This window comes from Saccopteryx leptura, chromosome 6 (genome assembly GCF_036850995.1).
Source record: "Saccopteryx leptura isolate mSacLep1 chromosome 6, mSacLep1_pri_phased_curated, whole genome shotgun sequence".
NCBI classification, from domain to species: Eukaryota; Metazoa; Chordata; class Mammalia; order Chiroptera; family Emballonuridae; genus Saccopteryx; species Saccopteryx leptura.
Window position 1 is genome coordinate 170282873 of NC_089508.1, and position 288358 is coordinate 170571230.

Here is a 288358-nt window from a genome sequence, read left to right on the forward strand (position 1 = left end):
CCCTGATCCTGGGCGGGCTTAGTGGCTTCCTTACCCAGCAGAATGTGACAGAAGGAAGTTCTGGGACTTCCAACGCTAGATCCTACGTCTTGCTCTGTCGCTTCCTCCCGCTCCCGAGTGCTTCCTACCGAACCCCACGCGCTTAGCCGCGAGCAACCCAAACCAGATGGAGCGGCCACCTGCAGGCATTCCATCACAGCTCTCCCTGAGCCCCCGGGAGGGCTTCCAGCCCGACTTTGCCAACAATGTAACATCCATTTCAGCCCGAAGTTAGCTACAGTATCAGCGGACATCTGACCGCAAATGCGTGAGACCTCAGCCTGAAGCTTCCCCGCTGAGCCTAGCCAACCCACAGAAGCACCACGGAATTGTAACAAATTATGTTAAGCCACTAACATTTGCAACGGTTTGTTATGTAGGGACCACAGTGATGCCCGTTTTTGCCTCACAAACCTGAGGCTTACAGGTGAAGTGCTTGTCTGCAGCCTCTTCCAGCAAAGTGAGGGACTCACCCTTAACCCCACCCCTCTTTCTGGCCCTAAATCGCTGTCTACGCAATACACGTTGTCAATCAAAACAGCTGTCAAGGTGATAGTCTATATCTCCGGCGTCGGACCCGAAGCGCTTCGGGCGCGGCACCAGTGTCACGTGAAAAGAATGTCCTCCACCCACCGCCACGGCCCTCCCCCCGTTTCCTTCGCCGCCACTCTTAACATGGCTGCGGCGCGTGGACGCGTGTGCCCCACACCCAACATGGACACGCGGGGCGGGCAGCCCCGATGACAACACTCCGGAAGTGCCCGAGCGGTGGAAGCGGAAACGGAAGCGCTGCGGCGGTGGGGGCCGCGGGAAGCGTCGGCCGCGGTGCTGCCTCCCTCCCTCCCACCCGCAGTAACAGACGGAGGGCCGGCGGAGGTGAGGCGGCGGCCGCGCAGCTGGGGGCGCGCGCGGCGGGGGCGGCGGCCGGAGGGGCGCCCGGGCCCCGGCCGCCGGGCTGTCGGTCTCGGGCCCCTGCTGGGCCTGTGGCTCCCGGGACAGCGGGGCTGGGGTTGGTGGTTCTCGGCCCTCTAGGCCCTGGTCGCGGCGGTGCCTCCTTGTCCGAACCTGGTCCGAGAGGCCGGCGTGCGGACACGCTGTCGATCTCGATGTTCCTGAACAAAATGTTGGGGGCGGATGTTGGCCTGGACACCTGGGGGGACCTCGTCGCCCCCCGGCGTCGCGACTCCCACGATGTGGATGTGAAGCCACTGGGAGAAGGCCCGTCGGCTGCGCTCGGAGGGGATGTCGCCGAGCAGGACCCAGAGAACCCGTCCTGGAGGGGAGGCCCCCACCCCGGCGCCCTGGGTTCCAGGGCCAGGGCCCGTATCTGTAAAGTGAATGTGTAAGGTGCTCCTGCTGCCCCTCTTAGCTCAGGAAATCCGATTCTCACCTCCCTTCCAGAGAGTCTTTCCTGGGAGACAGACCCGGAAAGCATGTCTCTCCTGCCTCCTGCAGAGCCGGGGGTCACCGAGGAGGGGTGTCCACCCGTGTTTCTTTGCAGACACCAAGCTGGCCAAGGGCAGCTGGGCACTAGGCAGGGTCCTGTGCTTCCTGCGCAGTGGGCCTCTGCCCTGGAGACTGTGCATAAACCAGCACCCGCAGTAGAAAACACACCCACGTGAAGAACAGGAGACCTTGTTTTTTGTGTGTGTTTCAAGTGCCTTAAAACTTGCTCTTAACTTGCTGCTTTACTTTGGGCAAATCCCTTCCTCTCTCTGGACTTGAGATTTCTCATCTGGCTAAGGAAGGTGTTGGATTAGGTCACTGGTTCTTAATCCACTTTCCGGTCCTCCCATCACAACTGAAGAATGAAATAATGGGTCTCCAAGGCCATGATTTTCTGGGGAAGGGGAAAGGTGGGGTTAGGAGGGTACATAGGTAGTCGTCCAGATCTGTGCTGGTAATGTTTAACCTTCATTTTTGTCAATTACTGGTTTAAGTGATTCCTAAGGCTCTTTCCCTCACTTTAAAATTTGCAGTGCTGTGATTCTTATGTCCTTTTTAGGTGAAGAATAATAGACGTGTGTGTGTGTGTGTGTGTGTGTGTGTGTGTGTGTGTGTGTGTGTGTTGAAATGACTGTGTCTGAAGGTACACACTTTACCTTTAGCAAAAAAAAAAAAGTCTTAAGGCATAGAATAGGAAAAAAAGGAAAACAACATTTCATAAGGTAAAGAGATACCGTGAAATGAAATTGAACTTGAACTCACTTCATTTAGCGTTGGTATTTTTTGACTATGACTTAGGACAACACAGCTTAGGTTCCTTATCTGGAAAACGAAGGGTTGGACTGGATGATTCTTGATCCTTTCTGCCCTATAATTCTGGTACTTGTGCTTAGTTTTTTTTTAATCTAACTAGCTTGGTGGATGTGGGGTGGCATTTCCTTAGCAAAGAGGCTGTCCTACGTAGGAGACATTGCAAATCTTTGATGTGATAAACAGGGCCAAATTAAGTGACATGCAAAATTATTTTGATATGAGTAAGATGAAACCCATAGAATCTAAATAAAGGCCTTAGAGACCTGAAAGCAGGGAAGTCCTTGACTGGATAGGATGATGACAACACTGGGACGTTTTAAATGGGAGATGGTATTTTTGATCAGGGTAATGAAAAGTCATTTAAGTTATAACAGTTGACATGACTGAGTTATAAGAAACTGGTGGTAAAATCTCTCACTGAGACTGAGCTTCATGGGGAGAAAGACCACCTAGCACTTAATAGGCGTGAAATAAATCATTGAGGGGATAGGTAACTTAAATGATGAGAGGATGGATACATAGTATAAGTCAAGAAAAGGAGTTTCTCCAGAGACTTCTTAATTAGATACATATGAGAAATTGATACAGAGTTGTGAACGTTTGTATAAGAAGAGGTCCCTAAGTTTTCTGGTTAGTAAGGTGTTTATCTCTGCTCTGTAAAGTGTAATTAGAAACAAACACATATCCTGGAGAGTCTGGTGTCATCTGAGGAAGGGAGTAAGTATATAGAGAATAATTTAGGGATGAAGGAAGATGTTAACAAGATGGATCAGGTAGAGGAAGATTTTTAGTTGTTACATTTAGAGCATAAAGGAGTGAATTTATGTAGGTCTTTTAAAAGTATCAGCAATTGTGAGAATTGTGAACAATGTTAAAACTAACTTGATCATGGAAATAGAGGATTAAAAGGAAAAGAACTTGATTTTATAAGCAAGAAAGTGTTGGTACTTCCCTACAAGAAGTGGAGATAGGCTTGAGAGCTAAGGATGAAAAGATTGGGCTAACTGTGGGAGCAACCAGAAGGAACTGAATTGCTAGAGGATAGTATAGTTTTGTTTGGGATAGGAGGAGCTTTGAACTGGCAGTTAAAAAGAACAACATTAAAAATTAGAAGAAATTATGTGTGGAAAGACCCTAGTTTAAATAATCACAAATAACACAGGCTTACTATTTAAAAGTACTTGGGCCTCCAGGACAAAAATGATGCTTCCTGTGGCTAAGGTCTCTAAACACACAGTGATAGAATGGCTGTCGGATACCCAGGGCTGTTGCAGGTACTGTGTGGGAGCCTAAATTAAATGGACCATAAACCCTAATGTGCGAAGGAAGGTGCAGTCAGCAGCTGTTCTATCAGAGCATCCAGAAGCCCTTCTCCAAGCACTAGTGCATATCTCTAGAATGCAGGGAGTCAACCGAGATGCAGAGGACTGACTTGATAGGGTGTGTAGTGTAGGTTGGGGATTCTGAGTCCCAGCCTGAGCTCGGACACTTAATGTATTTAATGTATGCCATTGGGCAAGTGACTTATCCTCCCTGGTACCATTTGTCTATCTGAAAATTTAGTCTTGGATAGCGACCCCTGGATGAGCTTCGATGTGTCTGTGTAGCCCCTGGAAATTGTATGGATGTAGTTCAGCATATGTGAGTCTGGGTATGTTTTGTTTTTCTCTTGGGAAGGAGATGGCAGCTTTCATCATAGTCTCAGATGGTCTGTGGCCCAGAAAAAGTTAAGAACTGCAACTAAGTAGTCTCCGAAGGCCCCTTCAATTTTTATTTATTTATTTTTTATTTATTCATTTTTAGAGAGGAGAGGGAGAGACAGAGAGAGAGAGAGAGAGAGGAGAGATAGGGAGAGAGAAGGGGGGGGAGGAGCTGGAAGCATCAACTCCCATATGTGCCTTGACCAGGCAAGCCCAGGGTTTCGAACCAGCAACCTCAGGATTTCCAGGTCGACGCTTTATTCACTGCGCCACCACAGGTCAGGCCCCTTCAATTTTTAAAATTGTGGGATTCGTATAATTCTGTCAGAATGACATTTCTTTGAGGTTTAGAGTCTAAGCCTCAAGAACTTGCTAACCCTAGAAATAATACCTAGCGCTGTAAACCATAGTCCTCGCATATTTATACTCAGCTGTTAGCTATCCTCATCTCTCCCTCACCCTCTCTGACTCTTCTGCAGGCTAACTCCAATGCACCATCCTATCTGCTGTTGATAAGCTGGAATTCCTCTCCTTTCCTCTTTCCCTTTTAACCTACTGCTGCTTTGAGCCTTTCATACTTGGTTGAGTTTCTGAAATAGCAAATGGTGATATTTTGGAGATAAAGGCAGGAAGAAACAAAGACATAGAAGTCTTAGTCACGGCACTTTTCTATTTTTACTTGTTTTTTTTTTTTTTTCTGAAGTTGGAAACAGGGAGGTAGTCAGACAGACTCCCGCATGTGCCTGACCGGGATCCACCTGGCACGCCCCCCAGAGGCGATGCTCTGCCCATCTGGGGCATTGCTCTGTTGCGACCAGGGCCATTCTAGTGCCTGAGGCAGAGGCCATAGAGCCATCCTCAGCGCCTGGGCCATCTTTGCTCCAATGGAGCCTGGGCTGCAGGAGGGGAAGAGAGAGAGACAGAGAGGAAGGAGAGGGGGAGGGGTGGAGAAGCCAATAGGTGCTTCTCCTGTGTGCCCTGGTCGGGAATCGAACCCGGGACTCCTGCACGCCAGGCCGACGCTCTACCACTGAGCCAACCAGCCAGGGCCTTATTTTTACTTGCTTTTATCACTTATCCCACTGAAACAAAAGCAGTTAAGAGAGCGTGTGCATGTGCAAGAGAGACACCATTATTACTTGGGACTTTGTGTGTCTTGCATGGTGTTTTCTTCTCATACAGGGTTTCCAGGCCTCTATTAGTGCCCCTGGGATGAAATGCTTAGCATGACCTAGCTGGTGTTTCACATAAATGAAGATGAAGCCAACCTGAGTTGAAACAATTTTGGTGTCCTTTGTAGAGTTTAAGTGGTGGCAAAGGAAGATACATTAGTTTTGAATGAGGAAGCTTTTTATCTTTTGAACAATCCAGGGGTGCCTCCTTGGCCTGGAGAGAACTGATGGATTTCCCCTGTCTATAGGTCCTCACCTGTTAAGCCTCACGATATAGGATAAAGTTGTTATCTTTTACCCCTGTGTTCATCTCCGTGTGTTCCTTCCCCACCAAAGACTTAGAGTAAGGGGGGTGGTCATTACCTACTGCCAAGTGGGAAGCTTACATGACCCAAGTCTGCATTTCTACCTACATGACCAAGTTTTCAATTATAGACATGACAAGGGAAACATACATACAGTTCTGCCTAAAATTTTGTTAGTCCTGCTGATTTAGGCCATTTAATAGTGTTAATGCATACTGTAGGTGAAGCAGACTTTTGTGGGCTTCCTGGACACCTAATGTCTATATATGTTGTATAATGTCATATCTGTGAGTAAATATTTCTCTGAGTTCCAAACAAGTGAACTTTTATAAACTCAATGACATTTAAGGTGCAGCCCATTTGGTTTAAAAATTGAAATGTAGGTTACTAAACTGACTCACAGAACCACAGCATTGCAAAATAAAAAGGCACAATAAAAGGTGGAATCATAGATGAGGGTGTAAATTACTCAGTGGGTTGGATTTGGTGAAGAAAGAGAAAGGAGAAGGGCTAAGAAAGATTTTTACTTAAAGGATGTCAAGAAAATGGTATCTCTACGGTTAGAGTTGTGCAGATTCTTAAACGTGGAATGTGTTAAAATATGATGGCTGGAGAATTCTCCCTAGTTGGACTGCCCTGTACTAGCTATTAGTCTTGTTGAGTTGTGTTGCGGGGTAGCTGTTTTGATGTGCCCTTATTGAAATAACATCTGATTGCATTTTTGCCAGGGTTATAGGCTTGTTGCTGAGATCATTGAGTGCTGTGGTAGCAAATAGGAACATGAGATGGTACTTAGCAGCCTTGGAGCTCCTGGTTGCATGGAAAGACTGATGGATAGTCTCACATCAGATGTCTGAGAGTTTATTATGAGCAAGGCCTTGTTATCACCTAGAGACAGGAGGTTGAGTTTCTTTTCCTTTTCCCAGCAGAGATATGGAATCAAATACACAGGCTGCTGTAGTAAAAGCTCCCAGGGAGCTCAAAAGAGGGACGTGAGGTGAGTGGAAGTTTTCACAGAGGATGTAACATATAAACTAGATATGAAAGGCAGATTTTTTTAAAAAACCAAAGAGGTGGTTTTCTAGGCAGTAATGAAGATGACGATGATGATGATGAAGATGTTGAAGGGAAGGGAAAAACATTCTACTTACAGTCAGTAGCTTATTAGGGACGAGAGGTCCGTGTTGGGGGAACCGAGGTTGTATTTGGCTGGAGAGGGTGTCCTAAAGAACAAGTGGTAGGATAGAAAGATGAGATTGGAGAGGCTTGAGACCAGATTGATTTTGTCCTAGAACCTAGGGCAGGCTGATTTTGGTTGTTGTTTTTTTGGTCATTGTTTTTTAAGAAGCACACGTGACCCATCTAAAGTTTTCAAACAGTGGAGAAGAATATAAAAACTAGAAGTCCCTGTCCTACTTTCCTAAACCTCTGTTTTAACTCCCCAGAGGTAACCACTGTTAATATTTTACCATGGAACCTTCTAAAATGTCCCATGCAAACTCAAACATACTTGTCCTTTTTCTTGTATGCAAATTCAACATCTTTCTCTTTCCACTTAGTATGCACTCAGAGGAATGTTTTGAAAAGATCCGTCTGGCTTCAGTGTGGAGTATGGTATGGTAAACCTTTACTCAGCACATGACGTGTTTTAAGCCTACTGTGTGGCAGGCTTTGTTTTAGGCCCTGGTGGTACAGTGGTGGTCGTCATTTAGGAAGCCATTGCAACAGCCCAGGTGAGGGCTGATAGAGGCCTGGAAACCAGTGGGATTAGATGCAAAAGCAATATTGTGGTAAGACTGATGAGACTAGCCAGTCAAGTGACTGTGGGAAGTGAGACATCTTATATTACATATGAAGAAATTGATGCTCCATATGAAGAATTGAGTGAGTTAGCTAGGAAGCAACAGTACAAATGAGAAGAATCTGGGGCTCCTGGTTCCTTGGACTTTTGCTCATTCTAAATAATTCAGTTTTATATTCTCTACTGCTCTTCAGAAAGTGATAGTCGGCGCCTTTCGTGTAATAATTTTTTAATGAATTTGAATGTGGTCTATACTATTGTGATTATCTTTGTCTGTATTTTGAAATAAATGTTGTTTTACCTGGGTTTTATAGGGATAGTGTCTGCATCTGGTTTGCTGCTTTAGTCTACTCTGTTCTCTGCTTGCTTTCAGGTCCTTTGAACTCAAGTAACCGAGAGGGGAGATTTGCTCTTTGATACTGGAGATACTGCAGCTATGGGTCCACGAAAGAAAAATGTTAAAACGTGTCTCATGGATAATGAGATCCCCGAGGAAACAGTATCAGATGAGACAAAGGACTACATGAATCAACTTTCCCATGAAGTGCTTTGCCATATCTTTAGGTAAGGTTATTTCTTCTGTCACAGAAAGTTCTGGTGGACAGCCACGCTTTAGACTGTTAACATGCCAGGTTTCCTGGAATTCTTATTGACTGAGAGCTGTTGACTTCATTATTACAGTATGTGTGTGCAGAGGGCCATGTTTCTGACTGTTTTGACTACAACCCACAGTGAGAAACTATTTTTGCTCATTGTGCAGATATATGTAAGTGATTAAAACAAGTCCTGTGATATACTACCCATCATTACCATATGCTGTATACATATGAAAGTTGTTTTGTAATAAACTTTTTTCAAAATCTTATTTTAAGTTTTATTTTTATCCAAACTGCATTATAACAATGGCTAAAGACCCCCCCACCCCCCAAGAAAAACTCACAACAACAACAAAAAACATGTCTTTCTAGTTTCTCCTGCTCTCTTCTTCAGTCATCAGCCGTTCAGTAAACAAACCCTGATATACTTTGTCTCTGGAGCTGGAGACCTGAGTTTGCATCCTGAGCCTCTCATTTACTAGCTGTGGACCAATAATAGATATAACGATGTTATAATAAGGATGCACCGAGCTGATGCTTTTGAAGCACTTCATACATTCAGGGCCTAAATGCTGGGTATGTGTTTCCGGTTTGATTGTGTTCTGCTTTTCTTCATATCGTGGCATGCACGGCCTTCACAGTTAGCATTTTAGTCAGTGCATTCTGTTTTGTGCCACGATGGTTACCTTGTCCCTCGTGTCTGACATCTGGATAGTTTTTGGCTCTTCTCTTAGACAATAACAATTAAATTATCTAAACTTCTGCTTTTCAATTATTTTAGATTAATTACTAGGGGAAGTTTTCATATGAAGTTCTAAGAAGTGTTTTGAATAATTAACAATTATTAAAGTTTTTAAAAAGTAGCCAAGTTACTTTAGGAAACCATGGATATTTTATTTTTCTTTTCTAATTTAATATATATTTGTCTTCTTCAGTGTTTTATTCTGTGACACAATGTAGTTTTTATTAGGAATAAGAGGCCTATTAAAATAACAGATTTTTCTTTAACATAACAAAATGATACTAAAGTTTATTTTACAGAAAGAAAAAGTCTGCCTAAACAGCCAGAATTTTTTGAAAAAAGGGTCTAACCTTACCAGATATTTAAATATATTCTAAAATAATAAAGATTTTACAGTGAAGATATACAGACAGTTGGGTAAAACAAACTCCATATGGAGACTCCATATGTAGATTCAAATATATGTGGGGAACTAGTTTTTGGTAAACTTGGTTTTCACATCAATGAGGAAAAGCAATTTGCACTGTTGAGCAATATGTCACAACCTGAAAACCATCTGGAGAAAGTAAAAAAGCGTGTTCTTATCTGACAACTAAATTCTAAATGCATCAATGAATTAAGCAATAAGGCTATTAAAATTCTAGAAGAAATCATAGGTAAAGAAGTTTCCAGGCATGTGTCTTAGAGGTTTGTTGAATGATGGGAAGACATACTCTGAACAAATTGGACCATATTTTAAATTGAGAGTAGATCAAATAACATTCTGCAGTTCAAACAGAATATTTAGATGGGAGAGTTGGAGTCAAGCAGAAGGATGTTACTCTGCTTCTAATGCAAAAAACATGCAGCAAATTAGCAGAATGTAGAGAACTGTGAACTAAGCCGAATACTTGAATTGGGTATGAGCTGTTTATTCTAAAAATTGGTTTCTTTTTAGATCTTCTAAAGTTTTTATCTGAGGACCCATGTTTTAGTTTTTTGTTTTTGGAAACTGTGTAGCATGTTTTCATGAAACAAGAATAACTGGCTTCTAAAGAAACTTAATCTTTCCTGTGCCTGCCATGTTAAACACATCTTTTCTAAAATATATTTGATCTGCCTTTTGAACTCCAGCCCATTGACTATGTATCTGTGAAGAAACAATAACATTTCTTTTTCTGAGGGCAAATGTGATGAAATAAGATAAACTTCATGTGATTACTGATCCATCTGTATTTAAAGGGAGTATAATACTAACTCAGGCAAATAATTTGGATAACAGTGATTTGGGGAGAAATGTTTTAGTGGGAAAACTTGATTTAGAAAACAAACTCAATATTGTGCATTGTTTATAAAATACATGCTTGTAAAGTTTCTGAAAATTATCCTATTTACATCTAATTTTTAGAGACTATAAATTAAGTTAGCAGTAATACTTTTTGGTAGAGAAGTTGATTTATTTAATTCTCTTAAATAGTTTTAAAGGGGAAGGGAGAAGAGCCAGGGATAGAAAAAAAATTGAGTGAAGAAATATTCAGCAGACGTACTTGGATGTTTCTTTTAGAATTAGCTTAAATTTTAGGAATTGGTCTCAGACCCAACTGTGTTGATATCTCTGCTCTTCCTTCCTCTTACCTAGCTGTTACCTTTTTGTAGGTGAACTTTTCTGAGCCAGTTCCACCACTTGCAAAATGGGATGATTATAGCACCTTCTTTATCAGTGAGGCTTCTAGCAGGAAACAAGATACGCTTAGCTGGAATTTGAAGATAATTTAATGAAGGGACTATTTAGAGAGGTGTGGGTAGGGCTAAAGGAGTCAATGAGGGATGTTGAAGAAGTCAACTAGGGGACTAGCAACAGCAGAAAGCTTTTGCCTGGGTCTGGCATTGGTCAAAGTCAGCTGATAGGCAGAGTGGCAGGAGAAGCAGCACAGCAGAGAGGGAAGAGAGAGTGGGCGAGGGCGGTGTGGCAAACATTGAATAAACCTACCTTGTAATGTTATGAAACAATGACTTCCGTCTGTGACATGGCACCAGCTCAATAAAGGGTAGCTTTTATGTTTTAAAAATTAATCAAGGTGTGCATGGAGGAGTGTTAAGGAAGAGAAAGAGAGAATGAGATTTTCTGACCTTTGAAAATATTTATTGGTATTACTGGAAATGGGACAAAAATAGAGGTTAATTAAAAAGTTTCAGGAAGGAAAAAATAACAGGGAAAAGAGGAAATTGCAGTTCAGATGAAATGTTCTCACTTAATGCTTATGCAGTACTTTTATCAGAGTGTGTGATCTGAAAGGTAAAAGATCTGGAGAAAAAATTATGTACTATAAACTTAGGATACATATTTGCTGATGAAGAAAATAGTAGTATTTCTGAGGGTATTGAGGGAGCAGAGAGGAGTTTTTTTAGCCACTGCAGATAATGGATTCTATGTAAAAGCTATGATATAATATATTGATCATGTTCAGACTGATCAGTAAGTACTCTGATCTTCCTCACATTCCCTTATCATCTTGCCTGGAAATGCAGAGATTTTGTGTTTTGGGGTTTTTTTGTTGTTGTTGTTGTTTTTAGATTCTATTCTTAAATTTTTTAAAGAAAAAAGGCAGGTTCTATCAAATGCCCTGTGGAGGAAGCTCAATACTTTTTTGGATACTTGAGTATTTGCTGACTTACGTGATTTTAGTAAAAAGCCATACACACACACACACACACACACACACACACACACACACACATATATTAATCTTAAAACCCTGTGAACATTCCTAAGGTCTTATTTCATTTGAGGGTTGGAGAATAGAAGAAGGAAAAAATAGCCCATCAGGGAGGGGAAGTTCTTACCCACTTGATAAATATGAGTTTCTTTCTCTCACAAAGGTACCTCCCTCTGCAGGATATCATGTGCATGGAATGTCTTTCCCGGAAGCTAAAGGAAGCAGTCACCCTGTATCTGAGAGTTGTGAGGGTTGTGGATCTCTGTGCAGGGCGGTGGTGGGAATACATGCCGAGTGGTAAGTGTTACCCTGTGAGGTTCGTTTTCTATTGGAAACTAACAGTGTTTCCATCAGAGGTTACTTGTGGTCAAATGTTACTTGTTGTCATCAAATGTTACTTGTTGTCTTAGGAGGCAGGGTTTTATCTAAATTATTTAAGTTGCTTAGTTTGATAAAATATACTTTGCTTGCTGCTTTGCTGCTTTAGTGGTTGGGTGTTTTCATTTCCTATTCCCTTTAGGAACTATATCAGCCTGTTCCTCAAATATGTGATTAGAGAATACTTTTTGAGCCTTTTGTTAGCTAAATATATATCTATCACATTAGACAAAGTGTCCTTTGTTTTACGATGCAGATTTTCATAGTTTTCCTGTACCCCTTAATGGCACCCTCTGATTAAACAGATATTTACCAATTTTTGTAAAGCTGCTCTAGTAGGCCACAGAAATGCTCTTCTGGAACTTTAATTTCTCAAACACTTTTATAAAACCTAGACTAGGTCTTGGATATTTTCAAATAAGGCATTGGCCTTGCACATAGAGAACTTAGAGTTAGTAGCCTAACCACCACAAATGGACCTCAGATAGAGAGACCATGAGAAGAGAAAGTTGTTGACTTTATTTAAGCAAGACATACTTGAAACAGAAGAATTAAAATCAAAGGCCAATCAGGCTGTTGTTCAGTTAACACAGATCCATTCATTAATGCCCTTTGGGTACTGTGTTTAGCAATTTTAAATATCTTTTTTTAAACTACCTTTCATCAACCATATCCAGATCCTGATATTTTGAAAATATGAAAAGGCTGGGTATGGGGGAGCCTTCATGGATGTGAAGGGTCTGGGGATAATTGTCTTGTTTTGTCTGTGAAGCAGGACAGATACCTCTGGTACACTGGAATATTGTATAGCGTGGGGCACTATTTTTTCAGGAGGATCATCAGTTAACTGGTAACTCTTATCAGTTGGCCAGAGTAAGTTAATAATATGTACCTTTTTGTGAAGCAAAGACCTGAGGCTAGAACTTAGCTTGGTAGAAGGCAAACCACAGTTGTCTTTAAATACTTGAAAGAAACTATCCTAAGGGAAAAGGATTCTTCTCGTTCTGGAGAGTAACATTTATAGCAGGAAAGAATAAAATGGCAGTGTGAAATGCCTGTCATTCCTTATATTAGATTTGCTTTAGTGGAGATCGGGCCTGCAGGAATTATGGAGTTGGGATCAATGCACTATATGAAAAAGAATACAGTAGCGCTCCCACTCGATACTGTTTTAGAAGAATTTGTATGCACATTGCTGACTTCTGAAATAAAAAGACTCAAAGCAAACAGTCTCTAGCCTAGAATAGCATCTCACTAACTGCTTACTAATGCCGTTCTGGCTTATTCTCAGGAGTTTAAACCTGGATTCTCTATATAATAATGCTAACTAAGGTTTTTATGTGATACATTATGGTTTACATATGTGATCGCTTTGGATCTTCACACCATCTCTGTAAAAATGGTGAAGCTTTACTCACATTTTAATTGAGACAATGTGTAATGTCCAATGAAAGAGAATGGATGTTGGCAATGGTCAGATTTAGTTTTGAATTCGGGCTCTGCCACTTGATAGCTTTTGACCTCAAGCTCATTTTTTTACATTTCTAAATGAGGTAATAACCTTTTCATTGGGTTGTGAGAATAAATGAGAAAATACATAAAATGGCTTACACATTGAATGTCCAGTCAGTAAAGGTTACTGTACAGAATAATAATATGAACTATTATAAATAGAGAAATCAAGTTATTTCTAAGGTCCCTTTGGTTTTATGATTTCAAAGTTAACATATCATCTAGACTAGTTCATCTAGACAAACAAAAACTTTTGAAAACTTCAGTATATAAGACTTAGTGATTTGGGGCTTCATTTTTATTCTTGAGAGTTAATATTTTTATTTGTCATTAGTAAGCAGACAGTGGCTTTCTGACAACTTACATTAAAAACAAAAGTCCCAGATAAGAAAGAATGATCTGTATTGGACTTGTCTCCCTACTTACCTCACCAACACTTCTGCCGTGGAGGTTACCTGCCTCCCTCTGTTCTCATCTGGTTGCTTCCCATGGTGGAGCACAGCTGGCCTCACAGATAATTAAGCCTCTGCCAGCTCAGCATCGGCACAGTCTGGGTCACTTCTGTTCTCTTTGCTAACTTGCATCTGCCTTTTTCAAAAGAATGAATTGTCTGTAACAGTGATTTTCAACTGATGTGCTGCAAGAATTTTTAAAACATACAATACCTAATGATTTAGTCAGGGTTACTGATCTCTTTTCCCATAGATTGTCAAATAAAGAAACGACTTCAGCCAACACAACAATAGCCATCTGGTGTGAATGCCCTGTCTTGAACCATATAACTATAGGTCACATAACAGAGTTGTATCTTATTGTTTACATTGCATAGTAAGGTTGCATCTGATTGGTTAATTCTTGGTACCAGAAATCCTAATATACAAGCATAGGCACCTCATTTTTTAAAAGTCACTGGAGCAAAAAGCATAGGTGATTACTATTATTATTATTTTTTAAATCAGTCAAAATTATACTTATTTCTTTTGTCAGATTAGCAAAAAATATATCTTTTGGTGTGCTGCTGAATTTTAGTACTTAGTTTATGTGTGCCATGAGGAAAAGGTTGAAAGTCTCTGCTGCAAAATGTCTAGAGAGTGCTAAACACAGGACAGAGTAATTATTAGGAAATGGTTAGACGGAGAGAAGCTAGGTTGGGATGGGATTTAAGTTAGAACTGAGTTTTCTGAAGATGAGGGTCGTATCTTACTCATATTTTTTGTTGCGTGCATGCTCTGCAAAGCCCTTGAGAGTTAACAGACCAGGGAGTATTTGGGGGGAGGAGGAGAGTGCCTCATAAATGTTGACAGACAGAAAAATGAACTTGGCTCTAAATATCTCTGAACTTCTCAGGCTTCACAGATTCCAGTTTTCTGACATTATTGAAGAAGATGCCAGATGTCGAGCAGCTATATGGCCTTCACCCTAGATACCTCGAGAGGCGAAGGGTACGGGGCCATGAAGCTTTTAGCATTCCAGGTGTTCTGGAAGCTTTGCAGGCATGCCCAAATTTAGTGGTGAGTGCATCACGTTTAACATTTAACATCAGCTAACAAATGAAATAAATCAAAAGAATATATGTTCACTCACGTGCAAATTTCATCCATAGCAAAGTTTTTAAGTTCCATTGCATGTTTACCAACTTAAGATACAGAAACAGAAGCTTTGGGTGCTAAATGGAAAGCCTGTCTTATGCTTGCTTTGGCATTATTTTCTAGGGTGTGGAGACTTCTCATTTGGAATTGGTAGAATCCATTTGGACATATATGCCCCATGTTCATATTTTGGGCAAATTTCGGAATCGTAATGGAGCATTTCCAATTCCTCCTGAAAATAAACTGAAAATTCCTATAGGAGCAAAAATCCAAACTTTACATTTAGTTGGTGAGTACATATTTCTTGTATAAAAATTCCCATGAAAGAGCCCGGGATGGCGAATGAGAAAAATACTGCTTTACAACCAATCTATTCCCTTTCTGAAGACAGTCTGAGTAATTTTGAAAGTTGTTGGGGTTTTTTGTTTGTTCAATGAGCCGGAATCCTGCCTTTGTTTTCTATCAGCCCCTTTTGGTCCTGGCTCTCCCCTCAAGAGCAGAGGCCTCCAGTATAACTCTCATGATGGTCAAGATGTCCTCTGCTTGTACTATCCCACATGGTACCCCCTGTGGCTACTGAAACAGGAACTGAGTGTTTTATTTCATGTTAATTTATCAAGTAGCCCCATGTAGCTGGTGGCTACTTTATGATACAGCTCAGCTCTAGAGTATTGCAGAATTAATTTTTTAAAAATAAAAACTTTTATATAATAAAATTTCTTATTATACTCTTAGTTTACTTATATCTTCCCCAAGGAGAAAGTTCCCCTTTGCTCAACGCAGAGTCAGTGGAAAACTGCCTCTTCTCTGTTTCCCTGAGAAACGGGGAAGAGCTGGTCTCCAGAGTCACCTCATTTGCAGTGGTCATGGTGTGCATTCTCTGTCTAAATGTTCTCTGATATTATATCCTAATAATTTCAGTCTACGGAAGTGATTAGGGCGGATATTTTCACAAATTTAATTTGTTCTCTTCGGCTTAGATTGCTGAAAGGAATTTGAGTTAACTCTGGTTAATATAGTTTGACATTTAATATTCATTTATTAAATGTTTCACTTAAAATATACATATTGAGGATCTGCTATGTCCCACGCATATGTCCAGTTCCTGAACTGGAAATTTCTGAAACGGGGTCAGGTGCTGAGGGAGAGCAGCAGGGGTGATTAGGAGTAGGTCTTGAAGAAGACTTATAATGTGTGCAGTTTGGAAGAAGAGCAAAGCTCTCCAGCCACCCTTCACTTACAAGACCAAGGGGTAGTTGGATCTCTAGCTTGAAATTGGGTATTTAGCTTGGAGTGGGGAACACACAGTGCAACATACAGATGTAGAATTGTGCACTGAAGTCTGTATAACTTTATTAACCAGTGTCACCAATAAAGTCAATGAAAATTTTTAAAAAAGAAATTGGGTTTTTAGGTACTATTGTAATATCTGAAGTTATCATGTAAGCTCTGTACTCTTTAAGTCAGACACCGTATTTTTATACCTTCCTATTTCCCAGGATTCCTGGCATAGTTCATGGTAAAAATAAGCACTTGCTAATTTCTTTTTTGAAATGCATTACTTCTTCTGATTAATTCAATAGTTTAACACTGATGTTGATTCAAATGTGGGTAGAAAATTAATGAACATGCTGGGGAAGAAAGGTAACTGTGTCCTTTGTTTATAGAATGGATTTGGGACAAAATGTGGATTGGACATATGCTATAACTGTCTCATCAGGCTCAGTCTCACCCTTGCTACCTTGGGTTTCCTAATTAGAGCTACCATCATCATGGTAGATGCTAAACGTATCTTTGTGAATTCTGCATCTTGAGTCTCAGTCTGTACCATGTAATAGAATTTAGCTTTCTGTACAATTTAGCTTTTAAAGAACCAGTCATTCAAGTACTGTACTCCAGGATTGCTTTCTGCAGTTGCTGTTGCTAGCTGGCTTCTATTGCCTCAAGTTTAAAAGTTGCACAAAACTGATTTTGCCAGCTTCTGCTTATGAAATGCCATCACCATAGATCTTGGATTTCTTACAGAGACTTGTGTCAATTTATCGGTTTTCTTCTGGCCTATGGTGTTAGTTAGACTCCTGGGCAAGTTCGCTGGGATGCTTCTTTCCATTTAGAATTTACAAGTTACCTGTCTTCTTTCTTCCATATTTCCTGACTTCCTCCCATCTCAGATCCCCTTCCCTTTCTTCCAGACAGAGAGTCCTCTGTGGGTATGATTTCTAGCATTTAGCCACTCATGGTTCAGAAAGGTAAAATACCTTTGTCCATTTGAAATATTAAAATAAGTGACTGACAGGTTTCTCAGTTTCTCAGCGTCGTGCTGACTGGCTCCTCCCGCACAGTTACAAGGCCCAGAGATTCATACATTTGCAGAAAGAGCTTTAATCTCTGCCTCTGGATATCATCCAGGAACTGTGAGGTTTAAAGGCAGCTAACCTGCCTTTGTGCTGACAAATTTAGTTTTCCCACTGGCAGGATCATGGGCATTGGTAGTCAAATAATAATTTTGTGTATTATTTCTATATCTTAAGTTTGCTTTCAGTTGCCTGTTTTCATTTTTTACCCAGTAGGCAGATGTATGGAAGGGTTGTAGAGTTATGAGAAAGACTTGTAAAGGGTAGAAATACATTTAAAGTTCTATCTTTCTGTGTGCTTTTTCTAAAAAAATACAACAAAGTACTAGTTTATGCTTTGTTTGAATTGTTCTTTACAAGACTGTTCAAAGTAAGCCAAACTTGATAGACTTTAATAGGGTAATTTGTTCTGATGAAAATATCCATCAGGGATAGTTACATTGTCAACTTGGAAAATAGACTCTTGAACTTATACACAGAATACAGAGTCCCTTGGTGATTTTCTTGTTTGTTCTTTTTTTGTATATATGTTTTAGGGGTGAATGTTCCTGAAATTCCTTGTATCCCAATGCTGAGGCACCTTTATATGAAGTGGGTAAGACTCACCAAACCACAGCCGTTCAAAGACTTTCTTTGCATCAGCTTACGAACTTTCGTCATGAGGAACTGTGCAGGTAATAGGACATAGTGATGGTGGAGTTACACAGACGTCCTTCTAAAAATAACCTACAGCAAACTCCATAACTACATTTGTAAATGAAATTATATTTTGTAACTTATTCATCTTGTGAAGATAAATACTTTTTGTTTTAAAGGCAGTAGATACATGACTTGTCTGACTTTGAGCAAAAAAAAAAAAAAAAATATATATATATATATATATATATATATGGCATCACTATGTCTTTGCATATTTCTTTTTTTTTTTAATATTTTATTTTATTGGTTTTTACAGGGGTAGGGAGAAGTATCAACTCATAGTTGCTTCACTTTAGCTGTTATTTGCTTGCTTGTTGCTTCTCATATGTGCCTGGACCAGGCAAGCCTGGGTTTTTGAACCGGCGACCTCAGTGTTCCAGGTCGACGCTCTATTCACAGCGCCACCAGGGCAGGCTCCCTGCATATTTCTTATAGACACTTTGGCACTTTTACTTTTTCTAGGATTGTTTTAATAGATTTCTGTGTGCTTGCTTGTCTCTAGTCTCTTAATCATTCTGCACGTAAGTAGTTGTCTGCTCTAATTTACTTTAAAGCATAAGACACTGTTTTGCTGATATTGCTTTTCTGTTCAGAAACCTTCAGTGTCTTTTTCCAGAGAGTATCAAGTGTGAACGGTTCGACTTTAAAGTTCATAATAACCTTGTTTCCTTGATATCCTTGTTTCCGACTCCTTTCATAGAGACACCGTCCTTTATAGTCAGGTCTGCCTGTGCACCGTCTACAGCCAAACCAGCTTCCCCCTTGTGCTGTATGTCTGTGTCCTCGTCCTGAGTTACCTGCTTCCCACTTCCCTTCCTCTTCTCTTTCTTTTTCATTTTTTATATAATATAGAGGATCTTATTTTTGTACTTGATATCTTCCACCTTTTTATGTTTTTATAATTTTTCATGTTAGTTTTCTCTCCATGTCAGTTGCAAGCTCTTTGATAAGACCCTGTCTTCTGTGTTCTTCCATAACACTTAATGCAGTGCTCATTACATAGAGAGATGTTGAAGTGATTGAGCTATCCACTTGAGTGAGGGATCAGATTTCAACTTGGTTTTTCTCCCCTTAGTGATTTTGAGCTCAAAACTATTAAGACATCAGGGAATTTATACTAAATACTAATTATCTCTCCAATGTTACTGGTAAACCCTCATGCTAAATAAGTATATGATTAATAGGATAATGCTTTCATTCTAATAAATATATATTGCAGAGAGCCTACTACTTGGCTATCGCTTTCCAGCATAGAATTTATAAATTATTTCAGTTGATGATTTGAAAATTTATTTTTCAGGCAGCTTATATCATTTTATTAAATTTTGTTTTTCTTTTTCCAGGTCCCACAAACTCCTTGAAATATGTCCCTTTAGTAACAGGCCTGGCCTCTGCCCGAAACTTAGAGCATTTAGAAATGGTTCGAGTTCCTTTCCTGGGAGGTCTTATCCAGCATGTAGTTGAAGACAGTTGGAGATCAGGTATTTGTTTTTCTTTAGTTACTAAATATTTTAAAAATCATTACAGTTTTATTTATTTCTCTTTTGAGTCTTTTCAAATGAAATTGCTTGTTAGTACTGGTACTTTCTGTCTGGTGTAGTTCATGGAGAATAGGTAACCACGAGCTCAAGCTAGTATTCATTTCTGTTTTATGCAGTGTTAAACCTTCTTAACAGAAACAGTGATAAAGCATGTTTTCTGGCTTGTTAATACTTATTACTTAGTGAATAATACATTTGTGATATTTGGAATGTTTCTGAGAAATGTTAACAGGGATGTCTAATACCCTTTGGTTTGACAAGATATTTTTGACATGGATACTTTAGGCCTACAAAGAACTCAGTTATTAACATATACATATAACATTTAATACTTTATAGTATGTACAATATTTTCATGTTTATTACTTGGGTATAGATCCACTCATTATATGATGGCTTTTAAAAGTAAAAAAAATTTATTCTCTAGGTCCCTTAATTATATTTCAATATGGTATTTAATAGAATACATCCCTGTTAATCATCTCATTGAAACAAAAATACTAAGAAATTTAGCTAAAGAGAGAATTAATAGTTGAGAACTAAAAATCTAATCTTGGATATTCAAAGTATAAATGGAAGTCATCAAGAACTATTGATAATAAATAGACATTGTCATTAACAGTAAAATGATAATAGTACTTTAAACCCAACAGAAGGACATCCATATGTTCACCAGGAGAGTGTTCATAAACACCCCAGAATAGAAACAACCCAAATGCCTATTAGCAAATGCACAGAAAATTATAATGTAACATGCTCATGCAATGGAATACCGCCCAACAGTGACAGTGAAAAAACCATAGCTGTAGGCAACAGTGTGGATGAAGCTCACAAAGTGTTTAGTGAAGGAAGCCAGACACAAAAGTGTACACACTGTGGGATCTTAATTCATAAAAGTTCAGAACAGACCAGTCTTCTGTGGAATTCATTGAGCTATCTATGTCAATAATTTGTATACTTCTTTTGCTCTATACTTACAGGTTCAAAAACATGAGCCAAAATGAGTTGAAGTTAAAGTAGTGCTGATCTTACTCCTTATAAATCTATTGGAGGTTCAGACTGGCCAGAAAATGTCAGGATTCCTTGTTTACAATCCCCTCATGAGCTTCTGGCTTTCTGAAAATTCTTACTTAAAAATCTAAATAATTTACTCTGATTTTCTGATGCTATCAGAATGTATATTCAGAACGATGGTATTTGTTTTCGTCGTAGGAGATGACTGGTAGTCATAATTCATCTTGAGGTTTTAATTTGAACGGAAAAACAAACGCAGATTTGCTTTTAAAAGACATCTTAAGTGTGACTAAATACTTTAATAAAAGTGCTGTGATCAAATGAAATATCTTTTGTTTCTTTTCTTCCTCAACTAGGTGGTTTTAGAAATTTGCACACCATTGTTTTGGGGGCTTGCAAAAATGCTCTTGAAGTCGACCTCGGTTACCTCATCATCACTGCTGCGCGTAGGTGTGTTTCCTCTTCACCTGTGTCTTCTGTCTTAGAATTATATGTTTGTTCCTGTTTTACATAAATTTGGGGGAATATATATGTGCAAAGTTTGATCATGTCTTGTTTAGATTTAAAATACATAGTTTAAATAGCAGAGGGTTATTGCTTAGTGGTAGTCTTATATTATAACTGGTGACACATTATGAGACCCAGCCAGCTCGGAAAGGTGTGGTCTCAGAGAAAAGTTGTCATCTGTCTGCAAGTGCCTGAGAGCCCAACAGAAGTCAGTGTTGAAACTCTGCTGTCTGCGGCCCTCAGGAAGCATTGTCTCAACTTGGACAATTTTCTGAATTGGTTTAGTTAGTTGGAGATACTACTTACAGTTGAGAAATCAGTGTTTAAAATCAGCTTTCTTGGGTTCCTCATCTTGTAACACCTTTATATTTTTAACACATTTTCTTATTACTTTAGGTCACATTTACTATTTCATTTGTTATCAAAGAGTCTATGTCTACATTAACTTGAATATTTTAATTAAATTGAATTAACCATCTTTTCAATATATTCAACAACCAAAGTCTTTTCTCATCAGTAGAATATTAAGAAGATAGATAAAACCAAATTGTTTCTAAGTTAAAGCAGTGATAAATCTTCTTAATATAAGAAATAAACTGTTAAGTTTAAGTTTATTGTTACCTACTGTGGACCTGTACTCTTTATTAAAATGGGACTTAACATTAGCTTAGAAGGTTTTAGAAAAATACCAGCACCAGATTCTTACATTGAGTTAATCAGGTTTCAGAAAACACTGGAAAGGATATAAGATTCTTACTGTGTAATTCACTGTTATTTAATAGAACTTCAGTGTACCACCTAAGATGTGCCTACGCTTTGCAAAAGGCCCCTTTAAAGGAACTGTCTGACATTTTTTAATGGAGGGGTGAAGGTTGTTTGCATTTAATGCTTCAGTAAGAGAAACTTCTTTCAGATAAGGATCTGAAGAAACCTTTGATTCTGGTTTCTTTCAGTTTACTGTGATATGTGTCTCTTCATTCCTAGGTTACATGAAGTTCGGATCCAGCCTTCCCTAACCAAAGACGGAGTCTTTTCTGCCCTAAAGATGGCAGAGCTGGAGTTCCCCCAGTTTGAAACCCTCCATCTGGGATATGTAGATGAGTTTTTGCTGCAGAGTAAGACTTATCCCATTTTTTATTCCCCAGAATTTCTGTAGGGAACTTAGACCTGACAAACTGGAAATCTGAATTGGGATATTCCATGTTTCCCTGAATATAATACAACTTAAAATCTTAGGTATTCTTACTTCCTGAAAAAGAAATTTTTAATGTAAACTTGAAGTGTCAGTTATTATTTTTTTTAATTCCTCTGATTTTAGCATATTATAGTTAATATAGTGATTATCAGTATACCCAAAAAATAACCCTTATCTACATTTGATATTGTCTCCGCTCTGCTGCCCAAGTTTCTTTCCCATTCTGCTTCATTTTTTTCACAGAATGTCATCCTTGGTTCCATTTGTTGAATTTGATCTGCCACACTTGTTGAAGCTTTTGATGGTCCTCTCAGATGAGGGCCCATTCCCTGCCCATGCTCTTCATTTCCATAATAAGCCCGCTGGGGCCTCTGGATTTCCCAGATAGTGTGAGCACATGATGGTCAGTATTCATTTCATGATCATTGCTGTTGGAAGGCTGTTCACGGCATTTTCTGGAATGTGTTTACAATGGGGAACTCATCATTTGGGATTGAATGCATGTCAGTTCATTATTCAAACTTTTTTCCCACATGATCTGAGTCATACACACAAGAACACCAGAATGTTTTTATTTTTGCAAGGATTAGTTTCTTCCCCATGTAACTTGCAACAAGTCTTTCTTGGCCCTGGCTGAGTGGATCAGTAGATAGAGCATAGTCCCGGCACATCGAGGTCACAGGTTTGATCCCTGATGAGGGCACATACGAGAAGCAGTCATTGAGTACACAACTAAATGGAACAACTAAGAGGAACAGTGAGTTGATGCTTCTCTCCTTTTCCCCCTCCTCTCATTCTCGGTCTTTGTCCCTCCCTTGTTCTCCTTCCCTCGTTCTCCCTCCCTCGCTCTCTCCCCCTCTCCCTCTCTTGTTCTCTCTCCCTCCCTCCCTTGCTCTGCCTGCCTCCCTCTTCCTCCCTCCCTCTCTCACTCCCTCTCAAATCAATGGAAAATTTATTAAAAAATAGTCTTTCTTCCACTGTCACTGTCATTCCAGGAGGTATTGGGGGGGGGGGTATCTAATTTGTGTTGTAGAAGACCATAGAAGGCTTAATTCCTCTGCTCAGGACAGTCCAGGTCAAGCAGCCCGACTGCTGTCCTTTTTCATTTCTAATATATGTCATAGTAATAGTTTTATTTTTTTTTACTTTTTTTTGTTGCAGTTCTCATTAGTACAGGTGAAGGATTAAAAAAATCAGCCAATGTAGCATAGGAATCACATTGAATCTATATCGTTTTGTACAAGATCAGCTCTTCACCAATAGCCTTAATGCTAAACTAGTACAGTAGTTTCATTTAAAGTCTGTGTACAGTAAGTACTTCTCTAACGTCCTTGATAGGTTCTTGGGACTATTGCAAAACAATGTTTGTATAATGAAACCAATTTTGTCATAGGCTGGTTAATACAAACGAGTGAAATTCCTACAGCAGCTCATCAACATTGCAGTGAAAGATGTTCTGGGACCTGCTGCATTTGCTATCAAGCTTTCCTGGTTTTGAATGAGTTTGCTAACATTCTCTTGTCTTTCTATAAGATGCATGAATTTACTTAAAATCATTAGCTTGGTAGTTGGTGTTCTTTCTTTAATACATTTTTTTGTTCTTCTCAAAACTTGACAAACTGTGTGTTTTTAAGATGAGCACGTAATTTAGGCCCAAGGAGAGTTTGAGGGTTATCTCTAAAACTAGATATTCCTACTTTATTTCTTTCCCCTCCCCACGCATTTTCAAAGTAAAACACTTTACCCTTGACTGCTATTATCTTACACTTTTCAAAATAACTTGTTCCGCATTATCTTTCATATTTGATGGTCTCTTAGCGTTGACCTTGTTACAAGCTGTTTTCTGCTGCAGTTCCTCTATTCCCATCATCTGAGTTCCCCCCTCTCCCTCTCTAGGGCTCTTGATGTGAGAACAAGCCCCAGGCGCCTCCAACAGGATCTCTAGGGAGGAACAGCAGGTTCTTTGTCACTCTTTTACTGAATCTCGTCCTTCTTAATAATTCTGATTTTGAAGCCTCTCTCCAGGGGCTGAGGGGCCCCTGGAAGACTTGAGTCACTTTGTTGCAAAGGGTCTGGCAAAGTATAGATGGAAACGTCACCTCTGTCCCTTATACACTTATGGTAGAAGTGATGGTGCCAGATGGGGGAAATGGGCATGCTGGAAAGCAGGGCCGTGTGCTGGGAATATAGGAAAAGTGACCCAAGGATGACTGCTTAGAGAGGGTTCTTTGTTTACTTAGGTGTATGATCTTGGAGCTTCATGTGAGGGTGAAGGGGAAGCGGCACTCATTCAAGACTAGAAGCCGCACGGAGTAGTCGTTAATGCTGACGCTCCGGAAAGAGGTGGACACGTGGGCTCAGAGTCCTCCCTTATTAATCATGGGACCCTGGGCAAGTTAGTTCTTCATTCTGTTTTCTCACTTGTTAAATGGTTTTATCTTTATTTCCCGAATGAGAAAACATGGACTTTTATTATTATTGTCTCTAACATTTTGAAAGCATTCGGTAATGGTAGCTTTTAGCAGATCTATGGGCTGGATTAGAAAAGAAACAAAGATGAGTCCTCGCTGATGTCCTCAGGGCTTTGGGGGAGTGTGGCAGTTGGGAGATCCCAAGATTAGGGACAGTGTAAGTCTCAAAGCAATGAACATGGGACAGGATTTCTCCTTGAGGCTGCAGCCTTCATGCAGACACAAGGGACAGGGTCAGTTCAAGGTTTACCCGATCATGGGGAAAGACAAATTTCTAGTCGAAATGGCTGGAGGACAGCTTTTTATCAAGAGGCTAAAAAAATTGCTCAGCTAAATGGTAAAGGATAGGTTAAGGTGAAATTTGCAGATAAAATGCCAGTAAATATCCCAAAAAGGGACTCTAGGAGGAGACAGTGAACTATGTGGAAAGTGAAATTAAAGAGTTTGGAAGTAGGTTGGTTGTTTAAAACATCGTCTGATACGAAGGTATAAACTGCTGTAATGTGCAGGGCATCTTCCCAGAGCAGCTGTGTTACTTTGTGCTTTGTGTCACTTGGTTACAAGGACCATGAGAGGTACTGTTTGAATTCCTATATCCTTAGCCCCGTGCTGGCCATGGAAAATGTACATGTGAACTAGATACAGTTCCTTTTTCCTCACATTGTTCATAGTCAAGTGGACCATCCCCGGCAGTAAAGGGCAGAGAGATGGGAGAAACGATGGTAGGGGACCAGGCGTGAGGCATCATTTCCAATGGCATAAACTACAGTGAAGGGACACACCCTCCTGGTCTGTGATAGGACAGTAGCCACTAAAGCCCAGTGGCAGAGAGTGGGTGTGTTTGAGTTAGAAGTCCATTTTCTGGGGATAGATATAGATGTACTAACTGATACCATGGGCTCTAAAAATGAATCTGAATTCCCCAAGCTTACGGTTCTCTACACGTGGCCACCCAACTCCACAAACAATCCTTACACTGTGAAAGAGTTACATTTTAAGGTATTTTTTAAAGATAAAACTAAAACTTTACCATAAGCATGAACTAATACAATATATCCCTCAGTTTTGTTTTAAGAATTTTTGCTTTCTTTTTGCCTTTTCCAAACAATTGGAAGTAATGTTTTCCTATACCTGTGCCTTAACTTTTAAAATAAATCCTTACTTTGCCAAATAAATGCTACTGTTCATAAAATACACCTACCCAGAAATTGTACGCGAACCTGAGTCTGATGACAGACAGACGACACAGAACGATCATGGAGAATGAGCACACTGGATGTTAAGATACAGAATTGTCAATGTTCTCTGACACTTAACCTTTTTTTAAAAAGGAAAAATCTATTTCTCTTTCTAGGCAGAATGGCTAATGCAGATCTGGTGAAGTATGGTTTGGCTGATGTGGTAGAAAACCCTGGTATTATCACCGATATAGGGATGAAGGCCGTCAATGAAGTCTTTTCCTGTATCAAATATCTGGCAATTTACAACTGCCCCCATCTACATAATCCATACAACTGGGTCTCAGGTACTGGAGGCTTAAATATGGCTCTCTCCTATGTCAAAATAATATGTGTCTTTGTTTTCTGTTTGTGCTATGATGGCATCATCCTAATGTAAGATGTAGATATTTTATATGGATCTTTCAAACAAGTTCTGGGAACCTTTGATAACCAAGTAGGAAGTATATTCAGTGCCTCTGAACTCCTGACATTTTCTGCCTAGCAATTTGTGCTGTCCAGGGTATGGATTCGGTGCCCTGATCTTTATATGCACTGCTTTGGGCCAGGCACACATACAGTGAAGGTTATTGTTGCTTGGGATACTAGAGGGGTTACTCTGAGTTACCTTCTAATGATATGTTATCTGGAAGGACAAGTGAGTGTGTGTGCGCGCACACATATATACATACATACTATACATATATATGCATTTACATATACACATATATGCACATACACACTCACTTTGTCCTTTCAGATATATATACAAACTTATAATATATATATAAACTTTATTGTGTGTGTGTGTAAACTTTAATTAGGTGACGTATTAAACACTTAACTTGTAGTGACATTTTTTATCACCTTAAAATTCTGTGCAATTTTAGATCTCCCCTTCCCAGTGACTTTTGCACTTGGTATTTTTATTCTAAGAGAGTATTACTATTTGATTCTTTAAAGATCCTACTTAAACATCTAACTTCACAAACCTTTAAATAAATTGAGAGGTAGTGAATTTTCACTGCGCCATCCTCTGTCTGGGCCACGCCCCTCACTGACAGTGCAGAGAGCCTGCTCTGCCGTCCAGGGCAGTGCTGGGGACCGTGCAGCTCCCCGCAGAGCCTGCCTCCAGGCCTGTGGTCCCTGCGGCCTCTGCTGAGATCAGCCACTCATTAGAATGACCATGTCTTACCTGCCAGAAGTGACACTGATCCCTGGCCCACCTGCACCAAAAAGTTACTGGAAAATACAAACTTTAGGTTGTAACAGGCATAGATCACTTAAAAAAAAATAACATGTATTGGGTTTTTGATTTGTTTGTTTTCTTAAATACAGAAGAATATAAAGAAGAAAACAAAAAAATGGCCTATAATCCCATCACTCAGAACTCCTGTTAACACTTAAAAACTAAAAGTAATACATGCACTTGATAAACAATATCAAACAGTACAGAAAGGTACAAAATGAAAAGTCTCCTCTTCTCAAAGGTAACCACCATCAACGGTTTCTTGCCTATTCTGGACAGATTATTTTGTGCATATTACAGCCTGTATGTAGCATTTTAAATGATTTCTGTATATAAAAGTGTCCTGCGATGTAAACACTGTCCTGGAACTTGTCTTTTATGCTGAGAGTATTTGGTGAGCTCTCCATACTGCGAGCATATTCAGTTCTCCTTCCTTCTTTGAATAGCTGCTCAATATTCTATTAAATGAGAGTACCATTATTTCTTTAACTAGGGTCCTGCTGGTGAGTAGGCGTATAGGTTGTTGACTGGATCACATTTAAATCAAGGCTGGCTTGGTTACCAGTCAGTGATTCCCACGCTGTCTAGTTATCAGACTAAAATTAGGTAATGATCTTCAAAGTTTATAGTCACTGAGTTTTAGAGGTCAGGAAATACAAGAAAAATTAAAGACACAGGATTTGAAAATCTTTGTGACCTATAACAATATTCATCAGCAATGGGAGAAAGTGTTGCTTAAATTCTCTGGCCATTTCACCCACAGACCATTCAAGATGGACTCGATTGGTTGACATCAACTTAGTGAGGTGCCATGCTCTGAAGCTGGACTCCTTCGGCCAGTTTATCGAATTGTTGCCCAGCCTGGAGTTTATTTCACTGGACCAGATGTTTCGTGAACCACCCAAAGTAAATAATATTTGAGAGAGGTTTTGTTTATTTATTTTGTTACTCAAGGAAATAAACAAAACAAGTGATTTCTTTCTTTCTACTATTATACCTTTACAGTGTTATAATTGAACTTTGTACTGCCAGCCTCAGTGGCGGCAAAGCTATAATAATGCGTGGCCTCTTTTTCCTGTAAATGAGTATTAAGGGGTCTATAAAGAAGGGAAAGACAAAGTAAGTGGAGAAACTGTCTCCTTCTGTAAACTGACAGGAATGTAGGAGCGAAGGTGAAAATTTGAGCTAAGACAAATTATTGCTTGGACTAAGTAGTTGGAAGAATCAGCCTCAAACCAGGGGGGGGAAAAATATATATATATACACACACACACACACACACACACACACACACACACACACGGGATTAGGAATTTGGAAATGTTTTACTTTGCTGCTCTCTTTTTTATTTAGTTGTATATCCTGGAAAATTTGAGATTGCCTAGTTGAACAAAATGTTATTTTAAAACTGTTTAACAAATAAAATTAATATTCTCACCATAATAAAAACTTAATGCTTCAACTAATTACGTTCTGTCTTGTTAGTTCTCAATGGCTGCATTCCCATGGTTGAAGCAGTGAAATATGGTGGGAAAGGCTCAGGAGTTGAGGTCAGAACACTGGGTTTCGAGTCCCAGCTGTACCACTTACTGGTCACGTGCTGTTGGGCAGCGCTCTTCCCATTGTGCATCTCATCTGTAAATCAAGTATAATGACAATTTCTCTGCTTGAAGTGTTGTGAGCCTTAAATAAAGTCCAGTATGCACCTATAAAATAATTTTACAAATAAAATGCTACATCAATATTCTTCTGTAGAGATGAAATGAAGTGCTATGAGCATGTGGCTTTGTCTTGCCTTAGGGCTGTGCTCGAGTTGGTCTGAGTGCAGGCACAGGAATCGGGGTGTCCTCAGCCCTTGTCAGCAATCAGAACTCCAACAACGACAATGATAACAATGCCCAGAATAATGCCAACATCCACGACAACAATCACCATCACCCTGATGACTCGGATGAGGAGAACGACTTCCGGCAAGATCTACAACCAGGAGAGCAGCAGTTTGCAGCCGACGGTAACCCAGATCTTTTGTGAGCTCCAGACAGAAATGATTTTTACTTTGGATCATACTTCTCTGACTCTGTTCTGTCCTCCATCCTGCATTTCATTTAGTCACTTTACTCATTGGGGTCCAAGTCGACAAGGTAAATGAAAGGGTGAATGAAATCTGCTTGTTTCAAAGTTGTCCGTGTAGCCTGACCCGGCGGTGGTGCAATGGATAGAGCATCGGACTGGGACATGGAGGACCCAGGTTCAAAAACCCGAGGTCTCTGGCTTGAGCACAGGCTCATCTGGTTTGAGCAAGAGGTCACTCGGTCTGCTGTAGCCTCCCCCCACCCCCCCAAGAAAGTAATCAATGAACAACTAAGGTGCCGCAACAAAGAATTGATGCTTCTCATCTCCCTGTCTGTCCCTCTCTGTCCCTCTCTCTGTCACACTCTCTGTTTCTGTCACAAACAAAACAACACAGCAACAAAGTTGTCCATGTAGCCTGACCAGGCAGTGGCGCAGTGGATAGAGTGTCAGACTGGGATGCGGAGGACCCAGGTTCAAGACCCCAAGGTCGCCAGCATGAGCGCGGACTCATCTGGTTTGAACAAAGCTCACCAGCTTGGACCCAAGGTCGCTGGATCAAGGAAGGGGTTACTCTGTCTGTTGAAGGCCCATGGTCAAGGCACATATGAGAAAGCAATCAATGAACAACTAAGATGTCGCAGCGAAAAACTGATGATTGATGCTTCTCATCTCTCTCCGTTCCTGTCTGTCTGTCTCTATCTATCCCTCTGACTCTCTCTCTCTGTAAAAAAAAAAAAAAAAGGTTGTTCAGGTTGTTCATGTAATGCCTCTTGTCCACAGAACCTATAAGGGTGCTTACCAAGTGGGAAGGATTCCTAGATGCCGTGGGACTTAGAGTACAATGAGCCTGAGAGGCCTGGCTTTATTGAGATTTTACTTGTAGGATTTGGGCAAAAGAGCATCTCTTAATATCTCCCTGACCAATGGATAGGAGCAGTGAGCTAGAATGTGGGAATCCATTTTTGGATGTCCCCAGAGCTGAAAAAAGGAATAGCAGTGATGTGGTAGACATTGTATTGGGCATCTTTCACATAGCTTTCATCGTTATCTTCACATCCATCCAGCAGATCAGCCATACCTGAATTAGTAAAGACTGATTGGGTTCTGCTTATGTAATTATCTAGTTTTTTAAATACTGACTGAACACCTGCTTTATGCCAACTCATGTGTTATTGGGCTTCATCTGCCCCTGTGTTGAAGAATGAGGAAAGAGTGAAATTATTTCTTTACCAAATTATCCACTTCCCAGTTGACTCTTAAGAACTAGAGAAAGAACCTTTTCTAGCCATCTATCTGTTGCCCCTGCACCCATTCTTCTGGGCACAGTAATGACTGAGAAACAGCGAGCCCTGAGGGTAGGGGCTGCTTTTATAATGGAAGTAGACTGTGTAGAGCGAGATTTCCTTTAGGGTCGCTCTTGAATGTGCAGATTCTTGTCTGGGAATCATCTGTAGGCATTATCTTCACTTCCTCACCTCACACCTTCTCTGCAGAACTCTCCATTTTGGTTCTTGAAAGTCAACAGTGACTCTTACAAAAGCCAGTGGTCACTTCTCCACTTTCATCTATTTGACATCTTAGCAGCACCTCTCATTGTTGCTCACTTCTGCCTTCCTGAGATGCTTTCTTTGGACATCTCTGAAACCGTTTTCCTGCTTTTCCTCATTGACATGCCTGCTCAGTTTCCTTTGCTTACACCACTTCCTCTCTTCCACATTTCTTCCTGGTCTCACTAACTGTTTTTGCTACATGAGCTCATTCAGCTTCATGGCTTCTATACCAAGTATATGCTAAGGAATCCTAAACCTTTGCCAGCCTTGATCTTCCTACTTTTGAAATATTGTAGTTATATCTAACTTTATACTTTTTATTTCCACATGAGTACTCTTAGGCATTTCAAACATATTCCCTGGCACTCTTCCCACTCCCCACCCCCCAAAAAAGTGCAGACCAAGAAAGCGCTAGGGGTTAAGGAGGCAGAGTGAGGTCAGGGCAGGTGTTATCTCCTTTGCATGTTGTCCCTGAGTGCCATCATACTGGTCACTGGTACCCTGTTTTCTGGACTTGAGAGAATGCGGACCATTCATGAACAGCAGCTGCAGTGCAATCCTGTGAACTGCCCAATCCTGTGAACTCAGTGTGTTGGAGTTCAAGTTCTGGATAGATTATAGACTCCACTGGAAAGGGACAGTTACTTTGCTGTAGGCTTCTCAGTACTTAATGGAGAATGCCTTCCATTGTGAAATCACTTATCAGTGCAGCAGGGACCAAAACACATGCGAGAACACTGCTTGGAATTCAAATCTAACTCGGAAACTTCAGCTTTTAGTTGAGGAGAGCCTTGCTCACAAACCAAATACTCAAGGTACAATATTGTCAAATATGAGATCTTCAGATGCTGTGAAAGGCTGAGAGGCAAAGTGATGAGCAACATAAATGCCAAGATTGAAGAATTAAATGGCTAGCAAGAGGAAGTCTAGCAATACCAAAGATGGTGGCAGTGTTTGTAGACAAATGAAGATTGTATCAAACATAGGTTCCGTGGGTCTCTCCAAGTTGAAAGGGTTTTCATTTGTGTTAATATTCCATCCATACCACATTGATTCTTTTTTTTTTTTTGTATTTTTCTGAAGCTGGAAACGGGGAGAGACAGTCAGACAGACTCCCGCATGTGCCCGACTGGGATCCACCCGGCACGCCCACCAGGGGGCAACGCTCTGCCCACCAGGGGGCGATGCTCTGCCCTTCAGGGGCATCGCTCTGTCGCGACCAGAGCCACTCCAGCGCCTGGGGCAGAGGCCAAGAAGCCATCCCCAGCGCTCGGGCCATCTTTGCTCCAATGGAGCCTCGCTGCGGGAGGGGAAGACAGAGACAGAGAGGAAGGAGAGGGGGAGGGGTGGAGAAGCAGATGGGCGCTTCTCCTGTGTGCCCTGGCCGGGAATCGAACCCGGGACTTCTACACGCCAGGCCGATGCTCTACCACTGAGCCAACCGGCCAGGGCCCACATTGATTCTTTTAAATAAGAAGTAAGGAGTAAGGAGCAGGAGAAAGGCTGTGTGACTTGGTCAAAACCACACGTGGAAAGAATTCACGTAAAAGAATGAAACAAAACCAAATAAGAAAAGTTGTACAAGGATTCAGAATAAAAGGCATCAGTGGGGATTAGTGTTAGTTGACATGACTAACATTGATGCTTCCACTCTAGGTGCAAACAGTATTTTTAAAATTAGATTAAAATTTGCATTGACACATTGACTTTTCTTAATGTAGAGTTATAAAACTTTCCACATGTGGGCCTCTATAAAACTTTTGGACCAACCCCAGAATGAAGCAGAGCCACCCAGTCAATTACCCTGTCGCATGTGACTTTAGTTCAGGGGTCTCAAACTCGCGGCCTGCGAGACGCATGCGGCCCACGGAACAATTTTGTGCGGCCCGCAGACTAATCCACGAAGTTCAAAATATAAATATAAATATTATATTTATATTCAAATATAAATATTTGAATATAATATTATATTCAAATATAAATATCCACGAAGTTCAAAATATAAATATAAATATTATATTTATGTTCAAATATAAATATTTGAATATAATATTCAAATATAAATATTTTGAACTTCGTGGATTAGTCTGCGGGCCGCACAAAATTGTTCGGCGGGCCGCGAGTTTGAGACCCCTGCTCTAGTTGCACGAACTTGGCTTGTCTCCTTAAGGAGAGTCTTCAGGAACAGGTCCTTTTCTCTTTTGGGAGTTTTTTCCATTTCACTCAAATGGTTGGGCAGTTGATTTCTCAGCAGTAGTTTTTGAGCAGCCCTGGGCATTGAGGATACAGTGGCAAACATGGACCCCTGCTGCCCTCCGGGTTGTGGCCGAGCCCTACATGTGCAGGGTAGTACTGGTATTACCCTGACTTACCAGATCCCACAGGCTCAGGTAGTAAGGAGTAGTGGCTTGAGTGCCTTGGCTATTGACTTGTGAAATTTGGGTTTAATCTTATAAAAAGTTATTGTCAGAAATTATTTTTTTTAGGGTCCTTTTGAGAAAGTGACCATTTTATCTTAAGACTAGTAAACAGATAAAAGCTTTAGTACTTAAAACTGATTGACAATTACCAGTCTGAAATTGTTCACTGTGCTTATCCTCTGGATAAATATAAATAAAATTACACATTTCTGTTTATTGATAGGCACTAATAATCATAGTGAAGACTCTGATGCAAATAAAACATTTGAGTAATATTAAAATGTTACAAATGTACTTAGTGTATTCCTTAATAATCCATGCCACTCGTTAGCGAAATGTGACACCATGGCCTCTAGAGAGTAGGAAAGGAAACACAATTTGAGTTTGCCTGTCCAGCACACTAATTGCTTATAAGTTGATCCTAGATCTTGCAGTAGGTGGCTTTTACCACCTTATAGCAAACGGTTTTGAGGGTGACAGACGTTGCCTCCTACAGCCATCCCTGGAAACATCTTCAGGGGTGAACATGGGATTTTCTCTCAGCTGCACCTTTGTCCCTGCTGTTGTCCTACAGCGATGACTTTCCCCACCAAGTGATCCTTTCCCATCTGGGGTCCCTCTGCTACAGAAGAATCGGATGCTGCTTGTCACTGTTGATTCACTGAAGTGCAGTTCTATGCTGTTGGTCCAGAGGGGACCGACTGGTTACGAGGCTGTTCATTTCTCAGGGGTGCCCCAGTTTGGGTGGCTGTTGTGGTTTTTTCAGACCTCACCTGGTTTGACTTTGACTTGATTTTTGTTTAAGCATTGAATGAGATGGAAGACATGGGGCAAGAAGATGGAGAGGTGGTAGCCGAGAGTGGACAGGAGCCCCCTGCTCACAGTCAGGCAGTCATTCCTGTGGAGGTTGACGAGGAACAAGCAGGTAATTATGTCACTTCCCACCTTCGTGGTTCTGGCTAATGAAACACTGAGAATGGTTCATTTTTTTTTTCCTTTTTGCTTTATGGCTAATGATATGTTAGATATTATTTATTATTGAGGGCTATATTATATTGATGTTCTCTTTGCTGTGTGTGTGTATATCTTAGTAAATTTTGTGGGTGTTTTTATTTTTTGTAACTGACAATAGCTCTTTATTGGCATATGCTTGTGTGTGTATGTATGTAGAAAAAGTGTTAAAATTGTTGATGGGAAAATTAATGACCTGATTGAATATTTTGCTTGTCATCTCCCTTCCTTTTGGTGGCGAGGGAGAGCAGTGGAGAGGTTGACCTGGTTTAATGAATGGACCAAGGTCTAATCTTTTGCAATTGGGTGACTTAGGGTGGGCTATATAATCTGAGACCCTTAAAGATTACCTAATACAGCCCTTCATTTTAAAGGTAGGGAATCAACATTCTTTCAAAAGTGTGAATTTTTTTCAGTACCATTCAGCCAGTGATCAAGGGGCAGAATTGAGATTAGAACTCAGGTTATCTCATTCCTGGGCTATTGGAAGTTTACCTTGTCTTTGAGTGTAAAATATCTTTACCCTGTTTTAAGGGTCTTACAGATGCAGTCACTTATTCAACAAATATTGAGTTCCTACTCTTTGTGAGGCATTGTACAATATAATAGGAAAAGGATAGACCAGCTTCCTGAAGCTTATATTTTACTGATGGAGGGAGTATCAGTCACTCTCCAGAGAGAATTGGCTCAGACAAGCTAAAGGTTTACCATCTGTACTGCCAAACAGATAAAACATTTTTTGACTTCAGTGTAAATACTCGGATAACCAAACTAGCAGGCTTGTAAACCTTTCAGGACCGTATCTGCTACATCCAACAAGATAGACCCACACTCGGTGAGAGAGTGCAGAGTCCTCACCAGTCCCGTGGGGGCTGAGGTTCATCGTCCTTTTCTTGGTTTTCTTTTGTATCTTTGCAAAATTGGAAAATAGCCTGTTGTTGGAAGGATTATCATGACTATTATTTTGATATTACTATTACTTATGTGACTTTTTCAAATAGTGAAGGTCCTGAAGGGGGGTGCCATGTCATCTATTTTAATCTGCCTTTAAAAAGGTATAGTGTTGTTGGCATGTTAATCATACTTAAAGTTTGTATAGTACTTTAAACTGCTTTCACAGTATCTTATCCATGTGTCTTTTCATTAAAATGAGTGGTAAGGGAGGGAACATGGAGGCAAAGCAGCTCTGTGGGCCCAGATTCATGAAAACAGTACTTTGAGTCAGAGCCTTTCTTGTGCAAAAAGTAACTGTTTGGCCTGTGCTTTTTGTTTTAGGACCCAGTGGTCTTCAGCGTGTTGTAAAACCAACTCCAATTACTGTCCATGATTCAGAGAGTGATGATGAGGAAGACAGTCTGGAACTCCAAGAAGTCTGGATCCCTAAGAACAGTGCTCGCCGTTACTCTGAGCGCAAAGAGAAAACTGCAGAGTCAGCGCAGTCCAGGGACTTGTCAGGTGAGAGGTGCTTCAGACTCTGACCTGTTCGTGGAGTCATGAGAACTGTCACATGTGGCCTTTATATATCAGGTGTCCCCTGCCACAGCTTGTGATGCAGCTAATATCTCCCTAAGAAATGTGATAGGGGCAGGAAAGGCAGCAGCCCCGGAGTGGGGGACTTGGGTGGGGCCATTGAGGGCAGATGTAGCACAACTAGGATTCATGGACCCGGGGCTCAGGGAGGAAGAGACGCAAGGCTTGGGACTCCTACGTGGAGGGTCAGGGATCGGGGGTTAGCGAGAGGGATTAGACACTGAGCCACCAGAGCGATGAAAACACAGATGTCCCCAGCTTATAGTCTTCCCAGTGGGGCTTGGTGAGTGTTGGTGGCTAGTTTGGAGCTTGAGGGAGCCCTAAAGTACGTTCTTATAACCCTGCCTCTCTTTGAATCTGCTCAACCTTCTGCCATTTGCCTCACCCCAAAACTAGAATGCTCTTAATTTTTAGGGTAATACTTCTTCCCTGTCTTCCCTTCCCTTTCCTTCTGTTTCTCAGAACCATATGCTTACCACTTTCAGCAAAGGATGAGGTTTTTAAAAATTCACTCGTTTTCCCTTGGGTACCCTACTTCTTAATGTTTCAATGTTTAGTACACATTTAACACCGAACCTGAAAAAATATATACACTCCTGTTTATGGACAGCTCAGTTCTTTAGACTTGGAAAATTTACTAACCATTGACTGATCACTTGAGTCTTATTTTATTCCTTTGAAGAAATTCAGGTATCTTTACACTATGGTGGAAGGGAGCTCTACTGGGAACTGAAAAGTAGCCGCTATAGTAATATGACCAGCTAGTTAACCTTGCTTCCTGGAAAGTTCAGTTTCTGAATTTATAAACTAGATCTTCTGTCAACCTAACAAAATCTGATTTAAGTGTTCCTTTACATATTCATTGAGCCTTACCGTGCCCCAGGGACTGAGTTAGAGGCCTTGAGGGGTCCAGAGACAAGTAAGCCACCATCTCTCTGGGGAACGCTGGTCTGGTTGAAGTGTCAGATCCAAAACACATATCATGCTGTTGCAGGAAACATCCTACAGTGGTTTGGGGCGGGGGGTGCAGGAGAGAGTGAACCAGGGTCCGAGGGGTGAAGAATGGGGGAGAACGAGGCCCCGAGGTAGGGAGGCAGGGGTGTATTCGGAGGGAAGTTTGGGCTGGGGTATAGAGTGTGCAGCGGGGAGGAGTGGATGTGAGTGTGGAATACGCTCTTCCAGGGGAGCCCAGAAGGCTGGGCCGAGGAGGATAAACCAGGGAAGCACCAGGGAGCCACAGAGGACTTTGAGCAGCCAAGTGATGTGGTCCCCATTATACTTTATGAAGAAAATTAGTGTACATTGTCTCCTGTTCCAGATGTACTCTTACCTTTTGTCCAGAATTTGTACTGAAATCTTTTCTTTTCCTCGGGCCATTCTTCTTTTTCTATAAGCAGTAAGTGGAAAAGGCAAGACTCCACTTCGAAAGAGGTACAACTCCCATCAGATGGGCCAGTCGAAGCAGTTTCCCCTCGAGGAAAGCAGCTGTGAGAAGGGCTGTCAGGTCACCAGTGAGCAGATCAAAGCCGATATGAAAGCAGCTAGGGATATTCCCGAAAAGAGAAAAAACAAGGATGCTAACCCCAGCCGCGGCAGCACCACAGCCAGCACAGCGGGGAACTCCGGCTCGCTCGGCGCTGCTCCTCAAAGCCCTGACTGTGTGAGGATGGTGAGCGGAGGCGGCGCTTCCGAGCCTAGCCCTGCAGAAGCGGATGTGTCCAGGCAGTGTGTCTGCTCCCCCACGGGGTCAGAGGACTCTGCGGCCATGGAGGAGGGAGACGCAGAGAGCTCTGTCTGCCCCAGATGCCGCTGCCACAGGCCCCAGGAACCCCAAAGGAGAACTAGCAGGTGTTCTGATGAGGAACGTCCTTCGACCAGCCGAGCCTGTGTTGTGAATGGCCCGGATGGTACGAGACCCGCCTTTTCCTTTAGGACTCTGCCACAAGGGGGGTCCTCAGGCCCAGCTCATGATGAGAGGACTAATGGGAGTTGCTCTGGGGCTGCAGGTGAGGACAGGAGGGGGAGCTCCCAGCCTGAGAGCTGTGACGTGCAGTCTCATGAAGACTACCCTCGGAGGCCCCTAACGCGGGCCAGGAGCAGACTGTCCCATGTACCGCTGGTATCTGAGTCAGGTATGACAATGCGGCCAGGACTAGCGCCCGCAGCTTAGGTCATTCCTCAGGGCTTCCTGCAGAAAGCCAGAATTCTGTGTTGGCCTTCTGTGATCCTACAGATTTTGAGCTAATTTTCAGCAGTGATGGGGTGAAGGGGGGTATGTGTGAAAAACTTGTTAAACATCCAACCCAGAACAACTCAGTTAAGTTTCTAAGAAAAATATTGCTGTATCTGTGGCCCCTAACTACAACACTGATTGTGATGTGTAAGTCCCAGTAGATAGACTGCTCCCATCCCACGCTTAGTGGGGGCCTTACTCTGGGTGAAAATTTGAACCTTAGCTAGAGGGTGAGACCCTGAAGTTGTGGGGGCTGGGGTGTACCCCTGTATCTGCCTTTCTGTATCTGCCTTTCTGAAGTCGAGTGTTTCTAGTGAGGTTTGCAGGTAAGTAAGAAGTTCAACTGAGAATTATTTTGATGAAGGTATACAAAACATATAAATATATATATATGTGTGTGTGTGTGTATGTAAATTCATTAGTAATAGTTATAATGTGTACACCAAGGCATTAGGTTGGTGAGGGTGAGCACATTTCTTAATCATAATCCTCTGTGTATAAATCTGTTTTTATTTTTAAGTCCTCTCCTCTGCCTTTATTAAGTCATGTCTACCTATCAATGAAGAATAATTTATTTTTATTTTATTCAAGTCTCCCTCAATATCAAAATCTTAAAATCACCCCAGAACAGAGTCAACACATTTTTTATATACTAAGTAGAGCTGATTGCATCATAGTGGAGTTAAACTAACAAAAATAAGCTTTAGAAGATAAATATGAGAACTTAATTATATGGTGATCGTCATAGTAGCATAAACATATCACATATATGAGTTTTATTTGAAGATTTTATGTTTTGCAAAAAGGTGTGCTATATAATGACAATACATTTTTCCAGCTTGAATTTTAAATGGTCTATGATATTTCTATACATACAGAATTTGCAATTTTAACTATTTTGAAGGGTATAGTTTATTGACATTAAGTACATTCACATTGTGCCACCATCGCCACTGTTCATCTGAACCTTTTCATCTTCCCAAACTGAACTCTGTGCCCATTAAACTTGCCACAATGACACCTTTTGTGGCAGGACTTTTCATAGTTGTAAAGTTGTATGTGTGTGTTTACCTTTATGGATTTTTCTTCATTTTTATGCTGTGGAAGGCATTCCTTACACCTGTTCACATCTTTATACTCTTTTATTTGTTCATTTTATTTTATTTTGTGGGAACTAGCTTGATTTTTTATTCCGAATTATTACCAAATTGTGTCAATACTATTTATTGACATCTACTGTCTTGTCATTGCTTTGAAATGCTCTGTTATCATGTACCTTCGATACACTCCAGTGTGTCTGTGGGCATTCGGTTCTGTTCCAGGCTCTGTCCTCTTTCATTATTCTGTGTCAAAATTTCCTTCACTGGTCATATATTGATATTTATCACTTACTTTTATAGTTGTAGTTTATAATCATTTTGTTAAGCTCTAAAAGCAAAGCAAATCTTGGTTTTTGTTTGGAATTCTGTTACATTGGTTGAAAAGATTATTGTCATTTTTGCAGCACGGAGTCTTCCTATTTAGAGATGATTCTGTCTCCTATTTTCTTTTGTCTCTTGGTAAAGTTATATACTTGTTACTTTTGGGGTTTTGTTTTGTTTTGTTTTTGTTTTTAACATAGATCCTTTATATTAGCCATAGTGGGCTTTGCCTTATGTTCTGCTACCCCTTTTACCATTTCCTTCTGTTTTGTTTCATGACTAGAAGTTTTTCTTAGATTAGATAATTCTCTAGAATTAAAAAGAATAGATTTTATTTATAAAGTGATTTTTACTCTTTAGGTAAATTATATCTGTTGTGGGGTTTTTTTTCAATTTGAGAGTACTTCGAATGTATATAGCTAATGTGTATATAGTAGGTAAATTATTTTCTAATATTTTAAAAACAATACAAGTATCCTTTCATTTACTTTCAACAACTTTTCTGAACAATGTCAAAGTGCTGATTTTAATATTATCCAGATCTCTTTTGGAAAGAACAAGTTATTTATATGGCTTTCATCTTTGTTATTTTTCTTTTTTTTAAATTTTTTATTTATTTATTCATTTTAGAGAGATGGCAGGAGAGAGAGAGAGAGAAGGGGGAGGAGCAGGACCATCAACCCCCATATATGCCTTGACCGGGCAAGCCCAGGGTTTCGAACCCGCAACCTCAGCATTCCAGGTTAACGCTTTATCCAATGCACCACCACAGGCCAGGCTATTTTTCTTTTTTTTTACTGTATTTTTTATTTAATTAGGAGAGGAGGCAGAGGCAGACAGCTGCATGTGCCCCCAGCTAGATCCACCCGGCAAGCCTCTAGGGGGCGATGCTCTGCCCCTCTGGTTGCTGTGTTATAACCGGAGCCATTTTTTAGAGTTTAAGGCAGAGGCCATGGAGCCATCCTCAGTGCCCAGGGCCAACTCACTCCAATTGAGTCATGGCTGCAGGAGGGAAAGAGAAGAGAGAGAGAGAAACAAGAGGTGGAGGAGTAGAGGAGCAGATGGGTACTTCTCCTGTCTGCCCTGACCAGGAATTGAACCCGGTACATCCATATACCACGCCGACGCTCTACCACTGAGCCAACTGGCCAGGGCCATATTTGTTATTTTTAATCTAGCACATGTTTGATACCTATTGGCCATCCTGCTTTAAAAATTTTAAGGTGGAAAATCACTAATAAACAAACCTGATTGAGTGTTAAGGATATTTTTAAATTACTTTAAAGAAAACATTTGAGTTTTTTATTTAGTTTTCAATTTATGGCCTTATGTAGTGTTAAAACCATGTTAAAAGCTAATATTGTTATTTATCTTATGAATTCCTATTTGGGGAATAAATGCCTGTAAGATCCTCATTGTGTAATACTTTATAAAATAAATATCCCAAAAATAACTAATTGGATTGTCAAAGAATAACATTTAGGATTAATATGGTGTGGTGCTCATAAACACTGACCTCTTTCCCTGACACCTGAGCCTGGATTGGTCTGCTTTTCTGTGTTTCTCTATCATCTTCTGCACTAACGTTAACTGCGCTGTGTTGTAATGTCATGTTTTACTGTCTGTGTTTCCAATAGACTGAGCTCCGTGAGGGCAGGGACAATGTCTGCTTGTTCACCATTGTATGCCCAGCTTCTAGCATAATGTCTTACATGATATGGGGCTCAGTGAATAACTGTGAACTTAGTAAATGGTAGGAACCATCACATGAGGTATGTTGATGTCAGTGGTTGTGTGAAGTCACTAATACTTGTCCCTGTACAAGATTAATTTTCCCAAAGCAAAGAGAGAGGCATAAAAAATAAATAACAGGGTCAACTTTGTTAATACTATTTATTGACATTCATTCTTGTGTCATTGTTTTTGAAATGCTCTTTCATCTCTGGGCGTTGGGTTCTGTGCCAGTGGTCTGTCCTCTTACATTGGGAAGCCTTTGTTTTTCAAGGTCACCATATTAAGTGCAATTAGTTTTACAGCTTTTCTTAGAAAACGTAAATGCCAATTTGGGCACTCAGAAGAGTAGGAAATTTAACTTTGAACCTCATATTCTGATGAATTTAAGGGGAAAGGAGAGAACAGTTCAGGAAGGTGAGAGTTTGAAAATTGGGTTGTAAAAAGAGAATGCTAATAGAATATTCTTATTTGAACCATCACAGAAGAATGTACACAGACCTGCTTTTGTATGTTCACATTCATTTTTGTGGTACGGGGACAGGGAGCCAGGACCTGTTACTGGTTGTAGAACAGGAGTCAGGAACCTATGGCTCGCGAGCCAGATGTGGCTCTTTTGATGGCTGCATCTGGCTTGCAGACAAATCTTTAATAAAAAAAATAATAACGTTAAAAATATAAAACATTCTCATGTATTACAAGCCATTCATTTCCTACCGCTCATGTTCATGGTTGTGGGTGGCTGGAGCCAATCACAGCTGTCCTCCGGGACAACACCAAATTTTTATTGGATAATGGGTAAAGTACATGGGTCGTTGTATGGCTCTCACGGAATTACATTTTAAAATATGTGGCATTCATGGCTCTCTCAGCCAAAAAGTTTCCCGACCCCTGTTGTAGAAAGTGTGACTTTTGTCTGTTACACGAAATACGCAGCCTGCAGAAGAAACCTTGTCAATGAAGATAATTAGCTTGTACACAAAGTTCCTGCCAGAATGCTGTGGAAGGCGGCCTTCACTGGGCCGCCTAGATCAGTTGGTTTTATGTTTTCCCAGAATTCCAGGGTTTTGCTTGGGTTTAGGGTCATTGTAGGAAGTTTGAGGGCTGCTTGGGTTCCTTTTAAGGCTTCAGCCAATGTAGCTGCTTTCTGTTGTTTGCCACAGTAAGATTTCAGATGGTGGAGGAAAGGTTCTGGTATGTAAAAAAACAAAAAAAACACTTGGAGTAACTCTCTAGAGTTCCCATCTGACCCCAAGCCTTTGGGGACTGGCAGTCTGTGCACCTTGTCTCCCTGTCTTCCTGAGCAGTTTTCCTGTGTGAAGGTGGAGTGCTGTGTGGACACCCACATGGTGGGACTCCGTTCAGGAAGCTCAGCCTTACTTCCTGCACTTTCTGCTCTGCTGTGGATCGACTATCAGAAATGAGGACTGACTGTTAGTGTCTTGTCTGAGAATACATCTGTGCTTGTGTTTTAGAGATGAATTTAGAACTTGCATTTAATACCACGTTTGCTTTAATAACTAAACGATAATGTTATAGGACCATACTAGCAGATAAACCAGGTTCTCGCTAAGTAGGGTTTGGCAGATAAAAGACTACAGGTTTTCTGGCATAGTGACTGGCACCAGATTGCCTGGGTTCCACCAGTTAACACCTTCACGAGCCTCCCATGTCTCGTTTTTCCTAATTTGTGAAATAAGAAGAATAATAAATCTATCTAGAAGGGCTGTTACAAGGATTATATCACTTGAGTACAAGTGAAACCCTTAGAAAAGTGTCTGACACACAGTAAGCGCTCAGTAAACATTTGCTGTTATTGTTACTCCACTTACGTGCCCGTGATGGGTGCATTCATTCAGTGAATGCCAATTGCCAGTAACTGAGTAAATGTTCATTTCAGCTCATTGCCAGCAGCTGAAATTGATACAAAAATAGATATGACAGTGTTGTTGCCTTTGAGGAGGTTTTAGTTTAAATGGAGAAATAGAAGAAATACACAGGGAATCAGGAGACCCTATATATGTTTGTGAGTCCAGGTGATTTTTTAAGAGCAGGTGGCATTTGAGATGCTTTTTTCGGGGAGGGTAGTATCTCCAGGAGTGCCCAGGAAAGTTGTTCTGGGCAAAAGGAACTAGAGAGATTAACGGCGGAGGCATTGGGAGATGTCTCGGGCACAGTATGGAATGAAACTGAACAGGTAGGGCTAAAGCACAGCTCCAAAGGTAGCATTGAAATGCACTGATGAAGCAGCAGTCAAGAATTTGAAGTTGTTTAGCAGGAACTGGGTGAGTTTCATCCAGTTCAGATGGGCCAAGTGACTAGAAATGGGATTGTCACCTAGATCGTTGGAATGGCCCAGGGATGAGGAGAGAGTAGAGGAGAGAGTAGAGTTTTGGAACTGTCAGTTGGAAATAGCGAGCGGTCTGCCTGTATTCCATTGGGGACCAAGTCGCAAATTTGAGAGTTGCCTCAGGGGGAGTTATACACACGCAATTGAATGTGCTCTCAAAGGAAAGAAAGCAAGGTTAAAATGTGCATGTTCCTCTTGCTTTTTCTAGAGGTTGCCAAAACAAAGCCACGTCACGCTGTGAAGCGGAAGCGGACAGCAGATAAATCCACCAGTACCAGCGACCCTGTGATTGAGGACGACCACGTGCAGGTGAAGGAAAAGCCCCCACTTACCTCTCAGTCCAGCCGCGGTCCTGAGTAATGTAACGGGACTAAGGTTTCCATCTTTATATACGCGCTTTGCTCTAGACAGAAGGAACTGCTAACAACGGCTTCTTACTTGTGCCAGTGAAGACATTGTTTTTCCAGAGAAAGGACAGAAAGAGACAGCTAACTTTGAAATTGTTCTCCTCACAGGTCCTTGTGTTAAAGTCCAAAAATCTGGTTGGCGTCACTATGACCAACTGTGGAATCACAGATCTGGTGCTAAAAGACTGTCCCAAGATGATGTTCATCCATGGTATGTATTTAGGCCCATGTCATACAAGAGAAGCATGAGCAAGCCTAAGGAAATAAGACTTAATAAATACTACATGACTTTGTTATCTTTTCTAAGGAATCGTGTTGGGTTATTTCTAATTCTGTTCTTCTGTAGTTCTCAAATAATTACTCAGTAGTATTTGTGAGAGGCCGTGTGCAGAGACTTGCTTGGTTCATCTTTTAAAATAGCCTCTCCTTCAGTTTCTTCTAAATGGCAAATGGTACCTCCTCTGATTGAGTAGAACAACAACATGGATGAGCTTTGGGGACAGTGGAGCTCAACTTGAATCCTGTCTCTGCTGTTTGCTGACTGTGTGATGTTGGACATGTTTTCTGTGTAAATGTGCTGGTGGGGATTGGTGACTGGGCCTTTAGTGCTTAACTGTCCTGGGTTTGGTTGACATGATTCATTGTAACCTCAGATCATGGCATGTTGTCATAGTCCAAGCCCTGCTGTTCTTTTTAGTTCGATTTATCCCTCATCACCAATCCCATCAGCATCTGCCACCTACACTTGTGTATGTAATATGTGTCCTTCCAGCCCGTCTCTCCTGTATTTACTTATATACATGTGTCTCTCTGAGCAGACAGCAGGCTATTATTTCATGTGACCTTTTAAAATGTTAGGTACTAGTATGTCCTGTACATCAGTGGTCCCCAACCTTTTTTCGGCCAGGGACCGGTTTAATGTCAGAAAATATTTTCACAGACCGGCCTTTAGGGTGGGACGGATAAATGTATCATGTGACCGAGACAAGCGTCAAGAGTGAGTCTTAGATGGATGTAACAGAGGGAATCTGGTCATTTTAAAAAATAAAACGTTGTTCAGACTTAAATATAAATAAAACGGAAATAATATAAGTTATTTATTATTTCTCTGCGGACCGGTACCAAATGGCCCACGGACCACTACCGGTCCGTGGCCTGGGAATTGGGGACCACTGCTGTACATGACCTATTTATTTTTTCACTTCACTCAAAATTACATATTTGGTACCTATCTAGGTAAAATTATGAAGATCTACCTCGTATCTTGCCTTGGACAGTTATATATTCTCTGTGTGCCTGAGGAACTCAATTGTTAATTCTGATTATTTTAAATTTAAATAGCTACAGGTGGCTAGTGGCTACCACATTAGACTGTCCAGCTTTAGACCAATGTATATAAAAATTGCTGGGTCTTTGAAGGTTCTGCTTTTATACCTATGATAGGAATTAAAATGAACTCTGTTCATTTCCTGTAGGTGAATATAAGATAGTATATATGAACTAATCCAGGTTTATTTGACCATTAGCCATAAAGCTGTAGAATTTAATAGTAACCATCATTCATTGTCTTCAGTAAGTATTTCCTGAACAGTCCCTATGTTTAGACAGGTCATGCTGTGGGACTCAGAGTTCTTGCCAGGAGAACCGTAGACAGGACAGGTCCCCTCACTTCCCCTCACACATGGGAGCCCTTCTTTTGAACAGCACAAAATCACATTTTCAAATTATTTTGATAACCGTCAGTTGTACTTTATGACAGTATATGACCTTTGTTAAAGATGTTTATTACATCTGCAGTATTTTATACTAAAGAAGTTGGGTCAGTCTTTCAAAGATGGTTCTAAACAGGCTGTACATTGCTATGTTACTTTACATGATTTACTTGTAGAGTTTACCATTGTTTTCATTTTGCAGCTACCAGGTGCAGGGTCCTGAAACATTTAAAAGTAGAAAATGCACCAATTGTAAACCGATTTGACTATGCCCAGTGCAAGAAGCTGAACATGGACCAGGTGCTGGACCAGATACTGCGTATGCCTCCCGAGAGAAACCGCATCATATACCTGCGCCCCATGCAGCAGGTATGGGCTCCACCCCTTCTGACAACACAGGTGTTACAGCGACATTTTTCAACCTTGGGGGCTTGGCGTGTCTTCATTTGTCAGGCCACAGTGATGATTCTGCAAAGTTCTTCTAACCAACTGAGGTGACTGGGCCAGTCTTCATTCATGCTTCTCTGCTAGATTTCTGGGGTTGTTTAGCAAGTTCTGTGTAAGGGCAGTTGTTACTCAAATTTTCGTGCTTATTACAAGTTGCCTGTGGCTAAGAGCCCTGACTGGTTTCAGATTGCCTGATCCAATTTCTGGTTCATTGACCTGTAGCTAATTATTTAACATTTGTCTTGGTTTCTTCATCTGTAGAATCAGAAGAATAAAAACCTAGTTAATGTGATGGTTAAATTCATATGTGTGGAGTGCCAAGCAGTTGCTGTCGTGTAGTAAGCCATCATGATAGCTGCTATTCATATTATCATTTTCATTATTTGAAGAGTGAAGATTTTTACTGTACATATGAAATTATGGATGTTAGCTGAACCTTTTGTGGTAATCATTTCTCAATAAACATAGACCAACTCAACATGCTGGCTGCCTGCAACTTACACATTAATGTCTGTTAGTCATTTCTAGTATAACAACAAACAAAAATAACAATGAACAACATATCCCAGACGCTGTGCTTGATGCCTAAAAAAGTAAAGGAAGTATCGAACAGTCCTTGCAGTTAGGGTTTGAGCCTGCCTCCAAAAGAGGCATTTGAACAAATTGTTGAGTGTTGAGAATGTGCTGGGGCTGAAAAACGCACAGTACATCATCCTCCCCTCAAGCCGGGTGTTTCCAAGAAGAAGGGGACGTGAACGCCACTAGGGTGGCGGAGTGGGGTGTCCTAAGTGGAGACGAGGATGAAGGTATTCCTAGCGGAGAGTCATGTGAACAGCGGCTTGGGGGGGGGGGGGCAGGGAGCTGGGCTACTGGGCTACCTGCTGCACATTGACAGTCCTCTACAGTCTGAGCTCACACCTGTGAGAGACCTGCTCAGGAGGGGCTTCCTGGGGCCACTTCCCTGATTTTGGATTCTCTGTTTAATGGGTATTTACATAACAGTGAAATGGAAATCGCTGAGCTTGCCAGACAAGAATCTGCTAAGCCTCACTCCCAGCATGGCAGGCTGTGTTCAGGGCTGGATGTGACATTTGACCTTCAAATCAGCCAGAGATGTTAAAACATTGGTCCCCAGGAAGGATTGTCCAAGCTCCAGGAGATAATGTCTAAGGTATTTTGATCCTTGGTCCAAATCTCTCCTGTCTTCTGTAGGTGGACACCCTAACGTTGGAGCAGAAGCTGTTCAGCGGCCCCTACCCCTATCACATCTGCATTATCCACGAGTTCAGTAACCCTCCCAACGTCCGGAACAAGGTGCGCATCCGCAGCTGGATGGACACCATAGCGAACATCAACCAGTGAGTAGCCAGTGGCCCTGGGGGCCTCTCAGTCCCGTCCTGTCGCCAGGGCTCACAGAAACAGAGCCTAGTTATTCTCTTTGAAATGACCGCACCTGGGCTTTCTGGGCGCTGAAACATTTGAAATATAACATGGGAGAAGCCGAAGGAACGAGGACTTAAAACTAAGAAGCGTACATGCCTATTTGTAGCTCTTTACTTTCAAATGTAAAGAAAATTTCCAAGAACAGACTGAACATGTACATTTGACTTCATCTCTTTAGCCTTTGGGCATGGAAGGAGATAAATTAAAAATCTTAAAACTAATGTTTTGCATCATTAGAAAATTGGACTTTTTAGGCATTTGTTATAATAAACATTATGTTAAGCATGTTATAGACACGAGATATTTGAGCGAACGGCTTCTTTCTCTACCTGATGGGATTAGGAAGTAGGGAAGAAAGTCATTTTGACCTGACGGTGTGTGTTCTCTAGGTTGAGTGGCCTCCTCACGTTGGGTATGTCATGTGTGAGGGGAAGTGCCCCTTAGGATGCAGGTCTGGCTCGGTTGTGGCAGTTCTGTCTACCCCACACTTTGCCGTCGTTTCCAGTTTTGTAATTATGGATTTTTCTTGTGGCCTCCAGAGAGCTCATTAAGTATGAATTCTTCCCGGAAGCCTCACGAACTGAAGATGACTTAAAGAAGTACCCCAAGTACCCCTGGGGCAGAGATATCTACACTTTAGAAGGTGAGTGTTTGCCCCCGGTGGGAAAGCCGAGGAGCCCTTAACTAATGAGAGGGAGAGACGCGTCTTAGGGAAGACGGGACCGGGAGCTACGCCCAGTTCATCGGAGTAGAGTGCGTGGGAGGTAGGCGCCGCTCCCGCGCGTCTTGGCCATCCCTCAGTGCTCGGAAGCAGTGTAGAAACACAGAGTGAAAGGAAACTGGGAGAGTTGAGGGCACCTGTCTCAACCTATATAGAGAGAGATAAGAAAAACACTAGGTTGATGCAAGCAAAGGGTGACCAAGGCCCTGACTGGGTGCTGGAGTTGATATCTCCTGGTCCAGGCTCTCGGCCAGAGGGCGGCAGCCCATCTCACATTCTGCTGGTGGCGTCCGCGGGTCTGGCCCTGCCATGTCCTCGCCAGCAGCACTGTTCCCTGTCTCCTTCCAGGTGTCGTGGATGGCGCCCCGTATTCCATGATTTCCGACTTCCCTTGGTTGAGGTCTCTGCGGGCAGCTGAACCCAACAGCTTCGCCAGATATGACTTCGAAGATGATGAAGAAAGTAATTATGACCTGACTTGCTTGGTGGCCCCTAGTTCGAGTGCATCTATTGTGTTAGATGCACATTCTGTCCTGTTTGAGAGTTTGGAGCAATGAATTTTTTAAATCACTTCCCACAGAACGTCTTCCATAAATGTTTATATTTGCTTTTTGTTATTGTTTGGTTCTCCCCCAATGAAAAATACCTCTGCATTTGCACAGTAGGTGATCAGTTGACTTACCAGGATCTCTGGAGGTTGGTGGGAAGGACTCCTTCAGACAGATTTTCCTACCTAGATTTTTTTGTTATTACATGTTTATACTTTTGCTAGTCCTTATTGTCTGTCAATGATACTGTTTCAGATTCATCCCAGTTACACTGTTCCTTTGCTACTTATGAAAGCATGCAGGAACTTACAGTCTGGATGTAGATACTTGGGGAGAAAGTTGGAGGAAATTTTGAATGTCGTTCTTCAAGGTGTTAGCTCACTTGAATATCTACTTGAAGGATGTTTTCAAAACATACGGAATGAGTAAATGGGTTTTCTAAGCTACTTGTACGTCCACGACTTAGTCTCTGTGGTGCACATCCACTTCGGGCCTTTCACCACGTATGTCCTGCGTATCAAACATGCTGTGTAACCAGACTCGGGACCCGTTCCCTGAGCCTTGCGCGTGTCAGTGGCATTCCATGCATTCCATGACCGTACATAGGCCTATCTCAGGGACCAGCTTAATTGAGTGACTTTCTCAGCGAGTCTGATAATCACGCGTGTTTTTCTTCTTCTGATTTCCAAGGCACCATCTATGCTCCTCGTAGGAAAGGGCAGCTGTCTGCAGACATCTGTATGGAGACAATAGGAGAAGAAATTTCAGAGATGCGTCAGATGAAGAAGGGTGTGTTTCAACGAGTAGTGGCGATTTTTATCCACTACTGTGATGTCAACGGAGAGCCGGTTGAAGATGACTACATTTGACTGGTCCCTCCTACTTCCAGCTGTGCTGGCAGGAAGCCACTGGGGCCGTCCAGCTGCTGAGAGAGCTCACCAGGCTGCGGGGGTCGCCCCAGCTCAGCGTTAGATACAGGAAATGTGTGAGGAACGCTGAAGTTCTATACAAAGATTTGTATATAAAGGAACTATACAAAGACACTTCCTAAGTACCAACTTTATATCATATGTTTATACAATTTAATTTAAAAATTCATTTTAAAATGAAGGCAGATCATTGGAAAGAGTTCATTTTTCCTGAGTTAGTTCATGAAGTGTCACTTTCTGGCTGAGCCCCATTTACTATATTCGTAATAATCACTGTCATCCCCGTAAACCTGTGCCTTTTTCTTCTCGAGCGGAGCAGTTTGAGTAAATCTGTTGGAGAGTCTTTGTGTCTTGTGTGCTTTTTTTGTTACTATTAAAACACAAAACTGGACGTTATAGCCAGAGGTGGTTATATGTTTCCGTACAAAATTGTGTTTCTTTTTTCTCTTGGTATAGTTCCATATTTCTTAAAATCAAATAAAAGACATGAGTTAAAAACAACAACAATCAAAAAAATAAATAAATAAAACAAACCTGAGCTTTGAAGGAGAAATAGAAAAGTTTCCAAAGCATTTCTAGCTATTTATTTCCACATTCAATTGTGTATATGCTTTATCTTGAATATAAAAATAAAAGTTTATTAAAAAGTTTTTCTTGCCTTGGACCTGAATCGCTCTTGTCGAAGAAGAGTAGCAAACAGTGCACAGGAAAGGGACGTGTGAAGCTGTGTCTACGTAACATTCCAGTGAATTCACTGCCAATTTTTCCTGAGTTCCACGGCTGCAGGATCCCCAACTCCCAGACTCTCCACGACAGAACAGAACTTCCAGGGACATCTGTCATCAGGAGATGGCTCTCAGACACTACCCTGACATGGCAGAAATCTTTGTTGTTTCAGAGTGTTGAGTCAAAAGCAAAACAACAAAAGAACCCTTTGCAGCACCACCTGCTCATAGGGGATGGGTTTGCCACTCGCTACTGAGGGACCTCAGCAAACTGCTTAAACTGGAGGTCTGGGGAAAATCTTAAAAACTCTTCAAATACAGTCACGTGCTGCATAACGACATTTCGGTCAACAGTGAACCACATACACAATGGTGGTCCCAGTTAAGCTACAACATTCCTGTCTCCTAGTGATGTCATGCCATCTGGTAAAATCTTAACCATACATCTTGGTGTCATGTAAGCTCTCAAGGGGTTTTCTTTCCTGTTTTGTCAGGCAGGTATGACATCCCTGACAGAGAGGCGTCCGTCTCCGAGATGGTCGAAGGCTGCCTGCCACGGGACCAGCTGAGGAGCCGGGCCACATGCCCCCGCTGAAGCCCCCTTGCTTCAGAGCTCTTGGTTGACTTTGGTAACTGACTATTTGGGCCACTTGTGTTTCCTCTTCCTATGCTTTATATTCCTGCTTTTATGGTTTAAATTCACCAATAAAGAATGAGCCCTTGACACCCTGGGCTCCCTCCCTCATCCCCAATTAAAGCAGAACTCTAGGCCAGAGCTCTTCCTCTCTGCCCTCTCAACTTGCTGTGTGGCCCCAGGGATCCTGTGTGACCTTCAGGTTGACCTGACGGTTATTGCCAAGGCCATCTTGCAATAAGAGGAACCCCAAGGGCCAGCCCAGCCACAACACTGGTTACTGACAGGCTGAAACTGGCACAGAACAACGTGTTTGTGGTGATGCCATGTGAACAAACCTACAGTAGTAGCTAAACCACCTGGGTTAAGTCTAATGTTCCCACGATGACAATTCCCTAAGGGCTCATTTGTGGTGGCGCATGACCGGAATCTGTAATTATGGTCCTTATGAGCTATAAGGGCCTGAGAGCTTATCTAGTCCAACCCCCTCATTTGTAGGAGATTAAAGCCCAGAGGGAACTGATTAAGGCCAGGTAGGACGAGAATCCCAGCACTGATCCCCGAGGCTGCTGCTATCTCATTAACGTCAGTAGAAATGCAAGGGTGCCAGCAAGTTTTCCTAACACTGAAATAGTGTGAATGATAGTCGGTGTCTTTCTGCAAAGTTTCTCTTTTCTGAGGCTTTTAAAATTCTTCCTGTTACATTAGGAAGGATGTTAGTTAGCTACTGCATTCTGCCATCTCTTTATTACCTTGATTTTAACTCAGCTAACTTTCCTTTTAACTAAACAAATGTGAGCCATTCTCCAGGTTAGAACTATGATCAGTAAAAGATAGAAAAAATATAGAACATTCTAGATATTTTAAAATAATATAACCCCCAACCCTCAGTTTAAGATTCAAACCAAAACTCATTTTTCACTGTAAATGTAACCAAACAATCTCACGCAGTGATTTGCAGTCTTGTTTATCTCATGGCACACATAAACTACTAAAAGTCTGCGGCACACCAAAAATTCTACGTTTTGCTGATCTGACCAAAAAAAAAAAAATAGGTATGATTTTGATTCATTCACACCAGACATCTATTACTGTGTTGGTTGTTGTCATTTTTTTTTAAATTTAAAAATCTAAGGAAAAAGAGGTCAGTACCCCTGACTAAATAGTCTGGAATTGCATGTTTTAAAATTTGGGGAGCACCTCCATGTGCTTTTGGTTGAAAATTGCTGACCTAACCTATGCTTAGATGAGCCACTCGAGGTCGCTACTTCCTAATTTGTTGATCCATCCACCGGCTCAATGCACTGTCAGAACAAACACAGCAGGGGGTGATGAAATCATTCTACAGCCTCCCAGGCTGGACCAACTGAAAACCAATTTGGAAGGTGGTACCTGCAACAGAAGGCATTTAGTAAATGTCTATGGCTGGATAGTGATTGCCCTACAGCAGGGGTCAGCACACTTCTGTACAGAGACAGATAGTAAATACTTTCAGCTCAGCTGTGACAAGAACTCAACTCTGCGGCTGTGGTGTGAAAGCAACCATAGACGATCTATTAACAAATGACCATGGTTGTGTTACAGCAAAACTTTATTTATGGACACAAATTTGAACTGCACATAATTTTCACATGTCACAAAATACCTTTTGATTTGCTTCCAACTGCTTAAAAAAGTAAAAACCATTTACAGACTGGAAGATTTGCTTACACCACAGAGAACTGAGTTGCTCTATTCATCCATTCAATGACGTGGAGCTGGCACATTTTTCAAAGGCCTTAAGGAATGTTTCATGGATGGACTCGTGAATTAATGTCAGTGTTAGAGAGAGAACCAGGTTTCTCACGTAGTGCAGCCGGGCGCGTGAGTCCTAATAATCTCTCTTAATAAGAGTTGATACCACAGTTCTTCCAGGGACTTTGTATCTGGACTCAAAAAGCCTGGATTTGGATTCTGACCCCCCTCAAATGACTGCTGGGTGACCTGGAGATGGTCACAAGCCTGACTCTAGAGTCTCAGGTTCTTCATCTGTAAAGTTGTAACACCGGATGACATGCCCACTGCACAGGGCAACTATGAAGGTCCAACAAGAGCCGTCAGGACGCTGGCAAGTGTGAAGCGGAGGTAGTATTGCTCCCACTGAAACCCCCTTTATTCGGAAAGGATCTCTATTTTTCTAATCATTTCATAACCTACAGTTCCATTACTCATATAGCCAGGATAGAGGAAGCAGTGAGAACTGGGGAGACCATGAGATGGAGGAAATAATGATACTATGTATGAAAGCCTTTACTGCTTTCTATACATTCTCACAGGAACACTTCAAAATATGTTGGGTCCTGTGTCCCCTGCTTCACTGTCGGGAAAATGAGGGTTGAGCAGGTTAAAAATCTTGCTCAAAAACACAAACCTAGGAAGTCATGGAAGCAGGGAGCCAGCAGGCTGACTCCAAAGCCCGCCCAACTTGAGCAACGTGTCTCAGTCCCTAAGGGAGGGCTGCGGCCGCACGGGGGCATGGAAGGACCGCCTTCCCACAGGGCGTCTGCCACGTCAGAGATGCTGCAGCCGCTTCCACGTGAAACCTTGCGGGCTGTCACGTGGTCAGCAGAGTCCCGAGTAAAGGCGGCTGCTGATCTTCTGACGCCTCCAACGCCCGGCTCAGAAATGGCATGCAGCTAGAGCATAAAAGACCATACTGCTGATTATATATAGAGAGCATCTATCGTCTGAAACGCACACAAGGCAACTACAGCGAAGAAAGGAGAACTGCCTGCTGATGCGGACTGATGCTGGAGGCGCCCTGTTGAGAAGGGCAACTTGCAGATTATTACATTCAGCCACATCTTACTGCTACGGAAGAACGAAACAAAACCGTACATTTTTCCACGTACATTTACATGGGTGTAAACACACGGAACACATTCTTGAATGCTGTAAGCCAGGCAATACAAGCAATTACTTCTTGGAGTGGGGTTGGGTGTTAGTCAAAGGGGCGTCTGCTGTATCTACAGTATTAGAACTTTTTATCACGAGACTGGGTTGCAGAAATACACTATTTATATAACCCATCATTTATATGCCCCCCCCCTATAGAGAATCTGTATATTTAGAAATCAAATAAATTTAAAGTAGGGGAGTAAGAAAATAGTTAGAATGGAGTGACCTGAAATGTTACAGTCTTGACATCTGTCCCTTAAACGTTCTGTGTCCTTGGGCCAATCACCTCTGCTGACAAAGTCTGTTTCCTTGTCTATAAAATGAAGTCAGTAACCACCTTCCTCCCAGCCGAGCAGCTGTGAGAGAGCACAGAGGTACCACTGGGGTCCTGCAGTAGTGAACTAATGGGATCAGTATGAACACATCCACCACGTGTGCACATTCCAGCTAAACACGTGGGATGTCGTCGTGCCTCCCGTGGGGATCGGCAGCCCCAGTGACGGTCTGGAATACACCAGGCTCATGCTCTCCCTTGGTCTGTCTGATTCTCGGGGTTCGGTGCTGGGTATTCAGTGACTTCAGGCCCCTGAATACCAAAAAGGCTGCGAAAGATCAGTGCGAGGGCCCTTTCCTCCTGGTCAATCATCAACCTGTATCCCTCCATTGTTCAAAGAGGAAATGAGGCTCAGAGCGCAAAAGGGTGCAGAAGAAAGGAACAGAGCCAGTGAGAGGCTGAGTTTCCCACCCGGATGAGCAGGTTCCCCAGCTGCTCTCCGGGTCCCAGGCTGAAGCGGGAGATGCTTAGGCAACGACGGGAGATGAGGGAGGCCGCCATGTGGCTCATTCGCTGCGCTCTTCCAGCATTGGGTCCAACGTGTGAATGGGGAATAAATTAATCCCGACAACGCACAGTGTGGCACACGATTCGGGCTGGGGGCTCGAGTGTCAGGCTGCCTGCATTTGCGTTCAAATCCACACTTCTCATCTGTTTCCTTGGGCCGCAGAGATGTGTCAGCTGAGGTTTGCTGGTGGTTGGGTAAAGCAGGGGAGACTTGGGTACTTATCTCGCAAGGATTTGACGGGGATTAAATGAGCTGATCCATGGGAAGCACTTACCACAGTGCCTAGAGAAAGGAGCTCATTCAATGTTAGCTTTACTTCTTACTGCTACATTGTTATTATTGTTAACTAAAATATACTCTTGGGGAGCAGGGAGAGAAAGGAAAAGGAGAAACATAATCTAAATCAAATGGAACAGTAGTTAAAAATATACATCCAGCTTCCCTTCTCTCTCTTGTTTCCAAAAGTGTGGAGTGCAGCTTGCAATCAAATCACGTTAACTCATCATGTTTGAAAGTTCATCTCTGGTAAGTTCTCTTCCAACCCTTCCTGGCTTTAAAGAGCCCTTTGACAGAGGTGGGGAGGCCCCGACAATTCTCCAACACTCACTCGTTGGGCAACTCGAAAGCCCAGGGTGAGCTCTGAGCATTGGCCTCTCCTTAAAGGGGACCTTGTTTTGTTCTTGTCTGTGTGGCTGCTTCCTATTTAGGGTGAGCAATAGTGATTTTCTATTTTAGGCACCGCTATAATGTTTCTTCCTAAAATAAATGCACGGAAGTGAAAACTTGAATTGACTTCGATAAGAATATTATGTGAATACCAGTATCGGCTGGACACATTTGGTAAAAATCCTCACGCTGGCCCTTGGGTGACACACTTTGGAATGAATGTTCCCAATGATCCTACCAGCTCAAGCATTCTCCCCATTCTGTAGACGAGACAGTGAAGCAAGAGCCCCAGTGATACAAAGTCCCAAACTCAGGCCTCTAGATCCAGTCTGACTTGTTTATATTCAAACCAAATATTCAGCCTCAGTTTTTGAGACTGGATGGAAGACAGACTTCAAGTTAGGGCTACAAGAAGCCGATGCATTAGCCTTTTATTCCCCTAGGTCAGCTGTTATGGGAAGAACTCTGACCAGAGCAAAGCACAGTGACAGGGAAAGAGAAAAGCCACGCTGACCTCTTAGGAAGGAGAGCTACAACACCAAAGGGAACAGCAGGTCGGTAGAAAGCACAGCACCGGAAGACGCCAGGGCTGTTCTGAAAATGATAATGAAGGTAATTTAGTTATAGCCTCTCCCGGTCCCTCCCTGAGCCCCCTCCCTCACCCATCCCTATATCCCTATTCCCCCGCCCCCACCCCCACCCCCCAGCTGGACCCGTTTTCTCAGGAAAAAGCAAGTTGGCAGCTTGAAGAGGATATGTTGGTGAGAGGAGGTGAAATCTCAGAAAGAATGGGTTTTTCTACAAACACAAACTTGGGTGTCAGTTGCAGAAGTTGGTTTTCATCTCTTTTGCTGTCCAGCTGTTAATCGTGAGCTGGATGTGCGCTGGGCTTCTCCCCGGACAGCCCTGCAGGCCGCAGAGTCGTGCTGAGGAGCAGCGCAGGCGAACACCCTCTATCCCAGGCCGTCCGGTCGCAACCTCCCTCACCCGGTGATCGTCGCGGCCACTGTGCCTCTCCTCCCTGGGAGCATCGCTTCTTGACACTGTGGGCTTCCTGGGAAATGGTGGCCTTCTCAGAGAAGAGGGTAAGATACAGGCCTCCTCCTTCTGCCTTCCACGCACACGCATGCTACTTGGATCCCCAGAAGCCAGAGACGGAAGAGTTGCCAAGCTGGGAGCTGTCTAGACAGAACCAATCTGGTCCTGTCCTGGGAACCACCAATGTGGCCCTTCAGAGCATCACCCACATCGCCCCAGCCCTGGTCCAAAGAGACAGTGAAGTTTGCTTATGAGTCCCTCTCTTCAAAGGAGATCATCCTCTTGACAATGACAAAGGGTCCTATACTGCTGTCCTCTCCCTGGTCCGGGGTGCTTGTGACCTCCATGAACACCAATCATGACTGGCCCATGGAAGCGTGTCCAGAGAGTCCAGAGGCTATGGACCAGTGACTGGTGAGATACCATGTTCCCACCTGTGTTGTAATCGGTGGCTCCCCGTTGCACCCACATTACCCTTTAAGACAGTAAACCTGCCACTGAGAAATAACATTTTACATAAGCAGATGTGCTTGCTAAGCTCCTGGGAAAAGAAGCATTTCATAGGGAAGAAATTCTACTGTATTTATGTGTGTGTGTGTGCACTTATGCATTGAGTAGTAGATCCCATTGACTTTAGGACATTAAACAAGGTTTATCCGTTGCCTTAAAGCATGAAACCTGTTCCTCTGTCTGGGTTCTACCCTAAGAAGTTCTTGATGATTCACGGAGAACAGAAACCACATTCAGACAGCACGTGGAACAAATCCACTCATCTCTGCCTTTCCCATTACAAAATGAAGGAAGGAAAGCCACTGTGAGGAGGTGTATTAATCCTCAGCATGGGGAGGGGCCCATCAGTGGGGTGACCAACCAGCCTAGTTTTCCTGGGACTCATTGGTTTCTCGCAATGTGAGACCCTTGGTGCTAAAACCAGAGGTGTTGGTCACCTGAGTCCTTTGTGGAGCCTGACCATCCTCCTTATCATGACTGGGGACAGAAAGAAGAGAGAGAGGCAATAGGTTCTGCCCGCCTGGATGAAATCGGTGACAGGAAGTGACTGTGGCTTCTGAGATGACTCGGAAAGAAAGCAGGGTCAACAGCCCAAGCCGAAGGAAGGGAAGCTGGTGAGGTCAGAAACTTCTGGCATAGGGTTGCCTTGTGGCGTGTATCCCACATGTACCCCACCACCACCCTACTGAAAGGACTGATTATTGGGGATTTTATCAGCAACCAAAAAAAAAAAAAAGACAACTGAGCCTCAACCCGGCTGCCTGATTCACCCAAGATAAAGTAATCTGGTGGTAACTCTGACATCCGGGAGCATCTCTTCAGGAGCTTGGAGAAGTGGTGATGCTGGTAGAAGATGGAGAAAAATGGTAGCCCCAGGAGCGTCGCAGGCAGGAGGACAATGGCATTTCCTAGAAAGTAAGTTGGTTTGTGGTTCTGTCTCTGCCCAAAGGAACAAACTGCCCATTCAGAGACCAGACGCTGACTCCGCACAGGGCCCGAGAGCCCCAAACAGCCCGGTGTCTGATGGGAGCGACTCTGTGTGCTCCCCAGATCTGAGCTGTGGGACCATTCTCGGTGGACATTCTCGGTAAAGGGGCAGGTCCTTCCTGCATTGTCATGGAAGGAGAGTGAGTCAGGACTCACTCCAAAGGACCTCACAGCCATTATGCCGATGAAGAAGTGTCACTTTTAAACAGATGCACACATCACACCAGCTGGAAAGATGCCTTTTGGTAACGGATCCGGAACCAAAACTGAAGCAGAGTCTCCAGAGTCCACACACACACACACACACACACACCACACACACACACAGTCACAGACACACACACACACAGTCACAGACACACACACAGTCACAGATACACACATAGACACACACACAGTCACACAAACACACAGTCACACAAACACACACACACAGTCACACAAACACACACACACAGTCACAGATACACACACAGATACACACATAGACACACACACACTACACACACAGTCACACAAACACACACACAGTCACAGATACACACACAGATACACACATAGACACACACACACCACACCCACACCCACACACCACACACACACACAGTCCCACAAACACACACACACAGTCCCACAAACACACACACACACCACACACACAGTCACACACACACACACAGTCACAGATACACACACAGATACACACATAGACACACACACACCACACACACACACACACACCACACACACAGTCACAGACACACACACACACAGTCACAGATACACACATAGACACACACACAGTCACACAAACACACAGTCACACAAACACACACACACAGTCACACAAACACACACACAGTCACAGATACACACACACACAGATACACACATAGACACACACACACAGACACATACACGCAAAATGGCAAGAAAAATGTTCATGCCTATAAACCAAAATACAGCGATGCTTCTCTTGTCAGGACTTTGGTGCTTCTGGATGGATCTTTTAGCATCAATATTAACCTAATTTTGTTAAATGAGCCTTGATGAATTCATCTACCAAAGCATGTCCAGAAGCAGATGGCCAGAATGGTGAGAAGAGTGGAGCTGTTTAGGAAGAAGAATGAAAAGAGTGGGCATGTGGCAGATCAGTGTCATGTAATATCTACAGGTTCTGAAGAGGAAGGGGTGGCCACCCACACGGTCCCACTGGAGCAGTGACAGATTTGTGTGAAAACAAGAGAAAGAACTTCCTTTAGTTAGAGCTTCCCCACAACTGAAGGAACTGCGTGAGAAGGAAGCGAGCTCCTGTCCCTGGGGGTGTGCAAGCGCAGATGACCCACTCCCAGGGATACTGGGGAGGATGCTACTCCTGCGTTGGGTGGGAGGCTGGATCCGACGATGCTTGAAGTTCCTCTTCAACTCTGTGATCCTCCATGCTCTGGCCTCGGGTCCTGTCCAACGCTGTCCTCCACGTACCTTCCCTGGGTCCTCGGCCCCATGGCCTCGGGCCTCACTGATGGTGATGAGGGTGCCAGGTGTCCTGTTCATGCAGACATGAATGGAAATGAATGGCTAAGTGTGAGCCATGACCTCAATCAGAAGCATGATTCCAGGGATTCTGGGTCATTGTGAATGGGGAGTTTCTCCAGCTCCTGGTGATGTCCACTGTGCAAGACTGTGTACCTAAGGAGGAAGGAGAGAAAGCATGAGACCCCCGCAGGCATCTTTCACATGCCTGGAGAGAGCTGTCCTACCAGCCCTGACTTCCACTCTACTGCACGTTTCCTAGAGTATGGGATGCGGTGGAGCTGTGTGTGTGTGGGGAGGGGGGGGTACATCATCAAAGCCAAGTCCAAAGACATGCATCCAAAGTGCTCGTTTCAAAGGTGAGGAACTAAAGGCCTGGGGAAATCACAGGCCCAGGGTTACTCAGACAGTGAGTGGCAGAGCTGACACCAGAACCCAGATTTCTTCCCTCCATGCAGAGCCTGGGGCTCCTGCATGACTCACCACGGTGCACCCTACATGCCGCTTCACACCGCTACCAGGGATGGCTTTGGATCTAGCGACATCAAAGTGCTGACAGATCACTAAACCACTCCGAGCCTGAAAGATAATGTAACTGTATTTGTTCCTTTGATTCCCTTCAGTGACATTTGGAACGGTAAATCCATTAGACAAATCAAACAGCGAGTTGACTCAAGCATCATGGTGAAATTGACTACTTGACAAGTGTTTATTATTTTCCTGCAGTATCACACAGTTGCACTCAATATGTTAATTGCATTTAAATCAATCACAATTTCAAGCAGGTCTTGTCATCAATAACCCAGATTCCAGCATCTGGCAGTCACCATTATGAAAAATTTCTAGAGAATTTAGGAACCCATCACCAGTCACTTCCCTGAGGCCAATGTCAAATCCATTCAGTAGAAAACAAATAAACACACTCCAGTTAGTTATCTGGCATTAGATGTTGACAACCAACTGAATGGTTTGTCATAAATTACATTACTGTTCTACTTTGAATTATCATATTTAATTGCTGACTTGCATTGATTGGCTGGTATGTAGCAGGGACTGTACTAAGCCCTCTACATGCATTGCCTTATTTAATCTCTCAACAGCCCTTTGAGATATTATTATGTTCATGTTTGAGTTAAGTGAAATGACACATGGCTTCAGTGAATACAGACGGGTGATACGTGATGATCCAGCCAATCAAACCAAGCCTATCTGATGCCAACACCCATGTGCTTACCTGGTTCTCACATAGCCCATGGGCCAGGTGTAAATTTAGAATAGTGAGTCTCAACAGCAGCACTGAGTAGGTTCCTGGTTGTCAGGGAGGGGCGGAGCTTTTGCCATCTAGTCGGAGAGACCAGGGATGCTGCTAACATGGTTGGGTACACGGCATAGTCTCCCTCGGCAAAGAAGTATCTGGCCCAAAATGTCAATAGTGCCAAGACTGGGAAACGTTGATCTAGAGTGAGTTCCCAAACCAGGCTCTACCACTTACCAGCTCTGAGATTTTTAGCAAGTTTTTCAATTTCCCTAGACCTCACTTTCCTCCCCTGTCCCTGAGGCTGGTGATGCCTACCTCCTAATACTGGTGTCCGGATTAAATAATGCAATGTATGGAAATGCTAGCCCAACGGCTGGCACAGAGAAGAATCTCGCTATATTGAAACTAAAACGATTCTATTTATTTCTTTCCTTCAATATCCCATTTAGTGAGTATATAGTAATGATAATGATGATGATATATGTACAGTGATTTATTGTGTTTTTTTTAAAAGGTTTTATTTATTCATTTTAGAGAGGGGGGAGGGGGAGGAGCAGGAAGCATCAACTCCCATATGTGCCTTGACTGGGCAAGCCCAGGGTTTCGAACCGGCAACTTCAGCATTCCAGGTCGCCGCTTTATCCACTGCACCACCACAGGTCAGGCTGATTTATTGTTTTAAAATATCTTTCTCCTTTAGTTCCTTGATAGGTAAAACCTAGAACTCAAGATATAAAAGATGACCCAGATATTGTCTTTCTCCTTGATCAAAGTCCCAAGCCATTATTTAGCAAGCACGCATACTAAAGCAGAACTAATTAATTTTTCCAGACATGACTCCTTCAAAAGTAGCTCTGCAGGCCAGGCAAGGCAGGCAGTAAAGCCAATGATAGGGAAGAGCAAGTGAGGCTCGGAGCGGTTGAGTGAGTATTTGAGCATCATGCTAAGTGAACAGCACAGCCTGGCCAGGGTCACAGGCAGACTCCTGCTCATTGCTCTTGCCTCTAAATGGCATTGTCAATGATCTAAATGCAAGTCTTCAAATAAGGGCTTAGAACCCAACATCCCATGTGAGGGAGCTGCACTCCAGTATCTGAGGCACAGGAATGTCTCTGAAGTGGATGCTCGTGTGGGAGAAACTTTGATGATAACAATGAGAAATCAGATATAGCTCAATTCATGGAGAATGAGAGTGTGTGCTGGCACCCATATTAGTAATTACATCTATGATTTCATTTATGTCATTCATTCTTCACAACCCTAAGTGGTAGCTACTATACTTAGATCTACTGTACAGATGAGAAAACTGAGGCTCAGAGAAGTTAAGCAATTTATGTAAGGTCACAGTTTCCAGGATGCTCATACTCAATCTTGAAACACACTCCTGAACCTGGCCAATAGGTCACCTCCACTGGCAATCAATGGCACTTTTTTCTTCATCGCATTCACATAAAGAGAGTCTCCCAGTTAGGGAACCAAACTGATATTTCTGACCATGTAAGAAGATGTATGCCGTGGGATGCAGGCATGTTTTTTTTACAGTTGCTTTTCATGCATGTCTCATAAGAGTCTTTGCTCTTGTGCTCACGAGTGAGTTGTTCAGGAGTAACTGGAAAAAACAAGTGGGACTGGAGTGGATATTCCAAGTGGAGGTTCCCTTTATCCAGCGTGCTGTTGACAGGCAGCAGGTCTCGTTAGGGACGGCGTGAGCAGACAAACGTGTTTGCTACTTACAACTTCTGAGTGGGTCCTGTCACCGTGGTCTGGTGAGTGACACACACAGATTGGAGGTAGAAGTCTGAGATCTCCTTGGTAGGACACAGGTGGAAGGCAGTGTGTCTCAGAGTCTGGCCAGTGGAGGTATTCCCTGGTTTGGGGTATCCCCAAGTCTTCATGAGATATATGTTTTTAATTTGGTCTTTTCACTTCGATAGTAAATAAATAATTTGAGCAGCTGGAATGGCCACCTTAGAAATTCACATTGCCTTGTGAGTCCAGGTCACATGTGCATTCAGGTCTCCCCTGATGTTGCAGTGACAGTGCACAACTGCCAGCATTTCTCTGCCTGGGGTGCATGCGCCCTAAGCAGGCTACGGGCATGGTCATGGGGATCTACACATCCCCAATTTGAGCAACACTGGGGAAGAGGACGCACATGTTAGCGCAGGCAAACAGTAAAGCTTTCCAGTGCTGACTCTATCTACCCTTTACTAGCTGTGTGATCTCATCAAGTAGATTAACTCCAGGGACCTCACAGCTTTGTTGTGATGATAAAAATCACATCTTCTAAGGAACTTAGCAAAAGGCTGGATACATGGTGAGTGTAGGGAATCATCACTGTGGATGAAACCAAGATTCAGAACGTGCAACTTTCCCAGGGTCAAAGTAGTTACGTATGGAATGGGTAAGAATACAGGCTCTCGAGGCAGAATGTCTGGGTGGGAATCCTGGCTCGGGCACTGACTAGCTTTGGGATTATTCCCAATGTTCTAGGTTGTTGTGGGCATTCCATGTGATCATGCCTATAAAATGCTTATTAGAATAATGCCAACTAATGACTCCATCAATGTCAATTAATACTGTTACTACTTAATGACCGAGGTAAGACTCGGACCCAGTACTTCATTGCCAATTGACCAAATGTTCAATAGCAATTGATCACAGGGCTGAAAGAAACCTTCAAGATGACTTTACAGATAAAGAACTAGCTCCCCAAAGAGGCTGCCATCTCTTCAGAGAGGCAAAGTGTGCCGGCTCTGTTTGGTGCAGGGTCCCCCTTGCAGGCCCGCCGCTGCCCTGGCGGAGAGCAGACCCTGGAGGCGCGTGGTCCCTGGACAGTGTCAGGGCCAGATGCAAACTCTCTGCCGTTTCCCAAGCAACAGCCAGGCAGGAGGCAGCTCCCTTCCAACTGGGTTGCTTCCCCCCTTCGCATTAATTTACTCAAACATGATGGGAGCTACATTAGGTTTGGTAATTACCTGAGTCTACAATTCATTCACTGAGCAATTAGCATCGCGCTTAGAGCTGTCTGCATGCAGTAATTAGAGGCATCATAATACCCCCTCTGCCTGCCCAGCCTGGCATTATAAGGAAATGGTTAGACTTTATTTCATACCACACCCCCATGTCAGTGCTCACACAAGGGCCCTTGCAAGATGTTTTAATTATTAAAATATAAAACACGGGTGTTTTAAGAGATTCAACCCGAAGACAGAATTTCACGAAAGCTGGAGCCCCATCACCGGGAAACGAGGATCTCACACCGGGTATTTTCTGGAGGTTCAGGGAGGAATGAGACTTTCAAATGCTAGGCTTTTACTCATTCAGCCACTTATTGATTTAAAGCCATATTTTGAGTACCTACCACAGTCCAGGCACTGTGCCATGCCCTGGAGATACCAGGATAGTTAGAAAAATGTATGCCATCCCTGTCCTCGGGGACCTCGCAGTGTAGTGCAGGAGACCCACAGTTAGACACAGAAAGCACAGCCAGGAGAGGTATTAGGAAGGAGAGGTGTTCGATGACGTTATGAGAGCTTGTCACAGGGGGCGGACGGGGACATGGTTAGTGTGTCAGGGTTCCGTGACCTCCAGGGCACTGGCAGCGTGGCGTGGGCTAGGCGAGGCACAGAGACAGGGGAGACCACCAAGTGGATGCTTTGTTTGAGGAACGGCCAGTGCAACAAGAATGTATACCACGTGGTGGGATCCTCATGATGAAATGAGTGTCCTTATAAGAAGAGAGACCAGAGGGTCTGCATCCTCCCCACACCCACCCAGTGAAAAGGCGTCTATCTGAAAGAGAGGAAGAACATTCTCACCAGAAACTGAATATGCTAGCACCTTGACCTTGGACTTCCCAGCCTCTAAAACTGAGAAATAAATGTCTGTTGTTTCAGCTCCCCAGTCTATGGTATTTTGTTATAAAGCCCAAGCCAACTGATACATAAAGTCTCAAGGAGTCAAAGGAAGGGCGAGTGTGAAGGGACAAGATACGCAGTTTAGATTGTGATGTTAGGACTTTTCTGCCCTTAGCTATTAATTTAGAAAAACCTGAGTCATCAAGAGAAAATGAACAAACAGAGGGGCAGGTGTGTGTCTGTTTTCTGTGAATCATTCACTAGCAACACTTCATTTATTCAAAGGTCAGGCGCCCAGTGAACTTAGACTATCCAGAAAGCTGTGCTGAGATGTTTGTTTGTTTTCTCTTTTGAAAGGTCTCTGAATCTGAGCAGTTGTCACAACAGTGTGGACTTTTCTGGTTGCCTTCCTCAGTTTTTTTGCTTTGAATGTTTAAACTTGGTTTACACACAGCACTAAAAAGCGTGGTTCTTCCATATGCAGCAGAGTGGGAACGGGAAACTACACAACCCAAGTAGCAAACGGAGGGATAATGGGTAAAAATGACAGAGAAAGAGAGTCAATCAAGATCAATACAGCAAAACCAATGAGGGGCCATTGAGAGCAGGGAAAGTATTTCAAACTTTGCTCAAGGGCATTACTATTGTGTAGGATAACTAATAGGAATTCAAAATAATAACTTTGAACCAAGTTACTTAAAATCAGACTTGATACTGGGGTGGTAGGGACAAATCAAGTCTGTTGTTCAGTGAATAGCATCAGACAACTGCTAGTCCTCCAGCTTTGATCAAGGTCCCATGGTCAGGTAACATTGTAGCGTTAGAGGAAGCTGTGTAGATGGTATTATGAACACCCTGTACTGCTTTGTACTATTGTTCTCCAGATATAAATATGCTTCAAAATAAAAGGTTTTTTGCCTGACCAGGTAGTGGCGCAGTGGATGGAGCATCGGACTGGGATGTGGAGGACCCAGGTTCGAGTCCCCGAGGTTGCCAGCTTGAGCACAGGCTCATCTGGTTTGAGCAAAGCTCACCAGCTTGAGCACAAGGTCGCTGGCTCAAGCAACAGATCACTCCGTCGGCTGTAGCCTCACTGGTCAAGGCACATATGAGAAAGCAATCAATGAACAATTAAGGAGCCACAACAAAGAATTGATATTTCTCATCTCTCTCTCTTCCTGTCTGTCTGTCCATACTGTCTTTCTCTCTGACTCTGTCTCTGTCACACACACACACAAAAGGTTTTTAAAAAAATGTTTAAAACTTAAAAATAAAAAGGCAGAGATTTAATCACAATCCTTTGTTTGAAAAAGATGAAGCAATTCACCACCGATGAGCTACGGGGGGAATCAGGGTCTGAGCACCACGCTTACATCGGCTGAATTCACCACCATCAGGTGGTCCTCCCCCAGAGGATTCGGGCTGTGCTCCAAGAACAGGGCGGAAGCCCAATACAAAGTTGGAAGATTAAGGGATATAAAGTAAAACAAATCTCCCAAAGCATCTGAATCTTTGGCCTTCAGATCAAGAGCAAGCGATGTCCAGAAGGACCCGCCCGGGCTTGCCGGGTCTCTCAACAACTGTGATGCTTCCACATGATGCGAAGAGCCCGCTGGGTTCAGCCTGGTCCAGTGAGGACAGAAGAATGCACAGAATCCAAGGACGTTGTAGGGAGAAGTGAGTGGACAGACACAGACAGACTTACAACACAGACGGTGACAGACTTACAGGGCATGTGCAGAGTTAGACAGGAACTGGTCTATTGCAGAAGAGCAGGAGGAAGCTGGAGACAGAGGAGCAGCCACTTTTAGTTGAAACAGAAAACAGCCACAGACGAACGAGAGCCAAACAGAAGCAGAGGCGGGAGAAAAAAAAGGAAGAAAATGCAGAGGTTAGTGGACAGGCGATCTCAGCCCAAACGAGCATTCCTGTAGCCACCAAGTGCCTTTAGGGGACCGGAGGGCGGGGCACCTAATTATTGTACCACATGGTTATGCCACATTAGGGATCTAAAAAGCCCTCGTATTGCCAGCATCTCCTGTGAACCTCACAACAGCCTGGGAAGTTCACAGTGCATGTCACTACCTTAACTTACCAAGAAAAGAAACAGGCACAGGGAGGAAAGTTACCCGTCCAGGGGCAGCCAGCCAGTTAGCAGCGAAGGCGGAACGTGAGCCAAGTGTTACTTTTCATGGTGCCGTGGCTGAGGTATGCACAGAAAGCCACCTATGTTCCTCCCCACCGCCAGCCAGGCCCCATCCTGCGTTCCTTACATAAATTATCCCTCATAATATTCCCATCTGTAATAAACCCATATCCAATGCTCCATGTAATATTTATGTCAACCTTTTTAGGTTGGTACTGGTAGACCCCCATTTTCTGAGAAGGGATCTGAAGCTTAAATGCAATGTGACCAAGAAAATCTTAATAAGAAAAAAAGCCGTCACTTGATCCAAGGCCGCCTGACTCAGGGCACACACCTTGATGGCCATCATGATCCTCAGAGCCTCGCTTCTAAAAACTGGGCTTCTTGTGACTTCAACCCCCAGTCAGATTTGGAGCCAGGCAAGTAATAGGCTGTTTTCTTCTTGAACTCTGGGTCCCATTCCAAGAAGGAACAACCATCCATGGCTCCCTCAAGTTTCCCAGGGATCCCCCAGATTCCTGTATTAGGAAACCCCGTCCAAATACCCCTGTCACACCTTCAGGGCTCTGGGTTCTAAAATGCTCTCCGAACTCGCCCCTTCTCCCCTCATCAGAACAGCAAGAGGCCAGGCAGAAAGTCGGGACACTGGAAATAGGATTTTTTTTTTTTCAGAGACAGAGTCAGAGAGAGGGATAGATAGGGACAGACAGACAGGAACGGAGAGAGATGAGAAGCATCAATCATCAGTTTTTCATTACAACACCTTAGTTGTTCATTGATTGCTTTCTCATATGTGCCTTGACCGCGGGCCTTCAGCAGACCGAGTAACTCCTTGCTCAAGCCAGCAACCTTGGGTCCAAGCTGGTGAGCTTTGCTCAAACCAGATGAGCCTGTGCTCAAGCTGGCGACCTTGGGGTCTCGAACCTGGGTCCTCCACATCCCAGTCCGACCTCTATCCACTGCGCCACCGCCTGGTCAGGCTGGAAATAGGATTTTTAAGGGCAATTCGATTACATCAATTCACTGGAACATTAGAAAGCATGGGTCATATCCTATTCAGTCCTCTTTTCCATAATATGTCCATGTTGAAGGACTTTGAAGTGGAACTGGGCGAACACGGCCACTTCCTCCACACAGCCACCTCTGACCATCTCAGTGTGACACTCCCATTCCCTCTTTTGTACAAACAGAGCACTTTCTGCTTCTATAATTTGTCTGACAATATAAGCAGCCTGTGACAGCCCTTGATGTAGCTTATTAAAGGCAACCTGTGCATGTATTTAAATAGCATGTTTCCAGATAAATTACAAGCCTCTTGGGGGTGGAAATCATGACTTATTCATCTAGCCCAGTTAAGTATTTTACTGACCATATGGTGGGCAAGAGTCAGATGTCCGGACTTCTAACCACAGCTTCATTACTTGGTGGCCCTGCCACCTGGGACCTCTCAATGCCCCACTTTCTTCATCTATTACTGGAAATAACAACAGCAGCTCCCTGAGCAAGTGAGGGCGAGCGTTAACTGAAGCAAGACGTTCTCACCATGTGTCTGTCATGTCTGGCATGTGCTCATTAAATGTAAGCTAGCACAACTCTGTAGGTTCATTACGTGATTAAATGGTGATTCGGACCCCCAACTCTTTCTACCTTTAACTGGTTCGTTTTCATCCCTGACATGCCCTGGGGCCCTCCATAACAAAGCTAACTAAGCATTCCCCTTAGAACACAATGTGCATTCAGTGAAAATCTCCAATTCCAGTAATTCCTATGCTGGCATGAAAACTTAAGAATAAAACTCAGAATCTGTCAGTGGGCTATGAATAAGCGGTTAAAGATTGGATATCTGGGGACTTGTTGGCACGGTGTGCTTTCCTGGAAATCAGAGCATCGGGACCCAGCCCTCCAGGCTGGGTTTCAGGGCAGGAGCGGAGACCACACCTCTGCCCTGGGTCTTCCACAGGCTCCGTGGGTTCAGGTGTTCACATGGGATCACCCGTGGCTGGGATCACAAAGGAGATAACACAATTGTAAACTATTATATATATTATATACATAATAACTAATCCTTGATACACACACACACACACACACACACACACACACACACACACACACAGGCACACATATGTTGTTTTATTAGGGCTTAATAAATACTTAATTAAAAATTTTAACTACTCTTGCATATTCATTCATGTATTTCCTTTTAAACACAAGTAATAACATTGTTTTTCTTGAATATACCCTTAAGGAGCCTAATGAAAGAACTTTGGAGAATACAACATGTACGTATGTTATAGACATGTCTGAAAGTAGTGAGCAAATTCTGGCAGAAAACAAACAAAATGTTTCTTGTGAAAATTGCAGAAGAAGAAAGAATTCTTACAAATGTTTTTTTTTTTTTTTTTTTTTTTGCACTGTACTGCACTTAAAAAATAGGAGATGTGATTAATGGGACACATTGAAGTAATGTTAAGATGAAATTTTAAATGTTAATATAAAACAAAACTAGATTTAAAAAAATTTTTTAATTTGTATTTAAAGACCTTTTCAACAGTCCCCTGTCCATGTCAAGTTTGTTGAATTAACAGTGTGGTGTTCCTGGAACATCTGGCTGCTTGCGTTTCCACGGACTGCAGTGAGCACGTAAAACCACACCCAGCAGAAGCCATGTTCTTATAGACATTGTTCCTTAGGTTTGTACTGTAGACCATAACCTTACAGAACCCACTGAAATGATTTTATTTTTATTCACCCCAAACCCGTGAGGTTGGCAGTGGGTAAGTCCGAATGGAAAAGGAGCCACATGTCCTCTTCTCCTGACCAGACAACGGAGGCTTCTACTAATCACACTAGAACATGCTAACGGGGCAGTTTTGCCTTTCTGAAGCCCAAACAGGTTTGGTCCCGGCGAGGCCGTGGCCTGGCAGCGTGGCACAGAGCTGGGGTAGGTTGCAGACCCAGGAAGCTGCACAATGAGGCCGCCTTGGCTATTGTTTGCAAGGTGATGTGACCGGCCAGGGACTGGCTGGAGGTTCACTAACTGCCTGGCAGCAGGTGTTAGGAAAACTCAAAGGCAAGAAGACAAAGCTTGGTGGAAGACAGAGGGAGGAAGCCAGGCAGAGAGCTTGGATCTTAGGATAAAGGCTCAGAGAGCTTCAAACACCTGTATATCTCCCGCAGCCTGCCTTGACATTCAAAGGGCCTGGCTTTTCTGATAAGTTCCACCTTCGTAACTCTTGGAAGACGTCTGCTACTTTAAAGGATCTGGTCCACAAATATTGAGTTAACACCATAGAATCATTTGCCAGAAGAGAAGACTTCATCTGACCCAACACAGAGACCCACAGGGATGTCTTTCCTGGGTGGGGAGGTCACATGGTTCTCTTCCTCGGACTAAGAGATCTGTGTGTCCAGGACAACAGCTGGGGAACAAGGTGCAGAGTTGATTCTAAGTAAAAGCTTACTGCCACAATCAAATGCTGACCATTAGCTAGAAAAATCCCTATCTGCAAAGTGCCCTCCTGTTTACCCTGCCCTGTACATCAGGGGCAATGCTGATGCTTAGTAAGGGTTATTTTCATTACGTTGCAGCAATAATATTGGGAAACACTTTACAAATTTCCCAACAACAGAGTCTGTTTGACTCTACTGCCTTAAAAATAATCAGAGCTAAAGTCAGTTGAAAATGACAGAGTCTCCTTTCATGAGCTATGTTGGTTTTTAGAGAAGAATAGAGATAGAAACATTGATTTGTTATTCCACTTATTCATGCCACCATTGGTTGATTCTCCTATGTGCCCTAACCAGGGATCAAACCCACAACCTCGGCATGTCGAGATGATGATCTAACCAACCAAGTTACCCGGCCAGGGTCTTGTGAGCTAACTTTGAAACACTACCTATTTTTATAACCATCAACTCACTCTAGTGCTGGACGGCTATGATCTCAACAAGTTGTTTTAAACATCACTCTGGGTGTACGTTTTGTTCAAATGTGTTTCTGCCTTTGGCCAAAACCAAATAAAATGCAGTTCGGATTGAACACACCAGCTCAGCTGTCAGAAATGTCCTGGCTCCTCGCCTCCCACGCCCCTACTCCAGGGACCTCCGTTTGTCCCTGTGGCAGACTACGGTCTGGCACATTCTGAAACCCTCTCTGTCCTGGATAGGAGCTGTGAGAAGAGTGCTGGCTGCCGTTGAAAAATTTCACTCTCTACAGCATAAACATGAGGGGCAGCGGGGGGAGCTCGTGCTTGTTTGGTCAGGGCTTTTTCCATTAGGCTTGGTCATCAGCAGTTGGCTGGTTACAAATGCAGTCCTAAAACTGAAGGGCTGGAATCCAATTATCCCAGCTTCCTGTCTGCAGAGCTCTGCCAGGGACGAACACAGTCATGTTTGCCTGCCTCCTCAGGCGCCCAGGACTCAAAGGATGTCATTTGGAGAAAACTAACAAACAACAGGTCTCGGGTGTTTTGATGGACAGGCACCATGGTGTGCAAAGAGGATGCACTGGTGCAGAACACAGAATCCAGCACTTGTCCATAACCTGCCTCTTCCTGGCTTCGTGTCTGTCCCTTCACTTCTCTGAGTTTCAGTTTCTCATTTATTAGAGGGGGATAATAACACCAACGACTGGAGGATGGGAGCGTCTAATGTGATATATGTGAAAGAGGTTTGAAAACTAATGATAGTGATAATAACAAAATTAGCTGATATTTATTGGGTGCCTACCATGGGAAGGGCAACATACTGTATGTTGAATGGACACTATCTCATTTAATGCTCACAAATACCTTTTAAAGAATTGGTAGTCCTGGCTGGGTAGCTCATTTGGTTCAGAACATTGTCCCAACAGGCTAAGGTTGCAGGTTCGATCCCTGGTCAGGGCACATATAAGAATCAATCAATGGATGCATACATCAGTGGAACAATAAATCGATGTGTCTCTCTCTCCCTTCCTTTTGCTCTCTAAAATAAATTTTTTTAAAAAGAATTGGAGATGATGGTAATAATGATATTAATAACAATAGCTAACATTTCTTAAGTGTTTACTATACACCAGCTTCTAACCTCAGCATTTTATACATGGTAACATATGTAATCCTTATATCATGGGCATAAATACTATCAATATTATCATCTATGTGACATACGAGAAAAACTGGATTACAGAAGTTAGGTAATTTGCTCAAGCTCATATGGCTGTTAAGAGGCCACAAGGGTTTAAACACAGGCATTGTGATTCTAGAACAGGAGTCAGCAAATATTTTCTATAGAGGGATAAATGTTTAGGTTTTGAGACTACACATTATCTCTGTTGCATTTCTTTTCCTCCTTCTTCTTCTCCTCCTTCTTCTTTGGTCTGTTTGCTTTCTTGCTGACTTTGAGGTTGTTTTTATACTCCTTTACAAATGTAAAAATCATTCTTAGCTCCAGGGTCACATGGAAAATAGGCCCATGGCTGGACTTGACCCACCGTATGTTGGCAGACCCTGGCTCTAGAAATCATTTCCATTTTTCAAATGAGGAAACAGAAACTCAAGTGCTTAAGTGACTAAAATCAGAATTCCAGTCCAGTTCTGTCTGCTTCCAGAAACTGTCTCAGCCCATACTCTATTGCTGTCATGTGTAATTTTAAAAAGTAAGGTATTATCACTGAGTTAAGGATGCTGGGCTCATCGCAGTCAGTTTCCAAAGAAAACAGACATTTTCCTCTTGAAACAGACTTGGAGACAAAACAGCAGTCTGAGACTGAGCAGATTCAATGCCCTGCACGGTGCCTGGCTCACAGTAGGCATGCCACAAATCTGTATTGAGGGAAATCGTTCTTATTTTCTGACTGAACTTAGTGATTCACCAGGATCTCAGCTATCTGCTCAAACTCTTCTGGACCTTGCATTTGAGTTTATATGTGAAAACAATGACATACTCCTTTGTGAAGCTCATAGGAAACCCGTAACAATTGAGATAATTTCCATAGAGCTATCTGGAAAAAAGAAAGATGTTAGGTGAAGATACACAATCTCTACAATGAATCTCGCTGTTGAGAGAAATGGTATTTGGAGACTGTGGCTATGACTCTGAGATAAACACGTCAACAACCAGATGCAGGACAATAGGGAGGACTCCGTGACATCATCAAGTCAGTATTTGCTATATCCACTCATACAGTCTCAAACTAAGGCAGACATTTTTATTTTTCCTTCAGTTTCCACTTCAGGGAATCAACAAGATTCTTGGAAATTCTGTGCACATATTCAGACCTTCAGGAGAAAGGCCATAGGTTGTGTCAGCTTCTCAATGAGTGTTATTATGTTCTACAATATATACCTTAAATGTTAGAACGACAACAAAATTGTTGCAGTGTGGTTTCGCAATGAGCAAAAGGAAAAGATGAATTTGCTGGAGGGCAGCAATCAGTGTTAGGTTTCCAAGATGCCCTTGTCCTACACTCTCAGGACGCCCACTTAGGATCCCACTGGCACAGGTGTCTGGCTGTGCCTGTTCACCCAGAGATTAGTCACCAGTCCAGGCTGGCTGCAATGACCAGCTCTCAGTAAGCCAGCAGGGGGAAAGCAGCCACAGAAAGAAGCAATAGAGTCTCTTTCATTTTCTCCCCAGCCCCCAGACCAGGCTCAGAGACTGCCTTAACATACCCCGGGGCCATTTTTTCCTTTCGGCATTATCAGCACCTAGCAAAGTGCCTGGCACACAGCTGGTGTTTCATAAAAGTTTGAATAAAGATGAGGATCATGGTGAAATTGATGATGATTAGTCCTTACATTCCTGGGATGGTTAATAAAGCTCTTTCATTCTATTATCTCTTGAGATACTCTACATGAACTCACAGGTCTTTGTCAATTAGAGCAGTGGTCCCCAACCCCCCAGGCTGCGGACCGGTACCGGTCTGTGGGCCATTTGGTACCGGTCCGCAGAGAAAGAATAACTTACATTATTTCTGTTTTATTTATATTTAAGTCTGAATGATGTTTTATTTTTAAAAAATGACCAGATTCCCTCTGTTACATCCGTCTAAGACTCACTCTTGATGCTTATCTCGGTCACGTGATACATTTATCTGTCCCACCCTAAAGGCTGGTCCGTGAAAATATTTTCTGATGTTAAACCGGTCCGTGGCCCAAAAAAGGTTGGGGACCACTGAATTAGAGGACATTTTTCAGTTTGTACTGTTTGTTGTTGGTGGTGATTTTATGCCTAGAGAGCTAGTTGGGATGTTTCTCCTTTATGTGTGGGTCTGAGAGCATTCTTCCTTGGAGATTATGATTGTGACCCCAGGAAATTAGTTCCTGGGTACCTAGACCAGGGTGGTTTAGGTTAGGCTTTATGGACAAGGTTGACTTTAACAGGCAAGTGGTGGCAGAAAAGCTTGGCGGGCTGCAGCAGAGCAGGGAGAAGTCGCATCTGGACACAACAGCTGGAAAATACAGCGGTCTTGGCCCATGGTTACTCATTCTCCTCTGACTTGGGCATTGCATTGTGAGGCTGGACAACATATTGCAGGGCAACTGGGCACCAATTTATGCTTTTGAATAGAAGAGGTGAATAGGGCAAATTTTCAGCATATGGAAAATTTTAGGGGGAGGTGTCACTTTATTGTTTTCTTTCTGTTAGTTGTCATGTGTACACGTACGACTTAAAAGCAGATTAACTTATACAGATGTAGAGAAAAAATGAACTAGAAGATGGTGGTAGTTATGTGGTAGGAGGCGATGAGGAATGAGCTCTAAGTGGTGCCAGGGAACCAGAGAGAAAAAACTGGATACAGGTTATTTCAAAGGAAGAGATCTTGGAGACTACAGGTAAGAGGAACAGAAGGTAAAGAAGTCAGAAATGACTTCCCACCTGGAGGGCTGGACAAACGATAACAGTAGTAATAAGAGTAGTAACACTTTGCATGTGTTGCTCAGACCCATACATTTGAGAATATTGTGTCTTAATTAACCCTATTGGACTTATCACTTTTTGCCTGGCTGGTAGTTTTTGTGACTTTATCTTTTTCTGCCTAAGAATATAGAAGCTATCAAAGGCCAATGAGTATTGATTGATTGCTATATTTATCTTTCCTCTAGTGGCACAAAAACTTTTGCCAAGTAAATAATAAAAATTTGGTATCGGCCCTGGCCGATTGGCTCAGTGGTAGAGCGTCGGCCTGGCGTGCAGAAGTCCCGGGTTCGATTCCCAGCCAGGGCACACAGGAGAAGCCCATCTGCTTCTCCATCCCTCCCCCTCTCCTTCCTCTCTGTCTCTCTCTTCCCCTCCCGCAGCCGAGGCTCCACTGGAGCAAAGATGGCCCAGGCACTGGGGATGGCTCCTCGGCCTCTGCCCCAGGCGCTAGAGTGGCTCTGGTAGCAACAGAGCGACGCCCCGGAGGGGCAGAGCATCGCCCCCTGGTGGGCAGAGCATCGCCCCCTGGTGGGCGTGCCGGGTGGATCCCGGTCGGGCACATGCGGGAGTCTGTCTGACTGTCTCTCCCCGTTTCCGGCTTCAGAAAAATACAGAAAAAAAAAAAAAATTTGGTATCAGTGAGGTAGGTTAGGGTATTTGCTTCATGAGAAAGTTGAGACCCAGAGTGGCTTGCCGAAAGTCACCCAGCCAGGGAGGGCAGCAGCATTCAAGGTGGAATCTGAATTCATGAAGATATATATCCGGTCTACCGGAAAGTTCTGTCCGTTTTTGGAATAAAACAAAATACAAATTTTTCTTACCATCAATAAACTTTATTAAATAATATAATTGCCATTATTATTAATGATTTCTTGCCAGCATGAGGGCAATTTGTATATCCCATTTTTGAAAAATGTTTTATCTTTTGATGCAAAAAATTGAACCAGTGCTTGTTTGATATCTTCTTCATTTTTAAATTTTTTGCCCTTCAAAAAATTTTGTAAGGACAAAAACAAGTGATAGTCGGAGTGTGCTAAGTCCAGGGAATATGGTGGATGCGACAGAATTTTTCAGCCTAGTTCTGCAATTTTTGACGAGTCCCCAAAGCAGCATGTGGCCTGGCATTATCATGATGCAGTATGATGTTCTTCCTATTGAACGTCGCTGACCTCTTTTCTTGGACTGCTGTCTTTAAATTATCCAATTGCTGACAATACTTCTCTGAATTGAGCTCTTCGTTCGGTTTTAAAAGCTCATAATGTATTAGTCCTCAAATGTCCCACCATATACACAACATTCTCTTATTCAGAGTCAAATTTGGTTTAGAGGTGGAAGGGCTAGGTTTTATGGGTTCACAATATGCCCTTTTCCTTATGATGTATTCATAGGTAATATACTTTTCATCCCCAGTTATCATCTGGTTCAAGAAGGGCTCGATTTTGTTCCGAGCAAGCAGAGATGTGCATATAACGACTCGATCATCCAAATTCTTCTGACTTAATTCATGTGGCACTCAATCTTGAATATTTCCACACCAATCCTATCTTCCAAATATGGTCCGAAATGGTTTGCTGAGCTGAATTAAGCCTTTCTGCGATCTCCGATGTTGTCAGAAAAGGATCTTGCTTCAACATGGTCTTAACAACATCGTCATCGATCAAAGATGGTCTCCCAGAACGTGGCTTATCAGAAAGGTCAAAATCACCTGTTTCGAATTTTTTGAACCATCTTCTGCATGTCCTATCAGAAACTGTACCTTCACCAAACACTTTCAATAAATTTCTACATGCTTCTGTAGCATTTCTTCCTTGTTGAAATTCGTAAAAATTACAGTGGCATAAATGAATTTTATCAGTAGCCATGTGTACACTATCGCTTCACACATAAGACTAACGTGAATCAACTTTGTTTTAGTTAATTTGTTACATCAGTATGTATACATTAAGTGATAAAAATAGAGAGGCACACATGCGCCAAATAAACATGTGCTTACATGTCGAAACTTGTTATGATAGAAATGGACAGAACTTTCCAGTAGACCTGATATATGTGTGTGTATGTATATATATATATTAGAAGACATTTTATAACATGTATAAGTGTCCTATTATCCTGGATGGATAGTCATTTAAACTGGCCTGGAGCCTTGGATGAAAGGTCTAATATATATATACATACACACACATATATAGATTTTTTTTTCTTTCCTATCACACAGGCTACTGCAAGTGAAACCATCAACTGCAATAGGAAGGTTTGAATAGCAAATAAATGCCAGGAAATAAGAAAATAAATAGAGTCTGCTCTCCATGGACAGGGCTACTATTAGATGAGGCAGATTTCTGGAATGACTTTGGCCTTTTACTTTCATGAGCTCAGAGTTTCCGGAGGCTCTGCACTGAGAGGAGAGGTGGTAGTAAGGGTGATCCTGATAAGGAGACTCTTTCCTGGTTCTTTCCATTGACGCATTCCCCTTGACCAACTGCCCACTCTCTCCTCTGCCGGGGACAAGAGATCTCACCAGAAATGGTGCCTTCACTCAGCAAGTCAGCGACTTTTCACTTGGAATTATGAAACCCTGGCTTGACCTCCCTTTCACAGAGCCTTAGTAATGGGTGACTCACTGTCCCCTTCATGGCAAGTTCCTGTGGAGTTTGATAAAGAGAGATTGGTATAGGCTTTGGGGAAAAAATATGGGGTGGGTGTGGGCTCTGTTCTGGCCAAGAATTTCATCATTAAGCAGTGGCATATGGGTCCCCATGTGGACCCTGTTGACAAGAAGACCATTTACTAAATGATTATCATGCTAATTCAGAAGTCCAAGATGGAATTAAATGACATAACCCCCTAATGGCATTCAATTCTGAGAAAGTCATGATGGAAATTAATTTATCTGACCTCTATCATTTTTTTTTTTTAAACAAAGATAATGTCTGACCTTTCATCCAAGGCTCCAGGCCAGTTTAAATGACTATCCATCCAGGATAATAGGACACTTATACATGTTATAAAATGTCTTCTAATTTTGGAGGGAATGTCTCTTAAAAATTTGATGGTATTGCTTCCATCTCTTACCTTCGACAGAGGCAGAAAAATCAACTGTGGATTCTATTTTTTTAATTTTTTTTTTATTTTATTTTTTATTTATTTATTTATTTTTTTCATTTTTCTGAAGCTGGAAACAGGGAGAGACAGTCAGACAGACTCCCGCATGCGCCCGACCGGGATCCACCCGGCACGCCCACCATGGGGCGACGCTCTGCCCACCAGGGGGCGATGCTCTACCCATCCTGGGCGTCGCCATGTTGCGACCAGAGCCACTCTAGCGCCTGAGGCAGAGGCCACAGAGCCATCCCCAGTGCCCGGGCCATCTTTGCTCCAATGGAGGCTTGGCTGCGGGAGGGGAAGAGAGAGACAGAGAGGAAGGAGAGGGGGAGGGGTGGAGAAGCAAATGGGCGCTTCTCCTGTGTGCCCTGGCCGGGAATCGAACCCAGGTCCTCTGCACGCTAGGCCGACGCTCTACCGCTGAGCCAACCGGCCAGGGCCAACTGTGGATTCTAAGTAGAGGCAAATATAAGTTTGTATCCCGGCACTGCTCATTATTACCTGTATGACCTTGGATGATCTTGATTCAGAGACTTGGTCTCCTTAAGCCTCATTTTACTTATCTACAAAATAGAGGTTATTATATAAGATAACAATGAAAATAATAATAATAACTTCCAATTAGTGGTATTCCAACTGCTATCATATATACAATTTTATTTAACTTATACAACCTCATCAGTTAGGTAGTGCTAACACTTTTATTTTACTCTCCGAGGCTCAGAGAGCAAACTAACTTGCCCAAGGAACACAGCTAGCAAGTTGGGAAGCTAGAATTCAATCCAGTCAATCCTTTTTTTTTTTTTTGAAGATTATGTGTCATGAGATATGTCAGGTGTCAAGGTAGTTCTGTACTGACATCTCAGGTGCTCAGTAAACTTGTATCCCCTCATCCTTTTAGAAAGGGAAGAGTGACTATTGTTTAGGAAACTCATGGAGAAGATAAGAGACATTTTAAGCATTCTATAACAAGATACCGAATGACAACTGAACTCCATTTCCTGCCTGTGCTCATTATGTCTACCTTCTCTGACTCTGTAACCAAATCCCTTATCATCTCCACCTTCTGTTTTAAATAAGATTAAATTTTTAAAAAATTTATTGATTTTAGAAAGAAAAGAAGAGAGAAAAGGGGGAAGAAAAAGAAAGAGAGAGAAACATTGATTTGTGGTTCCACTTATTTGTACATTCATTGATAGATTTTTGTATGTGCTCTGACTGGGGATCAAACCCACTACCTTGGTGTATCGAGATGATGCTCTAACCAACTGAACTACCCAGCCAGGGCACCATCATCTTCTGAATAGTCTGCCACTTTCCCGTGTAAACAACTGGCGTAGAGACAATCCCTGCCGGCCGCCTTCCCCTCTTCCCACCCCTGGTTCCTCCACACCTTTTCCATATGACTTTCTATGCAGCTTTAACATTTCAAATGTCCTGGACTCCAGAGTGATAACAGTAACAGCTGCACTTCCGTTAGCGTCTACTGTGAGCCAGGGACTGTGTTCCATCGTTTAGCTTTAACCCACTGCAGCCTCACAACCACACTCTGGGAGATGTGCCATTGTCATCCTTGTGCTGAGAAGAAACTGAGGTTCAGCTAGTCAGAATGTGCCCCGGGTCACACACAATCTGTAATTGATGGAGCCTGAACCTAAACCCATGTCTATCTAATGACAAAGCCCAAGCTCCTAACTTCAGAAAACTTCTCAAGTTCAGATGGTAAAACTTAAGCAAGAAATGGGCAGGGACACGCACAGGGTCATATAGCAAGTTATTAAGGATGCTGGGGAAAAGGACACACTTTTTTTGGCATCTACAGCCTCAGCAACTCTCAATGTGTCCCGACCTCACTCTTCATCCATTCTGTGCTCTGTGCTGTCTCAGTAAATGCCATTATTGGTGACATAGTGGTCAATGTTGTCTAGGATTATACAATGTCAAATGACTTGCACAACTTCAGTCTGATTCACCACCACATTCTATAAATATCGCTCTTCAAGCTTAAGTTCTCTTTCAATACACAGACATGAACCAAAAAAGAAAATAAAAGCTTGCCATGCATCAGGAAAGCAGTGGTATTTTAAAATTCGAATTCTTTTGCTCCTGGCAAGAAACAGGATAAACATCTTGATTTTATTCAAAAACGGTCACAGAAAGCTTTTTTTCTTATCGGAAGGATGCAGCCTCTGCGGCGGGGGAAGTATTAGAGCAGCAGTGAGATTTGGAGGCTGAGAGAGCTAAGTGGCACGGCGTCCACAGACGCTATAAACAATGCAAAGCTCCACACTTCCCAAGACGGGAATTCAGCGCATTGATTGGACAGCTCCAGCTCACGAAAACCTGAGTTGGGCATGAGAAAAAACAATGATCAATAAGAATTACTTGTTGTCCTGAAGGAGCCCAACATCTGGCAGGGAAAGCTCAGAGAAGGCAGGATTAATGAACCCATGGACAAGCCTGGAAAAAATGTTATAAGAGAAGGACAAAGAGCTTCGGGTATTGGAACAGGTTGGAAACCCATGCTGTCCTGGAGGCTGGCAAAGACTTCAGGGAGAAGGTAGCATTTGAGATGAACTGTGGAAGGGATGCTGGGAGAGTTAAGTGCAGTGGACAGGAAGCAGGACCGAAAGACTGCAGGTGCAAATGCGAGGAGAAAGAGCATGGAACCCAAAGCCCGTCGTCTGCTCTGCAGGGGTAGAGAGGAATAACTGGAGGCAGAGCTGTGAATAAATAGGAGACTTCGAAAAACTGAGGAGAGCCCAGAATTTGGTAGGCAATGAATAATGTGGGAGGGATTTTGATCAAGAAACGGCATGCTCAGATTGGGTTTTACAGCCTAAAGGCCCAGTCCAGATGAAAGATAGCATCAGTTTCCAAAGGACGCCCTCAGGAAGGATGGAGATAAGGAAATGCAGGCGAGAAATCTGCCGATTGCATAACCAGATTGAATTGCCTCTTCTGTCTGATAAAATGAATAGTTTCAATACCAAACCACTTCCTGGCTGGCCAAGAATCGGTGTTTACTTCTAGTTAGATGCTGTTTGGAATTACTTATTTAAAATCGATGAAGAACTACTGTGTAAATGCATCTTTGTTTAGAAACAGCCAGTGCTCCTAAAAGAAAGAAGAAAGGCAAAGGGGGTAAGGAAGGGCGGGGTGAGCATTCATCTATTTCAAGGACGCTCCTGCTGCCAAAGCTAACGAGCAGCAGGGGAGTCAGTTTCCCTCAGCAAGCGATGGGGAGGGGCGGAAGCCTGGGCTTGGTGGGGTCTGGGTTCCATTTCCAGCTCCAGGTAACCTCTGACCCCTTGGGGAAATCCCAGGTCACTTCTGAGATGTGCCACTCAGTTTCTTCATCCACACAACGGGAAAATGATACTTACCTGTAGGGTTTCATATAAAACGCTTCCCACCGAGCCTGGCACATAAGAAGTAACTAATCAATAGCCTCTAATGCTACTGGATTATCATCAGCTTGACTTACTTCTTTGTTGCCGTCTCCTACCACTTTCCCCATGTTTACCAAGCACCAGCCATGTGTGCCTGCTCATCTCTGCCTTAGGGTCTTGTGTTCACTGGTCCCTTTCAGTGACATCCAAGTCCTTCCATACACACATATCTGACTGCTCCAGCATCCTTGTCCCAGGTCACAGGGCTGACTCCATTCCCTGACTACCCCAGATAATGTACACACTACAGCCCATCTCTGTTTTCACCTTCTTTTTTTTTTATTTTTATTTTATTTTTATTTTTTTGTGTATTTTTCTGAAGCTAGAAATGGGGAGAGACAGTCAGACAGACTCCCGCATGTGCCCGACCGGGATCCACCCAGCACGCCCACCAGGGGCGACGCTCTGCCCACCAGGGGGCGATGCTCTGCCCCTCCGGGGTGTCGCTCTGCCAAGACCAGAGCCACTCTAGCGCCTGGGGCAGAGGCCAAGGAGCCATCCCCAGTGCCCGGGCCATCTTTGTTCCAATGGAGCCTTGGCTGCGGGAGGGGAAGAGAGAGACAGAGAGGAAGGAGGGGGGGTGGAGAAGCAAATGGGCGCTTCTCCTATGTGCCCTGGCCGGGAATCAAACCCAGGTCCCCCGCACGCCAGGCCAATGCTCTACCGCTGAGCCAACCGGCCAGGGCCTGTTTTCACCTTCTTTATAGCACCTGTGAGCATCTAAACCTGTCTCATTCATGTGTATATGTCTACTTGTTTATCTTCTGGTTCCAGATGAGAGAGAGACGAGAGACCTTGTCAGTATTTTTAATTAATTAACCTCTGACACATAGTAGATGTCTGAAAAAAAAAATCTGTAAACATCGAAGTGTTGTTGAGAAAATCAAACTGTGACAAATAAAAACTAGCTAGCACATAGCGAGTACTTAATCAAGGCAAGGTTCTTGTTGTTGGATGGGTTGGGAGAATGGCTGCCCCAAAGTGAAGAAGAACCATTTGGTGAGAAAGCAAGAACAGTGGCCCCAGGCTAGGGTGGCTGAGTGTCCGGGGTCTAGCTCTCTGGCTGGACATAGCAGATGCTTCACAGTGGGGGTTAAGGCTCAAACTGTCACTCTAGCGTGGAAGTTGCAGGAAATCAGACTTTTTTTTTTGTTGGTATGGAAGAAGAGGTTTTATAAATATTAGTGGCCAGTTGTGATCTGAAGACCTTATGAATATTTTAGGAAAACTAAGGAGGAGGGAAACCCAAGCCCCGTCACAGACTTCTAGAGGAGAGTGCCTGGTCCAGCTGCTTGGGATTTTAAGCTGTGAAGAAGGCTCCTTCCAGGAATGAATAATGTGCAGACTGAGCATCCAGATACACCTGTACTCCATTCCTTTCCGGCCCATGTGCAACGGGGTCCCAGGTAAATTTGTGTGTGAAGGGTTCTGATTTGAAACCCTAATTCTTATCCACCCTTTGCATTTTATATGTGAGATGGCAGAAGCCCCAAGGGGTAAGCAGGAGAGCTGGGACAAGTACCCTGCCCCTAACCGCCAATGGGGGTCTTTCCACTGTTCCAGACTCAGAAGTAAAGGGACAGAAATTTCATTGACATAAGCTCTAAGCCTAACGCCCCAGCAGCTCCAGGGCCAGGGAACTAGATTCCAGGCTCCTGGGTATTTCATGACACCAAAAAAGCATTCAGCAGGGAGGCACATACTTAATAACCTCAATCTGAAACCTGTGGCTAGGCAGTTGCCACGCTGCCCTAAGTGGCTCATATGGCATGTGCCCTGACAGTGGCTGGGCTGAATCTTTTATTTTTAATTTTTATTTTTTTGTATTTTTCTGAAGTGAGAAGTGGGGAGGCAGAGAGACAGACTCCCGCATGCGCCTGACCAGGATCCACCTGGCATGCCCACCAGGAGGCGATGCTCTACCCATCTGGGCCATTGTGCTGTTACAATTAAAGCCATTCTAGCACCTGAGATGGAGACCATGGAGCCATCCTCAGTGCCAGGGCCAACTTTGCTCCAATGGAGCCTTGGCTGCGGGAGGGGAAGAGAGAGACAGAAAGAAAGAAGAAGGGGAAGCGGAGAGAAGCAGATGGGCGATTCTCTTGTGTGCCCTGGCCAAGAATTGAACCTGGGACTTCTACACACTGGGCCAATGCTCTACCACTGAGCCAACTGGCCAGGGCCCTCTGCTTCCGAGGGTTGGGCTGGGCCACAGAGGTGCTCCAGAGAACTCAGGCATGGGTATGACTTTGGCATTTTACTGTGGCTTCAAAATTCACTTATTAGTTTTCAGACTGGAGTTTCTCCTTCAATGTAAAACTTGTATCATATAAACATGTACGGAATGCACAAATATAAACATATGTGTACTTTATTAATGTTTATCAATAAATAGAATTTATCAATGAAAAAAAGAAAAAGAAAACAAGTCTAGATAGGCTCCTGTTTTTCCCAGAACACATTCCTGGAAAATTCATCAAAAATTCTATCATCATAAAGACCAGGGTGAAACAAATAAAATAAAATAAAATAAATAAAGTCAAGGGTGCTTCCCATAGAAACAAATGAGACTCAAGGATCCTAGTACCTTCAAAGATTAAGCTTCAAATAAATCATAGATATCACTTACAATTTCATAAAACCAAAAAATACAACCATCATTAAAATCTGTAATTCTTTGAAATTATATAAGAAATTATGTAAGTTCCATGTTCTACATGACGGGCACACACTTATTGTACATGTTAATTACAAGGAGACTCATTTCACTGTGACCTGTACCAGTGACCCCACTTGTGTCTCTACTTTATTAAAAATGTAAACAAAACTAAGGTGCTAGCAAAATAACATTCGACCATAATTAATAATCATTTACACAGACTATCAGATTAGCAAAAATCGCAGAAGTTATCTGGTTCGGTATTTTAGCAGATGCTTTATGTAACATTCTTGTCAGCTGCTTATTTATGGTCTGGCCCATGTTTGAGAGTTTGGGGTTTTTTTTCATAGAATTTATATATATAGATATTAAATTTATAGGATAGGGGTAATTTTGATGACTTTTTTTCTCCAAATAAATGTTTTCATGGAAAAAAAAATTTTTAAAGCATTGAATTTATTTCATGTGACTTGGAAGTTACATAAAGTTCGGCTCATTCTTACCCAAATTTGTCCCGCCTCTCTCCACCCACTCCTTTATTTCGAGAACAGCAAGATCCCCTCGGATGGAGGGTCTGTGATGTACAAGTCTGCGACGTTGTACGGGTTGCACAGCCTAGGGTAACCAAATGAGGAAGGGGCGATTTGGAAGAGTGGAACCCCAGAAGGGTGCTCCTTTGGGTTTGTTTTCCAATGTAGAAAGCTCATTCTTTGAACTGGTTCACGTCTTGGTGAAGAAAGTCTTAGTACTGGAGAGCTCAGGTGCATCCAAAGTAATAGTAAACATACAGAATGGCATTTCATGATTTACAGAATGTTTTCAAGAGTTTATCGCCCCGACAGCTTTGTGACACGGGCTGGAGAGATTCTCTCAGAGCCCAGAGAGGTCCGGCGATTAGTTCAGCATCACACAGTGAGTCAGCCATTGATTCAGTGCACGTGCTCACAGAGGCAGTGGGCCGGTGGGCTGCCGTCAGAGCAGATGGTTTGGGTCTGACTGCCAGGTTCACAGCCTTGGACTGAGAACCTTACTGCTCCCTCCTTTGTATTAGAAAAGGACCATCCTCAAAATGGTCCCAAGTCCCAATCTGGTAGAGGCAGAGGAGAGTGACTTAAAAAAGCAAAGTCAAGATGGAAGGCAGGACCAACTACACTTTCTTCATGTGCGAGGAGAATAGACCCCCAATCAGCTCTGCTCCGTGGACCAGCGAGTCTCTGCCTCACACGGAGCACGTTAGCATGGTGCAGTCTCTCTCAATGACTCAGGAATTCTATGGGGCACTTCTAGGAGGCATTTCCCTTCCCTAAGGCATGACTTTCTCCCCAATCAAATAAGTCTTTAAAGGGCAAAAACAATTTTTTTATTTTTTATTTTTTTGCATTTGGAGGGTTTGGGGGTCATCTCTATTTCTTTATCATAAGGTCTCTTTCCTGTCTGGTTCGATTCCAGAACTAAAGTAAACATCAACAGAAATGGTAGCTGACACCTCTTAAGCAGCGGGAACAAAGTGAGTATGACAAAGTCCTGAGATGCTATCAAATCACAGCCAAGATCAATGTGAAAACCTCCCATGGCTCTGGGACGTGGTGGCGTTTATTTCTTTGTGGCACTCATTCTGGGGCAGCTGGCAAGAGCCATGGACTCAGCTTTAAATGAAAGACATCCAGGTGACAGTGTAGGGCAAAGCTGGCAAGGTCAAGGGTAGACGGCCCAAAGGAGGCGGCTAGTTCCTTTGAAACAGACAAAAGGTAGGCTGGCCATGGCTTTTCGAGGTAGCAGACAGCTGTAGCTGCATCTGTTGTCCTAGAAATGGAGAGGAATCTGAGAGATCCCCTAATCCAAACTTCAACTGACAGATGTAGACAGTGAGGTCCAGGGATAGAAGAGTTGGATCAAGATCTTATAGCCTATTAGGAGCAGAGCCACGGCTGGAATTCGGGTCCTCTGACTTCAAGTCGAGCACTGTTTTCCGCCCTCAGCACTGCGTGGTCCTGCCTCCTCTACAAGGGGCTGCAGTGAGTGACAGGTCTCAGCAGTGTGAGCTCCCTACCGTTCTCTCCTTTGAGAGCCACACGGCCAGAATCCAGGGTTCCAAACTGGTGCCGTGGGCCTGGCCACAGGCTCATGGGAAAGATTCCAAAGTCTTCTAAGAAACACCACGATGCCGCCAGCCCTGCCCAAGGCTCCTTAGGACAAGAGGCTGCTCTAATTCAAGAGCAAGGCGGACATCTCGGACCAGAAAGGGCTGAGGTCACAGCACTGGCGGGGAGCTATTCGTCTTCGGCTTCCCTCCAGGGTTGCTGCGGAGAATGTTTTCCTCAGGTGGATCGTTGTCCCGGTTTCTTCCATAGTGAGTGAATGGAGCGTGTCCCGAAGAGAAGGACTGACACCAGACATAAGGAAGAGCAGGTGAGGTCTGTGACTGACACGGGGGCTGACCAAGAGGACACACGCTCGGGCCCGGACACCAGGAGGAAGGTGAGTGAGCTAGCGTCTGGCACAGAACAGGACAAGATGAGACAGGGAGCAGCCTGAACGTGGCTGTGACGGACATGACAAGCAAGAAAGGTGTGCTTTTGAACATGACTCTGACCAAGACAGGCACAAGGGGTATGTGTTTTGACCATGTCTGTGAGCAGGCAGAACAAAGAAGGCATGTGGCTGAGACACTTGTGGCTGAGATAGGACAGAGTAAGCGATCGTGTTTGGAACATAAGAGAGACCAACCAGGCACAGTAAAGGGACAGACTGGGGACAAAAGACAGTGTGAGGCCAGGGCGAGATGCCAGGGAGAAGGAGTGTTGGGAAGCAAAATACCCCTTCCTGGAGGGGATCTCTGAGGAGAACCCCCAGCGAACAGGGGGGACGTCCTTTCCCCTGACTTCCTCAAACGCCGCCTGCTGGACTCCCGGAGGGAAAGCCAGGTGGTCATGGGGTGCCTGCCCCCACGGACAGACAGACGAATGGATGGAACACTCGAATGAAGAGAAACCAGGTGCAGTCACGCACAAGTAGCAGCTTAGGACCTGGCCCTCTCTCGGAGGGATGGCTGTCTTCCGAGTCACTGCCCCAGAGGACTAAGTGTCACTGGGCTGAACAGCCACCAAAGGAGAAGTTGCTGGGGGGTGGCACTGACTCTCCCATTGGCCACCACACTCCACTGCATCCCTGGAGAGGGGAGAAGACCACAGAACCTCAGAGTTGCAATGGAAGTCACAGAAGATTTCGCCAAAGGGCCTCCCAGAGCAGGAGAGCCCTGTGCCACGCAGACAGGTGGCTGGTGAGCCCCTACTTAAGGCTCCCCAGTGACTGAGCGGGACACATTGTCTTTAAGCAACTTTACTAAAAGAGCTTGTTACTGTTATTAGAAAGAGTTTATTACTGTTCAGCCCAAATCTTCCCAGTGGAACTACTATGCCCTCCAAACCCACTTAAAATTCTTTCCTCTACTAATTATATCCTCCAAATTTTCTCTCTCCGGGCTACTCATTTTTCTAATAATTCATTGTACATTATGGTTTCCAGAATACTCCCCATAATAAGCAGTGTCCTCTGAACACAATACTCATTTTATTATGATCTCTCTTGAAATAGGGTGCCAAGAAAAAGCATACATCTATGCAGTGAACCAGACATATTTATGTCCTTTTCATCACCAGTTGAGTTGACTTCTATGGATATGGTCAACATTGAGTTTATTTCTAATTATGGTAATATGCTATTGGCTTACATTGAGGTTGTCACCAACTTGTATGTTTTTTATTCAAACAGTGGTCAATTTCTGTGGGTTGTTTTTTTTTTAAATCACATCCATGCAGTTTATATTGTTTGAGCCAAAATATAGGGCATGGCATTTGTCTCAGTTCAATTTCATGGTATTGATTTGGTATCCTTTTAGTTCATTAAGATCATTCTAAATCATAACAATTTCAACATTCAAGATGTGATTATCTAGCACTGACTCAAACTAGACTTTGAGGATTTTACAAGCATATCAGAAGGTCAGATACTTACTGCTATGTCAATCTTTCTGTCTAGTGTCACCTGCCTTTTAGGTCAAGATAAAAAATAAAAAGATTGATCAGGACAGGGTTAAAACAGAGAACTGAGGTGCATCACCACAGACTGCATTCACAGCAAACAAGTAACCCTCAACATGCTCGAGAATGGACCCACCCATGGAAGGCTCTATCCAATGCCTTGCTGAAATGTTTCTGCTATGCAGTAAATAAATCTGTCCTAATAGATAGTGAAATTATTTGGCATGATTTAGTTTTAGTGGAACAACACTGCCTCCTGGTCACAAATAATTTCCATTATAACTGTCTCAGATTTTTGGTTAAGTCTATAGTTTCCTGAGTCTAGCTTTAGTATTTCTTTAAGAACTAGGTCAATATTTACTGGCCTCCAGGCTGCCATCATTTCCCCAGTCCTCCAAAGAGCACGAGTCAGGGGTCCTAGCCACCATTCCTTTAAGTCCCTGAGATGTAATACATCTTGGCTCAGAGACAATGAAATGTTGCCCATCAGTCCAGGACAGCCACTTTCTCCCTGTCATCTCTCTTTTCTCCAGTTGGAAGACTGTTCTTATTGCAGCTGAATATGCAAGATTTCTTCCCTAAATAACGAGATCTCACTATTTCTGGGTTTGCTACTTGCTCCAAACACAGCTTTTGGTGCATCCTTGGTTATCCGTTTCCTCTTCCATGTTTCCCACATGCCATTTTCAAGTATACATTCACTAGATAACTCAAGATGCGGCCTCTTGTCTTTACATACTCTCCCCCAATTTCTATCCATCTCATTATTCATTGAACATAGCTATTAAAAGAAAGAAAAAGAATGACTAGAAAGGAAGCAAGGAAGGAATGGTTTCTCATTTCTCATTGACCAAACTCCCTTTGTATAACACTTATTTAATATTATCATTATTATCAACAATTGAACCACCACCCTCTAGGGCAGCACCTGTGATGCATTAATCATGTATTTTATATCTCTTTAATAGACAAGGAAACTGAGTTTCAGAGAGTTTAAATAATTTGCCCAACTTCCCTCAGCCAATAAATGGCAGGCTCAGACCTTACATTTAGGTCTCTGTGCTCCTTATTTGTTTATTTGAGAAAGAAAGAGAGTGAGTAAGGGAGAGAGAGAAAAAGAGGAAGGAAAACAGAAAGAGAGAAACCTTGATTTGTTGCTCTACTTATTTATTCATTTGTTGGTTGATTTGTGTGTGTGTACTGATCGGGGATCAAACCAGCAACCTTGGTGTATAAGGATAGTACTGTAACCAACTGGGCTACCCAACCAGGGCCCAAAGTCTGTGTTCTCAACTGTCCTGATATATCAGGGGTTGGGAAACTTTTTGGCTGAGAGAGCCATAAACGCCACATATTTTAAAATATAATTCCATGAGAGCCATACAATGACCAATGTATGTTATGCATTATCCAATAAAAATTTGGTATTGTCCCGGAGGACAGCTGTGATTGGCTCCAGCTACCTGCAACCATGAACATGAGCGGTAAAAAATGAATGGATTGTAATACATGAGAATGTTTTATATTTTTAACATTATTATTTTTATTAAAGATTTGCGAGCCAGATGTAGCCATTAAAAGAGCCACATCTGGCTCGCGAGTCATAGGTTCCCAACCGCTATGATATATTGTCACTCATCCTCTTGAGAACTAGCACTGCTAAGTCCAGTGGTCAGGTGCTGCTGTCTCTTAACATCGTCTTGTCCCACTAGGATGGGTTGCAGGGCACAAGGAGTACATACAGGGCGCAGCATATTCATCTATTCCACCTACAGCACAATGTGCCGCCCCTTTTATTGAAACACAGTGTGAATAAGACGCTAACACCGGGCTCTCTGGCTAACCCCCTGCCATGCTCACTAAAGGAAAAGTTTTGCCAAGTGGTACATAATGTACCATCACTTTTCTGTGATGAAGAACAAGGGAAGCTAGGTGAAAAGGAAAAGAAAAAAAAAACCCCTGCAAAGGCAGGAGAAAACTAGAGAGGACAGAGTCAGAGAAAAAGGCGGGGTTAATAAACACAACCAAGCATGGGGGGAGAGGACAGAAGACAGGGCTGGAAGAGCCACAAAGTTGGGTGTGTGGAAGGCACCAGAGCTGTTGAGGAGCACGGAGATGTGTTTCCAAAGGGTTACTGGCTGTTTCACGACATCTTGCCGGAGAGTTGAATAAAGACAGACACAGACAACAGTATGGGGATCCCCAGAGGGAAAGGGTGTGGAGGCAGGTCAAAGAGGGTAAAGTGGGAATAAATGGTGACAGAAGGAGACTTGACTGGGGGTGATGAACACACAATACAACATACAGAGGATGTATTATAGAACTGTACACTTGAAACCTATATACTGTAATTAACCATATAACCCTAATGAATTCAATAATATTTTTTAAAGCTTATGCCTGATAAACAAGCAAAAATAAATGTATTGAAGGCTTTTCACTATCTACAAAAAAAGAGAAAGATTAAGATTACTGTGGACTTGTGAATGGATGCCTGGTGTCACTGTGTTTTATTCAGGATGCACTGATAGAGCCCTTGCCCAAGAGAGTAGTCATGGAGAAGGGACAGCAGCCCAGCCTCCCACCCCATGGAGTACTCACAGCCAACTCCCTCTCAAGGCAAATGGGGGCTTGAGAAAAATGACAAGAGTGATCTTGGGCCCGGGCTGGCAGGTGTCATTCTCAGTTTACACTATTGTACTAATCTAATTGTTATCACTTAACAGTTTAATGTCATTGGCCTTTTAGGTCTTCATTCAAGATACAAAATTATGGCCCAATACACTGCACCTCAAGAGGCCTCTCTCCAGTACAGTAGATCGATCACTCTCGATGCATCCAACTTTCACTTCCAACTACAAAGCCAACCTGCTAACTCAGCAAAGGAAGCAGCTGAGTGCGACAATGTACTCGCATTCAACCAGAGGAGAGGGGGGGGGGGGGTTCCAACCTTCCTCCTTGCGTGGCTCTGATGACTTAGGCCCTTTCCTGTGCCTCAGGTTTTCATTTTTTAAATGAGGAGGAGGATTACCTATAAGATCCTTTGCAGCCCTGACATTCTGATTGTGTGAGTAGCAGAGATGGTGGGTGACAGATGTCGACCTTCTGGTTGGGTACCAGCTGTGTGTGGGACTGTTCTCCAAAGCTGTGGGTAATTGCTTCAAATTTGGCTTTTAATATTCTATTGTTAGTATCTGATACTTTATATTCTGTATGGGGGGAAAGAGGTTTCGCTGGAAACACAGGGGGGTGCGATTTTTGGATTTGTATTAAAGAATCCAAAAAACCTCAATTTCTGAATCTGTGAAATTACATTGCAAAACTGTTAAATGTAGGATCAAATAAGGAGGGGCTGAGATGCCATAACTTAAAATGCAGTGAGATCACAGCTGTCTCTCCTCAAACATATGCTTGATCAGAAACATTGGCAGTGTTGCTCAAAACCCCTGATGCAAAAAAACATCATTAAAAAAGAAGCTCCAATTCTTTAACCTAAGCGGTTTCTAAATACAGTGCCTTATTTTAATAGTTGTGTGAAAATTCTCTGTGATTTATGAAGCGTTTGTATATCTTTAATCTTCAACACAAATCTGGAGGAAGGAGGGTACAGAGTATTATTTTGATTTTCGAAGAGGAAGCAGGTCAATGTCAGGGCATGGATTGATTGATGGGTAGTGTTGGATGCAGCGCTGTAAGTCAGGCATTCCGCCTCCCAAACCTGGAACTCTGTCCGTGAGGAAATGGGGAAATCATTTGTGTGATGAGAAGAGTTTTGTGATGAAGTTTCATATTAACAGCTGATGAAATTCACTTATCATTACCTGTGTTCCAGGAGAAGAAGGAGGAAAAAAAGAGGAGGAGGAGGAGGAGGAGGAGGAGGAGGAGGAGGAGGAGGAGGAGGAGGAGGAGGAGGAGGAAGAGTTAGTTGTGGGGAAATAATCAGTAGCTAAGTCATCTTTCACAAAGTGGTCCAGAGACAATGTGTATCAGAAATGGCTGGGGTACCATACCGAATATGGATTCCCAGGATCCACATCAGAGCTCTGATGTGAGAGGGCAGAGGTGACGCAGGGAGAGTAGCAATTTGCATTTGTAGAAGGTGTTCTCTGGTGATTCGTATGCACAGAGGACGATGACATTTCCTGAATATGAGGATATCCGGTTACTGAACTCATCCCTGAGGAACAGCTTTGACCCAGAGATGTAGGTGGCAGTAAAGGGAAAGCACAGGAGAGCGGGAAGGGCCAGAACTAGAAAGTATAAGGCACTGAGCAATGCTCCCCACAGAAGCAGAATGGAAGGCTGAAATGCATGCTAACAGTGTAGGTTAGCAAAGAGGATGATGGGATGTTTATTGGTTCTCATGACATTGATGGAGAAGAAATGAGAAACAGTGATGAATCGTGAATATAAGAAGGCAAAAAAAATGTGTAAAGAGATGCACAAGTAATATATTCAAGTGTTCTTTATGTGATGAAAAAATAGAATGTTTGGGTACAATGAGCCAATAAAAACTAATTGAATTGTCTATAAACAGTGAGCATACATACTAAGTTATCAGGAAGTTACATTACTCAAAAGGCAATGCCTTCGGTATTTTCTTTGTCTTTAGATTCATTACCAACTGGAATAGACTACTGACTCTAGGAGACCCAGGATTTCCCAAACTTGGGATGCGTTCCATATAGGTGATATGCCAACCTGTAGGCATAGAATTAAATAATTTGACTCTCAGTAAGAGAATTCAATATTTCTTTCACTCTTTCTAATAATTTTTTTTTAATTTTTCAATCTTATGATTCTTTTTAAAATTTATTTTTTAGTTAGAGTTGACATATATTAGTTTCAGCTGTAAAACATAATGAGTAGATATTTATATACCTTATCAAGATGATCTTTCTGCTTAAAGTGACTCGGGCTTTAACATGCCTCGCATCCCTAACAAGCAGAGAGCAGGCTTCGGGCTCAGAGACTTGGGTAAGCAATCGGTTCAAGTTAAATTTAAATAATAATTTATACAAGTAACAATTCTTTTTTTGTTTCCATTGCATTTATTTTTATATCATTTCCACATAGTCTTGCATTTAAGATCATGACACAGGACTGCCTTTACAAATATATTTTAGAGTATAAGTGTATTTAAAGACAAATAGTAAAGCAATAATAACATGGGTAGAATGCTGATAAGCTAAAAATTACCGTAGTAGCCAGCAAGTGACAACAGCCCTTATCAGACAGATGAGAAAACTGAATTGCATAATCGGGCAATGAGAAAGCCAAATTGCATATCGGACAATGAGAAAACTGAATTGCAGAGAGCGTAATATCTTGGCAAGGACATAAATGCATCCACTGGGCGGAAGCTCTGGGATCGTAAGCCAGAGCTCTTTCTGCTATTTTGTTACTTGCATAAAGGACCCAAAATAACCGAGTCTGCAGAGTTTAGAATGCCTAACCTTGTGGCCTCAGGACAAAATGTGTTCCCAGGGGCTCTTGAAGTCCATCAGGAGCTTCAGCTATGTCCAGGTCTCAACAAGCTGAAGTGCAGCTCAAACCAGTGGGCGTGGCTTATTCTACTCCCAATGCACTCACTTCCCTAGTGCTCCCTATGCAGGTATAGCGAAGGTCAAACCAATCTCCTTATGAGATTTCTTTTCCCATTGCCTACCACAACTTTTAAATGACAAAAGATTGGAACTTGGAAGAGCTCAGAGTCTTTGGGGGGTCAGGCCGTCTGCTTGCTTTTTTTCTGCTGAACTATTTCATTACGACAGTACCAAAAATATCTAGGAGAAAATGCCTTTAAAGCATGGACCTGTAATAAAAACAGCTGACCTTTACTGAGTGTTTATTATGTGCCAATGACTGTGCTAAATAAGCAAATCATGGCTCATCTTATGCAAATTTCACAGCAATCCTACCCCAGGGGTTTTATTATTTGCAGGCTTTCCTTGAGTGACATGAGGCTTAGTAATGCTCAGGTCCAATGTCTAGGGAGAGGTTGAGCCACAATCTGAGCTAGGCCCTCCAAATCAGAGTCTCACTGCATTTGCATCACTAAATGGGCATCTCCACCCAACAGGCACCTTGGACTCCTAGACTTGGCAGGTGCATAAAAGTCCTTAAGATCCCATAGAATGAGCTGAGCTTCCAAGAGAAGCAGAGGCAGGTGGTAAGAGAGCCCAGAAGAGGAAGAGGCTGTTATTACTCAAAGGCTGAGGGGGCGGGCATCAGAAAACCATACCTCAAGGAATGAGCCAGCTTGTGCCAAGAAGGAGATCCGAGAGAGCATTGGAGGAGCAAAAATAACCATCCTGAGGCAGGAGAACTCAGTCGTTATTTGAGGAAAATGGATCAATCTTGCATGCATACCACTTAGGGAGTTGGATTGGGGGCAAGGAGAAGAAAATGAGCTGGGAACCCAGATCGAGTCAGGCAAAAAGGGCTTTTCTATGCCTTTCACTACCTGCCCGCTGCAAGTCACATTATGTTGCCCAAGGTTATTATATTACAACTCCATTCAGCTAGCATTTACAGTTGAAAATCCCTTGTGCCTCAATGGCTTTTTTATCCTCTTGAATGACACATGTGAAACAGTAGCTTCTCTCTCCATGGTTATAGCTTACAATAGTCCCAAAACAAAATCAGAGATAGAGAAAGAGTTATAATTTGCAATACTGCCAAGGAAAGGTCACCCTGACGTCACCAAATATGGGCTCAGTCTTGAGTATAATCTTGAAGCTCAGTCTTTTGGAAAGCCATGGGCAACTGGACTGAATGCAGGAGTCATCCAGGATGGTCTGATTGTGTGTGTGTGTGTGTGTGTGTGTGTGTGTGTGTGTGTGTGTCTATGAAGGGGGAAATCCAAAAGCAAATTTTGAAGCACCATGAAGAACTGAGATGGTAAAATCTCGACTGTGTGAACTCTTTAATGGCAGGAATCAATAACTTGTATATTTCGGATACTTGCATGTACAGTATCTGATACAACCCTCACAAGAGTCTGATGAGGCAAGAACCATTTTTATGTCCATTTGGCACAGGAAGAACCCGAGGCACTGAGAGGTCAAGTCATTTGCCTGCGATCACACAGCTTCAAAGTGGCAGGACCTGAAGTCAAACTGAGTCCATCAAACACCAAACCCTATGCTTTTAGCTATCACACTGTTCCTCCAGTCCTCTGAGTCCTCCTAGACTGGGATCCTGCCTTCCTATTTTCAGAGCCTGGAGTCCTGGTCCTAACTATCTCCCTATAAAAAATGAAGAACACAAACACCAGATTGAGGGTATGTCTCTTTAATCCCAGCCTAGGATTCCTCCACCCTACAAATCTTTAAACAGTAATCCCACTCATATTAGGTCCTCAAACAACAGAAATTTATCCTGATGAGTAAATATGACAATATTTCCCCTCAGTGGAATCTTAGACATCAAGTCAGCAGCTATAGAGCCTGGGGGTGGAGTTCCACCTTAGATACATCCAAGTTCCCCACCATCCACGGGTTGCCAGAAGTATCATAAAGCAAAACAGAACGGGACTGACTTTGAATAGCATCGCCTCTGACACCTCTCTCCCCACTGCAGTCTTTCCAGGAGGTCTGCTGCTTCAACCAAACAAAAAGCATTTCTGCAGGCTGGAGCAGGTGTTGCTCTCTGTCGTGTTTACCAGCTCTGTGGGAGGACCTTCACGGTTCTGCAACTCACATAGTCACAAAGGGAAGGACTGAGAATGTCTTCAGTCTCCCCGCCCTTCTTCAGCAATGCTGGCCAATGATCAGTCAGTGCTCGCAGTGACTGATGGTCAATCAACTCTTCTATGTGACAGGTGGTCATTTGACTTTCTCCTTCTTTTTTAGGAATTTCCTAGTAAGACAGCTGTGTACTCAAATACGTATTCCGTTGTGACTAAGATGCATAGTCTTAAAAACTTTTATCCTTTGCTCCTACCTCTCTCCCTTGGGACCATGCAAAACAAGTCAGGTCCTCTGTCTCATAACAGCCCTTAAATATATAAAAAAGTGCTTATAATCTGAATCTTCTTGAAGCTCTAAGCTTGGCAACCCCAGTTCTTTACATTGTTCTTCCGACAGCATGAATTCCACAAAGGAAACCATGGTGTTTACCCTCTTCTGGACACACCCTAGTCTGTCGACGCCTCCTGGAAGCAGCAGCTTTCACACTGCTACAGGCCAGGGACCTGCATCAGTCTACTGAGAACGCCACCCTCACTGACACAGAGGTGTGGCTTTCTGGTGGCTCTCTTCATGTGCTTTGGAGGCGATTCCTTCCTGAACAGCTGCTCTGACTAATTTGGGAGGGCTGTGTCCCTGCCAAGTACACGCTGTAAGAGAACAAGCTCATGGAGCCTGCCTTGCAGGAAGGGCTTATCTGCAAGGTTACCACCGCCACACTAACCACAAGAATGAGGGGCCCTTCCTACCAGAAACAACACCAATCACCATCTATAGGGTTTCCCCGCTTTATCTTGTCTTGGGAGTACATGTGGATTAAGAGAGGCCATGTGGTGCCGGGGCTGCACTGAAGCGGGCAGATGAAGCATTATACCTCCTGGCATTGTTGAAAGACCTCTCCTGCTGTCCCCTGGCAGAGGTGAAGGACGTTCTTTGTTGCAAGCCCACACGACTGGTTTAAAACAGGGTTCTCCAACCTCAGCACTATTTTGTGTGTGTGTGTGTGTGGGGGGGGGGGTTGTGCTGGGCATCGTCAGACGTTTAGCAGTGTCCCTGACTTCTGTCACTGAATGCCAGTAGTGCCCACCAGTTGTGACAACCAGAAATGCCTCCAGACATTGCAAAATGTGCCCTGGTAAACAACATGGTCCCCTATCAAAAACATACAGTCAATATTATTGTAATAACTATGTATGGTGTCAGATGGGTAACAGATTTATCACTTCATAAGGTAGAGAAATATCTAAGAACTAGGTTGTACACCTGAAACTAATATAATATTGTATGTTAACTGTTATTGAAAAACAAATTTTCAAAAAGTTTCAAGGCCCTGGCCAGGTAGCTCAGTTGGTTAGAGCATCATCCCTATACATCAAGGTTGTGGGTTTGATCCCAGATCAGGGCACAGAAAAGAATCTATCAATGAATGTATAAATAAGCAGAATAACAAATCAACATCTCTCTCTTTCTCTCTCTCTCTCACTCTCTCTCTCTCTCCTTTTATCTCTCTCTAAAAATCAAGCAGTAAAAAATATTTTAAAAATACTAAGTGATTTTGGAAATAAACCACTTCAAAAGAGAGAGAGAGGGAAAACTAATGGTTTAAACCCACATTCTCCCAGTAGTTTAACACGTAGAGCTAGTCCTAAACTTGAAGCATTTTCTACTTCAACTTCCTCATTTTACTGGCGCAGAGGATGGTGACTACGTGGTGATCAGTAAGAGATGAGAGACAGGCTTCCAGCTGTTTCCACGGCACCAGTGGTTCTCAATCCTGCTGTCCATCAGAGCTCCTAAAATACGTGCAGTTTGGGTCTCCACCCTGCCTAATTAAGATAGAGTCTCTACGAGTAGAGCTCAGGCTCGGGTGTTGCTTAAGACCTCCCAGGTGACTCCAGTGTGCAGCTAAGGTCAAGGGTCAGAGCACCATACCTCACTGTCTCCATTCTGGACCTCAGGAAAACCACCTTGGGCATCTCTGAGTGGAGTGAGGTTTGTGGGCCGCCCGGCAAGGTGCCATGCACAGTCTCTCCCTGCTGTGGGCACCAATCTCAGAGGGCTGCTACACAAAACCTTAGCACCCTAACAACAGGGACACTGGAAGAACCAAAGCGGGGGAAACACGCACAGACTATCCCCAACTTGTGGGACATGACAAGCATGTCTTATGTTGGGTCAAAGCAATGTCTATAAGTAATTTAAAAGCCAGAAGGCATATTCAAAATAACAGTTTGAAGTGCTCAGCACAGAGCATAATGTACTCAGAAAACAAGTCTTGTCTCATGTTGTTTAAACAATTATGTATACATGGTGTAGTTAATTAAATCAAACTTAATTCATTTCTGGCTTTTCATTCCTTGTTTAAGGAGCAGTGAGTAGAACACAGAGATTTCTACTGACTCATTTCTTAAGAAACTCTTATCAGGAAGCTGAGAAGATAACTGGAGAAGGTTGTTTAACCAAGATAAGAATGGTGCTATATATACATTTACAATAACAGCAATTATAGCAGCTTCCATTCATTGAATGCCTTCTGGGTAACAGGAGCCGGGCTCAGCTCTGCACGTAAGTTGTATCATACTTAACTTGAACAAAAGCCCTAAGAGGTAGGTTCTAATGTTACTCCCATTTTACAGATGGGGAAACAGAGACCCAGAGATGTCTGGTCACATGCTAAAGGTTCTATCAATGGTAAATGATAGATCTTATTAGACAGGACAAAACCCTTGGTGTGCCAGACTCCAGCACCTACAGCCATCAGGCTACAAGGGGCAGGATGTCCCTTCGATGACATACCAAAGTTCACCTTCCTCTAAATCAGAGGCAGGGACTTTTTTTTGACAGTATGTCTCAATAGAGGGGATGGTGTTTAGGCCTCAGCACTTTAGCCCAGAAGTGGGCACCCTGGTGGGCAACTTTAAGCACTGATTACCAAACTTCTGCAGGTACATCTGCAAACCTTTTCTAACCCTATTGGTTAATTCCAGGAAGCAACATGAATGAGAAAAGACTCAGTCAGACTCCTTGGTGACTCCTGTTTCTTAGGTCATGACTGCTTTCTTTCTACATCTGTCAGACTCTGGTTAAAATGTAAAACATGCGTTCTCAGGGCTAACTTCTCTAACCCTGTGTTTCGTGAGGTGCATGGAGCTCTCCTGATGATGTTCTTCTCACTGTTATTCCGGTGTGATCTCAACAAGAACAACGTTTTCTGAGAGGCTGTTCCGGCTGGAATTCAGGCAGAATGGGCGACAGGACCAGCTTCATGGTTGTGTGACCAGTGCAATCACACAGGAGCCCAGAGCTTGGTTTACTGCTCTGCTAGTCGCCATCTTGAAATTCTTCATTTTATCTTTATTTGTGAAGTCTGAAGGGACCGTGGAGAATGCATGCGAGCCGAGGTGACCCAGTATGTGCATGTACTGTTGTTCCTTGCCACCCTGTCGCATCTGCAGTGCCCCAGGGGCACAGAATTCTGGTAGACCCACCACGAATAAAGAGTTTAGCAAGACTTAAAACAAATACAAAGTAAACACATTATACCTATGCAAATTTTCCTTCTTTCCATCGGCACTCTGTTGGCAGCTTCTATCGTGTGCTTACCTTGTATTCGCTCTGAGTCTTGCCAAATTCCATAGGTCCACCAGAATTGTGTGCACGTTTCTTAGCGACACATTCATGCTTTAGTAACTGGGAGAGCTGACGGCCCTGAGAGGCCACGTTTCCATTTGAACCAGAACTTGCCCACAGCAGAAAGAAAGCAGTGGTGGCCTAAGAAACGGGAGCCACCCGGGAGCCCTCCCAAGTCTATTCTCATTTGTGTGGCACCCTTGGGTCAACCAAGCACTTAGGCTGAAAATACCAACACAGAAAGAAAGGATAAGCTGGCCAAAGGGTTCCTTTTGCTTTAAGGCCTTCTTTACTCATCTGCAAGCTGAAGAGAGTCAGTTGAATGTGTGTATCAAGAAGCAAAATAAACTGCATTAGTCGTTTGCGCTAGCTGACAAAAATATATATATATATATAAGCATGTCTGAACTACAATATATTATTCATGGAATTTCGGTCATTCCACACACAAGTCTAACGCTCTTATAAGTGCATTTAAAACTGTCATTGCACAATAATAAAGATGAATGATAAATTTTATACTAAGAATTTAAAATTGCATTTTATTTTTCTCCTAGAGCAAAGGTAAATGGCAAATAAATACATCATGACAGGTTGAGAGAGAGACTGCAGATGAAAGAAAAAGGTTTTACATTGTAACACTTTAATGGCAATGTTTTGCCCTGCCCTCTGAACAAATAAGTCTCTGCATTTTCATCTTGCATTGGGCCTGCAGATGATGTCGCCTGCCCTGGGGGAGGTCGGGAGAAATAAGCAAGGGCGTCTCATCTGTCATTGATTCGCCCAGATTAAGTCTGCTCTGGCTCAAAACAATGAGATAAATGTTGAATCCAACTGTAACCTCCAAAGTTCAAGGTAAAGGCCAAACAATGGCTTTTAAATGTCAAACAACTTTCCAACATTAGCCGAATCCTCTCAGGATCCAAAGTAAATCAAACCTAAATTAATTCCTCATCCTTGGGTAACCTTCCAATCCACAGTGCGCAAGCTTTGATTTAAATGGGAAACTCTGGTGTGTGGAGACTAAAAGTTGACAAGTGGTTTCACAGTGAAAAAATGACTATTCCAGTTATGGAATTAACACATATTTTAAAAAGTGGTGAAAAGTTGAGTCTACACCAGGGGTCCCCAGACTTTTTACACAGGGGGCCAGTTCACTGTCCCTCAGACCATTGAAGGGCCACCACATACAATGCTCCTCTCACTGACCACCAATGAAAGAGGTGCCCCTTCCGGTAGTGCAGTGGGGGCCGGATAAATGGCTTCAGGGGGCCGCATGCAGCACGCGGGCCATAGTTTTGGGACACCTGATCTATACCATCCTGGTGAACAATAAGGTCTGGTTAAAAAAATATATCTATTTATTCATTCAACAAACATTTTTTATTGAGCAGTGTGCTCTGCCTGGGGAAACTTTGGGGAATAAAATGTACGTGTTACCAGCCCTCCTTGACAGTCTGACTGGGGACACATGTAATAAATAAGAAAAAATAAATAAATAGAACCATAAATTCTGATCATTGTTATTTATAAAGGAAACAATAGGAGCAATCACCCAAAATAATTTTTTTCTTTCCACTGTTTCTTTGTGGGAACATCATTCTCTTTGCCTGTTTTTTTACTTTCAATTTTTCTCTATCCTCATATTTTCCTTCTCTACTGATTCCATATATAACTCTGAGTATACTAATCTGGTCCATGGAAATGTCAACTTACTTACATAATATATCCACTGAAATCAGTTCATTTATTATTGAGCTTTGGTTGATAAGAGTTAGTAAGCCAGAGGAAAAGCACATATTGCCTTCTTCCAAAAGAAGTCTCAGAAAGCTCTAGAACTGTTTGTCCAGTAGAATTTTTTATGCTGATGGAAATATTCCATACTTGTGCTTTATAATCCAGTTGCCACTTCTATGTGGCTACTGGACATTTGGAATGCAACTCAAAGGTTACCCTGTGGACAGCACAGCTCTAGAGGTTTCCAAGTCAATTGAAAACCTGTTTATCAGGTGGGTAATGAAGGATGGTATAGCCAAGAGCCAAGTTAGACAGACAACAAATTCCTTAGGAAGCGTTTGCAGAAGTTCTCAGCCTTCTCAGAAACAGCGTGAGTGTCCGAGGTTTGAGCAGGGTCTGAACTTGGAGAACCAGGGAAGAGATCTAGGCAGCATAAGAGAAACCTATTCCCAAAGCTAAATATAACCTCTGCTTGTGTTACCTAACTTGTAAAATAGTCTGGTCTTGCACCACAATTATTTCCCCCATGAGGACAGAACTTTGCAAACAGTTAGTAAAGCAATTTCGCATCCATTATCTCAATTGATTTTCACAGTGTGGTAGTGAGATAAGCAGGACAGGGATTATTTACCCAAGAAGCCAAAACTGGAAGCCTTAGTGGATTTCATGCAGAGAAAATCTCAGTTCTAAGGTTACCATCAGCAACCTAGTCCTTACTCTGCCTCGGATCATCTGGGCAAATCTTCATAGGGACAGGTAAACAGAAGAAAAGCTAGGTCAGGGAAGAAGGGACAAAGTCATTCCTCATCCCCTTGTCAAGCCTCACAATGTCCCTAGTACTTTACTAGGCTCTGAGGATACAGCAGTGAACAAGACTGGCAAGATCCTTGGCATTAAACCAACAAAGAGCCCCAGAGTGAAATCAATACGACTTGTTCCTATCACTCGTCATGACTATGAGATCATAGTCTATATGGTCACACTATGCCTTCCAAATGAGGAGAGTCACTTGGCTTGAAGAATAACTGAGCCAAGGCAAGCTTCTAAAAAAATTTTCTCCCACCCTGGCTGTGTAGCTCATTTGGTTAGCAGGCATCCCCAAACTACGGCCCACGGCCGCAAGCAGCCCCCTGAGGCCATTTATCCAGCCCCTGCCACACTTCAGGAAGGGGCACCTCTTTCATTGGTAGTCAGTGAGAGAAGCACTGTATGTGGCGGCCCTCCAATGGTCTGAGGGACAGTGAACTGGCCCCCTGTGTAAAAAAATTGGGGACCCCTGTAGAGTATCATCCTTATACGCCAGAGTTGTGGGTTCAATCCCCAGTCAGGGAACATATAAAACTCAGCCAATGAATGCATAAATAAGTGGAACAACTAATCAATGTTTGTCTCTCTCTCCTTCTCTCTCCCTCTTCCTTTCTTTCCTTAAAAATCAATCAATAAATTAAAAAATAAAAAAAGTTTTCTCCTTTATTTTACTAGGTAACATCAGATAAAATCATTACCCTTTAAGAGAATCTAAAAGAATCTAAGAATTATGTTTCTTAACTCTGAAGCACAATCACTGCTAGCAAAAACCAGACTGTTGCGAATCATGAAAATCTAAAACTGTGGTTCTCAGAGTTTAATATGCATAAGAGTCATCTTGGCAACAATGTCATATACTAACCTGCTGCAATTCAGTGAATGGGAGCCACGATTCTGTTTTTACTAAGATCCTAGGTGATGTTAATGTGAGTGGCCTGTTAACCACACTTGGAAGTAAAAATGATCACGAAAAATAAAAATAAAGTAAAAGGACATGATTACGCTGCCCAGACCTCCAATGACATTGCATGGAGAACAATGGAAGAAACTGGGATACTCAGAGCATAAAAGAAAAGCCTCAAAAGGGAGATATAACTAAAATATACAGAAAGGTCATTTCAATAAAAAAGATGTAGCTTGGTTTTCTCTTGCTGAAGGCAGAACTCGGGCCAGAAAGTAGAAATAGCAATGGAGACTTCAACTCCATATAAGGAAGACTTTTAATCCGTAGAGCTGCCCAACCACTGAGTTGGGCACTTGATCTCATCAAGTAGTAAGTAAGATTCTCTTATAGCAGGAAGAGAAGTAGAGATTGGATGACCAGTATTAACGATGACAAGGAAATGATTGGTTAGGCAGCAATCTGTTCAGCTCCCATTAAACCTACGTACTACTCCAGTGATGTCCACGGGGCTGTGACTGTTTGCTCATGAGTCTCCTTCCCTGGCTGTGAGTTCACTGAGGCACCAACTCTCACTCTACCAGCTCACAGACAGTGCCTGCCACGGTGGATGCTCAGTACACGGTTACTGTGGCTCAAACCTCAGAACCCAATACTCCGAGTCCCAGAATCTGCAAACCTGGACTTCTGATGAGTTTCATGTCATCTTAAAAGACAAGTTGAAATTTTTATCAATCTCACCTGGGTTCACAGTGAGTTCTTAGCTAAAACCCTGCTCCTCTCCTTCAGGAAAGTTTTAAAGTTTCCTTCAATAAAGGTCTGACATTTTTCTTTTACATTTTTAAAGTAACTTTATTGCTTCTGAGGATGGTAGTGTTTTTCCTAATTCCCATTCTAACTGGTTATTTCTTGTACGTATAAGACTAGTGTCTAATATATCTGGAATTCCTTGTGAAATATGTCAGTTTCCACAGTTGACAGGATACTCCTGGTGGATGATCATACCGTTTTTAAATGATGGCAAATTTGCTGCCCCCCACCAATTTTTTCTTTTCCTGTCATTTGGATTTTGCATGTACAATGTTGAGCAGTACCAGTGACATGGCATCCTTGTCTTATTCCTGACTTGACTAGAAAGGCAGCCAGTGCATTCTTATTACATCACTTTCTCCCTTCTCTGCGGTTATGTTGGATGTGAATTTCCTAGCATGGGAAAGTGACTCCTATAAGACTAAGAGAGATATTGATGGAGGAGGAAAACACTCACAGGACCAAGTTAAGGATGTGACAAGGAGAACCTGGCCCCAAACTCACTAAGGATAAGTTCACACACATGATGACCACTCCTAGAATCCACTGTCCATATGCTGGCATTAGGCCTCTTTTTAATATATGTGTGCACAGAAATTAAAACTGCCCTAATTATATGACAATAATTTATGTTTGAAAACTATTTTTAAAAGGTAATGTAACCTATATATCCAGACAAACTATTTCATCAGCCAACCAAATTCACTTCGATTTCATTTGTGGGCTGGATATCCCGAAGAAGAGATGAAGCCAATAGAAACCAACCAATCATAGCCGCATCCATCTCTGTTACTGTGTACATTAGTACAGTCTGGCTTCCCAAAGGCCTCTAAGAATGTCTTGAAAGAGCATATTTTATTTCCTTGGCTACCCATCTGCTTGTTTAATGATAAAATGTTATGGAAGTCCCAGGCCCAGAAGGACAGCACCAAGCTTGGGAGAGTCATCATTCTAATTACCGGGACCAGACTGGCCTATTTTTAATTCAACCTGAAAAAGTGAAATTCCAGTCTCTCAAAAAAAAAAACAAAACACAAACAAACAAAAAAACCCTAAGAGGAAAAGGCCCCACAGTTTCAGAGTGTTGTCATGACCTGGTTCTCCTCAGTGTGATTCCTGGGTTGCAGACTAAGTCTGCCATACTTTTTAGAGTCCCAGGAAAAAAATTTTAAATAGCAGATAATTTTCAATTTTTAGTGTTTTGATCTTTTATTAGCTTGAAGACGATCATAAAGACATTTCATCAGCAAAACGAACTGATCGTTTGATCACGTACTGTGTTGCAGACAGGGGATTCTCGGGTACGTAAGTAGAAAACAGCCGTGGTTTCCACCCTTAAGGAATATTTGCTCTTATAGGAGTTAAATCAGGAATTCTGTCATCTAGAGCAGTACAAATGCCAAGAAAAATGCAGGCTAGGGGTAGGAACAGGACTACAGCTCATTTTACTTTCGATTGTTTAGGTTTTATATTCCTTGGATGCAGCTGTATTTGTTGATGTCTGCTTGTGGGATATTTTTTTTAAATGTAAATTTCTCTTAAGTTGTGTTAATACAACTGACCCAGAGAATGAACTGTATGATTGTTAATGTGGTCATCATCAAGAATTTAAATATCTACTATACATCAGGCAAGAGACCAGGTATATGGTATGTAGCAGTGATTAAAATAGGCAAGAGTCCTATCTTTTTGCAAGTTTGATGTTCTAGCAGATTCAGGTTTCAAAGCAGTCTTCTCTCTGGATTGGCTGCTCCCACTCTTCTAAGATCCTTAACTCCCCAGAAAAGCATCTCAGGCCAAACTCCTGCACTCTCCCTGACCTCATGAAGAAATGCAAGGGCTCAGGTGTGGAGCGAGTATCCCTATCTAAGCTGCTATCTCTGCTTTCCAATCCCACAGCAGATTCCCAGGAGCGGCAGGGGTAAAACAGTACATATCAGTCAGGTCGGGTTCCTCGGCAGCCCTAGAAACCCCTAAACTCTTTCTATGACTGTTTCTATGGGAAAGGCCACCTGGTTCCAAACAACTGGCTTAGCAGACGCACTGCTGAAGCACATTCTGTTTGTAAGCTGTCGACAGCCTGTGCCCAGGCGACTGGCAGCTCATAGCTCCCTGCACCCGCACAGACGTCCTTGTACACGCACTTCGCTTTTCTGTTGGATCTTTTCCGGGACCCTCGCTACGGCATAATTATTAAGAATGTCAGCCTATCAGAGCGTCCTCGGAGGCCCCTCCACCAGCTGGAATCTCAACATGACACCAGGCTGTAGCTACAAGTGTGCCCAGACTGGTGGCAGAAAATTGAATCCAGGCTTCTAAGCAGTCCCCGAGGCATGGTGTTTCTATTGCATAGCAAGCCCTATTTTGTCCTCTGTTCTTCCACTTGCAAATAAAAATGCCCCAATTCTCAGCTGCCAGAACAGCTGAATACTTGTCATCAGCAGAAAAATTAAACGCTTATCTCAGAGAAGGTACTGCTCTTTGGAAATTCCTGTGCGTCTCAAAGCAAAGAAGAAAAATGTCACTGACAGTTCATCTTAGCTACAAGATGAATGTGCTGATCATACGTGGCTTTTCACAGCTGAGAACAACTTTGGGTTGGAGTAGCCAAAACATTCTCAGTGTCTCGAAAGAGGCACCATGACTGATTACTGAACATTCAACTCCAAAGTCACTCTCACCTCCATCAACCTAGGTGACCTTGGGTAAAACACTTGACCTTTCCCTGTGTTCTTTCAGATTCCCATTCTAGACTGTCCTTACCTCCATTTTCTCATTTGTCACATGGCATTATTGTTGCATATTTATCATTCTATTTACTTTCGTTTATCAGGTTATTTTATGGTGATCTTAGGGCATCAGGCAGTATGAGATCACTCCTATTAATATTAATAACATTATCAGTAGTATTATGGGTGTTTACTATGTGTTGGATCCGAACCTGAATGCAATCTCTAATAAGTTATAAGAGCCCCGTGAGATGGATATTATTATTCTTACCATTTTTTCTATAGTTGAGGAAAGTCAAACCAAGAGAGATTATACAAATGGTTAGTCATGGCACCGAGGGTCAAAATAAAGTCTCCATTTCCTTGAAACCCATGCTTTTAACTGCTACCCTAAAATACTACCTGTAAATTATAGTAGATGATATTTACTAAGTGCTTACTAGATGTCAGGCTCTACATACATTAGCTAATTTGATTGTCAAAAAAAATCCTATAATATAAATATAATTATAAGCTCAAGTTTTACAAAATGAAATTAAGGTTCAGAATGGTTAAATGACTTGCCTAAGGTCACAGAGCTATGGAGAATGGATTTGCACATGGGTCAGTCTCCCCTAGAGCTTGAGCCCTTACCCACTATTCTATTCCATGACCAGATGGGAGATTTTCTTTAATCTTTGCAAACACTGCACAAGATTTCAAGAATAACCCCTCTAGAAACAGAAAGCTGGACAGTTACCCAGTTTTCTGGCTCATGCAAATAAACCTAATCTATCAAGCCCATAGAGACTCACCTTAGCACATGTGTGGATCCATTAATGGTCGTGGTTGAACAGGGGACAGTCTGGCCCAGAATGGAAGGTCTTCGGTAGCGCTCATCATCACAGCAGAGGATGATGAGAAAGGCACGTCTGAAAGACTTATTCAAGAAGGCGTAGAGAAATGGGTTCAATCCAGAATTGATATAGCCAAGCCAGAGGAAAGCGGTCCACACCTGCCCAGGGACAGTGTAGTCTATGAATGGATCCACAATATTGGTAACAAAAAATGGGGCCCAGCAGAGGCAGAAGCAACCCATGATGATGCACAAGGTCTTGGCTGCTTTGGTCTCTGTCCTCATGCGATGAGTGCTGTGCTGGTCTGCCGGCTGGGGCCTGCCCTCCGAGGGGGCTCCTGCCCGTTGTAACATCTGGATCTGGTGGGCGTGCTCCTTGGCTGTGACATAGATGCGGTAATAGGCCAGCACCATGAGGAGAAACGGGATGTAGAAGGCCACCACGGAACAGGTGATGGCATAGGGCTTATTGACCATGAAGATACAGTACGTAGAGTTAGAGTTCGGGTGGAACTTCCTCTTTTCTATCTGAGAGGCGGAGGGATAGTGGGAGAGAGAAAGGGAAGGAAAAAGTGAAGAGGAAAAAATAGAAGGGGAATGAGAAAAATTATAAGAAAATAAACAGTAAGAAGAAGAAGAGAAAAGGAGAAGTTAAGGCAGAAAGAAGGAGAGGGGAACAAAGAAAGAAAGAAAAAAGACAACAAAAGAAAAAAGAAAGTTTATCAACAGAGCTTCTTTCCTTCCTCCCTTCCTCCCTCCCTCCCTCCCTCCCTCCCTCCCTCCCTCCCTCCCTCCCTCCCTCCCTCCCTCCTTCTCTCCTTCCCTCCCTCCCTCCCTCCCTCCCTCCCTCCCTCCCTCCCTCTCTTCCTCCCTTTCTTTCTTCTTTCCTTCCTTCCTTCCTTCCTTCCTTCCTTCCTTCCTTCCTTCCTTCCTTCCTTCCTTCCTTCCTTCCTTCCTTCCTTTTTTTATTAGCCTACAGCACCTAGAACCTTGATGGTAGAAAAAGAATATAATCAGACCCCAGAACTCAGAAGGCTTGTATATCCAGAGGGGCTGAGGGCGCCAGTGAAGAATAGAAAATGAAATAGGAATGTACCCAACCAATAGTGGAGTTCTGCCTGTCCGCCCTCCCCTCTCTGCTTGTCCACAATATACCTGCTAGGAAACCTCTTCAAACTGTGACTCATCTTCTTCAAGACTGTTCTGGCTCTTATCATCTCAGCATATCCCAAATAAAACTGAGCATTAGCTTATCAACTTGTATTAAAAAAATCTTTAAAGATTTTGATTGGGGTGAGGATAGAATGATTGAGGAAAACTGACTCTCTCTATAACGTTGTCTTCGCATTCACAAACATGGTAAACTATGCATTTTACCAAAATTTTTAAGAATTTATTTCAGCAATATCTTATATTTTTTTGTGTGTAAATGTCTTGCACGTCTTTTGTTAGGTTTACTCCTGAGTATTTGACTTTTTATTCTATTGTGAATGATACCATATAAAAATTCTTAATCGTAATTGTTGCCAGGATGTAGAATGGAGTGAAAAGTTTTTGTATATTTGCTACGTATTCAGCAACTCTGTTAAATTAGTTACTAATATTTCCATCTCTAGATTCTTTAGAATTTTCTTCATGCACACTCATGAGATCTGTAAATGAATGCAATTTCACTTCTTCCTTCCTCATATTAATAACATTTTTCTTACATTGTTAAACTTGACAAGCCCCCAATATAATTCTGAATAAAAGTGGTAAGAGTGGACACCACTAATATATTCCCAGTTTTAAGAGGGGAGCTGTCACCATTTTCCTATTAATTACAATACCTACAAGTTCTTGTCAACTTGTAGGTATTGTAGGCTTTTCACTTGATGGAGAAAATTCTCTTCTAGTCTTAGTTTGATGAGAACTTTTAAAGTTGTAAATGGATATTAAATTTTGTCAATGTACTTTTGGCAGTAATGAAATGATCAGGTGGATTTTCACATCTTCTTATTTACACCGTGAATTACACTGTTACACTGTCTTGTTCACTTGCATTGGACACTGAGATGCACGGGCTTCCCTCTGAAAGACTGAAAGACTTTTCTCCCAACTATAAATGCTGCTTGCTGACAGCTCTTACTTGTCAGACTTCTCTAGGAGTAGCCACTGGCTGAAGCTGTGTGACAAAAATGACACTTCCCTTCCTGAGGTCAGCCTGCATCCAGTGTGAACAGACACGTGAATGAAGATATGAATAAAAAAATATGTATGATACACACATATGTTATAACTTGTGTAATAAAATATACAAGCAATTTAGTATCTCACCTTACAATATATTATAAGGTTAGAGTATATCTTTCTATGAAATTGACATCTTATCATTATGAAATATCTCACTTTATCTGAAGTAATATTACTTGCCTTAAATTTCTTTTATCACTGATGATAGTATAGCTGTACCAGCTTTCTTTTGGTTGGTGTTTTTCTCTTATATTTTATATACTATTTTATAATATATTTTATATTTAATTTTCTATTATTTTATTTTTAAACTTGTCACCTTATATTTTCTTACAACTAGAATATATTATATATTGATTAGTTGATGAAAATATTGTGACCAGAGACTTGGAGGAATCTAACTCTGTATTTCTTTCTTTTTTTTTTTTTTTTGTATTTTTCTGAAGCTGGAAACGGGGAGAGACAGTCAGACAGACTCCCGTATGCGCTCGACCGGGATCCACCTGGCACGCCCACCAGGGGCGACGCTCTGCCCACCAGGGGGCGATGCTCTGCCCCTCCGGGGCATCGCTCTGCTGCGACCAGAGCCATTCTAGCGCCTGGGGCAGAGGCCAAGGAGCCATCCCCAGCGCCCGAGCCATCTTTGCTCCAATGGAGCCTTGGCTGCGGGAGGGGAAGAGAAAGACAGAGAGGAAGGAGGGGGGGTGGAGAAGCAAATGGGCGCTTCTCCTATGTGCCCTGGCCGGGAATCGAACCCGGGTCCCCCGCACGCCAGGCCGACGCTCTACCGCTGAGCCAACTGGCCAGGGCCTAACTCTGTATTTCTTTTAGAACAAGGGTCGGGAACCTATGGCTCGCGAGCCAGATGTGGCTCTTTTGGTGGCTACACCTGGCTCGCAGACAAATCTTTAATAAAAAAAATAATAACGTTAAAAATATAAAACATTCTCATGTATTACAATCCATTCATTTCCTACCACTCATGATCATAGTTGCGGGTGGCTGGAGCTAATCACAGCTGTCCTCTGGGACAACACCAAATTTTTATTGGATAATGCATAACATACACAGGTTGTTATATGGCTCTCATGGAATTACATTTTAAAATATGTGGCATTCATGGCTCTCTCAACCAAAATGGTTCTCGACCCCTGTTCTAGAAGCAAAGATTTAATATTTGATGATTCAGTGTTTGTGGCAACTTTATAGAACCTAAGAACTGTGAATAATGAGAATCAACTGTATATGTATTATGAACACGTGGGTTCTGCTAGCTTCCTTCTAGGAAGATTCACTGAGCAAATGAATGGAAAGATACAAAATGCAGTCACGTCATGGAGCAAATACTAGGCATGTTGACAGTAAGAAGGTGCTCTATTTCCCAGTTCCACAAAGAATAGAGGGTATGCCTCTCACTCTCATAAATGGACAAAAATTCCCTAGGCTATTTCCCTTAAAAATTCTACATCAGAAGGTAAAAGTGCTGTGTCCTCAATAAAAGTTGTGATGCACAAAAGTTTATTCTTCCGAAGGTTTTCTCCATGAAGGAGTAAGTTTAGCACAAATAGTAAGAGATTCTAAAGGCCAATAAGCTTGGGCTTAGATATAGCCACCACCCCTTCCAACCAATGCGACTTTAGCTAAACACTTCACCTCTCTGATCCTCATTTCCTGAGGACAGTAACAGGATCTACTCCACAGCCTTGTTGGGAGGTCTGAGTAAGGTTCGTAAGAACAGCGATTTAATTAACATGGGGCTCAATACACAGTAAGTGTTCAGCATCTGTTGGCTGTTATTACATTGGTTGTTGGAAACCAAGAGTAATAAAATGGAAAGTTTGAGAGAAGAGGGATAGGATTCAAGAAAATTGCCATATAGTCTCCCTTGTATGGGTCCCCTTTACTTCTCTACTCCTCTGGCCCCAGCATTGCTCTCAGAAGCCCTGGGAACTCTTGTTCTGACATACCACATGCAAATCCTCGCCCAGCCTTGGTTTGGGTTTCCTTTCCTGGACAAAGAACAAGGCAAGATTAGGGGCTAGGAATCAGCTGGAGAGAAGATGGGGCAGCTACTACTCTAACTGGTTCTGTTGGGCCAGAGCTCAGTCTCTATCTCTCCTCTCTGTTCCTCTTCCTACCACAATATGGTTCTGGGGTCATTCTTAAAGTATATATATCCCTGGGAATGAATCCAGACCATACCTTTTAATCACCATTACAAGTTTGGTATTGCAAATATAGTATGTCAGAGCAGGACGACTCTTACAGATCACCTAGACAGGGGTTGGTACATGCCTGACATGTGCCGCCAAGCTATTCTCCTACACCCTGAAGACACTATTTTCCACTGGGGACCAGTGGATCTTCTCATCACAGCCCTGTAGGAAGTGGGTCAATGGGAGGTTGGGCTCAGGGTTCCGCTCTGAACTCCTGGTTCAGGGCTCTCTTCATTCTCCAAAAGCTTCCACTCATATGATGTGTTTTCTGTGTATTACTGAAAGTCTCAAAGACCCTTGGCATGACATAGGAGGAAATAGGACCTCTTGGGGCACTGAGTCTGAATGCTGAACTTTGAACACCTGTTCTAGGCATGTAACTGGACATGCTACTTCACCTTTCTGAGCCTGACTTTTCCCATCTGGATGAGATGAGGAAAGGAGGTTGCCCGTATTACAGGTAAAGTATTTTGCATACTTTCTGGCATACAGTAAGCATTCAAAGATGCTAGCTGCTTTTTGTTGTTGTTCTTCTCATAGCTCAGAGCACTGTCGGAATCTCTCTTAGCATATCCACCTGGCTTGACACTGTTTGTTTATTTAGAATCGCAAGCAAACAAAGTGAATTGGACAGTTAATCAGCGGGGTCTACTCACCAAATCGATTATGCCAATGTTGTTCCAGCCTTGCATTATAGGAAGAAAAGAGATAAACATGGGAATGACCCAGCAGCCTCCCAGCATTAACGCGATGCGCAGAGGGGTCATCTTGTTCCTATAGACCAAAGGCTGACAGCAGATGGCATAATACCTGGAGAGAGAACGGGGGTGGATGCCAAGGGAGAGGAGGAATGAGAGGGAGGAGGAGGGAGGATAATTTATGAGAGAGAACCGGGGAAAAGGAATGGGGAGAAGAAAGGAAATATGAAAAGGAAATATTGGGAAATTTGGGGGGAATAAGAATAAAAAAATAAAGACAGAAAAAAGAGAAAATAATGGGGAGAGAGGAGAGAGTAGGTAGCAGAGGAAGGGAAGGAGGAGGGGAAGAGAAGAGAGAAAAGAGCAGAGGAAAGAAAAAAGCAATTATACAATAAAACGGTACATTGGCCAATGAGTTTCTGCTAATAGAAACTTGAGATCACACCTGAGAATCATTGCCTGGAGTCCACCCATAGTCCTCTTCCTCTCCCAATGCCTGAGAAGCCAGCTGCACAGCTGAGGGCCTGCTTTGTCTCAGGCACAGCTCCAACAGGACTCTCATGCCTGGGCACTGCAGGAGCTTCAGCCCAGCCCTCTGGGCCTCAGTGGCCAGAACCACACTCTTTGATAACAACTTGAGGCAACTAACATTTGGCGCAACATCTGGGCTCTAAGGACTGTATCTCCGATCTGTCCCCATTCTCTTGATCACCTGCCTATACTACAGTGATGCTCTAAGTCAGTGTTTTTTACATTGTGGTCCAGGGATTCCACCCTGTTCCCCTGCATCAGACTCACTTGAGGAAGCCTATTTAAAATGCAGATACCAAGGATCTTTTGAATCAGAGCCTATTGAAGAGGGACTTGGAGTTGGCACTTTGACAAGCGGAAGTCATTACTGCTGTTAGCTGAGTATACCCAGTCCCTCCTTCTGAGCACAGGCACTTCCTAACCGCCTTGTGGTTGAGTAGGGTCAAGAGACTGGTCTGGCCAATGAGACGTGAACAGAACTGACATGTGTTATTTCTGGGTTGGATCATTGCATTGTTTTTCCAAGAATGCAAAATTTCCAATATCTCTTGTTTCATCATTTTCTGCCTACTGATAGAGACCACCTCACCCCCATTTACCAGGGTCTCTACTCCTCCTCTCGGGACTCAGTGTTCATCTCTCTTTGAGTCCATGTTCTGCCTAAAATACCGCCTTTTTTCTTACCTCCAGATAGAGATATGACCTGCCCTACTCAATGACCAAGCCGCTAACCCCCAGACTGCTCCTTGCCTGCCATTCCAGCCTTGGAGCTGGCCACTTCCCCGTGCAGGAAGGTCATGGAATTTGACAACAAACACAATATCATAGTAGGTCTACCAGCAATCTGTCTTTGCAAGAATCTGAAGAATAAGTACAAAAAGGCAGCCTGGAGCTTAAGTCTATTCTTTTTATTTTTTGTATTTTTCTGAAGTGAGAAGTGGGGAGGCTCCCACACGTGCCTGACCAGGATCCACCCTGCATGTTCACTAGGGGGCGATGCTCTGCCCATCTGGGCCATTGCTTCCAACGTGACTGGACCCATTCTAGCGCCTGAGGCAGAGGCCATGGAGCCATCCTCAGCGCCCGGGCCAACTCTGCTCCAATAGAGCCTTGGCTGCGGGAGGGGAAGAGAGAGATAGAGAGAAAGGAGAGGGGAAGGGGTGGAGAAGCAGATGAGCCCTGGCCAGGAATTGAACCTGGGACTTCCACACAGCAGGCCGATGCTCTACCACTGAGCTAACCAGCTAGGGCTAAGTCTATTCTTTAAGATTTGATTTTATTTAATGATGAGCCACCCCCTTTAACTCCTCATTTTATGTAGTTCATTTTGTTCATTTTCCCCCACTTCTTCTTGTCTTAATTCAAAATGGAACTAATATAACAATGGCTGTGTTTTTTAAAAGGTGGTGGTGGGACAATGGAGAGGGTGGAATGAGGCGGGGAGCCCAACGTTAAAGCATGAGAAGTGGGTACCCTGGGATGTGGGGAGTTGTACTTGTCCTTCTAAGGCATCATGGAGCAGCTGGCATACTTCCTATGGCCAGCGAGCAGTGGTGCTCTGACCAGGGACAGAGTGCCAGGAACAACAGACTAAAGAATAAAAGAAGGAATTAGTTAAGAACTCATTTTTTTTTCAACCTATAAAAAATGGCATGGTAGCCAACTCTAAAAATGACTCAGTATGGAAAGAATGATGATTGGCTAGAATTTCTCCATGCTCTTGACTTATTAGAAAGGCAAGTTATAGCAGAGTGGCAAGCTTTTCTGAGTGGTTATACTAATACTCATCAGAACTTTAAGTATTAACATAGAGATGATGAATTAGGTGTGTATGAAAATATAGGTTTTTTTTCCCCCCGCAAAATTTTGCTTCCTACTTCATTTCCTGCTAGAGGAACTAGGTTAGTCCTAGTCCTTTGCTTGTGGTCATTTAGCATCCTTCTTTTTTTTCTGGGTAATAGGATCTCAAATCTTTGGGGGATTGACCTCTCGTCTATTGATGTTGTGGTGCTGAGATGCGAATGATGGGACTCTGACATTTCCAAGCAGGGAACAGCCAATCAGGCAGTCCTTTGGGACTCTGGACATCACGCACAGTGGTGCAAAGATGGGCAAGTCACAGGAGGTCCCCTATCTGCGCAGCAACCTCCTGGCAGTGCTGGGGGCAGCTCCTTTCCTTCGGTCTTCGGGAAACCCTGCTCTTGCCTCTTCTGTTCCTTATTCTGTAGCTCTTCCTTTAATTTAACAAGTGGCCACATAGCTTTCCAATAAATTCCCTTTCTGCTTAAGTTGCTGAATGGGTTGAACTGCATCCTCCTCCTTCAAAAGATATGTTAAAGTCCTAAATCGCAGACCACTGGAATGTGACTTTATGCAGATATAAAATATTCTTATAGCTAATCAAATTAAAATAAAGTTCATTAGAGTGGGCCTTCATCTAAAATGACTGATGTCCTTATAAAAAGGAAAATTCCAACACAGAGACAGATATGCACAGAGAAAAGATGGCTAGGTTAGGACAGAGAATTGGAATGATGTATGTACAGACCAAGGAATACCAAAGATTGTGAACAAACAACCTGAAGCTAGAAAAAGGCAAAAAATAGTACCCGGTTGGTCTTATTGGCTCAAGTTCTGACCAAGGCCTTGGCACCTGTGAGGCAGCTACCCTAACTAAGCTGTTCTGTATCCTTCTAACATCTTTCCTCATAGCTCTCCAGTCTTTGCTTTCTAGCAAAGAATCTAGAAAAATAAACATCCTTTTTGAGGCTGTCTTCAAGAAGCCAAATTAAGTAGATGAAAATAAATTATTACTGAACAAAATGAATAATAACAATTAAGTTCTAGTGCTAACTGACTAACAGAGCATCCTTTAAAATTCTAATTTTTGTCTCCAACTTAAAGACCAGATAGGAATCTGATAAGTTGATTTTTATCTATCATGGTGACTTTTTAATTTCTATATTTGGATTATATTACCTCTGTTAATTACAATTTTTTTTCTTACCATGAACTGCCCCAAAAACATATGCATAACACCATTAGATGTTATACATTAGAAGTAGCTTGTTAAATTTGCAAGTTCTTTGGAGATCAGGTAAAGCACTTTGGCTGAGTTAATAATAAATACTATTTACTTACTTAGCAAGGGCTCTACCTGTACTATCTCATTTAGTTTTCACAACTACTTTTGCAGCAGGAACTATAAATGTACCCATTTTACAGTTGAACAAACAGAAACACAGAAGTGTCAGGATTTGTCCAAGGTTTCACAAGTGGTAAAAACTGGGTCTAGACCAGGCAGCCTAACTCAAGGGCCAGGATGTTAACTTCGTTACTATCACTGTACTTGCTACCTCACCTAAATCCCCAAGGGGTCACTCTATTTCTTTACAAACTACTTTAGGGACAATCAAAACATATAAACACTAAACCTCAGGATCCTGAACTCCCTAGCCCTCTCTATAAGGCAGTGTATCCAAGTCTGCATGAACATACCAGGGACTGGGAATTCACCAAGTTCTACTGCAGTACATTGTAAATTTAATCTATCCTGAAGTTAAGAACGTTTCCTCTGTGACTGACTTCCTGTAACTTCCAGTTTTACCTTCTGGCCCAATTTAAAACTTCTGTCTCTAATTCTTTTTCTGCATAGTGATCTTATAAATACATGAAGAGGACTTTTACATTTTCCTGAAGTCTTACTTTCTGCGGGTAAAAACATTCCCAGTTGTATTCAACCAAGGTTGATTTTGCTTGCCAAAGGATACTGGGCATTTTCGCTTGTCGCAGCTGGGAAGGGGGACGGGGCTGTCATCCAGCAGACGTCAAGGACGCTGCTAAATGTCTTACAGTGCAGATATAGTACTGCCACACCCCCCACACGCAATGAAGAATTATCCGGTCTACAATGTCAGTAGTGCCAAAGTAGAGAAACCCTGGTTTAGAGGAGGTGATTTTCACTGACGGCAGGGGCTCCTGTCTCCTGCAGGTGCTGTGACATGCCATCACCTCTTAAGAGTGGGTGCCACGAGGAGGCAGAATAATCTGGTGCACCCTACACAGATGGAAGAAGAGTGGTATACCCCCTTCCACCCTGCTCACCACACCTTCATCCAGCCTGGGGGCCCCTAGGAGTCCCAGACACCTGCATTCCCTCCAAGAGCTGCAATCCAGGGTGGGAGGTGAGAAAAGTCTTCCCCTAACTGATTTATACAGTCCAGAGATGTCTGCCTCATTCACCACCGTATCCCCAATGCCTCGCACAATGCTAGATAGAGAATATCTGCTCCAAATGGGTTGCATAAGAATAAACCCGTAATCACAACCAATGAAAATAAATTACATGAAATGTGGGACCAAGTTTGTGGGATGTGAAAGGTCCTATCTAGCAGAAGGATGGGGAAGCTTATACTAATAAGTGTCTTTTAAGCTGGATTTTAGAGACTGCATAAGGGTGATGGAGGAGAAAATGCAACACAGGTGCTATAAAGAACATGGACAAAGAGACACAAGTATTATATATGTGCTATATATGAGAAATATTTATAGATATGCGTTTCATATCGATACATATATATCACCAATTTGAAATATATACTTATGAATATATATCCTTATAGCCACATAGCTGGACAGTAGAGAGTTTGCAAGAAAGCTAAAGAAATACAACTTTAAAGGGGCAGGTCTTGGAGCAATGGTTCTCAAGCCGTAACCAGCATCAAAATCACCTCAACAGGTGGTTGTTAGGTCAGACGTGGGGCCCAAGAATCTGCACGTCTGATATATTCCCAGATGCTTCTGCTGCTGCTACTGGTGGTTCGGGCCACACTTTGAGAACCACTAGTTTAGAGGTGTTTGAATTGTTATGCTAGGAGGAGTCACCGAAAGCTTTTGAACTAGAAAATGCCCATCACAGTCAACACATGTGCATGCTCTACTAAAGGAGCTGAATTACAACATATTTAAGAGAAAGGGTTGTTGGTTCCCAGCCTGGGTGGACAGCGTTCATAAATGAAAGCAATTCTGTCTCATCTTAGGAAGAGATTTATTTGTGAGGTCTGTTCTCTAGCCTTTCATGGGACATTTTCTGTTCTTTAACTAGAAAACTTTTACAAAGTGGTTAAATGAATATTCTAATGGCAAGTGAGGTTCCAGATGGCCAGGATTAACCAAGATGTACAGTCACTTTTTATGCAGAACATTTCAAAACATTGCTTATAAAACTCCATTAAAACCCCTTTTGGGAGACCAGCCACCAGCTTCCCAACCAGAGGCAGGTGTAAATGTGTGATCAAATTGCCTTTAAATGTCTCTGGGGACACAATTTATACTTTGACAACTCGGAAGAGACAGTTGTTTATTTTAAGCTCCAGGCTAATCTCTTCCCCGCTCCTGCAATTAAAGGTAATTCTTCCTCCTCACTTCCTTCCCTCCTACCACGGGGAAGGCAAAGGAGCCAGCAGAACAGGTTGGAATTCTAGACTTTCAGAATCAGGGGGACGTTTAGCTTTGTGTCTTCATTTCTGGGGACCTTCACCATCTATTAACTCTGGGGTCCTAGTATCAGTTACCTTGCCTGTCCAGGAGGACCCCATTTCCTCATCGTCAAGGGAGGATCATTTTGCTTACTTCAGTGATTAGCTGTGACAACTGATGAAATCACTTGTTCAAAACTTAGGAAGTTCCTGGCACGTAAAACTTAATAAGCAGCAGTTATTTCAAAGTTTTTCACTCCTATTCCCTCTCATCTTTTACATACAGGGTGGGGCAAAAGCAGGTTTACAATTGTTCTTATGGAAAACAATATAATAATTAATAAATAATAATAATACAAGAATAAACCCTGTGTTTTGTGTACTTCCAACTGCAAACATACATTGGTCCCACCCTGTATGTTGGTTTCATAGATATTGTGAGCAGATTCAAATACATTCTGGAACCAGGGGCTTTTAAACTATTTAGCAACTAAAAGACTTAGTCTCTTGGCTCAACACCTCTCCCAATAGTTGATTCTAAGAGTCAGAAAGGTGAATGGGTGGGTCCCTGAAGATGAATGGAAGCATGGAGACCATACTGGCAGCCGTAACAGAGGTGATTACATGTAGCATCCTCTCAAGGACTCAGTCCAAGGCCCAGCCCTCCTACCTCAGACGGATGGGGATGGTATCCTAGATGATCACTGAGACCAACTCTCTAATCAAGACCAACCAGCTAATGAAAGAAATGTCAACCACAGGAACAAAGAGATGACATAGCAGCTGGCTGCTCAGACCCGAGTACTGGAATGGAACCAGGAAAACAGAAATGTTTCACCAGGTTCATTTGTTCACAGGTCCTAATTCACAAAGCACAGTGAATGGCCTTTACAATTTAGGACCGAGGAGATGAAGCACTCCACCAAATCAGGAAACTCATGAGTGACGAGGGGTGTTTTGCCGTAAGTAAGAAAATTGGTAGGTTCTAGTTCCAGCTCTTTCATGGATTGCCCTTCTGACTTTGGAACAAATCACTTGGTATCTGTTTTCTTTGCATAAAAAGGGGGTTAATTACATCTGCGTTTTTGTAAGAGGTTGCAGCTGTGATGGATTAAAGAGGCTACAAGTTCTTTGACACTCCTCCCATCCAGAGGCGGGGACTCTGCTGCCTACCCCGGATCTGGCTGCCTGGGACTGCTTTGACCAGCAGAGCACATTGAAAGTGCTGTGTGTCCCTCCCAGGCCTTTTCTCAAGAGGACTCTTCATTCCTCAAAGCCACGAGCTATCATATAAAAATATCTAATGTGTATGAACACGAGATCACATAAACGGGCAAGAGGAGACAACAGCATCTCTCCCCAGGAAGAGGAAGGGGAACACACAGTACCCTTGTCGCTTTGTGAGCTGAGGCTACATAGAAAACAGACATATTTCAAGATGAACTTGACAGATAAGATAATAACTAAGAAGCTACTGCAATAATCCAGAAATAGTATGGGAGGGAAAAATAAAGAGAACGAAGATGAATTTGAAAGGCAGTCATGAAAAGACAGCTATGATGTATCATTCAGCCAGTCTTGTAGACAAGTAAACGTTGACCTCAAGGAATTACATTTAAATGACTAATATCAATATATGCACCTTTGATGTAAAAAGAAGAAGAGGACGTTAGTTTACAATGGAAATTTCCACTCTGAACACCTTGGGTTTGAGAAAACAGAAAGATGCTGAAGGCAAGGTGTTAAACAGAGGTGGGCATAGACAAGACTGCAGTAGAGACCGGAGCAGAGGTGCAGGGAAGTCAGAAGATGGGTGGGCTCGCTAAAGGAGAGAGGAGAGATACTCCGGGCTGGAAGGCAGGGTCCAACCTTGAAGGACACTCAGCTATGTAGCAGAAAGTAAAACACAATGGTCAGGTTCTGGGGAGGCACTCACTCACAACAGCCACTAAGAGTTTGCATTTGGAAAGGAAAAACAATGATGACGTAATACTTGTGGCTAACGCTTGTTCAATGTTTACTATGTGCCATGCACTGGTTTATGTTCATGGCATGCACTCAGTGATTTATTCTTTACAACTCCAAAAGGGATATACTATTATTAACACAGTTTTACTGATGAGAAGATAAAAACTCAGAAGGTTAAAGTAACTCCCCCCCTCAATCACATAATTGCTAACTGGTCAACCTGGAACTGAATCCAGACAGTCTAGCACTAGGACCCCAGACCTTATTCTTTTTTTTTTTTTTTTCTGAAGCTGGAAACGGGGAGAGACAGTCAGACAGACTCCCGCATGCGCCCGACCGGGATCCACCCAGCACACCCACCAGGGGCGACGCTCTGCCCACCAGGGGGCGATGCTCTGCCCCTCCGGGGCGTCGCTCTGCCATGACCAGAGCCACTCTAGTGCCTGGGGCAGAGGCCAAGGAGCCATCCCCAGCGCCCGGGCCATCTTTGCTCCAATGGAGCCTTGGCTGCGGGAGGGGAAGAGAGAGACAGAGAGGAAGGAGGGGGGGGGGTGTGGAGAAGCAAATGGGTGCTTCTCCTATGCGCTCTGGCCGGGAATCGAACCCAGGACCCCCGCACGCCAGGCCAACACTCTACCGCTGAGCCAACTGACCAGGGCAGACCTTATTCTTAACTACTTGTTATAGCAAGACTTCCAGAAGGGTAGAAAAACTAATGCCAATGTTGTATCAAACAACCACAAGTCACACGTCAAAGCATCCCACGCTCAGCTACAGCATGGAGCAGCTGCTCTGGGCCTGTTAGAAGAACACAAGGCCGGATGAGATAAAAGGCTGATCCTCAAGGAGCTGACAGTCTAGGGGGAGACAGACAAACAAACCAATTATTACAATGACTGATAACCGCTAGGCTTATATTTAACGGTCTGTGGGAGCTCAGAGGGAGAAACAATCTCCTTTGGGAATGGTGCCTGGCCAGTCGGTGGACAAGGTGACAGCTCTTATCGGAGTATCGAAGAAGGAGAAAAGAAACTCAAGACACAGGTAGCAGCATGGAGTTATGAGGAAGCACGTCATACTCAGGAAACGATAGCAGATCGCTGTCACTGGGAGCTGAAACAGGAGAGACAGACGGAGGATACCCTGGGCAAAGCACTGAAGGACAAGGGGACAAGCTAAGGATGCAGCCTGTGACCACGTGTCACTAAAATAAAACACCCTCTGTGACTCTGCGCATGCTGATTTCTGGAACTGACACTCCCCATACCTCACCTCAGTGACATCTACATTGTCCACAGATCCCAGGTTTGGTATCACTTCTCCCGAGAGCCATCCCTGCTTTGGGGGATACAAGCTCTAACAGCCCTTTGACTTCTCCTCATTCTATTTCAGTGACCCCCAGTTTTACTGTAAATACCTATTACCATATTTTTTCCATATATAAGATGCTCCCACATATAAGATGCACCTTAATTTGGGGGCCCAAAATTTGAAAAAAAAAAAAGTATTACATAAAGTTATTGAACTCTAGTTTTATTCATCATTATATACATACAACTCATCACTGTCAAAAAAAAGCAGGAAATGCAAGTAAAAAAAATCTACAACCACTGTATACGATGCACTCAGCTTTTAGACCCCAGATTTTTCAAAAAAGGGTGCATCTTATACATGGGGTAATATGGTAACTGCCGTATTCTCCACTAGACTAAAATCTCTGTGATTCAGAGCTTTTTTTCAGATTGTTCCCAACTGCATTTCCAGGACTCTGCTCAGCCCCTGGCGTTAGTAGGCACTCAATAAATATTTGATGAAATGAATATAAAAGTAAGATTCACATCCTCTGGCATGAAATTCAACTCAACAAATATCACTATGGTGTCCAGAGCGTGAGCCTGGCCTCAAGGAGCAGGCGAGAAGGAGAAACGTGTAATATGCTTTCCTTGCAGAAATGCCACTTCAGATCTGTTGGGAAAACGAATGTAAGTGCGCGACACCAGTTCACAGGGACAGGCACTTTTCATTTATACGAAATTGAGTTGTGCTCTGGGGAAATCATTAAGAAAGGCAGAGACACTTAATTCCAGCCTGGGATGAAATATGCCGTCTTTGCGTCAAAAGTGTATGTTTTACAAGTAAACCTGTTTTTATTTTATTTTATTTTTATTATTATTTTTTTCTGAAGCTGGAAATGGGGAGAGACAGTCAGACAGACTCCTGCATGCGCCCGACCGGGATCCACCCTGCACGCCCACCAGGGGGTGACGCTCTGCCCACCAGGGGGCGATGCTCTGCCCCTCCGGGGCATCGCTCTGTTGCAACCAGAGCCACTCCAGCGCCTGGGGCAGAGGCCAAGGAGCCATCCCCAGCACCCGGGCCATCTTTGCTCCAGTGGAGCCTCGGCTGAGGGAGGGGAAGAGAGAGACAGAGAGGAAGGAGAGGGGGAGGGGTGGAGAGGCAGATGGGCACCTCTCCTGTGTGCCCTGGCCGGGAATCGAACCCGGGACTTCTGCACGCCAGGCCAACGCTCTACCACTGAGCCAACCGGCCAGGGCCGTAAACCTGTTTTTAAAGGAAATCTGTGACCAAGAAATGACTGGAGGGTTTTTGCGGTTAAAACACATCAGGTTCCCAGGTTGCAGAGAGGAAGGGGAAAAATTCAGGTGGACAGAGCAAAGAGAAAATCTTGTCACACTACAGGATGCTATCTTCAATGACGTGGAATAGATTTTTAAAAGGGAATTGCTTTTGATGCCAAATATAAAACAAAGTACGGCAGACAAAGGGGACCAGAATGGTTAAATCTGAAGAGTATGGCATATGAAGCCAGAGGAAGGAGCTAGCAATGTTTAAACCAATATACCATGTTTCCCCATGTATAAGATGCACGCTTTTTCGAAAAATTTGGGGTCTAAAAACTGGGTGCATCTTATACAGTGATTATGGCATTTCAAATGCCATAGATGGAACTGAGGATGAGGCAATACATGAAGACATTGATTTGTCATCAGACATAGATGAGGACAAGCTAATGGATAGGAGTTTTGACAGTGATTAGGAGTGGTATGAATTTTATAATGAATAAAACTTGAGTTCAATAACTTTATGTAATACAATTTTATTTTTCAAATTTCAGGCCCCAAAATTAAGTGCATCTTATACGTGGGGAAATATGGTAAATAAGACTTGGGGATGACACCTGTCAGTCTTGCTGAGGAGGCTTCATAAAGATACCTGTAGGTCCTTTGGCCAGCCTAAGAGTAGTTGATGGCTGTTGTTCTTATCTGTTCAACAACCCTCTTTCCAGCAGGAACTGCCATTGTCCAGGGCCACATGTTGTGTTAAAGCCCACAGTCATGGTGCCTCATCTCTGCCCAGCAACCAGAGGTTTCATCCCCACGGCACAGTGACTGGTCAAGAGAGGAGTGTTTGACTTGGGCAAAGCCAATCAAAGTTCTTCCATGAGAAATAGTATTTGGGTTTCATTTCCTGTGGACTCAGAGTTAAGGATGGTCTAAGACTCATGGTGCCTGTGTCTATTTTTCTGAACTCAGCATGAAAATGAATCCAACATGAAAACAGCACAGAAACAAAAAAAGGACAGAGAGAAAGACAGAAACAGACACAGAGGCAGAGGGACCCCTGAGGGGAGAGTCTAGGCCGTTCTGTGAGGAAGCACCGGAGAACACACTGGTCAGAAAGTTTCCACATTCAGGCTCTGACTTCCGGGAGCTCCTAACACCCAAGTCAGAAATTTCTCAACCAGTTGAGGAATGTGTGGGCCCAGGAGCACTTTCAGCTAAAAGACTACTGTGAATACTCCTGCATTCAAGAAGTGTTCGCTTCTAGCAAAGAGAAAGCTGAAGCTTAAAACATATATTCCCGAAATGAGTAAAAGTGAAGATTTCCAACCCCAATCCAACAGACCATCCACCCAGTCCAGCCAGCTCCGTTCCTAGCTGCCCTCCCTATAGCCATCATTCATGGTTGGGTGTACTCAGCCCCCCACCCCAGGCACTCAAGTATACCCAGATACAAGCACCTACATATTTATTTAACAAAAGTGGAATTATTCTAAACATTAAAGTCTAAAAGTTAAGCTTTTTTTTTTCCTCATCAAACACACCAGGGATCTTTATTATTCCTCATCAAACACACCTGTCTTAACAGGGTCCCCAAACTTTTTACACAGGGGGCCAGTTCACTGTCCCTCAGACCATTGGAAGGCCGGGCTATAAAAAAAACTATGAACAAATCCCTATGCACACGGCACATATCTTATTTTAAAGTAAAAAAACAAACCGGGAACAAATACAATATTTAAAATAAAGAACAAGTAAATTTAAATCAACAAACTGATCAGTATTTCAATGGGAACTATGCTCCTCTCATTGACCACCAATGAAAGAGATGTCCCTTCCAGAAGTGCCACGGGGGCTGGATAAATGGCCTCAGAGGGCCGCATGCAGCCCGTGGGCCATAGTTTGGGGACCCCTGATCTAAGACAACATGCATAGCTATTCCTCAGGATTCTTAATGGCTGCATTAATGTATTCCACTTTTAAAACCAGTATTCTGTTACAGATACTTGATTGCTTTTCATAAACCACAAGAACCCTGGCTTTAAAATAATCAGTGGTACTTTACACTTTCCTTCAGTTTTGACTTCCCATGACCCATACCATGGGATGCATGGATTTTAATTATGCTTTGGAAATTACTTTTAACGGAGCAATAAGCTTTTATTAATAAGATTCAATTCTCAAAGCACCCAGAAGCACAGCGGATGAAGAATGGTAGCTGGGGACATGTGTTTCACAACGTTTTGCTTTGATCTAGGGGTCTGCCATCTGGGTGGAATGAGGAATCACAGTGCGCACTCTCGCCCGAGAGGCACTACCCCATTATGAGTTGTGCTCACAGTCAAGGCAGCTCTAGACAGGAGGACAAGATATCTCGCCAGGAGTCACGTGACAAGTGACGACATCACACCTCACTGAGACACTCACTCTGTGCTTTGCCCCAGCCCCTACCCAGCCCAACTGACATGGGAGGGACACAGCAAAAACAGAAGCTAGAAGATAAACAAAATCATACGTTTCAGGCTAAACTGTTGCCTGAAAAGCCTGGCCCAATGAAGAGATTGCTCTTGGGACAGGGAGAGAACTGGCAAATTTCCCAGGCTCCAGGAGGAAAACAACACTATTTGTGTCTATGTTACTTATGGTAGCAGAGTTTCTGACATCCACTATCAGAGAAGGAAATGAAATTATTAGCAGTGTTGTTCAAAAACAGAATGTGATGAACACTGCAGTTGTTCGGTAATGTTTACCAAATACCTAAACTAGCATTTATGTAATTACTGGTTAATTGTCAATCTCCCCCTTCAAAGGCAAGTTCCATGAGGGCAGACACCTGTCCTTATTCACATGCTTGTGTTTTCTCCCACTGAGGGGGAGGCAGAGACATTTAAGAAAAAAATTAAAGCAAAATTAACTGTGGTTTTAATCATGATTGCACTAAGTTCTCAAAGGAGAATGGGTTTGATGGGGTCAGAGAGGGCTTCTACAAGCAAGAGAGAATGAACTTAACATAAAAAAGGCACGCAGGAGGGGAGAGGGCAAAGGAACTTGCCAGGCAGAGGGAGGAGCCGAGGTCCTGAGACGGTTGAGCCCACAGCACTGGAAAGAGAGGAAGACGGCTAAGACAGGTGAGGCCCAGAAAGTGACGTTGGCAAAGGGACACAGGAAACGGGCAGCACAGAACCCTCCAGGCCAAGGAGTTTGGTCTTGATCCCCAAGGCAATGAACAGCCACCAAGGGGGTTGAAGCAAAGGAGGACAGGCACAGAGCTGCATTTTTAAAAGACGGCCGTGGGATCATGTCAGCGGCAAGTTTATTGGAAGAGTATAAGATAGAGGTGGAGGAACAATTAGGAGGTTGCTGCAGTGACTTCTGCAAAGGAGGATATTAGTGTGGACTAAGATGACAGAGATGGCGAGAAACAGACTAAGATCGCTTTATAAAGGAAAATCAATATTTATTATTTAAATGTAGGGGAGAAGGAAAGATACCACATTAAAAATTATTATGCGGTTTCTGAACAATGCAGCTGCTGGAATCATTCACTGAGAAGGAGGTCCAAGTTTGGTAAGAAAGAGCATGAGTTTCATGGATAGAAGAAACTGAAATGACATCCACTAATCCTGAGCATTGAGTCAGCTGGGCCAACACTGTGCTTTCAATGGATTAACTAATCCTAACTGCAAAGGGTGTCATTGCCCCCTTTTTAGAGACGAGAAAACTGAGACTCAGAAAGGCTTAATAAACTTAGCACCAGTCTCAGAGCTAGAAACTGGTCGATCTGGGATTTGAACCCAAATCTCTTGAGTTCTAAAGCAGAGGGGTCTTCATGACCAGCCCATACTGCTTCATGACAACTCGGAAAATTTCATGTTTTCAAAAGAAAGTGGTCGTTAATCTGGAATTCTGAAGCCAGATCTACCTAGGAAACCTTCAGAAATAACCAGAGTTAACTCCACATCAGGAAGAGATTCTACACTTCCCTTCATTCTTCACTCCTTACCTGGCTCATTTTCTTCTCCTTGCTTTTGCCCAAACCCCAAGGTCACCTCCAGTTGCCCTGAGCCCGCAACTTGCCTTCTTCAAGTTCCTACGAAACAGTCTCACAGCTCACTTGATCAATGATCGAATACAGGTGACCCTGTAGAATTTCCATCTGTTTTCTTACTTCCTTACATTTTCTTTCTCTTCCTTCCTCCCTTCCTTCCTTCCTTCCTTCCTTCCTTCCTTCCTTCCTTCCTTCCTTCCTTCCTTCCTTCTTTCTTTCTTTCTTTCTTTCTTTCTTTCTTTCTTTCTTTCTTTCTTTCTTTCTTTCTTTTTTTAATTCAGTGAGAGGAGGGGAGGCAGAGACAGACTCCCATATGTGCCCCGACCGAGATCCACTCAGTAAGCCTACTAGGGGGCGATGCTCTGCCCATTTTTGGCATTGCTCTGTTGCTTAGCAGCCAAGCTCTTCTTAGCATCTGAGGTGAAGGCCATGGAGCCATCCTCAGTGCCCAGGGCCAACTCACTCCAGTTGAGTCATGGCTGCAGGAAGGGGAGAGAGAGAGAGAAAGAGAGAGAAGAGGGGGAGGTGTGGAGAAGCAGATGGGCACTTCTCCTGTTTGTCTTGACCGGGAATCAAACCCAGGACATACACACGCTGGGCTGATGCTCTACCACTGAGCCAACCGCCAGGGCACATTTCATTTTTTTCTGATGTGAACTTTCACACAGTATATACTGGCTGTCTTAAAAAGTCTCTCATGTACTGAAGTCAGATTGTTATAAACAAATTAATAAACATAAATTTCAAACTATGATATACTGTCAACCAGCAGATTGGTTTTATCAATGTCATTATCTCTAGTTATAGAGTGGAATCTCATTATACATGCATTTAACTTAAGCACATTTAACTGTAAGTCCTTGGCAGAGGGAAGGAGGAGGGGAGAGAGAGAGAGAGAGAAAGGGAGGGCAATTTACATAACCTAGGGCATTATACCTGCTATTTCCATCCCTGAGCACCTGTCCCAGGGAGCAGGATATGAATCTGCCGTTCCCCCAGCTCGGTTCTGTCCCTAAGGACTTTTCTCGGGGTGAGTAATTCTCTGGGAAGACTCTGACTTTAGTGCTGAAAGGCACACACTTTAAATATACCACAATCTCTAATTTTAGTCAGTTGCTTTTCCTATTCTTCAATAAAAGAAACAGTCACAGCCTGACCTGTGGTGGCACAGTGGGTAAAACGTCGACCTGGAATGCTGAGGTCGCCGGTTCGAAACCCCAGGCTTTCCTAGTCAAGGCACATATGGGAGTTGATGCTTTCTGCTCCTCCCCCTTTTTCTCTCTCTGTCTCTCTCTCTCTCTCTCTCTTTCTGTTTCCTCTCTCTAAAATGAATAAATAAAATCTAAAAAAAAAAAAAAAAGAAACAGTCACCTATCCCAAGACTGGAGGAAAAACTGGTGCGCTGGACAACTCAAGATCCAGTAGGAGATTGTGCCTGGTAATCCTGATAACCAGGTATAGTGATCTGCACACTATATTTTCTCTGGAAAACTAACCCCTAGGACATGGCTACCGTGGCAGCTACATATGTTTGTGTAATGCTCTGAATTTATATTGCATTATTACTTCACTGTTAAATACACATGAGCAGGAATTAGGAGACAAACATCGAAATCGTTAGGCCTCCTAAAGTCAAACGTGAAGGAAAACCAAATTATGCAACGAAATGCAACGCTTAGCCCTGTATCCAAAAACCAATAACCGGGAATTTTATTATCATCTTTAACTTTCCAGAAAAGACTCTTCACAGTCACAGGCACATAGCTAAATACACACCTAAATTATGACACAGGTACATTCTCAGGGGAAGGTCCTGGTCAAATGTAGAACACTACTACTCTGAACCAACCCTGCCACTTATGGGGCAGATGTATTAATCCTTACCACTCAGCTCTCTCAGAGTTTGGTTCATGCCAGCAGCAAACAATCCAGAACTCTACAGTAAACTTGATGGCCGATGCCTGTCCCACCTAGATTATAAGCTCCTTGCAGGCTAAGTCTGGCCCTTCACTTCTAGTGGATTTAGGGAGAAAGGCACAGCCCGTGAGTGATCAGGGTGTTGCGCAGCCCAAGCTCCACGTGGCCCTGTCCTCACCTGTCCAGAGAAATGCAGCACAGGTGAAAGATGGATGCCGTGGTGAGCAGGACGTCCAGAGATGTCCGGACCAGGCAGAACATCTCGCCGTAAATCCAGATGTCCTGAACCAGCTCAATGGCACCGAAGGGCATCACCAGCACGGACACCAGCAGATCCGCAAAGGCAAGAGAGACAATGAAATAGTTGGTTTTTATTTTCCTGTGAGTGAGAAAGTATAAGGAAGAGGTGGGGAGGGGGAATGAAGGGAGGAGGTTAGGAAAAGAGCAAGAGAGAAAAGAGGAGGAAAGGAAAACAAAGAAAGCAGGAAAGAAGGGAGGGAGGAAAAAGAAAAAAAAGTCAAATGTGTAACGTATCCTATGAGGGTCAGTTTCCCCTTCTGCAACATGGCTGGAAAGACCCTCGTGGCCCGGCCCCTTCTGAATTCTCCAGACTCCTCTTGTGCCCAGAGCCTTCTCTTCATCTCCTCTATGGCCCCGCTGGCCTGATTTGAATCCCCTGAATGTGAAGCTCCTCCAAGGGCCTTTTTACAGGGTGTTCTTTCTCCCTACTATTGGCTTAACTACACCCCACTAGACTTGCAGGCCTCAGTTTGGTCATTCCCAGGGAAACTTCCAAAGTGCTCCTCTCACAAAAGGTGTCAAATTCCACTGTTTTCCATTCTTAGACTAACCACTATATGCCTCACACCTGTGACACCTATCTGAAGTGTGCTTTTACACTCTTTCGCACCATCACTGGACTCATGCATGTCTTGTTTAGAGAGGAAGGCAGTAGATAAGGCAGGCTGTTATCTTTTGTTCCCTTTTAGGGTCTGGTGGCTCTTACACCAAACCTCACACTAGAATCATTTAGTGAATTTACATCAACATTGATGCTGAGGTCTCACCCCAGCTCAGGGATGAAGGGTGATTAACAACCCCCTTCCCCGGGGTTGCCAGGTAAAATACAAGACACCCGGTTAAATTTGAATTTCAGATAGACGATGAATAATTATTTAGTATAAGTATGGCCCAAATATTGCATGAGACATACTTATACTACACAGTAGCCATCTTAAAAAGGTCTTCATGTGATCATAATTGCAGCCAGGGTTCAGACTAATTAATGAATCTGACAAGGTTGAACTTGCCACCTTGGCGTACCGGGAAAAAGAAGACCCAGGTTTGAATACTAGATTGGTCACTAGTCAGACACCCTCCTTTGAACAAACCGATAAAGTGAGAAGATTAGATTAGCTGCACTTCCATCGTATGTGTGTGTGTGTGTGTGTGTGTGTGTGTGTGTGTGTGTGTGTGTGTGTGTATATATATTGATCACAACCCCATGAAAAAAAAAAAACAATACCAAAGTTGAACATAGGGAAAAAGACGAGATAAAATGCACTTAGCTGTTTATACTATTTGGTCATGTTAGAGTTGTGGGATTGTGTATGATCATTTTTCCTTGCTCTGCTTCCAAATATCATTCCCATGTGCTTTTCCTCCCCTTTCATAATTATATATTATACTGGAAATTAGAAATTAGAAATTCTCCCAAGTGCCCAGGGAGAGCCCAGAACGCTCCCCAGGCTTCCTCGTGAGGGCTCCTCATGACACTCACCTGAGCTGCCTGTCCCTGCACACGGCCACCATCACCAGCAGGTTCCCCAGGATGGCCATCAGGATAACCGCCGAGAGAAATGTGAGCAGCACGACCTTCTCCACTGACCGGAAACCCTCCTTGGAACTGGAAGACGGACAGACACATGCACACAGAGAACTGAAGGAAACTGAGACACAGGAAAGAAAATTCTTCTTTTCCTCATTTAGCTTCACGAAGGTGACTTCACCATCAGCAGCTGCAACACACATTTACTGTGCACTTGATATATGCCACTGTTTGTACCTGTCACTTTACATGATATCTGAGTGAACTCTTACCCAACGGGAAGAAGGAGGCTCAGAGACATGAATTAGCAACCCTGAAGTTGCACAGTTATTCTCCATCAGAGAAGGTGTGACTTTCCTTCGGAGCTCTTCTCTGGCTTGTGCTCAGAAATGTATTTGGCTGGCCCTGTCCAGGCAGTTCAGTTAGTCACAACATCGTCTTGATACACTAAGATCGCAGGTTCAATTCTTGGTCAGGGCACATACTAGAGTCAACCAATAAATGAATAAATAAGTGGTACAACAACAGGTCGATGTTTCTCTCTCTCACTTCCTTCCCCTCTCTCTAAAATCAATCAATAAATTAAAAAAGAATTGTATGTGATTGATTCCTGTTTTGTGCATCTACCCACCTTCATGAGGCAGAGATCTCATATATTTTATCTGTCGATAAATTCAATTTCAATGTGTCATTTGCATTTATGGGATGAAGGAGAGATGACATTGAATGGATGGATGGCAGTAACTTGAACCAGGGTCTGCATAAACACAAAGGCCACCCTGTTTTCAGGACGCCAGCACGGCCCATGCCTATACTGTGTATACAGGTGGGCTGTCCTGGGAACAGGTCATGGCTTGACAATTGTTTTTATATAATTGACCTGGACCAAGTGGTCTCAAGAGTCTACAAAGTCCATGGGAAAGTTAGCAGCCAATCAATACACTTAGGAACTCATCTCACTGCCCCAAACCACACTTCTCTCATTACCCAACATAACAGTTCAAATCTGTGTTCTTGTATATTTCGGCAGCTGATTTGATTCTATAAACCCTGCTGTCCCAGCATAAACCGTTTTGTTTTATTAACTTGGAAGTGAGTGTCCCCTATTAATAAAAACATAATGTCTGCTGATTATTAAGAAGCTACAGAAAAAAAGTTGTATTTCCACTACAGTAATAACATGTTCTTCTTAAATGAAGTTTCAAAGGAGCTTAAAATTCTCAGACCCAAACTCCACATTTCAATACAAGGCCCAGGGAGAGAAACTGAGTTGTCAGAGCCTTTTGGTGGCTTGTCTGGAAGAGGCTGTTTGCCCTGAGGGCCCACTACTGGGACAACAGGGTCCCAAGAATCAAGAAATGTCTTTACTGAGCTCTTTCGACTGAAAACCGAGATGGATGCTGGGCCCAAACAGCAGCAGCCCACCAAGTCCTGGCTCTCGCCTTCTCCAAAACTCTCCCGTCAGGCCTGACACAAAAGACAGGTGATGATTAAAATAAGCAACCACTAGTACAGTGATCAAAGAACCACATTGTCCCTCCACTCTGCTGACAAGTGTTTATCTTTACTGACTAACTGATGTCTAGGGTTCAGAGGAAAAGATATTCGAGGTACGTTCAGCTAAATCACCCTTCCACACCTAAATTCTGACTATCGACAGTACGAATATTGGAGAGGGAAGATTTAATTCAATGAGGAAAAAGGCCTTCATAGGATGAGGTGGCTACCCAAAACTAAGTTGACCTTAGGCCATGTTAATTGAGGTAAAGTGTCTAACAAAGGCCGTGAGAGTGGTTTTTACCTTGTTCTCTGAAACCTGTTCACCCCTCCAGGCCTCTGTACCAGCTGTGCACCCTTTCTGGAGTGTGTCTTCCTATCTTTCAGTTCTCGGGTTCAAGGTAACCCCCACCTAATGTGCCACAGCCAACGTTTTCCATTTCCTTTCTAGCCTTTATTGTTATTTGAAATGACTTCTGTTATTGATTTTTGTCTGTGCCCCCCCCCCCCCACACACACACACACAGATTGACGTCACATCCCTCCCGGCACAACTCCGAGCGCGAGGCACAGTCTACTCTAGAGTATGTATAGTGTACAGCAGTGGTGGTCAACCTGGTCCCTACCGCCCACTAGGGGGCGTCCCAGCTTTCATGGTGGGCGGTAGCAGAGCAACCAAAGTATAAATAAAAAGATAGATTTAACTATAGTAAGTTGTTTTATAAAGACTTATTCTGCCAAACTTAGCAAAAATCCAACATAAAGTACTTGGTAAGTAATTAGTATTATATGCTTTAACTCTGCTTTATAAATTTTATAAAGTAAAGTTACTTCCCTACTTTATAAATTAGCGTTATTGTGGAACCGGTGGGCGGTTAGAAAATGTTACTACTAACAGAGATACAAAAGTGGGCGGTAGGTATAAAAAGGTTGACTACCCCTGGTGTACAGGGATGTGAAGTACATAGGATGCTCAATTATTTGCTTAATGAGTGAAAGAAAGACATATTGTATTCATAATGGTGAGGTTTCTCCTTCAATGTCTTTGAAAACCGATTGAAAGTACAGAGATGATTTTACCTAGAGAAGACCCAGTACGAGACACAAAAGCTGCTTTTCACTCTCTGAAGGGCTGTCATTTGAAATAAGAGTAGATTTGTGCATGCGTTCATTCAATAATGCTTTCTGAGCACCTTCTCCACGCTAGGCATTGTTGTATGCCCCAGGAAAGCAGAAATAAGCCACAAAGAGAGCAGGCAATGTACAGATAAAAGGATTTATGCAAAGTGTCAACTGGTAATACACACAATAGCAAAAACTCTAGGAGGGAAAGCAGGACGCGGCTGATAGAGGCGGATGGAGTGCTGGCTCATCAGAGAAGGCTCGGTGAGAGGTTTGTCACACTCTCCGCCCTGCAGGTTGTAGACGGAAGCAGGACGAGTGAGCAGGCTTTGAGCTGAGCTGTTTCTGAGCTTTGGCTGCGTGTGGAAATGACCCCAGTAACTTTAAAAATGCTGATGTTAGGGACCCACCCTCCAAGATGCTGATTTAATTAGCCTGGGTTGCAGCCTAAATATTGGAAAATGTTCAAGTTCCTAAGTGATTCCGATATGCAACCAAGGTCGACAGTCACTGCTAGAGAAAGGCGAGATATTGAAATGGCTAATAAGAGCTTGTAACAGCCAAGGATGCCCCGTAATAGCTTCCTGGTGTTGTTTTGAGCTGCGACTCAGGAAGTCTTTAAAGAAAGCCCCAAGTCTATTGAGATACCAACCACTTCACACCCATTAGGGTGGCTGGTGTGAAAACAAAGCAAACAAAACAAAAGTGAAAAGTAACAAGTGTAGATGAGAATGTGGAGAAATTGGAGCTTTTGTGGATTGCTGGCAGGAATGTAAAATGGTGCAGCTATTGTGGAAAATAGTATGATGGTTTCTCAAAAGGCTGAATATCGATTGACCATAGGACCCAGCATACTCCAAAGAATTGAAAGCTGGGACAGAAATAGATACATACAACCCTATGTTCGTAAAACCAGTATTCACAATAGCCAAAAGGTCAAAACAGCCCACAGATAAACAGAATGTGGTATATATAGACTATGGAATTTTATTCAGTCATAAATTTCTGATACATGCTATAACATGGATTAAACCTTGAAAATATTGTGCTAAGTGAAATAAACCAAGAACAAGAAGACAAATATAGTATGATTCCATTTATACGAGGAGCCTAAAATAGGTGAATTTGTAGAGAAAGTAGAATAGTGTTTAGCAGGGGCTGGTGGAGGGAACGGGGAATTATTTAATGAGTTCAGAGTTTCCGTTTTAAAAATGGAAAAATTCTGGAAATGAATAGTGGTGATGGTTGTGCACCTCTATGAATATACTTATTGTCACTGAACTGTACATTTAAAATGCTTATTTTATGTTTAATGATAAATTTTATGTTATATATAATTTATCACAATAAGAAAGAATACACAGATGATGATTATATATCAGGATAGTTTATAGGGCTCCTAGATTGGAGGCAGGTGAGACTGGCTAATTTTAGGTCTTTTCCTTGTCTCTGGACAACAGTCTGAACATATCCTTAGAACACAGACTGTCCAGGAGCAAAGCCTCACCATTAGAACCATCTCCCCTGCACTGCCTTTCTTCTTGCAGAATTAAAAGCCAGATTCAGAGTCTGTGGTGAACATCCCTGGCTCCAGGGAAGGTATATTTCAAGTGGGAATGTCAGGGTCAGAGAGCCCCAAGTTCAATGTTATGGTTCATTTGTGGCATGCCAATTAGGAGCTAGAAATAGCTAAACTTTAAACTGTGAGTGACAAGGAAAACTTAACCATAGAAGGAACTTTTCTAATTAGGCAGAACTGTCCATCGAACTAAATGCTAAGTCCAGGAATGATAATTAAAATAAATTAGAAAGCACCTTTGCTAAATCCATGTTGGACCCCTGGGATAGCTCTGACTTCCCCCAAGCACACTGTCTACCACTCCCAGACAGCTCCCACCTGACCAAGGGGCTCTGCCTAGCCCACTAAACGGGTTCTTCTGACAGTTACTCTTATGGGAAATTTTACTTTTCCTTCTTTTTATTTGCCTTTTCAGTGATCTCTTGATCTGTTAATAAAAAAACTCCACAAAATTGCTGGCTCTGTTTTTCATTTTCTCTGTTCTTAATAAAAGAAAACCCACAACAATAATTCCGGGTAAATTTCCACATCAGTTAGTATTGTGGAAGTGGGCCATAAATGAGAAAGTATATTATAAATAAGCAATTGTCATGATTAATATTAGAAGTCGAAATATTAGAAGCTAAGGAAATTCTAGGTTATGCTTTGTTATAGCACCCAGAACCACCAGTTTCAAGATCACACACATACCCACAATAGATTCCCTTAGGAGTCAAAAATACTTTTCTTACCTTTTTTATTTTCCGCCACTGGTTTTCTATAACAGCTATGTAATTTCAAAATGTCACTGGCCTTTTCTGCGCCTCACTTTCTTCATGGGTCAATTGAGGAAATCAGATCAGATCTCTCATTTATCAAGTATGTATTGATTGCCAACTATATTGTCAAGATGTGTGCTAAGTACTGGGATACCACAGTGAAAAAGGTGGACAAAGTCCCCACCTTGATGGAGTTCACACTGCTGAAAAGACAGACAATAAGCAAGCGGAGCAAAGTCACCATATCTCAAACTCAAATGTTCATCGGCATTTATTGGGGATATTGGTAAAATGCAGATTCTGATTCTTTTGGTCTGGGATGGAGTCTGGGGTTCTGCATTTCTCACAAGACTCATGAGCCTCAGTGATGCTTATGCTGCTGGTTCATGAGTCAAGCAGGGCACTGACCTGATGGTGTGATAGAGAATTACTGGGTTCCAGGGAAACCTTAGGTAATCAGGAAACACTGGCTAAAACACAGACCACCGGACCTGCCCATGTTTCAGTACATCTGGGATGGGGCCCCAGAGTTTGCATTTTTTTTAAGGTGAGAGAAGGGTAGATAGTGAGACAGGCTCCTGCATGCTCCCCAATCAGCATCCACCCAGCAACCTCATCTGGAGCCGATGCTCGAGTACCGAGCTATTTTTAGCACGCGAGGCTGACGTGCTCTAATGGAGCCATCCTCAGCATCCAGGGCAATGCTTGAACCAATCAAGCCACTGGCTGTGGAAGGGGAAGAGGGAAGAAAGAGGGAGAGGGAGGAGGAGAGAAGAAGATGGTCGCTTCTCTTGTGTGCCCTGACTGGGAGTCAAATCCAGGATGTCCATTCGCTGGGCTGACGCTCTATTCACTGAGCCACCAGCCAGGGCCAAAGTTTGTATTTCTAACAAGTTTTTAGGTGATCCTGATGCTACTGGTCTGGTGATCTCACTTTGAAGACACTGACCTAGTGCATTGTAAAGGATGCCCTTGACCCTAACCCCCATTTCTCCATTGCTTATTACTTTCTTTTGCTCCTATATTTGGAACTTCCTGCTTAACAGTGAGATTTTGACATTGATTTAGCAAGCACCTACCATGTGGCAAACAACTCACTAAGGATATTTTTGATGTTGGCTCATTTCATTTGCACGATTACCATGTAATTTAATATCATGATACCCCTTTTTCAGAAGAATTGGATGCTCAGCATGAATAGGAGACATAAGATCCTACAACTACCAAGTAGTGGAGCTGGGATTAGACCTGCATATTCTGATTGCAAGTTCAATGTCTTTCCCATTACATTTTAAATGTGCTCATTTGAAATTGAAATTTCCTTTAAAAAAAAAAAGACATACTAAAATTTTACCTTTTGTCTAGAAACTTGTATCCAAAATGCTGATGCCATCTTTATATGTCTTGTAAAAATATGCTAGCTATAGAAAATTGTAAAGGAATAAAAGAAATCCTTAGAGGATGGAAATATTGCATAATGGAGTTTTTATGCAGTTCTAAAAGAGTTTTTTTTTTTTATTGTCTTTGAAGACTTTACTGGGGGGGGGGGCACAGGCTGGTACACAACTGATGAGGTCAGGTACTTTTCAAATGTAAACACGTGGAGGAAAATTCTTATGGCAAGCTTTTAATAGACTCTTCCGGGGCCTCAAAGATCACACATATTAGACAGGAGAAAAACTTCAAAGCTCACAGAGGACCTGTCTGTATAGCATATAATGAAGTTAAAAGCTGCAAGGAATACAAAGCAAATCAGGATCAAAGACACTGTTCTCTGAGGCCATTCCTGAGCGGAAAGCCAAGCCACAACTGATGTGACAAGCTGAGATCTTCATTTGGGAAGGCTCGCGCTGCCTCACAGTGTGCTAATGATCACGGTGCCCGTCCTCCTTGGAAATCAAACGCTCAGGGATAGTGCCAGTAAATTATACCTTTGAGGTGTGTCTCACTTTGAGAAATCCAGCCTTTCAAAACTGAAGCTGAGCAAACAGTTCCAGAGATAGATATTTCTTATGTTTACAATATTTTTTTTCTTTATATGCAGATTCAGAGTAGGGTCACTGGTTTGTTTTTGCCAACAATCCCTGTACCCACAAATGTTCAGGGGACCGAAATGGTCATCAGATAAGAAACAGTTTCCTCTGGAATAAAACATGTGGCGTGCTTACAGTATTTGGCTGATCCTTTCCTTGAAATTACTCTTGTGGTTTTGAGAAATCCAGGCCAGGGGAAAACGGGGACCACATGGGGCCTCTCCAGTGTGGTCAATCATTTACCCCAAGGATAAAGGCTCAAGGAAAAGCAGAATTTCCTGTACTCTGATAACAACCTGCTCCCCATTCCTTTGCTATAGGCAGCCTCTGTCTCTGGGCCAATAGCTAATGAAGTCAACTCTGTGCGTACTTTGCTAGGGCCCTGGCTTGCGATTGTGGAGTGTTGTGATTTCTCTTCTCACCTCTGCTGCTGACAGTATGAGAAATCTTATGCTCAGATGACTGAAGAAACTGCTTAACATTGCTCTAGTGCAGGAACTGCCGAACGTCACCAATGGGCCAAAACCGGCCCACTGCCTGTTTTTGTAAATAAAAGTCCGTTGGAACAGTTACACTTGATGGCTTATATATTTCCTATGGCTGCTTCCCACTACGAAGGCATAGCTGAGTGATTACAGCAGAGACTGGGCAGTATAGTTTACATAAGCTGAAACTGTTAACTCTCTGACACTTTTCCAAAAGGAGTTTGATGACCTCCGCTCTTTGGGAACCAGAGATAAGTTTGAGCTAAAGGACAATATTGTACAGAGACACTAAGACCTCTGAGAGCCTACTACCCGGAACCTACATAACTGGGAGTCATTCTTCTCTCTGGATTTTCTCACTAAGTGGAAAGCGGAATCTCTCGTGTTGACCAAGCCAGAAACCAGGCACCTTACTCCATCCCTTCTTCTCCTTGACCTAAGTCATTATTTAGTTTATCATTTTTTTAAATTAAATTTTTTAAGTTACAATTTACATTCAGTATTATTGTGATTTAGTTTCAGGTGCGCAGCACAGCGATTAGACAATCATATACTTTACAAAGTGTTCCCCCCGATATTTTCAGTACCCACCTGGCCCCATACGCAGTTATTACAGTATTCTTGTGATAATATTGTAATATACATCCTGATGTTGTATGAGGACTAAAGACCTGATGATCTTAGTTGAATTTGCTTATGCTCAGAGCAACTTCTGCCTTAGGGGTCCCCCTGGATAATTCTCCTATTTTTACTGGCCGCCAAGAATAAAACGGCTGAAAACCACTGCTATATACTATCCACTCTTCACGCAGTAGAAAGGATGAACTTTGTAGAATGCTTAGGTTGGACCACATCACTTCCTTACTCACCGCTCTTGAGATGACTTGTCATCACACTGGGTAATACCAGACTGAACATGTGCAAACAGTATAAATGTCCACCAGTCTGGGAGTGATGAATTAAACCATGGCACTTTGATACACTTAGATATTATGCAGATTTTTAAAAGAATGAGAAAGGATCCATATTCATATAATAAAAATATAAAGACATACATTGGGTTCATAAAAAATGAACAAAGGAAGTGATTGTGGATTGGAGGCAGAAAGAAAGGAGCTTTTTATTCTTTTAAGAAAAGATTTTTATTGATATGAGAGAGAGAGAGAGAAAGAAAGGGAAGCATCAACTCATAGTGGCTCCTCATATGTGCCTTTCCTGGGCAAGCTGGGGTTTTGAACCAGCAGCGCCAGCATTCTAGGCCATCGCTTTTCCCACTGCACCGCCACAGGTCAGGCGAGAGGAACTTTTCAACGGTAAGCATTTGTAATAGTTTATATCTCAAGCTGGATCATGGATACAGAGGTATTTTTTCATTTCTCTCAGCAGCTTTTGTTACAGTTAAGATATTGTATTTTTAAAATAAAAAGAATTTATGCACATTATACATATATCTTTGAATATATGAGTATTAAAATTATAAAAAGAATAAAATATTAATAAAGTATTTCCAAGACACATGATTAAATGAGAAAAATCAGAGATCGATACACATAATATGATACCATAAGAGTTTGAAAGAAAATAAAAACAGGGAGAAATGGAGAGGTATGTGTGATATCTCTGTATCTATTCAGAAAGCACAACCAAGTGTTACTGATGAATATTTTGAACAGGGAAGTGGAAGCTGATGGGAAACTTTCTCATCTGGGTTATTACTGGAATATGAAACTACAGGAATATTTTTATATATTACTTGCTCAACTAAGGAACTCCCTCTCCGATGAATCCCCTGCCCTCTGAACTTGCAGCGGACTCACAACCCCTCTTATCTTCCCACTAGAAGGATAACACACTGCTCTAGCCAGACAGGTCACACTTGGGAACATTCATTCCTTCCTCAGTTGGGTCTCAGCTCTGCTGTGACTAAAAAACAAACAAACTCACTCACCCAGCTTGGCCAAGGAATGTCAGCTTCTCTATAGGCTTGCTACACTGTTATTCGACCGCACCTTACTCTACTCAGTCATTTGTGTGCTCACTCACAGATGTTTGGGAATCCACTCTCTCAGTCACTGAGAGGAGAAAGCAGGCAGGGCTCCCCCACTCTGAGAGCTCAGAGGCTACCGGAGCAGACATAAATCCAGTCATCGCCTCTCTGTAAAATTACAGCTGTCGCGGAGGCTAGGAGAAGAGACGCACGGTGGCATTGGCCCCGACAGGAGATCAGAGAACACTTCCCTCAGGGAGTGATAATTGAGTTGCAATTTAAAGGAAGAACAGGAGTTGGCTGAAAAAAGGCAGAAAATGTCAGGGGCCAGAGCTGGCGGGGCAGTAGTGACGATGACAGGGCTTACTCACGAGCTGAGAGAAATCCAGCAATACTGGACTGCAGGCAGCCCGAGGGGAGGGGCATCACACGAGGCCAACAGGGGTCAGATCAGGAGGGGGCTGGAGGCTGGGCTAAGTACTACTCCTAAGTCTCTATCACCAGTTTAGTAAAGAGTCATCAATTGTTTTAAAACTGGCATTGGAGGTGACAGGACCAGAGTAGTGTTGTGACATGTCTGGAGTGTAGAGGGACAACTGAATTCTTTTTTTTTTAAGATAACCTTTGGCCTCAGTAACTTAAAAACCTTTTAATTGTATGCACCCCAGACAACTTATCTAGAAGTGATACCATCCTTAGAGGCTGTTTGAATATTTGTGGGGCACTGGGTTGTGGTAATGATGGAGGGACACTATAGGCATCTATGAAAAGGACAAGGACAAGGGACATTACAATATGAATCTCTCAAAAAAACAAAAACAAAAAAAACCCAAAACCACCATCCCACATTTTCCATGATTTTAGAGTGTCCTATCAGCCATTTGTGTGCATAAAAAAAATTTGTTTATAATTAGCTAATCTAGAACTTAACATCTTTGAAATATAAACAAATATTGTTTGCATAGTGACTTATATGCACAAAATGAAGGGGAGATCATGCTGCCATTTTGTTCAGATTAAGTGTTCTCTATAATCACCAACAATGCAGCCTGACCTGTGGTGGCGCAGTAGATAAAGTGTCGACCTGGAAATGCCGAGGTCACTGGTTCGAAACCCTGGCCTTGCCTGGTCAAGGCACATATGGGAGCTGATGCTTCCAGCTCCTCCCTCTTCTCTCTCTCTGTCTTTCCTCTCTCTCTCTCTCTGTCTCTCTCTCTCCTCTCTAAAAAATGAATAAATTGAAAAAAATAAATAAATAAATAAAAAATTAATCACCAACAATGCCATTTACGGTACCAGAGTTGCTGACTCAATACGCCTGTACTGGACATTTTTAGTAGTTGTCACATTTCGCGGTGATTTATGTACAAGTGCAGGTATCTGACTGCTTTATTGTGTTTTCTACTGTAGAGGAGCATTTCTGTTAAGAAATACATATTGTTTTATTATAAATCACTTTCATTTGACTGTTATTTTGTATTCCAGTTGAGGCACTATGTGGGTAATTTTTTTGTCTACAGATAGGTTACATTCCTCATGATTTCATTTTAGTACAGTCAAGGAGAGTTATGAAACATTTGCTTTGAAAGAGTGAGGTTGATCTGAGATGATTGAGAATCATTGGTCTAGAAAAGTGTAATGATGACCTCAAGAGCTTGGCTATTTTCTTGAACTCCAGGCGTCTCGTCTAATGCATACACTGACGTGGTCCCAATTGCTCACTACCAGACATGCACAGTTAAAGAAGATTAGTGAACGTCAAAGGCTGTAAAGAACAGAGCAGAGACAGAGGCTGCACACTACTTCTCTCTTAAGAAAATTAGAAAGATAATGCTCTAGTTTCCAGCTTTTCTCATTCAGAGCCCTGAAGGATTTTTAACAGCTACAGTAGACATCTTCCATAGAAGGCTGTATTTTATTATCTTATGAATATCTAATTTGACCATATTGGCAAATCGAATTTGTGTAATTCTAGGGTGTGTGTGTATGTGTACACATGTGTGTGTTATTCTTTCTCAAAATAATTTATGGGGTAGAAATGCTTCCATGTGCTAGAAATTGCTGAGATAGAAAAATTAATTTTGTGGTTAGCTTGAAAATAAATGCTAGGATGCAATAACATAATGTAATGTAATGTAGTATAATGTTATGTAATGTAATAAGGAAACCCTTTTAGGGTTGACTGTGGCAGCTTTCCAATCCTTCAGGCCACTTTGGCCTCTCCGATTTAATAATAATGAGATAAAAAAATAGTTATCATTATCAAAGTGCCACCATGTGCCAGAAAGACTTCTGTTTTTAAAATATTAACTCATTCTATTGTCAAACAAGCCTATAAAGACAGGTATTACCAGTGTCTTGATCTTGCAGATGAAGAAGTGAGGCTCAAAAATTTGAATCAATGAGCCCAAAGTCACAAGACCCGTAAGTAGTAAATTTAGGATTTGAACAGAGGTCTTCTAAACTCCAGGGCCCGTCATGTACTAAGATGAATGTTCCAAAATGTTAGAGAAAATTTAATAACCAATGGAATAACTTAAGAAGATTTTTTTTTCTTTTTTTTTGTATTTTTCCGAAGTTGGAAACGGGGAGGCAGTCAGACAGACCGGGATCCACCCAGCACGACCACCAGGGGGCGATGCTCTGCCCATCTTGGGGCATCGCTCTGCCGCAATCAGAGCCATTCTAGTGCCTGAGGCAGAGGCCACAGAGCCATCCTCAGCGCCCGGGCCAACTTTGCTCCAATGGAGCCTTGGCTGCGGGAGGGGAAGAGAGAGACAGAGAGGAAGGAGAGGGGGAGGGGTGGAGAAGCAGATGGGCTTCTCCTGTGTGCCCTGGCTGGGAATCGAACCCGGGACTCCTGCACGGCAGGCTGATGCTCTACCACTGAGCCAAACGACCAGGGCCAAGATAATTTAAAAGTTAAGATAGGTCATCTGATAATGCCATGGAGAACTATAAATTCTTGAACCTGCTCTCCTCCAATGAGCTTATGCTTCACATTTCCTCAGTTACTCACTCCAATGTTTGAACCTTGAACTTGTCATGACCAATAGTTGCAACTCCTCAAAATCTCAGTTTTAAATACCTCACCTTCAGCCCTGGCTGGCTGGCTCAGCAGTGAGAGTGTTGGCCCAGCGTGTTGGAAGTCCTGGGTTCGATTCCCAGTCAGGGCACACAGGAGAAGCGCCCATCTGCTTCTTCACTCCTCCCCCTCCCCTTCTCTCTCTTCCTCTCTCTCTTTCCCTCCTGCAGTCAAAGTTCAAATGGTTCAAGCAAAGTTGATCCCAAGCACTGAGGATGGCTCCATGACTTCACCTCAAGCACTAAAGTAGCTCAGTTGCTGAGCAATAAAGCAGCACCCCAGATGGGCAGAGCATCGCCCCCACAGAGGGCTTGCTGGGTGGATCCTGGTTGGGGGTGCAGGCGGGAGTCCGTCTCTCATCTCCCTGCTTCCCACTTAATAAAAAAATAAATACATAAATATCTCATTCTCCAAACATCGTTTTCTGTCATTAGGACTCGTTCCTGTACTTGCTTTAGTAACACATACACTGTAACTCACTCCCTTAGCACTTCAATGCCAGCAGTTCTCTGACCTTCCTGGGATAGTCAGCACATTGACTCTAATGCTTTTTCGGTATCCCTCACCCTTTTTACCTTAAAACACGACCCACCCTATGCAAGTTAGGGGATCTTAAAAGATATGAATGCGAAAGTTGCTAGATGTCCAAGGGTGCCCTGAGAACTTTCCTGGATAATGATTATCCAGAAATATTCAAAAATATCCAGAGAGCTATAACCAGAATTTATTAGAAAGGAGTTTTTAGTTGTTTTCTGCATCGTGAATAAGGCAGCTGAGAAAATAAGGATTTTAGCCGAGAGACCAAAAGGCTCAGGTGTTGGGGTAGCTAACTTCCAACCCTGAAACACCACAGTGCAGCTCTAAAGAGTGTGACTGGGTCCAGTGAGGGAAGATACTGGAAGACAGACTTCAATTCAAGCAAAGAGAAAATGACAAATTTCTTCTCACATTACTCGTTCGATTGACTTGTGTAGTTGGAACGTCATACTGAGAAGGTTTTTTTGTTTTTTGTTTTTTTGTTGTTGTTGTTGTTTTTGTTTGTTTGTTTTTTTACAGAGACAGAGAGTCAGAGAGAGGGACAGATAGGGACAGACAGACAGGAACAGAGAGAGATGAGAAGCATCAATCATCAGGTTTTCGTTGCGACATCTTAGTTGTTCATTGATTGCTTTCTCATATGTGCCTTGATCGCGGGCCTTCTGCAGACTGAGTAACTCCTTGCTTGAGCCAGCGACCTTGGGCTCAAGCTGGTGAGCTTTTTTGCTCAAGCCAGATGAACCCGCGCTCAAGCTGGCGACCTTGGGGTCTCGAACCTGGGTCTTCCGCATCCCAGTCTGACACTCTATTCACTGCGCCACCGCCTGGTCAAGCCTGAGAAGGTTTTGAGAATGGTTCTGTGTCTGTCAGAAGAGGTTAGGTTATCCGCTGGTGACAGACAACCCCCAGTCTCTGCTCATCACATTCACTCAGGGACCCAGACTAATGGAAGAGGAGGAGGCACCATCTTAACGTTGACAGTTGTCATGCTAAAGGGAAAGAGACCTTGAGTGTGTGTGTGTGTGTGTGTGTGTGTGTGTGTGTGTGTGTGTGTGTGTGTGTGAGAGAGAGAGAGAGAGAGAGAGAGAGAGAGAGAGAGAAATTGGTAATGAAATGCTCCCACCTAGAAGTGACTCACATCACTGCCACTCAACAGCTCCCTGGCCAGAACTACTCACATGCCCCCCTCAGCCACAGGGATCTAGGCTGTTCAGACCTACATGTGCCCAGAAAGAGAGAAGAGTGAGCCACATGGCAACACCACAGGCAGCACAGTGAGCAGCAGTGCAGCTCATGGGTCCAGCTGAGGCATTCTGCTGTCCAAGTCTGATGCTTTTCAATCCTGCCCCACTCAGCAGGGCTGCCCTGTGAGGCCTCAGAATGTAGTGAGCTCCCCAACACCAGAGGGCTGCAAGAAAAGGGGAGAGGTCTGTAGGTCAATGACATCAGCAAAGCTATTCTTTTCTCTAATAGGCTAGAGGAAAATAAGGAAGCCCACACTTCTAAGTTTCTCCCTGGGTCTGTTACCGCACTGAAATAAACAGAATTAGACATTGTGGAACCTTGAACACCAAGTGCAGCCAGACCTTCAGACAGAAATAACCAGTTCTCAAACTGGCTACATATACATAGATGGCCGGGCACCAGGGTGAATTTTACTGAACTAAAACTCACCAAAACATGGGCTGACCATTATTGTTGCAGGATTGCTTCTCTTCTCCACAAGAGAATCAATCACATTACCTCTTTCCCAAAGCAGGGATGATAATCAGAAAAATCAAGCAGAAAGCCAGGCGAAGGAATTCCATTAGGAGAAACCTCTATAACAAGTTGTGCAATGCTGCCAATAGTTCTTTATAAAAACCAGAACCCACTAGAAGACAGGACAGCAAACAGGAGAGCAAATGGTCTGCTATTCACCCAAGCTCATTAGCAGCCAGTCTGAATAATCAGCATTGGATAAAATATCTGAGATAAGGCCAAATATACATCAAAGGCCACCTCCCACACACACACTCATGAGATAGACTTTAAAAATTAATCATCTGAATTCAGCCTTCAGTTAACAAATGCTTGCTAAGCTATTCCTATTTATTCCACATAATTTAGAGAGGCTAGAATTATTATTATAATTGATACTTTCAGATAAAAAAAATTTAGATTCAGGAAGATTCATTTTATTCACTCATTCTTATCTAAGTAGTTCTATATGTGTGGTGCCCCTGCCTTAGCCAGGTAGTTCAGCTGGTTAGAGCATCGTCCCATACACCAAGGTTGCAGGTTCAACCCCTAGTCAAGGCACATATAAGAATCAACAAATGAATGCATAAATAAGTGGAACAACAAATTGATATCTCTCTCTCTTTCTCCCCCAAATAAATAAACTTTAAAAATTAAAAAATAAATAAATAAAAAGTCACTATTATATGTGCTACCCCCAGGAAGCACCTGCTTGGGTTGGATGTGTGTCCAAAACTGACTTCTCAAAGTGTCAAAGTTCCTAATGGAGAAAGAACCACCTCACCACCCACCAGCACCTCCTCATTGTCATTGTCGGTGATGAAATGTTGGGCTTGAGGGACCATGAGTCCTGTAATATATGACACTTCTTATGCTCTCGGGGAAATGATTTATCTTTGACATTCCACATTAAGTCAAATTTCCATTTACCGCTGAATTCATTTTCTTTTTCATAAATCGCCAAGTGACATAAAATAATTTTGTTTTCTTCTGTGAAAACATGCCCAAGAGCAAGCAAGCACTGTAAGATAACCAATAAGCATGTCCACTTGAGAGTTAAACACCAAGCACCCCAGCAGCCAACTCATCCATAGATACAGTGGTTACCTGGCTGATGGGACTACGGCTCATCAGGCCAGTCAAGAAGACAGTGTCTGTGTGCATCTCTTCTCTGGCTTCCTGCCTCTTCTCTCCAACTTGGAACAACTACAGGCCCCTCCCAACTTCCAATTCTGGAGCTAATGTCCTTAATAAAAGGAGAGGCAGTGCCTGGTCAATTACATAGACGTCTAAATCTCAACTCAGCCTGCCTGTGAACCCAGCTGGGCCCTATCCATACACTAGGTGCACACTAGTTCCACAAGTGGATTCCCTTCTTTTCCTGTGCCTGCTTTCCTTCCTCCCCTCCCATCATAAAGTAGCCTATCACACAGATGTGAGAAATTAAACTAGATAAACATATCTATATTGATACATTTTACACATATAATGCTGAGATTTTTTTTTTAAGTGAGATGAGGGGAGAGAGACAGACTCCCACATGAGCCCAGACTGAGATCCTCCTGGCAACCCCTGTCAGGTGCTGATGCTCAGATCAACCAAGCTGTTTTTAGCACCTGAGGCTAACACTCTCAAACCAACCCAGGTATCCTCAGAACCCAAGGTTATGCTTGAACCAGTCAAGCCACTGGCTGTGAGAGAGGAAGAGGGAGAGAAGGGGAAGAGGTAGGGAGAGAGAAGCAGATGGTTGTTTCTCTTGTGTGCCCTGACTGGAAAGTGAACCCGGGATGTTCATGTGCTGGGCTGATGCTCTATTCACTGAGTCATCGACCAGGGCCTAATGTTGAGATTATTAAAAAGCAAGTTATAGAAGAATACATATAGTATGTTATTTATGTAACATTAAAAGCATGAACCATAATAATACTTAACATATTAACAATAATTAATTTTATTTTTAAAGACATGCTATGTATTTAAAAGTATAAAGAAATGTATAGGAATGATAGACTTGGAATGCATTGGAATTCTGGGTGGCAACTTCCTCTGTGGAGGGAAGAGAGGGGGTGTGAACATGGAGAGCTTAACTGTATTTGCCATCCCTTATTTCTTAAGCTCAACAATGGGCGCATCGGAATCTGTTACATTAAGCTATGTACTATATTGTTATTTTGACCTATTTCACAATAAATTATAAACGCTCCAGGAAAAAAAATGAAACATTTCAAATGAACCTAAATCATACTTGGACTACTACCTAACACCTATCCCAGGTACATTCTAGGGGTATCTACTGTTATTAGTTATTAGTCCTTTGCTAATCAACATTATAGCATTTTTTAACAGCATGTCTTTTCTATTTATATAAGTGATTATATAATATGTATATTTTCATTGAACATCATGTCTTGGCCATATCAATGTAATTCCATCTTTAACAATAATATATTTTCCTGCACCTTCAGAACTTTTTCCAGGAAGAAGGTAGAGCAGCTAAGAAAATAACCTTTAAAGGCCCTGGCTGGTTGGCTCAGTGGTAGAGCATCGCCCTGGCATGTGGAAGTCCCCATGTTTGATTCCAAGCCAGGGCACACAGGAGAGCATCCATCTGCTTCTCCACCTGTGTGGCCAGTATTCACAGCCACCATTACAGCAGCCTGGCCCATGCAGGTTCCCATTAGATTTGGACAGACGGTAATGAAACAATGGAGCCACGAACTGGTGGGCCATTAGCTTTAATCCTAGCTTGCACCCGGATGGCAAGTAAAAACACACACTGGGCTCCAAAACCCACTCATTCAGTGCTCACAAAGCTACTGACTTATCCAAGTTCCTAGAATCAAAGGTTTCTAACCTCACCAGTCTCATTCATCTCTGTTCACCATCTCCTCTCTGCACAAACTCTGCACAAACTGGCTTCTCACTCAGCACTCCACCATCTTGGCTGCTTCTCCTGGCCTCCTCCATGTGGCCTCTCTCTGCTCTCCTTTCTATGATAATCTCAGGAACCGAGAGAGCAAGCTCCCGGTCTGCCCCACTTTATAGTGCAGAAATTAAAATCTTTAATCCAATATACAAAATAGGGAGTCTATAATACAAAGTCACTTATCTGAGGCATGATGGGATTGTACCACCCCACATCAAAAAGGGTGGGAAAGGCTTAGTCCTAAAACCAAGCCCCAGGCTACAAGGATCCAGCCTGCCCACAGCCTGCCCCCAACACACATTAATATCACCTAGGCAACGGGCTTCCACGTGGGCAGTGCCATCTTTAACAAAGTGAGCATAATATATTTTATCTGCCCAACACCACCCTTCCCCCTCTACTTTCTCTCTGTCTCTCTCTTCATCTCCTGCAGCCAAGGCTCCATTAGAGCAAAGTTGGCTCGGGTACTGAGTATGGCTCCATGGCCTTACCTCAGGCAGTAGAATGGTTCCAGTTGCAACGGAGCAACACCTGAGATGGGCAGAGCATCGCCCCCTAGCAGGCATGCCAGGTGGATCCCGGTTGGGCACATGAGGGAGTCTGTCTCTTTGTCTCCCTGCTTTTTACTTCAGAAAAATAAAATAAATAAATAAATAAATAAAGGAAAAAAAATAATCTTTGGAGACATGCCTGGGTGCCAGTTAGTACTTAATATTTACCTAGGGCAAGTTATTCAGCTTTTTTTATTTTAGGCTTCTCATTTTTTAAAGTAGAAATAATCACAAGAACCAACTCTTAGGATTATTTGAGGATTAGAGGAAGAAATTCATATAAAGCACTTAGAAAAGTGTCTGGCACATAGTAAGCCTCTAGATGATGATTATCATCATTATTATTATTTATAGAGACAGTCTAGGACTTATGGGGAAGGGTCTTTATGATGGCAACCTTACACCTCACCCAATTCATGGCTACTCCATAGAAGAATCATGATGCTCTTGTGCCCACCTCTGATCACTCTGCTAGCCCTTGGAAGTCAGTTGCCCTTCAGAACACTGTAGAACCCATGGCAATGCCCAGCCTTTTGGTTCCTGCACACCACGTTCTATTTGTCTAAATTCCAGGCATTCTTGAAGAAGAATTTCTTCAACTCTAGGTGCCAAGTTAATTTGGCAACTAGAGAAATTCACTTAAGTATTTATATGTCACTATTCTTTCTTTAAATTAAGTCTGGGGACATGGCAAACCTTTTCTTTTTACATTCACTTTCATTCTAATAATATTTTATATTGAGTTACACACAGAATATGTCACTTTCAGTCCGTATATTTGCCTCATAGTTCTCAGAGATTGCTTCAAATTTCTCACATCATTCATATGCCTTTTATGCTTACACTTAGCAATTCAAAATATCTAAGCTTATTTCTTTCCTAATGCAAAGTTTGGAATTTGCATAACTCCCCAGTAAAAGATAAGTTCAGAACAAAAGCTTTGAAGTCAGTCAGGCCTGAGTTCAAATTCTAACTGCCTGCAATCTAGTTCTGTGCTCCAAAGTAAGCATATTAGTTTTCTATAGCTCAATAACAAATTACCTCACACCGAACAGGCTTCAAACAATACCTATTCACTAGTTCATAGTTCTGTAGATCAATCTGGGTGAGTCCCTGCTCAGGGTCTCATAGGCTAACATTCAGATGGAGGAAGAGCTCCCTGCTTGTCTCATCTGAAGCACAGAGTCCTTTTTCGAGCTTACATGGTTGTTGGCAGAAGTCAGATCCTTGTGGCTGAAGGACTGAGGCATCCATTCCTTGGTGCTGTCAGCTGGGGCCATTCTAGGCTCCTAGACACTGCCCACATTCCATGCCATAAGGACTTCTCTACCCTCAAAGCTATCAAGGATTTCCCCTTACATCAAATCCGTTTGTTGCTTCAAATTTCCAACTTCCCTCTAGAGCTAGATTTAGAAGGCTCACGTGATCGGGGCTAGCCTACTTATTTTAAAGTTAGCTAATTTGAAAATTTAATTACATTTGCAAAGTCCCTTCACAGTATTATCTAGATTAATATTCGATGGAATACAAAGGGAAAACCTCAGAACAGGAAACCTTGAGAGACATCTTCGAATTCGGCCATTTGTAGCAAACCACTCTGGTTCTACGAGCTTCAGCTACACAGACGGGGCCGTGGGGCTCACTACATAGAAGTGAACTGAATGCAAAGAAGCAATGATAAAAGCTTCCAGGTACTGACTATAGCCAGGGTTAGGTCCCCTGTTTTCATCATTTTTATTTTTCATCTCTCATTTCATCAACCCTTTTGAAATAAGCCTAGAGCAAAAACTGCTTGGATGCTGAATAAGTCTCTAACAATTATTCATTGTATAAAAGAATAAGGCAAAGGCTCCAATTACAATCCACATTTTAACAATGAAAACCTGAAGCTCAAAGATAATACCTGCAAAACAGTTACAGGCTCTGGCACATCCAATGAGCACTCAAAACTACTAGCTGCCACCACCACCACCATCCTCATCATCATCCTCATCCTCATCATCATCATCATCACTTCTATATTAGGAAGGAGAACCTCAAAAGCCCAAGTAGCAGCTGCCACACACCCACTCTTCATACAGTCCTGGCAAAGACCGTGGAGATGACAAGCATTTTGCAAAGCATTTCCGAGGAGCCACTGTTCCCTAGGAAGATGCCTAGCCTTTTTTTTCTTTTCTTTTTCTTTCTTTCTTTTTTTTTTTTTTTTTTTAGCTGCTTTGTTAATACTCCAGAAAGAACAGCTGTGAAGCCCCAGTCCCGGAACAGACCATACCAGAATCCAGAAGCTTCCAGTCTCCTAACACCCATGGTGGAATTTTTATTGCCTAGTGCAAAATGCAGCCCTGTTAGCATTTACATTTAATCTCTGTCTCCTGGGTGTACAACTTCCTTTATCTAATTTTCCTGGTCATTTATTTTCGCTCTATCTTACCCAGCTTTCAGTGGAGACAGTAGTATTTGAAAGCTCTCTTAAATATTATAACAGCACATAAAACATTTAGAGCCTATTAAACCAACACCATTCTCCCCAAATGTCAATCCATAATCGACATGAATGAGGTCAGCAACGAGTGGTACTCAGATGAGCTCTAGATTTCATCTGGTTCATACTCTTCTGTTTACTAATGGAAAAAATGAGGCAAGGATTTTTTTTAAAGTCGTGAGGTCGTGGCAGAACCGGGACTAGATGGACATCCGGAGTCCATTCGCTCAATGCTGTGACCTTGCCAATTACATGTCTCTACCTGGCATCTGGTTTATAGTCCCCAAGGCTCTGCTTAGTGACCAACTCCTTCCATTCCGTGTGTGTGTGTATGTGTGTGTGTGTGTGTGTTTATATATAAAAACCCAAACAAGTAATTATAAAGTGAAAATAGCTCATCATAGCTTTTAAGTACTTCCGAGTAAGCAGAGATTTTCTGTGACAATTCAGTGGCCAGGGTTCCACATGAATACTGCAGACACTTGACAGCTATCTTCCCAGTAGCCACTGTCTCCATCTTGTTGAGTGGCAGAACCTTAATTTTGTTTGGGGTCACCCATGTGCCCAACTCCATCAAGCTACTCTCTTTTCCAATCTCCCCGCTGCTAGGGTGATAAGATACAATTTTAGCCAAAAAGCAAAAATTGGTTAGGGGGTTGGGGAAGGCTTTTGCTCCCTGGAGTAAAAGGATGGACGTTGCTGAATCATCCCTACTCTTCTCTACCCTTGAACTTGAACTTGATGTCTGGAGCAATAGCAGCCATGCATATGGGACAACAAAATGAAAAGCTAGAAGGCACGTGGATTCCTGATATCACTGACCTCCTTTACCAGCCCTGAACTACTTGTAAATATTTTTCAGGACAGGAAACAATTCAGAAAGCAATATGTTCTAGCGCTTAACAGCCCTGCGTTGGACAGATCTGGGTTTCAGCCCTGGATAGCTGCCGAACATTGAGAAAGTTATCTAACTTCTCTGTGTGTCAGTTTTTCCAACCCACAGGATGGCTTTAAGATTAAAAATAAAAATAAACTCAAATAAAGTGCTTTAAAATGGTGCCAGGCACAATGCAAGCCCCCAGTCTATGGTATCCTGGTTAAATCTAAAAATTTGTCTCTGAAACTGTTTTATTGTTATTCATTGGTTGTGAAAGGAACAGATTACCAAAACAAGGCTAACAAATATTCATCAAAGATGTTCTCAAAATGCCAGAATGGTAAAGTTAGAAAGGCTGCTCAATGTTTATCCAACAAGTATTTATTGATCATATAAATATATATGTTCAGCACCATCTGAGTCATTGTAAATATATCAGTAAAACAGTGAACTAAGAGTCCTATTCTTATAGTGTTTATATTGTAGTGGGGCATTCCTTAACCCTTTGAGTAGCACAAACATTCATGTACATCCTCGTGCCTCTTGACCATCCAGAGTACAATCGATTTATTTTTTAAAAAGGCAAATGTATGTTCTTCTTGTTTCCATAAATTGTTTGTCAAACAAACATGATATTAAGTTAATAAAACTGTAAATGGAACTAATTTTATTTATTTATTTATTTATTTATTTATTTTTGTATTTTTCCGAAGTTGGAAACGGGGAGGTAGTCAGACAGACTCCTGCATGCGCCTGACCGGGATCCACCCGGCATACCCACCAGGGGGCGATGCTCTGCCCATCTGTGGCATTGCTCTGTGGCAACCAGAGCCATTCTAGCACCTGAGGCAGAGGCCATGGAGCCATCCTCAGCGCCCGGGCCAACTTTGCTCCAATGGAGCCTCGGCTGCGGGAGGGGAAGAGAGAGACAGAGAGGAAGAAGAGGGGGAGGGGTGGAGAAGCAGATGGGCGCTTCTCCTGTGTGCCCTGGCCGTAATTTCATTTTTTGAAGGAAAAAAACAACAACTCACTCCCGGGGATCAGCGAGCATGAAAAAACTCACTAGGGTTAAAGTGTTTTTTGCTATGACCATCTCATTTTACAGAAGAGGAAACTGAAGCCCAGACAGGTTACCTGACTTGTGTTATCTACATCAGTGGTCCCCATCCTTTTTTGGGCCACGGACCAGTTTAATGTCAGAAAATATTTTCACAGACCAGCCTTTACGGTGGGATGGATAAATGTATCACGTGACCAAGACAAGCGTCAAGAGTGAGTCTTAGACGGATGTAACAGGGAATCTGGTCATTTTTTAAAAATAAATCATCGTTCAGACTTAAATATAAATAAAACGAAAATAATGTAAGTTATTTATTCTTTTTCTGTGGACCGGTACCAAATGGCCCATGGACCGGTACCAGTCCGTGGCCCGGGGGTTGGGGACTACTGATCTACATCACACAGCAGTTGGTGGCAGATATTGGAAAAGAACTCCAGCCTCCTCACCCCTATTGCACGATCTTCTGACTATCACCAAATGCTCCTGGACGTAAATGTTTGTACATCATCACAAAGCCAGCCTTGCTGTTTACCATGGTGACTGAGAAACAAAAGCTGACTCCAATGTTCCCTCCTTGACCACCCTCCCGCATCCTCACTCTGCTGCAGGCAGTGTGGTCTTGGTTGTCTTTCTTCAAACTTATCCGGTTTTAGGACTTTCATACCAGCTGTTCCCTCTGGCGAGTTGCTCTTCCGCCCTGGTTTTATTTGGAGGGCAGTCTTTCATCATTTTAGCCTCAACCTGAATGCCAGTTTTTTCCACCACCTCCTAGAAAATACAGTGTCCTAACCCATCATTCTTTTCAGGTCATATAACCAGCTGAAATGGTCTTACACATCCCGCCCCGTACATACTTGTCTCTGGTCAGCATGAGAATAGAAACTGTGTCTGCCCCTCTCTCCCTGCTGCAGTCCAGAGGCCAGAACAATGCCCAGAGCCAGAATGGCCACTCTGTCAATATTTGTCAAATGAACACTGAATGATATTCAGTTCTAGGATGCTAGGCGATCGTCACCCAATGAATAATTACAAGCTACACTTGGCAATGAATGTGGAATGAATGAAGGAAGGAATCCTGAAGCCATTTCTGGTTTAACTTCATAGAATATGAGATGCAGAAAAGATCTTGGAACAAATCTTAACTCCAGCCTTTTCATGTGAAATAGGAGGAAAGTTAAACCCAGGACTCGCCTCAAGATCCAATTGACTGAATTGAACCGATGTGCACAGAAAGTGAGGTTGCGTGTGAAATCTACCACAGGAGACCCATATAAAAAGCTAGATGAATGCTGGATGAGACAGCAAACGCTGATTCATTACAATATGCCCTCACCACTCTCCCCTCTTCACTCCCTGCTGCCCCCAAGCCTCTCAAACCTCCTAGGATCCACGCCTGAAATTCCATCACCGTCTCCCTTCCTTTTACCAGGGGCCACACACTAACGACACTTGGCCCAAATCCAGCCCCAGATTTCTGTTTGTCCAGCATAATGTTTATGAAACATTTGCATGTGAATGCCTTTGAGGAGGCAGACACGCTCTAGTTCTCCAATGCCCTATTATGTCACACCTGCCTGCTTCAGAAATTTGTGTCACCTCCCTGGTCCCAGGAGACATCTGAGTTTGCCATCTTTGTCTTAGGGTTAAACCATCACTTCTGGCCCTGGCCGGTTGGCTCAGCGGTAGAGCATCGGCCTGGTGTGGGGGGGACCTGGGTTCGATTCCCGGCCAGGGCACATAGGAGAAGCGCCCATTTGCTTCTCCACTCCCCCCCTTTCCTCTCTGTCTCTCTCTTCCCCTCCCGCAGCCAAGGCTCCATTGGAGCAAAGATGGCCCAGGCGCTGGGGATGGCTCCTTGGCCTCTGCCCCAGGCGCTAGAGTGGCTCTGGTCGCGGCAGAGTGATGCCCCCGAGGGGCAGAGCATCACCCCCTGGTGGGCAGAGCGTCGCCCCTGGTGGGCGTGCCGGGTGGATCCCGGTCGGGCGCATGCGGGAGTCTGTCTGACTGTCTCTCCCCGTTTCCAGCTTCAGAAAAATACAAAAATAAATAAATAAATAAATAAATAAATAAACAAACCATCACTTCTCCAGCTGTTAGCAGTGGATCACACTTGATCATGAGTGAATGATCCACAGCTAATTTCGTGGCTTAGAGGACAATACCTTAAAGCTCTTTATAACTGCCTAAGATATCAGAGGCAGAAGAAGTTTTGAAATTGTCTGGTTCCACTTCCTTCATTTAAAAACAAAGAAAGCGAAGCTGAGAAAAGGACGGTGACTTGTTGAAGGTCACAGAGCGAGGCAGCAACAGATCCAGGATGGGAATTCTGACTTGGTTGTATCCCAGCAAACTGGCCTGTTGCAGGGCAGGGATGCTCTGAGATCCCGGGGCTTAGAGGAAGCTGGGCGGTGAGTGGTGGGGTTTTCAGAACAGCATCAGATTCGGCCTGGGCTGAGCCCAGGTTTCTCTGCCAGCCCAACTCTGAAAGGTGGGAAGCTGGCTCCTCCCCCATAATGGTACATCTGTGCCTCCGTCCTCCTTCATTAATTTGTATCTGTATCTTTTCTGTCACTTTATGTAACTAATTACTGTTTACTCCTTTCGAGTAGGCTGCGTGGGAATCTAAACTGTGGGAGGGAACGATGTTCCTTTAAGGGAGCCTTGGAGAAACAAGACAGTCAGAAACAGGGGGAAGCTCAGGTTGCAGAATTCTCCTCTCTCTCCTCTCACACCCTCCCACCTGGGCTCCAGGGAGAGTCCTCGCCAGAAGTGAGAGTCCGCCAGGCCACCACGCAGACTCGACATCCCAGCGGGTATCAAAGCTCTGTCCCGAAGGTGCCCAGCTAGTTTACTGGGAACCCCTCACCCCTACACTTTCTCTCCCGGCCACACCTGTCTGCAGGCGGATGACACCCCCCAGCTCTTCCTACCTAGAGCTCCCTTCACTGTCAGCCTCTCTCTGCTATCCTTCTAACCGGATTTAGAGATTTTGAACTAACTTTAATCACCCAGGGAAGCAATGTGGCCAGGTGGAAGAAATAAAAACACCAAAACGCCTAAGACAGCTCCTGCCGCCCCCTAGCTCTGGGTCTCCCTGCTACACCATCGGTCAGCTCTGTGGTTACAGGACCAGGAGACTTCTCTCCACATCTGTCTGATCTACTCTCTGCCCCACTTGCCATTGCTGATTAAGATCATCTTTAAAATTTTTAAAAACAATTTCTAATTATGACACATTTCAAACAGCCCAAATTGCTAATTTGGGGGTCTGCTGACTCACCAAAAGCAACTTTTTCTTTCATATATTTTTAAGTTTAGGACTGGGAGTACATTTTGGGGGAGACTGTGAGAATTCTAGACATCCTAGGTTCGTCACGTGTCTCCCGGGAGCTTCATCTTCTTCAGGCAGGAGACCTGGCAGGTCCAATTTTATGATATGTTCTTGGCTTGTCAGTTCCCAGGCCACAGAAGCAGTAGACCTTTGAATCCCATGTCTACATGACAAAATAGGGCTTTTCATCATTTGTTCCCAAATCTACTCTTCCTTCTGATTCTGTTCCAGTCAACAGACTAAGAAAGCATCACCCTTAATGGTTCACACTTCCTCACTCACTCATCCAAATACGTGAGTCCTGTGACTTCTAGCTCTACTTTTTCTGGACTATATCTACTTCCCTCCACCTCTAATGCAGCACATTTATTTTTTAATCTCATACCTGAACTAAACCTCCTAGTTACTCCCTCTGCCACAACACGGGACGTCTTCTAATCATCTACACCGCAGCTGGACTGGTCTTTCTAAAATTTGAATCTAATCTCACTCTTCTTACAAACCTTCACTGCCCCTTCACTGATTTCAAAATAAAACCCAAAATGTAAGATTAAATTCAAGGCCATTGATAATCTGATCTCGGTTTTAGACGCTTATTTCCTACTGATGTCTCCTCAATACCTCTAAGAGACCAACGCCTCAATCACACTAAATTTTCAACCTATTTCAATATGTCAGAATATATTTTGAACACGCTGGAAAAATCAATGAGTCGACCCATAAATTCAGGTACAAGCTTCTTTTTTTTTTTTTTTTTTTTCTTTCATTTTTCTGAAGCTGGAAACAGGGAGAGACAGTCAGACAGACTCCCGCATGCGCCCGACCAGGATCCACCCGGCACGCCCACCAGGGGGCGACGCTCTGCCCACCAGGGGGCGATGCTCTGCCCATCCTGGGCGTCGCCATATTGCGACCAGAGCCACTCTAGTGCCTGAGGCAGAGGCCACAGAGCCATCCCCAGCGCCCGGGCCATCTTTGCTCCAATGGAGCCTCGGCTGCGGGAGGGGAAGAGAGAGACAGAGAGGAAAGCGCGGCGGAGGGGTGGAGAAGCAAATGGGCGCTTCTCCAGTGTGCCCTGGCCAGGAATCGAACCCGGGTCCTCCGCACGCTAGGCCGACGGGTACAAGCTTCTTAACATAAATTATCACTCCTTTCCTGATAATGAAATTTCTTTGACTATTTGTCATTATGCTTAGTAGCCAAAGCATATTAAATTGTAGTCAGCAACAATATTCTACCTTTTTTTGTGTGTGATAGAGACAGAGAGAGACAGAGAGAGCGGCAGATAGGGACAGACAGACAGGTACAGAGAGATGAGAGGCATCAATTCTTTGTTGCAGCACCTTAGTTGTTCATTGATTGCTTTCTCATATGTGCCTTGACCGAGGGGCTACAGTAGACCGAGTGATCCCTTGCTCAAGCCAGCGACCTTGGGTTCAAGCTGGTGAGCCTTGCTCAAACCAGATGAGCTTGCACTCAAGCTGACGACCTCGGGGTTTTGAACCTGGGTCCTCTGCATCCCAGTCCGATGCTCTATCCACTGCACCACCGACTGGTCAGGCCACAGTATTCTATTTTTTTAAGTACTAGTAGAATTACTTTCATTTGTTTATATTGTAATCACAGCACAAAAGATATTCCTAATAATAATGTATTGTATGTCTTCCAAACATCCCATCAATGACAAATATAATAATAGAATCTTCATAAACAGATAAATGGTTGCCTTTAAGCAAGTGAGCCCTTAAAAGAGAATTACATTCTTAGATTGTATAATTAGAAATTATAAGAGTAAAACATTGAGGTTAAAAAGGTCTTTTCTAGTTCAAAATTCTATAATTCTGTAGTGCGTACATGCACGTGAAGCTACCTGGTGTTATTGTAGACAATTCAGAAACTGAAGTCGGAGAATATTAGGACTGAAAGGGACCTTCCAGGTAATTTAGCCCCACAGTTTCTCAAATGTCTTTCTAGCCAGGAAACTGATTTTCAAAGGCAACGGAAATCTAACACACAAGACAAACGTGAATCTTCTCTGACTTATTTTAAGGGGTGGGACCTGGTAGCTCTAAACATATGTAATCCTTCTCCCTTTTGCCAGAAATGCAGACAATACACAGAGCCCAGTTTCAAAGTCACTGATCTACCCCAACCCAGTCACTGTGCAAAAGAATGGAGCCCAAAGAGGCGATGTTCTCAAGGTCACACCACCAGTCAGAGGCAAAGCTGGCCCAGAACCTGATCTCCCAAATCTCCATGAAGTTCTCTTACTACAAGTCTTCCTTTCTATAATAATTTCATCCCAATTTCAGAAAGCCACTAAGATTTCTCATTTCTTTTCTTTTTTTAAGAGAGTTTATTTATTGATTTTAGAGAGAGGATAGAGAGAGAGAAAGGCAGGGGGAGGAGCAGGAAGTATCAACTTATAGGAAGCAGTTCCTTCCCATATGTGCCTTGACTAGGCAAGCCCAGGGTTTTGAACCAGTGACCTCAGCATCCCAGGTCGATGCTATACCCACTGCACCACCACAGGTCAGGTGAGCACTCATTTTCTATGTTCCACAAATGGATTAATGCTATGAAGTAATGAGTTTTCCCTGAAATAATTCACTCCCCAGAAGCTTTGACATAAGAAATAGCTGCTCACTGCAGAAAATCCCAAAAATAAAGAAAAACAAACACAAAAAAAGACTGAAAACCCCAGAAACCCCACCTGGCAGAAATAACTATGGCTCCATGTTTTTTGTTTTTTCTATGCCAACAATTTCTTTTAACCAAATGGAATCAGACAGGGGTATTAGTCAGCATTTCTAGTTGCAAATAGCAAAATCTTCTTCAGCTAATTTAGGCACAGAAGACATTTATTAAAGGACATTGAGAAGTTCCAGAATCTCTAGAAATATCAGAGAGTCAGGGTTGCAGTCAACCCAACCAGAAAGACACTCAACATTATGGAACTGCTCTAGGGAAAATTCCAGCTCCGCTACCACCATCAGGCGCAATGGCCACTGCTCACTCCCTCCAGGCTCTGGGGTAGGCATCAGAGCCCACACCAGCTCTCCTGCCCCCTAAAGCCAGGCAATGCATTTCCCGTGGCATCTGCATCATCACCTTCCTCCCTTCTAAACCCTTTGATAAGGTAAACCTGACTAATAGTGCCCACAACACAGGACATATCTACCCACAAGGAGCAAAAGCATGCCCCAAACCCAAGAAACATGCTCAACAATCCTACAACGCACTGACATACAATTGTAGCAGAATATATCTTTGGTTGTTTGTGTGGCTTTAATTTGTCCTGATATCATTGTATTAATTATTAGCTTGACAGGGCTGACAGATCGACCATTCTATATGAATTACTTTACTGAAAGCAATCAATATTGATTCCAAGTGTAATAAATAATCCAATCCCTATTCTCTTATGTGAGATGTGAGGAAGAGTTTCTAGGTTTTCTATGACCCTTTCTCCAGCATCCTTTAAAAAATTGTTTTAAAATCTTTTTCAATTTAAAGGATATAACTGCTAAAAATGATGCTACCCATTTATAGGAATGAAAATCCGTAAAACTGTGGGCCGCCACATGAGTTAGAATAGTGACACACTTATTTACTGCTATGACTAATAATCACTGCAACATTGTGTTTTTATCTCTGTAAGTTAGTTAAAAATATAGCACAGAAGATCGGTTGCCTCAGACACGAATCAGCAGCCCACAGACTTCCGATCAAAGTCTGTGGCTACAAATCAATTGCAGCATATGGTATTTGTGCTTCTATTACAACCCGGAACAGCAGCTGAGGACATCGTAATTAAGTCAATGCTAATGAGCAGTCTAACAATCCAAGAATGTATGGATTGTGGTGATTTGACATTCATTTTAAGTGACAAGCATAACTTGTGCCTTAGAACATGATTGACAATGGTGGCCTACCACTCGCCTCAGAATGCGTCCTGAGAAATTCTTTATTATCATTATTTTAATTGAAATGGTACAATTCATTAACTCATTAACACAATAAATGGTACTAACTCATTAACAAGTAATCCTGACTCCTCTTCCTAAGGCAAACCCCAATTTCAGTCACTCCCCAATTTCAACTCTTGATTGTCTCTCACTGTGTATTGTCTAGTTCTCATCTAGGCATCCAAAGCTCTCTACTAAATGTCGTGAGAGGCAGAGGAAGGGCCATCTGACATTACCTAAGTATCCATCCGCGTTGAGTCCAGGACACTGTGAGGAGGAATTCCAAAATGAAGATGCATGTACGTATTGGAAACAGTAGGACCAGTAAAAATCTAGGTGGGATAGGACAGTCAGAAGAAATGAGGAGAAAATGAGAGAAATATAGAGTTAGGTAGAGTGGGAAAGGAGATGAAGAAGTAGGATGGGGAGGTGATGCTCAGAATCCTGGAAGTTAAGATCAGAAACAGTGAAATCTATCAGGGAGGGGTCAGTAAGACCATCATGCCCTGTAGTTCAGCGTTTTAAAAGCACCTTGGTACATAGTAGGTACTAAGTAAAAATTTATTGATAGGTTTTGGCAAAATCCTCTCCTACTTTAAATAAACCGTTGGATCTGTTTTCTCTTATGCAAGTCATTTTCTAGCCTCCTGATGGTTTTCCTACGACTTTGTAATCCAATTTTCATCTGAAAGGATTCCAAAACCACCCTTATCAAAACTGACATTTTTAACAAGATAATAATGCCACTTACATAATATAGAAGGTTACAAACACGGAATACTCATCCCTCATATAGCTGCAACTGTTGTAGAAGCAGGGAAATTGCAAGCACAGCTATTCCAAGACTCACATTTCTTCTACCGCGTCCCTGCCAGCTGGGGTAGGAACGTGGACAGGACGGCAGGCTACCGACTGCGTTGGATGAGATGATGGAGGAAAAGCATTTTGTCGATGTACACCGTTATGTAAAATAAGACACATGTCTCTATACCCATTCTACTTTATAGCTCAGGCAACAGAGAAACTCACTGAAATAGTTCACATAACCACAGGAAAGGGTGTTGGCTCAACTGGGTATCAGGACCAACTGGATCCAGGAAATCTAAAGTGGGCAGGACACTGTCCTGTGTTCTTTTGGGTGGTCCTCGAAAGCTTGCTGGAGAACATGACATCTACGCTGAGACGTGGGGGACACTACATAAGAGATGGGAAGAATGCTCTCAGTAACAAGAGAGTGCAGTATGTAGAAAAATGGAAGCATCACCAGGGCCAAAATGCAAGCAGTATAGTGGAGAGGAGTCCGATTCATTACGGACAGACCAGGGGTCGAACCACAGAAATCTGAACGAGTCATGTCTAGTTTGGATTTTAGTCTGAGAACAATGGGGGACTGGTCAAGCCTTTCAAGCAGGGAAGTGGCACAGGATCCACACTGCGGAAACATCACTCCAGGTGCTGGATGCAGGATAAACTGTGAAGGGTGACCTTCTATCGCTGTGACCACTGAAGAGGCTGTTGCGATAAGCGAGGTGGGAGATCAAAATACTGTCAGAGAGATATAAAGGGATTCAGAAGGATTAAGGAGGGAGAAGCAGTGAGATTCAATACTTGATTGGTTCTCGAGCCTGACTGATTTTCAACCATCAGTTCCTAGGGGACTAATTAAGATAATATATTCTATTAGAGATATTAATACCTAAGGGATTTTTATGTTAGGAGGGGGACTGGTTCACATCACTCAGGATCCCTTTCATGTCTGCAGTACTTTGGTTCTTTGATTCTGTGAAGATAGGGAATAATAATGAATTATTATTAATTATTAATTCACTATTTTCTTAAATAACAGAAGTAGGGATCCTCTTGCTGCCTGAAAATTGGTGATATTTTGGTCATAAGAATAAAGCACTGCTTATAATGGAGTTGAGTTGTACACTCATTTAACCTACATTGACAGAGAGGGACCAACCGAATATTGTGGATGACACCGCCCCCTGCTCTGCTGAAGGACCACATGCCCCCAAATAAGCATGAGAAGGGAACTGGTTATCTGCTGTTCCTTCAGTCAACTCAACCCTCACTGTCCGCCACTGGGTAAAAACTTGCCACTGTGCTTCTAATGCTGGTGATCAAAGATAAGCAGTTTTGAATTTTCAAACAACACAATGTTCCCAAGATATAACCCAACTACTCTACTTCATACAGCTCTCAAGAGAAGAGAGAAGATACAGCGACCTATTGTTCCAACATGGAAAAATAGTGATGCCAATATATTGAGAGAGGGCCTATTAGTCCACTTTTGTACACAAGGCCTTCTGTATACAGTCTGAGGAATTTTTAAGGGTGATATTTTACTAAGTAAATACACGCCATAGATACTGGCTTTAAGAAACTTCTGAGTGAGATCTGACTCCAAAGAAAAGCAAATTAGTGGAATTCATGATCACAGGAAGTTGTAGAGCCTAAAACTATAAATGTATTATGTTTCAGGAAGATGCTAAGGGAAGCCAGAGGGATTTCCGAACAAACCTAATACGATGTTGTTCTTCCAGCGAAACACTGCTCATCACAACTATCCAAGAGAAAAAGCAAGTGGGCTTTCTTGAGTCCTCACTGGCTTGGAGATAGAAAGTTCATAGAAGGAACAGTTAACTTCCTGGGACCTCCTTTCTTGTAGACCACTCAGGTAAAATGCTGATGCAGGACTTTCATTTGCCAATCAATTCCTCAAGTGGGATCAAAAATATTTTGGGCCTTGGCCAGGTAGCTCAGTTGGTTATAGCATTGTCTCAAAACACCAAAGTTGTAGGTTCAATCCCTGGTCAGGGCACATACAAGAATCAACCAATGAATGCATAAATGGGTGGAACAACAAGTTGATGTTTCTTTTTTTTTTCTCTCCTTTTCTCTCTCTCTCTCTCTCTCAACATCAATAAATAAAATTTAAAAATACTTTTGAAAACTGTTCACCTGCTTGAACTTGTTCAGCTGCTATAATCTAATTAGCAACTGGGCGTTTTCTTTTCACTATGTTTTCCACAGTCTTTTTCTCCTTCTACCCTTTCTAGTTTTTGATATAAAATAAAGGACAAGACTTTACAGTGATTAAGAAGCACACATAGCAATTCCACTAATGTTGCTAGGCAACAAGGGCCATGTATGAACTCAATGAATGAATTCTGATCATCGGCCGAAGGAGAAACAGAAGGAGCCAGGGAGTGAACTGTCTTGATAACCACAGGGGTGAATGAGTACCTTTTGACACACATGTTCCAGGATTCACCTGAGAAGAGAAAAGGCGCACTTATTTTAAACATTTCTGGTGGTTCCTTTTTTACTAGAATGTATTTAAATTTCTCCTTCATTGGAAAATTGACACAATACGTTACAAGGATCATCAGCTCAAGATGAGAAAGTAGTAAAAACGGCCTCTACTTCTGTTTCCCAGGTTCAGGGAAGCATTACTGTGGCTTGAGCTATTTCAAGGGCTTCCAGCCTGATCCGGGCCTGTTTTCTCCCCTCCCCCACCAGTGCATCTCACCTGGCCCATGAATTACAACAGTATTTTTTTTTAAATCTCATAGTCAGTTACTGCCATCCCCTGTGCTCAGCATTTACCCTCTTTGGCTGCTGTGCAAAATATAAAATTGTTGGCCATGTTCATGTCTGTTTTATTTTGTTCTTATTGCAAAGCAATCCATGATCATTAACAGAAAAGCAGGAAAATGCAGACACATAAATGAAATTCACATCCGTTATCCTGTTCACAAGAAGTAAGCGGCGTAAATATATTGGTGCATAGATTACTTTCTGTGCTCACATGACAGATCTTTTTTTTACAGAATTGTATTTCAGGTATAAAATAAGTCATGGCCCTGGATGGTTGGCTCAGTGGTAGAGCATCAACCTGGCATGTGGATGTGCAGGGTTTGATTCCCAGTCAGGGCACACAGGAGAAGTGACCATCTGCTTCTCCCCCCTCCCCCTCCCCCTCCCCTTCTCTCTCTGCCTCTAGTTCTTCCCCTGCTGCTGCCATGGCTTGATTGTTCAAGCGCATTAGCCCTGAGCACAGAGGATGGCTCTGTGGAGCTTCTGCCTCAGGTGATAGGAATAGCTCAGTTGCAAACAGCCCCAGATGGGCAGAGCATTGGCCCCAGGCGGAGTTGCCTGGTGGATCACGATTGGGGCACATGCAGAAGTCTGTCTCTCTATCTCCCCTCCTCTCATTTGGCAAAGAAGGGGGGAAAAAAGTCATAACTTGCCTTATAAACTCAAAAATAACCAACATAATTTTTATTAGTTTCTATACCATACCATAATTATTTAACCATTTCCATAAAATGTGGGATAATTAACAAAATAAGTGACCAGTTACAAGATAATTTTACTAATCTGATTGCATCTTCTTGTTCATGCCCTGAACCCACCACAGCTGGCTTTATTAATGCCCCAGTTTGATACTACAATTTCCTTTCCATTTCTGCTGGGATTACCTTAGTTCCAGTCCCTTAACCGGCCTCTTACAGTAACGAATTAATCAGAACTCGCTTGTTTTTAAATGGCAGAAATCCCAACTCACAGTGGCTTAAGCAAAAGGGAATGGATGGCAGCCTGGCTCACAGGCTCTGTCGCAGGGGCCAGCTGGACACACAGTGGGATCCACAGACTCAAATAAGGTCAGTGGGACGGCCTCACCCTCCCTACCTCCCAGCAATTCCCTCTTCTGTCATGGTTTCATGCTTGGGCAGGCTGTCCCCTAAAACTGACCTGATAGCTCTCAGCATCTCTAGGCCTCAATGTTCTCAGGAGCTCCAGCGGAAAGAGCACTCCTCTGGTTTATTCCTAGGAGTCACTGATTGTACCCACCTGTACCAATCATGATGGCTACCCATCTCCACCTGGGCTCTGGGTAGGGACAGCATCCATCAGCTCCCTTCCCTCTGGCTTCAGGTACAACAGGAGGCATCAGCAGGAAAGTGAGGTCAGAGAATGTCTTCATCTCTCTCTACTGGTCGAGCCACAAACTGGCAGTTGCTACATTCCCGTACTGAAGACCACAGATCCTACTGGGTGAACTATGGCCAGCGACAGACCCTTTGTGGTTCTGGTAAGAACCCTCTTCCTTTGTGCTTTCAGGCAGGGGGATGGTAAGAGCTCACTGTTGTTATGACCCCTAGCGTACTCTCTCGTCCCTAGTTGTTTGAACCCTGAACACACATTTACCCCATCTACATGTGCCTTCTCTTTCCTGGGACCTCGACAGGTGCAGGCCCCACGCAACAGGCTGTTCAGCCTATCACTGCTCCTCCATAGCAAGCATGGATCAGGTTAACCATTCAAGTCCTCCTTCAGGAAATGGATGTGAACATTGGAAGTCCAAGGCTAAGGGTTGCTGTCAATTAAATACAAATTATCAGTCACTGTTACTAGGCTTTGGGGACCACAGAAGTACACTGAAGACTGTAACACATGCTAGTGATTCCAACTGCTTCCATATTTGGTTAACTTAGTAAGGTGTATCTAAAATATACCTATGGAGGTTATACTTTAATTCAGTCAATCCAGATTTCCTAGTAGAAATTGAAAGAAAAAGGAAGGGGAAAAAAAGAAAGAAAGATGAAAACAGGAAAGAAAGAAGATGGAAGGAAGGAAGGAAGGAAGGAAGGAAGGAAGGAAGGAAGGAAGGAAGGAAGGAAGGAAGGGAGGAAGGAAGGAAGGAAGGAAGGGAGGGAAGAAAAGAGGGAGGGAGGGAGAGAGGGAGGGAGAGAGGGAGGGATAGAGGGAGGGAGGGGGAAGGAGGGAGGGGAAAAAGGAAAGGGAAAAAGGAAGGAAAGGAGGAGGGAAGAAACAAGAAAAAAATATGGTGATAGAGTTCTGACCTTGGAGTCAGGAAACTGGGAACTCGAGCTAGCTTTGCCTATGACTCATCGTAGGTGGTCCTAGGACTCATTGTAGGTGGTCCTAGGACCACTGGTCCCTTTGTCCTGATCTGTCAAATACTGGGATTGGACCAGGTCATCTTAATTTCCTCCCAGTTTTAATAATCTATTAACCTCTAATAAACAACCATGAATGGTGCCTGGAAAACAAAGGCACTTAAATGCTACCAGTTCAAAGAAAACACAGATATTATATTAAGTTGGAGAAAAATGTCTCTCCTGCCCAAGAAAGCAAATTCTTTTTGAAAACTGGACAATCATTTATATCAGTAATGGAGTGGAAACCTTAGGTACTGACCGCGACTCCAAACAAAATTGTTCTTTTAGGGTTCTTGCTGCAGACCCAATTTTAAGTGCAGACAACGTGGAGCTATCAATAGAGATCTACAACGAAGCCCAAGAAAAGCACGAAGGAGCCGGCGGGAGCCCACACAGCCTGGCCATGGGTCCAATGTGAGATTAGAATATAGCTGAAAGTCCCCACACTTTTTTGCATGGTTTGCCTGGTCCAGCCAGGACTGCACAAGCTGTAGGAGAAAGATAAAAAAAAAAAAAAAAGAAAGAAAGAAAAGGCCAAAGCAGGAAATGAGCTGTAACTTGACAGAGTCACAGAAGAAAAGAGAAATGCATGAGACATCTCAGGTCCAAGGAAGACACTTGGGACATGTAGCCCGTTTATTTGGAAATGAAGCAGTTGAAAATATTAAAGAGGAAAGAGAAATGAAACTCTATTGTATTACATGGTGGAGACACCCTTTGTAAATAGCCAGGTATAACAGGCAATAGATAAAACAGAGTGTGGGAAACTAAACTTGTTGGTATACTGGGGGAGGGGGCGGGGGAGGCGGGGGAGGGCGAAGAAGAGACTTGGCTCCTGAGAGCCTGATGGTTACTCAAGACACGGGAAGGCAAGGACAGGACACCTGCACCAGGACCCAGAGAGAGCTTGGCAGCCTCATATAAGCAGTTAGAAGAACATGGAGGAAACATCAGAGGCTGAGCTATCTGCGCTGGCAAAATGGCTTTAAGTCACTTGCCAAGTAACTGACCAAGTGGTAGTAGATGTCTTGAAAACTGTTCAGAAGGATGGGCAAGTCACAGAGCCAGGACATGGGAAGCAAGAGTGACAAACTGGCAGTGTTTGTAGTTAGGGTGGAAGGTAGGGTAAGAATGGGGAGAGGTAGCCCATTCAAACAACGGGGTGACCTTGAGCACGTGTTCTAGAACTGCACTGCCCATTACAGTGGTCACTAGCTACAGGCAGTTATTGAACTTCTGACATGTGCTCACACTCATATGTCCTCAAAACAAACAAAAAATACACACCATATTTGTAAGATCAGGTATAAAAAACAGTCAATGCTCTCAATACTTTTTACATTGCTTATATGCAGAAATAATATTTTGGATATGTTGAGTTAAAGACAATAAATTACTAAAATTAATCTCACTTGTCTCTTCTTATTTTTGATCTAGATCCTAGGAAATTTGGACTCACACGGGTGGCTCGCATTTGTCGCTCGCATTCTGTTTCTCCTGGACAGAGAGCTACTGTTGGAAGGCCCTCGCTCTCTCTGTCCAGGCTTCTGTAATATTCAGATATTGGGGAAGACTTGCCGTAGGTCTCACTGCCTTTTCCCTTTCAAGTAAAGCCTAGTTTCAGATTAATCAAAAGAAAACCACACCGAGACTCAACAGCTGCTGTATCCACACAACTCACACCCACTTGGGAATATACACTGACTTAGAAGCACAGTCACCACCACCTCCTCACATGCACACCCACTTGCCATATATGTACACAAGCATATTTGTACGTGTCAGAATAATATCCATAAATAGGAAGGAATATTAGCAGAATCATCCCTTACAGTGAGATTTACATTTCCACTGTCAACCTTAATCATTTGTTTGAACTAGGGAGAGTCATTAGCACTTTTTAATGAGAGATTCTTTGAAATTCAAGAGTGTTTGAACTTTATGTCTTCCATTTCCTAACAAGAAACCAGTTCACGGAGAGGTGACTTTAGCATAAGTCTTCTACGTAGAATCAAGAGTTCCAGAGAGTAAAAACCAAGCTTCTGCCTGGTTTGGGATGGAAACCTCTAGTGTGATCTACCAACCAGTACAATTTGGTTGACATTTTCTTAGCTATCTTCTACAGCCTTTTACTCTCTCTAAACCTGAAGAGCCACCTAGTGCTCCCAGCCTTGTCAATCCACCAGTACCTACCACCAGGCACACCTATCTCTCAGGACCTGCTAACTGTGTCAAACTCCCAGTCCAAACTCTATTTGGTCAATCCATGGTGACATAATCATTTTACATAACAATACAATCCCGATTTTACCAAAGTGAGCAAAAGGATTTCCTTCACAACTGAATTTCAAAGAATTCTGCCTTCTTTCTGGGAGGATTTGAGTCCCTGTGTTGGACACCTGCAGTTTTAGACTATCAAAAATTCATCCTCCCTGCATTTGGTAAAAGAACTCCATTTTCCTTGGGAAACATCCTGTTTCTACGTTAGTTCATGTGCTTAGTCTCTCCCATCTCCCCAGGACAGCACATAACATAGGCCTGGCTCATTATCATGTCTTATTCCCCTGAAAATTACAACAGAAATATAATGCAAACCACAATGGTTCAGAGATGGTCACATGAATGAAACTGGACCAATGGACTTATCTGGTACTTTGTTGGAACTACTGGCAAAGAAACCCTTTGTTTTATCTGCGCTTGAAGCTGATAGGCCGGAAGCCTGCAACTTCAAGGCAGGGTAGAAACAGAAGTCCATTTCATGGACGTTGTTCGAGGCCCTGGTCCAGCATGTTGCACTCCTAACCTTTTTCAGTTTGGTGAGCTAATAAAATTTCTATTTTTGCTTAAATGACCTTGAATTTGCTTGAAACTGCAATAGCACTCATCAAATATTTAGCCGCTACATGGATAATCCATATTTTTCCTGACCTTCAAGGGGCAGATAGATTTTCATGAAGTCTCTCTCCTGTTAATGTGAACTCACCCTGAATTATATTTTATCCTTTTATTTTTGTCTTTTTCAATAAATAGTCTATAGGGCACATTACCATCATTGGAACTTGCTTTGGAAATCTGACCCATCCATCATCAAGGGAAATCAAAGGTTACTTTAATATTTTATGCTGAGTTATTCACAATACTTGCCATCAAGTCATCCTCACGGCTCATTTGGACTATGTCCCAGCTCTGGGCTGTTGGCTTCTGTATGGATCCTGAGACTCGGCGGCCAGGTTGCATCCCAGCTTTGACTGGTATCCAAATGCATGTCCATGTTCCTATCTCTAGTGGTAATTGCCCCAAGCCCTCCTCGCTTTAATACCTAGGGTCTCCCTGACTAGACCATCCATGCTAGCAACTGTAGATGGGCCCCTGGTACATATTGGAAACTTCTCTAAGGACAATAATTTACATGGTTTAAAATAATCGACTTGCAGATGCCCCTCTGCTGTGGTCTGAATATTACCATTTGCTGGATTTGCCTGATGCCGGCTGCTTGTTATAACATTGCTTTATGGACTAACCTTTCCATCATGAACCTGTTTGTTATGTTTCCCTCAAACCAACCACAACCTGATGGATAAATCTGTCTGCAGATCTCAGCTGCTTCTCACCCAATGTGGTTCAGGATGAGCCTCCCAAAATGTGTCACTTTGGCATGTGAATTATGTTAAGCTGAAAGCAATCGAGACCCTGCAGACTCAAGAAAAACTTTTTATCTCTCCCTTAATAACCTAAAAGAATTTAGAGAGGGGGCCCAGAAGGAGAGCTATTACCAGAAATAACTTTTTATCTGAATGACCTGTCCGTATGCAGAATAAACATCTAGTTACTAAATAACATCTGCTCTTCTTATCATCCTGTGAATTAACGTCCTTCCCTTTGAAACCCCTGGTCCCATCTTGTTCCTTAGCTCAAATGGCATATAAGCCTCACTGCCCGGCTTTCCTTGGGTCTCACCGTCTTTGTAAGATCCCCACATATACATAATTAAATTTGCTTTTCTCCTGTTAATCTGTCTTATGCCAATTTTATTATTAGACCAGCCAAAGAACTTAGAATGGGATAGATAAATATTTTCTCCCTTACACACCAAAGTTCAGTTAACCTTTGCAAATATTCCAGCCTAGGCCAAACACTATAAAACCATCATGCCCCTCTGCCTATATTTTAGCACCTTATAACATCACTGTTACCATGCTGATGTAGCCCTGTGTTATTCCTGTGTTCACTTACCGTCACATGTAGGAATCAAAACAGCTGGATTCTAATCTCGGTTTTGTCATATCCTGTGGCATGAATTTCCATGCAAAAAAAAAAATCTCTCTCATAACCTCTCCCATTTTTATCTTCGTCGTCTATAAACTAGGTTAATAATGCCTGCCCTATTTTCTGGATGCTGTGAGAATTAAATAACGATACATGTGGAAGCATATTAAACACTTTGAGATATCATGTAAATCAGTTATTGATAGGAGGTCTCATCACTGGCCAGAACTTTCTTTTTTCATACTTCTTTTTAAACACAAACACGTACGTGTTGCAGACTGTCGGTGAACACTTACTTGTTAACTCACAAATATGGATGCAAGTATTCCAGAAAAAAAAGAAATGTTTGCCAGTGAACCAAGTGATAAAGATTATGAGAAAGAGAAGGAGTTAGAAAAATACAGGTTACAGATGAAACAGGAAGTTGGACAGAGAGGAAAGGCTCAAGAGAGAAAGAACCAGGAGAGACAGGGCAAGTGGGATGGAAGATGGCAAGCTGGTAACACAATGTCGGAGAGGACGGAGAGGGGGAAGACAGCGGAAACAGGAAACTGTGGCGGAGAGAAAAAGGCACCAGTCAACCTCAGATCAGAGTGATCTGCGTGGGAAATACCCAGGCACTGAGGTGGAAATGTGCTCCTCGCCCTTCAGGGAGGCAGGAAACCACCTGCCATTTGAAGTAGTCTAAGGAGAGCCCTCCAGCCCAGAGCAGAGTCAGCAGTCCAGGAGGAGGGCGTAGACAATGCCGACCCTGTAGGAGGAGGCGGGGACAGCACCAGGACAAACAGAGAGGCAGGGTGTTGAACAGCAGCACAGAAAAGGACAGGAAGAATGCAGGGGCAGACCTGCGGTCAGACCTCACCATTAGGATATAGTGCATGGTTGGGCCCAATCTCACTGTGCTTGCTTTTCTTCCCTGCTACACCTAATATCTGAGCTGAGCTGATTGTTAAATCCAATTGGACCAATTACCTAAAGAGACTTGAATAAAAGGACTGGGGTTTTCCAGCAGAGGGAAGTGGCTACTTTCTAGGACACCACGGTGGGAACTCTGATGTGTGAGACGGGCTGCAACTCTCAAGGCCTCTTAAGGACCATTATTGTGCTAACATTCTAGGTCCCCAGCTGATCTCAGCCACTGCTGGGGATGAGAGAAGAGGACAGAGGCCATGCCACTAACGGATTTCTGATTAGAGGGAGGATTCCCAGAGAAGGAGACAGTCAAAGAGAAACAGAAGGTTTGTTGATAGGAGCCTTGTAGAAGCCCTGATCACAGAGCACAGGACTCCTCCCGCGGGGATGACACGGCTTTGCTTCCTCAGAGTGGGCTATCTGCATTGCCACCAGTGTGACACAAGGCACCATTGTAGTAGTACCCAGAAAAGAAATAAGAGAATTAATAGAAACAGTTGGAGCAAGAGAAGTAGCCACGGTAAGATGAATGATGGTGGTCTTGGGACTCGGTGGAAGAACACCAGTGTCTGTAACACATGATACGGAGGAAGCGTCTGCACAGGAGTCAGGAGTGGGAGCCCGGCCCAGTGTCTGTAACACATGATACGGAGGAAGCGTCTGCACAAAAGTCAGGAGTGGGAGCCCGGCCATCAGACCTCCTAAGTCTGGGTCCTTGGCTTCACCATGTATTAGCTGCAGGGACTTGCACACGCTAATTACTTTTTCTATGTCTCAGTGTCCTACCTATAAAATGCAGGTGGTAGAACTGTTACATGAGTGAATGAGAAAACGCTTACAAAGGGTTGAACATCAGACCTACACTCGTGAGTGCTCAGTACCTGTTACTAGAAAGAGCAGGAAAGATGGGCGTGGGGACGGCACTACAAAGGACTCCATCCCAGGTAGGGGACACATAAGAAAGGGAGCACCAGCCCTGTCACCAGAAGTTCCATGCCATGAGATCTGTAAGCACACCCAAAGAGAAGCCTTTCAACTTCAAACAATAAAGAATGCATTCCTTCTCTCCTCCCATCTCTTCTCCAAACCTCACAGCCTCAGAACCCACTGATCCAAGTGAAATTTAGAGGGGGAGGGAGGTAAAGGTGGGGACTGTTAACCTTTGGGCCCACACCTAACTGTGACAGGTCTTTGATGAGGATGAGAGCATGCTTAAAGAGCTGTCAATATAAAGTGAAATATAAAGGCTTTCTCCAGTTTAAATTTCTCCAACACTATAATATGCCAGACAGGGTGCTAAGATCTGGGTCCATGAAGTCCAGCAGAGGTGGTCGATACATTAAACGAATAATTACGAATGACTCTGACAATTATAAACAGTTGATAACAGCAGCATGTACACAGAGCCCTGGGAGCACAGGGGGGAGGGGGGAGGGCTTGGGGGTCTGTAGGAGACAACTGAGCTCCAATCTGAAGTATGAGGAGGAAGCTGACAAAGAGAGGGAATGGGCACGATCAGATCTAAGCACTAGAACGGCCGGTCATCCGGCTGCCGAATGAATTGGAAGTGAAACAGACACAGTCAAGGCGGGAGTTTAGGGGTGATGCCAATCACTCAGCAAAGAGGTGGTGAGGGCTAATGACAGCGATGACAAGAAGGGTAGGAGAGGGTGGCAAAGTCAAGGTTACATAATTCTAAAAAAAAAAAGATGCTAAAATTAAGCTGGTGTAAAAAGGTTACTAGTCTTTTTTTTTTTTTTTCACAGAGTAAAACCCCATCAGTTCAACACAATTAGATAGAAGCATGCCACAATTAGTCAAATATAAATTACAGATTTCTTTTTAAGACTCTGGCTAACGGTTTAACATTTTTGGACTAGGTGAGATTTTAAATACCTTTCAACTTCTCTGTTCTGAATTAGCAGCATCCGTGTTCTTGCAAACAATTAAAGTGAGATTCTTAGAAGCAAAGTTTTTCTTTTTCTTTTTTTCCCCGGGGTGGTTTGTACCTTTCCCTCTTCTGATGTTGTTCCCGTAATCCTGGGTCCCCAGACGGATCTCTATCCGAAACCAACTCCCCTTTGGCTGGTGTGGGAAGTCATAATGCTGACCTCAGGCTGACAGTCCAGCAAACCGGTCTGAGAAGCCTGTGCAGCTTCCCAACATAGAGGACGGGCTGGCCTGTACCCCTCCCCACCGACTAGGTGTGTCAGACTGGGTAACACTAGCACATCAACAACACAGCTATAGAAAATAACATGTCTGAAGTTACAAACAGAAATCAGCCACAGTTTTCCTGAGTTGCAGGATTCTCTGGGGTGACTCAATTTGTTTTTCAAAACTTCTGTCAGTATGCAATGATAAAAATCAGTTCAATCCCAGGACAAGCCATCAAAACACTCCCTTTTAGGGAAAGGTTTTTATCTTATTGTCTGCTGAAGTGCTAAATTCGTTGCAATCCTTAGTTATCTTAGCTTGTCTAAAATATACTAAATGTACTATTTATTTTCCAAACGCTTGTGTATTTTTTTTTACATTATAATCCTCATGAGTTGTAAAGAATTTATTCACTATGAAAAATATTAGACTCACTTCTCACCATCATACTGGCTGGAAATGAAGTTCAAAGGAAATAATTCCCTATTCCAGAGTCCCTAAAGATGAACAACATGGGGCTGGCTCCCATAAGCTTTCTGAGTTTAGGGGGTAAGAAGGGTCCTAATTTTACCCACATCCTAATGACACAAAACCTCCTCAGTATTTGCAAGTTAAGAAAGTGAAATGTTTCCAGAAATCTCAATAAGGAAGAAGCTTCACACATGGGCAGTCTCCGGGGTAGAAATGTCGGGAGAGCAGCAAGCATCATTAAAGCTTTTGCAGGTCAATTTCTAGTCTATTCAATTCACCAGGCAACAGATGGGATCAGAATCTTCCCCCAAACATTTCCCTACTGAGCTCCATGCCAATTTAGCCAATGATCTATTGGATGTTTATTACCAAATATCTCACAGTTTTCTCCATCTCAGACAGTTCCAAACTAAGCTCTGTCTTTCCATGCACCCCACTCCTTCTCCACAGTCATGCTGAAAATGTCTTCCTCTTCCCTCTCATGCGTTTAGTCACCTTCTACCATGAATTCTACTTCCTCTAGAATCTGTGTCCTCTTCCTCTTATCCGCACATTAGTTTTATGTCTGGCCTTATCTCCTCTCTGGACAAGCAGAACAGAGTCATCCTCCCAAGACACCTGACACGTCTTTTCTTTCTTCTGTGCAGCATGATCACATTTCTAGACCTTCCCTACCTAGTTTTCTTCATTTACTATTAGTGCTGACTTCTCCTTTTTTTTCATATGGAAAAAGTAACTTTCTAGTTTTATATATCTATACATACACCTTCTCTGGAATTTAACACTTGAGGATTTGGGGCTGCAATCATTATAAATAACAAACAATAGTGACATTTGAGATCAAGTGAGGCTAAAAATGTCAGTTACATGGTTGATAGTGAGCCCTTACAATAAATATGCATTTCCATCTAAATATGCATAAAAATATGATAGTATTGAACATTCAAAGATGAGTCCTTTGTATAAGAGCTTTTGCAAGCACTGAAATTAATAAAGCCATTACAAGCTAAGGAGCAGGTGAGTGGGCAGAGGAGAAAATGGAAAGATTATTCTTACAGTTCTTTAGAAATGCAAATAAGAACACTGCCTGAACATCATTACCTGACTGACAAAATAGTAATCATTTAACACGTATTTATTTAGAAACCTATTCCAATTCCCTAATTGAAGAAAGGTCTTAAAGTCAACACAACCCTATTTGCAAAATAGTAACCAAACAAATTTCCACTGAGAAAATGCAGGTACTAAATGTCATAATAAGGTCTATGAGTTGGAGAGAATTCTGATCACTGCTTTCCAAATGTAAGTGATAAAATAAAAAGCCTCAAGGGCCTGGCAGGCAGATGGTACCCCCTGACAATTGGACACTGGACTGTGAGAGGAAACAGTTTCAAATGGCTTCTTTTCAGACAATAGGAATCATTGTTACTCTGGTAAATTGGAGAGCACCCAGTCTCCCTGAAGGCTTTAAGTCAATTTTTAAAAACCTGGATAGGCCAAACAAATATATCTGCCAGGTCTTCAGTTTGGGAATTCAAGTCTAAAAATAACTAACGGCAGACCCCCTACCACATAGAAATCTTTCCACAAGTAAACTGCCAAGCCCAAGGGATAGACTCTGACACAAGGCAAATTTGGGTGAATAGATAGGCTTCCCCTCTGACTAGAAATGTGACTTTGGACAAAATAATGATCCTCTTCTGCCTCACCTACTCCTGTGTCACAACAGGGACACTATCAGCGAGTGTCTTAGTAGTCTGGGCTGCTATAACAAATTTCCATAGACTAGACAGCTTAAACAACAAACATGTATTCCTCACAATTCTAGAGGTTGGGAAGTTCAAGGTCAAGGTGCCAGCAGAGCTGGTGTCTGGTGAGAGCCCACTTCCTGGTGGGCAGATGGCCGTTTTCTCATTGAGTCCTGGCATGGTGGAGAACACAGAGCTCTTGAGGTTTCTTATATGAAGAAAACTAATCCCATTCAAAAGATCTGCCCTCATGACCTAATTACTTTCCAGAGACCCCAACTCCTACTACCATCACCACAATGGGGGTTCAGATTTCAACATATGACTTTCAGGGGGACACAAACATTGAGCCCACAAAGTAAAAAATTCTCAGAGTTGTCAAGATTAGAGGAGATCAGATAGGCCACATACTTAGCTCTGAGCTGTAGCAAGCTATTCTTGTAAGTGATCAAAGCAGCGCGTAACAATGATTTACTATTCTACTTGTATTGTCTAAATCCATTTTTCAGATTTAGACATGTTTAATTAAGTAACGTCTTAATCTAAATTATATAACCTTTATAAAATAGTTTGCTGTCTTTGGAAAGTCATTTGAAAAAAGAAAGGCAGTGATTTTAGAAGTGAAGACTTGGGTGTTAGCTTCCGGTTAATCACTTAGCTGTGTGGGCTTAGGAAAAATCACTTAACCTCTTAGAAAGCCTTTGTATTTCTTTGGTACTCTGGGCTTTCTGAGACTTCACGAAGCTACAAACCCTGAAGAAGGCTCCAGATGATCAAAGGGGGCTTGGAAAGGATTTCAAATAATTCTCGACATTAGTCATATGCTTCTTTTTTCTTTGTTTGTTTGTTTGTTTTTGTATTTTTCTGAAGCTGGAAATGGGGAGAGACAGATAGACTCCCGCATGCGCCCAACCGGGATCCACCCGGCACACCCACCAGGGGCGACGCTCTGCCCACCAGGGGGCGATGCTCTGCCCCTCCAGGGCGTTGCTCTGCCATGACCAGAGCCACTCTAGCGCCTGGGGCAGAGGCCAAGGAGCCATCCCCAGTGCCCGGGCCATCTTTGCTCCAATGGAGCCTTGGCTGCGGGAGGGGAAGAGAGAGACAGAGAGGAAGGAGGGGGGGTGGAGAAGCAAATGGGCGCTTCTCCTATGTGCCCTGGCCGGGAATCGAACCCAGGTCCCCCGCACGCCAGGCCGATGCTCTACCGCTGAGCCAACCGGCCAGGGCCAGTCATATGCTTCTTGAATCTCAATAATGACCCATTCTTATAAAGAGGGAAAAGACCCAGATATTCTGGAATCCAGGTGACCCTTCCATACAGACCATTCTTAAATTTTGATAAAAATATAGAGAAAATTCTGACTGGACTGGAGGAGTTGAGAATTTTGTAAAAGATTTTGTAAAATTAGGCTATATCTCAATCCTCACCTAGCTATTTGCACATACGTATTACACAAGTGGCACACTCCAGAAAAAAAAAATCTTACTGAAATTTAAGATTTAAATAAGGCTTGGTGATGGCTTGCGAAACTCCAAAAGAACCAGGCTGCAGTGAGGGATGACAAGGTGACATAGGAGAAGGAACCAGGGTTGACTAGGCAAGAGACTGAGAAAGACACATTTGAGAATGTGTCACAGTGTACACCAACATTCACTGGGACCCAACCCTTCTGGGTGTCCCTGGAAAAAGAGTAGCTCTGACAGTAGGAAATGCTGGATTGCTGCTCTCTGAAACATTTCTAGCTCAAGAAATTTCAGTAAGGGACCCACTACGACCCACAGAATGCATATTCACCTCACTTTCCATGTACAATAATGTGGATTGTCAGTATCAAGATGCTTTCTGTTTTATATCATTTGAGTCCTTGGGGACTGGTCACTCATCAGGATGGATTCAGATTAGCACCTCAGTGGCACAGTTAGAGCTGGAGGCTGGCAGAATTCAGCTGGGAAAGTAGAATAAATGCAGGGACACTTAGAAGCACCCACTTTTAGTAATAACCAAATGCCCCCAAAACACGTGGACTAGGTGAGCTGGGCAAAAGAAAGCTTCCTGCAGTCAAGGAGATGAAGACTCGGATATTTATGTTAATTACTGTGATCTCCTGTGAGCCAGAAGACTTGGGAAGCCCGAGGCATCAAGTTCCTGAGCTATGAAGCGAGGTTACAGGGAAGAAGTTGTCCTGTTTAGGCACTCATCTTCATCGGAGAGGGCAGAAGCCTGAAAACTACATATTTGATATTCCCTGGCCCACTGGCTTCTGGTTGTTTTCCAAATGGGAGGCTCAGAATGGCAAACAGACCACAAGAGGGAAAAAGGAACCATTTGACTCCAGTATTTGGAGGCACCTTCAGCAGTGAGCACAGCAGCAAATGGTTCATACACAACAAATGCGGTGGCAGCAGCGTGTGGCAGGGTGGGGGTTTCTTGAAGCTTCCTGACCTCTGGTCGACACCCCCTTTTTCCAGGGAGCTTTGTGACCAATTTCCTGCTTGAAATATACACAAAAGTCCCCATTTTCCCAACTGGTCATTGACAGGTACAGAAGCAGAAAGAAACTAGTCAGAGGTGTTTTCCTCTAAACAGGGATCACCAATCAAAGGATTAACTGCACATGAAGGAGAGCTGTACTGAACAGAGTACAAGACTAGGGTCAAAAAGACACAGGACTGAATCCTAGATCCTCCAATTCCCAAGCAGAAATGTGCCCATGTTCACGGAAGGTGTAGAGGAAACAGGACTGTCAGGTATGAGAGAGAAGTGGTCCCAGCCCAATGATGCCACTTATAAGTCCTAATGTTGAGGTCCTCTATCACCTTTGGAAGCCTCAGTTTCCTCCCCAGGGAATGGGCAGAATTGGGGACAAATACTCAAAAAATTTAATAACTGATTTAAAAAAAGTAAGGTTAGCCAATTAAAAGGATAGTGAATGTAAGCAATCAAGAAGTTTATAGAGTGCCATAGTTGACTAGCAGTCCTAGGGGTAATAAAAGTCTGTATCTCACGATTATTGTGATGACTAAGGGCAATATTTATCATTAGTCCAATGCCTACTATGTGTGACATACTATGTTAAGAATTTTACCTACATTACTTATAAGTAATACTAGCATGTATTACTTATAAGCCTCACAAATTCCCCATTTTCAGATGCCAATGCTGTAGGCTTAGAGAGGTTATATAATGATACCACAACCAGCAAATTTCACACTTTGCAGGAGACCATTGATTTAGAATTGTAAATGTATCCTCTTTGAGGTCCCCTGTGACTCCATAAAACACAAGGGGTTTCCACCACAGCGTGACTTCCAGTTCATATTCACTGTGCTCCTGTCTGATCCAAAGACTAACTGAATTATCACGGTCTTATCAGTCAAGCAATGAAGTGGAGTGTTATTCTCATTTACATTTCTAAAGCAACATAAAAAGATCTCCTTTTAAACAGAATGCACTCACTTTCTCCGTATATGCTAATGAATGTCACAAATCTCAAAGCCTAAAGAGAGATTTCCTGCAAAACATTTCACTGCCTAAAACTTGTACATATGCACTATTCTGATTGCCAGGTTACAAACATAAATTAAGTCTGCTTGCAAATCAATTACATATTGATAAGTCTTTAGGGCTGACAGTACTTGTACACATGGATTTCCAACTTAGTTATTTCAAGGCTTTAGGGTATTGAGCATTAAAAAGTCTAACTTCCGCCTCAGACTGTAGTGCAGGGGTCTCAAACTAAACTCAGCATGTGGGCCGCAGAGCAAGATCACAGCCATTCGGTGGGCAGCACTAGGTCTACAAAAGGCAACTGTTACGCAACACTTTTCTCACTGCAGTTGAAAACAAAAAAAAATCAGTACAACAAGCACAATCGTACATGCAGTTTACTCAGTGTCACAAAACGACCAGAAACTGTAGTTCGCATCACAACTGCTGTTAACTAAGCTAATATCTAGCTAGGATGCTAGAGAAATGAAAAATACAAGTAGGCCCCTAGGCTTACTTAATTTTATCCAAAATATTTTGAACTTCGTGGATTAGTCTGCGGGCCGCACAAAATTGTTCGGTGGGCCGCATGCGGCCCGCGGGCCGCGAGTTTGAGACCCCTGCTGTAGTGAAATACATGAATTGTCACCACTATTAATAATCAAACCAAAAGTCAACTCTTTTACTTAAAAAATTGCTCTTTGTTTCTCTGCTAAAATCGGATCATTTCATTTAAGTCTTGTAATCATGTTGATTTCCAATTAATTCATTTCTTGATTTGAGGCAATGAATTTCAACTTCGTGGCATGACAATTAAAGCCACTGGGTAATTAATTCAAAGTCAGCTATTCACCTTTGTTATGGTTTTTAAATTCATGTTGTCCCATGTGAGCCGCAGGTGACTGTATTTACATCAAGACTACTATTTTCTGTTTAAGGTATTCGACTTTTGGCATGTATTCAGATGTTCTGTGTTTTATATGAAAGCTTGCCATTTTGAGCTTCTGTTCAAAAGTGCTTAGTGGCTTCCCATCATGTGACATCAAGCCCTACCAAAGGAAAAAGTAAACGTGATTCTCCTCCCTGAAAAACTGGCTTCTGCTTGAATTCTTTTCTCCCTTTCCTCTTCCTTTCTGTCCTTCCTTCTTTAAAGTGGCTTATGAAACTAATCAATACAAGATATTGTTAAGAAAGCAAAAGAAAGAAGATAAAGTAACAAAAGGAGTTGGAAAAATAAAAATAGGGGCAGGTCAGAACCATTGTGGGTGCCTGGAGATCTTTTACACATGCTGGTGGTAATTATAAATTTGGCTCTGAGTTTCCCAGAAACCCTAGCGAGAGGAAGAAAATACTACTGTTTATGTGTTTCGTCATTCTTATGTTTTATTTGGTTTTGTAAATGAGACACATTAATGAGAAAGCACAATAGTTATTCTGTAGAGGAGAAAGAAAGTCTTAAACCAAGGTGTTCTTATTAAAGAGACGCAGAACAAGCCCTGGCCGGGTAGCTTAGGTGCTTACAGTATTGTCCTGATATGCCAAGGTTGCAGGTTTGATTCCCGGTCGGGGCACATACAAACAGCAACCAATGAATGCATAAATAAGTGGAACAATGAATCAATGTTTCTCTCTCTCTCCTTTCCTCTCTCTCTAAAATCAATTAATAAACAAATTTTTCAAAAAAGAAAGAGAGAGAAGTGCAGGGCAGCAGGAAAGTATAGAAAGCCCATGGACAAGGAGATGCATGGAGGGCAAGAAGAAGCCACCAGTAAAAAGAATCAAGATATAAAATAAACTTCTCCACTCTGTGTCTGGAGCTATTATCCTGAGATATCTTCAAAGAAAGAGCCTGTATATGTTTGAACTTTCCTCTACCTACTTATCTCCTACCTGAACCCTATACTTTCTGGAAATAGAAATTGATGAAAAAAATTCTTAAAAAGATCAGGAAGATCTGGATTCCCTTTAAGGATCATGCTTAGGCCGAGGAAAACCACCCATTGGTGGAAAGAATCCGATCTCTAACCGAAACAAAACAAAAAGCAAGCATGGGCTATCTCTGACTTTAGGCAAGAAGCTGGAGTCAGTAGCGTCTAGGTCTTAGGGACAGCACTGGGGGAAGGTATCACCAGGCTCATTGCCCCAATGCAGGCTGATCATGTCCTACATGAAGTTTCTGGCTAAAAAGTCACCAAAGGCACCATTTCCATTTTCCTTTCTTCAATTCTTTAGGAAAAAAAATGCAGCTGTCTCCTCCAGAGCCCCAACAAGAAGCAAACAGACCAAAAAAACGACATCAGGTGGGTGTCAGATTGGCTGCAAAGAGCCTCTGGCTGACTGCTAAGTTTGTGAGACACTATTTACCAAAGGAGAAGACTCGTTGGAACTTGCCTCTCCAACCAGAGCCTGATTATTCACTGGCGGCTTTTCATCCTGAGTCAGTCCATCCTACACATCTACCTCTCTCTACAATGGGTGCCCTTCAGGGAAAATGCTAGTAACGCTTGTCATAATTCTAAAATCAAGCCCTAGTTTTGTTTTTTTTTTAGTCCTACCTTATAGTTCACAGAAAACACAGCTCATGGTATATCTCAATATTAGGGTTCTTTTGTGATTGTATTAAATTCTGTTTGTGTGATTGTCTTCTACCTAGACCATGGGATCCTTAACAGACACTTAGGTGAACTCTTCCTCATGCATAGTTTAGGTGCTTCATGAATGCATAACAAATATGGAGCAACACTGTTGAAACACCATAGATAAATCCAACTGCTGTAAAACAAATGAAATTGGACACTGGTCATATATTGGTTACCAAGCCTCTATTCTCCCTTCATCAAAAGCATCAATATCTTGGCCCTGGCTGTTTGGCTCAGTGGTAGAACATTGGCCCACTGTGTCAAAGTCCCAGGTTCAATTCCCGGCCAGGGCACACAGGAGAAGCGCCCATCTGCTTCCCCACCCTTCCCCCTTCCTTTCTATCTATCTCTCTCTTCCCCTCTCACAGCCAAGGCTCCATTGAAGCAAAGTTGGCCCTGGCGCTGAGGATGGCTCCATGGCCTCCACCTCAGGTGCTAGAATGGCTCCAGTTGCAACAGAGGAACACCCTAGAGGGGCTGAGCATTGCCCCCTGGTGGGCATGCCAGGTGGATCCTGTTTGGGTGCATGTTAGACTCTCCTCCCCCCAGCTTCTCACTTCAGAAAAATAGAAAAAAAAAGCATTAATATCATTGGAGGACTTAACTTTCCTCCATTGTTGGTTATCTTCCTGAGTGCTGACTTTCATTATAAAAACTGGATAGCAAGTAGTCACATGACTTGGCTTGGCCAATCAGATATCATCGCCCAGGACTCTGACTCTGGAGCAGCATATAGAAAGAGGAAATGGTTGGTCATTACCCACCATGAAGAAATGTACTGACCACTTCTTCATGTGGTTGGCCATTGTTCCACTTCCTACCTCATGAGAAATCCCGAAGTTCTTGTTTATTTGCAAGCCTGTCCTCCAGCATTTTCTCCTTAATTCTTTTAGCCTATATCTTGCAGTGTCTTGAAAATTACTTTTGAATATGTTAGCAAGTTAGTTTCTGATGCTCATAGCCAAGAACACTGATAGATATATAATAATAAAGATCAAACTGAACTAACAAACTCAATTCAATGAAACCAAACAAACAAACAAAAAAGAAGTGACTGGGATAACCTGACAAAATATGTAAAGGCTAAACATTTTATTTAGCTCTAAATGTCAACTAGGACCCATCTGTCTCCTGAAAACTGAGGATAATTGGCTGGAGTCTTTCAATTCTACAGCCCACCAAAATCCTAAACTTTTGCTCAGATTTCTGAATTTCTCTGGGCATTTGTCTGGTCTTCTGCCATCCTGTGCCTTTTGGGTACCCATTCTCTCTTCCAAATCACTTTTACCCAGAGAGACATGTCAACCATCTCGCCAGTACATGCTCACACACATATACATATACACATAAAATATTTGTAGTATATATAGTAGGAGACAGTATGGTTATATGACGTTGTGCAGGTTACTTAAACTCTTTGTTCCTTGGTTACCACTCATTGTAAAATGGATGTAATAATGGCATGTGCCTCATAGGATTGTTTTACAAATTAAACGGGATAACACATGTTAAGTTTATAGCTCATGATGCCCTCACACATAGTAAACATTCAACACTCAATTCCTAGCCAAGCTGGAAGGTTTTATAGAAGGAGCTGGATCCTGGGGGAGGTCAGCATCACCAAACACATTTAAAACAAACCAACAAATAAAGATACGCAACCTGACTACTCTCAAAGGCCCTTCCAACCACCATGACACCGGATAGTTCACCGGTTTGTTTCCCAGCACAACCCACACTCTCCTCTGAATCTTGACTCTTCTCCAACCTTCTCCCTCCTCTGTTCCCTCACTCATTTTCCTATCTTGAAAGCATGTTAAAAAATTCCTCTTTGGTGCCAGGGATTTAGGCCCTGAGCTTTTGCTTTATATAGACACTTTACCAAGTGAAGACATCTCTAGTTTCTACTCTTAAAGTAATAAAAAAATGACCTATCTAGTTATACCTAGACTATCACTTTCTAGACCTTGGTCATTTACACGCTACCCTTGTGATTATTTTTTTTTCCACATTCATTTGTTAATGCATATTTAAAAATTACGTACCATTTTCTTTAAATACATTTATTTTCAAATTCAAATAAATGTATTTTAAAGGGAAACTTCATGTCCCTACTATAAGTGTGCAAAATAGTATTATTCATCACAATGAGGTTACCTTAAAATAAATATTTATTTTAAAATACAAAGATGTTCACATACCACTTAAAATCCTTAGGTATTATTAGAGATCCACACATCACAATTCAGTAAATCAATCCCTTCTTTCTCAGAAAACAGTGCCTAAAATACATCCTTTATCATAGACACCCTCAGAGGCTGGACCGAGGGAGGAATGAGTGGAAAGTCTGTGGCATTTGCCTGTTACTAATATTGTGGGTAGAGAGGGGGAGTGGGCGAGGATGAGCACATGTTGATGGGATCAGGCTAGAAATCTGACAGAAAGGATGGTCCAGAGACAAAATTCTGGGGAGTCTTTTTAATTTTATTATCCTCTTGTATCCTGAGTGATACACAGCACCCGAGGCTAATGTTCACTTAATTGAATTGGATCCTACCATTAGAATCCAATGCTGCTATAAATAACTGTTGAAAAAGCGACACATGTTAGGGATTGCACTATCTGAATTACCCAAACAAAGAAGTACATTTTAAATAATCGACGCAGTATGATACAACGTCTTAAAACTTAAAACACTGTCGTAACTAGTCACCATCGATATTGCTCACTTTGGGCCCTTCGATGAAAATAAAATCGAGATTCTCTGGATTCCACTCTGCTTTCTCTGGACAAATAATGTCATAAACTTTTAGAGGAAATTAAACACATCGCACCAACCTAAAAAGTCTGCATGACAGTTCTAAGACTCAGCACCAAATCGTTGTGTTGAGTAGATAACAAAGCCCACGATGTTTCTGTTGAGAATGTAAAATGTTTTACTGCTAAAGAGCCAGAGCTTCTTTGCATATCAAGGTGTAATAGAACTCAACCTCATTTAAAATATATGGAGTAACATCAATGACTAGCTGATCAACAACGCCTTTACTAAATACCCATCATGCACCAGGAATGATGAGTGAGACACATTCTACCCTTAAGGAATTTCCAGGTTTAGTACATCTTTGGAACCCCAGTCACATTACACTGGAGCTTCTGTCAAGACATTTGACAACTCCCTTTTGTCACAGCGTTCTACTACATGAAACACAGAGGCACAGTGTCCCTGATGTATACCCAAAACGTGCTGTTCTACCAGTCTCCAGTGAAAGAAATACTATCCTGCAATAACTCTAGGAATGTATTTTTTAGAAAGTTTTACAGACAGCTATTGGTGTCTCCAGCTAGTCCTCAAGCTCAAAAGCCAATCCATAACACTTAAGACTTATTGAATAAATTTTCTTGCACTATTTGGTTGTGCCACTAAATTGAGGCAAGCCTTTAAAGAAATAACTTCCTCAGGGTCTCCCTATTATTTTATCTCCAAGGGCAGCAGGAAAAAAAACAAAAAGCATAGCTTTACAGAACTCACCAAAACAATAAGCCAGCAAACTAGAACCTGCTAGGAACAGCTTTTTAATGTGTATTCAAAGTTTAGCTGTCTAGATGGATGTTCTTAAGCTATTTTTACATCATTTAAATATACCTTCTTTCTTCCCATTACAGAGATGAAGGTCTCATTTTATATAACATATTTCTTCTGGGCAGACTTCTGGTACAGTATAGGCTTCTAGGAACATTTAGCTATATTTATTTAACATTTAAGAAGTAAAAAAAAACACCCCAAATAATCAAACAGAACCACACTCACGGTTTTATATGAAATGTTAAAGAAAATCCACACCCATTAGCTTGATTATAGAGGCCTCATAGTTCAAATGACCCTCATTTATAGCACAATATATACAGAAATGCCACATACCTCACATCAGCATCAAGTTCGTCCATTACAGGAAATAGGCATGGGTGAGTTGGATTTCAGTACCCACAGGGTCCTGTAATGTGGGCAAAAATAAGAAGTCAGACTATCAGGTAATGTAGGAAAAGAAAAGCCCTGTTATAGGGAAAAAAAGAGAGAGCCAAATAGTCATTGCTTTCTATTTATTGACTTTTGTAAATTATTTAACAAACAATACTACAGTAAAAAGCTATTGGCCTATTGAGTTATGATCCCACTGTTGCAAAAAGTTTTTTAATATATTTTACTAATCTCCTGGAGATTAGAACATGCAGGTACTTCTTTTTACTCTGTGTTCATCCATTTGTTACTTTTCTGTTCTTCCCAGAAAGAGCTTATTTATACGATCTGCATTAGGGCACTAACGAGTGAAAACAGGTAACTGCATTGTTATGACTAAAATAATGCATTGCCAAAAATGGCCTGTCACTGTTTCCTATAATGATTTTCAGACTTTTAAAAACACTTTATGAGGGTGGGTAATCATGTATCCCTTTGAGAATCTAGTACACACATACTCACTGTCTGGGGAGCCCTGATTCCCTGAGGGCCATGCATGAACCCCAGGCTAAGAACTCCCGCTCGAAGGAGAGTTAACTTTCAAACTCTCAAAAGTTCGTCGAGCCCAGCCTCTCAGAAGACCTCAACCCCTTTAACAGATGGACACACATTGGGATTCAATTCACTGGTTCTAAATTGACTGTACAGTTTTATTTTTCAGAAGAATTCCTGTTTTTTTCAACACATTTGTTCCACAACATGATGCATCAAAGAACGCAGGGGCGGAGCCTGGTCTGTTGCTTTTGGGGTTGCCCTGAGCAAGTGCCTCTCTCACTCTGAGCTTCATCTCCCACTTCTCAGAAACAGAAAGAAGTGCAAGAGATGATCTCTGGATTCACTTCCAGCTCTGAAATACTCTAATTCCATCTGCTGGTTTTCTAATCAAATCTAACCAACATGAAACTATAAATCTGTTTATCTACATAACAGAACCATGAAACTCAGCCTGGGCCCTGGGATGCTTAGGTCAGGGGGTGGATCAAAACACACATGCCTGGCAGCCGAGAAGAGAATGGCAGACCGGAGTTGGAAAGAATGGAGATCTCATTGGGTTTTAGAGCACTTGTCCTTTGGAGCCTCTAAGATTAACAGGGCTCCTGCGGGCATTTTTGGAACTGGGGCAGGTGTGAAGAAGGCTCAGCCTTCAGGTCTCTGAACCTTGACTCTGACCTCCAGCAAAGTAGCTCTGTCCACTTCTATCTCTTTTATGTTCGAATTTGGGATAATCTTTTATTTGAAATACTTAAGGACAAAGCCCTAACAACTGAAGTGACAAGGCTCCATCCTCTCTCCTCCTCTAAAATCATTCCTGAAGTGATCTCAACCATTTCCACGACTTAAAATGACCCCTATTCACTGAAGGTCCCAAAAGGATAGCTCTAGCTGAGGCCTTTCCCAGACTCGTATATAGTCTACCTGACATTACACTTGAATCATTAAACAGCATTTCCAACTGAACTCTTCATTTCCCACTCCCAACACGAATACCTCCTCCTCCTCTAGTGCTCGCCATGTCCGTAAAGAGTTTCACCGTCTACCTTGTTACTGAGACCTAACTACCTCTTTTTCTCCTACAACCAAACGAGCAGCAGGCTCTTTCTCTCTACTTTAAAAACAATTCTTTAATCTGATTTTTTCTCATTACCTCCAGTACCAGCACCCTGGCCCAAGCAAGTGACCATCTCCCTCCCTAGGATACCGTCACACCCTCCTAAGTGGTCCTTTGTTTCACTGTCATCTCTTCCCCACACAGTAGCCAGAATTGTATTTTTAAAATGTAAGTCAGCTCATTTCTTGCTTGCAGAAAATGCTAGTAGCTTCTTGTCACACTTAGAATAAAATCCAAACTGATATCATGGCCAACCAGACCTGACATGACCTGACCCCAGCTCCTCTCCGATCTCAACTTTAGCAACATGGCAAACCCCTCTCTACCCTTGAGCCCCAGGGCTTTGCTACTATCTTTGACCATAAAGGTAGGCCCTCACCTCAGGGCTTTGCACTTACTGTTCCTTCTCCCTAGAATGTTACTAGGCACATCACCTCCTCAGGCCCTTGGGGACACAGCTCAATGTTACTTCCCGTCAAAGTCTTCTTTGATCATCTAAGTAAAAATTCAGACCTCATTTTCTATAAGTTTCTATCCTCTTTAGTTATTTGACCTTACTAGCACAGACATTACATACGCTCCATTGTCCCTGTATTAGGGATCTGTCTCCCTCACTAAAATATAAGTTCTCAAGAGTGCATCATTATATCTTGATCACTATTATATATATATATATATATATATATATATATATATATATATATATATCCTCAACATCTAGAAAAATGTCTGATATAGTCCCTTCATAAATATTTTTTGAATCATCTAAATAGTTCATTCATTTTTCTAATCAGGGGATGGAGATTTGAGAATCTGTGACTTCCTCCCTGGGAGGTAATTCATGAACCATCCCAGAGTACAATGCTGTAATTTTTAAAAGTAGCCAACACCATTTCATTTTATTAAGTTACCCTTTCCTAAGTGTTAACAAGTGCCAAACACTCCCTTTTCCTCCTCTTCCAACTTCTGAGTTTTTTATCTCTATCCTTAAATGAAGAGACGAAAGGCCAAAGAGGTTAATTGACTTGCCAAAGTCTCACAGCTCGCCCTTGACCAAACTGGGAATAGAATCCAGGGCTGTGAATTCCAAAACTCAGGCCCCGTCTTGCATAATTCTTTTCATCATATCACACTTCCTCCCACTAGAGCAAGGGAATCTCCCTATGAAAGTGGACATCGGCTATAGTTTTCTGCTGATCGATTTCCTGTTTCTCAGAAACCAGTGGCTTGATTCTCTTTTGTAGAACCACCCCTCCCTTGCTTCAATCCCTAGCTCCAGTGATGAGCACATGACCAGGATTGGCCAATCAGAACAGTCCACTATCCGGCCACAACTAATTAGCTCATCAGCTAAACTAATGAAAGCCAGACCTAGGATGTTTGGTAGGAAGAGTCTCTCTTCCCGCTGGGGTTGCTAAACTGAGAGACTTTCAGGTTGAAGTTATTGGTGACCATCATTGCCACTTTGTAGGGCAATCCTGAGAATGAAGCCAACTCAAAGGAAATCAGAGTTCTAATACAAAGAATACCCATGTCTTGATGATATATCTGAGGCTTAAGATTCAGCAGTGTCTTAAGACAGTTTTACACTTGAATGAACCAACAAATTTCTTTTTTCCCTCCGTAAACCAGTTTGACTTGGATTCTAGTCATTATCTGCAACCAAAAGAATCCAATGTAATATGTTAGAAAATCAATATTGTCTTTGTATACAAATTGGAAGGGGAAAAATTGGAACCAAGGAAAACCAGTTAAAAGCTAAAGTTCATCTCACTGAGACTGCATTCAAAAATGTTACAACATGAGAAAAACCTTATATATTCATGGTGTGAAATTAGTAAAGGATATCTCGACTAAAACTAGTGTCAGGAAGACCTATAGAGGGCACTCTCATGCCTTACTTCAAATAGGAAGAGATTACCTTGAATCTCCAACAGGAAGATGTATTTACTCTAGTATTCCTTCAAGAAGAAAGATTTTTTTTCTTGCCCAGCAACAAGCTCAGTCAATGGAAAACACTACAGCTCAGCCAATGAAAAGTTGTCATCACCTGTAACTCTTACTTTCCTCCAATAAACTTTTATTTTTCTTTTACTAATAATTTCTTTGTCCCACCCTCCTTTCTTTAAAAGCTTTCCATTTTGTGTTCCTCTCTGCTTGCTAGAGGAGATGCTGCCCAATTCAAAGTCCTTTAATAACACCAGTTAGATCATCAGATTTGCTCAGTTGAATTTAGTTTTTAATAATCACAATACATATTGTTATATTTTGCTCATCTAAAGCCAATGAGCAAATTTAAAATGATTACCATTTAGCAAGCCAATGAGACAGCGTGCATTTTGTCAGGGAGGAAGAAACAGTAAAACCAGATAAGTTGGTGATTAGTACCTCTCTGGATCTGATTAATTGCTCACCATGCACTATTTTCTGCTGTGTTCACCAGAGATAACTAATAAGAGCCGCCATTACAGGGACACCTTTTGTTAGGAAGACTGCATAGAGTGAGAGGGCTTTGCAAGGAACCAATGCTTTTATCATGTGTCCTTATATTTCTAGCTCCTTAATGAAACACTACCTGGTTAATTAAATCAACACCTATGCCAGGTCCCTTCTAAAAGTTGTCAATTTGGAATTCAATTAAACTGTGTGTGTGTGTGTGTGTGTGTGTGTGTGTGTGTGTGTGTGTGTATAAAATAGCCATGCTGTACCCAATGACCTGGTCTAACGAACAAGGAATGACTTCAGAGATACAGTCCTAGGTAATAACCAGAAAAAGAACAAGGCAAGTCCTGGGAAAGGAGTGGAGGAAAGAGTCAAATAAACCCTTCTACCATGTAAAGTACAAGTGAAGGTCTCAGTATCTTTCAAGGCTAGGACAAGCTCAAACTACTGAAATTATTCAAAAGTAGTAACGTGGCCTGACCTGTGGTGGCACAGTGGCTAAAGCATCGACCTGGAATGCTGAGGTTGCCGGTTCAAAACCCCGGGCTTAACCTGTCAAGGCACAGATAGGAGTTGGTGCTTTCTGTTCCTTCCCCTTTCTCTCCCTCTCTCTCTGTCTCCTCTCTCTAAAATGAATAAATGAAAAATATTTTTAAAAATTAAAAAAAAATGCACATTAAAAAAAATGTAGTAACGCTACAGCAAAAAACAACTCTATGGGATTCCTTGAAGCTTCTTCTCCATGATGAATACATTCAGACTCAGATCTTTTCTTATAAAGGAGGAGAAAGAAAAGCCACCAAATGCTTCCTGCATCTCTTAGTTTTCTGGCTTCTTCATCTAAAGGGCAAACCCAAAAGGTGAGTGCACCCCATCTTTCCCCTTGTCCTTTGATTCCGAATACTCTGGAAGACGGCTGGGGAACAATGGTTAATGGTTAACAGAAGGTGTGTAGCCGCATCTCTATTACAAGAAGTGTGAGCACGGGACTCACCGGTAAAGAGTCCTCACCTATTGGAGTCAAATAACCATGTAGTTTGGTACAGGGCCAACACCTGCCAACCTGGAGCTGTGTCACAACCTCTGGTTTGCTTTGCAAGCCTTTGTTTCTTTTCCTTTGGTTTTGGTTGCATGGGTTGATAGTCATGCATAACTGTGCATGGATTGACCACGTTTCTTTAGAGACTATGCCTCCATGGGTTAAATTTCTACATCAAAAGGCATATCTTAATATCTTTGTTTTGGACAAGTGTCAGGAATAAGTAAAACATTATTTATCTAGATTGTCACATTGATGGTGGAAGCCTGAGACAGAGGAGCACTGGACCAGGAGTTACTGGGACTGGGCCCGCAGCCCCCCTCTGCTGTTAGCTCACTGGTCCCATTCTTGAGCAATAGTTTCCCTTAACCTTTTGGATTCTTGGTTAAGACCCTCGCCCACACCCAATAACAAAAGACACATAAACAGGAGAAAGACAAATTAAGTTTCACATTGTGTATACCTCCTATATACACAAAAGAGACCCAGATCCTGAGTAATATACAAATAACTCTCCGAAATGGCCCAAGTCACCACCCTAAATAACATCTCCAGCTAAAGACAAAAGAAAATGTTGGGGGTAGAGGACAGTTATGGGAGGTTACCAAGAAAAACAAGGTAGGCAAAGGTAAGCTCCTAATGCAAATTAAGTCCTTACCTTCTTCACTGATAAGAGTTTCCAGATATTTAGAGTCATCCTTGTCTTCATGGTACCAAGAGGGAAACACCCTTACACCTGGAGATTTCCCTTATAAACGTGAATGTTTCTTACAAAGGGTAAACTTCTCAGTTTTCAAAGCTTTTTCTTTGTCTGCTGTTTCTTAAAAATAATCAGCCTAAAATAACCCTTATGCTAGAGTGGCAAATTCTGCTCTCTCTCACAAGTCTGCTCTCTCTCTGTTCACCAATCTGGGTCTCAATTTCCCCAGCTATAGAATAGACTAGGCGCCCTGATGGGTTGGCTCAGCGGTAGAGCGTCGGCCTGGCGTGCGGGGGACCCGGGTTCGATTCCCAGCCAGGGCACATAGGAGAAGCGCCCATCTGCTTCTCCTCCCCTCCCCCCCTCCTTCCTCTCTGTCTCTCTCTCACAAGTCTGTTCACCAATCTGGGTCTCAACTTCCCCAGCTATAGAATAGACTAGGCTACAAGGTGGTGTCCAGGGTGAGCAAAGGGAGAAATTTCAATTACAGCTTCGTATAAGTTAAAGGAAAATTCAAAGAGGTGAGTTTCTCATCACTGGAGGCCTTTAGGTAGCTGCAAAAGAATGCCTATCTAAATGAGAACTGGGAGTTTGGTGACTGCTGGTATTTCTTCCAATGTTAAAATTGTAGGACTGTGGTAGTCCATGTTATTTCTGCCCCTTACATTTAAACAAAAAACAAATGCTTGAAATCATTTTCCAATTTTAAAACAGGATTCAGGCTTAATTTACCTATAGTGTTTCAAACAGGCAAGATCGTAAACATTTCTGAACAGGTGAGACAAAACTAAGAGCCGTGTAATGTGTAATCAAGGAAGGCCAGATAGTTGATAAGAGTTCAAATGCTTCTTGCAGGCCTCATTACCTCATCGATCTAACCCACCATTTGCCATATGCACAAAAACACACAGTCTCACCAGGATCAAACACACAAGCGTCCCCGTGGTGATCACGATTTCCTCGTAAACTTCAGTGAAAACAACTCTCGGGTCCTCTGAACAATTACAACTGTGAGAATTCTCACTAAGTGGAAGGGGGGAAATGCCTCTTCTTGGCTATTTACTTGAACTTTGTTTGCTGGAAAGGTTTTGGTAATTGTAGGATGCTGGCTCAGCAATCTTTTTGTTGTTACTTCTGTGAAAACGACACAGAAGGAGCCATTTCAAAAAGGACTCAGAGCTACCATTCCAGAGGAACTGCCTTGTGCGGCTCGCTCCTTGAACCTTTAGACTGTAGACCAAAAAGGGTTTCTAGGAAAAGTGACCTCACAGGGTGATCTGATCATAAATTCCTAACGAGGCAGGTCATCATGGTGGGTAAGTCACACCCCAGGCCTATAACTTCTTTAGGGGAAAGGCTTATCTTTGCTGTAAGGCAGCCCTGTCCATTGTTTCTGGGTATCTAGGTTAACACACCTTTGAAATGCCTCTTTTCAGACCCCTCTGAGGTAAAACCACCCTCAAAAGAGCACTAAATCCTGTGAACTACCCACTGACCCAATCCCTTCCACCTTCATGTTCTCTCTCTCTCTTTTTTTATGTGCCCTACTCAATTATAAATGCATAATGGAACTGCAAACTGGCTTTCTAAGAAGTATTTTTTCAGTCTGCTGAGATCTTGTTTCCAGACACAGCCTTTGTTTAGCATAAATCAATTTTTATAAAAATTCTCTATCGGTGTTGACATTCTTTTCAAAAAATTTTTTTCCATTGATTTGAAAGAGAGAGAGGAAGTAAGGTATAGAGTAAAAGAGGAAGGATGAGAGAAGCATCAATTCACTGTTTCACTTAGTTGTTCCATTTAATTGTGCACAAACTGATCTCTTCTCATATATGCCCTGACCAGGCATCAAACCTACGACTTCAGTGCACCAGAGGACGCTTTATCCACTGAGCCATCCAGTCAGAGCAAGTGTGGACATTCTTACCTCAATAAGACTGTTTGAACTGGGTTAGACCTTTGGACTGGGCCAAACCAACATTGTTTTACAATTTTTTATAAAGCCATCATGAAAGTGGACATACTGACCGGAAGGACTGATAATTATGGACTCTTAATCTAAAGGAGAACCAGTAACCAATTATGCATAGCCAATAATCATAGCTCAGCTAATCAGCACTTATTGGAATTCTTTTTTAATTTTAGAGAGAGGAAGGAAGAGAGCAGGAGAGAGACAGGAACATCTATCTGTTCCTCTATGTGCCCTGACCAGGGATTGAACCGGCAACCTCTGTGATTTGGAATAATGCTGTAACCAACTGAGCTATCTGGCCAGGCTGGAATTCTTATTAATGTAATTATCCCTTTCTTTTGCTCATAAAACCCCTACTTTTACTCTGTCGTTGGGACACTATTTGGGTTTCTGCAGAATCTGTGCTCCCTGAGTTGCAATTCTCTGATCCCGAATAAAAGTTTGTTGCTTCTCATTTCAGTTTTTTAATTTTAAGGTAGTACTTTCATCAGTTGATACATACTCTTTAAAAGAATTTCTCTCTGTAAATTAGTTCTGAAAAAACTCATATTATTTTTTTTTCTTATCTAGACATCTAAATGGTCGTGCACAAGTGAAAAGGTGTGTATGTCATTAAAAAAAAAAGTCTGTGTTCCAGGAACTGGACCTTCATTTGCAAGTGTCTCTTTCTAGAGCTGGTAGTCAAAATGCCAGTCTTATTAAATCATGTAAGAAGATTTAGTCCTTAATTAAAAGCTTCTAGCCTTTTTATTTCCATAACTAGAAATCCATATAGATGCCAATTCAGTTACACGTAAGGGACCACCAGGTTGGTAAGTACAATTAGGATGCAAAGTAGTTGTTAACTTTTTTTCAAAATAACTAAGAAAAAAAAAGAAGATTCAAGAGGTAGTTATGTATATATTGACTTTTCTGATCACTTGACCAACGTCTTATTGTAAATTTGGCAACAGGTTCTATAAAGAACGAGACACAGTACACGATCAGTGAGTATCTGTCTAATGACAGGCATGACACGATATGAAAGTTCTACTTGGTAATTAGAGAAAGAATTAGCCTTGTTTTTGTGTCTCCAAAGGAGAGATAAGTGTCTCAAGAGTTTGAGACTCGCTATGAAGTAGACTGTCCAACAGCAGAGCTGTCCAATTATTGACCCGTGTGACTTGGCAAGCAACAAGGTCCACCTCAGTGGGAGGCTCAAACAGAAGCCTGGAAACTATCGGTCAGTCACGTTTGAGGGCAGGAAGCAAGTCTTAGAGGATTCCGAGTTCTGATGAAATCCAGGAATGCAATGAAAGTAAAACTAAATAAGAGGCTATTCATTGGAGAGCAGAGGTTCTCAAGTTTAAGCAAACAGAAGAATCCCTCCCAGGCTTGTTAAAACACAAGGGTGGGGTCCCACCCCATGTTTCAAATTCAGTGGGCTTAGAGATGTGAATGTGCATTTTAACAAGTTCCCAAGTATTGCTGATGCGGCAGGTCTGGGGATCACTCTTGAAGGTAAAATGTCAGTTTCCCAAGGGTAGTTCTCCTGTCTGGAGAAAGGAGATGCTATTAGGCAGCAGGTGGATGGAGCAGTAAGTGCAATTGGTTCTTATGGTGAAAATGTGTTCTCTTCTCACTTTCTATTTTAATCACAGTTATTTACAATGAAGAAAAGGACTCGCATAGGTGTTAGTTTATCTTTTAATCCTTCCTGATATCTGCTAATCTCTCTTTGCTAATAAAGAACAGGGCTCACGCCCACAATCTTTTGTGAGAAACACTACTGTCTAACTGAGGTCTCCCCAAGAAGCAGATCTTGGGGTGAGGATTACATAAATGCTCACAGTTTATCTGGCAAAAAAAAAAATAACGATGCAAGGAAGGGAATGAAAGGCAGCCAATAAAGGATGTGTTATTATTAAAGCCACCCAAGTGTAATCCCACAGGAAAGCTCTGAGAAACCATGTAAAACATATGCTTCAGAATTATCCTGGACAACTGGGGAGGAAGCTAGGGTATTGCTATTCCCACAGCCATCGTTTATGGGTTACGGGCTGTCCACAGCAGAACACAGATTCCCAGTCACCTCTAGCTAATTGCGTTTGTGGGCAAAGTCGATTCCAGCAAGCTGAGGGCAGTGCTCCAAAATGGGTGCAGGTTCAGCATCAGAAGCCAGAATGTTATACACAGAAATGACGCGGGGATCTATGGGAAAATGGGAGAAGCAGGGACAGTATCTGCTCCAACTATTTAGCTAAAATCTGAGACATTGCGTTGTGTGTGCTGCATCTGTTTGTACAGTTAGCTTCTATTTCTTATAATAGGTACTGGTTTCCACTTCCATTACTGTGTCTTTGTAAAATAAAACTTGTAGAAGGAAAACTAATTAATACAAAGAAAAGTGCTGTGTAGATAAACGCTCTCGATGGCACAAGACGGCATGACAAGGATCACAAAGGAAGTGCTCAGATGATTGAAGTTTGGGAAACACTGGCATGGTGGTTTAAAGCAGAGGTTGAGATCGTTTCCTGCAAAAGGCCAGATAGGAAATATTTTAGGCTTTTCGGAGCATAGGGACACTACTGCAGCTACTCCAATCTGCTGTTGCCATGAGCAAACAGCCACGGACAATATGCAAATGAATGAGCATGACCATTTTCTAATAAAACGTACTCATGGACAACGGATTTGAATTTCGCATAATTTTCATGTGTCACAAAATATTATTCTCTTTTTGATCTTTTTTTTTTCAACAATGAAAATATGTAAAAACTTAACTCACAAGCCACAGAATATCAGGCATCCAGTCAGAAAGTTTGCCACCCTTTGATTCAAAGCACAGCCTTGGAATCAGTCCCTGTTCTATCAATTACCAGGATGCCTTTGGACAAGTTACTTACTTTTGCTGGCCTCAGTGATCTCATCTGCATAACAGGATAAGCGTGATACTAACCTCACAAGGTTGTTGCAAAAAAAAAAAATCAATGAAAGTGAATTTACAATATTGGCTAGCTACTATGACAAGACAAGATGGCCTCTTACTTGGAGTGCCGCTGACATTGGCGGCTAGATGTTTGCTGCTCTGCTTCTCCCCAAAGGCAGCTAGGCACCTGGGGGCTGATGTCCCCTGTTTAGGGATGTGGTTACAGAAATGATTCCTCTTCTCTGTAGAATAGGCCCCTGCAAGCTGAGCCTGAGAATGCCCAAAGGGTTGTGTCAATTTCACAGGCCTGGAATTGGGGGCAGTTCTAACCAAAATTTGTATTCCAACTAAATTGTCTGCAAAGTTTGTCATTTAAACCTCACAGAACTCTGCTACAGACAGCAGGTCTCAAACATTGGCATACCTAAAAATCACCTGCAAAACTGCGGATTGGGGTGCCTCACTCAAAGCCCCGCGGGGTCAGTAGGTCCAGCAATCTGCCTTTTAACAAGTAAATGTCCCAGTGATAGTGGTAGAAATGATTTGTGGAGCGCAGTTTGGGAAACACCGCAGGGATGGAAGGCAATCCCCCCAAGTAGACACATCCTTGTGAAATCCTCTTTAATAGTTTCTCCACGTCCGGTTAAATGCTCCATCAGCCGGAAGACCTGGATTACCGTCTTTGCTGTGCGTGCCGGGGGAACAGTCTCTGCAAATGTTTTATCTCTCCTGTCCTCACTTTTCTATTTCTTCTGAGCCTCCTGGATTAGAAACCAGTTTATATAGAGCTCTCTACTTCAGATATCATGGGCTGATTATCATATCCAATTAAGCATCCGAGCGCAATCTCACCGGACCTGGATTATTTACAGTTTAGATGGAAATGCCTGAGCAGACTGCATCTTTACTGAACTAATGAGATGTTGACATCAAAAGGCCGCTGCCCACAGTCTCCTGATAGTTCCCAAACACACCCATCAGGAACAAGATAAAAACAGACCCAAAGATTTTAGAGTGGCCTATTTAAGATGCAAGAAAAGAATCCTGGGGAGGAAAGGGGTGAGGAGTAATGACACACTTCTACAACTGATATTTGTTGGACACATGCTAAGTTCCAAACTTTTCACGTGGTATCTCGTGTCATCTTCGCATCACACTACGAAGAAGTACTGCAGTTGTCCCCACCTCAAAATGAAGAAACCAAGGTATAGGCCATGCCTATAGTCTAAGGCTATGCCAAGAAGTGGCTTCAAAGCCCAGACTTTTAACAATGAAGTGATCTCATAAAGGATCCTGATCTCAATGGTCCCCTGTCTCAACTTTTCCGGTGCAATTTTATTAATTAGATATTTCTGTAGTTCCTCCAAACCTACAGAATGTCTACTGAAACTTGAAAGAGGATACTGGTTTTTTGCTTGTTTATTTGTTTATTTTTTTACATGATCTTAGGATCATGTGACCCTGGGTTCCTCATTTGCTTCTCTAAGCCCTAGCCCTCCAGCTGTTCGGTGTGGTTAAGATATCCAGCCCACCTGTCTTGCACATCTGCTACTGTTCGTGAAGTTCAAATAAGATGACAGATGTGAAAGTCCCGTGAACTTATAAAAAAATTATCTAAAATGGCAATTTCCCAGCCGGTCATTTTCACAAATTATTTTTAAATGATGGAGTAGAAGAAAGAGTATATTAGCTTTGAAAAATCATCTGTTAAAAGTCAGGTTTTTCCAGAGATTTGGAGTAGTCTGCAAAGTACCAAATTCTGCAGATCTTTGAAGAGCAAGGGAAATACAACTACTTAGAAAGTAGACTATTATCATGGGGCAAGGTAATGGGAATTTCAGGTGCTTGAGGCTCAGATGACCTGGTGCTGCCCGGCCACTCACAGATTGAGAGAGCCTTTCTCTCTTTCCTTCCAGAGTCAATGCTGCTTGGTGGCAAAGAAAAAAAAAGTGATTTTGGGAGTCAGACTGCCGATGTCAAATCCTAGCTCCATCACTCTCTCATGAGGAGGTAATCTCGGACAAGTCAAATCAATTTGTCTTGGTCTCAGTTTCTCAATTATAAAAAATAAAAAAATTGGAATCAACAACTTCCCTGGCCAAATAGCTCAGTTGGTTAGAGCGTTGTCCTGATATGCCAAAGTTGCAGGTTCAATCCTGGGTCGGGGCACATACAAGAATCAACCAATGACAACATAAGTGGAACAACAAACTGATGTTTCTGTCTCTCTCTTTCTCCTTTCCTCTCTCTCTAAAATAAATCCATTTAAAAAAAGAATCAAAAACTTACTTTGAAATCATCTAAAAATAGATTGATAAGTGAAGAGAGAAGGAGATAGACAAAAATATGATAAATAAAAGTTAGTAAAATGTTTATTGTAGAACTTACATGGTGAGTAAGTGTGTGTTCACTATACAATTCTTTCAAATGTTTTTATGAAACATTTTTAACAATAAAATATTGGGAAAAATAAACCGGAGAAAAAAAAAGAAAAGGTCACAACAGGTTTGTTAGCAGAGCTGGATGAGATCTAGAGCTCCCAGCAATGCTCACGGGAAGTGCCTGGCACACATCTCCAATGGTTATTTACTGCAGACACACAATGGGACAAGATAATAGATCCCTTCGGCTCTGAGAGTCTGTGAGTCAGAGTTTGCTGGGTGAGCACGAGACAGGACACACACAAGTAGAATGAGAAGCCAGGCTCCGTGACACAGAAACCAGATGGACAGAGAGGAGCCAGGAGGCAGCCACAGACACATCAGACACCCAGAGACAGGCTCAAACAGAAGCAGCGGGCTCCTATGCAAGGGTTGCTTACTGTGGGCGGATCTTGAAAAGAAAGGCAGGTTATCTTTACTACGTGCAAATTTATGTGTTGTTTTTTTTTTTATCAGTTGCACCTTAGGAGAAAAGCACTAGGTTTGGAGTCAAATCTGAAATCAAATCCTGTCTCTGCCACACTAGTTGTGTGACAACAAGAGACATTCATTCCAATGTCCACTGAGCCACCTGTGCTGAGAATATCTACAACTACAATAGTGAGCCCATGTCAGTTACATTTCTGCCACAACCTTTTCACCATAAATGACTGGCCCAATCAGATTTTCTCTTGAGAATTTGAACTGAGAGACACACTCTTGGAAATGTGTCACATTCATGGCAGAGAAATGGGGAAAAGCTTGCCAAATCTTGGAGCTAAATTCTTCTTTGGAGATGACCTGGTTTCCGTCCTTCCGGGGGTCTAGTTCATTGAATCCATATAAAACAAGCCCTATTATCTTCAATAAACTCCAATTTTTGCTTAAACAAGTCAGTATTGACATTTATTATGGGTAATCGAAAATATATATTTACTAATACAATTAGCTTTTTAACTAATACAAGAATTTTCTTAAAGTTCCCAGGCCTTGGTTTCCTCACCTATAAAGGAGAAAAACACCTCTTCTCTCAGGAATTGATATAAAAATCAAAGAAGACCAGGTGTATACACTCCACAGCATGTAGCAAATATTCAACAAACATTTAAACCTCTGTGTGGCCATGCAGAAAGAAACAGATGCTGATATTCAAGCAGAAGGAAGGGAACTTTCCTAAAATCTCTTATGCAAGCAGCATCTGACCTCAGCATGCCCCATACCTCTCACTAAGTGGTCCTAGGCCCAGCACTAGCAACAGCTGGCCTTGATTCATAGTTTGGCCTCTCCTGGGCACTTCCAAGCCAAGCACAAGTAGCAGCCATTTGTAGTTCATGCTGGGTGGCCCTGGGCAGAACACAGGTGGCAGCTGACATTGGCCTGCACTTCCCAGAAGGCCCCAGGGTGGGCACACCTGGTGGGCAGCTTCAGACCATGTCTAAGCACCACCCAACCACCTCCACATGTGACACACTCAAGGGGAGGGCTCAATGATTGAATGCAAAAATAAACAAACAAACAAGCAGAACAGAAACAGACCCATGGATGCAGAAGACATCTTAACAGTTGTCTGATGAGGAGGGATTGAAGGAAAATGGGTGAAAAAGGTAAAGAGATTAAGTTTATGTTGGCTAAAATATCAATCAGGCTAAAATAATCAATACCCCAGAGGGGCATTTTTTTGGGATGACAGAATCTGATTCCCTTCAAAACAAAAAATTATTGTATGATTCCATTTATATGAGGAATCTATAATATAGTAGTCAAATTTATAGAAATAGACAATAAAATGACAGTGATCAGGGGCTTTGGAGAATGAGAAATTAATAGGAGTCATTTCATGAATATAGAACTTCAGTTAAGCAAGATGCAGAAGTTCCGGATATTGGCTGTACCACAATGTGAATGTGTTTAACACAACTAAACTGTATACTTAAAAATGGTTAAGAGGGTAAATTTTGTTATGTGTATTTTGCTACAATGAAAAATTTTTAAAAGAGTATTTTCAGACTGAGTGAAAACATAAAAACCCAGCAATAACGTGATAATAATGAGATGCCATTGCAAGCCTATTAAAATGGTACAAACCCAGAACACTGATAACATCAAATGCTATAGGGGATGTGGAGTGATAAAAAAAACCTCTCATTCATTGCTGGTGGGAATGCAAAGTTTTGCAAGCACTTTGAAAGGGAATGTGGCACTTTCTTATAAAACTAAACACACTCTTGCCACAGGATACAACAATGGTGCTCCTCGGTATTCACTCAAACAAATGGAAAATAATGTCCACACAAAAATCTCTATCTACATGGGTGTTTATAGCTGCTGTTGAGTCAACTCAAAAGCAGTTTGGGGACTTTGGCTAGAAATACATGACAAATTTATGCAAGGGTCTTAGGGTTTCCAAACCAGAAACACAACTAGGCAAAAACTCAGTGTTCTAAAGAAGAAAGAAAAGTTAAGAGCGCTTAGAGTAAAAAGTACAATCTTGAGAATAATGAGTTCTGCATTCTTAGCCCTAGGATGGATCCAGGACCGTATCAGATGTCAGGCAGTTCTGATGATGTAGGTCAGGTGATCTGGAGGGTGGGCATCGCTTGCCAAAACTTGGAAGCAACCAAGATGTCCTTCAGTGGGTGAGTGGGTAAACTGTAGAACATTCAGACAATAGAATATTATTCCACATTAAAATAAATGGGCTAGTAATCCATGAAGAGACATGGAGGACACTTAGATGCATATTACTAATTGAAAAAAGCTGGTCTGAAAGGGCTATTAACTACAGGATACTAACTATACAACTCCTGGAAAAGGCAAAACCATGGAGACAGTAAAAAGATCAATGATTTCCACGGGTTAGAAAAGAAGGACTGATAAATAGATGGAGAACTATTTCAGAGGATTTTTAGGGCAGTGAAACTATTCTGTATGATATGTAATGATGGTACATGTCACTATCCATTTGTCAAAACACATAGGCTATCGGACAAGATTCACAAGAGTGAATCCTATGGACTTTGGGTGATGTTAATATGTCAATGTAGGTTTTTCACTTGTAATAACTGCACCACTCATCACAGGTTGTTGGTAGTAAGGGGGGCTTTGCATGGTTGGGACAGGAAGTATATAGGCACTCTGTACTCTGATAAATTTTGCTGTGAACCTAAATTTTCTTGATATAAAAAATAAAGTCTATTAAAATTTTTAAAAGAAGAAGAAGGAGGAAGAGTAGAAAGGGGAGACGGGTGGACTGAGTTTTAAACTTGGTTTTAAAAGAAACTTTTTCTGATTGAGATTTTAAAAATGTAATCAATTACACATAAATGCCTGACTTGAGTTTCTTCACGGTGCTAATATTGTTTTGAAAGGGAAAGAAATACAAAGCAGCTACATAGTAAACAAAAGCTGTGTGGACAGATAACATCGTTCTTTTTTTTTCTCTTCTTCTTTGCATTTTTCTGAAGTTGGAAACGGGGAGGCAGTCAGACAGACTTCTGCATGCGCCTGACCGGGATCCACCCAGCATGCCCACCAGGGGGTGATGCTCTGCCCATCTGGGGCATTGCTCTGTTGTGACCAGAGCCATTCTAGCGCCTGAGGCGAGGCCATGGAGCCATCCCCAGCACCTGGGCCATCTTTGCTCCAATGGAGCCTCGGCTGTGGGAGGAGAAGAGAGACAGAGAGGAAGGAGAGGGGGAGAGGTAGAGAAGCAGATGGGCGCTTCTCCTGTGTGCCCTGGCCAGGAATCGAACCCGGGACTCCCGCACACCAGGCCAACGCTCTACCACTGAGCCAACCAGCCAGGGCAACAACACCGTTCTTAAGGTAAGGGGCTAGTCAGAATTTATATGGCAGTGGACAAGATATTAAAGGACTTTTTATTCGGATTATTCTGTGAGTAATGAGTGATTTTTATCCCTCAAATTGAGTTGGCAGCGGTAGTGGGTCGAGGTAGAGTGCACAAAAAAATCTAAGATCAGAACTCATCCCAAGTAGAAAAAGCAAAGGTTTTTATGAAATTCAAAATGAGAGGCAAAGCTTAAATGCTTCCTTAGAGATGTCAACTAATCCTGAGCATCTATTGTTCTTTAAATCTTGCTCTATCCATTGCTTCTCATAAATCCAAATGTTCAATTATCTTAAAACATAAGATCTCTTTTTCTTTAAAAATAATCTCAGGTGGGTGGGTTGTGAGCTTTACTTATTTAAGTCTTAACCACATGGTTCATGAAGTTTGCTCTTGGACCAGCAGCATCAGCATCACCTGGGGACCTGTTAGAAATAGGCCCTGGCCTGATAGCTCAGTTGGTTAGAGCATCATCCCGAAGCACACAGGTTGCCGGTTCGACCCTCAATCAGTGCACACACAAAAATAGATTAGTGTTCCTGTCTCTCACTCGCTCTCTCCCTTCCTCTCGCTCTAAAATCAATAAATTAAGAATGCAAGTCCTCAGACCCTAACCTACAATAGAAGCGCTGAAGCAGAAACTTGGGAGGTGCCGACCAGGAGTGTCCGTGTTAACAGAGCCTATCAATCATTCTGATGCTCACCAAAGTTTGAGAAGCACTGTCAACCAAACTGAAGCTTGAAAAACCAAGGCTCAACTAACTACACCCACTGGCACGCACCAGACCTGTGGGTTTGTTGATACCGGGTCTTACAGGCAATCGTCAACCTTCTTAGGGCTTGCTTTGGATTTTTTCAAGCTTAATAACCATTGGTACGGTAGCCATTCTTACCCTATCAATAAGCCTACTTGACAACCATTTACGTGGCACTTATATCTCCCTCTAGCCAAAGAGGTACTACTTCCTCCGGCCTCTGTAGTATAAAAACAGTACGCATAATACAATGACAGGGCAGGCCAAGAAGAATATGGAGGGAGGGAGCTGATGACAATATGGCAACTGTAAGTTCAGTTACAGAAGAATATCTAAAGTTTAGAGGATGGTGAGGACTTAACAGAAAAAGAACCATCTCATTCACTGTTCGCTCCTTTTCACCATCCTTCCCTTCCCTGGGCCCCTTTCCTCTAATCTCCCCCACACTGTCACCATGGCTCTCATCCCACATATGCCTTGGAGCTACTTTTAAATAATAAAATTTATAAAGCAGAGTTACAGCAAGTTAAAGCATATAATAATAATGACTTACCAAGTACTTTATGTCGGATTTTCGCTAGGTTTGGCAGAGTAAATCTTTATAAAACAACTTACTATAGTTAAATCTATCTTTTTATTTATACTTTTGTTGCTCTGCTACCGCCCACCATGAAAGCTGGAACGCCCCCTAGTGGGTGGTAGGGACCAGGTTGTCTACCACTGCTTCAACTGAACACAACTGCCAACCTCACAGTCTCTAGCTTTTCTAGACTCAGGCGTGGTTCTAGCCTAGATGATGTTTGAGATTATTTCCACCCTGAAATCAAGATCCCATTCATGGAAGGCAGTTCCATGTGAGGGTTCAGAATATGGACTCTGGAATCAGACGACACATCAACCAACCACAGCTCTGCCACATCCCAGCTAAGAGAACAAGAGCACGTGATTCCACCTCTGTAAGTCTGAGTTACCCCGTCTCTAAAATGGGGAGAATCAAAGCATCTCTCGCAGGATTCTTCATGAAGATTAAATGAGATCATCCATGGAAAGCGTTGAGAACCATGCCTGGCACCTACGAAGGGCTGGATTAATGTGAACTTTTAGGAGCATTATCATATCGTCTATGAAATGCTCCTCAGCCTTCAGCAGCATCTTGGAAGTTTCTAGGATAGCAACAAGGTAGTGAGAAACCAGGAGGCATGACGGTAGATGGGGGCGGGTGGCCAACATCTTAGCTGTGTTAAGATGGCTTAACTGTGGCTGGAAGGCAGGAGAAAAACAGCAGCACAACACTTCTGTTCATTAAAATACTTTGTTGTAAGGTATTGCTATACAAGGCCACAAGATTTGTGCTTGAATTACAACAGTGGTTTTTAACAGGAGTTGAGGCTGGGGAAATTTGTCCCCCAAAGGGGCATTTGGTGATGTCTGGAGACATCTGTGGTTGTCACAACTGGTGCTTGCTGATAGACTCTAATGGATGCCAGAGATGCAACAGGACAGTCTTGCACAACAAAAAATTTTATCTAGCCCCACACCTCAAGAATACAGAGGTTTGAGAAACCCTGAATTGTAACATTAGGTGACATTATCATAATAAGACTTGACACATTTTATCAATTTTCAAAAAGGCATGGAAGACTCTGATGCGAGGGGAGGAGAGGTGACTTCAAAGATTCCCTCCATTCAAAGGCTTGATACATGCAGTCAGCTCTCAACCACAAACTGAAGTCAATGGGGCAATTTGACCCTCTCCCTTTTGCCTATTTCCTTTCCCTAAAGACACTGAATTATTGAAAAAAGATGGTTACACATTAGAGGTAACCCAAAGGCTTTAGGAGAAATGTTTCTTGCTAAAACAAAGAACATCGATAATAATTGTAGAATTCTAAAGTTAGAAGAAGCCTTAGAAATGATCCAGCAACTTGGTTTTAATTTAAATCTTCCATCATATTTTACAAGTGAAGAAAATGAAATTTCAAAAGGCCAAGAGACTTGATCAAGGTCACATAATCTACGACCATCAGAAAGTCCATGTTCTTCCCAAATATTTATTTAACTTCTTTGCCAGACACATAATATCAAGAATCTCCTCTTTGTGTATTTGCATTGCTTTTTTTTTTTTTCAGTGATCACAGTCTATATTTGTTCCGATTTCCGGAAATCCCTCGATATAGGTTTCACCTGATAAGGCAGTGGCAGCAGGAATTCTAAAAGAGAGGGGAGGGGGATACCGGGTGGGGGTAGAATAAAACCTACCAAATAAACTGTGATCACTACCAATGAAGAACGAAGAGAAATAAAAAGGTGACCACTTCCCAGTGCGGTTATACAGAGGGTGCTGGTGGTTCAATAACAGATGAGAAGATCAGAAGATGGCTTGGAGCAGGTCACTTATGTTAGGTCTCGGGTGCTGTTCTTTGGGAAAGAAGATAAGGGGAACTCAAGTGGAAGAAAAAACAATTTGTTGGCTATGAGGCAGTTGTGGCCCCTAGAGGGACCAGTTTCAGGAGTAAAATCCAGATAGCTCAGAGATACCAAAAGCACCACTATCCTCTGGGCCCTGGGCTCCCCGGAAGCTCCTGCTAGCTCTGACGCGTTCCAGTTAAATGATGACCTGCTCAGCTGTAAAATAATAATTATAATAAAGATGTTTCCCGTGGGGGGAAATGATGCAAACACAAGAGAGAATTAATTTAGGGTGAGGGTGCATGGGAAAAATTAAAGATAAGATTAAAAGGTGGCTTGAGGATGCTGCAAACTCTCTGCTTTTTACTAATTTCCCCCCACGCCTCCTCCCTTCCTAGGGGCAGCTGCTCCTGGGAACTCCACGCATCTCGTGACCGTCCTGACTTTTCCTGGATTCTAGGACACCACATCCATCACTGGTGTCCTTTTCCTTCAACACTCGCGCTCGCCAGCAGCACGCAGCAACTTCTGCCTCATCGCTGATGCTCAAGTTCCACACGGGGGACCAGGCAAACATCCACCCCAGAGTCACCCACAGCTGTAAGGGGAGTCATCGCAGCACTATCGAGACAGGGAGGGCAACCCTGCCTCAGCGCCCTTTGGTTCATGCCAAATCTGTACCCTAAGAAACATTTTGGGGGGGTTCATTTTAATGGACTACACGGAAAACCAAAGCCAACGTTTTTTTCTTAACATTGAACTCCAGAGGAAGAGCAGCCGGTGCCCGTGACTCCAAAGGCAGCCAAGAGCACAGTGCCACACTGGGCAGCAAGCTGAGGGGAAATGCGTCTTAAACTGGGACTGGGATTCTGTGAAAGACAACCGCAGGACGCTGCTCGTGCGGCAGGGATCGGAGCGGCTTCATGCAGCACGGCGTGTGCCCACACACTGTCACTTACACACACGGGCGGTCAGCAGCCACGACATGCATAGCGTGTCATACACACACGCCGTCAGAGCAGGCTCTCATCACACACCCAGGACCACCTATACAGTCCACACGTATACGGTTACACCACGGTGTGGATGCACACCCTGTGTCCTCTCTCTCTCTCTCTCTCTCCCTCTCTCTCTCTCTCATTCACCACACACAACCTCCCATAGTCATAGTCAGTGAACACACAAGCAGTTTCACAAGTACTTACGCACACAGTCCAGGGCGCGAGCCCCGAGCCCTGCAGGGGTCCCACGCGGGAGACGGGTCCCACACGAGCAGCCAGCCCACCTGCACCCTGAGCCGCCGCGCACCCATCCCTGCGGCAGAGCCCGGGCGCTGGAGTCCAGACCCCCGCGCCCGTCGCCGGTCGTGCCGCCCCGCCCCCCGCCGCAGCCCCGCCGGCACGCGGGCCCCCGGGCTCCTGACCCCCGGGCGCCGGCCGCACCTACCCGCTGCCGGAGGCGACGGAGCGAGGCGCCCTGGCAGACTGGAGCGGCCACCCCAGCCGCGGAGCCGAGCTTCTGCCGCCGCCGCCGCCGCTGCCGCCGCGCTCCGTGCCGCCGCCTGCGCCCTCCCCGCCGCCCCCTCGGGTGCCGGCTCCAGCCCCCGCGCAGAGCGGCCGCCGGGCTCCAGGCGCGGCCCCGGGCTGCGGGCGGGCAGCGTGACCCCCGCCTCGGCTCACCTGGGCGCGCCGCGCATCGTCCTGCTCCCTGACCGGACGAGCCGGGCCGCGGGCTCAGCAGCCCCCAGCCCGCGCGGTCTCCGTCGTCGCCCCCACAGGGCGCGGGGGACCGCGGGGGCGTGGCCCCGGCCACCCGGCCACCCGGCCACCCGGCGCAGAGGGGACTGGGCGCAGAGGAACCTCACTCCCGGGGCTAGCCAGCCTGCTCCTTCCCGGAGCTAGCGCTGCCCTGGGCTCACTGCCGGCTCCTTGGTGACCTTGGACAAGTTGGTTAACCTCTCTGAGTGCCCATTTCCTCTACTATAAGATAAATAGGAAAGCTGAAAGCCCTTGCGGTGCTTGTGCCAGGGGAAGCCCTAGCCCTGTACAGCTTACTTCCTTATGCCTCTGAGTGCCAGGGCAGGGTCAGTTTGGGAGCAGGGTTCAGGGTAAGTGAACTTCGTTGTCCCTTAGATACAAAGCTCCCAAGTGCTCCAGAGGCCATGTTTCATTACCCTGAAGTCTTCAAAACGATCCTGCCAGTATTTGTTAGTTTACTATTTGCTTCTCCCATCTAGAGTTAGCATTTCCCCCAGCTCTGTCCACTTGTGACCTGCAGCATGTGATTAGACCAGAGCCAAGCCTCAGTGTTCCCATCTGTAAAATGGGGATTTTAAACTGGCGGTTGTGTTGAGACTTCCAAAGCTACTGCTCTGGTGCTTGTGAGTAACTGTGACAGAATGCAAAACATTCTGTAATAAAGGCCTCAGATTGCAGGGACAAAACAGGTCAAGAGTTAAGGCATGTTGACCTTGAAGGGAAAGAAAATTTTCCCTTGGGGAGACAGGTGAGAGGGCCAAGTGGACTATTAGGCAGATAATTTAGCCCCTCAAGACCACCGAGTCTGCGTGGAAACATGACAAAACACAGACACTGGGACGGCAGCTGACCTCCAAAAGCATCTAAATCTTCCAAGACAATCTTAAAAGTTATTGACTTCCAGTTGTGAGTACAACCCACGTGAACTGGAAATGTAGATTGTCCATGCCAGAAACTCCGAGCGGGCCCTTCCCAGCTTCGCGCTCTGTGACGTCCCTGCCTCTCATTTCCCATTTCTTTTGTGTGTCTGTCCTCCTCATAGTCTATATGTCTTCCACATCTTACTCCTAAGTTTTCTTTCTCTTCCCATTACAGTCTGTCCCCATCTTGTCATCTCTTCTTTGCCATCTTTGCCTTTTGTCTCTCTGTTTCAGTGCCACTTGCTCTCAGCCATTCCGATTCCCAACAGTTACTTCTCTCCCTGGAGTGTATATGTCCTAAATATTTATTACTCTTATATCCCCCATTCAGAATTTTTTTTAATTATTTTTATTTATTTATTCATTTTAGGGGGGAAAGAGAGAGAGAGAGAGAGAGAGAGAGAGAGAAGGAGGGGAGGAGCAGGAAGCTTCAACTCCCATATGTGCCTTGACTGGGCAAGCCCAGGGTTTTGAACCAGCGACCTCAGGATTCCAGGTTGATGCTTTTATCCACTGCACCACCACAGGTCAGGCCCCCATTCAGAATTTAAAAGGGGAAACATTGGTTATTTATCTACTAGGGTATTAAAGCCTAAGCTTGAATGGATCACTATGACACTTCCCTACACCAAATACATCTGACAACATGATACTATTATCCTCATAATCATCTTTGACAGCTCTACCTCTGTTTCCCATCTCCCCACTCTTTACTGAACTGTTTTCCGGTTCCCAGGGAGTCTGTCCCTGCTGTACCACTGGCATCTGTCCTTTCCTCCCTCTTCCCACCAGACTGAATTGTATCTTTTCTAGAATCAGCAAAAAGATGTTCTAACCGGTCTCTACCTTCCAGTCCTTCCTCCTTCTTGATGACAGCATGTTCTTCCTCAAGCAGGTCCCCGGTGGTGTCACTCTTGCTCCAGAACCCTATTGCCATGAAGACAGAAAACACCTCTCCAAAGAGAACAATGTCCTAATTCCAAGAACCTATGAATACATTCCCTCATCGACAAAGGGACTTTGTAAGTATGATTAAATTAAAGACCTTAAAGTGAGAGAGTATCCTGGATTACACAGGTGGCCCTTAAAAACGTCCTTAGAAGTTGAAGAGAGAGGCACCAGAGTGACTCAGTGTGAGAAGGACTAGAACAGCCATTGCTGGCCCTGAAGTTGAGGGAAGGGGCCCTGAGCCAAGGCAGGCAGACGGCCTCTAGGCTGGGGGAGGCAAGGAGACAGATTCTCTGCTAAAGTCTCCAGAAAGGAAGGCAGCCCTGTGACACTTTTAGTGCAGTGAGACTTATGGCAGACTCCTGATCCAGAAAGACGCATGATAATAAATCTGTGTTTCTAAGTCACTAAGTGATTTGTTGCAGCAGCATAGCTAATACAATGCCTCTCTTTTACTCGTGGAGGTACACACGAGTGTCTTATCTTGTTATTAAGGGCAATCCACGGTAGCCCTTGCTATACCCAACTGTGGCATTTTCAAGCAATCTGCTCATGGAACACCTTCTTTTCTTCTCATATCTGTGCCAGTGCTCACAATGTCCTTCCCAGCATGCCCTCCAGATGTTGCCAGTCCTCCTTCTCCTGAATGCTCCTGGGTTCCACGGCGCTCTTCCTGATCTCTCCCTTCTTTGATTTCCCAGAACTTTGTCTTTTTCAAGGTAGATCTTATTTCCAATGGTGCTTTCTAATGGAGAGAAGGGAACCAAAGAGAAGAGAGGGCTCTCTGTGCACAGGTGGAAACTGCCTCTGGGCCTCTGCTCCCACAATGCTGTGTTCATCTCTCTACTATCGCAGTTGCCACCACACTTGGTGTCTGAGCATTCTTTACGTGTCTGCATGGCCCAAGATGGTGAGTGCCTCCAAGGTGGAGACCACATCTTTACTTCTCTTTCTTTCTATGTTCCAATCCCTTGAGCCATGCCAGGCACACAGTCGGGACTCAGTAATTGTTTTGTGAATGAATGGATGAGGAGAGCATGCGCAGTATCTGGTTGGGTTGAGCAGACAGGGCTATTAATAAGGTCTTCTTGTATCATCCACCTCTATTTAATAGGGCTGATTACTTGAAACACTAAGTTAATGCACTATGGTTTTAAATGGTATGCTTTGATGGTATATCTTGAAACATAGATTTTTCTATTTTGTTTGTTTTTGTTTTGCTTTTGCAGAAGAAAAGTCCCACAATAAAGAAGCTATTCTTTTTTTAAATCAGTTTTCTTTACAAAGGGATACTTTTGTAAGTAAGTTTTTATAAACATGCAAACTCTTTGGTCCAACAATTCTACTTCTTAAAATATATCCTAGGGCTAATGAGCCTATGTACACAAAAATTTACTTCAGAAGATGTTCACTGCAGAGTCTTTTATAAGAGTGAATAATTGGAAATAGTCCAAATGTGTAACAATAGGAAATTAGCAAAATATATTATTCCATTCAGGTACTAAACATAATTTTGGCAATTGTTATTTCTTATACAGAAAGATGTTTATGAATATTTTATATTCTTTTTATGGTTAACTGTATTTACTATCATACAATAAGCATAAGTTTAAAAATTGTTCAATTATTATTTTAAAAAATAATTTTGTCTCCAAAAAGAGAATTGCAGAACATTTTGATGTTTCCAAGTTCTAAGTACCAAGAAAACCCATCTACAGGTGAGATTCACTTCTCTGATTATGACAAAAAATAAAAGGGAAAGGTCACAAAAGGCTGGAGGTACTATCTGGACCTATTTTTATTCCATTAATTTATTCATTCTAGGAAGAGTTATTGTACCATTTCAATTAATGCCTTTCATAGCAAGCAAGAGAAAAGGACCCTAGCAACAAGCAAAAGAAAAATTATTGGAACAATATAGGGGCTCACAGAACAACTGGGATTGGAGAAGTCAGTACCAGAAGAACTCCAGAGAAACAAAAAGTTGGGAGTACAGCAACTAATTCTCAGAAACAGTCTATCAGGGACAGTGGGCCATCCCTCTGGACACAGTGAATAGCCTCCATCTGTCCTCCCTCCTTGGGTCATTCACCCAAGTTCACAGTCTCTGAAAAACACACCAGACTGACCAAGGTTAGCATGTGTCTCTTCCTTTCCCCATTCTGAATCAGAGTAGGAGAGAAAGGATCTGACTACCCAAGACTACCCAGAAAATTTGGGGTGTTGTTAGGAAGTTCAAATGGAAGCTGGCAGCCTGAAAACAATAAATAAGCACTGTGAGCTCCTGTGATGTGCCAGGCTGTTTGGCTCCCTGTCTTTGAGGAGACCAGGGGAACTGAGGCATCAGGCAGCTGTTGCCCCCGTGGTTACACAGTGCAGTGGCTGTTAGGAGTTGCCCTTGGCTGCCCCGCCCAGTTGGAAGGTGATGGGAGACAGTTGGAAGGTGATGGGAGAGAGAGACTGAGAGGCCTGCAGGTGAGGGGACGGGTCCCTGTGGTGTCTTCCCCAATCCCTGAAGGAGAAGGCAGAATGTTCAGGGCAGGACGTCCCAGTACCAACAGCTCAGCGGAGAACTGAAACTTCAGCTCTAGCAGACCAGAAACACCACTCCGAGGAGATTAAGAAGTCTTTGATCCCATTATTTCATATATGAACTTGATACATGCTAGGGTATTCTATTGCTAATTTCTTCTAGACTGCAGAAACAAATACTGTTTTTTTTTTCTTCTTGGTTGTTCGCACCCTTCTTGACTAGTACAGATGTCCTGTTATGTACTTACTGCATAGCAGCTGAAACACCTTACCAACAGCATGCAGTGGGATTATCATAAAAGTCTCAGAGCATGTTTTAAGCTTATTTTACTTTGGGTGTTTTAGCTATAGAATGGAGCAGTGTGTGTGTGTGTGTGTGTGTGTGTGTGTGTGTGTGTGGGTGTGGGTGTGAAACAAAGAGGAAGGAACAAAAGAGATGGAAATTAAATTCCAAATCCAATTGCTAATATGAATCAATGCCTCTCTCAGACTCACAAACCTTGAAGCCTGCATACCTTCCAGCCACTTAAGAGCTACTGAAAATTTAAAGAGTTAGAAGGAAGATTTGAATGCAGCTGCACAGGAACAGAAACCGAACTGTGAATACCTTTCCCGTAATTAACAAATTCCACAGAATAAACAAAGCCCAAGAACAAGACATGGTGGTATCCACGGGCAGTTGGGTCGGTCACAGAAATCCTCAGTTTATCTTATAGACGATCGTTCTGTTGCAGAAAACAACTTCTAACAAAACCTCCTGTATGTGAGGTTGTAAATGGAGAAGTCTTTGTAATTGGTTGTTGTTTGTAAGAGTGAAATCTCCCATAGATGGCCAGGTTTGTTCTTATTTTCTCCACATCCTGGAATGTCTGATTATCTTCTCTCCACCAAACCCAAATTAGACCTGATGAGCAAGGCTCGTGGCTGAGCTTCTTCAACTTGGCCGCCAGGGAGCTCTCATCCTGGACTCGGCTCCTCTTGCCCCAGCTCACCATACCCTCCTCTGGCTGAGTCCCAGCCAGCTGGGCTATGTGGTTCTAGTTCTGCACAGTTATTTCTGGCCCGGGACTTCTGCATTTGCTGCTCCATAGACCTGCAGTGCTTCTCCTCTGGTTCCGCCTAAATATCTTTGCTACAGAGAATTCTCCTCTTGACCAGTTATCCCTCATCCTCTTATACTATTGTCTATCCTAGCACTCTGTTTATGTCGCTTATAGCCTTTATCTCACTCTGCAATTAGTTCAGTGATGTATTTTTTACTTGCTTACTCTCTGACTCTCCAGTAAAACCTGGAGGTAAGAGACTTGGCACTTCATCAAGAGCGGGGCTTAGAGGAGACATGGCCTTGGTGAGAGATGAATGGATGGATCTATGAACTGGACAGCTGGATTTGAGTTCAGAGCTTCTGGGCTTTCCCTGGGGTCAGAGGTGCCCAGTAAACAAGGGCCCCTATGCCCCTGTGGATGAAAGGATAATCACTCACTTCTACAAGAGGATGTGGTTTCGAGAGAAATAGATTCACGTGCAGGAGGGGTGGTGGAGTGGAACAGGTGGTCCAGACGCAGTGACATCATGTCTGCTACTGACAAGTGGGTGAGGAGCCAGCGAAGGAGGAGATAAACTCGGGCTGCCTCTAGCTAGGAAAGAGCTGCCGGGAAGTCCATCTATTCCAAAGGGAATTAACGTGATTGAGCAAGAGAGTATGAGAACACATGAATTCAAGATAGGGTGTTCTTAGCAACTTGCTGTCTGGCCAAGTCTGCATGGACCTGCTGTTTGAACACTGAAAAGCTGCCCGCCTAATGCAACAGAGACTAGAGGCAGATAAAAGGTGGCCAAGAGAAGTTATCACCGTCTAGATAAGCGGCTCCTGGTCCTTTCTTTCTTTTTCTTTTTGTGCTGAGCTGTTCTTTGTCCTCTAGTCTTCCTGATATTATTGGGTTTAATCAATTGACGTTTGAAAAGGCCGTTAACTAATTCATGTTTTAGTATCAATAAAACTCAAATAAATGAATATTTAGCCTATCAGGAAGGGAAGTGAGAAAATAAACTCTTCCAAGAACACCTAAATCAATGAGATAGACATCATGAGGGTGACCTGCCAGCCAAAACTCTGGCACAATGGAAATTTTACAATTTATTTTTAAATTTATATGTAGAAAAATTCTCTGGGTTTGAGGGCATAGTGCTGGGAGCTTTGACAGATTCACAAAGCTGTGTAAGCACTACCACGTTCAGGATATGGCAAAACTGAATATTAATATGGATTTGGGTATTTTGGGATGAATTATAAATATTCTATTTAATCTGACAGTTTTGACTGGCTTCAGTTAATATGAATAGTTTCTCCTCCACACTGCCCATCCACCCTTGCCCTGTACCAGTTTGTTCCAGTCACAAACCTGGAAGTTTCTTTCCTGGGCACAGACACCAGTGATCTCACGATGGGTAGTGGTAGCAGTGACCTGTCATCAAGCAGCACTGGTGGCAATGGAGGTGGTCAGAGCAGAGAGGGACAAGGTGAGTATGGCTGACAGGTTTAGATCGCAGGAGCATGTGTGGGATCCCTTTGGGGTCTTTCACAGAGAAGAAAGGGTATTAGTGGGATGGCTACTGGATGATTTGAACTGTGATTTCAGGTTTAAAGAAGGTCAGCCAAGGTAGCTAAGGAGCTGGCAAATATCTGTCCCACAAACGTTTGCTGGTTTTTCTATGTGGCAGACCCTGTATGTGCTCGGCCATGGGGAGCGTGAGGAATGAAAACATGGGTCCTTCTTGTCAAAGCTCTCAGAGCCAACTAGAGGAGGTAGGATTGGACACTGGTAATTTCAGCACATTGTGAAAATTAATAAGGTAAGCGTAGGCGGCAAGTGGGGCTTGTGGCATTTATTGTTTTATTGTCATCATTTTATTATTACATAACACATTTATGGAGCATGTTCCATTAGCTAGGCCCTGTGCTGAGGAAGGTTAAGGAACCTGATATGCAGATGACATGACACGATCAGAAAGGGCCGAAGCCAAGATGAGAACTCAGGCTGTCTGACTTTAAAATCGTAGCTGTGCTCAATCATGAAATAAAAACCACAACAATAACAACAACCATCTATAAACAACACAAATGGCTGATGCTCTTGTTTTATTGTGTGCTTAACGACCTCATACTGCTTTGAGAGCCATTTGCAGAGGGACACCATCAAATCAGGCTGGATGTCTGATGCGAAAGCAGATCAGGGGCCAGGATAGCAGAGAGAGACAATTCAGGTTGGTGTAAGACTGTCTCAACATTTGGAGCCGTCTAGCACTGCAGGTATCAACGCACAGCCTGGGTGCCATCTGCCAAGAGTTCTGAAGCAAGAACCCCTGTTCCAGGTGCAAGGTTCAACATCACCTTTGCTACTCACTCCCCAACTCACTGAGTCTCAGCTGCCGGGATTTGAAACGCTCAGTCTCTTGTGCCAGCTCCGTCTCAGGCTAACCCTGAAATGTCAGAGCCCTTCCTTTTCTGTCACTCTCTACAGATCCCCAACCTATTTCATCCATGGTGCTTGCTTCCATTATCATTTATATATTAATAATAAGTCCCAAAAGTTGCACTCCAGCCCAGCATTCTACTCTGAGCTCCAGAGCTACCTCCTGGCTGTAAGATACCCACGGCTCTGGGAATGGCAGTACTTGGTCTAACATGGCCTGCACGACCATGAAAGACAGATCTCTACAGGGGAAAAGGTGAATTTGTTTAAATAACATCTTTTAAAACTTACAGAAATGGTAAAGGTGTTTGGTGGTGTTACAAAACAAAAGGAGGCCCTGGCCGGTTGGCTCAGCGGTAGAGCGTCGGCCTGGCGTGCGGGGGACCCGGGTTCGAGATTCCCAGCCAGGGCACATAGGAGAAGCGCCCATTTGCTTCTCCACTCCCCCCCTCTCCTTCCTCTCTGTCTCTCTCTTCCCCTCCCACAGCCAAGGCTCCATTGGAGCAAAGATGGCCCGGGCGCTGGGGATGGCTCCTTGGCCTCTGCCCCAGGCGCTAGAGTGGCTCTGGTTGTGGCAGAGCGACGCCCCGGAGGGGCAGAGCATCGCCCCCTGGTGGGCAGAGCGTTGCCCCTGGTGGGCGTGCCGGGTCGATCCCGGTCGGGCGCATGCGGGAGTCTGTCTGACTGTCTCTCCCCGTTTCCAGCTTCAGAAAAAAAAAAACAAAAAACAAAAAAACAAACAAAAGGAGCCTGACCAGGCAGTGGCGCAGTGGATAGAGCGTCGGACTGGGATGCGGAGGACCCAGGTCGAGACCCTGAGGTTGCCAGCTTGAGCGCGGGCTTATCTGGTTTGAGCAAAGCTCACCAGCTTGGACCCAAGGTCGCTGGCTTGAGCAAGGGGTTACTTGGTCTGCTGTAGCCCCATGGTCAAGGCACATATGAAAAAGCAAACAATGGACAACTACGGTGTCACAACCAAAAACTGATGATTGATGCTTCTCATCTCTCTCCGTTCCTGTCTGTCTGTCCCTATCTATTCCTCTCTCTGACTCTCTCTCTGTCTCTGTAAAAAAAAAAAAAAAAGGATTTGACCTTCAGTGGCACAGACTTCTGTGACCACCTGAAAAGGAAATGTAACCTAGCATACTCTTTGGGACTTCAGAGACAACAGTTATATAGCCATAATGATGTAAATGTTGCTTTCTGTTTCAGACTTCTAGAATCAGCCTATGGGCATTTAAGAAGACTTAGCTAGGAAAGTCATTTCTCACTGTCAACATTATATAGGCAAAGGTACAACTGGCAAACCTGGAGAGATAAAAATGGGAAGGTATGATGAATGGATGAAGGAACTTCAAAGTCGCCATCACACAACATAGGAGTCAAGAGATAGCCGTCCCTGTGGTTAATGGGATGAGCGCTGAAGGTTGGACTGCACTATTTAAAGTTGCAGAGGTGACCACGAAAGAGCTGAGACTGTGATATTGGGTGCTCAGTAAACAACAGAGCTTGAGAAATAGCTATGGAAGCATGTTGCATAGAAAGAAGAAAGAGGTTTCCAGAAGGGATGTAGTGAACGCTGGTTTCTCTATAGAACTACACCTGTTTTCATGTACAGTACTCACGCCTTCCCCACCCAGCCAACTTATGTTTTCAGGAAGCTTAGCCCATTGCTAGTCCTAGGGATGACCTTGATCAGCACAACCCAATCAGCACATCCCGTCTACCTGGTCATAATGATTAATACAGGCATAAGCAAGTGGCTCATTTTAAGGCAGTGATGCACGAAGAGACTTTGTTAGGAGCCTGAGGACCACATACTTTTGCTCTCCTGTGAGAAGGTTCAGAAAGAATGTTTCCCTCCTTCTCTGAACAGTGTGGGGTAAGGATACAATATTTGAAATGCTACAGCCAGGGAGAGCCAGTCTGGGGGTAAAAACAATGAATGAGGAGAATGAGCCAGAGAATCTCTGAGAAATTGAACAGAAGTCTGGATGATGTATGTTGTCAGCGGCTAGATCAAACTGCACCTGAAGCCCCAGATGACCATTGAACTAGTCAGTTATGTAAAGCAATATGTTTTCTGATTGCCTAGTTTTCATCTACTTCAATGGGTAGTAAAACCCCAATTTTATTCACTGAGGCACTAGTACCAAGTAAGTGACCACATTCCCAGATTCTCAGTACATGCATAAGGTCCCGCCAATGAAATTTTAACAGCTGTTTTGTAGGAACTTCCAGAAAGACTCCTTCGAGGTTCTTGATACGGTGAGTGCAGGTCGTATTTCTCATGCTCCTTACTCCTTCTGAGTTGCTGGAACTGAGGAGTTCTAGCAACAGGCATTTGCAATCCAGGAAAATAGCAGAGCCTTGGTCCCCATGAACAGGGAGCCTCCAAAGCAAAGATGGACTGAGTATCTCCAGGCTTCCTTTTCCTGAGAAAATAAATGATAAATGTTTAAGCTACTCTTAATTTGTGCTTTTCTTATTATATTCAGTAAATCTATTGTTAACCAATACAGATGATTTTTCTGTAATTTGCAAATTAAACAGCCTCAATAGGTGAGCTAAAAAAAATTCTTTTCTCTAGAGATAACTGAATCCTGGGTAGTGAGACTCCAGGCAGATGACTGTCACTGCATTATTTATTTTTTTAAACTTTGATGAAAAAAGTCGACAATGGAGACAATGCAATTAGACAAAGGGAAGCCCCAGAGTAAGCAGTAAACCATCAAAGTGTATGATTTGTGGGGGTTCCATGGCCGCCGCAAATGAAGACTAATGCTATCCGGGAATCTTGTACAGTTCTCTGTCTACGGGAGGTTTTGAATTATGGGGACAATCACTAGAAAGCATTGTGTACATGGGCATACACACAAACATATCCAAACACGATCTCATAGACTATTAGATGATATGGAAAAATACTCACAAAATATTATTAAGAAAAAAAAAAGAAAACAGGATGCATAACAGCACATGTAAGAGCCTGTAGTAAAGGGTTAAAAATCTAAGAGGACTTTCACAAAATATTAGCAATGCTTGTCTCTGGGTAACACAGTCATAGATCATCCCTTTTCTTTTTTTTTTTTTACTTGTCAGCATTTCTCAAATATTTTACATTGAGTATGTCTTACTTGGTAATCAGGAACAAAAGCAATAGGCTTCCTTCCAAGTGTTTTAAATATATATATTTTTTTCATTGAAAAGAGTCCTGGGCATTGAGAACATAGCTATTGGGAGCACCAGCTGGCGTCCGCTGGGTTGAGGGAGACTAACGAATATGATGTAGCGCACCTGGGCTCAGAGCGACAGGAGATGGAGCAGCCGGGCTCCAAAGGCAAATCGGACTGTCCTCACAGTCACGCCAAGGGCCACACTCTCAGGGCTCACTGCGACAGGTGTGGCCTGAACCAAACCTGCTAAAGCAGAGAGTGTGTTCCACACAGTCTAACCCAGTGGTAGTCAACCTGGTCCCTACTGCCCACTAGGGGGCACTCCAGCTTTCATGGTGGGCGGTAGCAGAGCAACCAAAGTATAAATAAAAAGATAGATTTAACTATAGTAAGTTGTTTTATAAAGATTTATTCTGCCAAACTTAGCGAAAATCTGACATGAAGTACTTGGTAAGTCATTATTATTATATGCTTTAACTTGCTGTAACTCTGCTTTATAAATTTTATAAAGTAAAGTGACTTCCCTACTTTATAAATCACCATTACTGTGGAACCTGTGGGCGGTTAGAAAATTTGACTACTAACAGATATACGAAAGTGGGCGGTAGGTATAAAAAGGTTGACTACGCCTGGTAAACAGACATGCTCATAGGTACCCAGCAACTCAGTTCCGTGTATGGACAGCTAGCCCCGGACAGCTAGCCCCGGACAGCTAGCCCTGGACAGCCAGGTGGACAGCCAGGTTTTGCTCTGACTTCTTTCACCCTCTATCCAGGGATGGACTGGAAAGAGGAGTGGAGAAAACAGAGGAGTATGTGATGGGGGCATGAGGTGGCAACACTCAGGGCCAGGGTCCTTCTGCACAGTCAGGTGACAACAAAGCCTGGCTTTGTGTGTTTTATAGCTTCCAGTATCTTCTTAATCCAGAAGGGCCGCCTGGGTCATAAAGTACCCTGAGGAGAGAAAACAGAGGGTACAAAGTTGATGTAGATACCCTCTCGTGCTGGCACCAGCAAGTATAATAAACTCCCAATTAAAAATGCAAAATCAAAGAGGGGCCTTTGAAATGAGTCAGCCAATTAGCTTTTAAACATGAAGAAAATATCAAGATCTTAAGTGGAAAATGAAGCAAAAAGATTTTTTTTTTAAGTTAAACATTTACTTGGCAAATAAACTGGTAATTTGATAGCCCACTTTCTAGGCTTTGTCTTATAGCCTGAAAAGAACGAGCTAATTGGACAAGATCAATGTTTTTAAACTTTTGGAAAGCTACACAGCAAAATTATTTAAAGAGCAGGATTCCCAGATAAGATTGACACTAGTTCATCAAAGGATGAGTTCTCTTGCCTGCATTGGTCCCATGCAATTAAAAAAAAATGCTTTAAAAAGCGAAAAGCAACAATTTGCCATTCCAGTCTCTCTAACTCCTTTCCTTGTAAATCCTTAAAATACAGACCATGCCTTCTCTGATCCTCAAACGTCTTTCCACTCTGCCACACTGCCTTCTCCAGTCAGACCCATCAGGTGCTAGGAATTTTTTCAAAGTTCCTTTTCCTCCTAGTCTCTGCCATCTCCTTTTTCTAATGATAATGATAATAATGGCAATAATAGAAAGTGTCAACTATACATCTGACCCCTTAGGGACAATACCCATAACATTCCTGGGCACTTATTTTTTTAAAATGAGAAAATCTTTAAAAATTTCTGAGTGGCTGAAATCCCGAGATGCTTTCTTAATTCATTTCTGACTCTTCAGTACCTGAGATAGCATCTGGGACAAAGAGGACACTAAGCCACTCTTCTGAGAATAGTGAATGGACTCATGAGTTCTCCAAGCCCACCAAAGATAAATACTTCCCACCCTACTATCACAAAAATCCCTTCCTTGGTGACATTAGGCATGATAAACCCATAAGATGCCAATATTATTTACCAGAGGGGCTGGGAGGTAATATGCGTGTGTATTTAATTTACATGAATTTAATTTTACATGCTTGTAAAAAAAAAATAGAGGAAGGAAGAGCAACAACTGAAATCTGTAGGGGCAATTCTGTCTTCTGTTCTACTCAATGATGTATATGACTGAGAGACTTAGCACGCTTAGGAATGAACGGCTTTTCCCTCATTTGCTCTCAGTTTTCATGTATCTCTCCGGACATGAACATCTCACTGTGCTAAGTGTGTTGTACTTTTCATATAACGTGTCTCTGCAATACAGACAGACAACATTATCTGAACTCAACTAAAGAAGCAACAATCCATTCTCAGCTAGAGAAGAAATCGGCTGAGTTGGGTTTACTCTGAGAAGGCATGCTGGTTTCCAATGTCGTTCTTTCTAAGGAGATTTACTGACGCTGTCATTTTGTGCCCAGCTGTTGTTTTCACCTTTCAGTTAACGTTGGAGACCAGGTCTAAGATCTAACTGCACTGTAACTGTCTACAGGGTCTGGGAAGAGTGATTTCAGATGGGTGTGCGTGCATGTGGCTATGTGCGCATGCTCTCATTGCCTGGACGAGATGCCGCTCTAGGCAGAACAGGAACTCATATTTGATTCCAGCTTTACCTTTTGCCACTTGCCTTTGCCTTTGATAGTAAAGAAAATCGATTTTATAGTAATTATAGAGGTTCTTACTCCAAGGGAATGACTTTTTTCTTTAAATTGGGCATATATTCTTTACAACGGAAAAAATGAGATCACAGTTGGAAGCAAAGATAGTTGAGGAGTGAATCCATTGTACGGTGACTGCCAGGGAATAGATTCAATGAGGGGAAACCATGGAGACATACACCTGGCATCTGTGTCTTGGGAAGTACTTGTGTATTCCATCATTCACAGGAATTGAGGCTCTGCAGGGCACCCAAGTCACGAGCTATGTGACACTGGCCAAGCTGCTTGCCCTCCACAGACCTCATCTCTAAAATGGGTGTAACCAGGGTACCAACCTCAGAGGATTAAATGAGATAACACACGTCAGTGCAAAGGCACGTGTTTAGGCATGCAAACCTCAATAATGAGTTATCATTAGCACTCTTCATTCATAGAATATGGGTTGGGATTAAACAGTCTCTCTCAGTTCCGATGTTTTAGCACCGCACTGTCCAATAGAAATAAATATACAAGCCCCATATATAATCTGAAATTCTCTAAGAGCCACATTTTAAAAAGTAAAAAACAAACAAACAAAAAAAAACTGGTGAAATTTAATAATGTATTTAATTGCATACCTACACGTATCATCCCAGCATGTAGTCAATAAAAAAGTCATTCATGAGATATTTTGCGCTCTTTCTTGTACCCGGTCTTTGAGGTTGAGTGTGTGTTACACTTACAGTATGTCTCAGTTCAGACTAGCTACATTTCATGTGCCCAGTAACTACACATCCACCAGGTTGAACAGCACCATTCGAGATAACAGCTTTAAATGTATTCAATTGCTTTGACTGGGGACATCTAAAAAACAATGCCTCCAAAGCACTTGAAAGTTATGCATTAAGACCTTGGGTGAGAGATTGAAGTGAAGGAATTATTTGTATTTTTAATACTAAGAGTATAGATGGCCACCATCAGGCCTGAAATCCTTCCTTGAGAGCCATCTGTTGGGTTAAGTCATTATATCCACAAAAGAATTACAGGAAAATGCATTACCTCAAACAATCATTTGTTACCACTATTTGGATTTCTCTCTGGGCTTATGACCGGAAAAAGAAAATGTTATGCTTGTGTTCCTGATTAAAACCTAGTTACTTAATAGTGACTATAATCCCTTTTATCTATAACTCTCATTAAACATTAATGAACAAGCAGAGTTGTAATAATCCTTAAAGAAATGTAGAGATAGCTTTTAGTTAGTACTTGAATCAGAAAACATTAACAATGAATTGTGAAGCAGAAGAGGCAGATCATAGTGTGTGTTGTGCATGTGTGCACATGCGTGTGTATAACCAGTGAGTCCAGGCGACCTGCTAAGGAAGGATTGACTTTAGCCGTTGACTCAAGAATCCAAAAAGATTTTGAGCAGACACATGCCGGAGGGAAGAGAGGAGTCAGCAGACAGAGTTGCAGGACAGGAATTAATAAGATATTGAAACCGTCTCTGGTGGCACTTGGGTTGATCTACCCTGGCCAGGCTTTCTAATGAGACTTCTCACAGCGCAAAGGAAAGAGTCCCCTGAGACTAATCTCTTCTCAGGGTTCTATGCACAATGGAAACTGCTCCTGCTTGTTATATCCATTGATAATGCACAGACTGTGGGACTGAGGATATAAAACAACTACCCCTTTGAATCGAGTTATTGTCTTTTGATGAGTAAAACGGAGATTTCAGGAACTCAAACTTTAACTCTACTGTACGTGGATGTAATTCTACTTGGACTTGGATGCTGGCTCTAACCTCTGACTTGAAGCTGACCTCTCCAAACCTCTGCTCACCTGTGCTATGGAAACATTGAGGCACCTCCTTCACAGAAGGGTTGTAAGGCTTAAATTTGTCTTCGCTTGCAAACCTGTAGGCTCAGTGCCCAGCACATTATTATTATCATTTGTTCTAAACATTCTTCCTACAGAGTTAACTTTGCTAAAGGCAAGTCTTTTATTTGGCAGATGACAACCAAGAATAGGCAGTTGGAGGATTCTATACATTTTGCTCCATGTTATTATGCATTTAATTATTTTGGGTAGTTGGGGGAAAGAATCAAGAAAAATGCCAACAAGGAAGGCAACTTGTTAAAAGTGTCATTGCCATATCCAAATGTAAAAATAGAAGGGAAATGATGTGTTCTGGCTCCATGCGGAGAACCTTTAAGGTAGCATTGTGATCAGACGGTGACTCCATGGGAGCTTCTGGGGACTAGAATTCAAGAGAAGGAAGTGGAGTTCTGAGCCTCATTCAAGGGAGTTGAGCTGTTTGAATGAGAACACGTGGCCTCACTTATCAGGTGGATCCTGGCCCTGAGAAGCCACTTTGGTCTCCCATCCAAGCACCTCAGATTTCTCACCTGTAAAGAGAGACCATTATACTAAGATCCTGGATTTCTTTCCTGCTTCTCACATCTTAGGATTCTATGTCCACATTAGACTTGAGGTCTATTAGTTCTATTAATAAGCATGTGACAGAAAGAAGATAATTAGCTTTGGAAGGCCTCCCTCCACCCCAGAAGGGAAATCCGACCTATCATTCTGAGGAGCATAGAGTGCAGGATCAGAAAGAAGTGATGTGCATGAGGGAAACAAAAAGGACACGAGGATTTGGGGGAAAAGAGGCCGAGAACCTGGAAGGAAGGCCCTGCATTACAGGAGGTAGCTGGGAGAAAGCAGGAAAAGAAGGAGTTTGAAGGTCCCTGGGATCAGTTTTCCCCTACGTGTTGTTGAGACATGGTTACAAAAGATTTTGTTAATTTTTAAATGGCTGTAGATTAACTGGATGTCTTTTGAAGAACACCAGTCCCTTTTTATCTGGAAAAACCTAAGATAGTCAATGTATAAGAATTATTTATTTACTTATTTATTTTGTTGGCATAGTTCACATTTTCTTTACCTAGACCTTGGCAGAGGCATAAGCAGCGAGTAGACTGCACGTTTTACTTTTCTGAGGCTTAATTTTTCTCTCAGTTTTGTTTTTCCCTTGTGTGTGTCAACTCTTAATATTTTTGAATTGAAATAGGAAAATAATTGACAATTGATCCAAGAGATTTCTTTCCTGTCTTTACTCCCAACTCTTTTGGGGGCTAATTCCACGACAGTTTTCAAACACAATTTAGGCATTGTCTGTCCAGAAGCTTTCTTGATCTCTCTCTCTGAACAACTTGTGCAAAGCCTATCACATCACATATTACACTGTAGTGAAACGATTTGTGTAACAACAGCCCTCTCTCCTCTCTGGTAAGCATTACATCTTGTTCCCTTCCTTCCCCACAATGCCAAGCGCAGCACCTGGCACTGAGCAATCCTACCAAGTGTTCGTTGTCCTCAACCACCTGATGAATGAGAATTTTGAAGCAGTTCTTGAAGACTCCCTTGTGGACCATTTTAGTTTGTGGAAGCCCAGAGGGGTGAGGAAAATCCATGTCTGGGTTCCCATGGGAACCAAAATTAGGTACGGCAACAATTAAGGAGAAATGGATACACTAAAAACATAATTTTACAAAGTAAAAAAAATGTTACTTCTTCAAGTATTCCTATTATACCTGCTGCCCTTTCTTTCCTTTAAGAGAATGTTGAAAGCAGGTTACAAAAGTATCTTTGTTACTTACAAAGCTTACTTCCTCTACTCTATTAATAGAACTCATATGTATATTGTTATGGGCTATTTATGCCCCCCAAATTCACGTTGAAATCCTAACCCTCAAGGTGATGGTGTTAGAAGGTGGGGCCTGTAGGGTGTGATTAGGTCATGAGGGTGGAGCTATCATGAAAGAGATTTGTGCCCTTTTAAGAGCAGACTGGAAAGAGATGGTTTTCATGTGAGGCTGCAATAAGAAGATGGCAATCTACAAAAATGGAAAGAGATGGTTTTCATGTGAGGCTGCAATAAGAAGATGGCAATCTACAAACTAAAAAGCGGGCCTTCACCAGAAACCAGAACTGTGAGCACCTTGATCTTGAACTTCCCAGATGCCAAAACTGTGAGAAATAAAAGTCGTTTAAGCATCACAGCCTGTGATATTCTGATTAAGACAGAAATACATATATCCCTCAAGGGTCAGACTCTATCTATGACCCTCTCTCTTGCTTTCATTTCAGTCACCTTTTACCGAAAGCCATCAACAATGCGTCAGATACCACGGTAGGTTCTGGGGACACAACCATGACTAAGAGAACCAATGGGGTCCTTTTTTCATGGAGTCAGTCTAGCAGGAAAAACAGACAACTTCAAAGAGCAAGGAAACAAATAAATACATTCTTACAAATTTCACAGGTGACATCCAAGAACTTGCAAGGTGCTCTGATGGAAACCAATGGAGGGGGGTGGAGACAGGCCATTCTCAGGAAGAAGCATCTAAGATGAGATAGACCTGGAGAAGCGAAGGGGCTGATCTATGGAGAGGGGGTGGGGTACGGAGGACTGTTCCACATAAGTACAAAGAGCCTAAGGCAGGGAGAGTCAGGTGTTCAAGGAATGAGAGGAAATTTCATGGTTGTAGTAAGGTGAAACAGGAGGAGATTTGACTATGTGCAGTGAATAAGAATTTAGATTTTGCTCCAAGTATAATGGGAAGTCACTGAAGCATGATAAGTGTATTATCATCCAATAAACATTTCAAAGGTCACTGGTTGCTACATGGAGAACAGTTTTGAGGGGGTGGATGTCAGATATGAGGTTTTCAAGAAGTTCAGCAGGGGATGGTGGTGATTTTAGATAGGGGTGGTAGCAGGAGAAACAGGAAATTGTGGATGTACTTGATGAACGTTCTGAAAGTAGGCATATCAGGACTGTGTCATTTCTCTGCTCAAAACCTTCAGATGGCTCTGGCTCTGTCTCTACTTAGGCCAAAGTTCCTGTAGAATTTGCCCCTTCCCTCAGCGCTCTGTGCTCATCTCCCACTCAACGTTCCATTCCAACCACTTTGACCTTGCTGTTCCTTGAACATACAAGCCATGCTCTTCTGTTCCTTCCCCCAAAGATGATTTCCCCCAGGATGTTTGGATATCCTCATGGTTCAGCCCCTCAGCTCCTTCCATCTTTGCTCAAATGTTTCTCAACAAAGCCCTCTGTGACCATGAACTTTAAAATTGCATGCACCTCCCCCTCAATCCTTATAAACCTTTCTGCCTTATTGTTCTCAGCATTTTCCACTCCTACTATGTTGTGTCATTTCATTTTTTATTTTGTTCATTGCCTGCCTCTCTTTACTAGAATGGGGGAAGCTCCCAGAAATAGGAGACAGAGTGTGCTATATAGTAGAAGCTCAACAAACTATTTTATGAATATAGGTGGTCAGGGAAGGAATCAAAGATGATCTCCAAGTTTCATGTATAAACACTTAGGTTATGCTTTTTAATGAGCTAAAAAACACTGGAGGGAAATTATTTTTATTCTATGATAGAGTGAAAACAAATCCAAATCTGTATTGTTTTATGATAAAGTCATTTAGAACACCACGGGATTGAACTTGTTTTCTCAAAAAGGTGAGAAATATTGATTTTGAGGACTCTGGGAGACCCAAGTAGAACAGCTAAAGAGAGAGTGGATGGTCAGTTTCTCTCCCTCTCTTCCTTCTCCCTCCTTCCCCCCACCACCACGTGCTGCCCTTCCGCACACATCCTTGGGCCTCCCTCATCCTTTCTCCATGGTGAGCCCTACACCCTCTCACTTCCCCTTGTTGCCTGTGAGCACTTCCAGCATTTGCTTATAAATTTTACTCCCAACCACAGTAATTTAGTTTCTGAGTTCCCCTGCAAGCAAACATAGTGACTTTATCATAAAATAAAACCCTCCTACCAATTTTCTTCAACTCACCATTCCAAACTACTCACCTACTAATAACTGCATGAACCATCCCCAGGGTGAATAAACCTGAACCAAACACACGACCCTCTTCACCTACTTTGTCCAGGTCTTTCTCTCTTGAATAGGCTCACCTCTTTCATCCCCATTGCCTTTTATAAGCTGCAGTGACATGGGACAGCTAGTGGCTCTTCCTAGGACCTAGATGAAGGCTAGAAAGCCTTTGGTGAATAAAATAAACATCAGCATTTCAGCACAGAGCCATGAGTTCATAAAGACGCATTCTTAATTGCTTCCCTAATACTTTTCTCCCAATGCTAAGCATCCTGCTCCTTGCTGGCCCTGTTAGAAAAAACCCTTTTAATTTTCTGTTTGAATCACATACTGTTGCAGAGAGGATTCAATGGGGTAATACAAGCAAAACAATTAGGACAGTGCCTGGCATCTAACAGATGCTCAATAAATGCTAACTGTTCTGAACTACCAGAGCCCTCACCCTCTGTTACTTGCTCAGGGCTCATCCAAGAAGAAGACCCTCCCCCCAAAAAAAGGATCTCCAAAACCAAGGTGAGACTTTCCCCTCACCGAAAGAAGTTTATTGCCATTCCACAGCTTAGAGCTTATTAATCTTCACTTGTTTTTAGCCAGACACCTAATAAAGGGTTGAACTGGCTATTTTGGAAATACTGAAAAAATTGAGTTTAATAAAACAAGCTGGTTATGAAACTAAAAACCATGAATCTTAGTGTCTTTTGGGGTTTCTCAATGGTAGTCACATAGTGATGGTTAGAAAGTTAGAAAGTGAGTCCTGAAGAAGACCTGATTTAATTTTTATCCAATTCTTTCATTTTCACATAGGAAATTAAGGTGCAGAGGGAGAAAAGTCATTTGCCAAAGGCTAAGTAATGAGTTAGCTGCTGATCCAGGAGGAACCAAGGTTTCCAGCTTCTACTTCAGTGTCCTTCAGACTTCCTTCCTTCCCTGGAAGGAGATTCCTCCGACAGAGCTGGAACCATGTCGCATCCGTTGGGGACGGATTCCAAGCAGGGAAGAAGAAAGGGGGTCTTCAGGCTGTGGAGGGTCCAAGACACTGACAGTCCCCTCACCGATAGAAACATCTCAGGCACAGAGAGCGGGCCAGAAACCAGAGTAAATTTCCTAGTAGGTCACGGGCTCCTTGGATTTGACCTAACCTGAATGCACGGTCAAGAGCAAGGCAAGTATGGCGGAGGATGGGGAAGGGAAGTGTTAGGTAGAGTCTACATTAGGCTACTTTCAGGCAAGGACTGTATTTTTGTAATCTTGTATTTCTTGGTCTTTGCTGAATGAATGAATGCACTCTCAGCCTTTCTCTGGTATTATCCTTCAACAATATGTTAAACATATTCTTACCCCCTGTTAGAGCATCAGAGAGAGTTATATTAACTTGACAGTGCAAGAACCAGACAAAATTAAGAGCTGAAAAATAAGGCTGACCCAAAACTGTGTTCCAAATAAATGTAGCTAATGGACTCATTTTCCAGTTCACTTATCTTATTTCATGCAGTTTCCTACTTCTATGTTTGTCTTAAAAATATTCTTATTTTGACTATTTTTAAGACAACACATACATAGACTCTTCGGTCATGGAGGGAGGACAAACACTAAACAAGTGATCACGCAAATGCATGTAAAATTATAATTGTAGGAATTGGTGTGAAATAGGAGGAGCTATGAGCAACAATGACTTAATTAGTAGAGGTCAAGCTTGCAGAATGTGGAAGGTGATGGTCTATTGCAATTCAGACTCTTCCCTACATTTGAATTCTGAGCTGCCTTAATTTTAAACTCAGGTAAGAGGCCCTGGTTGGGTAGCTCAGCTGGTTAGAGTGTTGTCTTGATACACCAAGGTTGTGGGTTCAATCCCCAGGTCTGGGCACATACAAGAATCAACCAATGGATGCATAAATAAGTGGAATGACAAACTGACGTTTTTTTTTTCCTCTCTCCCTATAATCAATAAATAAAAAATGTTAAAGGAGCAATTGCTCCTATTGCCTCCACTGTTAGTCTGACTTGTCAAATTCCATTCTTTCAGAGGCTCTGCTGCTGTTCAGAGCGGGAGCAGAAACAGACAAGAAACTAGAATTCGTTTATTCAGTGAATAGCTGTGGGGTCCCTGCTGTGTGTTAGGCATTACAGCTCAGGAAACAATGGAAGGCAACATAGACCTGGTTTCTGTTCTCCTCATGCGGCAGCGTAGGAGAGGCAGATGGTAACCACGTGACCACACAAATAAAGATATAAATACAAATTATCAGTGCCAAGAAATACCGGAACCTATGCAAAAAAATCATTTAATTCCAATTAAGATCCTTGGAAGGCTTTTTTCTAAGAACTGAAATTCACAAAGATTTTTTTCAAAACCCACTTTATGAGGTGGAGTTGACATGTACAAAGCTGTACATATTTAACATATATGAGTTTGGAGATAAGTATATGCTCATGAAACAGTCACTGCCATCAGAGCCATAGACAAATCCGTTATCTCCCACAGCTTCCTGCTGGTCCCACTATTATTATTATTATTATTATTATTATTATTATTATTATTATTATGTGTGTGTGTGTGTATAGTAAGAGCACTTCACGAAACAGCTACCCTTTTAGCAAATTTTAAGCACACAATACAGTATTGTTAGCTGGAGGCACTGTGGTAAATAGTGGGTTCCTAGAACTTATTTACCCTGCATAACTGAAACTTTCACTGTCATCTCCCCTCCCCCCCAGGGCAATCACTGTTCTACTCTCTGAATCTTTGAATTTGATTATTTTAGATGACAGGTGTAAGTGAGATTATACAGGATTTGTCTCTCTGTGTTTGCCTTATTCACTTAGCCAACCTGTGCAGCAAAGGAAACCATTGACAAAATGAAAAGGCAACCTGTGGAACATGAGAAAATATTTGCAAACCATCTATCTGATAAGGCATTAATGCCTAAATTATATATGTAACTCAAACAACTCAATAGCAAATCATAATAATAATAGGATTTTTAAAATGGACAGGCGACCTGATTAAGCATTTCTCCAAAGAAGACATACAGATGGCCGACAGGTACGTGAAAAGATGCTCAGCATCACTCATCGCCATGGAAATGCAAATCAAAATCACAATGAGATACCACCTTGTACCTGTTAGGACCGCAGTCATCAAAAAGACAAAAATAACAAGTGGCGGCGAGGCTGTAGAGAAAGGGGAAGACTTGTACACTGTTGGTGGCAGTGTAAGCTGGTACAGAAATTATGGAAAATAGTAGGGAAGTCCCTTTAAAAATTACAAATAGAACTACCCTATTAAGATTTAAGAAATGTGTAATAGGAATAGCAGGGAGGAGTGATGTCCTGGTATGGATACTGGAAAAACACAGCCACCAGGCCAGGTTGTCCCTGGCAGAGTTTTTGACCTAATGATTTGAACCGTGAATTAGAGGGAATTGAGTATTCCAGGGTAATGAGCTATAGTGCTGGGGCCAGTGAGCCACATCTGGCCCTGCTGCCCACATCAGTACTGCTCCTGAGATAAGACTGGTTTTCACTGAAGACTGGTCGGTAACATAGGAAAAGAATATGAAATGTACACGTCAGCGTTTATAAATAAAATGTCATCGCAACAGGGTCACACACATTATATGCTGTCTATGGCTCCTTCCTCGCGACAGCAATTAAGTAGTTGTGACACAGACTAAATGGCATGCAAAGCCCAACATATTTGCTATGGGCCTTCACAAAACATTTGCCATAACTATTTTCCTGGATTCTAAGGAAGTGTTTCTTTTGAGAACATAATATTGTCAGAATTGACATTGCTGCCTGAGGAAAGGATTTGAAGGTTGAAAGCAGCGGAATGATATGAGTTTCTGGAAAAGCGCCTTCAGTGTGAGAAAAAGTGATTGGCAGGCTCTCTGGTCCCAGGTGTCCCTAAGAGATAACTGAGGCTTCAGTCAAAACCTTCACTTCCATGTAATAAGCCACTGTGTCCCTAGTAGACTGAGACACTCACTTGCAGGGGTGGCTTCCAGTGGCAGTGGCCCATCTGGGAAAAAAAAACCCAAAAACCAAAATAAAAACAAAAAACTCCTGCCTGTGCAAGTTGTTATCTCCAATGTCAGAAGCAGATAACCAGCATCTGGCAACACCAAGGCTGCGAGGACCTGCGGTCCTCGTTTCTCTCATCCTGCTGCACAGACACAAGGGGCGTCCAGAGGAGCATGCCTTATTAGGACTGCCCACACCCTCCGACCCCCGCCGACAGGGTCAGGGCTCCAGATGGCAGGTGTGAGCAATGAAAAGCATGCACGCTTGGTTGCTCGTTTGCACCATGCGTATCTGACAGCTTGCAGAATCAGGGCCAAGAAGTTTGAAGCAGAAACTAATCCTGCTGTGATCCCTCCCTTTGGGAGAAATGTTACAAGGAGGGGAAGAGTATTCCAGGCAGAGGAGACAGTCTGCTTGAAGGCTCCCAAATGAGAAAGACACTGACATGGTGAACAGGAAGGAAGCTAGTGTGGTTGGAGCTCAAAGAGCTAATGTGACAATGTAGGCGGTGAGGTCAGAGAGAGGCTCGAGTCCATTCCAGGCCATCTGAGGATATTGAACTTCCTCATATGTGCCATCAGAAGTCATGGAAGGGTATTAAGCTCTGGAAATTGATGGATGGTATCAAAAGGTACAGATTATATTTGCCAAGGATGGCCGTTGCACACACCCCATGCCACGTGCTCCTCTTTCAATAAGAAGTTGATACTCTTCTGAGGAGAGATGGAGGTCTATGTTTTCTCCCCTTGAATCCAGGCAAGACTGTGATGAGAAGTGACTCCACGTGACTTCCTAGGCTGGGTCATAAAGAGCTTGCGGCTTCTGCCTGGTCCTCTTGGAACCCAGTCTGTCATACTGTGGAAAAGCAAGAAAACCACATGGAAAGACCACGTAAAATGTTCCCTCCCCCACAGAAGCCCCGGTGGCCGGTGAGCGTTAACCTCCAGACCCGTGCATGAGCAAGACTTGAGATCATTCTGGCCCCCGGCTGCTGAGTCACTTCAAGCCTCCTGACGACCCCAGTGGAAGTCCCAGACATTGTGAAGTGGGAACCAGCTTCTTCTGACTTCCTGACCCTGGGATCTGTGAGCATAATTAAACGGTCCGTAGTGTTTTGTGCTCCTACTTTGCATGGGGCCGGGAAAAAATTAGGTCATACAACAATGGTAACTAGAACAAGAGGCTAAAAATCTTAAGATCTAGGTTTTTCTAAAACTCATTTTTGTCTGTTCCCTTCCTTCTTTCGTTTGTGGTCCATCTACTGGTAACATTTCCCTTGGGTGTTTAACTTAACTACTAGGATGGCCCAGGACCCTATGTAGGCCTTCGCTAAGGCTCCCCCTACCAATTCTGTTGGAACGGCTTTGGTTCGTGAGTTCAATTCCATTACGCAATCTAAAAACTTAGAGTAAAACCAGAGAAGGCAGTTGAAAAAAAAAAGACAATTTAACAGAATCTGCGATTTTTATCTTGCTTCTCTTCAGAGATATAGCTCCTGTCAGCAGGAAAAATAAACTGGTAATCCACGGTCACTCTCAGTACGTACCAAAGATTAGCAAAGAAATGAATGTTATGTGTGAATCTAGTTTTCCCCAGCTGCAGGAAACCTTGGGCCAGAGGAACGCCTGCTCATAAATTGTCACCTTTCTCGCAAACCCCGGCATGACTCACTACTTAATTTGCATGCAGATTTGACCAGAGCACTGCTTTCTTACTCATCATAACCTGTTTACTTGGAAGCAGATCCCTCCCAGGACTGCACAAAGTTTGAGGTCAGAACCAGTTTCTCCGAGCGAGCGCCGGCAGGGGATTGCTCTGTGGGTACCTGGTGCTAGCCCAGCCTTTCTTGCCTACCACCTGCCCGTCCATCCTTCTCGCCCTGTTACCATGAGAAGGCTTCTAGCAAACAGAAAGGAAGAAGAGGAAACTAACCAGTTCTCTGCTCTGGTTCTGGACCTTAAGCTTTGCAGTCTCTTATTTCACCAAGACAAATGAGGAGATAGTGGGGCTACTTGTTGACTCCTATTTCCCCACCAGAAGGGAGCAATCACCCTCCAAGGGGAGAGCCACTTGCTCAGCCTTTGACGGTCACTTCTGCCGCTTTTTAAAGAACGGTTCGATTTGAATATAATAGCCTTCCACATCAAATACTTTTCATTTCTAAGAGTGGATCAATTCCAATTTACTTCTGAAATTCTGCTCTCGTGAAATAACCTGTTTGCGGTCTGAAGGGATTCTGGCTCTCACAGTGGATCTTATTGAGCCGCTGAGGATGGATGAGGTGTCTACGTGGGAGGGTCAGGCACAGCCTAACAAGCCAGGCTACAGGATGAAGAATCCAGTTGACTGTACCACTAACATTTCTGCGCATGTGTCAGGCCTCAGGCCAGGACGATAACCACCATCCACAAAGGAATTGGTTTCCTCTTCCCAGCGACCTTATGAAGTTAAAAGTCAAATTGTCACCATTTTACAGATGAGAAAACTGAGACTTGGAGAGCTTAAGCATCCTTCATGTGGTCACACAGCTGGGTGGAGCTAAAGCTGGGATCCAACCCAGGTCAAACAGCCCCAAAGCCAGCACTTATCGGAATCCACAGTTGACTTTGACATGGAGCCAAGTTTGGGAACCGGGCATAAAGGCTTCCAGGTTTCATTCAGTTCTAATCAGGCATCAGATCAGTTACACACAACACAGTTTTGTACGACGTCTGATCTCCGCTAATGAATGCTAACCACTGCCCACAATGTTGGCAATTTTTCTTTATGACTATTTGGATATAGTTGTTTTTAAAAACCCTTGAGAAAGTGCTTAGCACCTAAAAATACCCTCCCAGTAACCTGTGTAATGGAGCTTCTAATTGGATCTTGCTTAGAATGGGATGCACAGCAATCATATCAAAAGTAGATGCTGCTCAGGATTAGAGTTCGAAGGTCTGTATTATGCTTCTTGGGCAGTTGAAGCAAAGACAATTACAAAGTCCCTACTTTGCATGGTCTCCATGGAGGTGTCAGTCAAGGTCCCCTAACCTCTCTGGACTAAAGGGTGGCTCCATGGCCAACATCAGGACAATTGGGTTCCCTGGAAAAGTAAATGTGAAGCCTTGATTTCAAGAACACAACAAAAGTAGGGTACATTAATCCCTAAGAAAAGACTGAAGAGACTGGTGTCCTGAGTTTTGCTCTTCAGAAGCCCAGACCAGCTCTTTCTAAGACCTGGTATATCAACTTTCTTTGGAATCTGTAACTTAGCCCAGATCCTCTTAATAAATTCCTCATGGGTATGCATTAGGCAGAGTGGATTTCTGTTGCTTAAAATCAAATAACCAAGCACAGTGCTTGTTAGAAGGGGAAAAATCAAAACCACAGCCCAGAGGAGTTCCTAAATTCTCCTGTGATCCTATCATTTCATGTTCTGTTTTGTTTTGTTTTGTTTTTTTATTATATTACCATTATCCTAGGACCATGATGGTGAACCTTTTTATAAAAACCACCCACTTTTGCAGTGCTGGTCAACCTGGTGTCCCCTCTCCCACTAGTGGGCATTCCAGCTTCATAATGGGCAGTAGCGGAGCAACCAAACAGCACCACAATTGGCCCACCATGAAAGCTAGAACGCCCACTAGTGGGCGGGAGGGACCAGGTTGACCAGCACTGCAAAAGTGGGCGGTTTTTATAAAAAAGTTCTCCATCACTGTCCTACGACTTAAGGTTGTCCCTCCACCAGGGCATCTGTCCTTCTGATGCAGGATAAAAAAGAAGGGGAAAAAATCAGGCAATGTTCCCTCTAAGTTTCAAATTAGCTAAATAGATGACAATCTGGGAAGGTTTGCCACAAACTTCCAGTCTTTATGTTTGCTATAAAATGTGACTGTAGTTACGTCTGAGGAAATTAGAATGAGCTTTGGGGATGAGAGATCTAGACTTAAAATTATCAATGCCACTAAGCAGGCTTAAGCATGTATAAGTTGTTTCATCTCTCTGACTCTCAGGATCCTTATCTGTGAGATGAATGTGGCACAATGATTGGTTAAGATATTTAATTGTGTTCTATTCTCACTCTATTTTTACCTTCCATAAACGCCCATGCCCATATGCGTGTGTGGAAGTGCACGTGCGTTAACACAAGGGCATGTGTACAAACTCCCACACACAAGTACACACATAGAATTCCAAGAATTCTAGTCCTTGTATGCCTCTGACTTAGAGCCCGAAGGAGATGCCTGCAAAGCAAGCCTGCCTCTGGGCCTGGACTTCTTGCAGTGATTTGTGCTGGGCGCCCTCGGGACAACACAGGAACATCTGTGGGTTCTGTAGCTAGTAGGATCCTGGGCCCTGATGCCCAGAGTTGTCCTCAAGGAGGGACCAGGACCTCAGAGGGAAAGTCTGGTCTTAGCAAAGTTTCCTCTCCAAGCTTAGCATGAAAGGCGCCTTATTGCCCAATTGAGGACACATGTGACTGTGGACAAAATAGCTTATCAGTAGTCACCATGGAAAGCCATGGATATATATGTGACTCTAGGAAGAGAGAAAACTCCCTCTAAATCATGGGGATTGAATTTCTTGTCCTCCTGTCAAGATTGGTTGTCAGGATCAGGTTTCACTTAATTTGAAGAAAACAATTTGACATTTCTTATATGTATGTACAGGTATACATACATTCATACATGCATATATATATATGCATATATATACACACACATACATATTTTCAAAAATTGAATTATGCATTACACAGCATTTACAACTTGCTTTTTTAATTAACAATATGTTTTGCGTCCATGGCAACGCGTATAAATATATCTAATTATTTTTTAATAGAAGTAGTGCAGGTTCATGGTTAAACAAATTCCATGTGTAGAAAGCATAAAATACAAAGCAAAAATTTATCTCCCAGTTGCAGAAGTAACCTTTGTTCACTATTTCATGTGTATTCCTGTGAATATTTTAAGCATATATGAGCACTTCTTATGTCTGCTTTTAATTAGTCTTAACTGAGATTGGTTATGGTGGTTCTAATGTTTTTTCTCCATGTGGCTGTCTGAACTATCTACCAAAAGACCCTAAAGTCTGATTTCTAAGCCATTCCCTTAGTAGAAGAGTGGCTAGAATTAGGGACTCCAGCCAAAGATTTCTATTTCTGAAAGAGCCAGCTATTTTGTCTTCTAAATATATTTTGAAGCCATAAATAACAGACAGTGATTAAGATAAGAATATACTGGCTACTAAACAAAACATATATAATTTTCGAGTGTGACCTAGTGTTAAAAACAGGCCATAAATGGCTTTCTTCAACAAACCCCACCTACTTATTCTTAATAATGGTGATTGATGCCAAGTCCAATTTTCATGCTTACCAACCTGTAATGGAAAAAGAATTTCTAGTCTGTTTATTTAACACATCTCCCATTTATCACATGGCATCTCTACTAGTCCTGGTTACCCGAGCCAAAAGTAATTCAGGAACCTAAACAGCTGCTAATGACCAATAGAATTTTCAGAAAACACTATTTAAAAACAACGTTGATTACATAGCCAGTCTTCTCTGTATTCCCTACAACGATTTCTTGTCTGTGGAGGAATCTTGATCATGTCAAGAGCTTAGCTCTAGACCACACTGCATTAAGCCCACTTGAGACCACAGTTACTTGTTTGGTCATACAATTCCCAGTATTGCCCCTAAAAGGAACTCACTCAAATGCCATGAAGAAGAAGGTACATTTCTGTAGGTAACAGGGAGTCATTAGAAACTTTCAAGTGAAGGAAGGGCACACATGGTCTGCCTTTTGGAAAGGTGACTTTAGCAAGGTATTTTAAAGGTATTTAAAGGTGACTTTAAAGGTATTTTTAAAAAAGTGATTGGAAGCTAAGACCAGCTAGCTCCATTGGTTAGAGTGGTCTTCTGATACATCAAGGTTGTAGGTTTGATCCCCAGTCAGGGCACATACAAGAAGCAACTGATAGATGATTAAATTAGTGGAATAAATCATGTTTCTTTCTCTCTCTTTTCCTTCTTCTCTCTTTAAAATAAGTAAGTAAGTATGTAGATAAATATTTAAAAATAATAAATAAAGTAACTGAATACTAGAGGTGATGCCCAAACCCATGTGGTCTGGACAAGACATGATGGAGGCCGAAACCAGGAAACTCACAGTAGAAGGAAGTGGGCCAGGCAGATCCAAGAAGACAAAACCATACTAGGGGTTGAATGGGGTTTTTTGTGTTTTTGTTTGTTTGTTTGTTTTTGCATTATACTAGGTAAGACAATGACAGGGTCAAAATAACCTTAAGATTTGTAGCTTGAGTGGCCCAATGGTGGCATGGAGTTCTAACACAGGGGTGTTTGAGGGTAAGAATGGGCCAAAGAGGAGTTCCATTAAGAAAAGCTGCATTTGGCACGTCTACTAAGTGTCCTCCCTTTCAGGTATAAAGAGAGCAAGAAAGAGAATCCATCGTGGAAATCAGGACTATAGTTAGAAAGTGTCAACGGCACAGAGGGAGAAGCTTATATGAGAGATGTTGCAGAGATATACAGAGACACGCAGGAACTTTCCACAATTTTAGTTCCCAGGGTCACAGGACTCATTGTTACCTGACCTTGTTCCACTCAACACAGGTTGACAATGGAAGCCATCAGCTGAGTCCAGACGGACTCCCAGGGCTTTTGCTACTAAACGTCATCCCTTAAAAATATCCATATGATGCCAGGGACAAAGGCTTCCCCTTTTGAAAGGAAACCTAAGAGCCAGCTTTCTCCCCCTGCCTTCCAGATGGTATTACACATGTCGATTAGAAATGTTCAGGAAGTGCTTTTCTTCTTTGTCACCAAGAGAAACATTTTCCTTCTTTGGAGACTGCTCCCACTTTCTCTCTCTGCTTAAATGGGATCTGATGTGTCGCCCCCCTCCACCCCAAATTATCCATGACTGGTCCCTTGCACAGTCTGTGCTCTCGGTGATCCTCTGCGGCGGGCAGATAAGGCTGGGGCTCAGTGACGTATGTGTCTCTGCTGGTTTCTGTAGCAATGCCCCAGCAGGCTTCCACTCCCCTACAAACCCGCCTCTGAGTCAGCCTGCTTTCGGCTGCAGTCCAGGTCCTGCCAGTACACCATTTTTCAAATAATAATAACTCTTTCCATCACGGTACTCTACAGTTTATAAAGTTCTTTCTTTGTCTTTATTTCATTTCACCTTCACGGCACAACCTTAGAGAAGATGTTATTAATATTACCATTTTACAGGTCAAGAAATTGAGGCTCACAAAAGTTTAATGACTTGCCTACGTGGCATGGCAGTAAGTCAACAGAAGAGGGTGAGGATTGAAAACAGGGGCTCATGGCGCTTGTTCACCTTGGGCAATAGTGGTCACTGAGTCATGGCCAGACGTCCCCATACAGTCTGAAGACCAAATCGAGCTCAGGTGAAACAGGGGTCAATATTTATTGGGAAAGTCTGGTTCATGGACAGCAATGATAAATGGCTTCTTCATTCAGCTACCAGCTTACACCGTAGGCAGCATTAGTGGTCAACATACAGTAGTTTCTGCAGTGCTCACCATATAACAGTTGGCCTACGGACTCATCACAGGTGTGCCCTCACGGTGGGTCATTGTATAAATTTACTATTGCTTTAACTGCGGATCGGCAGCAATTAGGCCAAGTGTCAGGTATAACATTGAGTTGAATGGTTTATTGAAATAGTAAAGAGTTGGTAGAACCTGTTTGAATAACTGGTGCAGCTTAATATCCAGCTGGCATCTAAGAAAAAGGTACATGTTTACAGGCCCATGGAGGTGTGTGTATATATAAGGGGGCCAAAAAAAAGCAGTACAGTGCCCTCTTTAAAGAGATCCATGTGCTGATGGAAGATGAAGTTACGTAGTATATAACTATGGATGTTTGTATAGAATCTCTGAGACACGACACTAGTATTTGGTACATGGGACTAGGATTTGCATTGCAATTATTGATGACTTGTTTAGAGCTCTTCAAAATCTCTTTATTCCTTGAAGGGAGCTCTATATTTATAGTCTTTGAATGTGAGCCACACACTTGAAACCCTGAGAACTGCTGTCCTAACTTCTCTTTTACTGGAAAAACCTAAATGAACATTTAAGATATTTGATTTGCGAAAGTCTTTGAAAGGTCACTGGAAAAACTTTAAAAGCCTTTGAGTTAAACTGTCCATCTAAATTTAGACTCTGTCTGCAAAAAGATACTCTACCAAATTCAAATTTAGATCTGCAAAGCCTATGCCATTTATACTTTTCCACGTTTTCATCCTAAAAATGTAAAATATCAAAATAGTCACAATAAGAAAGAAGAAATCTAAATATCCAGAAACTAAATATGTTGAAAAATTATCCACACACCAAACAAACATAATTGGATATACTTGTTTAGATCGAAACCTCTCCAAATTTTCAAATAGCAAATAGAAATCTAACTACATAAGTCATTCCTCAAAAAAGAAAATAAAAGCAACTACCTAAACTACTATAAAAGGAAATGGTGTCTTAATTTTAATTGTGATTAGGGTATACACACAAAAAAACCCTATGATGAGTTTTCCCTTGCAGAGATGAATTTCTCAGTAAAAATCAAATCGAACGAAGTCATAAATTATTACATGCTAGAAGATGATACCATTTATATGAAATTTTCAGAATAACACATTTCTAGAGACAGAAAGTAAGGTAGTAGTTGTCCAGGGCTGGGATGGGCGAGGAAGCCAAGAGGTGGTATAGCTAATGGGGTTTCTTAATAGCTATGGGTTTTCTTTCAGAGGTGATGAAATTGTTCTAAAAATAATTGCGGTGATAGTTGCATAGATGAATATAATAAAAACCATCTATTCTGTTTGCTAGGGCTGCCATATCGAGATACTGTACAACTTGGAAGTGCATTATCTCATGGTCTGGAGACTAGAAATCCACAATCAAGGTGCCAGCAAGGTGGTTTGTTTTGAAGACCTGTCCTTGGCTTTCGATGGTTCCCCTCTTGCTGCTTTGTCTTCATACGGCCATCCTTCTGTGTACACACCCCTCTGGCGTCTCTTCCTCTTTTTATAAGGACATCAGTCATACAGATTAGGGTCTCACCTTGATGGGGGTTTTTCCCTACTGAATCGCCTCTGTGATTCGAACTTCCCTCCAAATATGGTTGCATTCTGAGGTACAGGGAGCTGAGACTTCAACAAATGAGGTTGGGAGTCGGGGGAGAGATACAATCCAACTTGTAACATCATTAACTTGTACACTTTGAAAGGATGAATTGTGTGATCTGTAATTATATCCTAATAAAGCTGTGTTTAAAATACTGTAAGAATACTCCCTTAGAATGCTAAAAAAAATGTTTAATTAAACTTAGAGAAACATCAGTCATTCTCCTTAAAAACAAAACGCTGATATTATAGGATATTTGGAATGCAGGACATATGGATAACAGATGGAATCAGAGAAGGAAAGGGAAGTTATTAACTCTTGGAGGATAAACAATCCAGGCGAAGAAAGAGGTGACTTCACTATGACACTACACTTGGCCCTGCAGTATGTCACAACTAAAACATCATATTGATTCACTTGCTGTTCTAAGTTTTTGAGCAGCTACTGCATGCTGGACACTCCTCCAGGTGTGACATACAATGGTACATGCCATGAAGGCCCCCAAAGTCATGGAGCTTCTTCTAGTCTGGCAGGAGCAGGGATATACACAACAAACTAAGATATGGCAGTACATAATTTCAGTATGATAGAAGGTGGTAAGAGCTATTGAAAAAGAATTAAAAGGCGCCCTGCCCGTTGGCTCAGTGGTAGAGCATTGGCCTGGTGTGCAGGAGTCCCGGGTTCAATTCCCAACCAGGGCACACAGGAGAAGCGCCCATCTGCTTCTCCACTCCTCCCCCTCTTCTTCCTCTTTGTCTCTCTTCCCCTCCCACAGCCAAGGCTCCATTGGAGCAAAGTTGGCCCGGGCGCTGAGGATGGCTCCATGGCCTCTGCCTCAGGCGCTAGAATGGCTCTGGTTTCAACAGAGCAATGCCCCAGATGGGCAGAGCATCGCCCCCTGGTGGGCGTGCCAGGTGGATCCCGGTTGGGCGCATGCGAGAGTCTGTCTGACTGCCTCCCCATTTCCAACTTCAGAAAAATACAAAAAAAAAAAAAAAAAGAATTAAAAGGTTTAACAAAAGGAGGGGCCTAAAATGCTGAGGACAAACAGGAGGGGCAGATTGAGAGGAGAGTAAGAGTGTGGGCCATGCAAATATTGGGGAGAGGAGTGTCATGTCGTGATGCAACAGCCCTTGCAGAAGCCCCAAGCAAAGAACGTGTCTGAGGCATTTGACACATAGCAAGAAAACTGACATTGTTGGAAAGATGTGGGCAAATGAGAGAGTCATAAGAGACTAGATGGAAAAGGAATGAGAGCCAGGTCATGCAGGATCCTAGCGTGTTTTGGGGACTTGGGCTTTTACTCTGAGTAGGATGAGGAACCACTGCAAGGTTGGGAACAGAGTAATGACAAGATTGTCCTTGCATTTTAGAAGGAGCCTTCCGGTTGCTGTGTTGAGACTAGAAAGTAGGGCGAAAAGAGTAGAAACAGGAGATAATTACATGCAAAGATAACGAAGACTGGATGTTGGAATTTATTTTTTAAATAATGGTGACGAGAATGAAGGGATAAGGTAAATGGACATAAAAAAATTAAGTCATCATCTTTCATAACAAGTAGTCAAGTGGGTAATATCTAAAATTAACACATATAGAAATAAAAGCATAACATTTAGAAATATTAACTTAATTAAAATAAGAGATAGCTATAAGGAATTTGAAATAATTGCCACTAGAGAGAGAAACTGGGGAGGAGGGACAAGGGACAGCTGTTTCTTATGAGCCTTATGTTTTTTAACCACATGAATGTATGACTTTGATAATTTTTTAGAAAGGACCGGAACAAGGTTGGCATTTAACTTCATAATTAATGTTGGGTTGGGGAATTGTGCAATTGCAAGAAGTTACAAAGGAAGAAGTCTAACTGTTGGCAAAGTATATGTAAAATACCATTATTTGCAGATGGCAGAATGCCTAATTGAAACAAAAGTCAACTAAAATATTTCAGTAAAGTGATCAGATAAAGAGGCATTTTTTTAACTGACTGGCTAGTATAATGTCACGTTTAATGAATGTTTCTCTTAAATAGACTGGAATTTTTTTTACTCCTAGAAGTTCAGTGGTAAACTCAGCATTTAACTATAGTCAATGATGAATATCCTAGAAACTTGCTCTTTTAATTCTTAAAAGCTAAATAACCATCCAGTTTTATCTAATTTTAGGCTTAGTATTACTTACTGTTCTAGGTTAATTGGGGAAGAAAAAACATTCTTTTTTCCTGGATATTTCTGGTTGAGAAGCAATTGCTGAGCAGCCCAATAGCAGTTCAAGCACATGCTGTGCTCCGTTCCAAAGTCAAGGGCAGGTCACGACAGATGGCTTCTAATACCCGCGTCCCATACTCTGAGAAGGGGAGTAGAAAGTGGTTTATACCTATATGCAAGTCAACAAATCATACATTCCTCCATCCATTCGTTCACTCATTTATTCATCCATCAGTCAAATCTTTACTGAGCAAAGTAAGCCCAGCATGAAAATTCAGGGAGAAAGACTTACGCCCAGTTATCTGTGGGCTTGTGTCCACAGCACACTTAAAGGACAATGACAGCACACTGCCGGAAAGATGAAGACAGAGGTTTTCCCAGAGTTGCAGAAGAATCAGTTAGCAGGGGTGGAAAATGTTGGGAAGGGGGGGTGACAGCGAGGCGGAAAGGAAATGGATTGTTGGTTGAGTAAAACTGATGGACACTGGAGAATCTGGGGAGGAGCGAAATGGCAAAGGGAGAGAGTGTTGTTCAGTGGTCCTAACCTCCAACGGCCATAAGAGCCACACAGGTGATACAAATGGGTGGCATGGGCTGGGTCCTGGGAAGACAAGAGAGAGTAGTGCAGACTGAGGCAAACTGAGGTGGCCACACTCCATTCAAGAGGACAGCCTCTCACAGCTCCAGTGATTGACTCTAGACAAGACCCCATGCTGCCATAGCTCCTAATTTTCCAACAGAAATTCAGATCTGTGTTGGGGTGTGTGTATATGAAATTGTTAGTGAATTCAAATGCTTTAACATTATAATGATAAAAATCTACTGTGTTCTCGTCTCCCCCCACCCCTCCACAAAAAAATATGGGGCGATTTACTAAGAACTATTTGCTACTTCTGGAGAAGTGTTGAGTTGCTCTGACCTAAACTTCCTAAAACAAATCAACGTAAGCCATCTCAAGCTTCAGCTTCTGCATCAACAATAATAACAGTATTTAATCTAATCTATTTAAATTACAGGATTTGAGTGAGAACTAAATAAGGAAATTGATGTACAGCTGTACCTTCTGTAGAATGCTGCTTTGTGGGCTTGCCTGGCCAAGGCACATATGGGAGTTGATGTTTCCTGCTCCTCCCCCTTCTCTCTCTGTCTCTCTCCTCTCTCTCTCTCCCTCTCTCCTTTCTAAAATGAATAAATAAAATAAAAAAAATAGAATGCTGCTTTGTTATAATGCTGCCTTTGATATCATTTTATTAAACTATGCTGCATATACATAGAAGTGATTGCGTGTATGACGGGGAATGAATCATCACAGCACACTCTAGGCACAGACACACATGTTCTACGCCAATGAGAGCTTAAGAGCGAGCTGCCTGGACAGTATTCATCAAGGCATGTGGTTTGTTCTTCCGTTGATTTCCTTTCTGCCATTTATTTGGCATTCTGGCAACCAGTGTTGACCTGTAACGGCTGATCAAGATTGGGCAGTGACAGTGCCAGGTTTCCTTAAGGATGTCCAGCTATAGGCTGAAATACAAGTGTCACAGAAGCACCTGGAACCTTACAGGAACTGCAGATGAGCTGGCAGCTGGGCTGAGTGCAGACCTGGGAAGTATGAAGGGCATCCCTGCAGCACAGGAGGGTCAAACAACAGCTGAATTGAAAAGACAAAACAAAACTGACAGAAACTAATTAAAGACACATGATGGTCTCAGGAAATTCGAAAAGAATGGAAAAGCAATAGCCAATGAGCAAAACATACAAGCATGTATAGGGAGTATACCCCACAGAGCTAAATTTTGTCAGCAGTTTCATTTCCAGAAATTCCCACTTTGAGCTAAATGGAATTAATGTTAAGTGTTTTTGTATAAGTGCTGACTCCAAAATGTCAGCTTCTAATATTATTTGCTTGATATCATTAGATTATAAGGTACATATTAGACAGTGATAAAATATGTGACTGAAAAGGTGAATGACCTGAGATCAGATCACAAAAGGTCTTAGAGGTTAACTAGGGAGTTCAGAATTTCTCAGAGTTGGGAATGCACCGAAGGCTTTTAAGCAGGCTTTTTATCACCTGTTAAATGTGGTATATAACAAATAGTTACTACTTTCACTCAAAAATAGGATAATTGACAAGAAGCTGAAATACATTTAGTGGCTTTTTTTTTTTTCAGTTCTCTCCAATTGACAATGCATCTACCAAGTGCAATCTTTAGAATCTGCCTTTAATTAACAGCATATGTCCCAGGGGAGAGATGAAATTTAGGTTCCATATGCTCTTCTTAAACAATGACACTGTTCCTGAACTTTGCATACTGGTGGCAGCTCTGAGACAGCAGCCACAGAAGACAAGGACAAAGAGACCTCACTGGAAGAATGTCATCTCCACACACTTGAACCACGACCTAGTTAATAGACACCAGAAGTGATTCAAAGGCTGTATTTGTTCTGCTTCCTGCCCGCTGCAAACAACAGCTGGTGGAGGCAAACCAGGGCAAGAAGTGGGTGGTGGGAGAGAAGGACATCGGATTTTGCTGGTTAAAATAGCTTCTAGATAAGGCCAAACCAACAAACACTAAATGGTTAGTCCCCAAAAGATGCTTTTTAATCCTTGATATGATAAAGGTCTCAACACTCTTGACTCAGTTTCTCTCATTATTTCTGGATGACGGTACAAAATTGAGTTGTGATCAAATGCCTTGGGGAGTTTGATCCCCTCCCTGGTGGTTTCTAAATGCCTGAGCCCCAGAACCACAGAACCACAAGGGGCACAGGAAGGAATTCACATCGACCGAGTGTCTGCTAACCTGCTATCGACCGGTATTTTCCTTACATTGAACTTGGAAAATTGTCTAGTCTTTTCCCTACACTGGCCCCCCACGAACCATCTGTCATTATCTCTCTAAAATTCACTCTTTTGAAAATAGTCAATTGCTAGTGAGTATCTTTTGCTGTTAGTGCTGTTGCCCTGAGTCTAAAAGCCCATCGGTGGCTTCCTGCATCTCCTGTTAGAAAGCTTTCCAGTTGTTATCTAACAAATAAAGCAACTCACCTTAAAAACGCCCTGCTGAACCTACTGGAGAGCACATAGGTCCAACGGAAAGAGCAAGAGCTTGGACAGGGCTCCTGCACAGAAAACACCGGAACATCAGCTCCATCCCTTCCACCCAAGAGTAATTGCAGGACCTACAGTTACTGGAAGCATTGAGAAGACTTCTTCCTCTGCATCTACTATAGATAGGTCATTGCTGGCTACCATGTGGCAAATAAAGATGTTCTAACATTCTTCCATATAAAATAGTCTCTGTGTTCTCTTAAGTCACAGGGTTTGATTTTGACAACCTAACACACCATACAATATTACTTATTATTATTCATGTTAAAGATAATTATTTAACATATATTTCCAGGAATGCTATATGCTATAAACTAATAATTGCCTACTTCTATCCATCAATACTGCTTTCTTAATAATAGACACCTGATTTGTTGGAGTCATCAATGTGCCCTGATGCCAAACTATTTTTTCAAGTCTCCACCTTAAGATAGTGGTGATGTAACTAAGTTCTGGATCAGGCTTTCAGAAGGGAGTGCTAATGTAGTTAGGAGTTTCTTTTGCCTTTTCCCCTTTCCTCATTATTCCTACCTGGAATACAGACTTGATGTCTGGAGCTGCAGTGGCCATTTTGCACCTTGAGGATGGAAGTCACATGTCAATGATGACAAAACCAACAGATAGAAGAAGGCTAGGACATAGATTGTATCATAGGAACACTGTAGTGTAACAGGTACAGAAAGGCAGCCTCCAGACTGCTTATAATTGAGAGAAAAATAAACCTTCATCTCGTTAATTCATGTTATTTCAGCTTTCCGTTATTAGCACCCAAATGCAGTTCCTAAGTGATTCTTCTGTGTAGTAAAATAAGAAAAACAGAGCCCCCCACAAAAAATTCAATCAAGATGTAAAAAACCCAAAACATTACACTTCAATTCTATCATTTTCAGGGCCCATTGCATTATCTGTGGGAAGGGGCTTACCAAGTAGGGGCCATGGGAAAACTGTGATGTCCGAGTTGGCCAGTGGAGGGGAGTTGTTGTAAGAGAAAGCTGTAAGAACCCAGCAGATTCCACCTGTGCCTTTCAAACGCTGCCCTTTATGGAGATTATAAACCTACATTATTTATCACACTGAATCGGCCTAACGTACAGAAGAAATGACTGATCTTCCGAGAGTGTTTCCCTTGTGGGACCTGGGAGACTTCTGAATCCATTTAATGAAAAATGAAAGGAGACAGCAAAACAAGTTCAAGTTCATTCAAGTCAACATCAATGCCAGTGTCTCCAGAAGAAGCAGGAAAAAGACCAGCAGAGAGGAAGGTAATAAAAAGCTCCTGGCTCTGCTTTCCTAATTACCCCTAATCCGATAAAGAGCTGGACCTCTTACAAATGCTAATTAACTAAGCCCCCTACCAGTCAAGTGATAAATCCAGGAAGAGGCCTTCCTGCTAAAAGCAGAGACGGTGACAGAGCAGGGCGGGCTGGAAATAGACCTCGAAGTGAGCACGCAAGTGCTTGACATCCTGGAGGGGCAGTGCAGGCAGTGAAAACCACCACTAGGACTGTAAGCCCAAGGAGAGTACTGTATGGAGTTGAGAACCAGAAATCAGCACGTGTGACCCAGTGCCCATCTCTGCTTCATACTATCCCTCATCCTGTTTTCAACTTTCACCTCATACTGGACTAACCATATTGCATCCTAAGCTCAGAATTCTTCATCTGCTGGAACTCTTCCGAGTTCCGCCTTTGTCTTCCTTCAGCCACGACTAGCAGTGCACTCACCAGAAATGATCACCTCGTGGTGCTGTCCTGTTTTCATGCCTCCCGGATGTGTTCTGCAGAATCGGCCATGATGTTTTCGGTTGCAAATAATAGAAAGTCTTACTGAAGTAGTTTAAAATGGAAAGCGAGTTTTATTGTTTCTGGTTCACTTAACTGAAGAGTTCAGATGTGAGTCAGCTTCAGGCATTGATTTCAGATTAGGGCTCTGGTTCCATTTCTCCGCAGTTTTCTTGGTGTTATTCTCATCTGTTGGTTTGTTGTTTTTTTTTTTCCTCTGACTGATTTCTATCATGCAGTCACAAAATGCTATAACAGTTCCTGGTGACACCACCATCTATCACAGCATCCAAAGACTTAACAAAAATGCCTTGAGCTTTCTCTGTAACAGACAAAATGACGTTAGGCACGCACTCTTGAAAAATGTTCACCCTGACCCAGGAAGTGGTATATGAATCAGCCTAGGCGAAGCTGTGCTGTAGTAACAAATGACCCTAAAAACCTCAGTGGTTTGCAAAGCAACACAATTATATTTTTCATTCCACAGGTATGTAGGCTGTTACAAAACGAGTGAGATTTCATCCATGTCCTCTTCATTCTGGGAGTAAGGCAGGAGCAACCAGTTTCTGGGGCACATTAATCTCATGGCAGAGGGAAAAGAGCGATGGCGGGACCACCTGCTGGCTCTGAAAACTTCCACTTGGAAGTGGCAAGTGTAACTTCCACCCACATTTCGTAGGATGAGGAAAGACATTGCCTAAGCCTGTTGTCAGTAGGATGGAAAGTAAAATCCTGTAGGAAAGTCCAGATGGAATGAGCTTGATATATTTTGAATATAATATAATCTACTGCAAATGGCTATATGTAGATTGGTTTAAATTGGGTTGCTCATCTCTGAACCAATTACCAGGTAAGGTAATTGAAAGGATTAAACTTTGGGGTTTATGTCGATCTAAGCCTACTCCTCTAAGGGGGAGTGGGATCGGTCACACTTAGACTACATGGTATTCTTCACCAATCAATAGAAAAGACAGGTGAGATGCTCATCTTACTGATGAGAAAACTGAAATTCAAAACCTCTGTAAGATTATAGAGCCAGAATTCAAAGCCAAATCCTCTAAATTGATATTCCATCTTTTCCATTGTACTAGAGACTTTGAATTTGGTGCTACTGTATCTAGAAGCAATCTCCTTACTTAACTTATTCATTTGACTAACAAATTTAACTAACACAGGTGGAACTCATAATGGAAATTCACTATTTTTCCTGGACAGTCACCATTTAGAAAATAATTCATAGGTTTCAAATCTGGAAAGTCTTATAATTTGGAGACAAAGTCATAAAAAGGCACAGTACATCTAAGAAACATGCATCCTCAAACAATGATTCAAATATACACTGTATAACCTTCTAAGAGCTCAGTTTGACAGTATCTAGCAAGAGCTTTGAAATATGCACATTGATTGACCCAGAAATTCCACATGTAGAAAACTTACCATATGAAAAGAACCGTGGTTGAGTGGAAAAGTTAATAAGAATAAACCAGGACCTTCGATGAAGCAAAATTCCTAACCTAAAAATCCTACATATTTAATTTAAGTACTCAACAACTGGGGATTCATTAAGTAAACCAGGGATGATGCACATAACAAAACACTATATAGCTATAAAAAAGAATCTCATGCCTGAATATTTAATTACACAGATTTTTAATTGTATCGAAATCAAATTATCAAACACTATACACAATATGTCTTTTATATATAAAGCATTATAGAGGATTTAGGTTTTTCCTTTTGTGTAAGTTTCTAGTCAAATTTTCTACATCAAATGTGTATGGCTTTTACACTAAGAAAACAGACAATAAAATTTTCTTTTCAAAAAAATTTTTTCTGATTCAAAAAAATTTTTTGAATCACCCTCCAAAACGAAAGCCAAGAGAAGCCGTGTGGAGCAGATGAGATTACCATCTGCAGAAGTAATAATAAGTTCTGAGAATGTGTTGCTGATTAGACGAGGGTGTCTCAAATATATGATGGAGGAGATTAACATATAAATCAAGCAATAGAACCCATGACATGTGGTTCTGTGATAGCCCAAGAAAATGGGTCTCGAAAAATGAGAAATTACGATTAGAAACGGTCAGTGTGACTCTAGTGCTGCCCACTGGGAAGGGCTGTAATTTTAATTACCTTCATCAGAGAATGAGGAAAATTTTACCCAGAGAGATGATGAGAATTCATCCAAATGTTCCAGTTTAGTGCTTAAAAATATCAGCTTTCTTTCATTTTAATCCTATGCCGACCCAGTTACCTTAATTGATCTGATTTTTCTCTTTCATCCAAAAGCAATGCCCTGTGTCAATCACACATGTTACTTTTCCTGACTGGAAGGATTCCCAATGAACAAGGCTGATATAAATTCTGGTTTATCCTGACAACCTGGGGGGGCAGAGGTGGGCAGGACTTAATCAGTGCCATTGTGATTGCCAAGGTCACTTTAACCCAGGCTGAGTTAATCCCATTATGTGGAAGACAGTCAACTGACTTCTTTATTCTTAGTAACATTGCCACTTCCTTCTCTACCTGCAAAATTCCAAGTACAATCAGATGTTTTGGCCCTGTCTATCCTCGAGTTCCTAAAAACTTCTGTGTAGGTGTTGCCTTTGCTCAGAAATATATTTTAAATGTTTAATTTAGCATTACGGAAACAAAAATTAGCAGTATGGTTTCTCCTTAATGTGGTTGTACTTCCACATACTATATGAGTAATCAGTCCCATTTGGTGTAACCACAGTTCCTGAGCGCGTCATCCATAGGGACATCATTGTGCCTCTGTTCAGACTCTTTCTTTTATTTTTATTTATTTATTTATTTATTTATTGTATTTTTCTGAAGTTGGAAACAAGGAGGCAGTCAGACAGACTCCCGCATGCGCCCTACCAGAATCCACCCAGCACGCCCACCAGGGGGCGACGCTCTGCCCATCTGTGGCATTGCTCTGCTGCAACCAGAGCCATTCTAGCACCTGAGGCAGAGGCCACAGAGCCATCCTCAGTGCCCGGGCCAACTTTGCTCCAATGGAGCCTTGGCTGCGGGAGGGGAAGAGAGAGACAAAGAGGAAGAAGAGGGGGAGGGGTAGAGAAGCAGATAGGCACTTCTCCTGTGTGCCTTGGCCGGGAATCGAACCCAGGACTCCCACACGCCAGGTCGACGCTCTATCACTGAGCCAACCGGCCAGGGCCCAGACTCTTTCTTAAGTCATGAACCCTTCCATACCATACTTCAAAATTCGACTCAACCACCAATTCCCTCGTGAAAAAAAAAAATGCTCTTCCCCAAATTCCTTGAGTCTATAATTCTGTGAAGATCTTATTAAACAAGAATGTAAGCTCTCTGAAGGCAGATACTCTCCTTTGTTCATTTCTGTGTCTCCATTACTTATTAAAAAGTGCCTTGTGTTAGGCAGTGAAAACTATGAATTTGTGTGATTGTCTCCTTCCTAGCTTCTCCCCTCACCAGACTAAAGAAACAATGCTCATCTGAGTCTCTTCACAGTCTTGCACAACATACCTGTTTAAGTTTTATGCTAATAATTTTCATTTATATACCTAAGTTAAGATAATAGCTCCAGCCCAAATAACCCACTTTTTAATTAAGCCAGTTTTCCCATCAACAGTGAAAGTCTTGAGCAATTCAAAAAAGCATTTCTGCATGAACCAAGGCCAAAATGACTACAGAATACAAAAATCAAGCTTGTATTCCGAGTATTGCATTCCCCACTCAAAACCAAAACACACAGTGGTTTCATGTCTGGGCCCTAATTTAATGGATCAATTCAATGAAACTCCCCAAAATGTCACTTGGAGAATAGAATTAGCAAGCAACACTTCTTGCTGAAGAATAATACACCAGTATCATAAATAGAGTCTGCACTAGTTTTCAACATTTGTTTCATAAATGTCACATCCTAAGGCTTTCCATTATGATTAGCTGAGCTTGCATATTTTTCCCCAAAAAAATGTTTTAAAAAAAAGCAACAGAGATAAGCACTAAGATTGTGCTAGGTGATAGCACATACTTATCGAGAATGTTTTTAAAACAAAAACAGAGTGAATAAAAAAGTAAGTCCACCTCTCCAGATATCTCTCCATAATTGAGCTTCAAAGGAAATTCTGGCCCAAGACCATTCCTGGTATATCCTTGACATATGTTCCTTTTCTACAATAGGGAGACTTATTTTTGAAATGATAATATACTTCTGGAGTTCATCAAGGGATAATAAGACCTCTTCGTTGAAAATGTCACAAACAGAACTGGGACCAGGAAGACAGAAAATGTAAGACAGGAAGGGTCAACCAGAGGAATGTCCCAGGCTAGGGAAGGAGCTGGTCCCCCAGAGGTGGGCTGGTGGCTCCCTGAAGCCAGCCTCCGCAGGCTCAGGGCACCAAGGTCGCTGATGCAGAGAGCTGGGCACTGTAGCAAGAGTCCAGGCACAGGGAATATTCTACAGCATGTTAATGGCGGCACCCAAGTCCTAGGTAGGTCTGCTAAGTTTGAAACAGGATTCCAGTGTAGGATAAAGCAAGCCAAAGGACGGAGAAAGCAGGCGGGTAGACAGATTGGAACTCACTACCAGGCTTGGGATCTGTAATAAGCTCAGAAAAAAACAAGAAAGGAAAAACGATGGAAAAACCTTGTTCTCCAGATTTTGTGAGAGAGAGCTGGGAAAAGGACAAAGATACCAAGAGAAAAGGACTGGGGACTTCAGGGCAGAAGGGGAGGACACTGCTTTGCATAAGTAGCCCATCCTGAGCATTTGAGGTGGCAATGCACATCACATCTTCGCTGTGTCCTTGCCGTTTGAGGACCAGAGGTCCTGTGTGTCTTTGGCAAATCACAGTCGCAATGACTCTATTCAATCAACTATGAGTTGTACTTAACAAGAGATGCTCCCAGAGTTAAATGAGATCATGAGACAGTGATTGGGACTTTGTACCCAGAAAGCCTGGGTTATAATCCAAGCTCTACCACTTGTTGTCTGCGGGACTTGGGGGCAGAGTATTCAGTCAGTTACTTATCCCGATTTCTTTATCTAAAAAATAGAAATAACAAGTATTTAGCACCTACTGATGTAAGGACTAGATAAGATAATCCATGCAAAACACAGAGAACAACACTTGGTACATAATAAATGCTCAGTAAATGTTTTGTGGAGTAGCAGTGGCGTAAAAGGTAATGCATACAAAGATCTGGTGCAAAGTCTGGTCCTCGGTATGTGGTAGCAATGAGTACTCTGGCTTTCCGCGCCATTAGGACCAACTCAAAATTGTGTCTATCCCCAATTCTTGCCCCGGTGCTAACCCTTCATTGTAACAGGAGCTCACTCCTCTTCGTTGCTAGCTAGACAGGGAATCTCATCACAAAGAAACCCTGACCCAGAGAGATACTCCCAGAAACTTGAAGAAGTCAGCCCAGGAGTTTTCTGGAAGCCAGTAATGGCAAATGAATCACTTAATTACTGGTATTAATCAAATGCCGCCTAAATCGCTTCACTTTGTGGCTTTCCCATGTGACCACATCCACTCAGAGCCAGATCCTTCCCTGGGCACAGTTCTTGACACCTGCTATTCTTAGCATTGTTTGATCTGAGACATCAGAAGTTTCTAAGCTGTTGTACAAGAAAAGCAGCATTTAGCTGGTGGAGGGGGAAGTGGTGGGAAGGAGAGAGCCAGAATGAAGTCATGAAGCCCCAGATTGGACTTGGTGTGGTTGGAGGGAGGCAGGCAGGCAGGAAGGAATGCAGAAGGCAGGGAAATCAGAGTCGCCACAGGCTTCAGGGTGGATAAATATTAGACCAGCTCTCTGAGGGCACAATTGATGGTCTTTGTTGTTTCTGAGGGTATGGGCCATCCAGTGCTAGACAAGGAGCAGGTCCCCCCCAGGAAGTCCAAGATGCTGCTGTGGAAATACTGGCCCCGTTACAAGATCCCCTGAGTGTGCCAGGCATGACCTCATTTCATCCTCAAGACAGAACTGTGAGGGCTGTTGTTTGAGTGCATAATTCACTCACTTGGTTTCTAAATAAAACGCTACACAAAGCTCTACACCGAGGAGTACCTTTCCTATCTTTGTCTCCATCAACCCCATTCCCCCTGTCACCCCTTGTAAGTACCCACTTTGATCTGTCCCCTTGTTTTAGCCATCTTGTTTTAGGGTGTTTTTTTAGTTTTTGAAAATACAAAAAACGTGTTCTTATTTTCACCCAAGAGAGGTAGTGTTGCCCACGCTCCTGATATACAAAGAAACTAACATCTATAGAAGTTGACTGGTTCTTCCCCTGGGCTGACCTTGGCTGTTCAAGAGCCTGTGTACTCCTAGGGTCATTGTTGGCTACAGGAACCAACCTGAAGGTCAAGGCTGCAAGTGACTCCTGAGTCTGACTTCAAGGTTCCCAGCTGCGCTAGCAGATTTGTTTATTCTATCTATCTATCTATCTATCTATCTATCTATCTATCAAGTGAGAAGCGGGGAGGCAGAGAAACGGACTCTCGCATGCGCCTCAACTGGGATCCACCAGGCATGCCCACTATGGGGTGATCCTCTGCCCATCTGGGGCCACTACTCTATTGCTCAGCAACTGAGTTATTTTAGCGCCTGAGGCAAGGCCATGAAGCCATCCTCAGCACCTGGGGCCAACTTGTGCCAACAGAGCCATGGCTGTAGGAGTGGAAGAGAGAGAGAGAGAGAGAAAGAAGGGAGAAGGGGAAGAGTGGAGAAGCAGATGGTTCCTTCTCCAGTGTGCCCGACCAGGAATCGAACCTGGAACATCCACATACCTGACCGACACTCTACCACTGAGCCAACCAACCAGGGCCACGTTAGCAGATTTGGGGATTTGAAAAGTGCCATGTTTTTGTCCTGTAGTCCTAGCAAATCCACCCTGATCATCATTTACCATCTCTCACCCTGGACACTTCTCTGGACACCTCTGCCAGCCCTCTCTCACCATCTCACACCTGTCTTGCAAGCTCTCATTATAAGACTTTCTCAAAAGACACAGCCCCAAGGACAGGAGGAAACAGGCCTCACCCTAATTCTCCACCGTCCAGAGCCTGCCAGCTGTGATGTCTGATAAAACACAATTGAGATCTTGAGAATACTGCAAAGAAAAGAAATATTTTAAACTGGATATTAGATACACAGCTCCTAGGATCCATAGGTCTGGGATTGGTTTCCCTCCCTCCACGTATAGTTCAAGGCCTGACTTACCGTCCCCATCGGAGTCTTGTTCCATTTTCTCTTTGTCCCTTGAATCTAGGTTCTCACTCCATTCCACCTCAAAGAAAGGAGAAAGCAAAGCCATCTTCCCCCCTAACCTAAGAAGAAATTCTAATTCATTTCTTCACCAGAATGAGTCACAATAAGAACATACCCGTCCTATCATGCCGAGTCCAAACAAGGCAATTCCAAAAGCAGGAAGCGCAATTCTCTCCACATGCATATATTGTCTTACAAGATGTGTGTGTTTAGGGGGCAGGTGGGGGAGAGCAGGCACTGCACACTTTAATCCACTATGAACTGAGCACACCTCATGTTCACACCTCATCTTGGGGGGAAGGTCTGATTTGTCCACTGACTGTTGAAAGAAATCTGACTTGTGATAACCTAACAACAATATTTAAGCCAACATATTTCCCAAGGAGGGAAGGAAAAGACAGTGACTTACTGGGATAAACCAAATGAAAATCTACATGGAAAAAAAATTGCTTCTATAAGGACACAGTCCCACCTGACCAAGTGGTGGCACAGTAGATAGAGCATTGGACTGTGAAGCAGAGGACCCAGGTTTGAAACCCCGAGGTTAGCAGCTTGAGCGTGGGCTCACTAGCTTGAGCGTAGGGTCACAGGCTTGAGTGTGGGATCACAGACATGACCTCATGGTCTCTGGTTTGAGCCCAAAGGTCGCTGGCTTGAAGCCCAAGATTGCTGGCTTGAGCCCAGGTCACTGGCTTGAGCAAGGGATCACTCATTCTGCTGTAGCCACCCTCATCTTCCTTTCTTCCTGTCTGTCTGTCTGTCCTTATCTGTCCCTCTCTCTGTATCTCTTTCTGTCTCTGTCACACACAAAAAGTTCACAGTCCTATGAAAGATACTTCCCATATGTGTTACTGACAGGACGGCAGTCGTATCTGCAGTCTTTGGCAGGGCTGGAGTGACATCCCGGGTTTAGAGCCCCACTGGGCATTTGTCTTACGTGCCTGTGACAAATCATCTCACCAAAGACTGAGGCTGAACATGCAACCCAAGAAGGGAAAACAAACCTTGAATTCTCTGGTGCAACATTATGCGAGATCAGAGGAGGAACTAGATGAGCAACAGGCTGAAAGTTCGTGTTAGAAAACGGTGCTTTCAGCAGCAAGACCCAGTCGGAGACAAATGGAGCCCCGCTGCCAGCAAAGGCGGGTTTCCATCATTTCTGTCGTAAAGAGGCTTATCCTTGGGCCACAGAAGTCTCGGTCCCCAGTCGTGATTTAGGATGCCACAGGGAGCTGCCAACAGCCATGGCTGCAGGGAGGGCTGTGATTTATTTCCTGTGGCATTGGTTCCCTTGTAGCTGCGATCCTGCGAACAAAGCACCAATAGCAAGGGCTTGCTCTGTCTGCAAGGCCCGCAGATGGGCCAGGAGCCTGGATGGGCGGGGGCTTCCTTTCAGGTCTTTTGCAAGCTGGGTGGCTGTCCCTCTGGACAAGTCATTTACCTCTCTGTACACTAGTTGGAAAACAGCACAGCTGAGGAAGAACTGAGGTTGTGGTTTAAGAGTTTGCAAACAGAGAGAACTACGGGGATTGACTAATATCATCTCTAACTGGGGATGGATACAGGGGGCAAGACAAAGAAACAGGGGCTCCATCTTACAAACGAGTAGGAGCTCCCGCCTGCCAGATAACCCTAGGTCCATTCCCCTCGCAGTTTTCCTTTTTCACACCCTTTTGCAAAAGTTTAAATGAACTCCAGTATAAATCACTGGACAATGGTAACTATTTTCTGTGGGATGGGACTACTTCAAGTTGCGGCCACGTCCTGCCCTCTAGCGGTCGGAAAATTGAAATGCCTCCTATGATTAAATTGTTTTTGAACTTCATGATGATTTGTAATAAATAGTTGGGTGACCTCTGCTGTCATATTTATCAATTTTTAGAATGTCAAGCTAAAAAAGGCTTTAAATTTTATCTAATATGTCTCTTTTCATAATTCTTTCAAAACTGTACCTGACTCTCTGATATTATTTTGTATCAGTTTCAGGTGTACAGCACAGCGGTTAGATAATCATATACTTTACAAAATGTTTTCCTGATATTCCCAGTACACACCTGGCACAATACACAATTATTACAACATTATTGACTATGTTCCCTATGTTGTACTTTAATCCCCATGACTATTTTGCAACCACCAGTCTGTTCTTCTCAATCTGTTCCCCTTTCTCACCCAGCCTCCCAACCTTCCTCCTTTCTAGCAAACCATCAGTCTGTTCTTCTTTCTGTCTGTTTGTTCATTTATACTGGTCTTCAGATAATATTTATTTTAAGGATTTTATTTATTGATTCTAGAGAGAAGGAGAGGGCGAAAGAGAGAGAGAGAGAGATCGTAACTGCCTCTCTTTAGCTGTTTATTGATTGCTTCTTGTATGTGCCTTGACCGGGCAAGCCTGGAGCTTCGAACCAGTGACCTCAGTGTTTCAGATAGATGCTTTATCCACTGTGCTACCACAGGCTAGGCTACTATTCTTCAGATAGCATTGAATGTAAACTGTAATTTAAAATAAAAAAAAAGAAAAGAAAAACTGTAACTGACTCTTGCTTGAACGTCCAACTTCCACGTACATGTAGCAGAATAAAACACGACCACTGGCCCTGGCCGGTTGGCTTAGCGGTAGAGCGTCGGCCTGACGTGTGGGGGACCCGGGTTCGATTCCCAGCCAGGGCACATAGGAGAAGCGCCCATTTGCTTCTCCACCCCACCCCCCTCCTTCCTCTCTGTCTCTCTCTTCCTCTCCCGCAACCGAGGCTCCATTGGAGCAAAGATGGCCCGGGCGCTGGGGATGGCTCCTTGGCCTCTGCCCCAGGCGCTAGAGTGGCTCTGGTCTCGGCAGAGCGACGCCCTGGAGGGGCAGAGCATCGCCCCCTGGTGGGCGGAGCGTCGCCCCTGTTGGGTGTGCCCGGTGGATCCCGGTCGGGTGCATGTGGGAGTCTGTCTGACTGTCTCTCCCCGTTTCCAGCTTCAGAAAAATACAAAAAAAAAACAACACAAAAAAACAAAACACGATCACTGACAATTCTCCCATCCAGTGAAATGGTTATTTTTTTAAGGCCAATAATTCAGCAGCAGCAGCCATAGAAGAAAGAGATAGCACTTGAATTGTAACCCTCAGCAGCCAAGAAACAAAAGAGATTCTGGGGTGACTGTTTGTGGCCCCAGAGGCCACCCCCATCTCCACAGCGCAGACTTAGTCAACACAATCTTGAGTGTTCAAACACAATCTTCTCTAATTGAAGAGCGAATAGAAGGCAGCATTTGGTTTCAAACCATATCGTGAAGGGGGGGAGAGAAAATGGTCCCAGTTAAAACAGGAAGGCTGTTTGGGAGAATCCATCCGCACCATTTCAGAGAATCTATAAACACAGCTGCTCCTTAAACGTGAGCAAAATGAAAAGAAACGATGTGACTCTACAAACAACACAAGTGAGTGAGGCGTCAGGCCAAGAAGAAACAAAACAAACAAAACACACACCAAAAGCCATGGGAAGAAAATAAAATCCAGAGGAGAAACGCTGGTTCCCTTTGAATGCTGGGAGGAAGCGAGAGTAGAGACTGCTTCATGAAGAATACGAATGCAATAAAGCAAGACCTCAAAGAGCAATCAGAAAACAGTTGGCTAGGATGAAAGAAGAGATTGCAGAGCTAAGAAAAATTTGAGAAGCCGAACGTTAACGTAGATCTAATACATCGTAATTGGTGAGAGAGAAAAATGGGGCTGAAACTGTCATGGAGAGATGGCCTGATAATCATAGAATATGCGGAATGAGAAGACAATATGATTAAAGTAAAGAAGAGAGATGCTGAGACAATTATTCAACATGAGGATCATCGGTATCCTTAGAGTAAAGAAGAAAACAAAAAATAATTCAAAGATACAATCTAGGAAGAATTTCCAGAAAGGAAGAACTGTTTTCACAGATAAAAAGGGTTAGGTCAAGAAAAATAGATGTTGAATGATCAAAATTGAGATATTTCCCGGTTAAATGAGTAAAGATGAAGAATAAAAGGAAAAGCCTTCAGACATTCAGGAAGACAAAGGCAAGCCAACCACATGGCAACCGCAACACCCAGAGACAATGGAGCAGGGACCACAAATTTCTGAGAGAAACAGTGTGACCCAAGAATATTATAGCAAGTCAAGTGTTATCAAATATGCAGAATAAAAAAAAAAGATATTTTCTGAGATGAAAGAGTTCAGGAAATATAAAACTCATGAACTCTTTATAAAGCAAAAACAAACAAAACCAACTGTTTAACAAATAATCCCAGTTGAACAAGAGTTGAATAATAATGAAAAGCTCACAAATAAAAAAACTGTGAAAAAAGAACTAGTGTGAAATACTGCTATGGTCTGAATACTTGTGCCCACCTAAACCTGTCTGTTGAAATCCTAACTCCTAAGATGATGGTGTCAGGAGGTTTTGGAGGTGATAAGATCACAAGGGTAGTGCCCTTGTAAATGGGATTAGTGCGCTTGTAAAAGAAACGCCAAAGCAATCCTTCACCCCTTCTTCCATATGAGGGAATTAAGTCCTCACTAGACACCAAATCTGCCAAGGCCATGATTTTGGACTTGAGCCTCCAGAACTGTGAGAAACAAGTACTACTTGTTACAAATCTCCAATTTTATGGTATTCTTGTGATAGTAACCCAAATGGACTAAAACATCATGTTTTTTTTTTTATTTCACAACTAAAGCTAATCAGGTGTGAACATGAAGGGAGCACAAAAGAATACATATATCATAAGCCCTAACAAAGTGAACACAATATAAGCGAAGTCTAGAGAAGTGATGGGGAAAGAAGAGTAATCAGTAATTCTCTTACATTTTGTGGCAGGTGGGCAAACTTCAGCCTTTGGCCAAATCGAGCCCACCACCTGCTTTTGTAAATAAAGATTTGTTGGAACACAGACACAATCAGCGCATTTATGCATTTGGCTGCTTTCTTGCTATAGTAGCAGAGCTGAATAGTTGTGACCAAGATCTTATGTTTCATAAATCCTAAAATATAGAAAACATTTGCTAACCCATTTTTTAAGTGAAAGGTGGGGAGATAGAAAGACGGATTCCCACATGCACCCCGACCAGGATCCACCCAGTAACCCCTATCTTGGGTGATGCTCAAATCAACCAAGCTATCCTTAGTGCCTGAGGCTGACACTTGGACCAATTGAGCCACTGGCTACAGGAGGGGAAGACAGAGAGAAGGGGGAGAGGGAGGGGTAGAGAAGCAGATGGTCACTTCTCATGTGTGCTCTGACCAGGGATCGAACCTGGGATGTCCATATGCCTGGCCAATGCTTTATCCATTAAGTCTGCCACCCAAAGATGCTAACCCATTTTATAACACCAAAATAACACCCATATATCTAAATTATATAGATATATACATATATCTAAAATTAAATATGTGGCCTAAAAGTGACTTTTAAAATGCTTTGGTAATTTCTTTTTAACTGTAGAGGGATCTTTATTGAGGACATTTTAAATTTAACCTGTGTATGTATATATGTGCACATGTCTAAAATAATGTTCATTGAATGTTAGTTCTTGTTACTTCTGAGTGGTGAGATCTGGAACAATTGATTGTTTTTTTATGTTTGTGTATTGTCTGTTTTTGTTTTTTGTTTTTTGTAATGAGTATATATAATGAAAAAGAAAACAATCAAGTGATTAATTACACTTACAAATAACAGGGCCAGTTTATTCCATTTCCAACCCAGTTTCACTGAGAAAATTGAACCAATGAACTTCCTCATCCCTTCCTTCTCTTTAACTCAAAAGGTTGACATGTTTTTTAGAGATGTGATTGGAGACTTCTTGTACATCCCATAACCTAGAGCTGGGTGATTCCTTTCCTCATGTCCCAGAAGACCTGCCTGACCTCCAAGGAGGGTTACAGAGTACTTGAAATGGCAAGGGGCGCCCTCCTCCATGTTTGTGGGACTGTAATGTGACATCCCAGCTCCCTGTCTGTACCTGCCCAGACCTGCCACTTAGAAGTTATGTGAAAGACAGTTACCGAACATCTGTGAGACTCAGTTTCTCCACCTCCTACTCCTGCCCACCGCCAGTCCATCCTCCACTCTGCAGAGCAGGTCATGCCCTTGCATGACTTCTCATAGTTCTCAGGATCCACTGTACACTCCTAAACTAAGGCTGACAGGCCCTGCCTGGCCCTGCTCCTGCCATCTCACTCCACACACCACATCACACCCTAGGACCTTGTACACAGGCATTTTGTCAACGCCTAGAACACATTCAGCTCTTTCCCACCCCTGGGCCTTTGCACTTGCTGTTTCTCGGCTGAGTTCTTTCCTCTCCTGAGCTCTTTTGCATTAAGAAATTCTTCCCGGTGTTTAAACCAGGGTAACTGTCACCTCCTCAGAATGGCCCTTCCTGACCCTATCAAAAACCTCTCCCACTTTATTTTCTATCAGAGCACTGCATGTATGGTCGTACCTACACTTATGATAGTCTATATGTGCTTTATTTGTTCAATTGCTTTTTGTCTGTTGTTCCCACAGAGCCTAATTTCCACGAGAGTAGGGACCTGCCTGTCTCCTTGATTGTCATATCTTTAACATCTAGTCTAATGCTTGGCACTTGGTAAGCACCCAGTATTTGTTGAATCAATGAATGAATGGATTTGCAAAATATGTGTACTGGCTATTCCCTCAAAGTTATTATAAAAGGGGGAAAATGTGAAAGCCCTTGTTACAGGGTAAATAATGCCCCTTCAAAATTCATATGTTCCAGGTCTAACCCCCAATACCTCAAAATGTGACTGTATTCAAAGATAGGGTCTTTAAAGAAGTGATTAAGTGAAAATTAGGCTATCAATATGGGCACTAATCCAACCAGACTGATGTCCTCATAATAAAGGAAAGCGGGACACAGAGAGACAGCAGAGACGCACACACAGAGGAAAGACCATGTGACGTCTTCTTGCAGAAGGTGGCTGCCCGCAAGCCCCGGAGAGAGGCCTCAGAGGAAACCGAAACTGCCAGCACCTTGACCTTGGACTTCCAGCCTCCAGAACCGTGAGGAAAAACCCCAAACCTTCCGTTATTCTATCCACCCAGTCAGTGGTATTGGGTTATGGCAGCCCTTTATAAACTAAACGGTCTCAACTGTAAGGAACAAAATATTTGAAAGCAAAACCTTTAGACACTAACGAGGAATCAAATAGCAAGTGTGTTCAAGAATTCCTTTGAGGCAACAGAATTTGAGGAGCTAATTTCTCAGGCCAGAAAGGCAGGAACAACTTCACAATTTGTGAGGCCCAGAGCAAAACGAAAATTTTTGGCCCTTTGTTCAAAAGACAGGGGGAAAATGTACCATTAACTACAGTAAATTATAAAGCTTTCTCTTCCTTCTTTCAAGTTGAGAGAGTTCTCTCTCACGTCTTCAGGTGTTTTACATTTGCGATTTGGTGCTGATCTAAGAAAAATTTGAGATGATTAGCATGAATTTTACCACACGTCTGTATATTGTGCAACGTTACTGTTAGGGGCAAATATAAGAGCATTTAACTTGATTGCAGAATCAGTGAAATTGCACAATTTGTGTTTCGCAGCTCACGTGTGTGTCTGTAGTTCCTTTTTGCCAGAACATTGCAAATGCTGCAAAAAATAAATAGCTCCATTGTTTTTGTTTCACTTCTTGATATGTGTACATTCTACCAACACTGTGCCCTTTCCCCTCACAGACGAGTGAGGAAGGACTGAGAGAAAGGAACTGCGGCTTGCCTTACCTTGCCCTCTCCTGCTATGTCTTAATTTCAGCCTAAGCAGTGGCTAATACGTGGAGGTAACATGGATAAGGATATGACGGGGGATCCTTAGTCATTTGTGTTTCTTAGAATGCCATTGCCTTCCTCTGGCCTCAAAGCAGGTTCTGATTTGAACAGAAGCATCACTTCTCAGTGACCGGTGTGACCCCTTGCCTGGCACTCACTTTTGAGTCTTGCTGAACTTCCGTGCATTGCGGGTGCAGCTGAGTTCTGTGCTCACGGGGCATCGTGAGGGCTTCGGGCGAGGAGATATAAGCACATTACAAGTATCTCCCCTATTCCCACGCATGCTCCATTGTCCCACTGGACTTTACCAACAAAACACAAGTTCAAAGATAAAATCATTACGAGCTTCAAGACGGCCACAGCAGAGCAGAGACGCTGAGTGTGGGTCCTGTACAACTGTACAGGTTGCAAGCCCTTGAAGCCAGCCCTGAAAAAAAGGAAGCCATCATTCAAGAGCAAAGAAAGTAAGAGGCCCCAGGCTCACTGCAAGCAATTCCCTAACAAAAAGCGTGTTGCCGAGGTCCCCAGGCTTCCCTAGAAAGAAGAGCAAAGTTCAGTGTCCAGCCCTTCCGAAGGGAGACAGGAATTAACAACAGATTACAACTTTGTCTCACTGTTTGTGTCTAGTATCCCAGGTCCAGTGGGCTTTGTGAGCGAGACTCAGAGCCTATAAAACGCAAAACCATTTCCCCAGGGAAACCGTTCCTGAGTTGTCGGTCTTCTTTTGGGAACTCACCCTATTTCTAAGGTAAAAACTAGTGGGGTCCGCGAGTCCTGGGAGCACATCTGTCTCTTTGACAAGGCGGAGCCCTGCTGGGTGCTCTGCCTGCCGAGACCAGGAAGAGATGGGTAGGGGCTGTCGGGCGCAGGGGAATCCCTGGGCAGGAAGCCTGGAGACCCCCATCCGCCGATCAACTCTGATAGCAAGTGCGTGACCTTAATCAACTCACTGAGTGTCTGCCTCACTTCAGCCTTTGGCAAAACAAGAGAGTTGCATTTTGATGATCCCCAAGGACCTGCACTGACCTAAAAATAACCAGAATCAGCAAAACCGCATGTGACAGAGAAAGCAGAGGGAAAAGAGGGACAGTTACATGGAATAATGTGACAGCGCAAATGAACCGGAGACGCGTTTAGAAACCTTGGTGGGTTGGTCCCAACCAGCGCTTCACTGGTCTTCGGAGTCTCCTGGCCACTCATGGTCTGACTCGTTCAGGACGCAGGGATGTGGGCGGGGCCAGCGGGCACCAGCAGCTTTTCCACCCAGCTTGTCCCCTGCCCTCCCCCCACCCCACCTGGGCCAGTGTCTTTTGCCTTGTTACCCTCTAGTCCACCTTTGTCTAATTTGTGACCCTGGGCCACAGTCAGATCCTGAAGAACTCGTGACTTCTCTGTTTTATCACTCCTCTTTTTCTTATTAACCCACTTCTGGCCCCTGGCCACCTGCAATCTCAAGGAACCTTGTTGGAGACAAAGCTGTCACCTGGCAATAAAGTTTGGAGGGAAGTAAGGTGTGTGGGAGGTGATCACCTGAGATCTAGCTCTGATGCTAACAAGCCGGGTGACCTCACACAGGTACCGTCTTCCTGTGGTTACTGGGGGTTTTTCCTCCCTGGTATCTCTTAGGTTGACAGCACCCTGTTTTTCATTTGTGGGTGTAGATACACTCCTCTCTATTATGAAATCCTAATTTTAGGGGCACTGGACTCTTCCTCCAGCTCTGTGAGGAGGTTGTCACTGTCCAAATCGAATTGGTGAATCTCATCTTTCCGTCACAGAGGTGGATCAGGGCTAAGATACGAGCCGTTTAGCGCCCATGAGAAGGCTCGAGAACTGGAAAGGAACTTCTGGGAGAGAACCATTCTTTATCTTTTCACTAGATTGGAAGGCATGAGCGTGTGAGGCTCAGAGATTCTGTAGTTATCTTGCTGCTAAGACCCTGGGCCAGTCAGACAGTGAAGCCAACAAAGATATGAAGGAAAGCATAATGAATAGATGAGTAGAGACACTGTCTTGACGCCATTTGCTGAGCCTCTGGATCAGACTGTGTCTAAAGCCAAAACCACTCCTGGATCTGAGCCAATGAATCCCTTATTTTATTTAAAGTCATGTAAACTGATGCTTTGGTCACCGGTAACAATACTAATCCTAACTGCCACACTTTACCTCTTGGGACCTCAGTGTTCTCTACTGTTAAAAGGCTATTCTGTGGACAGCAGTTAGCATGGGCCAGCAAATTGGTATTATCTTTTCAGGAGTGACCATAATTCCAGGATGGTAACACAGACAACTTTAAAAAATCTAAGGACTGTGTCTCATCCAGCAAGTGTCAGTTTCCACAGCATCTTTCACACGTTATATGGCAGACGTTAATACATTCTATAATAATATTTAACATATAGCCTGACCAGGCGGTGGCACAGTGGATAGAGTGTTGGCCTGAGATATAGAGGACTGTTAGTCAAATAAGTTTATAAATATGATATATATGTTTGCTTGCTTATAGTTTGCATTGAGTGTGGGAGACAGGCTGTAAGCTGGCAAGGTCCTTATGGCCTAAGGCAGGGGTCCCCAAACTACGGCCTGCGGGCCACATGCAGCCCCCTGAGGCCATTTATCCGGCCCCCGCCGCACTTCCGGAAGGGGCACCTCTTTCATTGGTGGTCAGTGAGAGGAGCATAGTTCCCATTGAAATACTGGTCAGTTTGTTGATTTAAATTTACTTGTTCTTTATTTTAAATATTGTATTTGTTCCTGTTTTGTGGGGTTTTTTTTACTTTAAAATAAGATCTGTGCAGTGTGCATAGGGATTTGTTCATAGTTTTTTTTATAGTCTGGCCCTCCAATGGTCTGAGGGACAGTGAACTGGCCCCCTGTGTAAAAAGTTTGGGGACCCCTGGCCTAAGGCTTAGTTTTAAGACTAAGCCATTCCCACCCTTTTAATACTAAGATCTTTTCAACATCCTTTTAATACTAAGATCTTCTCAAAACTAAGCTTTTCCCCACGCCCTTGACTATTGCATGATGTGGGGTGGTGCACATTTATGCCTCAGATGAGTGGCTTTGTATCAGAGACTTCCTTATTTCTATATTGGCTTAAAGGCTTTAATTTTCTACACTCTAAAATGAAGCAGACTGGGGGCTCAGGCTCACTCAGTTCCTGCCATTAGCATTGCAGAGGAGAGGCAGCCAAGATGTCGGAGTGCTGAAGGAGAAGCCAGTTTATGCAGAGTTAATGTAAAGAGAAGGAGATGGGGAACAGAGGTGAATAAGGTTGGTGGGGCCTTTGATTCTAGGAAACTCTGATGAGTCAGTGGCTTTGGGAGCCCTGAATGGAAAGGGAAGTGTTTTCTCACTGTGTGTATTTACTCACCCGCTAAGTGTGAGCTAGGATTAAAGCTAATGGCCCACCAGTTCTTGGCTTCATTGTTTCATTACCGTTTGTCTGAATCTAATGCAAACCTGATGGGCCAGGTGGCCATGTTGGTGGCTGTTGGGCAGATAAAATGTATTATGCTCACTTTGTTAAAGATGGCGCTGCCCACGTGGAAGCCCGTTGCCCAGGTGATATTAAAGTGTGCTGGGGGCAGGCTATGGGCAGGCAGGATTCTTATAGTCTGGAGCTTGTTTTAGGACTAAGCCTTTCCCACCATTTTTTTTTTTTTTGTATTTTTCTGAAGTTGGAAACGGGGAGAGACAGACAGACTCCCGCATGCGCCCGATTGGGATCCACCCGGCACGCCCACCAGGAGTGACACTCTGCCCACCAGGAGGCGATGCTCTGCCTCTCCGGGGCGTCGCTCTGCTGTGACCAGAGCCACTCTAGCGCCTGGGGCAGAGGCCAAGGAGCCATCCCCAGCGCCCGGGCCATCTTTGCTCCAATGGAGCCTTGGCTGCGGGAGGGGAAGAGAGAGACAGAGAGGAAGGAGGAGGGGGGGGTGGAGAAGCAAATGGGCGCTTCTCCTGTGTGCCCTGGCTGGGAATCGAACCTGGGTCCCCCGCACGCCAGGCCAACGCTCTACTGCTGAGCCAACCAGCCAGGGCTTTCCCACCCTTTTTGATGTGGGGTGGTGCAATCCCATCATGCCTCAGATAAGTGATTTTGTATTAGAGACTTCCCTATTTTGTATATTGGATTAAAGGTTTTGATTTCTGCACTATAAAGTGGGGCAGACCGGGAGCTTGCTCTCTCGGTTCCTGAGATTAGCATTAGAGAAGAGAGCAGAGAAAGGCCACATGGAGAAGGCCAGGAGAAGCAGCCAAGATGGCAGAATGCTAAAGAAGAAGCCAGTTAGTGCAGAGTTTGTGCAGAGAGAAGGAGATGGGAAACAGGTGAAAAAGGCTGGTGAGCTAGAAACCTTTGATTCTAGGAAACTTGGATAAGTCAGTGGCTTTGGGAGCCCTGAATGGAAAGGGAAGTGTCTTCCCATTGTGTGTATTTCTTGCTCACCAGGTGCAAGCTAGGATTAAAGCTGATGGCCCACCAGTTTTTGGCTCCATTGTTTTATTACCGTCTGTCTGAATCTAATACAAACCTGCATGGGCCAGGCAGCTATGATGATGGCCTTGGCTACTGGCTTTACAGTGGCCGTGGCTACTGGCTTTACAAGGATCCAGGTTCCAAACCACAAGATTGCTGGCTTGAAGCCCAAGGTTGCTGGCTTGAGCCCAAGGCCACTGGTTTGAGCAAGCGGTCACTCATTCTGCTGTAGCCCCCCCGGTCAAGTCACAGATGAGAAAGCAATAAATAAACAACTAAGGCATTGCAATGAAGAATTGATGCTTCTCATCTCTTTCCCTTTCGGTCTGTCTGTCCTTATCTGTCCCTCTCTCTGTCTTTTTCTCTCTGTTTCTCTAAGAAAAAAAAATTCACATATAATATAATTTGGTATTTCTAGCCTATGTCTTTAGATGACATTTCCAATTTAATACTGGATACCACCACCTAGATGTTCTACAGTCATCTCAACCCAACCTCCCAAACTGAACATGGATCCTCCAGTCCTCCCAACACTCTCTTGTGTTTCCAATCAAAATTAATGACACCACCGTTCACTCAGTTGTCCAAGCCTGAACCCATCAGTTGCCCTTTCCTCCTTCTCTTCCTTTTCAATCTATTCCATCTGTACGCCTCAGAAGGCTGCCTTTGAAATAGCTCTCATATTTTTACCTTTCTCCCCAACTCTCCCACCACTGCTATAGTATGGCCCACCAATATCTTGCTCAACCACTGAAAAAAGATTTCTAACTGGTCTGAAGCTGGCTCTCTCTTCTGGGTTCTGGTTTCAGCCACCTCCCCTCACCCCTTTGGACTTAGCAGTGGGAAGAGATCTGCTGCTACTAACCCTGGGTGACCACATGATCCTTGGTGGTTCCTCTTTCTAAAGAAAGTGTCCCTCGAGCGTCCTAATGGGAGGGTCCCATCTGTTTCCCACTGGGACCCTGGCCCTTACACACCTTCCCAATCTTCCCGGGAAGCTTTAGCTTTTCACTGCCCTCAGGGCCGACCTCTGACCTCTGTGCTGACTCTTCTTCCTTTCTGCCTGTTCTCTCCTAGACTCTTGATGATGTAGCCTGAGGGCGGGGAGGAGGGAAGAGGAAGCTGAGAGGACCTTAGTGACAGAGCCAGTTTTGACTTTTAGGAAACCCTGAGGATTTCTCTGGCTCTAACCATTTCCACGTCTCCTTAGAACGTGAAACCATCTTCTCTTTGGCCGTTGTTTGGGGCCCCGCTTGTCATGCTGGAGCTGTAGGAAAACTGTGAACGTCCTTTTACAAATGACCTTCTGGGCTTTGTCACCATAGCTCTCTCTAATGTTAGTTGATATTTTCTACTTACTAATTTTACTAAAGCTTTGCCCAGAATGCTTATAGGTGGGCAGTACTCAGGTAGCTAGCGGTTGCCCCCTATCTGGAGGCAAAATACGAGAGGGAAACAGAGGGAACATACCCAGTCGAGCCCAGTTCGCAGTAGATTTTCTGCGTCTGAGAATGTCGTATTTGTGCAGTACGTCACAGTTTACAGTGGCTTTCGTCTCCCAATGGCTGGCGGTGGCTCAGTAACCAATAAAGATTTTGTAAATGACTGGGTGAATCTGTAGTCATTTTCTCTTCTGCAGAGTAACCCTGAGAAGGAGGATTGTCATTTCCACTCTAAAGGAAGGGACAGGCGTGCCCAAGGTGGTGGCATCAGTCTCCTGAGACCACACAGCGAGCACCGAGAACAGCTCGAACTGGAACGTAGGTGTGTTGGGCCCCGAAGTCAGTTCATTTTGAGAGGAGTGGGCTTCTGGATGGGGTCAGGGGTCAGGGGTCAGGTGATGGGCCTTTCTAGCAGGCACACTCCAGCACGGTTGGGAGCTGCCGGGGGTGGGGGGGGGGGAAGATGGGTAGGCAGAAGTTCAGGCTGCTGACCAGCTGGGGATTGAGCAAAAGGAAAAAGAAAAAGACGTCTCGGTGCCAAGACTCCAGGGAAATGTTTGTTGACTTTTTGCTTCATGTTCACCACGTCCAACTGGGCTTTGCAATGAACTATTTTTGATAGAAGGGTTCCCTGGGGTAGGTAGGGAGTTCATGGCCATGTTGCTGAAGTTCTCTGGGCAACTGCAGACCCACCGCAGCCCCAGGATGATGCCTGAATTACACAGAAAGTGGAGGGAACTACGCGGAAATCAGAGAGCACTCTGGGGAAAGCAGAGACAGAACAACAAGAATTAAAGGGCAAAACAAGAACTGTTACAGGGTGGACAACGGGCACTGGCGCTGTGCCTGCAGAATGCCAGGGGACCCTCTCCCCGTGTCCTTCACTACCAAATTGTCCTTGATCACAGTGAACTAGGAGAAGTCCAAAGGAAACAGAGGCCCTAGCTCTCAGTCAAACCTCTTAGAATGGGCTTCCTGGTGGAGTGACCTTTGAGAATGTGGATGTGAATATTCGCTCCCCTGCTGGAAGCTCTCCTGGCTCCCCAGCCCGGGCAGAATGAAGTTTGTGCTTCTTTATAGATCTCACAGGTGCTCCTGAATCTCAGTCTCCATTTCCAGCAATTTTCTTAAAAATGGCATTTGTGCAGGTGTTTCCCTCATGGGCTAACTCTGATTTATTCTGAGGTTTGCGCTTCAATGTTACTTTCTCCAGGGACATCCTTCAGACCCCACCTCCATTTCTCCCCCCTATTAGTTCCAACGTTCATCCTGTATGTTCTCATAGCCTGGTGGACTTTCCTATAATGACCCCTCTGTTAGCTCCAGCTATAGGTAGGTCACATGCTCGGCTATATCTCCTGCATGAAGCAGAGGTCCTGGCACTTAGTGGGTGCTCATTAAGTATCTGTCAAACAAATAAGAAGGAGCCTGACCAGGTGATGGTGCAGTGGGTAGAATGTCGGACTGGGATGTGGAGGACCCAGGTTCGAGACCCCAAGGTCGCCAGCTTGAGCATGGGCTCATCTGGTTTGAGCAAAGCTCACCAGCTTGGACCCAAGGCTTGCACAAGGGGTTACTCGGTCTGCTGTAGCCCCCCAGTCAAGGCACATATGAGAAAGCAATCAATGAACAACTAAGGTGTCATAATGTGCAACAAAAAACTAATGATTGATGCTTCTCATCTCTCCATTCCTGTCTGTCTGTCCCTGTTTATCCCTCTCTCTGACTCTCTCTCTGTCTCTGAAAAAAATATATATATATCATATAAAAAATAAATAAGAAGGAGAAATAGGCAACATTTCTATAAGAACCTTCTAGCTTATCAAATAAGTAGAGAAAGGTAAGTGACCAAGTGGAGGAATTTGAGCAAAGACCTTTTTCCTAAAGCATAGAAACCCAGAGAAATAAGTGACCCTTAAATTAAGGGTTGTCAAGAAGCATATTATATTATTGTCTCAATAGTCATGCCATAATTATTGATATTTGCCTCTGCTGGAAAGAGGGGTTTTATTGCAAATATTGGAGAGATTTTGAGATGTCTTTATGTAAGAATAAAAGCAGAAAATCAAAACCCACAAAATGTCCGGATATTCCAAAAAGAGGTCACACTCAAATGAGTGAGTGGACCAGGCGGCTGATGTGAGCTGACAGACTAGCCCCGACTAGAACAAGAAGCTGCTTCCCAGCTCCAGCCAACTGCTGGGGGGCAAGAATGCAGGTGCTGCTGCCTGATTGGCCCACAGAAGTCAGAGTCCATGTTGGTGGTAGGTGTGTGTTTAAACAATCTCCCCAAGTTGTTTATATATTTTTATAGTTGTTCATCAGGCCAGAAAAGCAACTTCAATGAGTCCCAGAGATGCCAATGCTTGGCCTTTGTGCCAAGAAACCTGGCCTCACATGGGTCTGTTTGTCAAAAAAAACCCTGACCCCAAAGCTCCAAACCATGGGAATCACCCACAGAGAGTGATCAAGATGTGAATGACTAAATGAGAACAGAAACTCGTCTGTATCTATTGTATCAGTTATCAGCACATTACAGGTGATAAATGATAATATTAACTAAATAAATAATATAATAAACAGATGCTGAGTGGAAGAGTACATTAATACGAATGGGGTGTCTGCAGTTCAATTTTCTACCAGTAGATGGTGAAGTTCATTTCTCTTTTTTCTGCAGATGAAAGCTTTGTTTTTGTTGGAGATTTCTGAGTGGGAGGATTTACCTTAGAACCAAACAGTTCTCTAGAGAAAGAATATCTTTTTATGAATATAGTTTCATGGACACGTCTCTGAGTCACGCGTACTTAGCTTGAACATCCCACAAATACCAATAACTGTTTTCTAGTCTCTGCTGTCTCTCTCACTTCCCATCCCAGTCAGATCTGGCTACAAATAAAGTCATGGGAAGGAGTTGTTTTCCTGGTGTGAGTAATGTCATGGTTAGAAACTGGGAATGCTCGCTAGATGGTGGAGGAGGGAGAGGTTGGGTATTCAAGAAGTTCACAGTCTTTTTGGGTACATAGACCCTTAACCTGGTTATAATACAATGTATTTGATACTGTATTGCTGATGTGTATATGATGCTTTGTGGACCCACAGGAGAGAATGACAGCCCTGTCTTGGCTGAGGAGGGTATAGGAAGTCCTCAGGTACAGCTAGCTCATGGGCTGGTTGGACCTCGAAGGATGAGAAAGAATTCACACAGATACCAACGCGGAAGAACAGGCATTCATTGATCAAATAGCCATGAGCATCTCCTGCATGAAGCATCTGTGTGTGTGCTCAGCACTCTGCCAACCACTGGGGTTCATGGTGAACAGGACACAGGGGCTCTGTCCTCAAAGAGCTTACAGTCAAGTAAGAGAGATATTTAATATTCAAAAGAGGAAATAATTTTTTTTTAAATTACAGTTTGTGTGATGAATTAGGAAGAAAAGTGGTCAGATGCTGAGATAGAAAACAGAAAAGAAGATCTATATTATTCAGAGTGGTCCAGAGAGGCCTCTCGGAGGTAACAGGGCAGCTGCAACAGAAGAGGAGAAGCAGCCCCACCATCCAAGCAGGGTGGGAGGACTGGAGTGGAAGGGAGGAGGGGAAGGGGTGCTCCTGGCAGAGAGAACAACAAATGCTCTCCAGGAGGAAAGCCTAGCCATCGTGTAACCATCTGTGAAAGGCGGAGAAACCTCCCAGTCAGAGGAACCGTAAAGGGTTCCTGTTATATGAGGATGTATAGTGGGAAAGGGGGAAAGGAAACGGTGGGGACTGAGGCCAAAGACATGGGCACTATCCTGTTGCCTGAGGAGCCCGGACTTCTATCTTAACACTCAATCTTTCCCAAACAGTGCCCCACCCGTAGCAACCTCGCCATCCTACCCTGTCCTCGTTCCATCTCAACTACAATTTCCTTTGTTTCCTTTCAACAAACTTAATATTTTCCTTAAAATATTTTTAAGGAAAACTTAATATTATTACTGTGACAGTATATCTTTTAAAAAAAACAAACAAAAAACTATTATTGACCATTTAAAGTAGGCAACCAGAAAAATAAGTACAAGACCAACATACTTTAAAAATGTCTCAGGTGGTTCACAGCCTGTTCTTCAGGATGTGGGAATGGAAGACATGGCAGAATTCTTTTTTTTTTTTTTTTTTTTTTTTCATTTTTTCTGAAGCTGGAAACAGGGAGAGACAGTCAGACAGACTCCCGCATGCGCCCGACCGGGATCCACCCGGCACGCCCACCATGGGGCGACGCTCTGCCCACCAGGGGGCGATGCTCTGCCCATCCTGGGCGTCGCCATGTTGCGACCAGAGCCACTCTAGCGCCTGGGGCAGAGGCCACAGAGCCATCCCCAGCGCCCGGGCCATCTTTGCTCCAATGGAGCCTTGGCTGCGGGAGGGGAAGAGAGAGACAGAGAGGAAAGCGCGGCGGAGGGGTGGAGAAGCAAATGGGCGCTTCTCCTGTGTGCCCTGGCCGGAATCGAACCCGGGTCCTCCGCACGCTAGGCCGACGCTCTACCGCTGAGCCAACCGGCCAGGGCTATGGCAGAATTCTAATTAGAGAACTGAGGAGATGAGACCGTGTTTCAGAAATCAGTGCCGAAAGCCCTGTTCCATTTATGTCTCCTGAAAAAAAAAAAAGTGGGATAATGATCCTGGCAGTCATAAAAAAAGGATATTCCTGCACAAAACCCTTCCCTCCAAGGGGCTTTCCAATGGAGAGCTGCATGGAGGCCCCAATGAGTAGCAGGATGCTCTGTAAGAATCCAGAGAACCAGTGAGTAAGGACAACCTGCTCACTGAAATTCCCATGTTCAGTGTCATTTCCTCCAGCTTGAGGATAACTAGTTGGCAGATGGTAAATAAAGAGATTTAGATAAAACTCCCAAAAATGAGAAACCAGCTCATAATTCTTGACTGGGGAAAGCCACAATACAAAAATCTAACAGACTCTTCAGTTATTCATAGAAACTCATATCTGGCAGCTTAGAGAAAGAAGCCAACTTAAGCACCCATCTCCTGTAGTGGTTTAGCCTTTTACTTTCCCATTCCACAAATATTCAGACAGCACTTATAAAAAGTCAGCTACTGTGGAGAAATCAAAAGAGAAACAAATTCAAATGCCTAGCAGGTGTCAGAAGAGAAATATTGACAAAGGAAGTGGTCCAGTGTGAGACAATAGGGAGTGGTGGGGACTGTAGTGAATTGGAGAATACATCTCTCATTTGGAAAGGAAACCTGCTGCTCCTCTCCAGTCAATTGTAGCCATGCAGGAATGTGGATGCTGTGTTGACAGGATTTGAGATATTTCAAGGGAAAAAGCGTTGCCCAATGGTCTGAAATTTAAGGGGAGAGTTGGGAGTAGGAGGAAAACCTCCTGAAAAAAAAGCAGGCAAGTAAATTTTTAAAAAAAAGTTCCAAATACTCTGAGGGCCAAGAAAAATACATGTACAGATGGATGCAATCCAATGGCCAGTGAGTGACCTCTGGGTGTGACAGTCTCATCTTTTTTGGGGCTTGTGTATGAGGAGATAAGACGTGTTCATAAATAACTCCAGTAGAGAACATGGTGATAAGTGTTGTGTGAGTAAGACACAGTGCTCAAAGAATTCAGAGGAAGGAGGAATGATGGAGTAACAGAGCCCTAAGTGGGGAGCAGAGTTTCTCACAAAGCTCTTTCTAGCCACATATCAAGAAAGCCATGGACCTCAATGAGGAAGGAAAGAGAGGAAGGAATGTCCAACAAGCCTAATAGTCTGGTCAGAGAAATAACTAATGAGGTCAGGACCCAACATCATTACATCTCAGGAAGCATTTTCAAGATGCCTGTCTAGCTCCAGCGCAGACATCCTAAATAGGAATTTCTGAGGTTGAGAATTATGCACTCAATTTTATTTCTTTAGTTAATTCTCATTAGGCCCCATTCCCTAAGCACCTTTGCCCTGAAAAGATGCCTCCAAAATGCTGACTAAATGAACAAATGTGATTCTTTTGCCCTTCCTGCTCCCCTTAATTCAAACAAAGTAGGATTCATAGTTTATTAGGGTTTCACCGGGGAGTGCACCTACACATGGGACCCCCACTGTGGGCCTTGGTAAAGCTCTGATTAGCACAGAGGACAAGGCATCTTCTTGTTTTTGTTCCACGCAGGGGTCCCCAAACTTTTTACACAGGGGGCCACTTCACTGTCCCTCAGACCATTGGAGGGCCGCCACATACAGTGCTCCTCTCACTGACCACCAATGAAAGAAGTGCCCCTTCCGGAAGTGTGGCAGAGGGCCGGAAAAATGGCCTCAGGGGGTCACATGTGGCCCGCGGGCCGTAGTTTGGGGACGCCTGATTGCTCTTTGTTTGCTGGGTTGTTTCCAAGCCATCTTTCTCTATGCATTAGCTAATACCAAATTCTAAGCTCTGATGTCGACACAAGTTATCAGAAAATGCAGCTGAAAGTATAAGTTGAATTTGATTGAAATTGAATATGGGATTTCTATTCAACACCACGGTATAAATTCAAGTTCACCTACAATTTTCCAACATATCATTCAAAGGCCTACCAGAATCTTTCCATCTATGCCTCAGTTTTCAGCCTCTTTCTGGCATATCTGGGCTCAGTTTTTACATCAAAGAAACCCAGCGAGTAGGCCATGTTGTTTCACTATTAACGTTGTCACATGAGAGATTTTTCTGGACTCCAAATCCTTCGCCCTTCTCCCCATCGGCCATTCCTCCTGAGGGATTGCCCATCTACCCTAACAACTCCCGCTTCAAACTGTGCACTGTTTCAAAGAAGACACGCAAAGAATATAGTGTTTTTTTAGTTGTTTGAATCACGTACATTTCAAAATCAAGGAAGCCTTTCACATGCAGAAGTTGATGGTTTCCTACAGTGCCCACCCCTCTTTCTCTTCCACTCTAGAGTCCAGGAAAAATGCAAATTGTAGATGCCTTCTAAGCTGTGAAGCGAAAATATTTGGGATAATGGGGAAGCCTTGGTCCTATGAAAATTAACGACTCCATAGATCCCTAGAAGCTGTCATGAAAATAGAAATATTTGCAAACTACATGTGCTGCCCAAAATAAAATGAGGGGAATACCCTTGACTCCTGCAAGAGGAACTGACCCCAGGAAATGTGAAGTTGCAGCCAGCAGGCTGGAGTCTGCCCATGCAGCTTGAGCATGTCCTGTGTATTGTGTATTTGACCAGGGATAGCAAGCCCTTTAAAGAGGATTACTTTGTGTCGTATGCATTTTATAGTTTAGAAATGTGTTTATATCCACTGCCTCATTTCATCTCAGGACAATCTTGAAGGTTGGCCAAAGCAGAATTATTATAATCATGTTACAAAGAAACCAGGGTGCCGAGAAAGGATCAGTTATGTGCCGTGGATAAGTTATGTGGTTGCCAAATGTCCCTTTGCCCTTTTCTGAGTTTTCCCTTGGGGACACCCTCCCCTGTTCGCTGTCCCTGTGCTTCGGGAGGCTCTGACAACACTATCCATCATTCTCAGGATGGGGCGTGTGAATCAGGACATTAGATTCTTTAAGTCCCATACGTTACTTTAGAGATGGGCGTGCAGCCCCGGCTAGAGTGAGTGAGATGGAAGAAGACTTTTACCGGTTGGTGGAGAGATGTGTCCACTTCCCTTCTTACCCTCCTGTGATAGCTGGACACACACAGGCACAGAGAAGAGTGGAGCCACCCGAGGTGAAAGACTCCGTCCAGTTGAATGACTGACTTTCCTATCTAAGAGCAATAATCTTTCTTTTTTATTTCTATTTTTTGCTTAAAACTAACTTGTGCTGGGTTGGGATACTTGAACTACAGCGTGATTCAGAATGCTTATGATGTCCATATCCCCATAACTTCACTTTGCGGCTGGGTCACACAGTGCTCTGGTCCCCCTTTGGTATTACCTTCCTGCATTTGTGGTGTTGTCATGGCAACTTCCCTGCAAACTTCGGGGAGAGAAGCAAGGGGGAGGAAGTGTAGCCAACTCCTCTTTACTGACCAGCCAGTGGATTGCCTACCCTTGGCCCAAGTGCACCCTTCCTTCCTGAACCACCCCGCAGTGGCCAGAGGGTGGGGGTGGGGAGAGGCTGTTGGGTAATAAGGCACAGGTCATGGTCATTTAAGCAGCACAGGCTTTCAAAGGGCAGCTCCTGTGGAAAGAGGCTGTAGGCACAGTAAACCTTTCTGCAGCACCAATGCTTCTCAGTGGCGTCTCAGAGATCCACAAATTCTTCAGCATCCATGACAAGGCTGTAAATTTGAATTTTATGATCATTCAAACGTTTTTAATAATGGGATCATCTTCATTGCTGCCTTATGAAATTTCAGTACCTGTATTTGTTGAGTTTAGAAGCAAATTGGCCCTATGTAATACCACTTAATTGTTCAGGCTAATTATATTAAAGAACCCATCTTAAAAAGTGACGTGTTCACATCAAGTGAAAGCCAAATGACATCACAGAACCTTAGGGAGCAAGTGTTTTTGCAACAATGCAAATTGGAAACCCCTAAGGGCCAATCTGCAGCTCAAGGGAGTTTAGACAAGACAAACCCTCCAGGACCTTATCAGTGTAAGTGTGAGCAGAGAACACCTTTCAGCCAAACAGTTATCCATCATCATAAATTCTGTCCATTTAAATGAGAGCTGTGTGGGGAGTTTATTTGCATTTAATTTATAACTTTGTTTTTATTGTTTCAGTTGTACACAAGCTATAAAATGAGCCATTTGCTCCTACTTTTATGTTGGTGTTTGAGTAGATAACATTGCAATAAAAGAAACATGTCAACATGGGAACTGGGAGAAACTTTTGTTTTCCTTTAAAGGTGCTGGTCAGCACCTCAAACTTGAAACCCACATGGTCGTGTCTCTCTCAGGACTCCCTGCCTGTCCCTGCCCCCCTCCTCGTGGTTTGAGTCATGCAGTACCTTTCCAATGGTCCTTCCTGCCTCTCGTCTTTCCGCTTTCTAACCCACCTAACACAGAGCTAATGGTCTTTGCATACTTTCTTCATGTTGGTTTTAGACTCAAGAACTTCCGATAGCTCCTGTCTGGCTATCAAATGTAAGTCTAGCATCTTTCCCTAACATTCAAGTTTCGGGCCAGGCTCAACATACAGGCTTTGCCTTCCTTACCTAGGGACATCTGGCAAATGATGAGTGAATGAGGATCTTCCTGTCTGTCCCCCCTTTCTCCTGTATCCGGCTAATAAAGTGAGCTCCTCAAATTAGGCATCGTTATTTTTTTTTCAGTTGAGAAATAAAAAATCTTGACTAGTCACAATCAATTTTTAATAAATAGTTGTTGAATATATTAGTCTTTCAGCCCACCTCCCATCCTACTTTTAATGAAATAAAAACTGAATCCTTAGTGGAAATTCACCAATTAGGAGCTGTCTTCAAAAGAAGAGGTTTTTGGGATACCAAAAAAGTCTGCAAGTATTAATATTTAAATGTCACTTCAGAAAAATTTATAATACGTTGGTCCTCGGAAGGATTTCCTACCTCTCGTTGCCATGACATGAAACCTTTGAAACTTAGTTGGAGACTTTCTACTCTTCCCTATACTAGTTGGAATCTCCTTGAATTCAAAATTGACCAGGTGATCAAAGTATTTATTATTAGTTCTTCAACATACACATGTAACAGCAAAAGCCAGAGAAACCCAGCCAACCCAGGGGACCTGCTTAGGCAACAACACTCCGTACACAGCCAAGTTTCCATGTACAGAAATGGAACTTATTTTCTTGACAAGTGGATTTGTGTAATTTCAACATAAAAAAATTATCCAAGTCAACTTTTAGCCCATGTCTTTCCACACATTTGAAGGAGTTACAAAAAAATTTTTTTTACAAACCCAAAATGTTGAAAACTTTCTGGCGAGTAGAACATGAACAAATACAAAATATAGTCATTTTTATCACAAGGGACAAGGAAACTCCCAGGACATGGAGAAGCTGCTGCACAGGGAGCATTCATTCATTCATTCATTCACCCACTCACCTGTTCATTCAGTAAGATCATGACCAAAGATAAATACAGTCTTTGCCTTTATGGAGCCTACGTTCTGATACAGATTTAGACCTACCGTTTTACTATTTTTTTCCTATTTGTTGCATTAGTTTTTGTTCTGTTTTTCCTTTCCTGCTTTTCATACCAACAGTTTAAATCATTTTGGGGATTCCATTTGAATTTACCTATTGACTTTTTAGGTATATCTCTTTGTGTTATTATTATTATTATTATTATTATTATTATTATTATTACTATTCAAGTAGCTGTAGGGGGTTGCAATGTATATTTTTAAGATTTCAGACTCCTTAGCATTAACATTGTGCCACTTTATGTTAAGTGAAAGAAACCTGCAACTATATATGGTAAGTCTATTTACCCTCAACCCTGGCCCTTTATGCTTTAGTTGTTAGAGTTTTTTTCATGTATAGATATTATAAACCACAACATTCAATATTACAATGGGTACTTTAATAGTCATGTCTGTTTTAAAGATGTTAAGAGGAAAAATGGTTTTTAAAAAATTATTTAGCCCTAGCCAATTGGCTCAGTGATAGAAAGTCAACCCAGCCTGTGTATATCCCAGGTTCAATTCCTGGTCAGGGCACACAGGAGAAATGATGATCTGCTTCTCCACCCTTTCCCCTCCCCCTTCTCTCTCTCTCTCTCTCTTCCCCTGCCACAGCCATGGCTCTATTGGTTTGAGCATATCAGCCCTGAGCACTGATGATGGCTCTGTGGAGCCTCTGCTTCAGGCATTAAAAATAGCTCAGTTGTAAGCATCAGCCCCAGATGGGCAGAGCATCAACCCCAGACAGGAATTGCCAGGTAGAACTGGTCAGGGTGCATGAGGGAGTCTTTCTATATCCCCTTCTCTCACTTGGAAAAAAAGAAAAAAATATTTACCCCCAAGTTATATCACTTCTGGAATTCTTTTCTTACTGAAGAACGACGTTCCAAACCCTTCTTCTGGTTTTACTTGTAGTCTAGAGCCGCTGATGACGAATCCTCTCATTTTCCTTTGTCTGAAAATACCTTTATTTCATCTTGATTCTTGAAGAATGAATACTTATACTGATGTAGAATTTTAAGTTGACAAGTTTAGCTTGTCTGTTTCTCTCTCTCTCTTTTATTTTCATCACTTTGAAGATGGAGTTGCACTCTTTCCTGGAATCCATCATCACTAATGAAAAGTCAGAGATGATTTGTGGTGTTGTTCCCTGGTGGAATGTGGCATTTTTTTTTCTTTTCTTTTTTAAGATTTTCTTTATTAATTTTACAGAGAGAGGGAGAGGATGGGGAATGAGAAGTATCAACTCAGTTGCTTCACTTTAGTTGTTCATTGATTGCTTGTCATATGTGCCTTGACCGGGCAAGCCCAGGGTTTTGAACCGGCAACCTCAGCATTCCAGGTCGATGCTCTATCCACTGCACCACCACAGGCCAGGCAGAATGTGCCGTTTTTCTTAGATTGAATTCAAACTTCTATTTTTTTTTTCCAGCACTTTGACTGTGATGGACCTAGATATGTATTTGTATTCTAAAAACTTGGTATTACTGTTCTCCTTGAATCTGTAAATTTGTGTTTTCAAAGATTTTTTTTCCATTCTAGTCTTTCAATTTTTTTCTTCTCACATTTCTTATATTTTTGTTCACTCTTTACATATAGCCTCACAAGTCACAGAAAATTATATTACACTTTTTTTTAGTCTTTTTTCTCTTTTCTCTTTTCTTTATATCGGACTATTTCTATTGCTCGATCTTCAGGTATATTCTTCTTTCTGTAATCTTCCCTTAGCTGTTAACTCAACCCAGTAAATTATTTATTTCAGATATAATATTTTTTCTCCTCTAGAATTTCCAGTTTTTAATAGTCCTTTTATTTCTTCTTGAGATTCCTTATTTGTTTATGTATCACAACAATTATTTTACTCTACGTTCCTGAACATGGTCATGAGAGCTGCTTTGAATTTTTTGTCTGCGAACTCCAGCATTGGGGTCATCTCAAGTCAGTCTCTTTTGATTGCCTTTTCTCTCAAGTATGAGCCACAGCTCCCTGCTTCTTTGTATGTTAGTCATTTTTATTTTATCTAGGATATTGTGAATGCTATGTTGTCAGGAGCAGCCATTGAAGTGCTTTAAAGAGAGAGGTATGATAATCATATCTTGCCTCAGAAAGAAGTACTCTGGCTACTGCGTGGAGAATGGAGTGTATGTGGATGGAACAGTTGGAAGACTGCTTCAGTAATCCAGGAAAGATGTCTTATTAACAAGTTCTAGAAATCGGGCAGTGGAAAGTTGGAATTAAGTAGAACAGGTTGCAATGAGAGACTTGGGAGGGACTTAGACATTGGCCACCTATAGGGTCATATTTTTCTAGATGACTCATTGGTACGTTTTACCCAATGGGCTGAACAGAATACCATTCACCAACTTCCAATGACAGGAATCTCAATAATGCCCAATGCTTCCTGCTTTTCACTCTGAACAATCAACCACCTGCCAAGTCCCAGTAGTTCTTCCCTTAAGATTTCCTCTATTCCTCTACTATCACTGATCGCAAAGCCTTATCCTTTTCACCCAAAGGAATAAAATAATCTCCTAAAAGGCATCCCTATTTCCAGCCTCAATCTTTGCTTAATTGTCCTTGGCTTTGCGACCAGGGGCATCTTTCCAAAGGCCCAATCTACTTAGCTCATTCCTATTCAACAACTTTTCAGGGCCTCTGTTTGGTACAAGACAAAGTCCAAATTCCATAGCAAGGCATATGATGCTCATGGCATATGAATCTTTCCTTTTATTTTTCAGCAAATGTTTTTTGTGCACCTCTTATTTGTTGGAGAAAAAGGAGGAAATGGTGAGTGAGATTGTTATCCTCCCATTGCCAATAGTCTAATGAGGGAGACACAGATCCGTATCAATTTCATCTTCCTCTGCTCCCTCCTGTGCCCTCACTGCCCTCCCTACATTTTCTTCTGCATGCAGAATTTCTTTGCCATAACTAAGCACTTTATTCTGTTTCTGGATACCTCTGAGCCTTTGTACATGCTGTTCACTCTTCCTTCCTTTCCTCCTTCCCTTTCTGTTAAAAAGATTTAAATAGAATTCTTCTTTTTCTAATTCTCCACACTCTACTCATTATTATTATTATTATTATTATTATTGTTATTATTTTTAGGGGGGTGAGGAGAGAGAGAGAGATTGATTTATTGCTCCTCCCATTCATGTATCCATTGGTTGATTCTTGTATCTGTCCTGACCTGGGATTGAACCCCACAACCTTGGCACATGGGGACATTGTTCTAACCAACTAAGTTACCCCACCAGTGTTTTTAAAAAAGAAATCCCAGCCGTTCACACAGTCTTGACACAATCATTTTTCTATCTATTCACTCATATCTTTATTAATGATCTATTTTGGGGGGGAAGATGCTTTTATACCAGTCCTTCTAACCTCACATTTAAGTATCTGCATCCTCTCCTGTCTCTTGCAGTAAAACTATATAAAATCTTCGGATGGAGATAACTAGTTTATGTCCCCTCATTCTGTCACCCAGCACATTGCTAGCTTCCAGTCAACAATTATTTATTGACTTTTTTTTTACATCCTTTTTTTACTTTACAAATGGGGAAATAAAAGTCCAGAGAAGGGAAGTGACAAGTCTTGCAAAATGCCACGGACTTGTTATAAGATCACTGTTTCTAAGTGGGGGGAAGGGTTGTCAATATCTCTCTGGGCCACATATCCAAAGATTTAATGGAAACTACAGCCCTAATTGGAAGCTGATAGAAGTTGTGTTAGAGGTATGAAATTTGACTAGTAGCTTAAAGGCTTCTACAAACTGAATCTGTGAGCACAGATTGCTAGTTAGAAAGCAGAGGGGCTGTAATAAAAAGAGAACTAACCTGCAAGAAGGAAAAAACTGGGTTCCATTCATAGTGTACATCTCACTGTGTGGTCCTGCACATGCCCTCTCTTCTCTCTGGGCATCAACTTCTTATAGTAAAATGAACAACGTTGAAGGTAATAATAACAACCACTTATAGTTATGAAAACTTTACTATGCTCCTAATGCTATTCTAATACTTTTTTGTTTTACGGATGAGACTATCTACTTACAAAGAGTTGCAATAACTTCACCAAAGTTACGGAGCTCAGTGGTGGAGACCAGATTTTTGCTCCAAATGTTGGGCTAGCAGCTAGCTAATTGCAAGTCCACCTTAACTAGAAGGACTTTAAAGGAGTTTCTACCACACCAAACATTCTCGAGTTTATTATGAGTTCCTCTCTAGTCAGGTGACTTACACGCCTCGCTCCCTGCCAGCTAGAAAAAAACACACAAAAAACCTCACCTGGAAAACATAAGGATTATCTCTGGTCTGTACACACACACAAAAGACATGAATCATTTGAGATTCTAGTTACGACCTGCATTAGCTGGGAAGAAAAGTCATTATGTTTAAAAATAGTTTCCACACACAGAAGTCTTATCTGTGTGGTCCTATATGTCACTACTATTTTCCATCTTTAAATATTATTAATCGTATCAGCAATTTAGCAAACCACCTTCACATACATTATTTTATTCGGTCAACACAGCCACCTGTCTTCCAGATGAGGACACAGAGACTTTTCCAACGATTTTCCTAAAAGCACATGGACAATGAGTGGCGATGGTGTCTGAGCTTCAAAGACCCTTCTCTGCCATCTTCCCACCTCTGGAACATGGCTGAGCCATAAATACAGGAGTGTTTATCTGTAATGTACTGAAATCGCCGGCAATGTACCGACACTGACATGTAAATTACTGAGTCACCCAAGTCATAAGGATCCCAATGTGCTTTAGCTGCTTTGAAGCACTGTGGAAGCCCAGGGCTAGAAAAGGTCCTTGAGGATGATTGGGTCCACCATGCCCCTTCTCTCTTCACTGGTTCCACCCTCCAGTTTTTGAGACAGCCCTATTAGGTGGTAGCTCAACCTCCCAAGGTGTCCCCTTTATCTCTGCACCATTTTGAAGGCTATCAATCCTCTTCTATTGAATGAAATCTGCCTGCTAACATTATCACCCTTGAGTCTTCAGTGAGCACTTTTCTATTACCCTCTAGAAACTCTTCAGATAATTGATTTCCATTCTCATCCCCCTTGTTGCTTTTCAGTTCCTCCCTGAACTTGTCTGGATCTCAGTTTCCTCACCTATAAAATGGGTAGATGGACTGATTTGGTAAGACCTCCGAAAAACTTTCCTCCTGTGACCCCATGATATTTTAAGTGTCTAAATAACTGTACCCCAAAACAGAAAACTTGTTCACTGGCAGGAACTCTCAAAGGAAAGTGTTTCCTAACATGCTAACCATTGTGTCTTTTCCTTCCTTCCATTTTGTTTGTGGGTTTTTGTTGGTGTTTTTTTTTTTTTTTTTTTGAGATGGAGGAGATAGTGCAGAGAAGGAGGGGTGCAGGCGCCTGCCTCGCTGTGGCCACGGCGATGCACTGGAGCTGGGAGGGGATTGGAGTAGTTAGGGGTGCTGACAGCCCAGAGCAGCCCCACCCTTCCGCACCTTGGCTGCTAGCTCTGTTCCCAAATTACAGGGAGGTTTCCAGATAAAAATCCTGATTGACTGGCATTCACCCAGGGTCCCGCACAGCCTCCACTACGGCACTTTCTCGTAGATTCCTCATACATCTAAGTCTGTCTGTGACCTCTACCCACAGCTCCCCTGACAAAGAAAGAAAGCCTTTCTGAAATACTTTTGAAAATACAGAGAGGACCAAATGTTTCAGAAACCCGAGGAGAGTCATGCATGGACTAGTGTGTGACAATGATAACAATAACAGCAACAACAGTAAGATTTATTAAAGAGTAAATGTGTTCCAGATACAAGCTGAGAACTGCATGTGCTTTACTTTATTTAATTCCCACCAGAACACCACAAGGTAGGTACTATTTCCATCACCATTTTCTAGATGATGAAACTAGACTTTAGAAGGATATATACGGTATGTCACCTGCCCGAGTGACAAATGGTTAAGCCAGAATTGCAGCCTATTTTGTCTAACTGATGTCTGAATACTTCATGTTGTACAAGCTGCCTTATTGTTTGTAACAATGTTTTTGAAATGTTTTGCATCTATGTGTCACTCCTGCCATGAAACCTTCCGGGATGTCCCCCTAAATCTCATTTAGGGATCTCCGCTGTGTTTCATTGTATCTGTGCATCCTTCTATGCTAATGCTTAGCACACTGTTTAACATCTTTTTGAAACTACTTGAACGGAAGATCTGTGTCTCTCTGATTGTATTCCTTGCTCCTAACACATTGTTGCTCTTTTCACAGACAGGATATTAGAGCATGCTTTGCTCTAGGGGATTGTCAATAGCTCTTGGTTTTACAGCCCAAATCAAACGTTGTTGGATGAGGAGATGACAAGCCCCACCCAGCCCTCTCTAAGCATGTAGGGGATTCTTCTGACTATTCCCAGAAGGGATGGAAACTTGGGCTTTGCATTAAAGAAAAAAAACAGTTCAACTGAGAGGTAGCGTCCATGAGATGAAGTGCTATTGTGGTGTCTCAGGAAACTTTCTGGCGTACTGACTGCTAAGTGTCTGTAGATTACAGACATGTGTCCTTGCGAGAAGAAGAGACGCTCTCTGTAGCTGAGCGAGCCTGGGCTCGGCAGAAAACCGGTGAGGAGTAGCGCTGAGCCCACCTGGAGGATCAGTGACAGCCAGCAGCCTGGAGCAGCCACCGTAGTGATAATGATGGTAACAAACCACACTGGCATGTAAGTCAGAACCCCGACTTCCCTATTGTTTATACCCTTCAAGCTCCCACGAGTCTTACACCACCTTAAGGAAGGCGCTCACTCAAGCATGAGATTTCATTTGCTATCAACTTTCATGTTTGGGGGAGACATTCATTATACCAGAATCACGATGCAAACTCAGACCTGTTTCAATTATTTCTGCCTATCAGCATACGTGTATAAAAGGTTTCTGGGAGAACACGCAAGAAACTGCTGAAGGCAGCTGCCTCCAGACCGTGGGACTGAGGTTCTAGGAAAAGGGAGCAGTGTATTTTCTATTGGCAATGTCTTTATATTGCCTGAATATTCCATCATGTGCCTGTATCATTCGTATAATAATGTAAACAATGAAACTAATTTATGTAATAAATGTTATAAAATCTACTTTTAAATACTTGGCTCAAATTCTAAATGACTGGCATTTAATCAGACCCAACTTGAACTCAAGCTGTGTTGTCTTTAGGATTCAAGGAGAGCCATGATGGAGCAGGTCTGCCTGGGGTTTATTTACATGGGACACTGAAAGTCTCTGAGAAGTGGTCCGGAGAAGAGGGGAGAGTGTGACTCAATACTCAGCGGTAATAAGAGGAATAACAAACATTTCATCCAGGCGAAGGACCGAACTCTCCATACACGGATCGTCTCCTTGCAACAGCCCAACGAAGCAGGCATCGTTATTTTCCCTGGAATCTGAGGTCTGAGAGATTGAATAACTACCCAGAGACCAAGTTAAGATTTCATTCCAAGCAACCTGAAGAAGCCATGTGCCGAGTCCTATCTAAACCGGGGAAAGTGAATACCATGGAGCCCTGAGGGGGAGACAGGCAGATAAGCAGACATTCACACTCAAAGGTGCTGCTTGTATAAAAGGGTTGGGAAGATGTCTTCCTGCTGGTCACCTTAAGAAAGGTGAAGGCCTGTGTTTGAAGCAGGTATAAAAATCATACTTGAGACATCACACAGGCAAAAATGGTATTTATCATATTTTTCTAACAGAATTCAATTTTCTTTCTGAGTCTTCCTCTGCTCTGAAAAAAAAATAGGTGCAGAGATTTAGTTAATTTTGTATTAAAATTTAAGACTGTTCTCCACCCAAGGGACAAACGGGAGCAATGCAGAATTCACACGCCACATCAGGACTGTTCCTCCCCACTCAGGGTTCTCCAGTGCCCCTCCCACCAGGGCATGGGGGGGGGGCAGGGGAGGCAAGAAAGGTGACATTGGTTTGGGACTGAGCAATATCAAAGCCATGGAATCCGGAACCTCACTGAACCTTCTTGGCCCCAGACTCTGGGACCCTCCACTGGTCTCATGGATGTGAGGGCATGGCACTGGTGTCCACCATTGACATCTATTGACTGACAGGGGACTCTGACTGGGAGATGTCTGCAATCTAGACGTTCTCAGCCCAACCACAGTCCCTCTGCTCTGTCGAACTGCTTGGCTCTCCCACACTCCCCTCTGGGGGCCTGGAAACTCTCACTAAACAGAGGTGATCAGGGTTCCCCAGCTCCCACCTCCACCCTGCACTCCCCGGGCACCTCCCTTGGGCTTTGCTTTCCTCCTGATCCACTGGGAGGACAGAAGTGCCGCACGCCCTGTCAAATGTGAAGCTTACAGGCTTCGCTGGATCTACCCCAGCTCCGAGAATCTCCCAAACGTTTTGAAGTGTTTCCACATGCCTCCCACCTTTACCCGAGGTTAATGTGGGCAACTCCCTGGCTCGGCTTGGCCGAAGTTGCCCTTAGTTCATATTTTTGTCCATCTAAATCAGGCGTCCCCAAACTACGGTCCGCGGGCCACATGCAGCCCCCTGAGGCCATTTATCCGGCCCCCGCTGCACTTCCGGAAGGGGCACCTCTTTCATTGGTGGTCAGTGAGAGGAGCACTATATGTGGCGGCCCTCCAATGGTCTGAGGGACAGTGAACTGATTCCCTGTGTAAAAAGTTTGGGGACCCCTGTTCTAAATCCATGGTCAACTATATCATCTATGCTGCGATTTTCCTGGCTTGGATTTTTATATGTAAAGCCCGGATTCAAGAAATACTTTTACCCTTCAATAAGATTTTTTTTTTTAAACAAACAGTATTTTTCTATCAGATTATGTTTTGCTTAACTATGGGTTAAAAAATTTCATGTACTGGCCCTGGCCGGTTGGCTCAGTGGTAGAGCATCAGCCTAGCGTGCAGAAGTCCCGGGTTCAATTCCCGGCCAGGGCACACAGGAGAGGCGCCCATCTGCTTCTCCACCCCTCCCCCTCTCCTTCCTCTCTGTCTCTCTCTTCCCCTCCCACAGCCAAGGCTCCATTGGAGCAAAGATGGCCTGGGCGCTGGGGATGGCTCTGTGGCCTCTGCCTCAGGCGCTAGAGTGGCTCTGGTCATGACATAGCGACACCCCGGATGGGCAGAGCATTGCCCCCTGGTGGGCGTGCCGGGTGGATCCCGGTCGGGCGCATGCGGGAATCTGACTGTCTCTCCCCGTTTCCAGCTTCAGAAAAATGGAAAAAAAAAATTTTTTTTTAAATAAAAAGATAAAAAAAAATAAAAAATAAAAAACTTCATGTACTAATAGAGTTAGTTGAAATAAAAACAACTGGCTTAGTATTTTACAAAATATTCCCACAAAACTTTCAAAATTACCAAAGTAATTATTCACAGAGATCTTAGTCATTCA

At 42.9% G+C, this 288358-nt stretch overlaps 2 protein-coding genes and 2 non-coding genes across 12 annotated transcripts; 2 read left to right on the plus strand and 2 right to left on the minus strand.

Moving 5' to 3' along the window:
• Positions 1–808: 808 nt before the first annotated feature.
• On the plus strand, positions 809–49905 carry FBXO38 (F-box protein 38). Of its 4 annotated transcripts, XM_066388599.1 has the most exons (23): positions 809–915; positions 7650–7840; positions 11474–11607; positions 14548–14711; positions 14913–15078; positions 17680–17817; positions 19186–19323; positions 20754–20847; positions 21889–22019; positions 25925–26095; positions 27800–27942; positions 28837–29047; positions 33885–34004; positions 35366–35545; positions 37018–37527; positions 37627–37752; positions 43564–43664; positions 43871–43973; positions 45677–45843; positions 47134–47279; positions 47904–48007; positions 48434–48547; positions 49324–49905. In XM_066388599.1, exons 2-23 carry the CDS (start codon positions 7713–7715, stop codon positions 49500–49502), a joined length of 3468 nt encoding a protein of 1155 aa, XP_066244696.1. In that variant the 5' UTR covers positions 809–915; positions 7650–7712; the 3' UTR covers positions 49503–49905. The 4 variants fall into 4 exon arrangements, with proteins under 4 accessions (XP_066244696.1, XP_066244695.1, XP_066244697.1 ...); XM_066388598.1 differs by having other exon boundaries at positions 37018–37752; XM_066388600.1 differs by lacking the exon at positions 37627–37752.
• Positions 49906–58765: 8860 nt separating this feature from the next.
• On the minus strand, positions 58766–208251 carry HTR4 (5-hydroxytryptamine receptor 4). Of its 6 annotated transcripts, none has more exons than XM_066343493.1 (8): positions 207968–208251; positions 186092–186164; positions 130449–130574; positions 128847–129047; positions 112104–112257; positions 111199–111240; positions 106959–107527; positions 58766–59590 (listed from the first exon to the last, which is right to left on the minus strand). In XM_066343493.1, the coding sequence occupies exons 2-8, from the start codon at positions 186115–186117 to the stop codon at positions 59503–59505; spliced, it is 1206 nt and encodes a 401-aa protein (XP_066199590.1). In that variant the 5' UTR covers positions 186118–186164; positions 207968–208251; the 3' UTR covers positions 58766–59502. The 6 variants fall into 6 exon arrangements, with proteins under 6 accessions (XP_066199590.1, XP_066199592.1, XP_066199587.1 ...); XM_066343490.1 differs by lacking the exon at positions 58766–59590 and adding an exon at positions 83598–86987; XM_066343491.1 differs by lacking the exons at positions 58766–59590; positions 207968–208251 and adding exons at positions 83598–86987; positions 207735–207862.
• On the minus strand, positions 113852–113927 carry TRNAS-GCU (transfer RNA serine (anticodon GCU)). The gene has a single exon. It is a non-coding gene; the product is annotated as a tRNA-Ser (tRNA).
• Positions 182390–182465, plus strand: TRNAS-ACU (transfer RNA serine (anticodon ACU)). Its single transcript has one exon. It is a non-coding gene; the product is annotated as a tRNA-Ser (tRNA).
• Positions 208252–288358: the final 80107 nt, after the last annotated feature.

Coding starts and splice junctions, on each gene's coding strand:
- FBXO38 (XM_066388598.1), top strand. CDS start 7,713: ATGGGTCCACGAAAGAAAAATGTTAAAACGTGTCTCATGGATAATGAG. Junction 17,818..19,185: donor CGTCATGAGGAACTGTGCAG/GTAATAGGACAT, acceptor TTCTTTTTCCAG/GTCCCACAAACTCCTTGAAA. Junction 43,665..43,870: donor TTGAGGACGACCACGTGCAG/GTGAAGGAAAAG, acceptor TTCTCCTCACAG/GTCCTTGTGTTAAAGTCCAA.
- HTR4 (XM_066343490.1), bottom strand. CDS start 186,117: ATGGACGAACTTGATGCTGATGTGAG. Junction 111,241..112,103: donor ACATTGGCATAATCGATTTG/GTGAGTAGACCC, acceptor TTCTTTGTCCAG/GAAAGGAAACCCAAACCAAG. Junction 86,988..106,958: donor GGATCCACACATGTGCTAAG/GTGAGTCTCTAT, acceptor TCCCCTCTCCAG/GGATGCAGTGGAGTGTGGTG.